Below are 243,264 nucleotides of genomic sequence, written 5' to 3' on the forward strand. Positions count from 1 at the left end.
CCCAGCCAGTTAACATAGAAAATAGAACAGTACAGCGCAATACAGGCCCTTTGGCCCACAATGTTGTGCCAACCTTTAAACCTCACCTAAGACTATCTAACCCCTTCCTCCCACATATCCCTCCATTTTAAATTCCTCCATATGCCAATCTAGCAATCTCTTGAATTTGACCAATATACCTGCCTCCACCACCGCCCCAGGCAGCGCATTCCATGCCCCAACCACTCTCTGGGTAAAAAACCTCCTTCTGATATCTCCCTTGAACTTCCCACCCATTACTTTAAAGCCATGCCCTCTTGTATTGAGCATTGGTGCCCTGGGAAAGAGGCGCTGGCTGTCCACTCTATCTATTCCTCTTAATATTTTAATACTTTATCAGTTTTATCACAAGATCACAAGACAAGGGAGCAGAAGCAGGCCATTTGGCCCATCGAGTCTGCTCCAAGGAAAGGGAAATAGAAATGGGGAATGGGGGAAGAAGAAGAAGAAAAAAAATAACTATTCTAATCCCAATTTCCGGCCTTATCCCCATATCCCTTGATACCCTGACTATTTAGATATCTATCTGTCTCCTCCTTGAACGCCCCCACTGATCTGGCCTCCACTGGCAAGGAGTTCCACAAATTCACCACCCTCTGGCTAAAGAAATTTTTCCTCATCTCTGTTTTGAAACTGTACCCTCTAATTCTAAGATTGTGCCCTCTGGTCCTGGACTCACCCACCAAGGGAAACAGCCTAGCCACATCTACTCTGTCCTTTCCTATCAATATTTTAAATGTCGCTGTGAGGTCCCCTCTCATTCTTCTGTACTCCAGTGAGTACAGTCCAAGAGCCGACAAACGCTCCTCATACGTAAGCCCTTTCATTCCTGGAATCATCCTCGTAAATCTCCTCTGAACCCTCTCTAACGTCAACACATCCTTCCTAAGATGTGGGGCCCAAAACGGCGCACAATATTCCAAATGTAGCCTCACTAGTGCCCCGTAGAGCCTCATCAACACTTCCTTACTTTTATTCACTATACCTCTCGAAATGAATGCCAACATAGCATTCGCTTTCTTTACCACCGATCCGACCTGGTGGTTAACCTTTAAGGTATCCTGCACGAGTAACCCCAAGTCCCTTTGTACTTCCGTGCTTTGGATTTTCTCTCCTCCTAGATAATAATCTGCCCGCTTATTTCTACTTCCAAAGTGTACAACTGCACATTTCCCTACATTGAATCTCATCTGCCATTTCCTTGCCCATTCTCCTAAACTGTCTAGGTCCCTCTGCAACCTTCCTATCTCTTCAATACTCCCTACTCCTCCCCCTATCTTGGTGTCATCCGCAAACTTAGCCACGAAACCATTTATTCCATCATCCAAATCGTTAATGTACAAGGTAAAAAGGAGCGGTCCCAACACCGACCCCTGCGGCACACCACTAGTAACCGGTAACCAGCCAGAACGAGATCCTTTTATTTCCACTCTTTGCTTCCTGTCAACCAGCCAATGCTCCACCCATTCTGTTATCCTACCCGTAATTCCATGACCTCTCATCTTATTAATCAGTCTCTTGTGAGGCACCTTATCAAAGGCCTTTTGAAAGTCTAAATACACAACATCTACCGCCTCTCCCTTATCCACCTTACCTGTGATTTCTTCAAAAAACTCCAATAGGTTGGTCAGGCAGGATCTTCCCTTCACAAAACCATGTTGGCTAGGACCTATCTTGCCTTGCGCCTCTAGGTATTCTGTAACCCCGTCTTTGAGGATAGATTCCTATAACTTTCCCACCACTGACGTCAGACTAATAGGTCTGTAATTCGCTTATGCTGCCTCCCACCTTTCTTATACAACGGAACTACATTTGCGACCCTCCAGTCCTCCAGAACCACGCCGGAATCTATCGATTTCTGGAAAATTATCGCCAATGCCTCCGCTATCTCTAAAGCCACCTCCTTCGGAACCCGGGGATGCACCTCATCCGGTCCGGGAGACTTATCAGTCTTTAGCCCATTTAGTTTTCCTAGCACCTTCTCCCTAGTAATCTTAACTGAACTCAATTCCATTTCGTGAGACTCCTGACTAACCGGCACATTGCTGATGTCCTCCACGGTGAAGACCGATGCAAAATATTCATTCAATTCCTCTGCCATCTCTCTATCGTCCATTATAATAGCTCCTGCACCGTTATCAATTGGTCCTATATCAACCCGTGTCTCTCTTTTACACCTTATGTATTTAAAAAAACTCTTAGTATCCTTTCGAATGTTATCCGCCAACTTCCTTTCATAATTCATCTTTTCTTTCCTAATGACCTTCTTAGTTTCTCTCTGCAGGTTTTTAAAAGCTTCCCAGTCTTCTGTTTTCCCACTAATTTTTGCTTCTTTGTACGCCACCCCTGTTGCTTTTATTTTAGCCTTCACCTCTCTCGTTATCCACATTTGTGCCTTTTTTCCATTCAAAACCTTTTTTCTTGGAATATATCTATCTTGCAATTTCCTTATTTCCTGTAGAAATTCCTTCCATTTCTCCTCTGCCGTCCCTCCAGCCAGCTTACTCTTCCAATCAATTAGGGCCAACTCCTCTCTCATACCATTGTAATTTCCTTTGTTCCAGTGAATACCTAATTTGAAAACAATGGATTATTCTTTAATATTCATCTACACATACAATTTGCTTTCTTTTCAATTTCATGGTAACTCCTTTAGTATCTTGCTGTTCCATTCACACTGAACAGAGTCCACTGCAGTATCTTGGGGATCCAGTCAGGAGTGTAGTTCTATTTACATCATGCACACACAAAACAGGTCATTTTATTCCCTATTCTGCGACAAAATAGTTTGGTCCTTGTGAAAACTGTTTGTGGATTGCATCATACGCAAAGTAAAACCTCCTTAATTTATATCAATGTCTGGCTTATTCTGAAGGAATGGCACAGATAACAGTTCTCAAGTCCTGTTCATGGTGTGTTTGCCATTAATTTAATTTTGTAACCTTTCTCTTCCATCTCCTGTTTTGACCGCCCAATCTCCTGAAGTTGAACATCCTCCCATTCAAATTTCCCCCACGACTCTTCCCTCCTCTTTGTCCCCCTTTCTCTGTCCATTGCTCTCTCCCGCACACCCTCTTCAAAGGCTTCCTTCATCTATTCTATGGCTCTCCCATCACTTCCGTCCCCTCCTCCTCGGTTCCAACCCTCCTCAGCCACCTTCCCTTTTTCGTCCACTCCTCTTCTTCCACTTTATTTGTCCAGCCCTCCTTGACACCCCTCACTCCCGTCCCACCTCCCCCCTCCAACCCTTGTTCCCTTTTGAGGTACGCCACAATGCAAAGGTAGCCTTTGTTCTTTCAAAGAAAACGGCTGACTTTCCGACCTTCTCATTAGTTTACCTCCCCTAACTGATGTGGGTAAAATCCTGAGGGGCATAGACAGGGTGAATGCACTCCGTCTTTTTCCCAGGGTTGGGGAATCGAGAACTGGAAGGCATAGGTGAGAGGGGAGAGATTTAGTAGGAACTTGAGGGGCAAATTCTTTTACAGAAAGGGTGGTCTGTATGTGGAACGAGCTGCCAGAGGAAGTGGTTGAGGCAGGGACAATAACAATATTTTAAAGACAGTTGGGCAAGTACATGGATAGGAAAGATTTAGAAGGTTATGGGCCGGCAAATGGGACTAGCTTGGATGAAGCATCTTGGTCGGCATGGACCAGTTGGGCTGAAGGGCCTATTTGTGTGCTGTATAACTCTATAACTAACCACTCCCATCTTAGTCTTAACACTCTCTGAAATAATTAACAAACCAAAACTGTTGTTAAAAACAAGTGCTGCTGTGGATAGGCCATAAATTTAGCCATCAGCATTCTCATGAGAGCAAATATTTTCAGAGTATAGTCAGCACAACATGAAAGGCTTGAACAAGGATTAACTCAAGTAAATCATTACTGGTTCATACAAGCACTAGGGCCAATGGACCTGCTGTGAGTTAATTGAATACCATCCATGTTTATACCTTTTGATACGTTATGACTGTTCTTGCATGGAGCATCAAATTGTTTGTGTTCACTGATGAAGCATCGTTTTAAGAAATGGGATCAATTCAGATTTGCTCTAAGTTGCTAGATCGTAATTGGTTTATTATTGTCACGTACCGAGGTACAGTGAAAAACTTTGTTTTGCGTGCCATCCATACAGATCATTTCATGACCTCAGTACATTGAGGTAGTACAAGGGAAAAGCAATAACAGAATGCAGAATATAGTGTTACAGTTACAGTTACAGAGAGAGTGCAGTGCAGGCAGACAATAAGGTACAAGGGCCACGTCGATGTCGAGTTCACCTTTATTGTACAAGGGGTCCATTTGAGAGTCTTGTAACAGTGGGATAGAAGCTGTCCTTGAGCCTGGAAGTGTGTGCTTTCAAGCATTTGTATCTTCTGCCTGATGGAAGGGGAGAGAAGAGAGAACGACTGGAGTGGGAGGGGTCTTTGATTATGCTGGCTGCTTTCCCAAAGCAATGGGAAGAGTAGACAGAGTCCATGGAGGGGAGGCTGGTTTCCGGGATGTGCTGGGCTGTGTCCACAACTCTCTGCAGTTTCTTGCGGTCCCGGGCAGAGCAGTTGTCATACTAAGCCATTAGGATGCTTTCTATGGTGCATCTATGAAAATCAGTGAGGGTCAATGACACGTAGGCATTGATGATTTAGCTGGGCTCTCTGTGGCAGCAGACCTGTGCTCCCCCACAAACTTTAACCTCGTGGCCTAGTGTGTCTTTCACCTGCCATTTATCGAGCTCGGGGAACCAACACAGGACGTGCCAAGAGCAGCACCAGGCACAGTTAAAAATCAGGCACAGCTACAGCACAGAAGCAGAGGCTCGCTGAACTATAATATCAGCAAACCGTAGAGCTAAGTGATCCTCTGACTAACAAATGAGATCAGTGCTCTGCAGTACAGTCACATTAGGTTTGGGAAAAATGGCGGTCAGTTCAACAGGAGGAGAAAGCTCCAAGAACATTCCTATCATCAGTAGTGAGTGAAGTAGGCAGGGATTAAGCATTTGCAAACGTCTTCAGCCAGAAGGATCAAGTGGATAATCCACAGTGGCTTCTTTCTAAGTTTCATCCTACAACAGAAACCTGTTTTAAGCCAGTTTGATTTGTTTCATGTCATTATCAAGAAAAGGCTAAGACTGACAGCGTTCCAGATGCTCCAGAACCTGGGTCATGCCTCAAACCAGCTGTTCCAGTGCAGTAATGTCACTGGCATCCACTCAGCAATGTGGGAAATTGCCCAATACATCACGGGCACATCCCTCCCCACCATCGGTAGTATCTACAGGAGGCGCAGCCTCAAGGAGGCAACATCCACCATCAAAGATCCCCACCATCGGGGTCATGCCATCTTCTTGCAGCTACCATTGGGCGGGAGGTACAGAAGCCTGAAGTCCCACACCACCAGGTTCAAGAACAGCTACTTCCCTTCAACCACTTGGTTCATGAACCAACTGGTGCAACCCTACTGACTACCTCGGTACAGCAACACTATGACCACTTTACACTAAAATGGACATTTTTGTTCTAATTTTTGTTCTTTCTTGTAAAAATTGTGTGCAATTCATGTTTGATTTGTTTTTCTTGAAAATACTGCTTATCTGATGCCATGTGCCTATGATGCTGCTGCAAGTAAATTTTTCATTGCATCTGTGCACACATGGACTTGTGCATAACACAAGAAACTCAACCTGACTTGCCCTGCCCTGCACAGTTATTTTCTAGCCACAAAAGGCAGGGTAAATCTAATCTGGTACTGTCCCGTTTACCTGCTTCCCAATGCCTGGTTTGGATTTTGCCAGGATTACTCAACTCCAGATCCCATCACCAGTCTTGGTCCAAACATGGATAAAGCAGTTGAATTTCAGAGGTGATGTGAGAGTGACTGCCCTTGAAATTGTTCCCTGCTTCACCACATTCTGAGCAGTATTTCTACTGCACTCTTTTCATTAATAAATGATCAGAGTTGTTGAACAGCCATACCGTAGGACCTTGCCTTTCTGATCAGCTACGAATCTTTGCAAATCAGTCATGAATCTTACATCAGCCAAATTTCACAATAAATCAGAATACGAAGTATCGTCATAGTCAGTCAACCGTGAAACCCAAAACATTTCTTTCTTCAACATTTTTCACCATTCACCTGGTTATTAACCATAGCTTTGACATGCACTTTGATCAATGTGCCCCACAGTTGCTGATTAAACCCATGGTGTTGCTTATTAGCTAATCCAGAAGAAAGCTTCAATATTGGGTCATTGACTTCAGGAAAGGGGGCGGTGTACATGCACCTGTCTACATCAATGGTGCTCAGGTTAAGAGGGTTGAGACCTTCAAGTTCCTAGGAGTGAACATCACCAACAGCCTGTCCTGGTCAAATCACGTAGATGCCACAGCCAAGAAAGCTCAGCAGTGCCTCTACTTCCTCAGGAGGTTAAAGAAATTTGGCACGTCCCCTTTGACTCTCACCAACTTCTATCGATGCACCATAGAAAGCATCCTATCTGGATGTATCACGGCTTGGTACGGCAACTGCTCTGCCCAGGACTGTAAGAAACAGCAGAGAGTTGTGGACACAGCCCAGCGCATCACGGACACCAGCCTCCCCTCCATGAACTGTCTATACCTTTCGCTGCCTTGGTGAAGCAGCCAGCATAATCCCACCCACCTGGGTCATTCTCTCTTCTCTCCTCTTCCATCGGGTAGAAGATACAGGAGCCTGAAGGCATCTACCACCAGATTTAAGGACAGCTTCTACCCCACTGTGATAAGACTATTGAATGGCTCTCTAATATGATGTGATGGACTCTGACCCCACGATCTACCTTGTTGTGACCTTGCACCTTATTGCACTGCACTTTCTCTGTAGTTGTGACACTTTACTCTGTACTGTTATTGTTTTTACCTGTACTACATCAATGCACTCTGTACTAACCCAATGTAACTGCACTGTGTAATGAATTGACCTGTATGATCTGTATGCAAGACAAGTTTTTCACTGTACCTCGGTACAAGTGACAATAATAAACCAATACCATTGATACAGATCAATTCATTACACAGTGCATTGAGGTAGTATAGGGTAAAAACAAGAACAGAATACAGAATAAAGTGTTACAGCTACAGGGAAGTGCACTGCAGGTAGACAATAAGGTGCAAGGTCAAATGAGGTAGATTGTGAGGTCAAGAATTCATCTCATCGTATAAGGGAACCATTCAATAGTCTTATCACCTTGGGATAGAAGCTGTCCTTGAGCCTGGTGGTATGTGCCCTCAGGCTCCTGTATCTTCTGCCTGATGGGAGAGGGGAGAAGAGAGAATGTCCCGGGTGGGTGGGGTCTTTGCTGGCTGCTACACCAAGGCAGCGAGAGGTAAAGACAATCTCTGGAGGGGAGGCTGGTGTCTGTGACGCGCTGGGCTGTGTCCACACCTCTCTGCAGTTTCTTGTGGTCCTGGGCAGAGCAGTTCCTATACCAAGCTGTGATGCATCCAGATAGGATGCATTCAACGGTGCATCGATAAAAGTTGGTGAGTGATAAAAACACTTGCACCTACATCCAGGATCATTCTAACCAATGGACAAAGCAATTCTAACCAGTTCTAATCAGCTCAATACATCACGGGCACATCCCTCCCCACCATTGGTAGTATCTACATGAGGTACTGCCTTAAGAAGGCAACATCCATCATCAAAGATCCCCACCATCTGTGCCATGCCATTTCGCAGCTGCCATCGGGCAGGAGGTACGGAAGCCTGAAGTCCCAGACCACCAGGTTCAGGAACAGCTACTTCCCTTCAACCACTCGGTTCTTGAACCAACCTGCACAACCTAAATCACCACAGTATACACTGTGACCACTTTGATCACTTTGAACTAAAATGGACTTTTCTCTTGTTCCAATTGTGTTCTTTCTTGTTTTAAAAAAATTATGGATAATTGATGTTTGTTTTTCTTGTGAATGCTGCTCATCTGATGCCATGTGCCTGTGATGCTGCTGCAAGTAAGTTTTTCATTGCACCTGTGCACACATGTACTTGTGCATATGACAATAAACTCGACTTTGAACCAATGTTTGATGCAGTTTGGTTCATAGTTGCTTGTTTTAATGTGATTTACTGGGTGCATTTTTATAAGATTTGCATCCATTTATCTTCTACTTGTAAAGAATCACTGTGTAGTAACTGGAAGGAGTGTAGACACGAGACTGCAGATGTTCAGAGTAGGATAAAATGTCGGCACAACCTCGTGGGCCGAAGGGCCTGTACTGTGCTGTAGTGTTCTATGTTCTATGCTGGAATCCAGAGCAACAAACAATCTGCTGGAGGAACTCAGCGGGTTGAGCAGCATCTGTGGGGAGGGGGAAGGAATTGTTGATGTATTGGGTCAAAACCCTGCCTCAGGACTGAGAGGGGAGGGGGCTGATGAGAAAGGAGTCAGAGGTGGAAAGGAATCTGACTGGTAGTTCTAAAGTTTAAACTAGATAGATAGATACCTTTATGAGTCACATGTACAGTGAAACACATCTTTTGCATAGAGTGTTCTGGGAGCAGCCCGCAAGTGTTGCCACGCTTCCGGTGCCAACATAGCATGCCCACAACTTCCTAACCCTTACATCTTTGGAATGTGGGAGGAAACCGGAGCACCCGGAGGAAACCCACACAGACACAGGCAGAACGTACAAACTCCTTACAGACAGCGGCCGGAATTGAACCCAGGTCACTGGCGCTGTAATAGCGTTACGCTAACTGCTACACTACCGTGGAATGGAATTAACATCTGGACTAGCATCAGAACTCTTGGAATGAAGGCACGATTAGACACTTCCCAAGGCTAGAGAGAGGTGAGACTGCAGGATGGGGAAAATCTATTAAGGGCTCCGGAAGGAGTGGAATGCGTGGCTCTTGCTCCCTCTGCTGCCTCAGCCCAGCATTGCATGAAAGAGAGGGAGCTATGAACACACTGCTGGAGGAATCAATCAAATTTATTATTACAGACTTAAGTGACGTGAAATTTGTTTGTTTTGCGGGAGCAATACAGTGCAAAGATATAAAATTACTATAAGTTATGAAAAATATGCATAGTCACATGTACATCGAAACACACAGTGAAATGCAGCTTTGCGTGGAGTGTTCTGGGGGCAGCCCGCAAGTGTCGCCACGCTTCTGGTGCCAATATAACGTGCAAAGAAAAGGAATAACAAGGTAGTGTTCATGATTTCAGAAATCCGATGGCGGAGGGGAAGAAGCTGTTTCTGAATCGTTGAGTGTGGGTCTTCAGGCTCCTGTACCTCCTCCCCGATGGTAGTAACGTGAAGAGGGCATGTCCCGGATGGTGAGGGTCCTTAGTGATGGATGCCGCCTTCTTGAGGCACTGCCTCTTGAAGATGCCCTCGACGGTGGGGAGGGTTGTGCCCATGATGGATCTGGCTGAGTCTACAACCCTCTACAGCCTCTTTTGATCCTGCACATTGGAGCCTTCATACCAGGTGGTGATGCATCCAGTCAGAATGCTCTCCACTGTACATCTGTAGAAATTTGTAAGAGTCTTTGGTGACGTAGCGAATCTCCTCGAACTCCTAATGAAGTAGAACCACTGGTGTGCCTTCTTCATGGTTGCATCAATGTGTTGGGCCCAGGATAGATCCTCTGAGATGTTGACACCCAGGAACTTGAAGCTGCTCACCCTTTCCACCGCTGACCCCTCAATGAGGTCTGGTGTGTGTTCTCCCGACTTCCCCTTCCTAACGTCCACAATTAATTACTTGGTCTTGCTGACGTTGAGTACGAGGTTGTTGTTGCCACACCACTCAACCAGCCGATCTATCTCACTCCTGCACGCCTCCTCGTCACCATCTGAGATTCTACCAACAACAGTAGCATCATTGACAAATTTATAGATGGCGTTTGAGCTGTGCCTAGCCACACAGTCATGAGTGTAGAGAGAGTAGAGCAGTGGGCTAAGCACGCATCCTTGAGGTGCGCCTGTGTTGATTGTCAGCGAGGAGGAGATGTTACTGCCAATCCGCACTGACTGGTCTTCTGATAAGGAAGTCGAGGATCCATTTTCAGAGGGAGGAACAGAGGCCCAGGTTTTGAAGCTTGTTGATTAGTACTGAAGGGATGATGGTGTTGAACCCTGAGATGTAATGGATGAACAGCCTTCTGACGTATGTTTTGCTGTTGTCCAGGTGCTCCAAAGCAGAGTGGAGAGCCAGTGAGATTGCGCCTGCTGTTCTGGTGGTAGGCAAATTGCAGTGGGTCCAGGTCCTTGCTCATGCAGGAGTTAATTCTAGCCATGACCAACCTTTTGAAGCACTTCATTGTGGTAGATGTGAGTGCTACCAGGCGATAGTTGTTGAGGAACTCAGCGGGCCAGGCAGCATCTGTGGAGGGAGAGGGATGGTCGCTATTTTGGGTCGAGACCCTGGATTGCTGATCTGCTGTGTTCCTCCGGTAGTTTATTTACTTTTGATGCAGATTCCAGTATTTGCAGTCTCCGGTGTCTCCACAAAAGAGAGAGGTTTTTTTCTTTGTATATTTTATTGATGACATTATTATACTAGTAATCTTAAATGGGGTATTTTCCTTTGGTGATACTGCATTGACGGTCATTAGTGATGAGCTAAGATACTCTGAACTGCCAATGGATCCCCCAAGGCAATGGTAAATGGGTTTATTATTGTCACTTGTACCGAGGTGCAGTGAAAAACTAGTCTTGCCTACCGTCCATACAGATCAGTTCATTACACAGATGCAGAATAAAGTGTCACAGTTGCAGAAAAAGTGCAGTGCAGGCAGACAATAAGGTGCAAGGTCATAACGAGATAGATTGTGAGGTCAAGAGTCCATCTTATCGTACTAGGGAACCATTCAATAGTCTTATAACAGCGGGATAGAAGCTGCCCTTGAGCCTGGTGGTACGTGCTTTCAGGCTTTTGTATCTTCTGCCCGATGGGAGAGGGGAGAAGAGAGAATGTCTGGGGTGGGTGGGTCTCTGATTATGCTGGCTGCTTTACCGAGACAGCGAGAAGTGTAGACAGAGTCCATGGAGGGGAGGCTGGTTTCTGTGATGTGCTGGGCTGTATCCACATCTGTCTACTGATAAACTAGCACGTGGACTTTGCAACATTTGGTTGAGGAGTGCAGCCCAGCTTGAAGAGATAAGCTAAGTCTGATCTGTATAGTGGAGACAGACTTAAGTTTAAGAGCTGATAGTATTGGCTCTTAAAGGAATAAAGTTTTAAGCCAGAGGTGGACTAACACCAGACCCCCTGCAATGAAGGCACGCTATAGACATCCCAAATTTGTGAGTGGCGAGGCTGATAAGATTATGAAAATGCATTAATTAAGTCTGATTTCTGACTAAAATATTAATGTATCCAGATTTGATTTCACTTTTAGTATAACTTTTACCACAACTTGTTCTGATTTTTACAATCGGAAGGAATGATTTTGTTTTCAATCTGTTCTTGGCGACAAGAGGAGGAGCAAAAGTCTTTTTCTTTATGTAACTGGATTGCTCTGGCTTCTCTTGACAGGCCATTGAAGACTTATTCTCCTAGATTTTCCTGACCGTGACTCAGTGCATGCACTATCTGTAGAGATAAGACCGATTGCATGTATGTCTGCAGGAACATGTTGGTCAAATATCTCCTGGGCTACACTGATCTTGCACATGCAGGCAAGAGCTGTCAACAAAGCCTTGGACAGCTGAAAAACCATGTGCCCAGATTTTTACTGCCTGTCACGATCACCATGTTTGCTGAATGTTTTTGACATTCAGAAATTGTGCAAAAATTACTAAATATGAGCTGAATAATTAACATAAACATTAAAAAATAAAATCACCTTAAGGTGTTTAAATAACCAAAATCATTGTTGCAAGCATAACAACAAATAATTAAAAGTAAATATAAGATATCTTTATTAGTCACATGTACATCGAAACACACAGTGAAATACATCTTTTGCGTAGAGTGTTCTGGGGACAGCCCGCAAGTGTCGCCACGCTTCCGGCGCCAACACAGCATGCCCACAACTTCCTAACCTGTACATCTTTGGAAGGTGGGAGGAAACCGGAGCACCTGGAGGCAGGTACGGTAGTGTAGCAGTTAGCATAACGCTATTACAGCACCAGCGACCCGGGTTCAATTCCGGCCGCTGTCTGTAAAGAGTTTGTACGTTCTCCCTGTGTCTGTGTGGGTTTCCTCCAGGTGCTCCGGTTTCCTCCCACATTCCAAAGACGTACGGGTTAGGAAGTTGTGGGCATGCTCTGTTGGCGCCGGAAGTGTGGTGACACTTGTGGGTTGCCCCCAGAATACGCAAAAGATGCATTTCACTGTGTGTTTCAACGTACATGTGACTAATAAAGATGTCTTAGCTCTCTCTCTACCACACAGGGTTAACCATCTGTTCATGTTACTGGGCTGGTGGATCTTAGACCCGGACTAGCCCGGTACGGGATCTGCAGGCAGGATCTCCTGTTTCATTCCTGGAGAATTCCAGTAAGTTTGTGCTGAGTGTCATGATTGTGCCAGATTTAATGACAGAAACCTGAAAGTAGGTTTGGGACTTCTGTCAATTCAGTGGGGAAATGGCAGTGGATCTCCTCGGAACCTCTTGGAAGTTCCAAGCCATGTTTGCAGAATCTTTTGAGAGTTTTTTTGTGAAGTTATTTCCTAGCTGCTTTTGTTAGGACCTTCCATTTGCACATTCCAAACAAAGTAGCTCTCATGTGCTGCTCCTTAAGTCATCAAAAAAAGATGATGACTCGATATCACATCTAACAAATTTTGTGTTGGATCAGCAGTTTAATCCCTTAAATTTATTCAGCTTTCTACTGGGCCATGCTTAACTTGGATCTTATCTCCGTCTACCTGCCTTGATTCAATAACATATACCCAAATAAATCTTATGTGGAATTTTCAGGTTGATTTAAGAAAATGGCATGTTCCATGCCATTGCATGTGGTCTGATTTCCTTCAATAGTATTAAAAAAATACATGAAGTAATTGCAGTTTGAAATCAAAGTCCTGAACTATAAAACACCAGCTTAAATTTTCAGGACATCAAGTCCCTCTGTGGGAGAGTATAATTTTCATTAACTTTTGTGAGGAAAAAGTGCTCCTAATATCATCCCCACCCAGCCCAGTTTTGATTCAGTCAGAGTGGCCGTTTTGTCAATGTAGAGGTGAGCAGCTGATGCTTCTACAACTTGGTCATTGGTTACATTGCTTCCAATCGGCTCCCTGCTATCTTTTCAAGACCTTGAGCGTAGTGCAGAAATGGTTCATTAGAATTATACCAGGGATGAGTGATTTCAGTTACAAAGAGCAGTCAATGAAGCCGTGAATGTTCATGGAGCAGGCAAAGCCATACAGGAATTTAACAGGTTTTTGCAAGCTCACTGATTGCATGTGTTACTTTGTGCTTTCTCTGGTTTTGTTTGGAGTACTCCACAGTACATAGAACATAGAACAGTACAGCACAATACAGGCCCTTTGGCCCACAATGTTGTGCTGACCTTTAAATCTCACCTCAGACTATCTAACCCCTTCCTCCCACATATCCCTCTATTTTAGATTCCTTCATATGCTTAGCTAGTAACCTCTTGAATTTGACCAATGTACCTGCCTCCACCACCGCCCCAGGCAGCGCATTCCATGCCCCAACCACTCTCTGGGTAAAAAACCTTCCTCTGATATCTCCCTTGAACTTCCCACCCATTACTTTAGAGCCATCCCCTTTTGTATTGAGCATTGGTGCCCTGGGAAAGAGGCACTGGCTGTCCACTCTATCTATTCCTCTTAATATTTTGTACACCTCTATCATGTCTCCTCTCATCCTCCTTCTCTCCAAAGAGTAAAGCCCTAGCTCCCTTAGTCTCTCCTCATAATGCATACTCTCCAAACCAGGCAGCATCCTGGTAAATCTCCTCTGCACCCTTTCCAACGCTTCCACATCCTTCCTATAATGAGGCAAACAGAACGGGACACCAAGTGTGGTCTAACCAGAGTTTTATAGAGCTGCATCATTACCTCACGGCTCTTAAACGCGATCCTTCGACTCATGAAAGCTAACACCCCATAAGCTTTCTTAACTACCCTATCCACCAGTGAGGCAACTTTCAGGGATCTGTGGATATGGACCCCCAGATCCCTCTGCTCCTCCACACTACCCAGAATCCTGCCATTAACTTTGTACTCTGCCTTGGACTTTGTCCTTCCAAAGTGTACCACCTCACACTTCTCCGGATTGAACTCCATCTGCCACTTCTCAGACCAGCTCTGCATCCTATCAATGTCCCTCTGCAATCTTTGACAATCCTCTACACTATCCACAACACCACCAACCTTCGTGTCGTCTGCAAACTTGCCAACCCACCCTTCTACCCCTTCATCCAAGTCATTAGTAAAAATCACGAAAAGCAGAGGTCCCAGAACCGATTAGATCAGTTTTAGTATAACTGAAAGAAACTGTCAGACTGAGTTTGCAGCTGTTTGTGTGAAAGTTATTCGAATTACAACTACTGGACCACCAATTTATTTAATTTATTCGATTTATTCATTTAGTCACTGGTAAGACCAACATTTATTACCCCTCTTTAAATGATCCTTGAGGGGGTGCTGGTGACAATTGGAATTGGTTTATTATTGTCACTTGTACTGAGATGTCTTGCATACTGTTCATACAGATCAATTCATTACACATTGAGGTAGTACAAGATAAAACAATACAGAATACAGAGTAAAGTGTCACAGCTAAGATCTCTTTATCAGTCACAAGTACAGCGAAAGACACAGTGAAATGCATCTTTTGCATAGAGTGTTCTGAGGGCAGCCCGCAAGTGTTGCCATGTTTCCAGCACCAACATAGCATGCCCACAACTTCCTAACCCGTACGTCTTTAGAATGTGGGAGGAAACCGGAGCACCCAGAGGAAACCCACGCAGACACGGGGAGAACGTACAAACTCCTTACAGACAGTGGTCGGAATTGAACCCGGGTTGCTGGCGCTGTAATAGCGTTACGCTAAGCACAGTGCAGGCAGACAATAAGGTGCAAAGTCATAATGAGGTAGATTGTGAGGTCAGGAGTCCATCTTATCGTACTTGGGAACCGTTCAGTAGTCTTATAACAGCAGGATAAAAAGCTGTCCTGAGCCTGGTGGTACATGTTTTCAGGCTTTTATATCTTCTGCCCAATGGGAGGGGGGAGAAGAGAGAACGTCCGGTGTGGGTGGGGTCTTTGATTATGTTGGCTGCTTTACCGAGGCAGCAAGAGGTATAGACAGAGTCCATGGAGGAGAGGCTGCTTTCCGTGATGTGCTGAGCTGTGTCCACAACTCTCCGCAGTTCCTTGCAGTCCCGGGCAGAGCAGTTGCCAAACCAAGCCGTGATGTATCCAGATAGCATGCTTTCTATGGTGAAAGGTTTGTTGAATCATTTTGGAGTTTGCCATGTTGATGGGACTGGAGTCAGGTAAAGACCAGATTGGATAAGGATGGCAGATTTTCTCCCCTGAAGTACATTATTGAATAATTTGGCCTTTTGCCATAAAAAGGCAGTTTCTGTGATCATCATTACTAAGACCAGCTGTTTATCCAAATCCCAAATACTTAACCGAGTTCAACATTCTCAGCTACCAAGGTGGGATTTGAACTCGGGTCTCTAGGTTGTTGGTCTTGGTCTCTGGATTACTGCCCTGATAACTTATCCACCTCACCACCACAAGGCAGACAGCAATGTTGTCCATTCTGCTGGCTGGCTGGTGTTAAGCAGGGAACCTGGAACTGGAGTCAGAAGCTGGAATCAAGACCACCAAGCTGAACGAGAAACTTGGTGTTCTGCATTAACCCCACCTTCCAGTACCTGACCTGTAGCCTTCAGTGTCTCGGTGATTTGCGTGCTTGTCTGGACACCTCTTAAATACAGCCAGCGACTCTGCTGCCACCACTCTCTCCAGCAATGTACTCGCCACTTTCTGGATGAAAAAGATCCCTCTCTGAATCTCTTAGCCTTATCTTAAATCTGTGTCCCCTAGTTTTATTCACATCTGATGGGGGAAAAGATTCCTGCAGTCCACTCTTATCCATACCCCTAATAATTTTATATCTGTCCTCCTCTGCTCCAGGGAAAACAGATCAAACCTCTCCCATCACTCCTTGTAACTGAAACGCTCCATCCCAGACAATATCTGATGAATCTCCCCTGCACCCTCTCCAGCGCAATCACATCCTTCCTGTAGTGTGGTGACCAGAACTGAACGCAGTGCTCCAGCTGAGGTCTGACCAATGTTTTATAAAGTTGGAGCATAACTTCCCTTCTCTCGTATTCAATGCCCTGACTAATGAAGGCCAGCATCCCATTTATCATTTTCATCATGTTATCTACCTGCAATGCCACCTTCAAGGATCTTTGTACTTGCACACCAAGGTCTCTCTGCTCATCAATACTCCCTCAGACCCTACAATTCATGCTGTATGTCCTAGCTTCATTAATGCTCCCAAGGCACTTCACCTCACACTCACCAGAATTAAACTTCATCTGCCACTTCTCAGTCCAATTCTCCAACACATCGATATCACCCTGTAGTCTGGTTGAGTGGTGTTGCAACAACCTCACGCTCAATGTCAATAAGACCAAGGAATTGATTGTGGCCCTCAGGAAGGGGAAGTCGGGAGAACACACACCAGTCCTCATTGAGGGGTCAGCGGTGGAAAGGGTGAGCAGCTTCAAGTTCCTGGGCGTCAACATCTCAGAGGATCTATCTTGGGCCCAAGACATTGATGCAATCACGAAGAAGGCACACCAGTGGCTCTACTACATTCGGAGTTCGAGGAGATTTGGTACGTCACCAAAGACTCTTGCAAATTTCTACAGATGTACAGTGGAGAGCATTCTGACTGGTTGCATCACCACCTGGTGTGGAGGCTCCAATGTGCAGGATCCCAAGAGGCTGCAGAGGGTTGTAGACTCAGCCAGCTCCACCATGGGCACAAACCTCCCCATCATCGAGGACATCTTCAAGAGGCGGTCCCTCAAGAAAGTGGCATCCATCACCATCCGGGACATGCCCCCTTCTCGTTACTACCATCGGGGAGGAGGTACAGGAGCCTGAAGACCCACACTCAACAATTCAGGAACAGCTTCTTCCCCTCTGCCATCAGCTTTCTGAAATTTTTCACTGTACCTCAGTACATGTGACAATAATAAACCACTTACCAATTGTACGGTTCAGACTAGGACCTTCTACACATACTGTCCTATGTAGCCCAGGACACATTCCAGACTTGGTGAATTACCCAATGTAAATACTGGCATAAATAAAATCCTGGAAGACTTCCATGGGTTAGGCAGCATCGTAGAGAGAGAAACAGAGTTAATGTTTGAAGTTATGACCTTTAATAGCTAGCTTGTTTTATCTGTTCTCGCCTCGCCCCGACCATCACCTTGTCTCCCACGTCATTGGCACAACTTTCTTGTAAACCGCTTGTGTAGCGTCTCAGTCATGCCTTCTAGCTCCACAAACGGAAGGCCATTTTACTCCCTCTTCAGTCCCAACTGCATGCCTGACAACCTCTCTCTTTTATGTTAGCTGCCAGCCAAGTCTTAATGTTCCTTTCTGCTCCTTCCGTTTCAAATCTCTCTTGTATTATCAATAATTAACTTCCTCTCCATCATTCTCCAGGTATCACGAGTTTTGGCTGCCTTCTCCTTCTGTGCTTCGTGGACTCACACCAAGAAATCCATTGTTCCATTTCATTTCTGCCTACTGATGTTCAACTCTGTTGACTCAAACCATGTCTCTCAAGTCACCAAAATGATCCCCTCTCTCGTTGAATATTCTTCATGTGGAATTCTCTGCATCCAGCTTTTTAATAATTTAAACAATGAAACTATGATCTTTGTTGCTGAGATTCTCCCATTGTGACCATCTTCACTTGACCCATGAGTGAAGATTGGTAATTCTCCCTTTCCATTGCACAGGAGACATTTAGAAAGTTTTCTTGAACATATGAGGCACTCTACCCCGTCTTTGTCCTAAACACAATGATGGATCCCAGTCACTACATCTCCCACCATACCACTCAATAGTTCATAAATGCTCAGTAATGTGTCACTGATTTGTTCCTCCATTTCATTCCCATTAGTAATATACACCAAATAGTTGGTTCTAAATTCTAACAAATAGATTCTCTTATTGACCCTGTCAAGGACATTTTCTTATACTTGCAACTTTTTCCTTGATAGTTTTCTTTCCCCTTTTTTTTACTCGTCTTTCCTGAATGCCTCATATCCAGAATCATGCTCAAAGTTGAGTTTGCCATCTGCACGTGTGCACAGGTGCAATGAAAAACTTACTTGCAGCAGCATCACAGGCACAGAGCATCAGATAAGCAGCATTCACAAGAAAAACATAAATTAAACACAACTTTTACAAGAAATAACACTCTTAGAATAATTAAAAAGTCTGTGTAATCATAGGGTTGCTATACTAAGGTAGTGATTAGGGTTGTGCAGAACCAAATAGTTGAAGGGAAGTAGCTGTTCTTGAACCTGGTGCTGTGGGACTTCAGGCTTCTGTACCTCCTGCCTGATGGTAGCCACAAGAAGATGGCATGGCCCGGATGGTGGGGATCTTTGATGGATGTTGCCTTCTTGGGGAGGGGATGTGCCTGTGATATATTGGGCTGAGTCCACCACTCTCTGCTGATGGTTTTGTCGGGAAAAGCCAGCTACCTGCCACTTGCTGTGAAGTCAAATGCACAAGTCCAAGACACGTTGGAGGTTAGATACATTCCATGCAACTGAAGACTATAGGGAGCGTATTGAACAAATGCACTCATTGCTATTGCTAAAGTTTGTAATCGTTACCATTCATGTGCATCTTGGTAAATGGGATATGTAAACTATATGCATACGGGATATGCAAACTTGGTTAATGCAAACTATAGACTTTCTTTAAATCACTGCAAGTTATTACTGTCATCACATTGTGGAGTTTGGACACATTACTTACTGTGACGAAACAAAATTCATGCTGCTTTGCTGTTTCAGCTTTAGTTTATTTACAATTATATCCTATGCAAACGTTTTCATTTCCTTTCTGGGTTTTCCTGATTTTCCCCAAAAAAATTATGCTGGTATTGTGTTGCTTTTTGTTTTACATTTTATATGTTCTTTTATTGATACTGCAACTGAGGGCTAGATCCTAATAACACCTATCAATACACAGTAATGCATTTTGATTGAAGAAGAATCTCGAGGGACTCTATGGAAGAGCAAACCAATGGCAGCTTTAGGGACCAACAATTCAAATATTTACAATAAAATTTGTAGCCAGACTTTGTATGTTCAAATTGTCAATGCAACACAACATTTATTGTTAAATCCCTTTTTTTGTTAGCTAATACTGAATTTACTACAATTCTGGGTTGTGCTGTATCCATCTCCTATGCTCGCATTCTCCCATGTAGAAAAATGAGTATAAAATATCTTGGAACAGATCTGAAAGAAATGCACCATCCAATGAAATGTGATTTGCCAAGATTTTTTATACTGAAAATCGCAACCTTGTTTGCGGACGTGTAAGTAACCTTATATGCTAACTGTATTACTTCCTATCAATCAACTTATCATTGGCCAGTGAGATTATACTTGGTATGATCAATTTTAACCACTATAGCTGTAATCAATCAACAGTATGTATTCTCCACTCAATATCTATATCAAATCTGCAAAGTCACTTTAATACCCACTTCCAACTGTCATCTCATGCCAATAAATTCTCTGCCCACACATGCAGAGAAATCCCAAATTGCTTCTCCGAATGGCAATGCTAATATTTAGTCATTACTTCTATAAAATAAGGGCCTCTGGACTGTTACATCCAAAAATTTAGGTCAGTTGCAGTGGGAAAACAGAAGAGACCCAATTGAAATTCAGTGTTTTACTTTTTAGTAGATCCCATTAAATATTTCTATTTTATATTAAACTCCCAAAGAAAGATCATTTACGGAGACATGAAAAGATCAATTAGTAGATGATGCTCAGCAGTGCTGTGGGAGAAAAGTCCAATGTGCATTTGGCTGGTCTTTCCTCAGTTCCTCACCATTTGGAAGCTGATTCCAGTATCACCTTGGGTTCTTGGATGGATCCCTGCTATAATTGTACCAGCCTTAACTCAGCTTCTCCATCCTCTGCTACGTGGAGGTCCTAGCTGTCAGTGGGAATGCCACATTTGTCTTGAGGCCTTGCTTGATTTTGTTGCTTTGGCCTTTGTTGGTTTGCAGGTCGAGTCAGTAGTAAAGAAAGCAAATGCAATGCATTCATTTTCAGAGGACTAGAATATAAAAACAAGGATATGCTGCTGAGGCTTTATAATGTGTTGGTCAGACCACATTTGCATTTTGTGCCTTGTACCTAAGATGTGCTGGCCCTGGAGAAGGTTGACAAGAATGATCTCGGGAACAGAAGGCTTAACCTATGAGGAGCGTTTGATGTCTCTGGGCCTGTACTCGATGGGAGTTCAGAAGGATGAGGGGGGATCTCATTGAAACTTACCGGATACTGAAAGACCTAGACAGACATGGAGAGGATGCTTCCATTAGTGGGAGAGTCAAGGACCAGAAGGCACAGCCTCAGAATAAAGGGACGTCCCTTTAAAACTGAGATGAGGAGGAATTTCTTCAGCCAGAGGGCAGTGAATCTGTGGAATTCGTTGCCACAGAGGGCTGTGGAGGCCAAGTCATTGGGTGTATTTAAAGTGGAGATTGACAAGTTCTTGATTGGTACAGGGGTTAAGGGGAGAAGGCAGGAGAATGGGGTTTAAAAACAATCAGCTATGATTGAAGCTCTTAGCACAACTACTCTTAGCAGTGTGGAGGAACAGAGGGATCTAGCGGTCCACGTCCATAGATCCCTTAAGGTTGCTGTGCAGGTCAATAGGGTTGTTAAGAAGGTGATTGGTGTGTTGGTGTGCTGCAGCTCTATCGAAATCTGGTTAGATCACACTTGGAGTATTGTGTTCAGTTCTGGTTGCCTCATTATAGGAAGGATGTGGAAGCTTTAGAGAGGGTGCAGAGGAGATTTACCAGGATGCTACTTGGATTGGAGAGCATGTCTTACGAGGATAGATTGAATGAGCTAGGGCTTTTCTCTTTGGAGAGCAGGATGAGAGGTGACTTGAGAGGTATACAAGATTATAAGAGGCATAGATCAAGTGGACAGTCACTTTTTCCCCAGGGCGAAAATGGCTAACATGAGGGGGCATAATCTTCAGGTGATTGGAGGAAGGTACGGGGGGGAATGACAGAGATAAGTGTGTTTTTTGTTTTGCACAGAGTGGTGGGTGCGTGGAACGCACTGCCTGCAGAGGTTGTGGGGGCAGATACATTAGGGACATTCAAGGGACTCTTAGATAGACACATGAATGATGGAGAAATGGAGGGGCGATGTGGGAGGGAAGGGTTAGATAGATCTTAGAGCAGGATAAACTGTTGGTACAACATCCTGTACTGTGCTGTAATGTTCTACGAATGGAACAGACTTGATGGGCAAAATGGCCTAATTCTGTTTCTCCATCTTAAACAATTTTAACCAGTGACATATTACTGTATCAACTTTAAAAAGGCACAGACATCAATAGTACAGTTAGTTGGTCTTTATTGCATGTTTCACACGCTCTTCAAATTATTTTCCAGGCAGCAGGATTCCATCGTACTGGAAGACAAAGAAAACAAGGTATTAATCAATGATTACATTAGAGGAGAAAGCAGTTCAACTGAGCAGTTGAAAACGAACCGGTTTGTGTGCGTCCTCTACATATGCTGGAGAGTTCAGCAGGTCAGGCAGCATTTCTATAGACAAACATTTCAGGTCTGAGATTCCTTGTCAGAACTCCAAATATTCTGTCTGACCTGCCAAACATTTCCAGCAACTTGTTTTTATTTCAGATTGCTACCAATGTTTTAATTCTCAACATACCAAACCTTGCCTAAATACAGGCTACTCTGGAAAAAGCAAGGCTAAGTTTCAAGGCAATGACCCCAATATAGAAGCTTCAATAATTACTTATGAGATAGAAGTTTTGAAGATGGGTGTTCTGTGCTACTTTAAAAGCTCCAGATGAAATTACAATCACCCTCAGATCAATTAACTATACTAACCATCAAATTACTTATGGGGACAGCTTCAGAAATACAGATTTAATATGGCGGATTTTCCAAAATACAGAATGCCATATTGTTCCCAACCCACACAAAACCTCCCTAACATTTGAACCAAGTCGCTTAAAAGTGGAAGTGGTTCAACCACGTGTGGGGATGAAAGAGACAATGGGGTTGGGTACAAAAATGGATATATTAATATTTAATAGCTGAGTGGTGAAGCCTAACCCACAAGCAACCTATTAAAAAGTAAGGCAGTGTACCCAATGTCTCTATTATCCACATGTGGTTGAATCATGCCCACTTCACCGTTTCTTAAGCGACTTGCTTCAAAGGTTCAAATGTTAGGAGGTTTTGTGTGGGGTGGGAACAATATGGCATTCTGTATTTTGGGAAATCAGCCATATTAAATCTGTGTTTCTGAAGCTGTCCCAAGATGGTTAGTATAGTTAATTGATCTGAGGGTGATTGCAATTTCATCTGGAACTTTTAAAGTAGCACAGAACACCCATCTTGTTAAACTGATACGGGGCAAAGCATGTTCATTTTAAATCGAATGCTCCCCCCCCCCCCACCAAAGACCTGATTGTTAATGCCTGTCCCTCTTGACTACTTTCTCTTTAGTGTTCATCCCCACAAGTTTTAAAATCTTCCAGATGAAGATTTTTGTTTGAGGACAAACATCCAAATTGGCAATTACTTAAAATCAGATGGGTTAGAAACCAGAATCTTTAAGAGTTAGCCTTATGTGTTTTTCCAGGGGGATGCAGAGAGGATTCAGGGGAGAGACAAGTCGCTGGGTACGGACATGGAACAACTGAGGTCACCCAATTGGATAGGAAAAAAAAAGTACAAAATGCAAATGTTTGAAAGGTGTTGGGCATTCACAGGAACTTAGGTATAGAATCATAGAACAGTACAGCACAATACAGGCCCTTTGGCCCACAATGTTGTGCCGACCTTTAAACCTCACCTAAGACTATCTAACCCCTTCCTCCCACATATCCCTCTATTTTAAATTCCTCCATATGCCCATCTAGTAATCTCCTGAATTTGACCAATGTACCTGCCTCCAGCACCACCCCAGGCAGCGCATTCCACACCCCAACCACTCTCTGGGTAAAAAACCTCCCTCTGATATCTCCCTTGAACTTCGCACCCTTTACTTTAAAGCCATGCCCTCTTGTATTGAGCATTGGTGCCCTGGGAAAGAGGTGCTGGCTGTCCACTCTACCTATTCCTCTTAACATTTTTGTATATAAATCAGTTACAGGACAAATATACATTGAATCTAAGCCACCTTATAGAGCAATCACACCCTGCAGTAATGTTCTCCCCACATTACCATAACACCACCCCCCCCCAAGATTCTACCACTCATCTATACATCAAGGACAATTTACAGTGATCTATTACTCTATCAACCCACATGTCTTCAAGATATAGTAAAAGAAAATGGGAGATATTCCAGAGAATGGCACACTGTTGTGGATGGAGACATTTGTAATAAGTGTATTTGACCAGCTCAGATTTATCCTTTGTATCTTTATAGTTTGAACTTAAAATTAGCATGAGAAAACAAGGGAAGGAGAAAGTCCCATCTGAGGTGCTGCTTACTTTCTGCTGAAACCACCTCATCGATTCTTCCTTGGAAATTTTATGCTTTGCACCGATGCGTCCTCTTTTGATCTTTTTATCAGAAATACTGAAACCAGGTCGCCCCATGACCTGCAAGGGTGAAAAAAAAACACAAACAAGATGTCAGTACATGGCTAGTTACATTCATCATTAGCAATTATCGGCAGTCATTGTCACCTTGGCCAACAGATTTTCCCATACTTGTGTGATGATCAACTCAACTCTCTCCTATCATGACTTAAGGCAACGCCAGTTCGTTCACAGCTCAAGATGTTATTTCCAATTCAAACCACACACATAGGGAAAATATACAATCCTATTGTGACTGAATAATGCTGGAAGAATAATGCAGATAATCTTTGTTTCCTACTTTTATATCGTTTTGAAACACAAATAGCATTGAATGTTATTAATCAGACGAGTACCAACAATTCTAATCTTCATCACCAGATTGTACATTATAAAATCTTTTCTACACTGAAGTAGTTATGCCAATTTTCTGTATTTAAGATTTTTCAGAAATAATTTGATGAAAGAACATGGGTATATAAGCAAACCCACAGAGTTCTTTTAAGGCAACTGCATTGACTTTCTGTTACTGTTATATTGTAGTCAGTTCCTGGAGAAACTGATCATCACTGCAACAGTTGGTCATCAACTGCTGACATGTAATGGGCAATGCTGTAAAACAGTCGCAACGCTGGGAGTTCTTTATTGACAGATAGACTGGAAGCAACATTCAAAGCAATCTATGCAGATAATTGTGAAAATATGTCACAAAAGAGAAATTTGCAATCAGATGCAGAGATCATCCAAGGTCAAATGCAGCCTGCCGAATCTACCCGACAATGTGGAAAATTGCCCAGGTATGTCCGGTCCACAAGGACATATCCCACCCGGCCAATTAGTCTCCTCTCGATCAACAACAAAGTGATGGAAGGGATAACTGATCGCGCTACCGAGCAGCACTTGCTTAGCAACACCCTGCTCACAGAAGCTCAGTTCGGGTCCCATAGAGTCACTCAGCTCCTGCCCTCATTACAGGCTCAGCCCAATCATGGACAGAAGAGCTGGACTCCGGAGGTCAAGTGAGAGTAACTGGCCCTGAGAGCAAGGCAGAGTTAGAATCACAGAACACTACAGCACAGAAAACAGGCCATTTGGCCCTTCTAGTCTGTGCCAAAACTTTATTCCACTAGTCCCATTGACCTACACCCAGTCCAGAACCCTCCAGATCTCTCCTGTCCATTAATCTATCCAATTTATTTTAAAACTTAAGAGTGAGCCCACATTTACCACGTCAGATGGCAGCCCGTTCCACACTCCCACCACTCTGAGTGAAGAAGTTCCCCCTAATGTCCCCCCTAAACCTTTCCCCTTTCACCCTAAAGCCATGTCCTCTCGTACTTATCTCTCCTAATATAGCTGGAAAGAGCCTGCTCGCATTTACTCTGTCTATACCCCTTATAGTTTTGTAAACCTCAGTCAAATCTCCCCTCATTCTTCTTGAATGAGTATGGCACCAAGGAACCCTGACTAAAGTGGAGTCAATGGAAATCAAGGGGAACAGTATCCACAGGCTGGAATCATACTTGGCACAAAGGAAAATGGTTGTGGTGGTTGGAGGTCAATCGTCTCGGCCACATGACAGCTCTGCAGGAGATCCTCAGGGTCGTGTCCTCGGCCCAACCATCTTCAACTGCCTCATCCATGACCTTCCTAGTAGGGACATTCACTGATGACGGCACAAAGTTCAGCACCACTTGTGACTCCTCCGATAATGAAGCAGTCCACATCCAAATACAGCAATACCTGGACAATATCCAGGCCGGGGCTGATAGGTGCCAAGTAACAGTCACATCACACTCAAGCGTCATGCAGTAACAATAACCAACAAAAGAAAATCCAGCTTTCACCCACTGACAATCAATGGCATTACCATCACTGAATCCCCCACTGTCAATATCCTCGAGGGTAACCCTTGACCAGAAGCTGAACTGGAGTAGCCATATACACAATCCCCAAAGCCTGTCTACTATCTACAAGGCTGAAGTCTGGAATGTGATGGAAGATCTCTACTTGCATGGATAAGTGCAGCTTCAATCACACTCATGAAGCTTGACACTGTACAGAACATAGCAACTCACTTGACAGGCACCCCATCCACAACCACTCACTCACTCCACCACCGACACACAGCAGTAGCAGTTTGTACCATCTACAGGATGCACTGCAGCAACTCACCAAGACTCCTTAGACAGCACCTTCCAAACCCACCACCTCTACCAGCTAGGACAAGGGCAGCAAAAGCATGGGAGCCAGCACCTGGAAGCTGCCCTCCAAACCACACCCCACCATGACTTGGAAATACATCACCGTTTCTTCACCGGTGCTGGGTCAAAATCCTGGAACTCCCTCCCTAACAGCACTGTGGGCATGCCCACATCTCAGAGACTGCAGCGGTTCACGAAGGCAGTTCATCACCACCTTCTCAAGGGCAACTAGGGACGGGTAATTCAATGCTGGCTCAGCCTGCAAACCCACATTGCATGAATAAAAAAAATCCAAAACCTGAAGATCGACCTGAATCGTGATCTTGGCCAGCTAGGAAAATGGGTTGAAAAATGGCTGATGGAATTTAATGCAGACAAGCTTTGTTAAGACTTTCACAGTGAATGGTAGGGCTCTGAGGTGTGCCGTAGAACAGAGGGGTCTGGGAATACAGATCCACAGTTCCTTGAAAGTGGCATCATAGGTAAATAGGGTCATAAAGAGAGCTTTTGGCACATTGGCCTTCATAAATCAGGGCAATGAATACAGGAGTTGAGATGTTATGTTGAAATTGTACAAGGTGTCGGTGAGGCCGAATTTAAAGTACTGTGTTCAGTTCTGGTCACTCACCTACAGGAAAGATATCAACAAGCTTGAAAGAGTGCAGAGAAAATTTACAAGGATGTTGCCGGGACTTGAGGACCTGAGTTATCGGGAAAGGTTGAATAAATTAGGACTTTATTCGCTGGAGAGTGCAGAATGAGGGGAGATACAAAATTGTGAGGGGTATAGATAGGATGAATGCAGGCAGGCTTCCCCCCCCCCCCCCACCCCCAAGCTCAGGTGAGACTGGAGCTAGAGGTCACAGGTTTAGAATGAAAGGTGAAATATACAAGGGGAATCTGAGGGGAAACTTGTTCACTCAGAGGGTGGTGCGAGTGTGGAACGAGCTGCCAGCAGAAGTGGTGGATGCAGGTTCAGTTGTAACATTTAAGAAAAGTTTGGATAGTTACATTGATGGGAAGGGTTTGGAGGGGACTAGGCAGATCAGGTCAGCATGGACTAGATGGGCCAAAGGGCCTGTTTCTGCGCTGCAGTGCTCTTTGACTCTAGTACATTTGGCAGTCAGTGCATTGTTAAGAACTGAAGTTTGTTGTATTGATGAAACTAGACTAATCAAAAGTTAGCTACGACTCCTTGCTGCAAGATAAATGTACAGTTACAGTAAATCCCTAACTTGCTGCTCTTTGCACTATCAGCCTATATTGGAGCTACAAATTGGTGATTCTTCTCCTTGCACTGTACCTCCTCATCATCACACTGCAAGACAGTGACCGTAAGTCTCAGCATTCACTTACCACGTAGAAGTCCAGGCCATAAATTCCAATGCTAGGATCATATTTAATGCCCAGATCAATGTGCTCCTGGATCCCAAAGCCAAAGTTCCCCGTGTTACAGAAGTTGCTCTTCCTCAATTCATACTCCCGCACCTAAACAGAAATAAAATATGGAAATCGATGTGTTTGTATTGAATGCTCATTGATCATGGCGTGCCTAGAGATCTATGTTACATCTCATGCGCTGGGCTAGTAAGCGCTGACCAACAGACCTTCGAAATAACACTGCACTATTCCAATATGCCATGATTCTTTTAACATCAAAAGAGTAAATCACACTTAGCAACTGTGCTTATCGAGTAGAGAATTCCAAAGATTCACCATCCTTTGGGGCAAGACACAAGCTCATCACCTCAAAGCGATTAGGGATAGGCAATCAGTAACATACTCAACAGCAAAATTAACACATGGAAGAATAATTATGCACATATTTTAATGAAAACAAACATGGGAAGTCAGCTGACGGGACAAAGAAAGAAGAGATGATAATGTACCCACTATCCAAGATATTCAGGAGATCAGCAAGACCCATTCTAGTTTTTAAGATGGAAACAGTAAGAAAGGTGCTGGAACCAAAGTTTGTGTTTTGCTGTTGAGAAGTTTTCTTGTCTACTTCCCAGGTAAAAGTTAACTGCATGAAGAAAGTGCTTATTCAATAAAGAAATGGAAGAATAATAGATATTTAAAGCAGATGCATAAACCACCTTTCCACAGCTTTCAACTATTCTAGCTTTTCCACTTATTTTTTCATCAATGCCTTCATCTGCCCAAATTTATTAATATCTGCACAGGATATACTATAACATTGGCCAAGCCAATTCTCTAAAAGCTCATGACTTGTGTAAACTTCGACATTGATTGTTTTTCAAGCCATTTGCCACGGAGGATACAGCTGGCATACTCCTACGAACAAGACAGCATCATGTTATCCTAAACCAAACTAGCACCCCACCAGGTTCAAGAACAGCTACTTCCCTTCAACCATTCCGTTCTTGAACTGTCAAAACCCTAATCACTACAGTATAGTAACACTGTGACCACTTCGCACTGCAGTAGGCTTTTGTTTTGTTCTAATTGTATTTTTTCTTGTGTATAATTTATGGTTAATTCATGTTTTTCTTGTGAATGCTGCTTATCTGATGCTGTGTGCCTGTGATGCTGCTGCAAGTAAGTTTTTCATTGCTCCTGTGCACACATGGACTTGTGCATATGACAATAAACTCAACTTTTGACTTTTAAAGACAGAGTGACCCAGATTATGACCACCTGGCCTTATTCCTTAAATATCAAGCAGTTGGTATAATTTGGTGATACATTATTTAATCTCTTTTCACCTCAAGGGTCAAACAATCACAGCAGCAGTTCACAATACAAAAGGTATATTAATTCGTTAAACGAAACGTGTACATTTTATAGTTAGCTGAGGAAACTCATTTTCCAGCTTGTCACAGACCTGCAGAACTTGGTGTCTCACCTCATAGCACTAGCGGTGGCGGGGCTGAAAAGACTGCATTAAAAATAATCGAACTGGGCATCACCCTTTCCGATCACCACTCTGGTCAATTTAGTCAAACTGGATGTGAATACATCACCAGAAATGACTCACCTTTAGACCCTTCTCTAAAATTTCTTCAGCTTTGGCCCCGCGAATTGTACAGTGAACAGCAATCTTCTCGTTTCTCCGAATGCCAAAGGACCGCACTGTATAGCGAGCTGTTGGGGAAGAAAGCGAGCTTGGTTATTTGTTGCTGTCTACTTATCAAAGTCCTCAACATTTACTCTGTCCCAAACAAACAGAATTCAATTTCAATAATCAAAGACTTGAGTACCAGAAATTATTGAACTAGTCATTAAACTCCCTGAAGCACGAGGAACAAGTGGACTATTTAGACTTGCCCTCATGGAACATTATAACCGAGTATCAGGTGAGAATTGCTTCATTTTAAACTTTAATATTTTTTTTATTAAGTCAGGGAGTTCCAACATCGATTTACACTTCCATGATTATACCATCATCCCAAGTGTGTGTGTAACCCCAAGGTTTTTCACTGGTGAAAAATGAACTTCAATGTTAACTCCACTTCTCAGCTTTCCATCTACAGCCTTGCAGTCATTCTCTTTGAATGGTCACCCAAGTACTTCTGAAACTGTGGCGAAGGGTTCTGCAGTCACCACCCTTTGAGGCTGTGAATTGCAAAAGCCCAGTGCTCATTGACTGGAATACTTTCTCATAATTCTCCTCTATACTTTACCCCAAATAATTTAGATCTCTGCCAGAAAGTTATCATACTTTTTAGGGGAAATATATCATGTCTGTTCATTCTCATCAGAGCTATACAGCACGGAAACAGGTCCTCCGGCCCAACTCGTCCATGCCAACCAAGGTGCCCACCTGAGCTAGTCCCACCTGCCTGCGTTTAGCCCATGTCCCTCTGAACCCTTCCAATCCACGTACCTGTCCAAATATCTTTTGTCTTTTCGAAGTCGTACCCACCTCTTCTTCTGACAGCCTCTCAGGTCCCCTTTAAATTTCTGCCCTATCACCTTAAACCTATGCCCTCTAGTTTTAGACTCCATTACCCTGGGGAAAAGATCATGACCGTCCAACTTGTCTATGGCCATCATGATTTTATAAACCTCTGTAAGGTCACCCCTCAGCCTCCTGGACTCCAAGGAGAAAAGTCCCAGCTTATCCAGCCCCTCCCTATAACTCAAGCCCTCCAGTCCCAGGAATCCTTTCTGCACCTTGGCAGCCAGAACTGCACACACTAAGTGCAGTCTCACCAACGTCACGTGGAGTTGTAACATGATGTCCCCGTACTCTGGTACTCAATGCCCGCAACGATGACAGCAAGCGTGCAAACGTCTTTCTCATCACCGCCTGTGTTGCCACTTTCAGGGAACTTGTATTCCTAGGTCTCTTCACTCTACAACACTCTCCAGCACCCTACCATTTACTTTGCAAGTCCTGACCAGGTTCAACTTATCAAAATGCAACACTTCAAACTTATCAGGGGTTAAATTCCATTTGCCAATCCCTGGCCCACTTTCTCAGTTGATCCAGATCTTGCTGTATCCTACCATAACCTCCTTCACAGTCCACCACACCACCGATTTTGGTGCCATCTACACTCTCATCCAAGTATATGACAAACAATGGTTGTCCCAGCACCAATCCCAGCGGCACATCACTGGTCAGAGGCCTCCAATCTGAAAAACAACTCTCCACTGCCCTCTGACTCCTACCACCGAGCCAATTTTGTATCCAATTGGCCAGCTTACCCTGGATCCCACATTAAAAACCTCAATCCTCATTTCATGCTGCTTTATCCTTAAAAAACACAACCCAATCATTCCCTCTTTCCTTACAGCCATACTTTTCCAGCTCCTACATCCTTGGAAAATTTCCTATCCCTTCCCGTGATATCACATCTTCCACGTAGTGTGGACGCAGTACCCTAGCTGAGGCCCAACTATGTTTCATTCAGTAACGTAGTCTAGTAGTCTATGCCTCAACTAATGAAGATAAGTACCAGTACGTCCAGAACAAATCCACCCATCCTATTATCTTTATGAATATTCCTACGTTCCTTAATATGCTATCACTTAAGTATTTCCTTGCTGTATTTGCCCCAGGCACCACCTCTATTCTCCAAAGTAAATTTCATATATTGCTTTTGTATCCGTCCATTGCGATCTTTCTGCAGCTTAGAACTTCCTTCCTTCCCACCAACCACACTGCCAACTTTGGAGTAACAGAGAAACTTCTTAATAATGTCCTATATTCGTGTGTGCCATTTGTATCAAACCCAAAATGCAAGGTGCTTTCTTTTCTCTAATCTTCCACCCAAAGTAATCCATCAGGGCCATCTGTCTCTCAAATTACATCCATCCATTTACTACATTAAACCCAAGTATTTCGGAGTTAGAAATTATGCCATTATCATTATCCATGGCAAAAATTGTGACACAAAAAAGCAAAACTGATGAAAATAGCACAGATCCAGCCTCCAGAAAACTATTATACAAACATGTAATATAAAAAACACAGCCCTGATCTTAGTTTATCAAATTAGTCCACAGTGCTGTGAACTGAGGTGATCCTATCAACTCACTTCACTCATCACATCTCCAGCTAATATCCTAATATTTCCATTGTGCAACTCAATTCAGAGCCAGGGATGGCAGTGTTAAAACTTACTGCCTTATTTTGTTCAAAACATCTAATCCAGGTGGGAGAAGTTCAGTAGCCAGAAATACTAACCTTTTGAAAACACTGGGGTCTGGCCAGTGAGTTGCTCCAGCACTTTAGCAGCTCTGGTGAGTCTGTCACCACTTTCACCTACACAGATGTTCAGACATAGTTTCCTAATGCGGAGCTCACGCATAGGGTTTTCCTTCTTTTCACTCTGAAACAAAAAAATTAATATTTTCACACATACAGTACATAACATCAAGTTCCTTTTTATCCAGGTTCTTCACTGACAACCAAGCCATTCAAATCAATGACTTAATGAAAATAAACGCCCTGTAATATTACCCAAATCGACATTCATGTCTCCTTATGGCAAACATACAACATCTTGCTTACATTCTTGCAACTACCTAGAACATCCAGATGTTCCAAAAGTGAGTACCATAGTTGTGTACAAAACTATTCTATTCATAATATTCTATTTCAAGTTCATAATATAGGCATGTAAAAATAAAACACACACCCAGAAATTTACAAACCAAACCAGATCTTTTTTTTTGGGGGGGGGGGGGGGGAAAGAGTTGGGGGGAGTTGAATTGCAATGAGGTAATTTCATAAGTAATGTCTAAAAGTGCCAGCAGTGACGAAAATTAAATAAACAATACAGCCCAACCCCAGGTTAAGAACAACCAACTTATAGACACCCCTACATACGAATGAGCTCCCTAACATTACTGGATTAAAAAGTCCTACGATTGGCAGCTCTCTCTCCACTTTTAGCACTTGTTCTCTCTTATCTTTCTTATGTGCTTTTGTTACAGCACTGTGGAGATATGGTTACCATATTGTGTGAATTTTGTGCATTTTCTGACTTAAGGACAAAATTGACTTAAGGGCATTTGTAAAAATGGGACCTCTTCGTCACTACTTTCACCTGATGACAGATGTTGAACAGGGGATTACAACCATCCTTATTTGAATTATGGTGGGAACAAAGGTCCACACAATTCATGGGAATAGAAAAGTGGTCTTAAAATACACTTCCTTAGTATTACATCAAGATTACCCTGGAGTACAAATCCTGAGTTGAGTAAATATCTCAAAAGAACTTGACTGACACTCAATAGTTTTATTACAAAATTGAGCATTTCTTGCCATCTAGTATAATTAAGACAGCCACATCATAACAAAAGAGTCCAATGCTAAATAAAAGTGATCATTTTTTTTAAATACACCTGAAGATACGAGTTTCTTTTCTGAGCACACAAGGGTTGGTAAACTTCAGCATACAGGGTGTAAAGTGAATAAACAGGTCACCTTCCTAACTTATGTTACATTCCTTGAAGAAATCTGCCTGTGATCCTCACCAAGTTACAGCTCTTGAGGAGAGCAACAACTTCCAGGTCAAGTGCAAAACCTGGGTGGAAGAAATCCCACATGCTCGTTGACCAGAAGTAATCACCTTATCCTTGGCCAACACTTGCATCTCCAGCTTCCAACAAGGAACACTGGCCAGGGATCAAGACCAGAGATGTAGCCACCTCACTGTGAGTTGGATGTAAGGATTGAACTAAATCCTCTCATCGCATTATTCATACAGCACAGAAATAGCCCCTTCAGCCCATCTTGCCATTGATGGTCAAGGTGAGCTAATTCCATTTGCCTCTAAACCTTTTCTATCCATGGATCTATCCAATTCAAACACTGCATTGTACCCACCTCTACCACTTCCTCTGGCAGCTCATTCCACATATCCACCACACTTTGTGTGGGAAAAAACTTGCCACTCGTCCCTTTAAATCTTTCTCCTCTCGCCTTAAAACCTATGCCCTCTACGACCATAAGATTATAGGAGCAGAATCAGGCCATTCAGCCCATCAAGACTGCTCCCCCATTCAATCATAGCTGATTTATTTACCCCTACCCCATTCTCCCCGTAACCCCCTTACCAATCAAGAACCTATCAATTTCTGACACAAGAAAGACTGCAGATGCTGGAAATGTAGAGTGACACACAAAATACTAGAGGAACTGAGCGGGTCAGGCAGCATCTATGGAGGGAAATGGACAGTCGATGAGTTCCTCCAGCATTTTCTTCCTATCAATCGCTGCCTTAAATGCACACGACTTGGCCTCCACAGCTGTCTGTGGCAACAGATTCACCACCCTCTGGCTGAAGAAGTTCCACCTCACTTCAGTTCTGAAGCAACTTCCCTTTATTCTGAGGCTGTGCCCTCGGATCCTAGACTCCCCCACTGATGGGGGCATCCTCTCCACGTCCACTCTACCCAGTTCAATGAGATCTTCCCCTCAACCATCTGAAAGGATGCGGTTTTAGACTCCCCTGGGGGGGGGGGGGGGGTGAAGACGGTGACCGTTCACCTTATCTACACCCCTGATGATGGTCTCACCCCTGTAATCTCACCTCTCAGCCTCCTACGCTCCAGGGGAATGACAAGCCCCAGACTATCCAGCCTCTCAAGCCCCTCCAGTCCTGCTAAACATCCTTTCCCGCACCCTCTCCCCAGTTTAACAGCACCCTTGGGTGCAGCAACAGACTGCCACCAACTTTTAGTGGCGAGAAGGGTGGGGGGGGGGGGGGGAAGAGGCTGAGATGGAGGGGGTGGGCTCTGCATGAAGGTTATTTGCTCCTCCTCGTAACTTCTCCTGCTGCAGATGACGGCGATGCACCGAGTGGTCCCCCCCCCCCCTCCCCCCCCCCCCCCCCCCCCCCCCCCCCCCCCCCCCCCCCCCCCCCCCCCCCCCCCCCCCCCCCCCCCCACCCCCCCCTCCCCCCCCCCGCCCCCCCCCCCCCCCCCCCCCCCCCCCCCCCCCCCCCCCCCCCCCCCCCCCCCCCCCCCCCCCCCCCCCCCCCCCCCCCCCGGGCGGGACGGGCCAGCGGTCTCCTCCCTCCCCCCCCGTCCCATCCCCAGGCCAGACCCCGGCTTCCAGGGGCCTCAGGCCCCGGACAGCCTTCACCCGCGAAATCCACACGCATCGCCGCCCAATACACGGCCGGCCGGGCTCCCGCCCCTCGGCCCGGCCGTCCGGACCCGCCGCCCGCCCGCTGCCGGCCGCCGCGGCGGCGGATGGCACCGGATTGCGGCCGGGTCGCCGCCGCCGCCATCATACGCACCGCCATCGCTGCAGCGCCTGTGCCGCCAAAGGACGAGCAGCCTGCCGGGAAACGCTGACCACGCCCCCTCCCCCGGAGCCACGCCCCTCGCTCCCGCGCTGCTCCAATCCCAGCCACGCGTCCTGGCCCCGACCACCAATCACAGCCCTGTTCCCAAGCAACGCTAACCAATCGCCATTCAGGATTCCTGCTCCAGCGACCAATCACAGCCCAGCTCCTTGAGCACACTAACCAGTCCTCAGTCAGGTTTCCTGGTGCCAACCGCCAATCCACAGCCCAGCTCCCAAGCCACAGTCACCAATCCCAGCCAGGTCTCCCTGGCCTCAGCTGCCAATCACAGCCCAGCTCCCAAGCCAGAGCAACCAATCGGGGCCATGTGTTCAAGTCCCAGTAACCAATCCCAGCCAAGCTCCCCAGCCCCACCAACCAATCCCAGCCAAGCTCCCCAGCCCCACCAACCAATCCCAGCCAAGTTCCCCAGCCCCAGTAACCTGCACACCTATACTTGCCCCTCCAGCACACGCAAGGTAAGGACTTGTGCCTCTGGCAGCTCGAACCTAAAATCCTTCCACGGCTTTATGTGGAAAACTGCACATCGGCACTTGCTTTAATGGCAGGATCCTGCACAGGCACAAATGTAAGATTTGACCCTATGTAGACATCAATGGGGTCAATGATTCAACTTGACTTCAATGCAATCAAGAATAGTTATTTGTTCGCACAAGGTTAATGCACACTAGTGGTAAAACAGTAGTTATCGACATTGAAACAAATATCAGGCTATGATGCAGAGCTAGGCAGAGAGCCAGGTACGCCAGCAATGTTTATCAGGATCAAGCTCTCCAAATGTATCCCAGCCAAATCAAGACGGAACTTGCCTCAAAGAGAATTGGATGGTAAGCTGCATCAATCACTTTCAAAGGAATCAGATTGTTGTACACTTCTCGCTTATCAAGATGCTATGATTTTTACCAATAATTTAAACTAAAATTTAATTCCAAAATAACTCAATAATTTAGTAACAACATGTTCTTATTGCTGCAGTGCTACTAGATTACATAATCAACAACCTCATTGTTACTGGTATAGCAAAGATACACACAGCATGAAAACAGGCCATTCCTCCCACTGAGTCCATGCTGACTATTACACTAATCCCATTTATTCTCCAAACTCCTATCAGCTCCCGCCAGGTTCTATCAGTCATCTATACACCAAGGGCAATTCACAGCCGCCGATTAACCAACAAACCTGCACTCCTCTGGGATGTGGGAGGAGGCCGGAGCACCTGGGGGAAACCCACACGGTCACAGGGAGAACGTGCAAACTCCACACAGACAACACCTGAGGTCAGGATTGAACCCAGGTCTCTGGCGCTGTGAGGCAGCAGCTCTGCCAGCTGTGCTACTGTGACACCCTTACGTTTCCTCCACGCCATGAACACATCTATGAGTTGCCATGGAATTTGGATTCTCCCACAACCTGCGTTCTTGAGCTTTTCCAGCACCAGACAGCATATAGTTGGAATCACAAGGAAGGTGCACCAGCATCTTTACTTTCTTAGAAGGTTAAGGAGGTTTGGTTTCTCACCGAACACTCTTAACGAACTTCTACAGATGTACTGTTGGAAGTATCTTGACTGGTTGTATCATGGTCTGGTACGGCAATTCAAATGTGCAGGAATGTAAGAAGCTGCAGAGAGTAGTGAACTCAGCCCAATACATCACGGGCACGTCCCTCCACATCATGAGTAGTATCTATGTGAGACGCTGCCTCAAGAAGGCAATATCCATTATCAAAGACCCCCACAATCCGGGCTGTGCCACCTTCTTGCAGCTACCATCGGGCAGGAGGTACAGAAGCCTGCAGTCGCACACCACCAGGTTCAAGAACAGCTACTTCCCTTCAACCATTTGGTTGTTGAACCAACCCTAATCACTACCTCAGTATAGAACACGATGACCACCTTGCACTACAATGGATTATGGGTTTTTTTGTTCTAATTGTGTTCTCTCTTGTAAAAATTGTGTATGATTTATTTTTAAATTATGTTTTTCTTGTGAATGCTGCTTATCTAATGCTATGTGCCTGTGATGCTGCTGCAAGTAAGTTTTTCATTGCACCTTTGCAGATGTGCATATGACAAGAAACTCGACTTTTTACTTTTTGACTTTTCTATGCTAGTGTTTGAAGCTTTTCTATTGGTTCTTTTTTCCAGCACGTCTCTCATGTTTACAGGAACTTACTTTATTTGCATTTTGTTCCATTGGACAGCCATTATAAATACCACGACTATAAGCTCAGGTGTGGGCGATCTGCAGTGAATGCCACATCTCCTCACATCCCAAACTTTCTGCAATCTACAGGCCACATCAGTACCTCCACTTACCTGCAAGAATGCAGCTCCATCAATGCTCAAAGAAACTCCGTACCATCCATAAATAAATTGCCCACAATCTTGCAGGTACACAATCTTGCCCGTTAAATTCATGACACACTAACACCTAAAAGGAGAAAGGCATCAAATTGCTTTAACGATGCAAGATGGAACTCTACTTTGAAATCTTTCAGTCGCAGAGAGATGTTATTTCTCCAAGATATACTTTATTCACAATTCAGGGCAGGCACAGTGTAGCGGTTAGCGTAACGCTATTACAGTGCCGGTGACCCGGGTTCAATTCCGCTGTTGTCTGTAAAGAGTTTGTACATTCTCCCTATTGTCTGCGTGGGTTTCCTCCGGGTGCTCAGTTTCCTCCCACATTCCAAAGACTTACATGTTAGGAGTTGTGGGTATGCTATGTGGTGCCGGAAGCGTGGCGACACTTGCGGGCTGCCCCCAGAACACTCTATGCAAAAAGATGCATTTCACTGTGTGTTTTGATGTACATGTGACAAATAAATAAATATCACCTTATATATGGGATTGATAAGATTGCTTTGAGCTGGCAAATGCAATGGTCAAATTGCGTTCCTCTCTGTTGCAATTAAAAATAATACAGAAATATAAAAATAATATGCAGAGCCAATATGGTCTCAACAGGTCAAATTATCTCCTTCCAGTTTGCAGTCATTCTGTTGCAGTGTCTTATCACATTGTTGTTTGTGGGAGCTTGCTGTGTAATATTGGCTGCATGTTCCCATTATTTTCAACACTGAGTACGCATCAAAGGTTGTGCATTGGAATTAACTGAAAGGGATGTGAAAGGCGCCATATTAATGCAAGCCTTTCTTCTGTGAGGGGGTAAAATGATTAACATTAACTGAATATGATGATTGAGGAGGTTGGAATGGACAATAAAACTTGTGTTGGATTCAACTGTTTTAAGTAGTTTTTTAACGTGTCTACTGTTTAATACACCTCAAGTGGCTGCACAAGGAATGGCCACTTCCTAGCTTATTGGTATGTCCATCAGGTGAATATGTGTTTTTTCACTGGTTGGTTTTGCCACAGGTATCTCATAGGTTTTCTGATTGGACTATTGTGACCTAAGGAGCGCCTCTTATCTCAGGTATAAAAGGTATCGTTTTTTGTTAGTCTCTCTCTCTCTCTCTCTCTCTCTCTCTCTCTCTCTCTCCCTCCCTCCCTCCCTCCCTCCCTCCCTCCCTCCCTCCCTCCCTCCCTCCCTTCTCTCTCTCTCTCTCGCTCTCCTTCCCCTCCCCCCAGCTCATTTTGTCTCAGCTCATCTCCTGGTAGTGCACTCTATTTCTTTGTTTTAAACTTTTCCAATTAAACCTTGTGAAGCACCAGTTGTTTTCAACTCATTCTTGGACTCCTGAGAGAACCTGCGGATTCAAAAATAACCGGATCCGACTCGTGATCGACCAATAGTTCCTTTGGACTCAACCAAGATGGGGAGATGGAGTAAAGATTCAATCACCTGCCATTTACTCTTTTTCATCAGTGAAATCCATATATTAGGTAAAAGCCTGACTGTTACTTTATTGCTGCAACCCAAAATGACAGAACCAGAATCAACCTTTGCATGGTTGCCAAACCTAAGGGTGAAATCGAGAGGTTGGACAAACTTGGGTTGTTTTCTCTGGAGTGTCGGAGACGGAGGGGAGAACTGATTGAAGTTTATAAAATTATGAGAGGCTTAAATAGGGTAGACAGTCAGAATCTTTCCCCCAGGGAGAAATGTCAAATACTAGAGGACATACATTTAACGTGAGTGGGGGAAAGTTTAAAGGAGATGTGCGGGGCAAGTTTTTTTACACAGAGAGCGGTGGGTGCCTGGAACGGGCTGCCGGGGTGGTGGTGGAGGCAGATACGATAGAGGTGTTTAAGAGGCTTTTAGATGGACACATGAATATGCAGGGAAAATGGATCAATTGCAGGCAGAAGAGATTTAGTTTTATTTGACGTGGTGTTAGGCACAGACATCATGAGCCAAAGGGCCTGTTCCTGTGCTGTACTGTTCGATGTTCCATGTACATAGTAAATACAATTGGTACATGTCTTTCTCTACATGCATTGTACCATCAATCCAATTCATTCTCTTACAACGCAGCAACACCACTCATATTCCCTCCTTAAGCAACGCACCCCGTGAAGCATTTGAGAAGCTGTTACACAGAGCCCACTCCCTCAGTGTCCAGTGGGGGTAGGACCCTAGACCGTGATCCTTCCTCACAGAGTCTTCATGGTGGCTGGACCCTCAGCACGTTCTCCTGCACTCTGGAATGTGCCAGCTGGCACTGTTCAATTGCAGGCATCTCCTTACACCGGAAGATGAACAAGCTTCAGGCAGACCAAAGTGAGGTTTTCACTTGCACCATAGAAAGCATCCTATCTGGATGCATCACGGCTTGGTACGGCAACTGCTCTGCCCAGGACCGCAAGAAGCTGCAGAGAGTTGTGGACACAGCCCGGCGCGTCACGGACACCAGCCTCCCCTCCATGGACTCTGTCTTCACCTCTCGCTGTCTTGGTGAAGCAGCCGGCATAATCAAAGACCCCACCCACCCGGGACATTCTCTCTTCTCTCCTCTTCCATTGGGTAGAAGATACAGGAGCCTGAGGGCACGTACCACTGGACTTAAGGACAGCTTCTACCCCACTGTGATAAGACTATTGAACAGTTCCCTTATACAATGAGATGGACTCTGACCTCACAATCTACCTTGCTGTGACCTCGCACCCTATTGCACTGCACTTTCTCTGTAGCTGTGACACTTTACTCTGGACTGTTATTGTTTTTACCTGTACTACCTCAATGCACTCTGTACTAACTCTATGTAACTGCACTGTGTAATGAATTGATCTGTACGATCGGTATGCAAGACAAGTTTTTCACTATACCTTGGAACAAGTGACAAGAATAAACCAATACCAATACCTTCCAGCAGCACTCGATGTTAGTTTCCACAAGCGTCTCTGAGAACAGGCTGCAGAGTGCAGAACCCATTGTTACACTGCTGCTTGGGATGTATGTCTATAAGGACCACTGCATGCTTCTCCAGACCTTCTTAGCAAACACACAGTCCACGACGAAGTGGACCATTATCTCATCAGTCACAGATACATCCGATCACGGAATTGTATGTTTCTTCAAAGTCTTCAGAATAGTTGTAAATCAAGATCACTGTTTCAGTATTGGGTCCTGGCGCTCCGGTTTCCTCCCACATTCCAAAGACATACGGGTTAGGAAGTTGTGGGCATGCTATGTTGGCACCGGAAGCGTGGCGACACTTGCGGGCTGCCCCCAGAACACTCTACGCAAAAGATGCATTTCACTGTGTGTTTCGATGTACATGTGACTGATAAAGATATCTTATCTTATCTTTCAGGAGTCCAAGAATGAGTTGAAAACAACTTGGTGCTTCACAAAGTTTTATTGGAAAAGTTTAAAACAAAGAAACAGTCACAAAGCACATGGCACTGTTTTACTACTGGGAGATGAGCCGAGACAAAAGGAACTAAAGATGAGCTGGGGGAGGGGAAAGAGAGGAGAGAGAGAGAGAGAGTGAGAGTGAGCACAAGAGAGTGATTAACAAAAAAACGACACCTTTTATACCTGAGATAAGAGGTGCTCCTTAGCTATCAATAGTCCAATCAAAAAACCTATTAGATACCTGTGGCAAAACCAACCAATGAGAAAACATATATTCACCTGTTGGATGAACCAATAAGCTGAAAAGCGGTTATACCTTGTACAGCCACTTGAGGTAGAAATTACCTAAAAGAAAAGATATATATTAAGTAGTCAAATCCAACAGATATTTACCAATTCCAATTAATTTATAGAGAATCAAAGGACTGCAGATACTGGAATGTAGATGAAAAAACAACAAAATGCTGGAGGAACTCAGCAGGTCAGGCAGCATCCCTGGGGAAAAGCAAATGGCCAACGTTTCAGGTCAGGACCCTTCTTCGAACGTTGACTGTCTGATTTTCTCCAGGGATGCTGCCTGACCTGCTGAGTTCCTCCAGCATCTTCTTGTTTGTTCATCCAATTAATTCATTCCTAAGTTTGCAGTTGTGTTTACGGAAGCAACACTGATTAAGGATCCCAGATCTGAAACATCAACTGTTCCTCTCTCCACAGATGATGCCTGACCTGCTGAGTATTTCCCAGCATTTTCTGTTTTTATTTCAGATTTCCGGCATCTGCAGTTTTTAGATTTTCGACATTGATGCTGACATGTCTAAAATGAAGTAGTTCTGACCTCTGGTGGCAAAACCTTGAGTAGCAACGATTTTAAAAGTTCTGCATATTACAGCAGAACAGAAATTTGTGTTGAAAAATACAACTCAGGAAACATGAATATTGCTGTTATATTCAACTGCATCTCTCCTTAAAGCCGAAACTTTTTAGAACTTACTTCAAAATCTTTAGATATGACTTTTCCCTGTTTTCAAAAGACCTTGACTTTGTGTCAAGTTTATTTTTGTAATGTTTCTTCTTAACCGCCACCATACCAATCTCAAAAGTGTAACGTGAGACTTACTTTCCATGAGAGTGCAGGTTGCTGTAAATAAAAAAATCCTTAAGGAAGAACGTTTTGTTCAAAATGAGCCCAGTGAAGTGAATGTAATGCAAATAGAAGATAGAACACTACAGCACAGTACAGGCCCTTCGGCCCACAATGTTGTGCCGACATTTTATCCTGCTCTGAGATCTATCTAACCCTTCCCTCCCACATAGCTCTCTATTTCTCTATCATTCATGTGTCTATCTAAGAGTGTCTTAAATATCCCTAATTTATCTACCCCCACAACCTCTGCCGGCAGTGCGTTCCACGCACCCACCACTCTCTGTGTAAAAAACTTACCTCTGACATCCCCCTTATACCTCCCTCCAATCACCTTAAAATTATGTCCCCTCATGTGAGCCATTGTCACCCTGGGAAAAAGTCTCTGACTGTCCACTCGATCTATGCCTCTTATCATCTTGTTCACCTCTATCAAGTCACCTCTCATCCTCCTTCTCTCCAAAGAGAAAAGTCACAGGTCACTCAGCCTATCCTCATAAGACATGCTCTCCAATCCAGGCAGCATCCTGGTAAATCTCCTCTGCACCGTCTCAAAAGCTTCCACATCCTTCCTATAACGAGGCGACCAGAACTGAACACAATACACCAAGTGTGGTCTAACCAGAGTTTTATAGAGCTGCAACATTACCTGGCAACTTGAACTTGATATTAAAACACACAATATTAATTTTCACAATAAAAGGGCAAATGTAATCTTGCAGAAATTATGATCACACAAAGTGTACATAATTTATAATTGGTCAACAGGGATGCATTGTTGTTGTTAATTGAAATTGGTTCAACCAACACAAATTACAAGATGACTACAAAGAGGGGAGATTTACAGGGATGTTGCCGGGACTTGAGGGACTGAGTTATGGAGAGAGGTTGAACAGGTTGGGACTTTTTTCATTGGAACGTCGGAGAATGAGGGGTGATCTTGTAGAGCTGCATAAAATCATGAGGGGCATAGATAGAGTGAATGCACTCAGTCTTTTTCCCAGGGTTGGGGAATCAAGAACTAGGGGGCACAGGTTTAAGGTGAGAGGGGAGAGACTTAATAGGAACCTGAGGGGCAACTTTTTCACCCAGAGGGTGGTCAGTATATGGAACGAGCTGCCAGAGGAAGTGGTTGAGGCAGGTACATTAACAACATTTAAGAGGTACTTGAACAGGTACATGGATAGGAAAGGTTTAGAGGGATATGGGCCAAATTGGACAAATGGAACTAGCTTAGATGGGAATCTTGGTTGGCATGGACCAGTTGGGCTGAAGGGCCTGTTTCCATGCTGTATCACTCTAAAAAAGATGATTTGCTCTCTTGTCATAATTAAATTACTAGAATATCTGAGTTATTTGCTAGTTGAAAAGGGTTGTGTTAGTTGAGCTCCATCAACAACATTAACTTGGCATTTATATAGCACCTTGAGTGTAGTAAGACAACTGAAGGCACAGTTCAGGAGGACAATCAGGTAAAATTAACACCAAGGCAAAGAAGGAAACATTAGGTATGTGATGAAAGCTCGACCAATGAGATAGGTTTTAAGGAGGATCGTAACAGGGGAGAGAGACGTAGCAAGGATCCGGGGCAAACCAACCCTCTGTAATCTCATAGCCTGGTGTATGAGACCCCAGCCACCCTGGTCATTCTCTCTTCTCCCCTCTCCCATCAGGCAGAAGATACAGGAGCCTGAGGGCACGTATCACCAGGCTTAAGGACAGCTTCTATCCCACTGTGATAAGATGATTGAACGGTTCCCTTATACATTGAGATGGGCTCTTGACCTCACAATCTACCTTGTTGTGACCTTGCACCTTATTGTCTACCTGCACTGCACTTCCCTATAGCTGTGACTCTTTACTCTGTACTGTTATTGTTTTTACCTGTACTACCTCAATGCACTCTGTACTAACTCAATGTAACTGCACTGGGTAATGAATTGATCTGTATGATCGGTATGCAAGTTTTTCACTGTACCTCGGTACAAGTGACAATAATAAACCGATACCAATACCAATCTCATACTTGATCATCAGTGTACATTACATAGTCAACTATAGATCAATGAGTATGCAGAAGGACATACCAGCAATAGCACCAGATGCACTTAAAACCGAGGGGTCATCCTGATGAAGCTGTAACAGATGGACTTCATGCACAGGAAGCAGCAAAAACACAGTGCAAAATACGGAACAAAGTCAGAATCGGAATCAAGTTTAGTATTGCTGACATACATTGTGAAGTTTGTTGTTTTGCGGCAGTAGTACAGTGCAAGACATAAAAATTACAATAAGTTACCAAAAAAAGTGCAAAAGAGGAATAACGAGGCAGTGTTCATGGGTTCATGGACCATTCAGAAATCTGATGGAGGAGGGGTAGAAGCTCTTGAGGGCATGTCCCAGATGGTGAGGGTCCTTAGTGATGGATGCCGCCTTCTTGAGGCACTGTCTCTTGAAAGATGTCCTCAATAGTGGGGAGGATTGTGCCCGTGATGGAGCTGGCTGAGTCTACAAGTCTCTGTGGCCTCTTGCAATCCTGAGCATTGGAGCCTCCGTACCAGATAGTGATGCAACCAATCAGAATACTCTCCACCGTACAGCTGTAGGAATTTGAAGGAGCCTTTGGTGACGTATCAAATCTCCTCAGACTCCTAATGAGGTAGAGCCACTGGCGTGCCTTCTTCATGATTGCATCAATGTGTTGGGCCCAGGATAGATCCTCTGAGATGTTGACGCTCTGGAATTTGAAGCTGCTCACCCTTTCCACCGCTGACCCCTCAATGATGACTGGTGTGTGTTCTCCTGACTTCTCCTTCCTGAAGTCCACAATCAATTCCTTGGTCTGGCTGACGTTGAGTGCAAGGTTGTTGTTGCAACACCACACAACCAGCCGATCTATCTCACTCCTGTACGCCTCCTCGTCGCCATCTGAGATTCTGTCAACAACAGTGGTGTCATCAGTGAATTTATAGATTGCGTTTGAACTTTGACGCTTCACGTGGTCAAATGTTGCCTTGGTGCTCTCCTCACCTCTGGAATTCAGCTCATTGGTCCATGCCAAACATGGAACAAGGTGATCTTACAACTAACAAATCCCATTTGTGCAATGCAACACACAAGAGAGACCACGGACGCTGGAAATCTGAAGCAACACACAAAGAAGCTGGAGGAGCTCAGCGGGTGAGGCAGCATCTGTGGAGGGAAATGGGCAGTCAACGTTTCGGGTCGAGACCCTTCACCTGGACTGAAAGAGTAGAGGGGAATAGCCAGTAAAAGAAGGGGGGGGGAGGGGTGGAGCAAGAGCTGGCGGGTGATAGGTGGATCAACGTGGGGGGGGGGGTGGTGATAAGCAGGTGAGGGGTGGGGAGGGTGGGAAAGATGTAAGGAGGTTATAGGTGGAAGTGACATTAATGACTCTGCATTAACTCCGCATTGACTGCATTAATGGGATCTGCTGGTTGTAAGGTCACCTTGTTCCATATTTGTCCAAACATGGACCAATGAGCTGAGGTGAGGAGAGAGTTACGGTCCTTGGCATCATGGCAGCATTTGACCAAATGAAGCGTCAAGCTACCCTGGTAAAACCAAAGACAACTGGCATCAAAGGCAAACATTTCATTGGTTGGAGTCATACCTTTTTACACAAGAATGTTGGTGGACAATTAAACAGCTCGTGGGAGTAGGAGGCTCCAAGAAAACCCTGAATAACGGTGGGGCCCAGCATGTTGGGTATTAAGGACAAACATTCCCAGCCACCTTCAGCCAGAAGTGCCCAGCGGATGATCCCTCTCATCACCCTCCTGAGACCCCCACTGTCGCAGAAGCCAGTCTCCAGTCAATAGATTTACTCAACATGTTGTCGGGAAACAGCTGAGAGTGCCGGAGCACCACGAGCAGCGGTAGAGGGTAAGGGACGCTATTACAGCGCCAGCGACCCGGGTTCAATTCTGGCCGCTGTCTGTAAGGAGTTTGTACGTTCTCCCCGTGTCTGCGTGGGTTTCCTCCGGGTGCTCCAGTTTCCTCCCACATTCCAAAAGACGTACGGGTTAGGAAGTTGTGGGCATGCTATGTTGGTGCTGGAAGCGTGGCAACACTTGCGGGCTGCCCCCAGAACACTCTACACAAAAGATGCATTTCACCGTGGGTTTCAATGTACATGTGACTAATAAAGATATCTTATCTTATCTCCCTCCTCCCATCAAGCAGAGGATACAAAAGGCAGAAAGCACGTACCACCAGGCTCAAGGACAACTTCTATCCAGCTGTTATAAGACCCCTAATACTATAAGATGGACTCTTGACCTCACAATCTACCTTATTATGGCCTTGCACCTTATTGTCTGCCTGCACTGCACTTTCTCTGTAACTGTAACACTTTATTCTGCATTCTGTTATTGTTTTCCCTTGTACTACCTCAATGCACTGATGTGATGAAATGATCTGTATGGATGGCATGAAAACAAAGTTTTTCACCATACCTCAGTATATGTGACAATAATAAACCAATTTACCATTTTTAATTTACCAAATTGTCCAGGTAGGTCTCACTTACAAAAACCAGGACCAATCCAACCTGGAGCAACATACGCAATCTGGTTCATTACAGTTCAACCTGTCCCCTCTGAAGTATCAGCAAAGTGATGGACCACGTCATTGACAGTGCTATTAAGTGGCAGTTATTCACCAATAATCTGTTTGGCAATGCCCAATCTGTGTCTTCCCCAGGACCACTAGGTTCCCGAACTCATCACAACTTTGTCCGAACGTGGACCAATGAGCTGAATTCCAGAGGTGAGGAGAGAATCACGGTCCTTGGCATCGAGGCAGCATTTGACCACGTGAAGCGTCAAGCTATCCTGTTGTCTTTGAACAGATATCAAAGGGAAACATGCCATTGATTGGAGTCATTAAGGGTGATAGTTGTAGTTGTTGGAGGTAAATCATCCCAGCACCAGGACATCTCTGCAGAGTTCCTCATAGCAGTGTCCTAAGGAAGATCATTTCAGCTGCTTTATCAATGACCTTCCTTCCACCATAATGTCAGGAGTGGTGATGTTTGCTGATGATTTCACAATGTTTATTTCCACTCACAACTCCTTAGCAAAGTGAAACAGCTTTTTTATAGATGCACCACTGATGCATCACAGCTTGGTACAGCAACTGCTCTGCCCGTTACTGCAAGGAAATGCAGAGAGTTGTGGACGCAGATCAGCACATCACGGAAACCAGCCTTCCCTCCATGGTCCTGACAAAGGGTCCTGACCCCAAACGTTGACCGCCTGCTCTTCTCCACAGATGCTGCCTGGCCTGCTGAGTTCCTCCAGCATCATCGTGTTTTTCATCCCCTCCATGTCTACACTTCTCGCTGCCTCAGTAGAGCAGCCAACATAATCAAAGACCCCACCCACCCTGGACATTCTCTCTTCTCCCCCTCCCATTGGGCAAAAGATACAAAGGCCTGAAAGTACGTTCCACCAGGCTCAAGGACAGCTTCTATCCCACCGTTATGAGACTATTGAACAGTTCCCTAGTACGATAAGATGGACTCTTGACCTCACAATCTACCTTGTCACAGCCTTTCACCTTATAGTCTGCCTGCACTGCACTTTCTCTGTAACTGTAACACTTTATTCTGCATTCTGTTATTGTTTTCCCTTGTACTGCCTCAACGTACTGATGTGATGAATTGATCTGTATGGATGGCATGCAAAACAAAGTTTTTCACTGTACCTCTGTACATGTGACAATAATAAACCAATTCTAATTTAGGGTGGCACAGCAGTACAGCAGCTAGTATAGACACTACCCCACAGCTCCAGAGACCTGGGTCAGTCCTGACCTCCAGCACTGTCCGCGTGGAGTTTGCACATTCTCCCTGTGACTGCATGGGTTTCCATGTAAAAGGGAACCATTCAATAGTCTTATAACAGCTGGATAGAAGCTGTCCTTGAGCCTGGTGGTACGTGCCCTCAGGCTCCTGTATCTTCTGCCTGATGGAAGAGGGGAGAAGAGAGAATGACCTGGGTGGGTGGGGTCTTTGATTATGCTTCACCAAGGCAGCGAGAGGTAAACACGGAGTCCATGGAGGGGAGGCTGGTGCCTGTGATGTGCTGAGCTGTGTCCACAACTCTCTGCAGTTTCTTGCAGCCCTGGGCAGAGCAGTTGCCATCCCAAGTCGTAATGCATCCAGATAGGATGCTTTCTATGGTGCATCGGTAAAAGTTGGTGAGAGTCAAAGGGGACATACCAAATTTCTTTAGCCACCTGAGGAAGTAGAGGCGCTGGTGAGCTTTCTTGGCCCTGCCGTCTACATAGTTGGACCAGGACAGGCTGTTGGTGATGTTCATTCTTCAGAACTTGAAGCTCTCAACCCTCTCGACCTCAGCACCGTTAATGTAGACAGGTGCATCTACGCTGCCCCCTTTCTTGAAGTCAATGACCAGCTCTTTTGTTTTGCTGACATTGAGGGAAAGGTTGTTGTCGTGACACCATGCCATTAAGCTCTCTATCTCCTTCCTGTACCCCGACTCATTGTTATTTGAGATACGGCCCACTACGGTGGTATCATCTGCAAACTTGTAGATGGAGTTGGAGCAGAATCTGGCCATGCAGTCATGAGTGTATAGGGAGTAGAGTAGAGGGCTGAGGACGCAGCCCTGTGGGGCACCAGTGTTGAGAATAATCGTGCTGGAGGTTACTGTCTTGTATTCATAGAATCATGAAAATATTAAATGTAGAAGTTGCAAGAAAACTTAATTGGTATTGGTATTGGTTTATTATGGTCACTTGTACCGAGGCACAGTGAAAAACTTGTCTTGCACACCGATTGTACAGATCAATTCATTACACAGTGCATTGAGGTAGTACAGGGTAAAACAATAACAGAATAATTCATTAGATTATAGGTTTGGCATATATAAAATTACACTGAGTTCCTAGGCAGAGACTGCAAATGTTAACTTCAGTCTTTTTCAATTGTTTGCTTTTCAATCTTGCGGATCTGGAGAAAGTTAACAAGAAATACACCCTCTGCTGGCCAATTACAAAATGACTGAAAGCAAATCAGTGTCACTGACCATGAAATGTTGTGGTGGAAGAGAAAAGGTTGCCAGTGCCAGAATGGGTGACGTCAACAGAGTCTAATACTAGGGAACAGAAAATAAGAATAGAAAAATGTGCTGCAGCATTTATTATAAATCAAATATACATCAACTACATTTGAATCCTGGAAATCAAAGTATCTGCCATCAGATCAGTGTCCATGAACCCATGAACACTACCTCATTTTTCCTTTTTTTTTGGACCATTTATTTATTTTTGTAATTTATAGGTTTTTACGTCTTTGCACTGTACTGCTGCCGCAAAACATCAAACTTCATGTCATATAGCAGTGATAATAAATCTGATTCTGATTCTGAAAATGATACAAATATTTGTTGTCAACTACAAGAACAGGGCTCAAGGCTTAGGGTAGAGTGTCATGAGAAGTTTTCAGAGAGTATATCTATTATCAGTCTTTTTTGGTTTCTGCTAAATCTCAGGATTAATAAATGTTGGTGAACACTTATGGCATTCTAGGTGAAAGCACACAGAATCTGTCAGCCAATATCCCAGACTCATTCACTGGGTATCCAGGGAGGTCCCAGTAGGGAACAGAATCACCAGAAGCCATAATGCTTCCACTCAGATAGGGGTCTGCATCATTGATTCACGATGCCAAGAAATCTCAAGCAATAGGAAAGGAACTTGTCCATCATCCAGTATTTCTCTCGACTGAGAAAATACTAGAGGCATAAATTGGTTTATTATTGCCACATGTACTGAGGTACAGTGAAAAACTTTGTTCTGCATGCCATCCATATAGATCATTTCATCACATTAGTACATTGAGGTAGTACAAGGGAAAAGCAATAACAGAATGCAGAATAAAGTGTTACAGTTACAGAGAAAGTGCAGTGCAGGTAGACAATAAGGTGCAAGGGCCATGGCGAGGTAGATTGTAGGGTCAAGAGTCCATCTTAATGTATAAGAGGTCTGTTCACAACAGCGGGATAGAAGCTGTCCTTGAGCCTGGTGGTACGTGCTTTCAGGCTTTTGCATCTTCTGCCCGATGGTGGGGGGAGAGAGTAATACAGCACAGAAACAGGCCTTCAGGCCCAACTTGTCCGTGCTGACCAAGTTGCTTTCCTGAGCTGGTCCCAATTGCCTGCATTTGGTCCATATCCTTCCAAACCTTTCTTATCCTAAATGTCTTTCAAACATTGTAACTTTACCACCTCGACCACGTCCTCTGGCAGCTTGTTCCATATACACACCACACTCTGTGTACTGCTTCTTTACGTTGAAAATAGCCAGAAGAAAGCAGAAAGGAAATAAGCCACTGAATGTATTGTGGCTGACAGATTTCAATGTCTACCTTCAACAGTACCTCAGCGATTTTACCACTGACTGAACTGATGAATCGAGGTACTGAATACAGGAGTCAAGAAGTTATGATGCATCTCTGTAGAACTCTGGTTAGGCTGCATTTAGAGTATTGCATGCAATTCTGGTCACCCCACTACAGGAAGGATGTTGAGGCTCCAGAGAGGGTGCAGAGGAGGTTTACCAGGATGCTGCCTGGATTAGAGGGCATGTGCTATCAGGAGAGGCTGGACAAACTTGGGCTCTTTTCTCTGGAGCGGCGGAGGCTGAGGGGTGATCTGTTGGAAGTGTATAAAATGATGAGGGACATAGATAGGATGGACAAGCGATATCTTATTCCCATGATTGAGTGATCCAATACCAGAGGGCATGCACTTAAGGTGAGAGGGGGTAGGTTCAGAACAGATGTGAGGGGTACGTTTTTTTACTGAGAGAGTGGTGGATGCCTGGGATGCATTGCCTGATGGGGTGCTGGAGGCAAATTCATTGGGGGTTTTTAAGAGGGGCTTGGATGGGCACATGAATGAGAGGAAAATAGAGGGATATGGGCATTCTGTAGGTAGGAGGGATTAGTTATGTCGGCACAACATTGTGGGCCGAAGGGCCTGTTCTGTGCTGTACTGTTCTATGTTCTATGTTCTATGATGAGCAAAGCTGACAGACATGACCTGCGCCAGACAGTGAAGGAACCGGACATGAAGTATATTTGAGCAACACACACAAGATGCTGGAGGAACTCAGCGGGTCAGGCAGCATCTACGGAGGGAAATGAACAGTCGACGTTTCGGGTCGAGACCCTTCATCAGGACTGGAAAGGAAGAGGGGAGAAGCCGGAATGAAAGGCTGGGGGGGGGGGAGGGGGAGGAGCACGAGCTGGAGGTTGAGAGGTGGATCCAGGTGGGGGGTTGGGGGGGAGTGGGAACGATGTGAGAAGCTGGGAGGTGATGGGTGGAAGAGGCAAAAGGGCTGAAGAAGGTGGAATCTGATAGGAGAGGATGGTGGACCATGGAATAAAGTGAAGGAAGTGGGGAACCAGAGGGAGGGAGGTGTGGGTGAGGGGCAGGTCATGGGGGAGGGGAAGGGGAAAGGGTGAAGTATACCTGCCTGTCTTACCATTGGTAGAAGTGATTATTATCACCCTCAGCTCTACAGTCAGGGCACTCTCCATCATATGACATGGGGCCATCATGTTGCCAAACTGGACAGATATGCAGACAAAGATTTGACAGCATTAAGATGCTGTGGAATCAGTAGCTTGGCTCACCACCCCATATCCGACCTCCCAGCCCCAATACATCTGGGCTTTGTCCAGCATGGAACACAAGTGGAATGTCAGGGCCAGAATTTAGAATGATGCACCAGCTAACCAAGCCTACAAGACAGTTCTCACAGCTAAAGGCAGAGCAAACATAAGATAAGATATCTTTATTAGTCACACGTACATCGAAACACACAGTGAAATGCATCTTTTGCGTAGAGTGTTCTGGGGGCAGCCCGCAAGTGTCGCCACGCTTCCGGCGCCAACACAGCACGCCCACAACTTCCTAACCCGTACGTCTTTGGAATCTGGGAGGAAACCGGATCACCCGGAGGAAACCCACGCAGACACGGGGAGAACGTACAAACTCCTTACAGACAGTGGCCGGAATTGAAACTGGGTCGCTGGCGCTACAAAGCGTTACGCTAACCACTACTGTTATGGACTCAGTGAAAGTCCCTTTAAGATAGAGAGTGTGTGTGTATGTGTGTGTGGGGCGTGCTTACGTCAAGAGAAGATAAAGGACGTAATGACGTTGTTGAAGAAGTCAGAAGAAGAAGGAGAGAGAGAGAGAGAGAAGGGAGAGAGACCCAGCCTGCTTGTTTTCTCTATCGATGGATGAGAAACAATAACTGTGTTTGCCACTGAAATCCATGTATGGAAGTTGGAAGTAATCCGGTGGAGTTCACTTTGTTGCTGACCTGTAGAAGGAAACAGGTATTTGTGTGTGGACGACCACGGTTCGGATGCTTTTCGGGGTGAGGAAGTCACTACCGAGTAAACACTGAAGTGTCGTTTGGGTTCCATCGTGGAACATTTGGATTTCGTATGTACTCTCTCTATGTTTTTCTACATCTACATCTTATCTTCAGACAACGGTGGTTGTTGAAGAAGCCCTTGCTCATGTTTCACCTTATGGCTTGCGGAACTGAACTTTAAGAACCATTCCGGAACTGGGAGTTTTGGACTTTGCCACGCACACACACGACGAGTTTAGTTTTGGGGTTAACGTTCGAGGTTTAACATTTTTGAATTCTAACATACTAACATTTTTACTTTTATTTTACGTATTATCATAAGTAGTGATTAATAAAATAGTTTTTAACACTGAATCATGCTCAGTGTGTTTCTTTTGTTGCTGGTTCATGACACTACACTACCATACCTGCATAGATGAAAAAGAAAGATCTGTTCTGTCGTTAAAGTGATTTCACAACCAATGAGGCTGGGCAAAGCTCTGAGGCCAAAACATCACTGTTTCAGAAAGCGTGGGTGCAATATGTAACTGAAGACAGGAGGTTGTGGCTGCTTCAATAATAGCGTACATCAACCATGTCAGTGCCCAGACTGATTGTGAGACAAAACCAGAATGTTTGTATTATGTGAAGTAGCTGATAAGTTATTCCCACCGTCTGGATTAGTCATCCTATGAGGTGGTAAGGTCAAGGAAGAAATGTTGACATCCTCTCAGGCTGTATATTAAGCTGTGATTCCTTCCACTACTTGATTCTTTTCTCCAAGATAAGGGTGTAATGGATGGAAAAAACACACATCTGTGGGAACAAATCTTGCTTCTTGCAAAAGCCTGAAAGCACATACCATCAGGCTCAAGGACAGCTTCTATCCCGCTGTTATAAGACTATTGAATGGTCCCCAGCACGATAAGATGGCCTCTTGACCTCACAATCTTCCTCGTTGTGGCCTTGCACCTTATTGTCTGCCTGCACTGCACTTTCTCTGTAACTGTAACACTATATTCTGCATTCTGTTATTGCTTTTCACTTGTACTACCTCAATGCACTGTTGTAATGAACTGATCTGTATGGATGGCATGCAAAACAAAGTTGCTATTGGTATTGGTTTATTATTGTCACTTGTACCGAGGTACAGTGAAAAACTTGTTTCGCATACCGATCATACAGATCAATTCATTACACAGTGCATTGAGGTAGTAAGATAAGATAAGATAAGATTTCTTTATTAGTCACATGTACATTGAAACACACAGTGAAATGCATCTTTTGCGTCAAGTGTTCTGGGGGCAGCCTGCAAGTGTCACCATGCTTCTGGCGCCAACATAGCACGCCCGCAACTTCCTAAGCCGTACGTCTTTGGAATGTGGGAGGAAACTGCAGCAGCCGGAGGAAACCGGAGCAGCCGGAGGAAACTCACGCAGACACAGGGAGAACGTACAAACCCCTTACAGACAGTGGCGGGAATTGAACCTGGGTCGCCGGCGCTGTAATAGCGTTACTCTAACCGCTACACTACCGTGCCTGAGCTACAAGGTAAAACAATAACAGAATGTAGAGTAAAGTGTCACAGCTACAGGGAAATGCATTGCAGGTAGACAATGAGGTGCAATTTTCACTGTATCTCGGTACCTGTGACAATAATAAACCAATTTACCAATTGATTTCTCTCTCCACAGATGCTGCCTGACCTGCTGAGTGTTTGCAGCATTTTCTGTTGTTGTTGTGGCAGATTTCAAGCATCTGCAAGTTTGTTTGATTTTCATTTAACCAGATAACTGGATGTCAAAGGCTAGTTATCACGTATTAAATTCTGATAATCTTGCAATTTTTGATGCAGTATGCACTGGCGATTCAACAGTCTGAAATCACATTATAACAATTAATATTCATTCACCAAATCTTCCACATGCACATGTGGACTTTTTGTTTGCAAAAGTTCCAATCCATCCTTTAGTAAATGTTATCTTTTTTTATTTTCCTTATTTATGAATCACAAGAATAATAAAAGCAGAATGTTCTGGAGGGGGAGCTGAGCCCACACAAGACTTTGGAACTGGAAAAGAATTGGATCTTTCCTCAGTGCAGGCAGTGACTTGCTCCTGCAGTAAAACTCCGATAATCCGGCATCTGATTGTTTGGAAATCCTGAGAGTTCAGCATCCCGGCTCTCTCATTGGTCCAGAATGTGAGCGGGGTGTGGGGTCTGAGTGAAGGGTCCAAAGTGCAGCTGTGTTCAAACCTGTGGGTTGGGTGTGGGGTTAGAGCTGGGGTCCAGAACACCAGGGGTCAGGAACGTGGGTGGTTTACAGCTGGGGTCCAGAGTGCTTATAGTCATAGAGTCATACAGCACGGAAGCAGGCCCTTTGGCCCAACTGGTCCATGCTGACCAAGATGCCCCATCCAAGCTAGTCCCATTTTCCAGTATTTGGCCCATAACCCTTCTGAAACTTCCTAATCCATGGACCTGTCCAACTGTCTTTTAAACTGGTCACCTCACTACGTGAAGGATGTGGAAGCCATAGAGAGGGTGCAGAGGAGATTTACAAGGATGCTGCCTGGAATGCGGAGCATGCCTTATGAAAGCAGGCTGAGGGAACTCGGCCTTTTCTTCTTGGAGCGATGGAGGATGAGGGGGGACCTGATAGAGGTGCACAAGATGATGAGAGGTATTGATCGGGTAGATAGTCGGAGGCTTTTCCCCAGGGCTGAAATGGTGGCCACAAGAGGACATAGGTTTAAGGTGCTGGGGAGTAGGCACAGACGAGATGTCAGGGGTAAGTTTTTTACTCAGAGAGTGGTGAGTGCGTGGAATGGGCTGCGGCAACGGTGGGTGGAGGCAGATATGATAGGGTCTTTTAAGAGACTTTTGGATAGGTACATGGAGCTGAGAAAAATAGAGGACCATGGGTAAGCCTAGTAATTTCTAGGGTAGGGACATGTTTGGCACAGCTTTGTGGGCCGAAGGGCCTGAATTGTGCTGTAGGTTTTCTATGTTTCTAAAAGTTGTTATTGTGCCTGCCCCCAACCTCTGGCAGCTCGTTCCACATGGACACCACCCTCCGTGTAAAAAAGTTGCCCCTTATGTTCCTCTTAAATCTTGTTCCTCTTAAATCTCTCCCCTCTTTAAACCTATGCCCTCTAGTTCTTGATACTCCAACTCTAGGAGAAAGACCGAGTGCATTCACCCTATCTATGCTCCTCGTGATTTTATACACTTCTATAAGATCACCCCTCAGTCTCCTGCACTCTAAGGAATAAAGTCCTAGCCTGTCCAACCTCTCCCTATAACTCAGTTCTTCAAGTCCTGGCAACATCTTGTAAATCTTTTCTACACTCTTTCCAGTTTAAAAACATCTTTCCTATGACAGGGTGACCAAACCTGAACAGAATACTCCAAGTGCGGCCTCACCAGCGTCATGTACGACCGCACCATGACTTCCCAACTTTTATACTCAATGCCCTGACTTACGAGAATGATCCTGGGGATGAACGGGTTAATGTATAAAAAGCGTTTGGTGGCTCTGGGCCTATACTCGCTAGAATTTAGAAGGATGAGGGGGGATCTCATTGAAACCTACCGAATATTGAAAGGCCTGCATAGAGTGGACGTGGAGAGGATGTTTCCAGTAGTGGGAGAGTCCAGGGCCAGAGAGCACAGCCTCAGAATAGAAGGACGTCCCTTTAGAACTGAGATGAGGAGGAATTTCTTTAGCCAGAGGGTGGTGAATCTGTGGAATTCATTGCCACAGATGGCTGTGGAGGCCAAGTCATTGGGTATATTTAAAGCAGAGGTTGATAGGTTCCTGATTAGTAAGGGTGTCAAAGGTTACAGGGAGAATGGGGTTGAGAGGGAAAAATAAATCAGTCATGATCGAATGGCGGAGCAGACTTGAAGGGCTGAATGGCCTAATTCTGCTTCAGTATCTTCTGGTCTGATGAAGGCCAGAGTGCCAAAAGCCTTCTTCACCACCCTGTCTACCTGTGACTCCGCGTAAGTTTATGCTTGTGTATGCTTCTGCTTGTGTATGCCCCACTCCCTCTACACTCACCGGGATGACTGGAAAATTTATTGTACTGTCTGTAATACGTAAAAAAAAGGTGACACGACAGTCATAACATCCAATAGCTCGGAATATCGACTGGCACCAGCAAAGATCCACGGGTGCCGGATTATCGGAGCGCATTCTGCAAACTTCCACCAGGAGGTGCAAGTAGGCAACTATAGAAGTTGGAGTGTGGCATCTTCTCTCTCCATAGAGAAACACTTTCCCAAATGGGACCCAGTGCTGAGGAGTTCTGGAACACGGCAGTGGCGCTGTCAATGCATGCATCTGGGACCACACCACCTGCAAATTCCTGAATTTCTTTACTCAGGCAGAGCTTGCATCTTCTCCCGGCTTCGGGACTTTAAATCCAACTTCTTGAATACTATACGGATGCAAGCAGGCAGTTTAAATTAACCAGCCTTAGGAGAAATCGATGTAGAATTTAGGGCTAAAAATTATAGTTCTCTCGCTCAAGGCAAAGAGAGTGGTTACTGTGGCAAAGATTCACAGTGGCTGAGTTGGGAGCGGCCTGCCAAGGTTGGCGAGGGGTCAGGTAACAAGTTTCAGGGCGGCGGGGAAGGAGTCCTGTGCGTCCTCAAACCTATTCCAGCTGAGCTCTGCAGTTCCAGGGCAGACAATGCATTGCCCCGGAGCACCGCGCACGTTTTTACAACGGCTGGGAGTTCCCCATGCAGCCTCCACACACAGATCTGTGCATGCACACATTGTGAATTGGAATCCAAGGCAGTAACAACCTTAAAAAGCAGTGGATTTGCAAGCTGCATTAAAGGCAGTGATAACAACGGACAATAGTGACCCCACAAGGAGATGTGTGGGGGTCTACACATTGGAGGCAGCCGGTCATAATTCCGAAATCTCTTTATTAAAAAAAAACAAACTGCTGGAGAAACTCAGCGGGTCAGGCAGCCTCTGTGGAGGGAACGCCAGCTCTTGCTTCACCCCTTCCCCTCACCTCTCTACACCGGCTATCTCTCCTCTCCATCTCTCAGACCAGATGAGTGGTCTGGACCCGAAGCAGGGACTGTCCATTTCCCTCCGCAGATGCTGCCCGACCCACTCTCAAGCAGATAGTTTGTTGCTCCAGATTCCAGCATCTGCAGCCTCTTGAGTCTCCACTTCTTATCTAAGTGCCTGGGCTGTGCACAATGTCCTAAATAACATATAGCGTACATATCACACTGGTGTGCTCCACCCTATCTCCTCTCACTTCTATTGCACACATTTGCTCCTACGGTGTTGTTTTTAAGGGATAAGATAAGATATAAGATTTATTTATTAATCACATGTACATCGAAATGCACAGTGAAATGCATCCTTTGCGTAGAGTGTTCTGGGGGCAGCCCGCAAGTGTCGCCACGTAGCATGCCCACAATTTCCTAACCCGTACGTCTTTGGAATGTGGGAGAAAACCGGAGCACCCGGAGGAAACCCACGCAGACACGGGGAGAACGTACAAACTCCTTACAGACAGCGGCCGGAATTGAACCCGGGTCGCTGGCGCTGTAATAGCGTTACACGCTAACTGCTACATTACCATACTATATGTAGTAATTAGTGTGGAGGTCTTGGAAATAATAATTGCTAAGTTGTACCTTGAGCTGAGGGTGTTTTATTTAAATCTACTGCTAAAACATCACTGAGACGCTGTAGAATCGAATTACACAGGACATAAAGAGAACTTTGATGTGACCTGCCGCTGTGAGCTTGCTAGAATCGTACAGGATCAGATTTGCAAGCTCAGTGTAAAAAAAATCTATTGCTCTCACCACGTTGGAACATTCTAAAGAATGCCAACAGCAAAGGAATCTCTCTTCCTCTCAGTCCCAAACTTCTTATCCCGAGATTCTTCTGCCCCCTGGTTCTGAACTCCCCAACCAGGAGTAGACTCTACCAATATTAGAAACACTCAGTGGGTCAGGCAGCATCTGTGGAGAGAGAAAGAGTCAACGTTTTGGGTGTGCAGAGTATTGACTGGGCAAAGTCTGTGGAGAGAGAAAGAGTCAACGTTTTGGGTGTGCAGAGTATTGACTAGGCAACGTCTGTGGAGAGAGAAAGAGTCAATTCTTTGCAGACCCAAAACATTTCTCTGCCTGACCTGCTGAGTGTCTCCAACATATTCTGTTTTTATTTCAGATTCCCAGCATCTGCAGTCTTTCTTTGACTATTTTACTGCCTATCTTAGAATCAGTGTTAATGAAATAAAAGCAGCCAGAGTAATCAAAATCAGCCTCGCCCCCAGCCCCCCCGACCATGCCAGACATTCTCACTTCTCCCCTCTCCCATCAGGCAGGAGGTACAAAAACCTAAAAGCACGTACCACCAGGCTCAAGGACAGCTTCTATCCCACCGTTACAAGACTACTGAATGGTCCCCTAGTACAATAAAATGGACTCTTGACCTCACAATCTACCTCGTTATGACCTTGCAATTTATTGTCTGCCTGCACTGCACTTTCTCTGTAACTGTAACACCTTATTCTGCATTCTGTTATTGTTTTACCTTGTACTACCTCGATGCACTGTTGTATTGAAATGATCTATATAAACAGTATGTAAGACAAGTTTTTCACTATACCTCAGTACATGTGACAATAATAAACCAATTTACCAATTTATTGGCTAATCTTCACTTCTCTTAAAGACCTCCCCATTCTCAGGATCAATTTACATTTGCCTCTGAGACAAGAATACATTTCCCTGGGCCTGGAGGTTCAAACTGCTTGGGTCACCCTCAAAGCATGGTTTCAACAACACCTCGTCACTTTTTTACTGCAATCCCTGGGAATGAAATGCCAAACACATTGCTCACCTCCCGAACTGCTGCTGTACCTACATTGGTTGCTCCATTTATAGGAAGGGCGTGGGGGTTTTGGAGAGGGTGCAGAAGAGGTTTACCAGGATGCTGCCTGGATTAGAGGGTCTGAGCTATAAGGATAGCCTGGACAAACTTGGGTTGTGTTCTCTGGAGCATCAGAGGCTGAGGGGAGAACTGATGGAAGTTTATAAGATTATGAGAGGCATAGACAGAGTAGACAGCCGGTATCTTTTTTCACAGGGTCAAAATGTCTAATACCAGAGGCCATGCATTTAAGGTGAGAGGGTTAAGTTCAAAGGAGATGTGTGGGACAAATTTTTTTACACAGAGAGTGGTGGGTGCCTGAAATGCACTACCAGGGGTGGTGGTAGAGGCAGCTCTGATAGAGGTGTTTAAGAGGCTCTTAAACACTATGGCCACTTTGCACTAACATGGACTTTGTTTTTCTTGTTCAAATTGTGTTTTATCTTGTAAAAATTGTGTACAATTTATGTTTAATGCATGCTTTTCTTGTGAATGCTGCTTATCTGATGCTCTGTGCCTGTGATGCTGCTGCAAGTAAGTTTTTCATTGCACCTGTGCACACATGGACTTGTGAATATGACAATAAACTCGACTTTGACTTTTAAAGAAACAGTGACCCAAAGGGTGATTTTGATTTTGACTTTAGATGGGCACATGAATGTGCAGAGAATGGAGGGATGTGGACATTGTGTAGGCAGAAGGGATTAGTTTAGTTCTGCATTTTAATTGCTAGTTTAATTAGTTCGGCACAACATCATGGGCCGAAGGGCCTGTTCCTGTGCCGTACCGTTCTATTGTTAATGACGTCCAATTCTGATCAGCACAGGGACACGATCACCAAGTTGAGCCTGGAGATACAAAAGCCTGCAAGCACGTACCACCAGGCTCAAGGACAGCTTCTATCCCACTGTTACAACACTATTGAACGGTTCCCTAGTATGATAGGATGGACTTTTTTGTTTATAAGATACCTTTATTAGTCACATGTACATCGAAACACACAGTGAAATGCATCTTTTTGCGCAGAGTGTTCTGGGGGCAGCCCGTAAGTGTCGCCACGCTTCCGGCGCCAACGTAGCATGCCCACGACTTCCTAACCTGTAGGTCGTTGGAATGTGGGAGGAAACCGGAGCACCCGGAGGAAACCCACGGGGAGAACGTACAAGCTCCTTACAGACAGCGTCCGGAATTGAACCCGGGTCGCTGGCGCTGTAATAGCGTTACGCTAACCGCTACCTCACAATCTACCTTGCACCTTACTGTCTACCTGCACTGCACTTTCTCTGTTGTTGTGACACTTTATTCTGCATTGTTTTTGCCCTGTGCTACCTCAATGCACTGTGTAATGAATTGATCTGTACATGCAAGACAGGTTTTCCACTGCACCTCGGCACAAGTGACAATGATGAACCCATTCCAGTGCAAAGTGACCCGCCGGGACTGGGGCAGTGATCACAAACACAGGCACATCTCCTGCCTCGTTTAATTTCCAAACTTCTCCACACGGGCTGGCCCCTGGGATTGTTGACGTCAGTTGGAAGGAGGGAGTGTGTGTTCCGGTTCAGGAACCAGAAGGAGACGAAACAGTGAAGGACGCGGTAGAGAAAGAGAGAGAGAGAGACAGAGAGACATGTAAAGCAAAGCAAAGCAAAGCGAAAGAGGTAGTGAGAACCTGCAAAGTGCAGTGCAAAATTCATCTCAGTGGCAGCAACAGGGGGGAGAGGAGTGAGGAATTGACTTATTTATGTTGAAGTTAATGTGCATTTTCTCTCTGTTTGCTTTCCGCCCTCCTTGCTCAGCTGTAGTGCGGGGGACGGCTGGAGTGCGGAGCCCCAGGTGCTGAGGGTCCGGAGTGTTGCAGACGAGAGCCCCCGCTCCCCCGCTCCCCCGCTCCCCCGCCGGGGCTGACGGACCATGTTCAACTGCATTCCGCTCTGGCGGTGCAACCGGCACGTCGAGGCGGTGGACAGGCGGCACAGCTCGCTGCTCGCCGTGCCGGAGGAGATCTACCGCTACAGCCGGAGCCTGGAGGAGCTGCTGCTCGACGCCAACCAGCTCCGGGAGCTGCCCAAGGTAGGTGGCCTCCATTTACCTCTGGTGATCACTCTTCCCCCTCCCCTCCCCTCCTCCCCCTCCCCCTCCCCCCCTCCCTCCACCTCCCTCCCCCCCCTCCCCCCCTCCTCCCCCCCCTCCCCCCTCCCTCCCCCCTCCCTCCCCCCTCCCCCTCCCCTCCCCCTCCCCCCTCCCTCCCCCCTCCCCCTCCCCTCCCCCTCCCCCTCCCCCCTCCCTCCACCTCCCCCCCTCCCTCCTCCCCTCCCCCCCTCCTCCCCCCCCTCCCCCCCTCCCCCCCTCCTCCCCCCCCTCCCCCCCTCCCCCCTCCCTCCCCCCTCCCCCTCCTCCTCCCCCCCTCCCCCTCCCCCTCCCTCCACCTCCCTCCCCCCCCTCCCCCTCCCCCTCCCCCTCCCCCCTCCCTCCACCTCCCTCCCCCCCTCCCCCCCTCCCCCCTCCTCCCCCCCTCCCCCCTCCCTCCTCCCCTCCCCCTCCCCTCCCCCTCCCCCCCCCTCCCTCCACCTCCCCCCCTCCCCCCCCTCCCTCTCCCCCCCTCCCCCCCCTCCCTCTCCCCCCCTCCCCCCCTCCCTCTCCCCCCCTCCCCCCCCTCCCTCTCCCCCCCTCCCCCCCCTCCCTCTCCCCCCCTCCCCCCCTCCCTCTCCCCCCCTCCCCCCCCTCCCTCCCCCCCTCCCCCCCTCCCCCCCTCCCCCCCTCCCTCTCCCCTCCCCCTCCCCCTCCTCCCCTCCCCCCCTCCCCCCCTCCCCCTCCCCCCCTCCCCCCTCCCCCCCTCCCTCTCCCTCCCCCTCCCCCTCCTCCCCCCCTCCCCCTCCCCCTCCCCCTCCCCCTCCCCCTCCCTCCCCCTCCCCCCCTCCCCCTCCCCCTCCCCCCCTCCCCCTCCCCCCCTCCCCCCCTCCCCCTCCCCCCCTCCCCCTCCCCCTCCCCCTCCCCCTCCCCCTCCTCCCCCTCCCCCTCCTCCCCCTCCCCCTCCCCCTCCCCCTCCCCCCTCCCCCTCCCCCCTCCCCCTCCCCCCTCCCCCTCCCCCCTCCCCCTCCCCCCTCCCCCCCCTCCCCCTCCCCCTCCCCCTCCCCCCCCTCCCCCTCCCCCTCCCCCTCCCCCTCCCCTCCTCCCCCCTCCCCTCCTCCCCCCTCCCCTCCTCCCCCCTCCCCTCCTCCCCCCTCCCCCTCCCCTCCTCCCCCCTCCCCCTCCCCCTCCCCCTCCCCCTCCCCTCCCCCCCTCCTCCCCCTCCCCCTCCCCCTCCCCCCCTCCTCCCCCTCCCCCTCCCCCTCCCCCCCTCCCCCCTCCTCCCCTCCCTCCCCCCTCCTCCCCCTCCCTCCCCCCCTCCTCCCCCTCCCTCCCCCCCTCCTCCCCCTCCCTCCCCCCCTCCTCCCCCTCCCTCCCCCCCTCCTCCCCCTCCCTCCCCCCCCTCCTCCCCTCCCTCCCCCCCTCCTCCCCCTCCCTCCCCCCCCTCCTCCCCCTCCTCCCCCCCCTCCTCCCCCTCCCTCCCCCCCTCCTCCCCCTCCCTCCCCCCCCTCCTCCCCCTCCCTCCCCCCCCTCCTCCCCTCCCTCCCCCCTCCTCCCCCTCCCTCCCCCCCTCCTCCCCCTCCCTCCCCCCCTCCTCCCCCTCCCCTCCCCCCCTCCTCCCCCTCCCCTCTCCCCTCCCCCTCCTCCCCTCTCCCCCTCCTCCCCTCTCCCCCTCCTCCCTCTCCCCCTCCTCCCCTCTCCCCCTCCTCCCCTCTCCCCCTCCTCCCCTCTCCCCCTCCTCCCCTCTCCCCCTCCTCCCCTCTCCCCCTCCTCCCCTCTCCCCCTCCTCCCCTCTCCCCCTCCTCCCCTCTCCCCCTCCTCCCCTCTCCCCCCTCCTCCCCTCTCCCCCTCCTCCCCTCTCCCCTCCTCCCCTCTCCCCTCCTCCCCTCTCCCCCTCCTCCCCTCTCCCCCTCCTCCCCTCTCCCCTCCTCCCTCTCCCCCTCCCCTCCTTTCCCCCTCCTCCCCTCTCCCCCTCCTCCCTCTCTCCCCCTCCTCCCTCTCTCCCCCTCCTCCCCTCTCCCCTCCTCCCCTCTCCCCCTCCTCCCCTCTCCCCCTCCTCCCCTCTCCCCCTCCTCCCCTCTCCCCCTCCTCCCCTCTCCCCCTCCTCCCCTCTCCCCCTCCTCCCCTCTCCCCCTCCTCCCCTCTCCCCCTCCTCCCCTCTCCCCCTCCTCCCCTCTCCCCCTCCTCCCCTCTCCCCCTCCTCCCCTCTCCCCCTCCTCCCCTCTCCCCCTCCTCCCCTCTCCCCCTCCTCCCCTCTCCCCCTCCTCCCCTCTCCCCCTCCTCCCCTCTCCCCCTCCTCCCCTCTCCCCCTCCTCCCCTCTCCCCCTCCTCCCCTCTCCCCCTCCTCCCCTCTCCCCCTCCTCCCCTCTCCCCCTCCTCCCCTCTCCCCCTCCTCCCCTCTCCCCCTCCTCCCCTCTCCCCCTCCTCCCCTCTCCCCCTCCTCCCCTCTCCCCCTCCTCCCTCTCCCCCTCCTCCCCTCTCCCCCTCCTCCCCTCTCCCCCTCCTCCCCTCTCCCCCTCCTCCCCTCTCCCCCTCCTCCCCTCTCCCCCTCCTCCCCTCTCCCCCTCCTCCCCTCTCCCCCTCCTCCCCTCTCCCCCTCCTCCCCTCTCCCCCTCCTCCCCTCTCCCCCTCCTCCCCTCTCCCCCTCCTCCCCTCTCCCCCTCCTCCCCTCTCCCCCTCCTCCCCTCTCCCCCTCCTCCCCTCTCCCCCTCCTCCCCTCTCCCCCTCCTCCCCTCTCCCCCTCCTCCCCTCTCCCCCTCCTCCCCTCTCCCCCTCCTCCCCTCTCCCCCTCCTCCCCTCTCCCCCTCCTCCCCTCTCCCCCTCCTCCCCTCTCCCCCTCCTCCCCTCTCCCCCTCCTCCCCTCTCCCCCTCCTCCCCTCTCCCCCTCCTCCCCTCTCCCCCTCCTCCCCTCTCCCCCTCCTCCCCTCTCCCCCTCCTCCCCTCTCCCCCTCCTCCCCTCTCCCCCTCCTCCCCTCTCCCCCTCCTCCCCTCTCCCCCTCCTCCCCCTCCTCCCCTCTCCCCCTCCTCCCCTCTCCCCCTCCTCCCCTCTCCCCCTCCTCCCCTCTCCCCCTCCTCCCCTCTCCCCCTCCTCCCCTCTCCCCCTCCTCCCCTCTCCCCCTCCTCCCCTCTCCCCCTCCTCCCCTCTCCCCCTCCTCCCCTCTCCCCCTCCTCCCCTCTCCCCCTCCTCCCCTCTCCCCCTCCTCCCCTCTCCCCCTCTCTTCCCTCTCCCCCTCCTCCCCTCTCCCCCTCCTCCCCTCTCCCCCTCCTCCCCTCTCCCCCTCCTCCCCTCTCCCCCTCCTCCCCTCTCCCCCTCCTCCCCTCTCCCCCTCTCTCCCCTCTCCCCCTCCTCCCCTCTCCCTCTTCTTCCCTCTCCCCCTCCTCCCCTCTCCCCCTCCTCCCCTCTCCCCCTCCTCCCCTCTCCCCCTCCTCCCCTCTCCCCCTCCTCCCCTCTCCCCCTCCTCCCCTCTCCCCCTCTTCTTTCCCTCTTCCCCCTCTCCCTCCTCCCCCCCCACCCCTCCTCCCCCACTCTCTCTCTCTCTCTCTCTCTCTCTCTCTCTCTCTCTCTCTCTCCCCCCTTTCTTAATTGAACTGACTCTGTTGGATGGTGGGGGGGGGGCGAAGAGAGTGTGGGGTGGTTAATATTTTACAGTGATTCCATGCACACTTTCATCATCTTTGCAAAACAAAAAAAGCATCTTCCTCAATGCAAGGCTGCGTGTACACATCGCCCTGTCTGCGGGCAAAGGAAGCTTTAAAGGGGAATTATGGAAGTATAAATTAATATTTAAGGCATTTGTCCTTTTGTTTGTGGAAGTGAAAAATTGACGGGCTTTAAGGTTAGCAGTTTTGTTAGCAGACATCTGAAATGCCAGGTTGAGTTTTGAAAATCAGTATTTAAAAAAACTGCAAATGCTGAAAATCTGAAACTTTAAAGTGAAACAGAGTGAAAGTGGGAACTACTCAGCAGGTCGAGCAACCTCTGTGGAGAGAAGAACGGTGAAGTGGTCAGAACTGGGAATGAGGTCAGAGTCAGATTTATTATCACTGACATTTGACGTGAAATTTGTTTTGTGGCAGCAGTTTAGCGCAAAGGTATAAAAAATCTATAAATTACAAAAATAAATTATTAGAGCAACAGAAAAAAGGAATAATGAGGTGGTGTTCGTGGACCCTTCAGACACTCCTAATGAAGTAGAGCTGCCAGTGTGCCACCTTTCTCATTTGCATCAGTGTGTTGGGCCCAGGATAGATCCTCTGAGATGTTGACTCCCAGGAACTTAAAGCTGCTCACCCTTTCTACCGCTGACCCCTCAATGAGGACTGGGTGTGTTGTTTTAATTGGTATCAAAATTGACTTGGGGGTTATTTTTCCTCAAGGATATCTTCGTATCGTATTTATTGATATACTGGAGGAAATCATGTTGCACGTTGACCCAGGAATGTGAACGTGGTTTATGCATCCATATTTACGTGCCATTCAGAGGAGAGGCCAGGTTAGACCAAGGACAAGATGGTTACAGACCCCTCACCTCTGGGATGAGGTAATGGAATTTGTTCTGGTTGTAGGGTAAGATTTCTCCTCTCGTTCTCGAGCTTGGTTTACATAGACCAACCCTGTTCCTACTCCTGAGGTCAGAGCTCAAAGGTGCTTGTCATTTTGTTGTCAGTCACAAGGAAGGGCTGTGTGGGAAGTGGTATATTAAAGCAACTGATTAACTGTGCTGATGTACTAGGTGACGTTGTACCTGACTTTGCATTTAAACTGTTCTGGATCTTGATGCAGCTTGCGTCGAAAGAAAAATGCGCCAGGATGTTTATCCTGAATTTTTCTTAAGTAGCAAGTGTTTAATGATATTGCTGTGTTTCAACTGATTCCGTCCACTGAAAATCTTCACATTAAGCCGACTAGTTTGTTAGATTTCAATGTCACTCCAGAGACTGTGGACAAACACCTCAATAATGGGAAAAGCATTGGGATTGTCACACAAGGCTATCGTGAAAATGAAATCAGGGTAGATTTCATGGGGATGTTTGTACCCACAACTCCCCCCAGCTAGAGGGCAGATGACCCGTGATGAATTAGAAATACAATACAAAAATGGTGTTGGTACAGATTACCATGATGTGAGGGAATTTTGACCAATGAATTCTACGAAGAATTGACAGGCTAAACCAGAGTAATGCAGTGGATCTTAGCAAATGGACTTGCAAGACGCTTTCATTAAGGAAGCATGCTGACCTTCATCAGTCAGGGTATTGAATACAGGAGTTGGGACATTATGTTGCAGTTGTATAGGTTGTTAGTGAAGCCGCACTTGGAGCACTGTGTACGGTTTTGGTCACCCTGTTTTAAGAAGGATGTGGTTAAACTGGAAAGAGTGCAGAAAAGATTTCCGAGGATGTTGCCAGGACTAGAGGGCCTGAGTTACAGGGAGAGGTTGGCCAGGCTACGTCTTTATTCCTTGGAACATAGGAGAATGAGGGGCAACCTTGTAGAAATGTTTAAAATTATGACAGGCATAGATAAGGTGGACGGTAACAGTCTTTTCCCCAGGGTAGGGGAGTCCAAAACTAGGGGGCATAGATTTAGGGTGAGAGGGGAAAGATTTAAAAGGGACCTGAGGGGCAACTTTTTCACGTAGAGGGAGGTGAGTGTATGGAACGAGCTGCCAGAGGAAGTGGTTGAGGCAGGTACAACAGTATCATTTGAGAAGCACTTGGATAGGTAGATGGAGGGATATGGGCTGAGTGCAGGAAATTGGGACCAGCTGGGTGGGCACCGTGGTCAGCATGGACTGGTTGGGCCGAAGGGACTGTATCTGTGCTGGGTTGCTCTGTGACTCTATGGAGCTGAGATGTAGCAGAAAGGTCTGTAAAGAAGCTTAAATAGTAGAACAGAGACAATTGAAGATGGGAAGTGGTGTATCTTATCCTCAGGGACACTTCCCCACTTTTCTATTAACGATTTAGAGTTGGGAACCAGTAACATAACAGTGGAACAAATCTTCCATGAAGTTCTGCACCGACCTGCTTGTAACTGGGCAATTCTTGAGCTCTATTGTACACGGTTTTGGTCACCTTGTTATCGGAAAGACATCATCAGACTGGGAAACAGTGCAGGGAAGATTGACGAGGTTGCTGCCAGGACTTGAGGAACTGACTTATCAGGAGAAGTTGGGCAGGCTAGGACTTTATTCCTTGGAATGTAGGAGATTGAAGGGTGAACTTAGAGGTGTATAAAATCGTGAGGGGTATAGATAGGGTGAACGCACACTGTCCTTTTCTCAGGGAAGGGGAACTAAAAGGTAGAGGGCAAATGTTTAGGGTGAGAGGTGAAAAATTTAAAAGAGACCTGAGGGGCAAATTCTTCATGCAGAAGGTGGTGCATATATAGAACGAGCTGCCAGAGGAAGTGGTTGAGGCAGGTACAATAACATTTAAAAGGTACATCGATAGGAAAGGTTTAAAGGGATATCGACCAAACACGGGCAAAAGGGACAAACTTGATGGGCACCACGGTCGGCATGGATGAGTTGGGCCGAAGGGCCTGTTCCCGTGCTCTCTGACTCTGTGAGGCAGTGGCACAGCCTTCTCTTTACCTGAACACTGGTGCTCTGACTGGAAAACCACCCAGTTAATCCACACCAGATTAATTTGGGGCAAGTACAGTAGGCCATTCAAATGAAAGGGAGAAAGATAAGTAAAGTTCTTATGTGATTTTAGTTAAGTTAGTTTAAATGTTTTTAATTGATTTATTCCTTTACAATTAATTTAATTTTTTGTTAATCATTTTTAACTTGGGTCTGAGTGATTTTTGAATGTCTGAATTCACAAACATTCAAGTTAATTGTCGGGCTTGACTGCTGATTGTCACTGACAGCTTTCGAAGCTGTACTGTCAGCAGAGAGGCGGAGAATTAACCTACGTAGAACATTACAGCGCAGTACAGGCTCTACGGCCCACAATGTTGTGTCGACATTTTATCCTACTCGAAGATCGATCTAACCCTTCCCTCCCACATAGCCCTACATTTTTCTATCATTTATGTGGCTATCTAAGAACCTCTTAAATGTCCCTAATGTATCTGCCCCACAACCTCTGCCAGTACTGCGTTCCACACAACCACTACGCTCTCTGTAAAAAACTTACCCCTGACATCCCCCTTATACCTTCATCCAGTCACCTTAAAATTATGCCCCCTCGTGTTAGCCATTGTCGCCCTGGGAAAAAGTCTCTGACTGTCCACTCGATCTATGCCTCTTATCATCTTGTACACCACTGGGCCAAAGATCTCGTCTCCCAGTGATTCCAGGGATGAGGAATTTCAGCTAAAAGGTTAGATTGGAGAGGTTTGGGTTCTTTTCCTTGGAGCAAAGGAGGATGAGTGGAAACGGGATAAGGGGTAGATAAAGGGAAGCTGTTTCCATTTGCAGATAGTTCAAGGGCTGAGAACAGGTTTAAAATTTTGGGCACAAGCTACAAAAAACGATTTTGTTTACTTGCTAGTTACCATCTAGAATTCATTGTCTATAAGTGTGGTGGAAACAGAATCTACCAGTGCCCTTTGAAAGAAATTGGATGGGCACTTGAGAATAACCTGCAGGGCTGTGGGGAATGATTGGAGGAATGTGACTGAATGCACAGGTTTAGTTGAATGGGTAGAAGATACAGGAGCCTGAGGGCACGTACCACCAGACTTAAGGACAGCTTCTACCCCACAGTGATAAGACTATTGAATGGTTCCCTTATACAATGAGATGGACTCTGACCTCACGATCTACCTTGTTGTGACCTTGCACCTTATTGCGCTGCACTTTCTCTGTAGCTGTGACACTTTACTCTGTACTGTTATTGTTTTTACCTGTACTACATCAATGCACTCTGTACTAACTCAAAGTAACTGCACTGTGTAATGAATTGACCCATACGATTGGTATGCAAGGCACGTTTTTCTCTGTACCTCAGTACAAGTGACAATAATAAACCTTCTTCCGAGCCAAGACAAGCCTGTAATTCTGAGATTGCTGGAAGAAACAGCAAAATTGCTCGGGTCACTGGAACATCTACCCGATCAACGTTTGTAGGTGCCACCAAATTGGGAGTATGGCTAATACTGAGAGAGATCAATAAAATACAAGCAGTCAAAATAGTCGGCTCAGCCTTGGTACGATTGAATGTTGGAAGAAGCGCAAAGAGTCACGTCATCTGCTCCTTATCCTACCTTCGGGTGTGCAGCTGAGAAATTGGTTTTGTTCTGAATGGTGATTTTTTTGTTATTGATTTCATTAAGAGGAAGAAGCACTGGAGACAGCGCAGAGGAGGTTCACCAGCTGGATTGGAGGACTTCAGTTATGGGGGAGGGATTGGACAGGTGGGGCTTGTTTTCCCCTGGAGCGAAGGAGGCTGAGGGGTGACCTGACAGAGGTGTAACATCACGAGAGGCATAGATAGGGTAGCTAGACACAATCTTTTTCCCCATGGTGGGGGCATCAAAAACAAGAGGGGATAAGTTTAAGGTGAGAGGAAGGAGTTTTAAAGGGGACCTCAGGGGACACAGAGAGGTTGATATCTGGAATGTGCTGCCGGGGAGGTGGTGGACTCAGATACAATCACTAGGTTGAAGAGACATTTAGACAGACACTTAAACAGGGAAAGCATTAAAGGATGCAGATCTAATGGGCAATATGGCTGGCATGGACGTGGTGGGCTGAAGGGCCTGTTTCTGTGCTGTACAACTCCACTGACTCTTATAAAATCAGATTTATTATCACTGATTTTGATGTGAAATCTGTTGTTTTGCAGCAGCAGTACAGTGCAAATTGCTATAAATTACATAAATAGTGCAAAAATAAAAGGAATAACGAGGTGGTGTTCATGGGTTCGTGGACCATTCAGAGATCTGATGGCGGAGGGGAAGAAGCTGTTTCTAAATCGTTGAGTGTGGGTCTTCAGGCTCCTGTACTTCCTCCCCGATGGTAGTAACGAGAAGAGGATATGTCCCGGCTAGTGAGGGTCCTTAATGATAGATGCCGCTGCCTTGAGGCACCACCTCTTGAAGATGTCCTCAGTGTTGGGGAGGGTTGTGCCTGTGATGGAGCTGGCTGAGTCTACAACCCTCTGCAGCCTCTTTCGATCCTGCGCATTGGAGCCTCCGTACCAGGTGGTGAATCCACCAGTCAGAATGCTCTCCACCGTACATCTGTAGAAATTTGTAAAAGTCTTCGATGACATACCAACTACCCTCAAACTCCTAATGAAATAGAGCCGCTGTCATGCCTTCTTCGTGATTGACTCGGTGGATTGTTATATACACTAAATAGGAGGAGGGACGGGGCAGTGGCAGGATGCTCTTGGAGGCCTTTGCATCTCCTTTCAAAAAAAAAATTAAGGGTGCAAAGGTATCCAAGAGTATGGAGTCACAAATCAGCAAATTTAGCAACTTAAGTTTAAGAAGCCCTAACCTGAAAGATAACTAGTGGAAACAAAGTGCTGGTGTGCATTGCTAGAGGAATTCAAATCAAAAGCATCGACATTATGTCTCACTTAGCCTTGGTTGGACAGCACTTTGTGTACCATGCACGTCTGATCTCTTATTGGAAGGATTAAAAAAAAGCTTTGGGGAAAAAAGTATTAAAAAATATTGCAAATTTAACATCTGAGTGGGTCCAGTTATCAGCAAGACTTAAAGGGTGACCGGATGGAAATTCAGAGTGGAGAGAGCTGAAAAGTTTCAGTTTGAGAAAGAGTCCAGAGCCATAAATGTGGGAGTATTTCCAGGTGAGAATTCTACCCCCAAAAGTGATTTTTAGAAAATCTGGGACACCAATATTTTCAATTGTTGAGGTGATCATCCAAGATGCATTTAAGGGTGAAGTGAAGTCATCAGACGAGAAGCAGAGAACTAAAATTAGGTGTTGAATTTAGAGATAGAATAGAGAGGAAAAGCACAGTGGGAAAAGGCTCTGGTAGAGTACTGGCTGTAAGTAGTGTTTCAGTGTCATAAACTTTATACATGGAGTTTTACATTGCAGCTTTTAATTTTCAAAGTTAGTGTTGTGAGTGCAGCTGCCCGTGCGTAACAGTTTTCCTTCTGATCTCTGTTGCCTTGCTCTGGATTTCCATCAAATCACTTCTTGTACCTGCTGTCTTCTGGAGGGAAATGGCTGGTCCACACTATCAAAGGATATCATCAGTGATATCACAGCAACAGAAATCTGGGTGCCTTTGTCCTTGTCCAGCAGTCTAATTTTTTTGATATATGACTTCCTCTGCTCACTGACCTAATGACACCACTAAAAGTATTGAGAAAAGTTCCAGCAGAATAATTGGCAATGGATAAAAATTGTTTGTTGAGGATGCTGGGTGGTCTTTATACTGGGTTGTGCAAAGCCCAACTTGTTCTGGTAAGCTGAGGAGGTGTTCTGCAAAGGCCGTGTGGTGTATTTGTAATTTGGGGGAAAGCCAGCACCATTGACATTTGTTTGGTTTGAGGACTTTCCAGCTTGGAATTAGACAGTTTGGAAGTAAAAAGAATGTCATAGCTTAGTACCTTATGCAAGGCATGTTTGTAAATGCTTAAATGCCAAGTTATTTTATTATGTTATTTTATTATTGGCGGATAGGAAACAAAGGGTAGGGGTGAGTGGATGTTTCTCAGAATGGCAGGCCGTGACTAGTGGGGTGCCACAGGGCTCGGTGCTGGGACGGCAGCTGTTTACGATCTATATTGATGATTTAGATGGAGGCATTGTGAATAACATTAGCAAGTTTGCTGATGATACACAGTTGGGTGGCAGTGCGACATATGAGGAGGAAGTTAGGAGAATTCAAGGTGATTTGGATAGGTTGGGTAAGTGGGCAGATACTTGGCAAATGAAGTTTAATGTGGATAAGTGTGAGGTTATCCACTTTGGGAGCAGGAACAGGAAGGCGGATTATTATCTGAATGGTGTGGGGTTAGGTAAGGGGGAAATACAAAGGGATCTAGGAGTCCTTGTTCATCAGTCACGGAAAGTGAATGAGCAAGTGCAGCAGGCAGTGATGAAGGCTAATGGAATGTTGGCCTGTATAACAAGGGGAATTGAGTACAAAAGCAAAGAGATTCTTTTGCATTTGTACAGGGCCCTGGTGAGACCACTCCTGGAGTATGGTGTACAGTTTTGGTCTCCAGGTTTAAGGAAGGATATCCTGGCTATAGAGGGCGTGCAACGTAAGTTTACGAGGTTAATTCTGGGGATGTCGGGACTGTCTTGTGCCAAGAGGTTGGAGAGACTGGGATTGTACACACTGGAATTGAGAAGATTGAGAGGGGATCTGATTGAAACATACAGGATTATTAAGGGATTGGACAAGATAGAGACAGGAAATATGTTCCAGATGTTGGGGAAGTCCAGGACCAGGGGGCATGATTTAAGAATAAGGGCTAGGCCATTTAGGACAGAGGTGAGGAAAACCACCTTCTCCCAGAGGGTTGTGAATTTGTGGAATGCACTGCCTCAGAGGGCAGTGGAGGCCAATTCTCTGGGCACTTTCAAGAAGGAGCTAGATAGGTTTCTTATAGATAGGGGAATCAAGGGATATGGGGACAAGGCAGGAACAGGATATTGATTGTTGAGGATCAGCCATGATCTCAAAATGGCGGTGCAGACTCGAAGGGCCAAATGGTCTACTTCTCCTCCTATTGTCTATGTGATGATGCCTTTTCGAGAAAGGACCGTGTAAATTGGAAGTCTGTGGTTATAATTTTAGTGGTCATATTTTGCCTAAATTGAAGATGGCGAGTAGTTCATTCTTGTGTCCTATTAGAACATAGAACAGTACGGCACAGAACGGGCCCTTCGGCCCACAATGTTGTGCCGACATAGCTAATCCCTCCTACCTACAGAATGCCCCTATTCCTCCATTTTCCTCTCATTCATGTGCCCATCCAAGCCCCTCTTAAAAGCCCCCAATGAATTTGCCTCCACCACCCTATCAGGCAACGCATTCCAGGCATCCACCACTCTCTCAGTAAAAAAACATATCCCTCACGTCTGTTTTGAACCTACCCGCTCTCATGCCCTCTGCATATTGGATGCCCTCTGGTATTGGATCACTGAATAATGGGGAAAAGATATCTCTTGTCCACCCTATCTATGCCCCTCATAATTTTGTACACTGAAGGAGACTTCATATATTGAAGGAGACTTATCTGATTACATATCACTGGTTGTGACTGTGGAAAACATCCTTGTGTATATATAAGGCATTAAAATTACTGGGGTGTTTTTGCATTCAACTAACTGCTAGTATGGTTATTTGGATCTTGTCAACTGCAGTATCTAGCTCCATCATGATATGAATATTAGTGTTGAGTTAGTTTGCTACTGTGTCACTTTATATAAAAGCGAAACATTAGGCAAATTTCACATCATGTAATGTTGGATTGTTCAATGTTTAATGCGTGGTTAAATTACGGGGCTGAAATGTCTCTAGACAGTCATGAGAGTGAAAAGAAGCTGGGAGCTTCAATGAAAAATCTCTCTCCATGTCCTCATCCCTTGGTATCCACTGCAGATTCCACTTTCTGCGGAAAATTTTGCTTTGTGTATAATTATTAAAATATCAACCTAAGTGTTCATTTCTGAACATCACTTTAGAAAAATTGGGGGTTATCAAAATGTACACGTCTTGCAATGCAAATTGAAGAACTACATACCGATACAGACAACGCCCTCTGCATTATGACCATTTGGGTAATGGAAATTCGCTCTTAAAGAATTCACAAATCGCTCCGCAGAAATTCGAGATGCAAAATAAAATATAGATAAGGTTCTCACAGAATTTATGTGGGGAAAATGCAGTAAATAAATATAACACTTATTTTCTTTCAACTCGTGTTTCTTGACGCACGTGCAGATGACGTAGGTTTGCGCTATGGAAAATAGTGAAATGGCCCATTTTCTGGGAACGCAACCTTCTAATGCAAGGGTCACCTGTAACTGAGCACGTGCAATGCTTTTATCTGAGCCAAAGCTATATTAGTGTGGGTCCTTGTGTAAATACCAGAAAAATGGCTCGGACTCATCCAGTACCATTTTTAGGCTCAATTTGGAAGCTCTGGAGAAATGAGGTGTCTTCAGTGCAGAGAGAAGTGCAAGCAACGAGAGTGGGGTTGAAAGAGCAAACTTCTTTCTTCCTTGTTGAGTTAAGCGATGGATTTAGTTGACCCTTAAGTAAAATGAGGATTTGAATGCCTTTCTTCCACTTAAGCCTCTGAAAGTAGTGTTGAAGGGAGGAGTGGGGGCGAGGTGGCGGGTACTGGGCGAGAGGGGGAAAGTGGGGAGGGGGGAGCAGGGGTGGGGGGAAGGTGAGCTGAGGTGGGGATGGGTCGGGGAGGAAGGTGGGGATAACTTAGAAGTTAATTAAAGGGTTCTTCTGTGATGTGTTGTTTTAAGAAAATAAAATATTTTAATTACACTTCCCTCGGTTTGTTCACCCTTTGAGGAGAGTAACATTTTACATCAAGACTTAAATTGCTGTGTGGCTGTGGGCCAGTTGATTGGATTGTCAATAAATTGTGTACAGTTTGTTTCTCTTGTGAATGCTGCTTATCTGATGCTATGTGCCTGTGCTGCTGCAAGTAAGTTTTTCATTGCACCTGTGCACACGTGGACTTGTGCATCTGACAATAAATTCGACTCTGACTTTGGATATATTCATGTGGTATTGCACTATACAGATCCCAATGAATAGGAATTCAGTGACTTCAGAGTTGCTACAATTGATTTCATTGTTCCTGGGCATGGGAGGAAGGGATGGAGCGGAGCAAGTAAGACTATTGAACAGTTTCCCTAGAACGATAAGATGGACTCTTGACCTCACAATCTACCTCGTTATGACCTTGCACCTTATTGTCTGCCTGCACTGCACTTTCTCTGTAACTATAACACTTTACTCTGTATTCTGTTATTGTTTTACCCTGTACTACCTCAATGCACTGTGTAATGAATTGATCTGTACGAACGGTATGCAAGACAAGTTTTTCACTGTACCTTGGTAGACCAATTCCAAAGCTGCAATGCATGTATAATGAGTTTTCATCAGAGTGCTCTCTGCTTCTGAAGAAACAGGGTAACACACCTTTGCTGCAAGGTACGGTCATTTGAGAACCAGAGGAACTGGTCCTGAGGTGCAGCATCCTGCTACAATAAAACTCCGAAATTCCACCGTCTGACTACTCGTGGGGGACTATGTAGGAGGGAAGGGTTAGATAGATCTTAGAGCAGGATACAATGTCGGCACAACATTGTGGGCTGAAGGGGCTATACTGTGCTGTAGTGTTCTATGTAAGTCCCAACTGCTCAGCTGGCTCACCAGGTGACGTTGGCCATACTCCCTTCCCACTCACTGGAGCCCCAGTTCCCGTCTCCCTTTCAACTTGCCTGATTTGCTGGAAAATTTACTATAATACTGTGCAAAATCTTAGAGTGAGTTAAAAGTGTGGAGATATCAATCGAAATAACATCCAACAGTCCGGAAAATCCCCTAATCCGGCACCTTCCAAGTCCCGAGTGTGCCGGAGTATCGGAGTTTTACCGTATGTGGTCTGTCTCGACCTGTGATTTGAGACTTAGAACAGTACAGCACGGGAACAGGCCCTTCGGCCCATGATGTTGTGCTGAACTACTTAAACTAGTAACTAAATTAGCCTAACTAAACTAATCCCTTCTGCCTACACAATGTCCACATCCCTCCATTCTCTGCACATTCATGTGCCTGTCTAAGAGCCTCTTAAACTATCGTATCTGCCTCCACCACCACCCCTGGCAGCACATTCCAGGCACCCACCACTCTCTGTAAATAAAAACACTTGCCTCACACATCTCCTTTGAACTTGGTCCCTTGTGTCTCGAATGCATTCCCTCTAGTTTTAGACCTTTCGGCTGTGGGAACTTCTGTTATTCAGTCTGCTGTAACCACCAAGAGGTGTACAATTATTCTCCTTGAGAATGAAGTTAGAGCAAAAATCATACACGTGTTAACATTGATGCAGAGAAATTGTATTTCCTTTGCCCAGTGTAGTTTGGATTATGCATCACAACATACTCGATCAAATTAAATGTGGAACACTCTTGTTCTGTTCCCAGGAGACTGTTACTGTGCTGGATGTGGGTAAGAGTCATAAAGATGATAACTTGCTAGAGATATCATTGGGTTGTTTTGTCATTCACATTATTTTATGACATTCTCATCACCTCTATTGTACAGCCTCGACAAGTGATTTCTCTGGTTTTGTACATCTGTAGCTTGAGGCAGGAAAAAGACACCGAGTAATACATTTATTTCTAATCAGATTGCAATCCTCTTTTCGTAGAAGCTAAATACATTAGTAAGTTAAGGTGCAATTCTGAAATGCCCACAATGTGTGGTTCTCTAATGTTCTAATGGTCCACTGCTGTGATGTGTCATAGAAACAGCACAGAGACAGGCCCTTCGGCCCACTGTGTCTGTGACAGCAATCAAGGACTCCTCTATGCTTTGCTCATGTGCTACAATAACCCTCTGTTGTCAAACTCACTGTGGGCACCAGCATATCCCCAGCTCCAGCTAAACTTGTTTCCAAGCTGAACACTGGTTTATCCGAGCACTAGCAATTTTCCTGAAAAGGAATTCTATCAAATCTATCAATCCCGCGGTGGTGGTGCTCTCCAACATGTGGCAGGTACGAGGGAGGCTGCCTTTAAGTAGGGAGACTGAAGTGAGCTCGGATTGTTGGGTAGCTACTTACAGCTTGAATGCACTCAGATAAGATAAGATATCTTTATTAGTCACATGTACATTGAAACACAGTGAAATACATCTTTTGCATAGTGTTCTGGGGGCAGCCTGCAAGTGTTGCCATGCTTCCAGTGCCAACATAGCATGCCCACAACTTCCTAACCTGTATGTCTTTGGAATGTGGGAGGAAACCGGAGCACCCGGAGGAAACCCACACAGACACAAGGAGAACGTACAAACTCCTTACAGACAGCGGCTGGAATTGAATGCTGTAATAGCATTACCCTAGCCGCTACACTACCGTGCCTGCTCTCTTTTAATGAATTTAGAAGGCGCATTAAGACACCTTTTGTATGATCCTTTCTTGGGAATAGTAGTTTTGTATTTGATTGAGGAACTGGCACATTACTTCACACGAGTTTTCTTTTTGATCTGGCAATCTTTTGTTCCCCAGTTATTCCTCTATCAGTAAGTCAGAGATGTACTCGATCCCTGTTTATAGTCGGAACTGGAAGGGCATTGGGTGGCTGTTAATTAAAGAATAGTCTGATTCATTTCTTCTGTGAATAGAGTGAGTGAGAACATGCAACGAGGAATGAGGTGAACACAGTCATCGTTGGTGGGGAAATGTTCAGTTAGTTGGTTGGACAAATGTGGATTGTTTGCTTGGGAGCATTGGAGACTGGAGATAAGATATCTTTATTAGTCATGTGTACATCGAAACACACAGTGAAATGCACCTTTTGTGTAGAGTGTTCGGGGGGCAGCCCGCAAGTGTCGCCATGCTTTCGGTGCCAACACAGCATGCCCACAACTTCCTAACCTGTATGTCTTTGGAATGTGGGAGGAAACCGGAGCACCCGGAGGAAACCCACGCAGACACAGAGAGAACGTACAAACTCCTTACAGACAGCGGTGGGAATTGAACCCAGGTCGCTGGCACTGTAATGGCGTTACGCTAACCACTACATTACCATGCCTGCCACAACCAGAGGGCAACCAGATAGAAGTTTATAAGACTGAGGGGCATGGATAAGGTAGATGATCAGAATCCTTTTTTTTTCCCCAGGGTGGAAATGTCAAATACTAGAGGCCTCAGCTTTCAGGTGAGAGGGGGAAAGTTCAAAGGGGATTTACATGGGAATTTTTTTTTTACACAGAGAGTGGTAGGTGCTTGGAATCTGGATGGTGGAGGAAGTAGATACGAAAATAATGTTTAAGAGGCATTTAGACAGGCAGGGAATGGAGGGATATCGATTCTGTGCAGGCAAATGGAGTTAGTTAAGTTTGGCATCATGGTTAGCACAGATATTGTGGGCCGAAGGGCCTGTTCCTGTGCTGTAATGTTCTAGGTTCAATAACCCTCACTTTTCTGCCACTGCAGCAGCTAAGTAGCAAAGCAGACTTCTGGTGATATCCTAACCAGTGATGCACTGGCTTAGTGAAACTTGATGGTGCAGTTATACTTGCTGGAGATAGCCGGTGTATCTGCACCTTCAACCTCTCTGATAAGTCTGCAATGGTTTCTGAAGTGTTTTTTTTTAGTGAAAAAATGGTCCAACTTCAGTGCAAGAAGGGGGCTTTTGATGTCTTGAAAGCAACAATGCTTGTGTGAAAGGCAGGAGCTTGAGGTGTCTTGGGAATTGATCAGTTGGCATGATCTCATTGTGTGTCTTGGGCAGTTTTCTTTTGATAGTTCTAAAACTTTCTCTCTCAAGGGGATAAAATTTGCTTTTCAACATGTCTCCAACTAAACGAGTCAATAATGACCTGATATTTAGTGTTGCATCGAGTGATTTGTCGTTGCTTGTCTTGTACTGTTCCTAAAGCGAAACACTGCCACTGCAGGAAATGAAGTGGAAAATACTCATCTTGAGGAGAGGAAAAGTGGACATTTCAGATCGTTGTTCTGATGAAATGTCTTGTGACATTTTGTGGTTGATTCATTAGGAGGTGTGAAGCTTGATTCACAGGAAGTGTTACCATCTGAGATTTTGTTGTTGGAATGTTTCAGCTTGGAGCTAAACCTTGGCTAAATAAAGTTCATCGATCATTTCCCAATCTTTTTGAATGGCTTTGCCATACTCAGGAAAACATGTGCCCTCCCAGTAGCCGATAAACATCTGATGGAGCATTCTGATGCTTTGCTCTCGTTGCTGTATTTATTATAGAGTCATAGAGTAATACAGCACGGAAACAGGCCCTTCGCCCAACTGGTCCATGCTGACCACAGCATCCTCCCTGCTAGTCCCAGTTTGGCCCGTTACCCTCCAAGCCCCTCCCCTCCATGTACCTATCCAAATGCCTCTTGAATGTTGCAATTGTACCTGCCTCGACCACTACCTCTGGCAGCTCGTTCCAGGTACTCACCACCCTCTATGTAAAGAAGTTAGCTCTTAGTTCTCTTTTTAAATCTCTCCTCACTTGTCTTGTATCTGTGCCCTCTGGTTATGGACTTCCCAACCCTGGGGAAAAGACTATGACCGTCCACCCATTATACTCTCATGATTTTATAAACTTCTATGAGGTCACCCCTCGTTCTTCCACACTCCCAGGAATAAAGTTCCAGCGTGGCCAACCTCTCCATAACTCAGGCCCTCTGGTCCAGGCAGCATCCTCCTAAATCTCTTCTGCACCCTCTCCAGCTTGAGGATGTCTTTTCTATAACAGGGCGACCAAAACAAATTGTTGTATTTATTATTACCAGAAATACCGTTTATAAGCTTCACGTGAACAAGGAATTTCATTGCATCCTGGTGTATACGACAATAAAACTAATCTAATCTCATCTGATGGTTCAAGGAACTCCTATAAAAGTTGGTGCATTGGCAGGGAGTGGTTGCATGATTGATGCACCCCAGATTGAGAACATTATGTCAGAGTACCTTTTTTTTTAAGTGTGCCCACCTGAATTTTTTCCAAGTCTCTCCCTTAAGCATTCATAAGGGTTAAATTCACACAACGTTTGTCTATTTCAATTGGTTTCAGCTGTGTTCTATATCCTATCTGATTTGGAAAGCCAAAAAAAGGGGGAAGAAAAAGCATATTGTGTTCAGATGGTCTTTAAGTTTTGAATGTTTTAATAATATTGCTGTTTCTGGATCTTCAGCACAGGGGGGTGCTAACCCAAACTCTCACATCTGCTGCTGTTGAATTGCATTAGTGTGACTCAGTGGCCCCCAGTGACTCTCTCCTGACACCAAGTCAAAATGCCGTTGGCAAGATGGATGACCCATTTGGGATTACTCAGCTACCATCTGGGTTTTATTGGAAACTGAGGCAGTTGTACAAGACATTGGTGAAGCCACACTTGGAATATTGTGTTCCGTTTTGGTCACCCTGCTATAGGAAAACTGGAAAGAGCGCAGAGGTGATTTACAAGGATGTTGCCGGGACTCGAGGGACTAAGTTATGGAGAGAGGTTGGGACTATTTTCATTGGAGTGTAGGAGAATGAGGGGTGATCTTATAAAATCATGAGGATCAGAGACAGTGAATGTGCACAGTCTTTTTCCCAGGGCTGGGGAATCGAGCACTAGAGGGCATAGGCTTAAGGTGAGAGGGGAGAGATTTAGTAGGAACCTGAGGAACAACTTTTTCACCCAGAGGGTGGTCAGTATATGGAACGAGCTGCCAGAGGAAGTGGTTGAGGCAGGTACATTAACAACATTTAAAAGGTACCTGAACAGTTACATGGATAGGAAAGGTTTAGAGGGATGTGGGCCAAACATGGGCAAATGGGACTGGGTTAGATGGGAATCTTGGTCGGCATGGACCACTTGGGCCGAAGGGCCCGTTTCTGTGCTGTATGACCCTATGAGTACAAATACCCCACTTCCATGTTTGTGGCTGCCTCGCTGTAGTCAAATGCTGAGCCTCTGGAATTGTTGGCTCTTTGAGCTGATGACTTGAACTTGGTGAATTGTTTGAATTGGATTATTTCTGTTTGAATATGGCATTAATGGTCTTGGTAGTACCATAGACAACTAATTGGTAATACAAACAAGAACAGCTTGTACCTGGCAAGTACTTCTGGTATTTTAAATCAGAAACTTTTATCTTACCAAATAAGATGTGGAATTTTATTTACTTGGATGTATGGTATGTGTTTTCAGTGGGCTGTTGTAACCCTTTGTAATTTTATAATTGGTAATTGGTTTATCACTGTCACACATGCCGAGGTACAGTGGAAAAACTTTTTTTTTGCAAGCCATCCATACACGTCACTTTGCAACATCAGTGCATCGACGTAGTACAAGGGAAAAGTAATAACAGAATACAGAATAAAGTGTTACAGTTACAGAGAAAGTGCAGTGCAGGCAGACAATAAGGTGCAAGGTCATTACAAGGTAGATTGTGAGGTCAAGAGTCCATCTCATCATACAAGAGGTCGGTTTAATAATCTTATAACAGCGGGCAAGAAGGTGTTGATGCTTGAGTTACATTGACTGGATAGATTCACTGCATGGTCTTTTGTTTATTTGGCTAATTGGTTTATTGTTGTCACATGTACCGAGATACATTGCAGATTATTCCATGCATAAGGACATTAAGATAGAAAAGGAAAACAGAATACAGAAAAAAGTTTTGCAGTTAAGGGACTGTTCAATAGCCTTATAACAGCGGGATAGAAGCTGTCCTTGAGCCTGGTGGTATGTGCTTTCAGGCTTTTATATCTTCTGCCCAAGGGGAGAAGAGAGAGTGTCCATGGAGGTTGGGTGGGGTCTTCGATTATGTTGATTACCGAGGCAGTGAGAAGTGTAGACAGAGTCCATGGAGGGAAGGCTGGTTTCCGTGATGTGCTGAGCTGTGTCCACAACTCTCTGCAGTTTCTTGCGGTCACGGGCAGAGCAGCTGCCATATCAAGCTGTGATACATCCTGATGTGCAGTTCTAATGATTGAAAACTTCCCCAACCATGATATGAATTTCCATAAATTTAAGATGTGAAATTATAATTGTCTAAAGCAAGGAAGCTTGGCAATTTGGATTAACTGGCTAATTCTTCCAATTGATTTGCTTGTTTTTGTTGACTGAACACTCCTTGTGGCATTTCACTTTAAGGAGAAGTGAAAGGTGACCACATGTTTATTCCTTGGAGTGTAGGAGACTGAGGGGTGATCTTATGGAGGTGTATAAAATCATGAGGGTCATAGATTGGGTGAACGCACAGTCTTTTTCTCAGGGATGGGAAATCAAAAACTAGAGGGCATAGGTTTAAGGTGAGAGGGGAAAGATTTAATAGGAACTTGAGGGGCAACCTTTTTACACAGAGGGTGGTATGTATGTGGAACGAGCTGCCAGAGGAAGTGGTTGAGGCAGGGACAATAACAACTTTTAAAAGACAGTTGGATAGGTTTCGAAGATTATGGGCCAAACGCTGGCAATTGGGATTAGCTTGGATGGGGCATCTTGGACCAGTTGGGTGGAAGGGCCTGTTTCTATGCTGTGATCCTTATTAAGCATGTCAAAAAAAAGCTGAGACAACATAGCCAAGTCCGCTGAAGAGAGGAGGGAATTATATCACTGAATAACCTTGAATAGAAGGCATCCTATCTGGATATATCATGGCTTGGCACGGCAACTGCTCTGCCCAGGACCGCAAGAAACTGCAGAGGGTTGTGGACACAGCCCAGCGCATCACGGCCACCAGCCTCCCCTCCACGGACTCCGTCTTTACCTCTCGTTGTCTTGGCGAAGCAGCCAGCATAATCAAAGACCCCACCCACCCGGGTCATTCTCTCTTCTCTCCTCTCCCATCAGGTAGAAGATACAGGTGCCTGAGGGCACGTACCACCAGACTTAAGGACAGCTTCTACCCCACTGTGATAAGACTATTGAACGGTTCCTTTATACAATGAGATGTACTATGACCTCATGATCTACCTTGTTGTGACCTTGCACCTTATTACACTGCACTTTCTCTGTAGCTGTGACAATTTACTCTACTGTTATTGTTTTTACCTGTACTACATCAATGCACTCTACTAACTCAATGTAACTGCACTGTGTAATGAATTGACCTGTACAATTGGTTTGTAAGACAAGCTTTTCACTGTACCTCAGTACAAGTGATGATAATAAACCAATACCAAAAACCAAAACCAAAAAGGGGGTAGAAAATTTGGGGAACAGGAAGTAACCTTTGAATTAATAAGGGTAACTCATCTATTCTTGGCCCACTCCTCTCAAACGATAGCAGGTCATGGTAAATGTACAAAACAGACTCCCAAGTATTCTCTGGGAGCTCAGTGATATCTTTATGTGGCTTTATATAATGCTGAACCAATTATGTATGTTGGGCATTGTATCTGCTGTTGACCACATCAAAATGTAAAGCTTCTTCTTGTGCTGAGTTTTAACAGCAGTCAAGAAATTGCTGGACTTACAAAACTAGCAATGTTTTTTGCTGCAACGGATTGGTAATCAGTGATAGTGCTGTAAATGTTGTGATTTCTTGTTCATCCGTCACTTAAAAAGGCCAAAATCAGGTTGGTGAGTCTGACACGCCTCACTTCAGGGTGAATTGTGTCGAGGTTTTTCTAAAACGTGTTCCCATGTCTTGGCGTTCAATTGGTATTGGTTTATTATTGTCACTTGTACCGAGGTACAGTGAAAACCTTGTCTTGCAAGTCGATCATACAGGTCAATTCATTACACAGTGCAGTTACATTGAGTTAGTACAGAGTGCATTGAGGTAGTACAGGTAAAAACAATAACAGTACAGAGTAAAGTGTCACAGCTACAGACAAAGTGCAGTGCAATAAGGTGCAAGGTCACAACAAGGTAGAATGTGAGGTCAGAGTCCATCTCATTGTATAAGGGAACCATTTAATAGTCTTATCACAGTGGGGTAGAAGCTGTCCTTAAGTCTGCTGGTACATGCCCTCAGGCTCCTGTATCTTCCACCCGATGGAAGAGGAGAGAAGAGAGAATGTCCCGGGTGGGTGGGGTCTTTGATTATGCCGGCTGCTTCACCAAGACAATGAGAGGTAAAGACAAGAGTCCATGGAGGAGAGGCTGGTGTCCGTGATGCGCTGGGCTGTGTCCACAACTCTCTGCAGTTTCTTGCGGTCCTGGGCAGAGCAGTTGCCGTGCCAAGCTGTGATGCATCCAGATAGGATGCTTTCTGTGGTGCATCGATAGAAGTTGGTGAGAGTCAAAGGGGACAAACCAAATTTCTTTAGCCTCCTGAGGAAGTAGAGGCGCTGGTGAGCTTTCTTAGCCGTGGCAGCAACAAGATTTGACCAGGACAGGCTGTTGGTGATGTTCACTCCCAGGAACTTGAAGCAATTCTGCCAGTTTTGTGATCTGTACCCCTGCTTGTGTCTGGAGGTAACAGATGAGAGGGTGCAATGGTATTTTGCCATTCAAAAGCACAAATTAAATGAATTCCTTGCAGCATGTAAAATTTTGGAATGCAGTTAATGAGTAACTACGGTCAAGAGGAACGTTGATGACTTTGTAAATGTGGTTTCCAGGGTGCACCACAATTGTCAGGTTTGGATTTGTAATGAACTATTGATGAAGATTAATGGCTGTGAATACTGAGCAGATCCAATGTTGCTGCAACATTAGAGTGGTAGGATCGTACAGCACAGAAACAGGCCCTTCAGCCCACCGAGTCCATGTTGACCGTCAAGCACTCACACTCATGATTGATGATGTATCTTTATTAGTCACATGTACATCGAAACAGACAGTGAGATGCATCTTTTGCGGAGAGTGTTCTGGGGGCAGCCTGCAAGTGTCGCCACGCTCCTGGCGCCAGCATAGCATGCCCACAACTTCCTAACCCGTACAGCTTTGGAATGTGGGAGGAAATGTGGGCCGAAGGGCCTGTTTTGTGCTGTATGGTTCTATGGTTATAAACCGGAGCACCCGGAGGAAACCCACGCAGACATGGGGAGAACGTACAAACTCCTTACAGACAGTGGCTAGAATTGAACCGCTACACTATCATCCTACTCGAGTACCATTTTTCTCTCGCACATTCTCATCAACTCCCTCCAGATTTGCTCTCCTACACATTAGGGGCAATTGACAGTGGCCAATCGCTATTATTGCACCGACAGTAGTGTAGTGGTTAGCGTAACGTTATTACAGCACTGGTGTCCTGGGTTCAATTCCAGCCGCTACCTGTAGGAAGTTGGTACGTTCTCCCCGTGTCTGCGTGGGTTTCCTTCGGGTGCTCCGTTTTCCTCCTACATCCTAAAGACATACGGGTTAGGAAGTTGTGGGCATGCTATGTTGGCGCTGGAAGCGTGGCGACACTTGCAGGCTGCCCCCAGAACACTACGCAAAAGATGCATTTCACTGTGTGTTTCGATGTACGTGTGACTAATAGAGAGATCTTATCTCTTTGGGATGCCACACTGTCACAGGGAACATGCAAACTCCTCACAGACAGTATCTGGGACCAGGACTGTACAGCTGTGCTAGCTGTGCCACATGCAAGTGTCAAGATCTTACAAGCTGAACTATGTGGGTCATGGTCTTTTTTTTCATCTAGCTACAGTATTCCTACGTTCCATTGAAAGCAGAGTACAGGTCCTTCCTAGGTTAGAGATGCCTGACTTAGGGATTTTCTTGTGAACACTCCCACCCAACCCTTTGAGCTGCAGCAGTCAGAGACTGGGTTGAGCTGAGCACAGTTGGGGGGGCACTGAGCAGACTCCTTCCCTCACTCGCTCTCTGTCACAGTGAGGCTGGCTGGAGGGTTACAAACAATTCTCAGGAATGGAATCCTGTTGTAACCTGGGGACTGCCTGTAAATGGCTTGTGCATTGGATATTCCATGGTTCCTGAACATGGTACTTGTGTCTTTCAAGGATCAAGAATGCTTGTACCCAATTTGGCAGGCACGGTAGTGTAGCGGTTAGTGTAACGCTATTACAGCACCAGCGACCCGGGTTCAATTCCGGCCGCTGTCTGTAAGGAGTTTGTACGTTTTCCCCCCACTCCCCCGTGTCTGCGTGGGTTTCCTCCGGGTGCTCCAGTTTCCCCCCACATTCCAAAGACATACAGGTTAGGAAGTTGTGGGCACGCTATGTTGGCGCCGTAAGTGTGGTGACACTTGCGGGCTGCCCCCAGAACACTCTTCGCAAAAGATGCATTTCAGTGTGCGTTTTGATGTACATGTGACTAATAAAGATACATCATATTTTCTTTTTTAAAGGAATAATTCCATTTCCAACCAAAAACTAGGTTGTAATGTACACGTTAGCTTTTTAATTTCACTCTTTTCTGTGTTTCTTTCTTCCAATGCAGCTTCACTTGTTTATCTTTATTTCCATTTGTATATTTCACTTTGTCCTAATTCATCCTACCCTTCTATTTTGTTTGCTCTGTTCCTTTCTCAAAGTCAAAGTCGAGTTTATTGTCACATGTGCATGTGTGCACAGGTGCAATGAAAAACTTGCTTGCAGCAGCATCACAGGCACACAGCATCAGATAAGCAGCATTCACATAAAATATACACAATTTTTTTAAACAAGAAAACACAATTACAAGAATGCAATTATATATAAAAAAAACAAAGTCCATTTCAGTGCAAAGTGATCAAAGTGTTGCTAAACTGTAGTGATTAGGGTTGTGCTGGTTGGTTCAAGAACCGAATGGTTGAAGGGAAGTAGCTGTACCTGAACCTGGTGGTGTGGGACTTCAGGCTTCTGTACCTTCTGCCCGATGGTAGCTGTGAGAAGATTTCCATTGAATATGATGTTCATGTGCTTCTAGATGCAGCATTGATCTGACAATGGCACATCCATGTCAAAGTCCAGGCAATTAATGGTGCAAGTACAATGTGTTCAGGCTGAACAAGAAGTTCAGTTAACTTGACCTTGAAACCTGTTGTTGTAACTTCTGAACTTGAAGCAAGAGGCTACATTCAAGTATTATTTATCTGTTTAAAGACATGAATATCTGATAACCTGCAAATAGTTCAACAAATCACAGAAACAAGACAGAAGAAGACCATTCAGCTCAATATGACTGTGGTGGCTGTTTTACAGTTTAGTCCCACGTCTCCACTTTTTTCAATCTGTAACCTTGCAAATTATTTACCCTCAAGTGCCTGCCCCTTTCCCCTTTTGTCTAATTATTTATTGGTTAGTAACTTCAAGTGCACTCAAGTTTTAGATCCTGACAACTGAATGAGAATTTCTTTATCTGGATCTTTTGCCACTGATTTGAACTCAACAGTGCAAATGTTTCCCTCTGAGAGCTCTTTTTATTACCTTTGACAGACCTATATTTCCCATCAGTGCTCGTCCCTGGTCTGTTACAGATTTTGTTAGGAAAATGTCTACTGTTTTTAATTAATGTCTAACACAAGTATTAATAAGGAATGGTAGCTTAGTTAAAACATCTGGTCCTAGACACCAATGACTAGAACCAAATGTCCCATTAACTGAGTATTTTGGGAAATAATCTATGAAGTTGGATCTAAAAATAAGTTTTCAGTATAATCTTTACATAATTGGGTCCTAATTGTTGAGATGGTTTTTTTTTAAAATGTGAGGGGCTAAAATATTCAAATGGTTGGATGTTCACTTAGGTTACAGGATCAGGGTATTTTCATTTAAAAGATCAGTGCATTCAGAACACTGCTTGGAACTATCTGACGTGACAATAATTCTTCAGACAGCCTTGTTATTTGTGAATTAAAAATGTATAGTGCTGGAAATACTTAACAGTCCAGTAGTATCTGTAGAGAGACACACTTACTCACTTCAGGGCATTGCCTATTCATCAGAGCTTTTGGACTGTAATGTTAGTGTTTTGTTCTTTCTGCCCCTGAGCATTTCTAGTAATGCGAGTTTTAATATTACATTTCCAACATTTGCCGTATTATTTGTAACTCTGCTCTATGGAAACCTATTGCTTTTTTTTTCTACTTGAATCTTACAAGGGAGGGGGTGCTAAATTCAAGAGGCCATAGGTTTAAGATGAGAGGCGAGAGATTTAAAAGGGACATCGGGCAGCTTCTTCACGCAAAGGGTGGTGCGTATTTGGAATGAGCTGCCAGAAATAGTGGTTGAGGCGGGCACATTAGCAATGTTTAAAGGCCATCTGGATAAGTCCGTGGATAGGGGAGGTTTAGAGGGTTATGGGCCAAATGTAGGCAGATGGGACTAGCTCGCTGGGCAACACAGTTGGCATGGACGAGTTGGGCTGAAGGGCCTCTTTCCGTTCTGTATGACTCTACAATGTCAGATACTCTTGCAAGTTTCCTTTTTTCATTCTGTTAACTTGGTGAACAAATTGGAAGTAATCAGTGTTCTGGGGTGAAAACCAAAGGAATGTGACAGCAGGGCTCTTGCCTTGTGGCTCTCAATTGCTCTTTTCCTTTTCTTAAGATCCTGCCCTGACTTTTCTCTTTCCTGGCAACAATTGTTTCAGGGTTCACCTGTCCTGATAATCCTTTCTACTTCAAAAGCAGGCCAGTCAGTAGATTCACAGATTTACCTATCCATCTTTGGCCTTGCAGAAGCAAGACTACATTTCACGGGGTGCATGTGAGATCTAATTAAAAATCCGCTAATATAATTTGACTGGGTAAAAGAACTAAAACCCTTGATCCAATCATTAGAATTAATGTCGTCTTCAAAATGTGTAACCCCAAACTCTTTGGCTAGTGGTGTTCCGCAGGGGTCGGTGTTGGGTCCGCTACTTTTCACGTTATATGTCGATGATCTAGTTGACGGAATCGATGGCTTTGTGGCCAAGTTTGCGGATAATACAAAGATAGGTGGAGGGACAGGTAGTGTTGAGGAAGCAGGGGGTCTGCAGAAGGACTTGGACATGTTGGGAGAATGGGCAAAGAAGTGACAGATGGAATACAGCGTAGGGAAGTGTACGGTCATGCACTTTGGGAGAAGGAATAAAGGTGTAGACTGTTTTCTAAATGGGGAGAGAATTCAGAAATCAGAGGTGCAAAGGGACTTGAGAGTCCTAGCGCAGGATTCCCTAAAGGTTAACTTGCAGGTTGAGTTGATAGTAAGGAAGGCAAATGCAATGTTAGCATTCATTTCGAGAGGACTAGAATATAAAACCAAGGATGTAATGCTGAGGGTTTATAAGGCATTGGCCAGGCCACATTTGGAGTATTGTGAGCAGTTTTGGGCCCCGTATCTAAGGAAGGATGTGCTGGCATTGGAGAGGGTCCAGAGGAGGTTTATGAGAATGATCCCGGGGATGAAAGGGTTAACGTATGAGGAGCATTTGATGTCTCTGGGCCTGTACTCGCTGGAGCTCAGAAGGATGAGGGGCAATCTCACTGAAACCTACCAAATATTGAAAGGCCTGGATAGAGTGGACGTGGAGAGGATGTTTCCAGTAGTGGGAGAGTCTAGGACTAGAGAGCACAGCCTCAGAATAGAAGGACGTCCCTTTAGAACAGGGATGAGGAGGAATTTCTTTAGCCAGAGGGTGGTGAATCTGTGGAATTTGTTGCCACAGACGGCTGTGGAGGCCGAGCCATTGAGTATATTTAAAGCAGAGGTTGACAGGTTCCTGGTTAGTAAGGGTGTCGAAGGTTAGGGGGTGAAGGCAGGAGAGTGGGGTTGAGAGAGAAAAATAAATCAGCCATGATCAAATGGCAGAGCAGATGTGATGGGCTGAATGGCCTAAATCTGCTCCTATATCTTATGAGGCATACTAGCCCAACACTCAAACTCTTTAGCTCACCAGTTAAAGTGTCTATGGATAGAATCAATCACGTTAAATTAGGGCTCCTCACTAAAACACCTAGCAAGCTGTCACCTTTTGAGGGCTTCCCATTTTGTTTCTTCAACACTTTAATCTGAATTTTCAATTTTCTCAGTTAAACTTGGTATTGATTTGGCACCAACACTGTATTGAATCCTCCCCAGTGAACGGCGTCTAAATCTTCGCCATCCATAAAATTTGGTAGGATTTTCACATTTGTGTGACGGCTTGGTATAGCAACTGCTCTGCCCGGGAATGCAAGAAACTGCAGAGTGTTGTGGACACAGCCCACCGCATCATGGAAACCAGCCTCCCTGCCCGCCCGCACCCCCCCATGGACTCTGTCTACACTTCTCGCTGCCTCGGTAAAACAGCCAACATAATCACAAACCCCACCCACCCCGGACATTTTCTCTTCTTCCCCCCTCCCATCGGGCAAAAGATATAAAAGCCTGCCTGCACTGCACTTTCTCTATAACCATCACACTATATTCTGCATTCTGTAGTGTTTTACCTTGTACTAACTCAATGTCTAATAAATTGATCTGTATGAACGCTATGCAAGACAAGTTTTTCACTGTACCTCGGTACATGTGACAATAATAAACCAATTCCGTGTTCAGCAGATATTAAATACTTGATTCATAAATAACAGCTGATGAGTGATTAATGTATGCATTTCACTGTGTTTCAATGTACATGTAACTAATGTTTCTTTGAGCAATACTTGAATGAACCTTGGACAAATGGGTCCCTTCTTTTGGGTTGACAGTCAATGGTACCCATTGATTCTCACGGCAGTAGAGAGGGAGTAAGAACTTCCTCTCCTCTCCCCTCTGTTCTTCATGTCCACCTCAGCACTATTGCTGTAAGCAGGAGCGTGCACTCTGCCCTGCTTTCTGAAGTCAATGACCAGCTCTCTTGCATTATTTTCCAGAGAACTATCTGAGCCCAAGTAGATCTTCCATTCTGAGTTTGTTTAATTCATCTTCTTTTTTCGTCTGCCTGTCTGTGAATGTCCACGTGGATAGGTGTTTGATGCTTGAGTTACATTGACTGGATTGACTCACTGCGTGGTCTCTTGTTTAGTCAGCGAATCGGTTTATTGTTGTCATATGTACCGAGACACATGCAGATTATTCCATGCGTAATGACATCAAGATAGTAAAAAGGAAAACAGAATGCATAATAAAGTGTTGCAATTATGGGACCATTCAATAGTCTTATAACAGCGGGATAGAAGCTGTCCTTAAGCCTGATGGCACGTGCTTTCAGGCTTTTGTATCTTCTGCCCGATGGGAGGGGAGTGAAGGGAGAATGTCTGGGGCGGGTGGGGTCTTTGAGTGTGCTGGCTGCTTTACCAAGGCAGTGAGAAGTATAGACAGAGTCCATGGAGGGGAGGCTGGTTTCCGGGACGCGCTGGGCTGTGTCCACAACTCTCTGCAGTTTCTTGCGGTCTTGGGCAGAGCAGTTGCTGTGCCAAGCTGTAATGCATTCGGATTGGATACTTTCTATGGTACATCTATAAAAATTGGTGAGGGTCAATGGGGATTTGCCAAATTTCCTTAACCTTCTGAGGAAGTAGAGGCACTGGTACACTACCTTGACCATGGCATCTGTGTGGTTGGACCAGGACAAGCTATTTGGTGATATTCACTCCTAAGAACTTGAAGCTCTCAACCATGTCCACCTCAGTGCTATTGCTCTAAGCAGGAGCACACACTCTGCCCTGCTTCCTGAAGTCAATGACCAGCTCTTTTGTTTTGCTGACATTAAGGGGAAAAGTTGTTGTCATGACACCACGTCACCAAGCGCTCTATCTCCTTCTTGTACTCCGACCCATCGTTATTTGAGATCTGCAAACTTGTAGATGGGGTTCGAGCAGAATGTGGCCACACAGTCGTATGTGGGATGTGAGGTGAATAAAAGAAATGGGATTAGTGTGAATGGGTGCTTGTTGGTCAGTACCATCTCGGTGGGCCGAAGGGCATGTTTCCATGCTGTTGGTGTCTATGACTGTAAGTAGTGTAGCTGTGACACTTTACTCTGTACTGTTATTGTTTTTACCCGCACTACCTCAGTGCACTCTGTACTGACTCAATGCATCTGCACTGTGTAATGAATTGACCTGTACGATGGGTATGCAAGACAAGTTTTTCACTGTACCTCGGTACAAGTGACAATAATAAACCAATACCAAGTAGCTGGCTATTTTCTGTGCAGGACTGAAACACTTTTATAATACTAGAAAATTGTTCAACATCTCTCTTCTATTCAAAGGAAGAGGGACTAGATGCAGTTAAATATGCTTAATGAAATCCAGAGCATGCCCAAACTATAACTGAATAATTTATAGTTTCACCACAAGTACTTCAGTATATGACATTGCTTAATGAATATCTCGCTGGATGGCAGCCAGTTATTGCGTCGCTGTATTTTAATAGAATGTATCAGGGTTAACTTTCTGTGGGGATGAGGTCTGACTGCCAGCAATATCATCTTATTTATTCTATCAGAATGGCAGGCACTTTCTCAGACGGGATCTTGAGTGGTTGTTAACATATGTTACTCATTTTCTAAATGTGCTAGAAATCATTTGGTGTCTGTTGCAGAAATATTTAATGAATGAGCCTTTTTTATTCTTTAATTTCTGGCTTAAACTTTGTAAACACCTGGCCACCAGTGGCTGGTTCATTCACAGGAAGAGGGAACAAGAGTTCTCTGGAAAGGTTAGTCGAGAAGGGCAGGAGAAGAGAGGAAAGGCTCGAATACTTGATTTCTTGTTCTGGTTATTAACTTTGTTCATCTCAAGAGGACATCTTCAAGAGGCGGTGCCTCAAGAAGGCAGCATCCATCATTAAGGGCCCTCGCCATCTGGGACATGCCCTCTTCTCGTTACTACCATCGGAGAGGACCCACACTCAATGATTCAGGAACAGCTTCTTCCCCTCCACCATCAGATTTCTGAACAGTCCATGGACCCATGAACACTACCTTGTTATTCCTCTTTTGCACTATTTATATATTTTTGTAACTTATAGTGATTTTTATGTCTTGCACTGTACTGCTGCTGCAAAATTTCACGTCTATGTCAGTGATAATAAACCTGATTCTGATTTTTGTTTATTAAAACATTCCTTCTAGGTCTTTTAAATTTTTGAACCACTGATATGCAAATAATTGCTTTGTATGAAGCATGATGGGTTTGTCTGAAAGAAAGTAACATTGAATGTGATGTGGCAGTGTGGACCATGAAAGACAAATGTATTGACTGCTTCAGAGAGCTGTACACTTGCATTGCCAAAAGGTGAAGCAATATTGCAAGGTCATTTTGCAAGGGTCTTTGTCATGGTTCATCCCCAGCAGCTGCGTAACAGGATTCTCTGATCTACGGGCTGTTCCCGGGGACACACACACAGACAGACATCAACTGCTGCTGGAAGGTCATCAACTCGGTGAAAGACGCCCTTTGGTCGGCCCGAAACTTGTTGGTCTCCCAGCACAGCGAGATGTCCGTAGGGGAACGCTGCCGACCGGCACATTCCAGGCTGCAGGAGTACGTGCTGAGGGACGCACTGAAGCTGGGTGCAGCCAACGCAAGGGCTCTGTGGGGAAGGACTACAGTTTATGGTTCTTCTGCCACAGGAGAGGGAGGGGCGGGGTCAGGCGAGAAAGCCCCTAAATATTGTAAATATGGGATTGGGGTAGCACCCCAGGGAGCCACACGTGTGGCATCAGTGCTGTTTTTATATAAAAAAGTAACACTAATGAATGATCTGTACAAGAATGTAAAGGCTTGCACTGTTTTATAATTGTATATAGTTTGTCTTTTATTATGAATAAAGTTTATTTTGATATTAAAAAAATATTGCAAGGTCATTTCTTCCACGTACAGTTGTGGCCTCAAAGAAACTAATTCGTTACCCTCCTTTTGAAGTTGACTCTCTTCCAGTTGGGACAAAGCATCTGGAAGGAGTTGTTGGCAATTTAGGGAAAATGAGCTGGAGTTGGATTAGTGTTAAAATAGGTGCTTGATAGCATGGACTCAGTGGGCTGTTTTTCCTGCTGTACATCTGTCTGACAGTTAAGGCCATTAAAATTGTAGGTAATTAAAGCTGTAAAATATTTTTCAATAATCTTAACACGTTTATTAATTTAAAAACATTAAACCGAGTGTTCCCCTTGGTTTCCCAATCCACAGGCCTCTGAGATCGAGAAGAACATTTTTTATTCCTTCCCCCCCCACCCCCACCCCCAGCCTAAATATTTGGGCTGAGGAGGCTACAGAATGGAGGGACTGGATCCTGAAGGGAGTTAACATAGAAATGAGAATTAAGCTGGTACCAGTGGGGATGCCAGTAGTTCCATATTGTATGGGACTGCTCTTATTTCAAATGGGGGAATACTTTTCTGTCTGAAATCGATGCAAGACCCGCTACTTTGCATATGATTTTAATGAGCCAAGCACCAATGAACTTTAGTTCAGGTCCTGGGCTTGCAGTCTCGTTTGGTGGAGAGAACCCACAGGATCACAGCAGGAGCCTTGGAACCGCTTCAAGAGGCGGTTCAAGCCCTGCTCACGGTAACTGGGCAGCACCAGAACCCAGTGGTCTTTTGGCGTGTGTCCTTAGTCCTGGGGGGGGGTAAATCAGGCATGTAGTGTGTTGCTACTACAGGATGAGAGAGAGAGGAGAAAGGAAGCTCTGAGCTATCAACAGTCCCAGTTGAGGGGAATTCCCTGCCCTTCATAATGTCAGGATGAGATGCCTGTTTTGCGTTAAATTCCCCCACCCACGAGGATCAAGTCCCAGATGAATGATTCCAGGAGAGTTTTCGTCCAAGAGTCACCTGAAAGATCCAAACCACAGGATTTTCTGGTCGGGCACTCCCGATTCCTCACTTTTACCTCTAAATTAATTGGAATGCAAGCAATTGAGAATAGCTTGATGGTAATTCAGGCAGTTACCAGAAGCAAAACTGACCCGAAACATTGACCACCTACTTTTCTCCACGGCTGCTGCCTGGCCTGCTGAGTTCCTCCAGCATCATCGTGTTTTTCATCTAGATTCCAGCATCTGCAGTCCTTTGTTTCTCTGCCTACAATCTGTAGCATTGGATGTCCCAAAATGGTTTACAAGCAATGAAGTGCTTTCGAAGTCATTGAAGGGCATGGGTTTAAGGTAAGAGGCTCAGAGATGGTCTGAGGAAGAACATTTTCACCCGGAGGGGGTTGGAGTTTGGATTTCTGTGCCTGAGGGGATGGTGGAGGCAGAGACTCAGAGGTGTCAAGATGAGCACTTGAATGACCAAGGTTATGGAACAAGTGCTGGTAAATGGGACTAGTATAGGTAAGTGCTTGATGGTGGACATGGATGTAATGAGCCGAAGAGCCTGTGCTGTATTGATTTAAATATGATTGAGGTATTTTCCAGCTGCCATGGATAGCCTGTGTCTTTGTTTAATTTCTGAGTCAAAAGTGAATGGGTCAGAGTTCAGCATTTTCTCAGTGCTGCTCTGGTTATGTTCTCGAGTCTCAGAAATGGGGTGAGCCCACGGCTTGCTGCCTGGGCTACAAATCCCCCACTGAGTGAAGGTGGATGGTGCAGGCTAGGATTTGGATGATAGCATTTTGGGTGTGAATGCGGAAGAAGGCATCCTATCCGGATGCATCACGGCTTGGTACGGCAACTGATCTGCCCGAGACAGCAAGAAACCACAGAGAGTTGTGAATGCAGCCCGGCGCGTCACGGAAACCAGCCTCCCCTCCGTGGACTTTTGTCTATACTTCTCGCTGCCTCGGGAAAGCAGGCAATGTCACCCCAGTCATTCTCTCTTCTCCCCCCTCCCATCGGGCAGAAGATACAAAAGCTTGAATGCACACACCAGGCTCAAGAACAGCTTCTATTCTGCTGTTAAAAGACTCTTGGACTGACCTCTCGTAAGCTTAAGATAGGGTATTTTTAGTAGTCACATGGACATCAAAACACACAGTGAAATGATCTTTTGCATAGAGTGTCACCACGCTTCCAGCACCAACATAGCATGCCCACAACTTCCTAACCCGTACGTCTTTGGAATGTGGGAGGAAACCGGAGCACCCGGAGGAAACCCACGCAGACACGGGGAGAATGTACAAACTCCTTACAGACAGCGGCTGGAATTGAACTCGGGTCACTGGCACCGTAATAACGTTACGCTAACCGCTACACTACCGTGCACACTTGATCTCTCAATCCACCTCGTCATGGCCATTGAACCTTATTGTCTGCCTGCATTGCACTTTCTCTGTAACTGTAACACTGTATTCTGTTTTTTTTTCCCCTTTTGTATGACCTCAGTGTATTTATGTGTGGTATGATCTGTCTGGATGGCACGCAAACAAAAGCTTTTCACTGTGCCTCGCTACATGTGCCAAGCACCTAAAATTGATGTGCTGAGCATTTTGGCAGAAGACAGTGTGTTGTCGTTACAGAAACTGGGAGTTTTGGTGGTGCAAATCTCACTGATGGAAATCTTCTGACGATGGAGCTCTCAAATCAGATGGGACCTTCAGGGCTGTAAGAAGGCTGCATTTGTAGAGTTGAATTGTCTTTGCTTATGAAGCACCTTGCAATATTCTGGTCAATTATTTTTTCAAGTGGAATAACTACTTTGCAAACTTCGCAGCCAGTATTTTGCACAGCAAGGTGCCCTGATTGATCCTGAGTCAAATGACTGTTTAAATGGGTAAATTGGTAGAGGTTTGGTCATCTTTATAGTATTGCACCTCTGACTCTCTGATAAGGTGCAAGATGCTTGTGAAATTGTTGCCTTGCCAGATGCTTGAAGGGTGCAAGTACTTTACATTTCATTCCTCCCTCTTGGTAGCTCATACCATTGTAAAAGATTGATGAGTTTGGGGGGGGCGGGGATGTTGTGTAGTCCCTTCAGTTGTATACTCCTGCCCAACTTCTCTGTTCATCTGCTCTTGGAGTGCACTGCTGTGCATTGACCTCCAGACAGTGTCCACTTCTGGGAAGCCTGTGCCCAGCCGCTGGGTGCAGCATGACCAGTTTGTTAGTTCACAGTCCTCCCTACGCGTGACCGACAGGTTTCACTCTGGATTACCTTGACGGCCAATGAGGCTTCGCCCCCTAATCTCACCACTGTCAAAATCTGTCATTTAAGTTGAATGTTTGTGATGTACACAAATGACCTGGATGAGTATGTTGATGGGTGGGTTAGTACGTTTGCAGATGATACCAAGATTGATGGAGTTGTGAATAGTGTAGAAGACTGGCAACGATGATTAGGGAACCCAGCATGGCTTTGTGCAGGGCAAGTCGTGTCTTACTAACCTGGTTGAGTTTTTTTGACAGGGTGACAAGAGAGATTGATGAAGGTAGAGCTGTGGATGTCATCTATATGGACTTCAGTAAGGCATTTGACAAGGTCCCACATAATAGGTTAATCAAGATTGTTCAGATGCATGGGGTCAGTGGAGAATTGGCTGTATGGATCCAGAACTGGCTTGCCCACAGAAGACAGAGGGTGTCGGTTGAAGGGACTCATTTGGGCTGGAGGCCTGTGAGTAGTGGTGTTCCACAGGGGTCTATGCTGGGACCTCTGCTGTTTGTGATGTACATAAATGACCTGGATGAGTATGTTGATAGATGGGTTAGAAAGTTTGCAGTTGATACCAAGGTTGGTTATCCTCAGACCAAGCAAGAGAATTAAAATGGTGTATTTTAAACCAGAGAGTGCTTTAGCCAGGATGGTGGAGATAGGATTTTCAGGGCAAATGAGTACAGTAAGCAAATACTGCTGCATTGAATTTCAATATTTTGGTCTTTGAAATGGCCTTAATTCAAGTGAAAGCTAATCTGATAATAAGTGCACACACACCCTTGGAAAAACACACTTTCCAAGGGTTTTCTTAAAGGAGTGCAATGTAGTTTACCCTTTCACCCATAATATGCTTCCTGTTATGATTAGCAGCTTCACTGAAGTAGCCTCTGGTTTCAGTCTGCCTTTTGCGTTGAGTCAGAGTTAATGTCTGCTTGTTATCCAGAGCAGGTTTTGTTATCTTCGTTGGTTCGGTGTGGAACGTGCTGGGTGAGCTTACTTCTGGTTCAGTCTGCAAAATAATACGTTAATTAGTAAAGGAGTAGTGAAAAAAAACGTAGGTCGTCCAGTACCCAACTTGAACAAGTAGCACTGCAAGATTGTATGGGATGGTAATTGGTTCCCATGCAGTGAATCAGACACAAATGTTTGGACAATGAGGGAATATTCCTGTTTTCCTAATTTGGCACATTTGTTAGCACACAGTCCACTGACATAAAGAAGTTATTGTGTCCTTCATAGCTTTGAAAATAAATAACAAAATAACCTTCAAAGAAACTTACGAAAGGTGAAAGTTTGAAGATTTTTTTGCATTTCGGTGACGATTCCAGTTTTAACCAGGTTTTTATGTGAAAAACACACGTATTTATGTATAAGGAGCCTTCACAACAAAGCTGGTTCAGACTACAGCCAACGAACTGAACCAAACGATTTTTGTTTTTGGGTGGGGAAGAGGGATGAGAGCATTTGGATTGATTTTTCTGCTAATTGCATCAACAATACAACAAGTGTGAAGGGAAAATGATGGTTTGAGGCTGCGGCACATTTAACTGTTTCTTGGGTTTGCGATCTGATTGGGAAGCTCTTGCACACTTTCAATATGAACTCCTAAGTATTGACATACCAGTCTTTTTTTTTCCCCTAAGATTTTTTAAAAAATCTGATCTGGCTAACATGGATTGAAATGTTTTGTATTATTTTGTAAAAGCAAAGCAGATTATCCACAGCTGGATTCTACAAAATTGGGGTGTGTGCTCTAATATCAATGTGCACTGTTGCCCTGATCATGCTGATGTCTGCTGCACTATTAACCTCGCCTTAACTTTAAGGGGCAAGGTTATCAGAATTGAACTTAAAAGGCAATGAAATGCACAGTTGATGCAGAATTAACCCTCACTAGATTTTCGTTTTGCTCTTTTTCTTCTTGTTATCCCACCCAAAAAAAAAATTTGGATGAATTTGGATGAATTAAAGATGTATTACAGCGCCAGCGATCGGGATTCGATTCCCGTCGCTGTCTGTAAGGAGTGTGTGGGTTTCCTCCGGGTGTTTCGGTTTCTTCCCACATTCTAAAGACGTACGGGTAGGTTAATTTGAGGGTTTAAAATGGGCGGCGCGGACTCGTTGGGCCAGAAGGGCCTGTTACCACACTGTAAATAAAATTTTAAAAAAAATTTAAATTTAAAAATTTAGAACATGAAAATTTGTAGAATAGGAGGAGATATTTGACCCATTACATCCATGTTAACCAGAAAAAGGAGCTGTTTAGGCTATTCCCATTTTCCAGCTCTTGATCCATAACCGTATAGGTTATGGTTCCTCAAGTGTCCATCCGGGTACAGTAAAACTCTGATAATCTAGCTCATTTGGGACTTTGGTGCTGGATTGGCAGATTTTCCACATTGTTCGATGTTATTCCCAACATTGGATTATTCCCAATATTAATACCCCAACATACTTTGTTTTTTTTAGATGCTGTACGGTATTAGAATTTTCCAGTGAACTGGAAGCATGTGTGGGAACTGGGACCGGCGTGGATCTCGCCTTAATTTTTAGGGGTGAAGTTATCAGAATTGAATTTAAAAGGCAATGAAATGCACGGTTGATGCAGAATTAACCCTCATTAGATTTTCGTTTTGCTCTTTTTCTTCTTGTTACCCCAAAAAAAAATTGGATGAATTAAAGTGGAACATGAAAATTTGTAGAATAGGTTTTGCTCTTTTCCTCCCAAACGTCACCTGGTGAGCCAGGTTTCTGAAGCATTGGGATTTCTGTGTAGTTGGATAGCAGATTATCAAAGTTTTACTGTAGACTCAGCTAGCTCCATCACGGGCACAACCCTCCCCACTGTTGAGGACACCTTCAAGAGGGGGTGCCTCAAGGAGGCGGCATCCATCACTAAGGACCCTTACCATCTGGGACATGCCCTCTTCTCCTTACTACCATCAGGGAGGAGGTACAGGAGCCTGAAGACCCACATTCAACGATTCAGAAACAGCTTCTTCCCCTTCTCCATCAGATTTCTGAACGGTCCATAAGCCCATGAACACTACCTCGTTATTCCTTTTCTTTGCACTAGAACAGGCCCTTCGGCCCACAATGTTGTGCCGACATAGCTAATCCCTCCTACCTGCAGAAATCCCATATCCCTCTATTTTCCTCTCATTCATGTGCCCATCCAAGCCCCTCTTAAAAGCCCCCAGTGAATTTGCCTCCACCACCCTATCAGGCAACGCATTCCAGGCATCCACCACTCTCTGAGTAAAAAACGTACACTTCACGTCTGTTCTGATCCTACCCCCTCTCACCTTAAATGCATGCCCTCTGGTATTGGATCGCTCAATCATGGGAAAAAGATATTGCTTGTCCAACCTATCTATGCCCCTCATCATTTTATACACTTCCAACAGATCACCCCTCAGCCTCCGCTGCTTCAGAGAAAAGAGCCCAAGTTTGTCCAGCCTCTCCTGATAGCACATGTCCTCTCTTTATTTATTTTTATAACTTATGGTAATTTTATGTCTTTGCACAGTACTGCTGCCGCAAAACAACACATTTCATGTCATATGTCAATGATAATAAATCTGATTCTGACTTGTTAAATGTGGTGAGACCACCACTGCTCTCAAGCAGCGCATCAGGCACTGCTGCAGATCTGTGTGTGAATTATGCTCCTTGGGACATGCCCATTCATTCTGAGAATTAGCCAGCAGATGTAAACGTCTGTTATCGACCTTGTTGCTAATGAAAGTGGACTCCTGTCTGTCACCCTTTCCAGCTTTCTCATAAATTTATACCCCTGGATTAAATCTCCCCTGATTGATTGGTCCATGTAAGCCACCTGCTACCATAATCTGTTCCCCTCTTCCTCAGCTTAATTGCTGATTATTTATTCCATATTTGCCTACTATTTGGGTAAAATCATTTTCTGAATGTTGTCATGATAAATTGTTTTATTATTGTCATATGTACTGATGTACAGTGGAAAAACTGCTTTGCATGCCATCCGCACAGATCATTTCATGATTGTATGGGCTACACATACATCCGCTAAGGCCTACAGGTGACAATGATGTTGTCTGCATTAATCTTCTTTATTTTAAAAACATCATTAGTCAAGGTATTGAGTTGAAGAGCGATGAGGTGATGTTGCAGCTCTATGGAACTCTGGTCAGACCACACTTGGAGTATTGTGTTCAGTTCTGGTCATCTCATTATAGGAAGGATGTGGAAGCTTTAGAGAGGGTGAAGAGGAGATTTACCAGGATGCTGCCTGGATTGGAGAACATGTCTGATGAGGATAGGTTGAGTGAGCTAGGGCTTTTTTCTTTGGAGAGAAGGAGGATGAGAGGTGACTTGATAGAGGTGCACAAGATAATAAGAGGCATAGATCGAGTGGACAGTCGGAGACTTTTTCCCAGGGTGACAGTGGTTAACATGAGGGGACATAACTTTAAGGTGATTGGTGGAAGGTGTAGGGGTATGTTTTGTTACACAGAGAGTGGTGGGTATGTGGAACACACTGCCAGCAGAGGTTGTGGGGGCAGATACATTAGGAACATTTAAAAGATTCTTAGATTGACACATGAATGATAGAGAAATGGAGGGCTATGTGGGAGGGAAGGGTTAGATAGATCTTAGAGCCAGATAAAATGTCAGCACAACGTTGTGGGCTGAAGGGCCTGTAATGTTCTATGTTCAAATCGTTAACTGTCCATTTCCCTCCACAGATGCTGCCTGACCCACTGAGTTCCTCCAGCATCTTGTGTGTTGCTCCAGTAGTGTCTTAATCTTGAGTTCTAATAAAACTTGTATTATTTTAATTACAGTACATTATTAAAAATGTATTAAATTATAAGTGAAACAATCATGCCGATTGCTAAATCTGTTGCCAGCTCTTGTGGCTTTGTTTATCTATTGTGTTACAGATAAACGTTGGGATGGCATCTGGGCTGTGTAATTTTGCCTGAACTGTTGACAAAGAGATTTAAATTTTAATGAGAGGTTGTATTCCTTTGGGAATATTGAATCATGTGATGATATTGAGCAATAAACAAGTTGCTGGAGGGAGTCAGTGGGTCCAGCAGCATCTGTGGAGAGAAAGGAGTTGTCAGACCCTGCAGCAGGATTGAGATTGGAGAGGGAGCATAGCCAGTATAAAGTGATGAGACGGGGCTAGGTGGTAATGATGATCTTGAGGTGGCAGGTGATAATCAGAATCAGGTTTATTATCACTGTCTTATATGATGTGAAGTGTGTTGTTTTGTGGCAGCAGTGCAGTGTAAAATTACTATAGTGCAAAAAGAAATGAATAACGAGGTAGTGTTCATGGGTTCATGGACCGTTCCGAAATCTGATGGCGGAGGGGAAGAAACTGTTCCGGAATCGTTGAGTGTGGGTCTTCAGGCTCCTGTACCTCCTCCCCGATTGTAGTGATGAGAAGAGGGCATGTCCCAGATGCTGAGGGTCCTTAGTGATGGATGCTGCCTTCTTGAGGCACCGCCTCTTGAAGATGAACGATGATGCTGAGTGGGTTATTGGAAAATAAATGATATTCTCAGGTGGGGCATCCAGGACAGAGGGCTCAGCCTTGGGATTGGGGCTGAGCCTTTGATGGGCCAGTGTGCATCTCTTCAGACAGCGAGAGGTGGGAAACTGAAATTTTTTCCTTTGCACACCCCCAAAAAAAAACAGTTGTGGTTGCATGCATTCCAACTCTCAAAACTGGGGTGGAAAGTACCGTTATGAGGAATAACAATGTGGAGCAGAATCGATGGTCCAAATGTCTTAATTCTGCTCCGATGTCCATGTCTTATGGAATGGGTTACAGAGTCTACAGCACAGAAACAGGCCATTCGCCCCATCTAGTCCATGCTGACCTGGTCTTCTGCCTAGTCCCATCTGGGCCATATCCCTCCAAACCCCTCCCATTCGTGCACCTATCCAAACCTCTCTTAACTGTTACAATTGAACCCGCATCCACCACTTCCGCTGGCAACTCGTTCCACACTCGCACCGCCCTCCAAGATTCACCTCAGATTCCCCTTAAATATTTCATTGTTTAAAGAGCCAGGGCACAAGTGAAATACAGATTGGACGTGATTCTAATGAATGACTTGAGTAGCTGTATCGCTGAGCTTGCTCCCTTGCAAAAGAGTTTACCGCTGTCTGGTAAGGGAAATGGCTTAACATTTTCAGTTAACCAATGACGAATGCCATTCAGATGATCCAAAAAAAACCCCGCAAATTCTTTCAGCATGCAGTATAATTATAGAGCGTACTGAAGAGTTATGTTTATTTGGAGCGATGTCATATTTCACCAGCATGTGCGTGGTCTGTGGTTATATTAGGATGGGGACACAACTTTGTTTTGAGGACAATCCAGATGACTTCAGAAGGCCACTCGCGTGATACGCATTTTAGCTTAACCACACGCAGACAGTCGCTAATAATTTTAGTCCCATGCATGAATACACTAATGCTAGAATTTAATGAGAGTCTGGTTTCTGTTTGCGTTACTGCCAGTTGACAACAAGCCAGTAGTGTTTTCCTGATTTAAATTGCAGGGAATTGTGACTTGTGGTGTGTGTTTGACAGCATAAGCTGCTTGTAATCATCTTTAATTGTTGTCAGTCCGGGGATGAAAAATGGGACTTTAGTCCATTGGATTTTAGAGTCATACAGCACGGAAACAGGCCCTTCGGCCCAACTGGTCCATGCTGACCAGGATTCCCATCTAAGCTCGTCCGATTTGGTCCATATCCCTCTAAACCTTTCCTATCCATGTACCTTTTAAATGTTGTGAATGTACCTGCCTCAACCACTTCCTCTGGCAGCTTGTTCCTTATACTGACCACCCTCTGGGTGAAAAAGTTGCCCCTCGGGTTCCGATTAAATCTCTCCCCTCTCACCTTAAACCTAAGCCCTTGAGTTCTTGATTCCCCAACCCTGGGAAAAAGACTGTGTGCATTCGCCCTTCATAATTTTATGCACCTCTATTGGATCACCTCTCATTCTCCTACGCTTCAATGGGGGGAAAAAAAAAGTCCCAACCTGCTCAACCTCTCTCCATAACTCAGTCCCTCAAGTCCTGGCAACATCCTTGTAAATCTCCTCTGCGCTCTTTCTAGCTTTAATGGCATCTTTCCTGTCACAGGCTGACCAAAACGGAGCACAATATTCCAAATGTGGCCTCACTGATGCCTTGTACAACTGCAATGGATGAAGTCTGTGAAGCGATAACAGGAACTGAGATAAAGCAGAAGGTTTTGGATGGGATGTGTGAGTGCAGCAATGCAATTACAGGAAATCAATAAATGGCCTGTTTAAAAAAAACTCTTGATTGTCTCTCCAGTTTGGGTTGGAAAGCATTTATGAATTAAAAGCGAGACATATGTGGGCCTGGAAATTTCAGCTGTAATGGTTACAAAACTGGCATTGCATTGTCACACTGATTGTGACCTCCAGCATTTACACAGACACAAGTAAATGCTGAGATCCAGACATTGCTCTGTGATACCCTGCTCCTTCAACGGAGAACACGTTCCAGTCTTTGCTGAGGCAGACTATAGAATGGGTGAACTGGTGGAAACGTCCACTTCCATGCACTATTATAAAACATAGAACACTACAGCACAGTGCAGGCCCTTCAGCCCACAATATTGTGCCGACATTTTACCCTGCTCTAAGATCTATCTAACCCTTCCCTCCCACATAAGCCCTCCATTTCTCTATCATTCATGTGTCTATCTAAGAGTTTCTTAAATGTCCCCAATGTATCTGCCCCCACAACCTCTGCTGGCAGTGCGTTCCACGCACCCACCACTGTGTGTGTGTGTGTGTGTGTGTGCGTGTGTGTGAAAAAAAAATGTGCCTCTGACATTCCCCCGCCCCGATACCTTCCTCCAATCACCTTAAAATTATGCCCCCTCGTATTAGCCATTGTCGCCCTGGGGAAAAGTCTCCTGACTGTCCACTTGACCCATGCCTCTTATCATCTAGTACACCTCTATCACTTACACTAAAAACAACTGAAAATATAACCGCTCATGGAATAAACTTTGATTAACCTATTCCTGTACAACTTGTCTCACCCTGAAAGACTGATTGTTATGCACTTGAGGTACCTGTACAGGCTATTCCTGGATGACAAAGTTTCTGTTTTAACAGAAGTCCATAAAAGCATCTCTTCCATGGACTCTATCTACACTTCTCGCTGCCTCGGTAAAGCAGCCAGCATAATCAAAGACCCCACCCACCCCAGACATTCTCTCCTCTTCTCCCCTCCCATCGGGCAGAAGATAGAAAAGCCTGAAAGCACGTACCACCAGGCTCAAGGACAGCTTCTATCCCGCTGTTATAAGGCTATTGAAGGGTTCCCTAGTAGGAAAAGATGGACTCTTGACCTCACGATCTACCTCATTATGGCCTTGCACCTTATTGTGTGCCTGCACTGCACTTTCTCTGTAACTGTAACACTGTATTCTGCGTTCTGTTATTGTTTTCCCTTGTACTACCTCAATGTACTGATGTGATATAAGGAGAGGTTGGCCAGGCTAGGTTCCTTGGAACGTAGGAGAATGAGGGAAATGTTAAATTATGAGAGGCATAGATAAGGTGGACAGTAACAGTCTTTTCCCCAGGGTAGGGCAGTCCAAAACTAGGGGGCAGAGGTTTAGGGTGAGAGGTAAAAGATTTAATAGGGTGTGTGGGGCAACTTTTTCACGCAGAGCGTGGTCAGTATATGGAACGAGCTGCCAGAGGAAGTAGTTGAGGCAGGTACAATAGTATCATTTAAGGAGCACTTGGATAGGTACGTGGAAGGGCGGGGCTTGGAGGGACATGGGCCGAACGCAGGAAATTGGGACTAGCTGGGTGGGCACCGTGGTCGGCATGGACTGGTTGGGCCGAAGTGCTTGTATCTGTGCTGGGTTGCTCTGTGACTGTGATGAAATGGTCTGGATGGATGGCATGCAAAACTAAGTTTCTCACTGTAACTCAGTACATGTGACAATAATAAACCAATTTACCAAGTGGATTTTGTCTGTAAGTTGGAAAATACACAATCACTCAGTTTTGGTAACTTCACCTCCACTGTATTGTATTGAATGGCCTCAAAAGCACATAAAACTGATAAGAAAAAGCAATTACTAAAAGTGGGGAACGAGAGGAAATGTTGTTCGAAGGAACAAACGTGTGTATGTACATTGGCCTTTTGAATTTAATATTATTATGGGAGTTTGCACGTATGTAGGGTTAAGTCTATAAGTTGGGTGTTTGTAACCCTGGGGCAGCCTGTATACAGCTTCAAAATTGCGTGGATTTTAAAATAACTTTTTTCTTGTATTTCATTTGGTACCTTAATCTATGAGCATGTACCAATTTTTATATTTTGGTCTACCAGAAATTTAAAGTGTCACAAAAATTCGGAATTTTAACTTCTAATTTGCGCTCTGAGAAATCGTTAAATCTAATTGGTTGTTCAGCCAGTTTGAAGCCAATGCTGTTTATGTAGCCAGCACCTGACATCAGAAAAGGGGAAATCTATTTCTCACAGCTTTTTGAAGTTTTAATGCCAGGTCAAAAAGTGTTTAAGCTGATATAGATCCCTTTTCAATAATATTTGAATTTAGAAGAGCCGAGTGGATGACATAATAATGCTCTTTGTTTACCAAGAGATGTCAGTCCAGCTTTTTTCTTCTGAAATTTATTTCTAGTTTGTTTTGTTTTATTACTTATAATTTTTTTTCCAATTTGGGTTTTTTATATAATAAATCTTTTTCTTTCTCGTTTTGACTTTTTTGTAATATATTCGTTTACTAAGAAACCGTGGGGCTTAGAATATATCTTTTTTATTCTTTATGACTATATATGTCACGATTGTCCTCCTGATCTCTTTGTATTACGTGTATAATTACCGATGTTATATGTATTATTCTGTATTAATTTGAAAACTAATAAAAAGATTGAAAAAGAAAAAGTGTTTAAGAGTTAATTATTTTACCAATGTAGACAAAGTTGCAATTCCCTGAATTGGAAATGCCATTGAGCAGATCTACACTGACAAATATACAAACTCAGCAGTGGTAATGTGATGCTCAAGCAATTGGGCTACCCATCCTGACACCAGTGATTATGCAGAGATGTACTCAGCTACCCCTGCATAAATCCTGGTATTCACCACCCAAGCAGTTGTCAGCATCTTCTGTCTTGCTGCAACTGGCTGCAGCTTCTCCTCCGCAGACCCAGTGGGCTCCTTGTGGAGTTCAACAGGGCCATAACTTCTTCCAGGGGTTTCATAACTCTCCATCGGGGAGGTCTGTGTGCCCACGCTGAGCCTGCATCAGGATAAACCTGGTGTGAGTGCACAGTCACATTCAGGTGAAAGGGAGACGTGAGCTGCTGGGAAATCTGAATCAGGTTTATTATCACTGACATGTGTTGTCAAATTTGTTGTTTTGCAGCAACAGTACAGTGCAAGGCATAGCAAGTACTATAAGTTACAAAAATAAATAAATAGTGCAAAAGAGGAATAGAGGTAGCGTTCATGGACCATTCAGAAATCTGATGGTGGAGGGGAAGAAGCTGTTCCTGACTGGTTGAGTGTGGGTCTTCAGGCTCCTGTACCTCCTCCCTGATGGTGGTAACGCAAAGAGGGCTTGTCCCGGATGGTGAGGGTCCTTAGTGATGGATGCTGCCTTCTTGAGGCACCACCTCTTGAAGATGCCCTCGATGGTGCGGAGGGTTGTGCCCGTGATGGAGCTGGCTGAGTCTACAACCCTCTGCAGCTGCTTTCGATCCTGCACATTGGAGCCTCCATACCAGGCGGTGATGCAACCAGTCAGGATGCTCTCCACCGTACGTCTACAGAAATTTGCTAGAGTTTTTGGTGACAAACCAAATCTCCTCAAACATTATTTCTTATTTTCAATATTTTTAAAAGCATGAATGTGTTTTTTGGTATTTAAATGTAAATTTCTTTTTTAACTTCAGAGCTACTAAAGTGACAAGTACTGCCTAAAATGTTGCTGACTTTAAATTTTAGAGATCTTGGCAGAGTAGAAGTAATGCTGACCATATTTGGCAACTGCAGAGTCTGTGGGTGGGACTCGCCAGCTGGCAAAGCCATTGTGTGAGAGCAGCCAGTTCCCTGCGCTGAGACCATCCCATTGCTGTACTAGGTAATGTCCCATGTACTGGGATCCGAAGTGGTGTGGCCCAGAGTGGTCAGCTGATGAGAGATATACCCCATTCTGCTTCAAATGTTGAACACCAAGTTATCACACGTGCAAAAAAATGTGCTGTGCAGTTATTCTGGGAGTTATTTAACCTTGCAAGGCTTTGAGTTTTAGTTTGTGCATTGTGTTTGATTTAGGAATATGATGAAATCCTGTGAGTTCCTCCAGATAGATGGTCCGTGTGTGGGGGAGGTGGGTGGGAAAGGAGAAAAACGAGGCGGGTTTCCCTTGACTGCTTGAAGTAGCTGTTCACACCACCTGTGAGCTTTTCCAGGGTTTTGGAATATTGACAGAGGAGGGGAAAAACAAAAGATTGTTGTTATTTCTGTTTTCCGTTTTAGAATTTTTCATAATCATCTCCTTTCTCCTTTCAGCCGTTTTTCCAGCTTGTGAAGTTACGAAAACTTGGACTCAGCGACAACGAAATCCAGCGACTTCCTCCCGAAATAGCAAACTTCATGCTGTTAGTAGAGTTGGATCTGTCCCGAAATGGTAAATTATAGGAGTGAGCTCTTCATTTTTTTTGTTCTAATTTTGTGCCATTGTCTACACGGTCCATTCCTGTGTTTCACTGCTTTCTGTGTGTCCATTGTTAGTTCGTTTCTTTTAGTTTTTGTCTTTTTCAATTGTTGGACTTATCGTTCTTGTAAAGCAATTCCAGTTAGTTTTTTTTAAAAGTCACCAAAGTATGTATATTTTCTTGATGAAAAACACGATGATGCTGGAGGAACTCAGCAGGCCAGGCAGCATCCGTGGAGAAAAACAGGCAGTCAACATTTCGGGTGAGGACCTTCTTGACCCGAAACAATGACTGCCTACTTTTCTCCACGGATACTGCCTGGCCTGCTGAGTTCCTCCGGCATCATCATGTTTTTCATCTCGTTTCTAGCATCTGCGGTCTTTTGTTTCTCTAGGTATATTGTTTAATCTGCTCTTTTTATCGCTGTGCTTCAGTGAAGTGTATACAGGGAGCTGAGTTTTAGATGTGCAGTCTATAGTACTGACAATGGGACCATGAATCCCTATTAAATCAATAGCAACACACAAAGGAGCTGGAGGAACTCAGCAGGTCAGGCAGCATCCATGGAGGGAAATGGACAGTTGACGTTTCAGGTCGAGACCCTTCATCAGAACTGGCTAGTGGCTCTTGTGTCTCCTGTTAAATCAACGGTGGGTTTGGAAAATTCTCCAGAGGCTCAGATTGTCGCAATCTCAGCAGAAAATGGCAGTATGTTTTCCTACTGAAGGCAATCATTTCAGTCTCGGAGCATTGAAACAGGAGCTGTTTTGGTCAGTGTCCAAAGCCCAAATGTTTTTTCACTTGCTTTGTCCGTACGTCTGGGGTCTGTCGATTGCTTATGTCCATTTACAATTCCTCAAATAAAGCAGCAGTTCATATCCATGTGGAGCAGGTAGGAACGGTAGTGTAGCGGTTAGCATAACACTATTACAGCGCCAGCGACCCGCGTTCAATTCCGGCCGCTGTCTGTAAGGAGTTTGTACGTTCTCCCCCTGTCTGCGTGGGTTTCCTCCGCGTGCTCCGGTTTCCTCCCACATTCCAAAGACGTACGGGTTAGGAAGTTGTGGGCATGCTATGTTGGCGCCGGAAGTGTGGCGACACTTGTGGGCTGCCCCCAGAACACTCTATGCAAAAGATGCATTTCACTGTGTGTTTCGATGTACATGTGACTAATAAAGAAATCTTATCTTAAATAAAGCAGCAGTTCATATCCATGTGGAGCAGGATTTGGACAGCATATAGACCTGACCAGAGAAGTAGCAAGTGCCAAGCAATAATAGTCTCCAACAAGGGATGGTCAGCCAGGTCTCCATAAAAGTCAATGGCATTATTACCACCCTCCTTAATCATCATCCTAGGGTTGCCATTGATTTGAAATTTGGCCACACCAGTCTTAAAAGTATATTTGACCTCCAATCTGACCAAGGATGATGCCTGGAATGGAAGGCTTAACCTATGAGGAGCGTTTGATGTCTCTGGGCCTTTACATGATGGAGTTCAGAAGGATGGTGGTGGGGATCTCATTGAAACTTACCGGATACTGAAAAGGCCTGGATAGAGTGGATGTGGAGAGGATGTTCCCATTAGTGGGGGAGTCTGGGATCTGAGGGCACAGCCTCAAAATAAAGGGATGTCCCTTAGGAACTGAGATGAGGAGGAATTTCTTCAGCCAGAGGGTGGTGAATCTGTGGAATCCATTGCCACAGATGGCTGTGGAGGCCAAGTCATTGGGTGTATTTAAGGCAGAGATTGATAGGTTCTTGATTGGTAAGGGGGTTAAGGGTTATGGGGAGAAGGGTTGGGGAAAAAAAAATCAACTGTGATTGAATGGCAGAGCAGAGGCGATGGACTGAAAGGCCTAATTCTGCTCCTATCTCTTATGATCTTATTTCTTGGAGGAGTTCATTTTGCCAGCTAGTCTTCAACCGTATGTAAAACTGAACAGCGAGTGGGCCGTTATTGTTCATGCACACCTGGGCCTCGATGGATGTTTCCATTCTGTTGATCGTGCCACAGTGAACCAATTGTTGTCCTCTATCTGCCCTTTTATTCACTGCTGTGGAGGCCAAGTCACTGGGTGTGTTTAAGGCAGAGATCGATCGGTTCTTGATTGTTAAGGGGGTTAAAGGTTATGGGGAGAAGAGGGTTGAAAAAGAATAAGCCGATTCAATGGCAGAGCAGACACGGTAGGCCAAATGACCTAATTCTCCTCCAATATTTAATCTTCCTTCATTGTCACAGGGTGAAAGTCCTGGCATCTCCTACTTCCCCTAGCGTAGCAGAAGTTCTTGTAGTGCTGGACCATCTCAGGGCAGCTAACAATCGGCAATACATGTTGACTTTTTCAACAACTTCTGCATCCTCGAAAGGAATTTCGTAAGCAACAGAATTGCTACTTCTTTTAAAAAGAGATCTTTAGATTGTGACTGCAAGATGATAGAGTTAAGAAAAGTTTTTCATGCTAGGATTAATTACTTCCAGTACTTGATCTAATAGATGTGTTATAAAACATTGGTTACGTGAATGTTGTCAGGTGTTCTGGTCATCGTGGGAAGGATGTGGTTGCACTGGAGAGGGTGCAGAGGAGATTCGCTGGGAGTGTTTTAGCTGTGAGAATAGATGGGCCATGTTTGTTTTCTCGAAGTGGTGGAGGCTGGGGTGGGGAAACCTGACAGGTTTACAAGGGTAAATGGCAGGAATCTTTCTTCCATGGTGAGGTGTCTAAAACAAGAGGGCATGGGTTCGAGGTTGGAGATTCGGAGGGGATAGCAGGGGGAGTTTTTTTCCATACAGTTGGAATCTGGAATGAGTTTCCTGAGAGGGTGGTGAGGGCAGGATCCCTGAGAACATTTAAGAAACATCCAGACGAGCTCTCGAATCTCCAAGGCATAAGAGGTCTACTGGGCAAATGCAGGTAAATGGGATTTGAATGGACAGGGCAATGGTTGGCACGGACTTGATGGGCTGAAGGTCCTGTTTTGGTGCTGTACGACTGACTCCGTGACTCTGTGGTGCAATGCTTTCTATTGGTGGGGAAGCAATGAGCCTGAACGTTGGTCCCTTGAAGCGAAGTCTGTCATTATACAAGTGCAACTTTAAAATTAAGTTTTGCAGAGTTGGATAGAAAATGTATAAATCAGTGTTGATAAAACAAGATGCGGGAGGAACCCAGCAGGCCAGGCAGCATCCGCAGAGAAAAGTAGGTGGTCAACGTTTTGGGGTCAGGACTTTTTCTTCAGGGCTGGTCCTGAAGGAGGGTCCTGACCCGAAACGTTGACCGCCTGCTTTTCTTCACGGATGCTGCCTGACCTGCTGAGTTCCTCCAGCATCTTGTTGTTTTTTCATCTAGGTTCCAGCATCTGCAGTCCTTTGTTTCCCGATAAGTCGGCGTTGCCCGGATGGTATCTGCAGTAAACATACGGTGGTATAGAGGAGAGAGTTTATGGGTGTAGAATGTGTGATTACAGGTTGCACTAAAGTGTGCATATTTGTTGGTTTTGTCTCCCTTTGTTTCCTTGGCAGTGTTGCCAATGAATCACAGAGCCATATAGCATGGAAACAGGCCTTTTGGCCCATCATGTCCATACTGACCATTGTCTTTACCTGCACTTGGCTCGAATGCAGAAAGGCAATTGAAGTAAGGCGACCCCTCGGTTGTTCACACAGCTGCTGGTTGGAATGGAGTAATGGGTGCTCTGGAGTGGGACGCTGCACTGGCATTGTGGTTGGGTGATGTAGGGAGAGGGTTGGTCTGCAGTGTTAATCACTGGAGGCGTTGTGTTGCAATTCAGAGTTTGGAATGCAAGGTGCTCGCTTGCAGTTGTGAGGAAATGCGGGACTTGGTCAATAATCTGTTGGGTTGTCCTTGGTAAATCGGTTTATTATTGTCACATGTACCAAGGTACAGTGAAAAACTTTGTTTTGCATGCCATCCATACAGATCATTTCATCACATCAGTACATCGAGGCAGTACAAGGGAAAAGCAATAACAGAATGCAGAATATAGTATTACAGTTACAGAGAAAGTGCAGTGCAGGCAGACAATAAGGTGCAAGGGCCACAATGAGGTAGATTGTGAGTCAAGAGTTCATCTTGAGGTTCGTTCAAGAGTCTTGCAACAGCGGGATAGAAGCTGTCCTTGAGCCTGGTGGTGCGTGTTTTCAAGCTTTTGTATCTTTTGCCCGATGAGAAGGGGGAGAAGAGAGAATATAAGATAAGATGAGATATCTTCATTAGTCACATGTACATTGAAACACACAGTGAAATGCATCTTTTGCGTAGAGTGTTCTGGGGGCAGCCTGCAAGTGTCGCCACACTTCTGGCGCCAACATAGTATGCCCACAACTTCCTAACCCGTACGTCTTTGGAATGTGGGAGGAAACCGGAGCACCCGGAGGAAACCCACGCAGACACGGGGAGAACATACAAACACCTTACAGACAGAGGCTGGAATTGAACCTGGGTCGCTGGCGCTGTAATAGCGTTACGCTAACCATTACACTACTGTGCCTGTGTACTATCCGGGGTGGGAGGGGTCTTCGATCATGTTGGCTGCTTTCCCAAAGCAGTGGGAAATGTAGACAGAGTCCATGGAGCAGAGGCTGGTTTCCGTGACAGACTGAGCTGTGTCCACAACTCTCTTGATGATTGATTGGAGCTGAAACTTGTGGAAGCAAGGCAAAGTTTGTGAATGTTTTGTTCCTGGAATTTCTGATTTGGGCAGTTGCTGAAGGCCATAATGGGAACAGAGCAAGTTATAGAGTCATGATGTGAATATCTTTATTGTTAATCTTTTGGGGCCAATCACTGCCTTAGACTGTCAGCACTCTCCAAATGAGCTCATCAAATGAAAATTCTTTAACTAGTTTCTGTGTGATGCCACTGTGTGTCTATAAAGAGGAATTGTTTTTAAATCACATCTCTATTTCAATTAGATAGCCTTTTGAAAAATTTATTTGCCTTTGAAAGCTCCATTGTGGGCTAGCGAAAAGATCCTGGACTTTTTTGGATTGCTAAAAATGAAGCCTTTCAGCTCACTTGGTCTCTTCTATTGGAAGAAGAATCTGCCCTGATCTACGTGACGTTGATTTTGATTGGCCTAATAGACATTACATTCTCTGGGAAACACATACTGCTCAGGGGGGGCTAAAAGGAGAGGGTTGAGAACTTTGAGTTCCTCGGAGTGAACATCATCAATAGCCTGTCGTAGTCCAACAGGGGAGGGTCAAAGGGGACGCGCCAAATTTCTCTAACCTCCTGAAGAAGTAGAGGCGCTGGTGAGCTTTCTTGGCTGTGGCGTCTGTGTGGGTGGACCAGGACAGGCTCTTGGTGATGTTCACTCCTAGGAACTTGAAGCTTTCAACACACGGTAGCGTAGTGATTAGCGAGACGCTATTACAGCGCCAGCGATCGGGGTTCGATTCCCGTCGCTGTCTGTAAGGAGTTTGTCCGTTCTCTCGTGTCTGTGTGGGTTTTTGCCAGGTGCTCCGGTTTCCTCCCATATTCTAGAGATGTACGGGTAGGTTAATTTGGGGTTTAAAATGGGCGGCACGGACTCGTTGGGTCGGAAGGGCCTGTTACCATGCTGTAGATAAACTTAAAAAAAAAATTTTGATCGCAACACCATTGATGTAAACAGGAGCGTGTGCACACTGCCCTCCTTCCTGAAGTCAATAACCAGCTCTTTTGTTTTGCTGATATTGAGGGAAAGGTTGTTGTCATGACACCATGTCACTAGGCTCTCTTTCTCGTTCCTGTACTCCGACTCGTTGTTATTTGAGCCATGTGTACGATAGGCCAGACTATACAACATTTCACAGACCATACACTTAGCAACAAGTTATATAGACAAAGAAGCTTAGAACATAGAACACTACAGCACAGTACAGGCCCTTCGGCCCACAATGTTGGGCCGACATTTTATCCTGCTCTAAGATCTATCTCACCCTTCCCTCCCACATAGCCCTCCATTTCTCTATCATTCATGTGTCTATCTAAGAGTCCCTTGAATGTCCCTAATGTATCTGCCCCCACAACCTCTGCCGGCAGTGTGTTCCATGCACTCACCACTCCGTGTTAAAAAAAAAGTTACCCCTGACATCCTCCAGGGATGTCCTTCCTCCATTCACCTTAAAATTATGTCCCCTCGTGTTAGCCATTGTCGCCCTTATTTGATCTACTTAATTTCTTCACTCCATCAGAGAAATTTTTTCACCTGTTGCCCTTCCCTAACCTTCTCTGCGACCTCTTTCTGTTCTGATGAAGGGTGTCAGACCTGAACCTTTTAACTGTTTCTCTTCCCACAGATGCTGCTGTGTATTTCCAGCATTGTCTACTTTATGCTTGTGAGGTTGGCCCAATTAAGTTCCTGCTCAGTTGTGACCCCCACATTATGAAGGTGGAGAGTCAATGGTAATCTTACTGAATGTAGATGTGGTGTAAGATTCCGATCACGGCTTGGTATGGCAACTGCTTTGCCCAGGACCGCAAGAAACTGCAGAGAGTTGTGGACACAGCCCGCAAACCAGCCTCCCCTCTGTTGACTCCATCTACACTTCCCGCTGCCTCGGGAAAGCAGCCAACATAATCAAGGACCCCTCTCACCCCAGTCATTCTCTCTCAACCCCTCCCCACACGGTAATGTAGCTGTTAGCATAACGCTTTACAGCGCCAGTGACTCAGGTTCAATTCCGGCCACTGTCTGTAAGGAGTTTGTACGTTCACCCCGTGTCTGCGTGGGTTTCCTCCGGGTGCTCTGGTTTCCCCCCACATCCCAAAGATGTACAGATTAGGAAGTTGTGGGCATGCTATGTTGGCGCCGGAAGAGCGGCCACACTTGTGGGCTGCCCCCAGAACACTCTATGTAAAAGGATGTATTTCACTGTGTGTTTCGATGTACATGTGACTAATAAAGATATCTTGTCTTGACTAATAAAGATATCTTGTCTTGTTGGGCAGAAAATACAAAAGTTTGAGAGCATGTACCACCAGACTCAATGACGGCTTCTATCCCTTTGTTATCACACTCTTGAAAGGACCTCTCGTGCTAAAGATGAACTCTTGATCTACCAATCTACCTTGTCGTGGCCCTTGTACTTTATTTGTTTACCTGCACTGCACTTTCTCTGTAGCTACAACACTATATTCTGCGCTCTGTTTTCTTTTTAACTACCTTGATATACTTATGTATGGCATGATCTTTCTGGATGGAACGCAAACAGTTTTTCGCTGTACACGTGACAATAACAAACGAATGCTACCCACAGATTTGGTGGTGCCAAACAATCAGATTTTCCAGATGATTGGATGTCATTCCTATTAATACCCAAAACAACTTTAATTCACTTTTTTACACATATTACAGAGCAGTGTCATAAATTGTACAGTGAACCTGGTACGTTTAAAGGAAGCAAGGAATATACAAGCACTTCAGACCCTGGCCCCGCGTTTCTGACTCCCTGGTGTTCTGGTCTTCTGACCCTGGTGTTTTGGGAACCAACCCCAGCTACGTCCGCACTCCCAACCCACAGTGCGGACTGCGGCTGCGCACCCCACTTGCACCCTGGCCCCCTGTCTGTGTGGAGTTTGCTCATTCTCCTTGTGACCATATGGGTTTTCTCCCAGATGCCATAAGATAGCTTTATTAGTCACATGTGCATCGAAACACACAGTGAAATGCATCTTTTTGCGTAGTGTTCTGGGGGCAGCCTGCAAGTGTCGCCATGCTTCTGGCGCCAACATAGCATGCCCACAACTTCCTAACCCGTACGTCTTTGGAATGTGGGAGGAAACCGGAGCACCCGGAGGAAACCCACGCAGACACGGGGAGAATGTACAAACTCCTTACAGACAGCGGCGGGAATTGAACCCGGGTCGCTGGCGCTGTAATAGCGTCACACTAACCGCTACACTACCGTGCCTGCCCTTGTGCGCAGGTTGATGGGTTAATCGGGTAGGTTAATTGCCCCTGGTGTGTAGCTGAGTGGTAGAATCTTGGAGGTGTTGATGGCAATGCGGGGAGAATAAAATGGGCATTAGTATTGGTTTATTATTGTCACTTGTACCGAGGTACAATGAAAAACTTGTCTTGCATACCGATTGTACAGGTCAATTCATTACACAGTGCATTGAGGTAGTACAGGGTAAAAACAATAACAGAATACAGAGTAAAATGTCACATAGAACACAGAACGGTCCAGCACAGAACAGGCCCTTCGGCCCACAATGTTGTGCCGACGTAGCTAATCCCTCCTACCTACAGATTGCCCATATCCCTCCATTTTCCTCTCATTCATGTGCCCATCCAAGCCCCTCTTAAAAGCCCCCAATGAATTTGCCTCCACCACCCTATCAGGCAACGCATTCCAGGCATCCACCACTATCTGCGTAAAAAAAGCTTACCCCTCACGTCTCTTCTGAACCTATCCCCTCTCACCTTAAATGCATGCTACAGGGAAGCTACATTGCAGGTAGACACAGCAACAGGGAAGTGCGTTGCCGGTAGACAATAAGGTGCAAGGTCAAACAAGGTAGATTGTGAGGTCAAGAGTCCATCTCATCCTATGAGGCAACCATTCAATTGTCTTATCACTATGGGATAGAAGCTGTCCTTGAGCCTGGTGGTACGTGCCCTCAGGCTCCTGTATCTTCTGCCTGATGGGAGAGGGGAGAAGAGAGAATGTCCCGGGCGGGTGGGGTCTTTGATTATGCTGGCTGCTTCACCAAGGCAGCGAGAGGTATAGACAGTCCATGGAGGGGAGGCTGGTTTCCGTGATGCGCTGGGCTGTGTCCCCAATTCTCTGCAGTTTCTTGCAGTCCTGGGCAGAGCAGTTGCCGTACCAAGCTGTGATGCATCCAGATAGGATGCTTTCTATGGTGCATCGATAAAAATTGGTGCGTGTCAAAGGGGACATGCCAAATGTCTTTAGCATCCTGAGGAAATAGTCGCGCTGGTGAGCTTTCTTGGCCGTGGCGTCTACGTGGTTGGACCGGGTTAGGGTTGGATTGGTGTAAATGATGGGCAGCTCCTGTCTTAGTCATGGGTTCCGTGCATTCTGAATTGGAAACAGTAAGCTCCAAGCCATTCCTTCAATCATTCTTTCTGCTGAGCAGTACCCCTTTGACAGGTATTTGCGGTTTAGTTCCATTCAATCTTTTTCTCATCCACTTCTGGGTTTGGCTTAATCTTTCACTGCTTTCATCGTCTTTGAGAATGATATTTTGAACATTTAAGTTTCCTCTGTAAGTCAGGAGCAATCCCTCATTTTGGGTTGTCCAAAGATGGGCTGAGAAGCTCAGTTGGATTGAATCTGTCCAAGATTGTTGCCACAATACTGATAATCTTCAAGATATTTCCTTGGATATGCAGAGATTTTAGCTGAGTGTTAACCAACTATGTTATGTGGCATGAAAAACACGATGATGCTGGAGGAACTCAGCAGGCCAGGCAGCATCCGTGGAGAAAAGCAGGTGGTCAATATTTCGGGTCAGGACCCTTCTTCAGGACTGAAGATAGGAAAAGGGGAAGCCCAGTATACAGGAGCGAAAACCTGATCTGAAACGTTGACCGCCTGCTTTTCTCCATGGATGCCTCCTGGCCTGCTGAGTTCCTCCAGCTTCATTGTGTTTTTCGTCTAGATTCCAGTACCTGCAGTCCTTTGTTTCTCTATATTATGTGGCATGTTTCACCACTAATGAATGAAGCTCTTCTGTATCGGATTGCTTGAATCAGATTAAGTATGTTAGTTAATACCTGCCTAAGTAAAGAAAAAGGTGAATATAGTGAAGCTGTATCCTGTTTTTGGTTTGAGAGTGCAAGATGCATTAAATGTGACCTCCTGGTACAAGATTGTATTCTAATGAATAACTAGGAATATAGTTACCCGGTGGATAATTGACGTTGCTGTTTGTGGGACTTGTATGTCAGTCTGCAATCTTAAAGTTTTTATCAAGTGACTCCAGTACAGAAAAGCTGGTTAGAAATTTAGATATTTATTTATTGGTCGCATGTACATCGAAACACAGTGAAATGCATCTTTTTTTGTGTTACTGAGAATGTGCTGGGGGCAGCCCGCAAGTGTCGTCACTCTTCCGGCACCAACATAGCATGCCCACAACTTCCTAATCTGTACGTCTTTGGAATGTGGGAGGAAACCGGAACACCCGGAGGAAACCCACGCAGACACTGGGAGAACATACAAACTCCTTACAGACAGTGGCCGGAATTGAACCCGGGTCGCTGGCGCTGTAGTGGTGTCACGGTAACCGCTACACTACCATTAACTGCTTGTCTTGAACGTTAAAGAACCATTACTCCTGATGATAGCATGCAGTGCAATTTATGGTATTGTAAATTTTTGTTAAAAATATTCCACCAGTGCTGATGTGGTTATGTGTCCCCAGCGTTTTCTTAGAGGATTGGTGGTTGGAGGCAAGATTGGAAAATCTGTGGAGAACAACAGGTCGAGAGTGAAGGAGGGAGCCAAGCCAAGATAGAAAGAAAGTATTGGGGAGAATGTTGAGGCTGAAAAACTGATTAAATCTCCAGCATCTCAGTATCTGCACCCCCAAGGTTCTGAAATGATAGTGGACGTAATGGTTCTCGCCCAACAAAATGCTATGCTTTCTGGAATGGGTCCTGCAGTTGGAAGGTAGCAAATGTAACCCTACTACTTGAGGAAAGAACGAAAGTAAAATTGAGAACTAGAGAGCAGTTAGCTTGACATTACTAGCAGGGAAAATTCTCCTTCCTTGATCCACACAGAAATGTTCACATGGCACTTAAAAATAAGATATCTTTATTAGTCACATGTACATTGAAACACACAGTGAAATGCACCTTTTGCATAGTGTGTTCTGGGAGCAGCCCGCAAGTGTCGCCACGCTTCTGGTGCCAACATAGCATGCCCACAACTTCCTAACCCATACGGCTTTGGAATGTGGGAGGAAACCGGAGCACCCGGAGGAAAACCATGCAGACACGGGGAGAATGTACAAGCTCCTTACAGACAGCAGCCGGAATTGAACCCAGGTCACTGGCGCTGTAAAGTGTTACGCTGTGAGAACACGGACTAATGAAAGAGAAATCGGGTTTGACAAATCTATTCATGCTTTCTGAAGGTATACAAGGGAATAGACCAGGTGAACCGATGGATGTGGTCAAAGTCGAGGTTATTGTCATATGCTCAAATACGTGTACACAGTTGCAGTGAAAAACTTACTTGCAGCAGCATCACAGGCACACAGCATCAGATAAGCAGCATTCGCAAGAAAAACATAAATTATACACAACTTTTACAAGAAAACACAATTGGAACATAAAAAAAGTCCATTGAAGTGCAAATTGATCACAGTAGTCATAGTGTTGTTAAACTGTAGTGATTAGGGTTGTGCCAGTTAGTTCAAGAACCGAATGGTTGAAGGGAAGTAGCTGTTCCTGAACCTGGTGGTGTGGGTCTATAGGCTTCTGTATCTCCTGCCTGATGGTAGCTGTGAGAAGATGGCATGGCCTGGATGGTGGGGATATTTGATGATGGGTGTTGCCTTCTTGAGGCAGCACCTCCTGTAGATTATACCGATGGTGGGGAGTGATGTGCCCGTGCTGTCTTGGGCTGTGTCCACTACTCTCTACAGCTTTTTGTGTTCCTGCACATTCGAACTACCGTACAAGACCACGATGCAACCAGTCAGGATACTTTCAACAGTGCATCTGTAGAAGTTTGTTAAAGTATTCGCTGACAAACCGAACCTCCTCAAGAAAGTAAAGCTGCTGGCGCGCCTTCCTTGTGATTGCATTCATGTGCTAGGCCCAGGACAGGTCATCCGATATGTTAACGCCCAGGAATTTAAAGCTGCTGACTCTCTCCACCGCCGATCCGCCAATGCAGACTGGCGCATGTTTGCCCTCCTTCCCCCTTCCTGAAGTCAACAATCAGCTCTTTAGTTTTACTGGTGTTGAGCCATAGGTTGTTGCGACACCACTCGACCAGGTGTCCTATCTCACTCCAGTAAGCTGACTCATTACCACCCGTGATTTGTCCGACAACAGTGGTGTCGTCGGTGAATTTGTGCACTTGTACTTGGAGAAGGCCTTTGGTAAAGCGCCACATGAGGGGTTGGTAAATAAAAGTAGATCTCGTGGGATTGGGGGTAATAAAGTTAAATTCTGGATTGGTTAATGGTCAGAAAATGGGGAGTAGGAATAAATGGATCATTTTTAGGTTGGGAGACTGTGTTCAGTGGGGTGCTGAGACTCCAGCTCCCCACCATCTCCGTCGATAATTTGGGTAAGGGAATCATAAGTCTTGCATCCAAGTTAGCTGATGTTACTAAGCTGGGAGCCGATGTGTGTTGTTTGAAGTAAATGGTGAGGCTACAAGGGAGAAGCTGAGCATCAATAAAAGGGCGAGGTGCTGCCGAATGGGATATAATGTGGGAAATTGTAATGGGAAAAGTACAAAGGTGGAGTATTTTTAAGTGGAAAGCAGTTGGTGTTCAGAGTATCCTTGTGCGTGAATCACGGCTTGCTATACCTGCTCGTTAGCTCTCAGTCAGGAAAACAACTGGTATGTTGGCCATTATTGCAAGAGGACTTGTTCAAGAGTAGAGACGTCTTGCTCCAATTATACAGAGCTCTTGTGAAATTGCCCCAGGAACATTGCATGTAGATCTGGTCTCCTTCATCTGAGGAAGGATATTTTTGCGAAAAGGAGTGTAGTAAAGGTTTAGCAGGTTGGTTCCCTGGCTGGTGGGAACGGAGTTTGGGGTGGGTGGTTCAGTTGTCACAGGAGGACAGATAAGCAGTCTTGGGCCTCCACTCTTTGAGTTTGGACGAACAGAGGTGATATCAATGAAACACAGAATTTGACTCTAACAACACGCACAAAATGCTGGAGGAACTCAGCAGGTCAGGCAGCATCTACGGAGGGAAGTAAACAGTCGATGTTTTGGGTCGAGACCCTTCATCGGGACTGGAAAGGAAGAGGGCAGAAGCCAGAATAAGAAGGGAGGGGGAGGACCACACAGGCAGGTGACAGGTGAGTCCGGCTGAGAGGGGGAGGGAAGGTGGGTGGGGGAGGTGGAGATGTAAAAAGCTGGGAGGTGATGGGTAGAAGAGGTAAAGGGCTGAAGAAGGAATCCAGTAGGACAAGGCAGTGGACCATGGAATAAAGGGAGGCAGGTGGGGAATAGATGGGCAGGTCATGAGGGTGGGAGAAGGGGTGAGGGGGCCACAGGAATGAGGGAAAACAAAGTGGGGGGGGGGTGAGATGGGAGGGGTTACCAGAAGTTCGAGAAATCGATGTTGAGGCCGTCAGATTGGAGACTCCCAAGGCAGAAGATGAGGTGTTTGACTGTGCAAGTACAGAGCTGTTTTTTTTTTCCTTCTGGTTGAGGTGTGTGGAACCAGGGTCATTGCCTCAAGATAAGGGATCAGAAAAAAATGTCCGCAGTGCGTAATGAATTTTTGCACTTCTGCACCTGAGGACTGTGGAGTCTCGGTTGCTTAATATATTCCGGTAGTGTAGCGGTTAGCGTAATGCTATTACAGCACCAGCGACCCGGGTTCAATTCTGGCCGCTGTCTGTAAGGAGTTTGTACGTTCTCCCTGTGTCTGCGTGGGTTTTCTCCGGGTGCTCCGGTTTCCTCCCACATTCCAAAGACGTACAGGTTAGGAAATTGTGGGCGTGCTATGTTGGCGCCGGAAGCGTGGCGACACTTGCGGGCTGCCCCCAGAACACTCTACGCAAAAGATGCATTTCACTGTGTGTTTCCATGTACATGTGACTAATGAAGATATCTATCTTGTATTCAGGGCAGGACTTGATATATATTTGGAAATTAAGGGAATTGGGATATGGAGTTAGTGCAAGAAAATGATGGGGAGTACAATGATCTTATTGTACAATGGATCAGGCACAAGGGGCTGGGTGACCTGTTTCTCATGTGCTTAGCTCCTTTGTAATGCTTTTTAAAATATGTTCAATGATAATTTCATTTTTTATTGTCACTGACCAGTTCCAATATAAAGTGATTTGCTTCCAATGGAGCACAGATAAAAGGTGGTTATGTGTGGTTGGGATGGACTTTGGACCCATGGCTCCGAATGCATTCCATCAGTGGGAGCAGTTTCACCTTTGTCTGGGTCCACTGTGGACTGATTGTTGCTGGAATTAGTAACTCCACCATTAATATCACTGGCAGGATGGTCGAAGAATTAGAAAGTTATTGGTCCCTTTTTGACCTCAATTAGTTTGTCGCTATGACCAAGCCAAAACCAACAAATCCCCCATGTTTCTGGCTGGTTTCCTCCGGGTGCTCCGGTTTCCTCCCACATTCCAGAGACGTACGGGTTAGGAAGTTGTAGGCATGCTATGTTGGCGCCGGAAGATTGGTGACACTTGCGGGCTGCCCTCCGAACACAACACAAAGATGCATTTCACTGTGTGTTTCCATGTACATGTGACTAATAAAGAAATCTGACCTTATCTTACTTCACCATTCCAACACATTGGTACTGGTTTATTGTTGTCACTTGTACCGAGGTACAGCGAAAATCTTGTCTTGCATGCCGATTGTACAGATCAATTCATTACACAGTGCATTGAGGTAGTACAGGGTAAAAACAATAACAGAATACAGAGTAAAGTGTCACAGCTACAGGGAAGTGCATTGTAGGTAGACAGTAAGGTACAAGATCAAACAAGGTAGATTGTGAGGTCAGAGTCCATCTCATCATATAAGGGAACCGCTCAATGGTCTTATCACAGCGGGATAGAAGCTGTCCTTGAGCTTGGTGGTACGTGCCCTCAGGCTTCTGTATCTTCTGCCTGATGCGAGAGAGAAGAGAGAATGACCCGGGTGGGTGGCATCTTTGATTATGCTGGCTGCTTCACCAAGGCAGCGAGAGGTAAAGACAGAGTCCATGGAGGGGAGGTTGATTTCCGTGATGCACTGGGCTGTGCCCATGACTCTCTGCAGTTTCTTTTGGTCCTGGGCAGAGCTGTTGCCATACCAAGCTGTGATGCATCCAAATAGGATGCTTTCTATGGTGCATCGATACTAAGGCAGAGCCAAATCTTGCTGGGATTTCCCTAGCATTCCTTCTGGGTGGAATTGCTACTCTGATACAGTGCCACATTAGACATGGCATGGGATTTAACACACCATTAATTTGGCAATGGTGGTATAGTGGTGAGCATGGCTGCTTCCCAAGCAGTTGACCCGGGTTTGATACCTGGTCATCGCAGGTTCCGGAGTTTTGTACAGAACTCTGAAGTCTCAAGTGTTCTACTTATTGAATTGTGCTGTAGGTTTTCTATGTTTCTATTAGGTACATGGAGCCGAGAAAAATAGAGGGCTATGGGTAAGTCTAGTAATTTCTAGGGTAGGGACATGTTCGGCACAGCTTTGTGGGCCAAAGGGCCTGAATTGTGCTGTAGGTTTTCTATGTTTCTAAAGCATAAAGAACAGGAGACGTAGGGAAAGGCAAGTAATTCTTTTAATTATTTTGCTTTAGTTTAAGCTAGTCATTATTTTAAAGTGATTTTGTTTTGTTTTTATTTGAACTTAAATGTTAAGAGTTTTTAGTATAGTTTTTAATGGGAATGAAACAGAAGCTAATGGTTCAGAACACTTTTGATGCATTCTCAAAAAAGTGCACTTGTGTGGTGCCATGGGGTGTTGACTTTAGGACTTCCTGGTGTGCTGATGGAGTTTAGAATTTATTTTAGAAAGTCACTCCTATGCTTATCTCACAACTTTTTATAATAAGAGTAATCTGTGCATTGCCTTAATCAATCCCTTAACATCAATTTTATAATTATGTTCTTGGTTTAATACGATTTAGGACCTTTAACAGAAACCTAAATAGGAATACAATGCAAAATGAGGAATGGATTTCCAAACAAAGTATACCGTGGACTGTTAATTAGGACTCTAGTTTGCTTTTTGGCTTCTTAAATCAGGTCATTTCAAGGTTACTTGAAGGCAAAACATTTTGTTTTATGGAACAATACTCAGTCCTGATTTAAGGTTGTATTAACTCCTTATATTTTTTTCTCTATTAGTGGGTTAAATAGCTCATTGTACACTCTTCCCCATCACCCACAGATTCCCTTCTATTTTAACAGAAATGCGGTTTGTTACTCCTGTGAGTTAGATGAAATCTTGCAGTGGCATTAATGTTCTGTATGTGGATCAGTAGATGGACATCAAACCATTGTGGCAGATTTTCTGTTTTGAATGCAAACCCAGTTCTGAAGCTACGTGGTAAACTGCAGTATTTACAAATGGAAACCCATGACTGAAAATAATTTCGGGCTACGTAATTCACTCGGTGCATAAAATTTTCCTTGCATTATATTAGGAAGAGGTACCAAAGGATGACTGGATAGTTTTCTGTACTAAAATGTTGGTTTGCATTGAGAAGCTTAAACCAGGGATCAGAAGTAAGGGACCTAGTTGTGCAGCGATGCTGGTGAAGTTGGGTTTGCATGCCTTACAGCAGAAGGTTAGGGGGAAAATTAATAGAGATCACCAGAATGATGAGCAAATGAAATTAGATAAGATTTCTTTATTAGTCACGTGTACATCGAAACACACAGTGAAATACATCTTCTGCGTGGAGTGTTCTGGGGGCAGCCCGCAAGTGTCGCCACGCTTCCGGCGCCAACATAGCATGCCCACAACTTCCTAACCCGGATGTCTTTGGAATGTGGGAGGAAACCAGAACGCCCGGAGCGAAACCCACGCAGACACAGGGAGAACGTACAAACTCCTTACAGACAGCGGCGGGAATTGAACCCGGGTCGCTGGCGCTGTAATAGTGTTAATGCTAACTGCTACACTGCGTGGAAGTGTTTATAATTTGAGGAGATTGAATTTAATGGGTAGAAAAGCAAGAGGACAGGTGAGAATTCTTTGTCTGTAGCACATTGTGACCTGGAGTGCACTACCTGAGAGGGTGTGGAAATAGGCTTGTTGGTAACTATCAAAGGGGAATAGGAGACTGCAGTAAAGAGCAAGGCAAGTGGGACTGGTTGGATAGTTGTAGCAAGGTGCCAGAAAAGAAGTGGCAGGTCGTGCGTTCTTCTTTGTTCATAGGTTATGTACAGTCAGTAACCCATTATTTCATTAGAATAGTTTTGAGGTCCCGTGTCTGTTAGTAGCTCAATTAACCCACACTTTTCACTATGTTTTGCAATCCATTTCCTTCATGCTGTCATGAATCTAAATTTCTATTGAAGTAGTCTTCTCTAAATTTAAGAATTGTTTATTTGTCCCGAAGTAGTTAACAGTGATTTCTTCTCAGTTTGGCTTGTATCCCTTGGCACTTGAATCCAGCACTAGTGTGCGCAATCTGGCTGGAGCAATGTTCAGGTTTGTTGTTCATTTCTCAAAGATAGCATTGTCCTCCTCCGACTTGGACCAAACTCACTTGGATTCTTTCTGATTCTGGTTCTCACCTTTGCCTTGGGTGCTAATTATTTCTGAAGTATGTTTCCTCTGCTGCTGAAGCATCTTTCTTTAGTTTAGGTTTCTTTAAATGCATGGTGTTCTGTGCCAGATATATCTCACTTGGAGACTAGGCTACTTGTCTTAATCTGCTTATTAATTTTCGATCTAATTCCTTCAGCAGAATCAGTAGCAAAACAGCGGATGCTTCACCAAGAAATGTTTTGGAATTTCAATTGAACCATTTATATTGTTAAAGTCTTTTTCAGATCTGTTTACAGTTTTTGTAGATTTGCATTTCTAAAACTGTTATAAGGGAGTTGTGAATTCAAAATGCACCGAAAGCTTTACAGACATCGTGATTGTGGATTGGTGCATTAGGATGATTCAGAAGCAAGAGTCTAATCTCCGCAGCTGTCATGGAGGATTTTAAACTCAGATAATTAAATGAAAATGGTATTTAAAAGTCTTTTTTTTAAAAAAAGGTGCCAGTAGTTTTGATGGCGGTTAACTGAAAAAATTACTCTTGAACCACATCAGATTGGTTACTATCATCCAAAAAAAAAGGGAAATATTCTCTCTTTACCCAATTTGTGCTAAAAGGTAATACTCAAACCCTTTCACCCTGTGGCACTGTGGAAGTGTCAGGCAAGTTAATCAGCTTTGTGCAGAGGGTTGTAGACTTAGCCAGCTCCATCATGGGCACAACCCTCCCCACCATCGAGAACATCTTAAGAACATCTTAAGAACATCGAGAACGCCTTAAGAAGGCGGCATCTGTCGTTAAGGACCCTCACCACCCAGGACATGCCCTCTTCCCATTACTACCATCAGGGAGGAGGTACAGGAGCCTGAAGACCCACACTCAACGATTCAGGAACAGCTTCTTCCCCTCCGCCATCAGATTTTTGAACGGTCCATGAACACTACCTCGTTATTCCTTTGTTTCTGCACTATTTATTTAATTTTGTAATTTATAGTAATTTTATGTCTTTGCACTGTACTGCTGCTGCAAAACAACACATTTCACGTCATCTAAGTTGGTTATAATAAATCTGATTCTGATGTCGAATGGGTGATAAATGCTGGCCTTGACAGTAACATCCATATCTTGCAAAAAAAAAACTGCAAAGAAGAGGTTGTAAACTGTTTGTTTAGAAAAGATTTGGAACGCTTTCTCTTCTCACCACTGCAGGAATTAATATTTCTTCTTGTAGTGGGAGCAGCATGGTATTGGGACTGGGCGCGTTGCCATGTTTGGGTTGTCTGGCCAAGTTAGCTGAGTGATTATCCCCATCAACCATGATGTATCTTTTTTATGTCTCAAATGGAATATTTCCTGAGACACGTACTTTGAGACGTAAGCCTGCATATCAGATCTTTTGAATGTAAACTGTATAACTGCAAGTAGCAATTTACACTCCCACTGCTTTAACTAGTTTCCTTTTCCCCTGTCATCTTGGTTGCCCCCTCTACCAGCCTTCACAGTGTACATCAGCAGGATACTGTCCATAAAATATAGGAGCAGAATTAGGCCATTTGGCCCATGGAGTTTGCTCCCCCATTCGATCATGGCTGATTTATTTTTCCCTCTCAACCCCATTCTCCTGCCTTCTCCCCGTAACCTTTGACGCCCTTACTAATCAAGAACCTATCAACCTCCACTTTAAATACACCCAGTGACTTGGCCTCCACAGCCGTCTGTGGCAATGAATTCCACAGATTCACCACCTTCTGGCTGAAGAAATTCCTTTCCATCACTGTTCTAAAGGGACGTCCTTCTATTCTGAGGCTGTGCCCTCTGGTCCTAGAGTCTACCACTGCTGGAAACGTCCTCTCCACGTCCACTCTATCCAGGCCTTTCAGTATCTGGTCGGTTTCAATGAGATCCCCCCTCATCCTTCTGAACTCCATCGAGTGCAGGCCCAGAGACATCAAACGCTCCTCATACGTTAATCCTTTCATCCCTGGGATCATTCTTGTAAACCTCCTCTGTTGGACGGATCAAAGCCGTTACAGGTTCTCCATCAAAGGACAGGCCAACTTCTAACAGGGAATGTCAGAGTGATTGGGAGCAGGAACACTTGCTTATTTCCATCTTCCTAGCTTGGGGCAACTTGTCCTGTTTCGGCTACGTTGGCCAAGGCCAATGACCTGAGTGCAGGCTGGGATTGAACTTGGGTTCTTTTTTGGATAGAAACTGGGAGCAGTTGGAAAGGAAGGATATGTTCATTTGATTTCTTTTCACCAAAAGGGTGAATTGTGTCAAAGTTGAGTTTATTCCGGTAGTGTAGCGGTTAGCATAACACTATTACAGCGCCAACGACACAGGTTCAATTCCGGCCGCTGTCTGTAAGAAGTTTGTACGTTCTCCCTGTGTCTGTGTATGTCTCCTCTGGGTGCTCCGGTTTCCTCCCACATTGCAAAGACGTACGGGTTAGGAAGCTGTGTGCATGCTATGTTGGTGCCGGAAGCGTGGCGACACTTGCGGGCTGCCCTCAGAAAACTCTACGTAAAGATGCATTTCACTGTGTGTTTGGATGTATATGTGACTAATAAAGATATCTTATTGTCATATGCACAAGTACACTGAAAACAATTGCAGCAGCATCACAGGCACATAGCATCAGATAAGTAGCATTCACAGGAAAAACATAAATTATACACAATTTTTGTTTACAAGAAAGAGCAAAATTAGAACAAAGTGTGTTGTAGTGCAAAGTGGTCAAAGTGGTCATAGTTGCTGTACTGAGGTAGTGATTAGGGTTGTGCTGGTTGGTTCAAGACTTCAATGGTTGAAGGGAAATAGCTGTTCCTGAACCTGGTGGTGTGGGACTTCAGGCTTCTGTACCTCCTGCCCGATGGTAGCTGCGAGAAGATGGCATGGCCCTGATGGTGGAGATCTTTGATGGATGTTGCCTTCTTGAGGCAGCGCCTCCTGTAGATACTCCCGATGGTGGGGAGGGATGTGCCCGTGATGTATTGGGCTGAGTCCACTGCTCTCTGCAGCTTCTCGTGTTCCTGCGCATTTGAATTGCTGTATCAGACCCTGATGCAACCAGTCAGGAACCTTTCAACAGTTCTAGAGTGTTTGGTAACATGTTGAACCTCCCCAACCTCGTAAGAAAGTAAAGATGCTGGCACGCCTGATTTGTGATTGCGTTGCCGACTTGGCATTTGGTTTAATAAACATTGATAGTTGCACTGCACCAAGTTGGAAATCCGAGCCTGATTGTTGGTGAGAGCGAGAGCATCTTAAAAAGAGTGCTTGTCATTGGACATTTCCTCAGTTTGCTGCAGATGGTGTGGCCAATAGTTGGCTAGCATTGGACAACACTATCTCCCACCTGTGGGCACCGTTCTCCATGCTATTGTTAGATATATCACACTTTTCGTATAGAGGATCTGTTTTGACACCAACACATGATATGACTGCACTGTGCAGCATTAGATAAATGTGTTTTGGATGCCTTCAAGTGAAGGCTGCCCATCATTTTGCCATTTGTTTGGAAGGCTAACTAGAGTAAAAGAATTGTAAAGCTCAGAAACAGCCCTTTAGAACACCACACCCATGCCACCCTATTTGCCCAGATAGACTAATCCCATTTGCCCACTTTAGGACCATGTCCTTTTATGTGTTTCCTTAGTAAGTGTGTCTAAATGCCTCTTAAACATAGTTGTATAGATCAAATACGTGACTAATTTAATCTATTTTTCTTCTTGCAGATATTATGGAAATTCCAGAGAGCATCTCATTTTGCAAATCATTACAAATAGCAGATTTTAGTGGCAATCCCTTGACCAGGTAAAAAGAACTGCAATATAGAATGAACCATTCACGTTCATTGTGTGTTTAGTGTGAACTGCTTTCTAACCAAACATCAAAGTGCACCATTGATTAAGCACAATACATTGTTGTTAGAACTAAATAACTTGTGCATTAGAAGTATTAGCATTTTGAGGATTAAGGACAATTTATGCAAAATATTATGAAATGGCTGAATTAATGAGTGGTGATTTTTTTATGACTTAATGTCTGCCACATTCTGTTTTTGCAGTTAGTTGAAGAATATGATAATGGAAGGTAGTAATAGGAATTCATCAAAATAGCTTCTCCCCCATTGTATTTTACACTGCCTGGGAATATAATATAGAAAAAACTTTGCATACCTGATTGGGATTGCGTACATGAGGGGTATTGAGATATTGGTAATAATTGAACAAAATTTATGAATTTTTTTTTTTGCAAAAGTAAAATTTAAGCAGTAGGTTGCCTGTGCATTTTGCATAACGTGTTATTTATGACATCCCGTACAGTTGATGTAAAGATGACCTGTCCCTTCTCTGTCTCTCGACCTGTCAGCAATCTCTACTCTGTATGCAATCCTAATCAGAGTTTTTTCTATATTATATTCCCAGGCAGTGTAAAATACAATGGGGGAGAAGCTATTTTGATGAATTCCTATTACTACCTTCCATTATCATATTCTTCAACTAACTGCAAAAACAGAATGTGGCAGACATTAAGTCCACGTCACCATCCTCCAAAGCCTTCCACTGTACCCTGCTGAGTGGCACAGCATTCTAGTTTCAATTGTTTCTGTGAAGTTGCAATCCCCAATGGCTTTTGTTTAACCACAGAGTAGAATGCATTCCATTTTACCAACTTAATGAGCTTCAGTAGCATAAATCTTTTTAGTACAATCGCTTAGTCTTTACCATCCTGTTCACAGCTTCCCTCTCCTGGTTTAGCATACCCTAAACTTATTTGCTTCCTTTGTGAAGACAGGTTATCCATTTCATATAATGTATACAGGCAGCCCCCGGGTAACGTAGGGGTTCCATTCCCAAAAATTGTGGGTAAGCCGATTTCTCCGTAGGACAAACGTCCGTTTTCTGCAGTGACCTATGTCATATTGCTCTATGTACATTTGCTAGACTTCTTCCATTTCATTGAATAATCACCCTAACATTACCCCTAATTAAACTAATGGAATATATAGTGTATCCAGTCATTATATACCACAAAAAGTTATTACTGCTATTACAATCTTGAATAATATTTTTAAAATGTTGAGAGAATTTGTGTAAAGTCAGATTTCTGCAAGTCAGGTCTTCCATAACCCAGGGAGCCCCTGTGTTCAGTTAATACTTCAGTGTCTCAAAATGAAGTTTGGAACTGGTATTGGTTTATTATTGTCACATGTACTGAGGTACAGTGAAGAACTTGTCTTGCATACCGTTCGTACAGATCAATTCATTACACAGTGCATTGAGGTAATACAGGATAAAACAATATAGAATGCAGAGTGAAGCGTCACAGCGACAGAGAGAGTGCAGTGCAGGTAGGCAATAAACTGCAAGGTCATAACGAGGTAGATTGTGAGGTCGGGTCCACCTTATCGTACTAGGGAACCGTTCAATGGTTTTATAACAGCAGGACAGGAGTTGTCCTTGAGCCTGGTGGTACGTGCTTTCAGGCTTTTGTGTCTTCTGCCTGATGGGAGAGGGGAGAAGAGTAAATGTCTGGTGTGGGTGGTGTCTTTAATTATGCTGGCTGCTTTACCGAGGCAGTGAGAAGTATAGAGTCCATGGAGGGGAGGCTGGTTGCTCAGATGTGTCCACAACTCAGTGCCGTTTCTTGCGGTCCTGGGCAGGTCAGTTGCCGTACCAAGCCATGATGCATCCAGATAGGATGCTTTCTATGGTGCATCGATAGAAGTTGGTGAGTGTCAAAGGGGACGTGCCAAATTTCTTTGGTCTTCTGAGAAAGTAGAGGTGCTGGTGAGCTTTCTTAGCCATGGCGTGGTTGGACCAGGACAGGCTATTGGTGATGCTTGAGCTGTCCTTGAGCCTGGTGGTACGTGCCCTCAGGGTCCTGTATCTTCTGCCTGATGGGAGAGGGGAGAAGAGAGAATGACCCAGTTGGGTGGGGTCTTCGATTATGCTGGCTGCTCACCAAGGCATCGAGAGGTATAGACAGAGTTCAAGGAGGGGAGGCTGGTGTCTGTGATGCTCTGGGCTGTGTCCACAACTCTCTGCAGTTTTTTGTGGTCCCAGACAGAGCAGTTGCCATACCAAGTCGTGATGCATCCAGGTAGGATGCTTTCTATGGTGCATCGATAAAAATTGGTGTGTATTCTACCGCTCACCTGCACACTAGGGGCAAATTTACAGCTGCCAATCAACCTCCAGATCCGCATGTCTTTGGGCTGTGGGAAGAAGCTGGAAGATCCGGGAGAAACCCACGTGGTCACAGAGAGAACATGCAAGCTCCGTACAAAATGGTACCCGAGGTCAGGATTGAACCCGGGTCTCTGGAGCTCTGAGGTAGTTGCTGTGCCACTTTGCTGTCTTAATATCTTATTTTAAGATTGTATATCCAAAACGCCCCCGTCCCCAAATGCTGGATTCCTGGTCAGAGGAAATAATTTGTTGTACCTACCGTTCAGTACCTTCACTACTTCAAACAACTTATTTTCTCCTTCCCTTCCCTAAATCTCTAAATCTCAACACTGGATAATGGAAGGGAATCTCTCTGTTGTCTTCCTTGTCATGTTATAGGCAACTCATTGTGAGGTTGTATCCAATCCTACTCTTTATCCACTGTAGAGAGTTAGCATCAGTGGTTGAAATCAAAGGCATCAAACTTTACCAGCATCTTTTCCACTCTTTTGGGCTCATGGTGAATTGGCAGTTTCAGGTAATGTGAAAGGCAGGTGGGTCTTGTGTTTCAGCTGATATGGGATGCAGTTCCATTCAGTTTCCACTTTAAAGACCATAAGACAAAGGAGCAGAAGTCAGCCATTCGGCCCATCGAGTCTGCTCCACCATTCTATCATGAGCTGATCCATTCTCCCATTTAGCCCCACTCCCCTGCCTTCTCACCATAACCTTTGATGCCCTGGCTACTCAGATACCTATCAATCTCTGCCTTAAATACACCCAATGACTTTGCCTCCACAGCCGCCCGTGGCAACAAATTCCACAGATTCACCACTCTCTGGCTAAAGAAATTTCTCCTCATCTCTGTTCTGAATGGGCGCCCTTCAATCCTGAAGTTGTGCCCTCTTGTACTCGACTCCCCTACCATGGGAAACTACTTTGCCACATCTACTCTGTCCAGGCCTTTTAACATTAAAGGAGGATTGATCAGGATCTTCACCATTTTGGGGAATGTATTTGATTTCGCAAAACATTCATATGAAGCTATTGGAAGAATTAATGTTTTGCACATAATTAGGATGTTTTGGGTTGAAAATTGCCACCTATATTAGGATGTTAGAGAGAGAACACCATGGCTTTAATTATGCACAAGGTAAAACCAATATTTGCTGGAGAATTTTCCTGTTACGTTTTTATCTTTTAAACATTTCATTGGACCACAGGAGTATCAGGGGTGATCTTATAGAGGTATAAGATCATGAGGGGCATAGATACGGTGAATGCTCACTGTCTTTTCTCCCCCAGGGTTGGGGAATCAGGAACTAGAGGGCATAGGTTTAAGGTGAGAGGGGAGAGGTTTAATAGGAACTTGAGGGGTTAACTTTTTCACCCAGAGGGTGGTCATAGAGTCATACAGCACGGAAAAAGGCCCTTCAGCCCAACTGGTCTATGCCGGCTAAGAGTCCCATCTGAGCTAGTCTCATTTGGTCAGTATATGGAATGAGCTGCCAGAGGAAGTGGTTGAGGCAGGTACATTAACAACATTGAAAAGGTACATGGATAGGAAAGGGTTAGAGGGATATGGGCCAAACGCAGGCAAATGGGACTAGCTTAGATGGGAATCTCAGTCGTCATGGATGAGTTGGGCTGAAGGGCCTGGTTCCTTGCTGTAATATAGTGTCTTATAGGATATTGGTTTCTGGATATGTTTGATGATTTTGTTTCTGATCTAACCTGGTTCTGTGCATTGATTAATCCACATGGTCCTGCAGCCACAGTTGTCTATATTCTTGGAGTGAATGTCCGTAACCGCGATCTGCATCTCCCTGTTGCCAGTCACTTCAACTCCCCCTCCCACACCATCACTGATACGTCAGTCGTTGGCCTCCCCCACTGCCAGGAGAACTCTCCAAGCGCAAAATGGAGGAACAGCACCTCATTTTCTGTCTTGGAACCTTGCAGCCTAATGGCATGAACATTGAATTCTCCCACTTTAGGTAATCCCCACCCCCCTTCCCCACCACCCCCTAACCACGCTTCTCCTCTTCCCTTTCCGAGCCTATCTCTCTTTTTCTCTAGCCCTTTTCTTTTTTTCCTCTCTCTTCTTACCTTTGACCCATCCCCCGGTGGATCTGCTCTCCCCTCCCCCCCCCCCCCACACCTGCCTATCACTATCTCTTACCTGCATCTACCTGTCACCACCCTGCGTCCACCCTACCTCCCCTCTTTTGTCCACCTATCACTGCTCTGCTTTTCCCTCCTATATATTGGGCTTCCCCTTTTCCTATCTTCAGTCCTGAAGAAGGGTCCTGACCCGAAACGTTGACCGCCTGCTTTTCTCCACAGATGCTGCCTGGCCTGCTGAGTTCCTCCAGCATCATCGTGGTTTTCTTCTAGATTCCAGCATCTGCAGTCCTTTGTTCATCTAGGTTTAGAGGGTCCCGGGGGACATTTAGAACAGGATGTGCAGTTGTAATTTGGCAACAAGATGACAGTATGAGGAGCTGGGAAACACATGATCTGGGAGGCATTGGTAGGAGTGTCATTTATAGTAACAAGTTGATATTGCAAATATGACGGTTTCACTTGCAAGGGAGCAGACTAATGTGTTGTTGGAAGTAAGATTTAATAGGGGGAAGTGTTTCCAGGTGTATATATTCCACTGCGTTCTGTTGAGGATTTTTATAAAGCCTGTGATTTTGTGCCAGTTAATAACTGTTGTGGATTGTACATTATTATGACTCCTGATGATCTGTTTGCAGGTTACCCGAAAGTTTTCCTGAGTTGCGGAATTTGACATGTCTCTCGCTGAACGACATCTCACTGCAGGCACTTCCAGAAAATATTGGAAAGTAAGTTTGATTCCTTTCACAGTGGATTTTCAAAGATCTCAGATAAAATATTAAAAAAGTTGAACAAAGATCATTTGTTTATGATGTTAACTCTGCCTTATAAACGATGCAAACAACTGAAAGTGTAGCCACATGTATTTTTTTGGGTTTTGAAAGAAAAAGTGAAGTTCCTGAAGAAACAAAGTTATCAGTGGACATGATTGAGGTGACTAGGTATTTTTCAGCTGTCTTCAACAAAGAAAGGGTTCCTTTTGAATGTTCTTATAAAAGAAAAGAGGTGGATAGAATCATTCGAAGGAATCAGAATCAGAATTATTATCACTGACATGTATGTCGTGAAGTTTGTTGTTTTGCAGCAGCAGTACAGTGCAAAGACATAAAATTACTATAAATTACAAAATAAATAGTGCAAGAAAAAAGGAATAATGAAGTAGCATTCATGGGTTCATGGACCATTCAGAAATCCGATGGCGGAGGGGAAGAAGCTGTTCCTGAATCATTGAGTATGGGTCTTCAGGCTCCTGTACCTCCTCCCCGATGGTAGTAATGAGAAGAGGGCATGTCCCGGATGGTGAGGGTCCTTAGTGATGGATGCTGCCTTCTTGAGGCACTGCCTCTTGATGATGTCCTTGATGGTGGGGAGGGTTGTGCCTGTGGTGGAGTTGGCTGAGTCTACAAGAGTCTTTGATCGAATTAATTCAGGAGGAGATGTATAAAAGGTTGGTTGTGCACAAATAAAGTACCTTGCCCATCATAGTTGGAATACATACTTGGTTACTGAGGGAAATTAAGGTGGCAATACTGATGGCTTTAATTATTATTTTTTGTTTATTGTTAAATAGAAGTATAGTGCCAGAGGACTGGAGAACTACCAGTGTTGAATCCTTTTTTATTTTTAAAATAAAAAGTGAGAAGAATAACCCTGGTGACTGCAGGTCAGTCAGCCTCAAATTGGTAATGGGATCATAATGGGTGGATAGTGAGAAATCTTTTCCCATAACGGAGTCGTCTCAAAGCTGAGGGATAGACTTGAGGTGTGGAAGTGAGAGAGTTAGAGGGATCTGAGGAAGAATTTTATTTCACCAAGAGACTACTCGAGAAGGCGGTGGAGGCAGGTACTCTCACAAGCATCTGAGCACCTGAATCACCAAGGGACAGAAGACTATGGACCAAGTGCTGATGAATGGGATTGGTATGGCTTGGTTCTTGATCTGGCTATGGTGAACCAAAGGGCCTGTTTCTGTTCTGTATGATTCAATGACTTGCTAATGAAGGCAAAAAATAATTCTCACTTGGCAATCACGTTAATGGGCAACATGGCTTTTTAACCCCCAAAGCAAATTGCGATTGATAAAACTATGTTCCTAGAACATAGAACATTACAGCACAGTACAGGCCCTTCAGCCCACAATGTTGTGCTGACATTTTATCCTGCTCTAAGATCTATCTAACCCTTCCCTCCCACATAGCCCCCTATTTTTTTATCATTCATGTGTCTATCTAAGAGTCTCTTAAATGTCCCTAATGTATCTGCCCCCACAACCTCTGCTGGCAGTGCGTTCCACGCACCCACCACTCTCTGTGTGAAAAAAAGACCTACCCCTGACATTCTCTTACTGTATATCTTCCTCCAATCAACAAAATTATGTCCCCTCGTGTTAGGCATTGTCGCCTTGGGAAAAAGTCTCTGACTGTCCACTTGATCTATGCCTCTTATCATCATCAATTAACTGATGGAGATGGTTAATAGGGTACTGTACTGATGGTGTATATGGACTTTCTAAAGGTGTTTGATGAATCACCACATAATTGTTTGCAAAATTGAAGCTCGTAGATTTAAAGGGATGATGACAATGTGAATACCAAATTAAACTAAGAAAAGGAAAGCAGGATCTGAGGGTGAGCAGTTATTTCAGATGAAAGAGGGGTATCCCCAAGCATGTTTCTTGGGGCCACAGTTCTTTCTGCTGCATATTTATCGACTGGACTTGGGTTTAGGATGCATAATCTTGTGAGCAATTTCATCTGTAGGTTGGTGTCAATGTAATGTGGGGGAGTATGAATTGATGCATTTTGGTAAGAAATAAATTGTGCACAGGTGGGGTTTTAATGTTTAGATCATTAGATGTTGTAGGACAAGGTGTTAACATACTGACTCCTTGGAAGCAGATTTGCAGGGTTCAGTGTAGAACATAGAACAGTACAACGCAGAACAGGCCCTTCGGCCCGCAATGTTGTGCCGACATAGCTATTCACTCCTACCTACAGAATGCCCATATCCCTCTATTTTCCTCTCATTCATGTGCCCATCCAAGCCCCTCTTAAAAGCCCCCAATGAATTTGCCTCCAGCACCCTATCAGGTAATACATTCCAGGCATCCACCACTCTCTCAGTAAAAACGTACCCCTGATGTCTGTTCTGAACCTACCCCCTTTCACCTTAAATGCATGCCCTCTGGTATTGGATCGCTCAATAATGGGAAAAAGTTATTGCTTGTCTACCCTATCTACGCCTCTCATAATTTTATACACTTCCAACAGATCACCCCTCAGCCTCCGCTGCTCCAGAGAAAAGAGCCCAAGTTTGTCCAGCCTCTCCTGATAGCGCATGCCCTCTAATCCAGGCAGCATTCTAGTAAACCTCCTCTGCACCCTCTCTAAAGCCTCAACATCCTTCCTATAGTGAGGTGACCAGAATTGCATGCTATACTCTAAATGTGGCCTAACCAGAGTTCTATAGAGATGCATCATAACTTCTTGACTCCTAAGATATCTTTATTAGTCACATGTACGTCGAAACACACAGTGAAATGCATCTTTTTTGCATAGAGTGTTCTGGGGGCAGCCCACAAGTGTTGCCACGCTTCCGGCGCCAACATAGCATGCCCACAACTTCCTAACCTGTACGTCTTTGGAATGTGGGAGGAAACTGGAGCACCCGGAGGAAACCCATGCAGACACGGGGAGAACGTACAAACTCCTTACAGACAGCGGCCGGAATTGAACCTGGGTCGCTGGCGCTGTAAAGCGTTACGCTAACCTCTATGCTACCGTGCCTGGTTAATTAACCCACTGTACATTGCCCCTAGCATGTAGGTGAGTGGTAGAATCTAGTGCTGGGGTGAGTGGGGAGCTACGTTGAAAGAAACAAAGGGATTTATTGTAAATGGGAACTCGATGTTTGAAGTGGACTTAGTGAACCAAAGATTCCGTTTCTGTGTGCTGTGAATGACTTTTTGCTGATTTTCAATATGGATATTGTTTGACGTTTACACGTTAGGAAAATCTATTGAAGCATTATAGGCTGTGTGGGGGGGGGGGGGAATCTAGTGAGTCATTCTATTGGTTTAGTAGATTATAGCCTGCAATTTCATAATGATATGATCTTTGTTTTGAGATGGTTTTATGATTTTAACTAATTTGAAGCTTTTTTGAAAGAAATGGGTAACTTTTTAAGCAACAGATAAAAGGTTTTTTTTCTCTAGATTTCTATGGCTTTTCAGTGCCATGCTGTTAGCTGCTTTTTCCATTTATCTGTGCGTACATAGCTTCAGGGTGTATCGATGCTTCGTGTGAACATACCGGGGTCATTTGCCAAGGCTATCTTGTGTGAACATAGCAGAGAAATGAGCTGTCTCTGAACACGTTATTTAATCAGCCCAATACTTGCATAGGCATGCACGCTGCAATATTTGACATTTTACATCATTCTAAACGCGCTTTTCTGGAGGGAAAGTCAATTATTCTTGAAAGAATTTGTCTGCGCTTTAGTAAATGATCCTAGGTGTCTGGTTTAAGCCTGTTCTAAAAATAGAAAATGATAGAAATATTCAGCAGGTCAGTCAGCATCTGTGAAGCGCAAAAACAAAAATGATTTGCCAGATGATATTAGTGTACAAATTCCTTCTGGTGAAAGATGTCTAACATCAAGTTGTTGTGTGAGTTTCTAATTTCTTAAAATTCCTGTTCTACCTGAAAGTAATCAGATCGCCCTTGTTTGGTCTCATCTGTTGTTGAACTTCTCATCTACGCCTTTGTTATTGCCTTTGTTGAGTGTAGTATTCTTGGGCCTAACCTTTGCTGCCCCCTCTCCTAGGATGTGCTGGATTACATCTACCCTTTACGCCTGAGCTTGCTTACCTGCCTTAACCCCTGGTTAAAGCAAGGCCCTTATCTTTTAAACCAAAAGTCCGGTATACTGGAAATCCAAAATCAAACCAGAAAATGCTGGAAATACTCGGCAGGTCAGGCAGCATCCGTGGAGAGAGAAGCAGTTAACACTTAGATTTGAAGGGCTTTTAGCAGAACGTATAAGGGTGAATGTCAATGCAAAAAGTATGAAAACTGATCCATTTTCTTGAGTTATTCAAGTTTAAAGTGTGGAATTAAAAAAAAGTTTCTTATTGTCTTTTCATCTGCTTGTAATCCATCACACCAAGTACATGTCAGCATTTCCTGCCTTCATCTTCAGAGTTCTATAAAGATAGAATAGTGGTGTGAGAGCATTTATCTATATTATGTGACCTGTGAGTGGAAGATGCTCATATCTGCCTGAATTGAGATATCGTTTAATCTTCAAGGACATGTGATTGAAGGACTATTACAGCAACTACTGCCCATCTTTATGTTGAACTGGGACTTGCCCTTGGGCAGTGGAGTACCTGAAGATGGTGTCATAACCGAATCAATCTCAGTTGGAAAATAATCTTTTGTAGACCGGTGAACTGGTAAACCTAGGAAAGGGCATGCAGCCACCAATACAGAACAGCAGATGTGATTCCTCTGGCTTGACTTTCTGACCAACGGACCGCAATCAGTGAGGATAGGCAGCAGTACCTCTGGCACGATTATTCTCAATACTGGTGCCCCACAAGGCTGTGTCCTCAGCCCTCTCCTCTACTCCTCATACACTCATGACTGCGTGGCCAGATTCTGCTCTAACTCCATCTACAAGTTTGCAGATGATGTCGCCGTAGTAGGCCGTATCTCAAACAACGATGAGTCGGAGTACAGGAAGGAGATAGAGAGCTTAGTGGAATGGTGTCATGACAACAACCTTTCCCTCAATGTCAGCAAAACAAAAGAGCTGGTCATTGACTTCAGGAAGGGGGTGGTGCACATGCACCTGTCTATATCAATGGTGCTGAGGTTGAGAGCTTCAAGTCCTAGGAGTGAACAATACCAAAAGCCTGTCCTGATCCAACCATGTTGACGCCACAGCCAAGAAAGCTCACCAGCGCCCCTACTTCCTCAGGAGGCTAAAGAAATTTGGCATGTCCCCTTTGACACTCACCAACTTTTATCGATGCACCATAGAAAGCATCCTATCTGGATGTATCACGGCTTGGGATGGCAACTGATCTGCCCAGGACTGTAAGAAACTGCAGAGAGTTGTGGACACAGCTCAGCACATCATGGAAACCAGCCTCCCTTCCATGGACTCTGTGAACATTTCTTGCCACCTCGGTAAAGCAGCCAGCATAATCAAAGACCCCATGCACCCTGGGCATTCTCTCTTCTCCCCCTTCCCATCAGGCAGAAGATACAAAAGCCTGAAAGCACGTACCACCATGCTCAAGGACAGCTTCTATCCCGCTGTTACAAGACTATTGAATGGTCCTCTAGTACAATAAGATGGACTCTTGACTCTCTACCTTGTTATGACCTTGCACCTTATTGTCTACCTGCACTGCACTTTCTCTGTAGCTGTGACACTTTACTCTGCATTCTGTTATTGTTTTACCCTGTACTACCTCACTGCACTGTGTAATGAATTGATCTGTATGAATGGTATGCAAGACGACAGGTTTTTCACTGTACCTCGGTACAAGTGACAATTGTATTCCAATTCTTTACTCTGCTCTGGACCACCTGGACAACAGGAGCACATACGTCAGGCTGCTGTTCATCGACTACAGCTTGATCTTCAACACAATCATCCCATCCAAACTCATCATCAAGCTTCAAGACCTGGGCCTCTGTACCTCCCTCTGCAACTGGATACTCGACTTCCTCATCGGCAGACCTCAATCAGTGAGGATTGGTAACAACATCTCCTCCTCACTGACCATCAACACAGGTTCACCTCAAGGCTGTGTACTTAGCCCCCTGTTCTATTCCCTATACACACATGACTGTGTGGCTTAACACAGCTCCAATGCCAGACACAAATTCACTTGATGACACCACTGTTGTTGGACAAATCACAGGTGGGGATGAGGGATGTCACCTGGTTGAGCGATGCCACAACAACAACCTCTCACTCATTGTTAGTAAAATTAAAGAGCTAATTGTTGACTTCAGGAAGGGGAAGGAGGGCGAACATGCGCCAGTCTACATTGGGGGATCGGTGGTGGAGAGAGTCAGCAGATTTCAATGCCTGGGCATTAACACATCGGATGACCTGTCCTGGGCCCAGCACGTAGATGCAATCACAAGGAAGGCTTGTCAGCATCTTAACTTTCTTAGGAGGTTAAGCAGGTTCAACTTGTCACCGAACACTCTAACAAACTTCCACAGATGTACTGTTGAAAGTATCCTGACTGGTTGAAGCATCGTCTGGTACAGTAATTCGAATGCTGGAATGTAAAAAGCTGCAGAGAGTAGTGGACTCTACCCAATACATCACGGGCACATCCCTCCCCACCATCGGTAGTATCTACAGGAGGTGCCGTCTCAAGAAGGCAACACCCATCACCAGAGATCCCCACCATCCAGCCCGTGCCATCTTCTCACAGCTACCATCGGGCAGGAGGTACAGAAGCCTGAAGTCTCACACCACCAGGTTCAGGAACAGCTACTTCCCTTCAACAATTCGGTTCTTGAACCAACCGGCACAACCCTAATCACTATCTCAGTATAGCAACACTATAACCACTTCGTCCACTTTGCACTACAGTGGACTTTATTTTATTTCTGTTCTAATTGTGTTCTTTGTTGTTAAAAATTGTGTATAGCTTGTGCTTAAGTTTTTTTTTCTTGTGAATGCTGCTTATCTGATGCTCTGTGCCTGTGATGCTGCTGCAAGTAAGTTTTTCATTGCACCTGTGCACACGTGGACTTGTGCACATGACAATAAACTCGACTTTCACTTTTGAATGGAGATAGAAATCTTTGGTATTAATGGCATCTGCATAGAAGCAAGTTCTTTCAGTTCCAGTCACCTGTACCGATGGTTATATTTCAAGTGAACCACTTCATGTTCTAAGTACCTCCTCCAACTGCTCCTCCATTCCTCACTTCCCTTCTCGTCAAATATGGATGAAACAAAGATGTTGCTAAGAGCAGAAAAGTTTAGAAGTGAGGAAAGATTGGATAAGTTTGAGTTATATTCTTTGCAAAACAAAAGGCTGAGTCAAAACTTAATTAGAGTGCATAACTTGAGGGGCATGGATAGAGTAAATAGTAAGGAAATATTTTGCTTAACAGAGCGTCAAAAGCCAGAGGGAATAGATTGAAGGTAATTAGAGTCGTACAGTATGGAAACAGGCCCTTCGGCCCAACTGGTCCATGTCAACCAAGATTCCCACCAAAGCTAGTCCCATTTGCTGGCATTTGACCCATATCCCTCTAAACCTAAATCGAAGGGGCTGTTCTGTGTGGGGCAGCACAGTAGTGTAGTGGTTACTGTAATGCTATTACAGCACCAGCGACCGAGGTTCAATTCCCGCCAATGTCTGTAAGGAGTTTGTACCTTCTCCCCATGTCTGCGAGGGTTTCCTCCGGGTGCTCCGGTTTCCTCCCACATTCAAAAGACGTAGGGGTTAGGAAGTTGTGGGCATGCTATGTTGGTGCTGGAAGCGTGGTGACACTTGCGGGCTGCCCCAAGAACACTCTACGCAAAGATGCATTTCACTGTGTGTTTTGATGTACATGTGACCTTATATCTATGTTTTATCCATGTCCCTGTCTCTACCACTTCTTTTGGTATTCTTTTCTTCACTTCTTTTTCATTCCATATACGGACCACCCTCTGGGTGAAATTGGTAGGAGGATTTGAGAGGTCTGGAAATACTTCCTCACACACAGGGTGGTAGGGGTTTGGAACTCATGGCTTGAAAGGGTGTTAGAGTCAGGCATCTCAGTCAGCGTGGTCGAGCATGAATATGATGGGCCAAATGGCCTCTAGTGCAATAGGTATGATTCCATGAAGATCTAAATGCAATGAAAGCACCTCACTGAGGCAAGAAGAGTAGTCAAATGAAGACATCTTTTCTTGACAAAACATTTTTAAAAAATCTGAAATTTTATGACAAATTGTATTACTATCTGAAATCAGTGCTACATGTAATTTTGCAAATTTTAATGAGTTGTTAATAAGTATACCCAACAATGCCTCCTAGACTACATGAAAATAAATGCATGTTAGCTAATGACTGTTATTGTAGCACATAGCACATCACATCAATTCTTTTTAAACGTCAAACAGATAATTAATGCACTGTAAGATTACAAAAGATGTGCTGGGCGTGTTCCAGAGATGATGCTGCACAAGTCAGAATCTGGTTTATTATCACTGACTCACGTGAAATTTGTCGTTTTGCGGCAGTAGTACAGTGCACAGGCATAAAATTACAAAAATAAATAGTACAAAAAAAGGAACAATGAGGTAGTGTTCATGGGTTCATGGACAGTTCAGAAATCTGATGGCGGAGGTGAAGTAGCTGTTCCTGAATCGTTGAGTGTGGGTCTTCAGGCTCCTGTACCTCCTCCCCGATGGTAGTAATGAGAAGAGGGCTTGTCTCAGATGGTGAGGGTCCTTATTGATGGATGCCGACTTTTTCAGGCACCGCCTCTTGAAGATGTCCTCGATGGTGGGGAGGGTTGTGCCCGTGATGAAGTTGGCTGAGTCTACAACCCTCTGCTGCCTCTTGCGATCCTGCACATTAGAGCCTCCATACCAGGCTGTGATGCAACCAGTCAGAATACTCTCCACTGCACATCTGTAGAACTTTGTAAGAGTCTTCAGTGACGTACCAAATCTCCTCAAACTCCTAACAAAGTCGAGCCGCTGGCGTTCACTATTCACGATTGCATCAATGTGTTGGGCCCAGGATAGATCCTCTGAGGTGCTGACGCCCAGGAACTTGAAGCTGCTCACCCTTTCCACTGCTGACCCCTCAATGAGGGCTGGACAATTGACTCCTGGTTCTCAACCTTGACGGCTCCTCACAGATGCAATTTTTGGATCCTCTGTGTAATTGAGTTCTGTGTGCTACTTTTGGGGATTTGTGATTGCTAAATTGGTATGGATGCCACCTCAATCCCAGCTGAAACCAATGTGCTGAACTGCATTGACTGTGAACTTAACGTTCTGAAAATTCCTGCCATCTCCAATGTGGTCTGCACATTGATCACAGTTGGACAAGGGACAACTTTGATTGGACAAGAACCAATCTGCCCTGGATACGTTGGAAGTGAACCTTGGCAAGCCAGAATGTAATTGAACAATGGGAGGCCTGTTAAGTGTGGATGCGTTGGCTGGTTGGGAAAATTATGCCTTGAGCGCCAGAAAGAGAGAGAATAAAATAGAGCAGAGAAAAGAGAACGTATGGCAGAAATTAGGTGGCTAACGTAAGCAAGAAATGGACTGATTGTAAAGCTCAGGTATTGGAGAGGCCAAGACTAGCAGCAAACATGCGAGGGAGTCCAAAAGTATTCTTTGGGCATGTCAGTAGCGAAATTGGTGTCAGAGGGGATCAGGGACTCATCAGAGGCCAAAAAGGAAACTTACTGAAGTAAAATCAAAGTGCTGGAAATACTCAGCAGGTCGGGCAGCATCTGCAGAGAGAGTTAATGTTTCAGATTGATGACTTTCTTTTAGAAAACGGACATGTTTTGATTTGCAGGGAAGTTTATCGGTGGGGTTGGGGAGGTGGGGGTGAACAAAGACGACAGGCTGGAACCTAGAGAAAATCAATCATACTGATTGGCTGAGAGAACATAGAACAGTACAGCACAGAACAGGCCCTTCGGCCCACAATGTTGTGCCGACATAGCTAATCCCTTCTACCTGCAGAATGCCCATATCCCTCTATTTTCCTCTCATTCATGTGCCCATCCAAGCCCCTCTTAAAAGCCCCCAATGAATTTGCCTCCACCACCCTATCAGGCAACGCATTCCAGGCATCCACCACTCTCTCAGTAAAAACATACCCCTCACGTCTGTTCTGAACCTACCCCCTCTCACCTTAAATGCATGCCCTCTGGTATTGGATCGCTCAATAATGGGAAAAAGATATTGCTTGTCCACTCTATCTATGCCCCTCATCATTTTATACACTTCCAACAGATCACCCCTCAGCCTCCGCTGCTCCAGAGAAAAGAACCCAAGTTTGTCCAGCCTCTCCTGATAGCACATGCCCTCTGATCCAGGCAGCATCCTAGTAAACCTTCTCTGCACCCTCTCTAAAGCCTTGACATCCTTCTTGTAGTGAGGTGACCGGAATTACACACAATACTCTAAATGCGGCCTAACCAGAGTTCTATGGCGATGCGTCGTAACTGCTTGACTCCTATAGGTAGTGAAGACTTGTTGACGGCAGTTGATCAGTCTGGGGCAGTTGTAAGCAGTGGGAGAATAGAAGAGAGTGAGTTATTGAAACAAAGAAATGCTGGAATATTGAGGTACAGAAGGTTCAGGCAGCAGTTGTGAAGAGGGAAAAGCTGAGGTGTGACAGGACAGGGATTGAAAACCAAATGCTGCAGAAGCTAGAAGTTCTCTCCTAGAACAAGTTTGGTGCTGAGTGAGTATTTTACTTGTCTTCATCAAGGGAGATGATGATGCTGGAGTCTCAGGAAAGGCAAATGTGAATGAGATTCTGGATGGGCTAGAAGTTGGTAGAGATGGTTAAAGTTGAATTTATTGTCATATGCATAAGATATAGATAAGATAAGATATTTATTAGTCACATGTACATTGAAACACAGTGAAATATCTTTTTGCATTACTGAGAGTGTTCTGGGGGGCAGCCCGCAAGTGTTGCCATGCTTCCGGTGCCAACATAGCATGCTTACAACTTCCTAACCCGTACGTCTTTGGAATGTGGGAGGAAACCGGAGCACCCGGAGGAAACCCACGCAGACACATGGGGAGAAGGTACAAACTCCTTACAGACAGCGGTGGGAATTGAACCTGGATAGCTGGCGCTGTAATAGCATCACGCTAACCGCTACACTACCGTACCGCCCAAGTACATGTGTGCACAGGTGCAATGAAGAACTTATTTGCTGCAGCATCACAGGCACATAGCATCAGATAAGCAGCATTCACAAGAAAAACATAAACATAAGTTGCACGTAATTTTTACAAGAAAGCACACAATTAGAACAAAAAATAAGTCTATTGCAGTGCAAAGTGATTAAAGTGGTCATAGTGTTACTAAACTGTAGTGATTAGGGTTGTGCCGGTTGGTTCAAGAACCGAATGGTTGAAGGGAAGAAGCTGTTCTTGAACCTGGTGGTGTGGGACTTGAGGCTTCTGTACCTCCTGCCCGATGGTAGCTGTGAGAAGATGGCATGGCCCGGATGGTGGGGATCTTTGATGATGGATGTTGCCTTCTTGAAGCAGTGTCTCCTGTAGATACTGCCGATGGTACTCGAAATGCTGATAAAAATTAAAACAAAACTTATTGGAAATCTGAAATAAAAATGAAAACTGCTGGAAACATTCAGCAGGTCAGTCATCATCCATGGAAGGAGAAATTATTTATGTTTCATCAGAATCTTTCTTATAAAGTGTCTTCAGCCTGAAACATTATCTACTTCTCTTTCCACAGATGCTGCCTGACCCGCTGAGTGTTTCCAGTATTTTCCGTTTTTATATTAGAAAGGCTAGCTGCACTTGAATGGCTAAATAACCCTGGTCCAGATGGAATGCACACTTGAGTTGAAGGAAGTAAAGTAGGAAAGTAGAAACAAAGGCCATAATCTTCCAAACATCTGTGGACTGTCTGGTGGTGCCAAAGGATTAGAAACTTCCATGTATTATACACTTGCACGAAAATTGTGGAAGACAAACACAGTAACTACAGACAGGTCAATTTGTCCTCAGTGGTGTGGGAGATTTTAAACAATAATTAGGGACAGAACAGTGGCGGAATAGAGGAAGCCAGCATTGATTTGTTAGTAAAGGCAAATTACTTCTAACCAACTTTATAGTCTTTGAAACAACTGAAGAATGCTGAGGGAAATGCAATGTTTGGTGTCTTCCAAATTGGACTTGTTACCAAAACTGAAAGCAACGGAATAAAAGCACTGTAGCAAAATTTGGCTGAGTAACAGGAAAGAGTAGTAATGGATGGTTGCTTTTAGAACCATAGAACCATAGAACAATACAGCACAATACAGCACAATACAGGCCCTTCGGCCCACCATGTTGTGCTGACCTTCAAACCACACCTAAGAATATCTAACCCCTTCCTCCCACGTTTCCCTTTAACTTAAATTCCTTCATATGCTTATCTAACAATCTCTTGAACTTGACCAACGTATCAGCCTCCACCACCAGCCCAGGCAGCGCATTCCATGCACCAACCACTCTCTGGGTGAAAAACCTCCCTCTGACATCTCCCTTGAACTTCCCACCCAATACCTTAAAGCCATGCCCTCTTGTTTTGAGCAATGGTGCTCTGGGAAAGAGGCGCTGGCTGTCCACTCTATTTATTCCTCTCAATATCTTGCATACCTCTATCATGTCTCCCCTCATCCTCCTTCTCTCCAAAGAGTAAAGCCCTAGCTCCTTTAGTCTCTCCTCATAATGCATACTCTCTACTCCAGGCAGCATCCTGGTAAATCTCCTCTGCACCCTCTCCAACACCTCCACATCCTTCCTATAATGAGACGACCAGAACTGGACACAGTACTCCAAGTGTGGTCTAACCAGTGTTTTGTAAAGCTGCATCATTACTTCACAGCTTTTAAACTCGATCTCATGACTTATGAAAGCTAACACCCCATAAGCTTTCTTAACTACCCTATCCACCTGTGTGGCAACTTTCAGTGATCTGTGGATATGAACCCCCAGATCCCTCTGCTCCTCTACACTGCCCAGAATCCTGCCATTTACCTTGTACTCCGCCTTGGAGTTTGTCCTTCCAAAGTGTACCACCTCACACTTCTCCGGATTGAACTCCATCTGCAACTTGTCAGCCCAGCTCTGCATCCTATCAATATCCCTCTGTAAGCTTCGACAGCCCTCCACACTATCCACGACACCACTGATCTTTGTGTCATCTGCAAATTTGCTAACCCACCCTTCCACTCCCTCATCTAAGTCATTAATAAACATCAGAAAAAGTAGAGGTCCCAGAACTGATCCCTGCGGGACACCACTAGTCACAGCCCTCCAATCTGAATGCACTCCCTCCACCACAACCCTCTGCTTTCTACAGGCAAGCCAATTCTGAATCCACACGGCCGAGCCTCCCTGGATCCCTTGGCCTCTGACCTTCTGAAGAAGCCTACCATGCGGAACCTTGTCAAACACCTTACTAAAATCCACTGCACTACCCTCATCAATCTTCCTGGTCACCTCCTCAAAGAACCCTATCAGGCTTGTGAGGCAAGATCTTCCCTTCACAAAGCCATGCTGGCTGTCCATAAACAGTCCATGATTCTCTAAATGCTCATAGATCCTATCTCTTAGAATCCTTTCTAGCAGCTTACCCACCACAGATGTAAGGCTCACTCTTCTGTAATGCCCTGGACTATCCCTACTACCTGTTTTGAAAGGTCCTTATCAGACAGGAGAAAAGATTGAGTGGACTTCCCTGGGGTTGGCACAAGGGCCACTACTTTTATTTAACATATATTAATGATTTAGACTTTCTGGATATGGGGCCACAATTTTTCCCATTTCTCTGAAGCCTCCAGGAAGGCAGGGATCCCTGCAGTCCAGTGGACTGTGAGCTCATCAGGACAAGTGCTTACTGGAAGAAGCATTCGAAGAATGTTTCATCAGAGTCTCTGTCTTTTACACAAGTGTTCTACCGTGCACTAACTAAAAACAAAGCAGACAAAAATCTCCCTTGAAGTTCTTAAATGTGGTGGAAACATGCTCCTGGTGTGAATCCATGATCTCATCTCCCTCATTTGAGAAGAGCTGGAGGACCTTATCCTCATGCTCTTCAATGAAGGGGACAAGCCTGACTGCAGTGAATAGAGGACCTCCCTGTTCTCTGCCTCAGCGAAGGTCCTTGGTATTGGTATTGGTTTGTTATTGTCACATACCGAGGTACAGTGAAAAACTTGTCTTGCACACCGTTCGTACAGATCAATTCATTGCATCGTGCATTGAGGTAATACACGGTAAAAACAATAACAGTACAAAGTGTCACAGCTACAGAGGAAGTGCAGTGCAGGGAGACAGTAAGGTGCAAGGTCACAACAAGGTAGATCGTGAGGTCAAGAGTCCATCGTATCATATAAGGGAACCGTTCAATAGTCTTATCACAGTGGGACTGAAGCTGTCCTTGAGCCTGGTGGTACGTGCTTTCAGGCTCCTGTACCTTCTGCCTGATGGAAGAGGAGGGAAGAGAGAATGACCCGGGTGGGTGATGAGCTTCCTCAGATACCACACAGTGGTCGAAGAGCTGCTCCCAGAGTTGCAATGTTGATTCTGTCACCACAACGCAATGAACATGTATTTCACAGTGCAACAACTCCAAGGAAAATGTCAGAAGCACCGCAGACCACTGTACACTGCCCCTAGTGGCTTCACAAGAGCCTTGGACTGCATCAACCAAGAGTGATTATGGAGAATCCTCCTCAAATCTGGCTATACTTAGAAATTTGCTCTGCCCCCTCTGAAGTGCTGTCAAATCCTTCCTTTGCCGTGATGTGAAAACTACACCCCTGACTTAGCAAGTGTTCTAGCTTCTCATTCTCTCCCCTGGTAGTCTGGGAGCGGGGCCCTGGTTAGATTGGAGAGGGTAACAGGGCCTCTGGTGAGTTAGCCAAATGGTGGGAGCTGGGGGTTAAAGGGAGCTTGAGAATCAGCACTCGGCGAGTCAGACACTGAACCAGTGGGATTACCGAACAATGCGATGTGTGATTATTGGAACTGGTACTCTAAAGCACAAGACTCCTGCAATGGATTGAATCCAAATGTGTTGGAGCTTGCAGTCTTGATAGTGACAGAGAAGTTGAGAGTGCTTGAAAGATCATAAGATTAAAAAAAAAGTTTTTGACGTTTTACTCAACCAATAGGAGGAAGCTGCTGACCTCTTCTCTTTCTCACTTCCACTGGTATTGTAGCATCGTGTTTTTTTGTAAAGTGATTCTAAAATTTTCACTTCTAAGGCCTTCCCCAAAAATTCATCGGTACTGCTCACCACTCTTTGAAGAATTTTGTAATACCGTGTTTTGTTTTCTGAGAGGGTAATTTTATCCCCCAAGTTAATATTTTTCCTTCCAGTTTCTTTAACCTGTCATGATATATTTTCATATGTCTGTACGATACACTTTTCACAAGCTCTTCTTTCTGCTCTTACTAAGATTAATCCAAGTATGTGACACTTGTTACTTATGTATTTAGGGGCAGGCACGGTACTGTAGCGGTTAGTGTAATGCTATTACAGTGCCAGTGACCTGGGTTCAATTCCGGCCGCTGTCTGTAAGGAGTCTGTACGTTCTCCCCATGTCTGCGTGGGTTTCCTCCGGGTGCTCTGGTTTCCTCCCACATTTCAAAGACGTACGGGTTAGGAAGTTGTGGGCATGCTATGTTGGCGCCGGAATCGTGGCGATACTTGTGGGCTGCCCCCAGAACACTCTCCGCAAAAGATGCTTTTCACTGTGTGTTTCAGTGTACATGTGACTAATAAAGATATATTATTTATGCATCCCAAAATGTGTACGTTCCTTGCTTCCACACACTTAAGTCAAGTTGAATTTAGTTTCATATGCACAAGTATATGTCATTCTCTCTTCGCCCCTCTCACATCAGGCAGAAGATACAGGGGCCTGAGGGCACATACCACCAGGCTCAAGGACAGCTTCTATCCCACTGTGATAAGACTAGTGAACCGTTCCCTTATACGATGAGGTGGACTCTTGACCTCACAATGTACCTTGTTACGACCTTGCACCTGACTGTCTACCTGCAATGCACTTCCTCTGTAGCTGTGACACTTTACTCTGTACTCTGTTATTGTTTTACCCTGTCCTACCTCAATGCACTGTGTAATGAATTGATCTGTACGATCGGTATGCAAGACAAGTTTTTCACTGTACCTCGGTACAAGTGACTATAATAAACCAATACCAGTGTCAATACATGTGTGCACAGGTGCAATGAAAAACATACATGCAGCAGCATCACAGGCACATAGCATCAGAGAAACTGCATTCACAAGAAAAACATAAATGAAAGATAAATTATACATAATTTTTTACAAGAAAGAGCACAATTAGAACAAAAGAGCACCAACTAGAACACAAAAAACCAAACTCCATTGTAGTTCAAAGTGGTCATAGTGTTGCTATGCTGTAGTGATTGGGGTTGTGCCGGCTGGTTCAAGAACAGAATGATTGAAGGGAAGTAGCTGTTCTTGAACCTGGTGATGTGGGACTTCAGGCTTCTGTACCTCCTGCCTGATGGTAGCTGCGAGAAGGTGGCATGGCCTGGATGGTGGGGATCTTCGATGATGGATGTTGCCTTCTTGAGGCAACGCCTCCTGTAGATACAACCGATGGTGGGGAGGGGTGTGCCCGTGATTATTGGGCCGAGTCCCCACTCACTGCAGCTTCTTACATTCCTGCGCATTCGAATTGCCTTACCAGACCCTGACGCAACCAGTCAGGATACTTTTGTTGGATGGATACACAAAATGATCGCAGGCGTGTGTGCTTCTGTTGTACTGAATTGCTTCGTAGTCATTGAATTGTAACGAGACAGGCAGAAACCAATCTTCCCATTTTTACCTGCCTCTTTTTAGGACGATCCAGTCTATTCCATTCTTCAAGTCTGGACCCTTCAGATCATTTGCCTATCTGATTCTCTGATTCACTGTATTTACTCCTGGTGTTTATAATTTCCCCCTGTTTCCCCCTTATTTATTGTCCAGTCTTTTAAACCAAGAATAAAACTGCAGATGTGACAGCTTCCCTTCCAGTCCCCAGCGATCCCCCCCAGCAATCCCCCCCAGCAATCTCCCCCCCCATCAATCCCCCCATCAATCCCCCCAGCAAACCCCCCAGCAATCCCTGCAATTACCCAGGAGGTTTGGAAGATTACGGCAAGTCTTCTGGAATCTCCATCCTAATCTCCCATACAACCTCAATTGCATCCAGTTTGAACCCTGTTGGTACCACCTTCCTTATCAAGTTGCACTTGGTCCACTCTCTGCATTACCTGCACTTCTACTGAGAAGTTTCCAGCACCACCTTTGCTGGTTGAAACACAGCTCCTTCCCCACTGCCATCAGGTTCTTGAACCCACCTGAAAACCCTTACACTACTTCGGACTTTGTGTTTTTTCTCTCTGTCGTGCACTGGTTGATGTTTATTTTGTCATATAAATTGTGTATAATTTATGTTAATTTAAGTTAATATTAATTTACGTTTGTCCTCTTCTTGTAACCTACTATGCTGCTGGTGCAAAAAGCTGATCCTCATGGCCCTTGTGCCCTGTGTATCTGCCTATGACAACAATAAACTTGAAACTTGAAGCCAAATTGAAAGTACTCAGCCATGCCCTTAACCTTTGGCCTCCAATCATCCCCAACTCTCCTTTTACTGCTCTTGAATATCTACATGCCAGTGGAAGATTTTTGGCTTCCCTTTTATATTAGTCGCCGTTCTTTCCTTGTTCTCTCTCCACCTGCCTTGCATTTCTTTCCACATTCCCTCTCAGTTTGATACAGTCAGCCTGTTCTTATTTGAACTTTCCGTCTGCCTGACCTACCTTGTCTATCGCTATCCAGAGAACACTGACCTACTTTTCCCTACCTTTAGGAATGCCCTTAACCTGTACCTGGAATAAATCCTCTTCGAGTTGTAGCTATCAATATGTAATTTCACTTTATCCCAATCAGATTCCTTTCATCCTCTTGAAGTTATCCATCTTCATTTAAAATGATTTTTCTTTGTCCTCCATATAATGATCAGTATTCCCCAAGTGCTCCCCAACTAATGCTGAGAGTCCCAATGTCTTTTTCAAGGTGCTTTGTCTTAGGGCAATAACCTGTACTAATTAAAATCTTTAAAACCCATTGAAAATGTTTCTGTATACGATCCAAAAGTAATGTGGAACATAATTAATAGATCACTGATTGGTGCTGAGAGGGATCCAGACCTTCAAAGCACCAGAAAAATCTGTAGAAAACATCTGTGAGGTTTCCTTGATTAATGTTGGATGGTGTGAGTGCTCAGCATAATGACAATCCTTTAATCTGCTTAAAGTCTGATCCACGTCCTCTAAAAGCCATTGCTTTTTCCACCAATTTGCTCTCTTCATGGTCTTCGATTCTGGGGTAAAGTGCCCCAGGCAATTATTAAGTTGTCTAAATGGCCATTTGGCATGTGGGTTTGACAAACAAATTTATACAGATCAATTTGTGCTTTCTGTTTGTGGATCTGAATGTCGTGCTCAACTCTTTGAATAACCAGAATGTACTCTGATTCGGGTCTCTAATTATCCGAGGATTGTGGACAGGAGGGGGAACTTTGCATCCTGTTCACACACCTTGGCCCGCTTCCCTGCTCTCCTCTGACTTCTGACGAGGTCTCTCTGATCTTTGGTATCAGCATCCCTGCTGAGGGCAGCTAGGGGGGTTAAAGACTGCAAATCGAACTCAAGGTCACCTTGTTCCGTTTGAATCCTTTCACATCATCTGCTGCTTTTGTAGAATGAGCCTTCAAGGATGCCTTGGGAAGAATTTGCCCATTGCACTGGTGTTGCGTTTCCTGACGTCATTTAGGCCGGTGAAAAGGTTTCTTTTTCGGTAAAATCAGCAAAACCTCTTAACGATCTACTTTGTGCGCAGATGGGGTTGCTATATTTACGACAGATATGACCAAGGATTTATCTGGAATTTAAGCAGATTATAGATTTGTCATAATGTCAAACGCATTGAATTCAGCTCATTCATACGAAACCAACTCAATCCAAGTGCAACCATGGTGACGGCAATGGTTACAAAAGCCTCAGTCTGAAGTATTGAAGCAGCCTAGTGTCATAGCAGCAGTTATAAAGTTCTGAGTTACCAGGCTGCCTTTTGTGCTGTTGGTGAAGGACTTTGTAATTAGGGAATCTCAGACCACTTGCCAGCACACAATCCTCCCAACTTGTGTACACCTGATGTGGAGTTTGGTACATTTTGCCCCCCAAAATGTACCTATCTGGGTGCATCATGACTTGGTATGGCAACTGCTCTGCCCAGGACCGCAAGAAACTGCAGAGAGTTGTGGACACAGCCTAGTGTGTCACGGAAACCAGAGTCCCCTCCATGGACTCTGTCTATACCTCTCGCTGCCTTGGTGAAGCAGCCAGCATAATCAAAGACCCCACCCACCTGGGTCATTCTCTCTTCTCCCCTCTCCCATCAGGCAGAAGATACAGGAGGCTGAGGGCACATACCACCAGGCTCAAGGACAGCTTCTATCCCACTGTGATCAGACTAGTGAACCGTTCCCTTATACGATGAGGTGGACTCTTGACCTCACAATCTACCTTGTTATGACCTTGCACCTTACTGTCTACCTGCAATGTACTTCCTCTGTAGCTGTGACACTTTACTCTGTACTCTGTTATTGTTTTACCCTGTCCTACCTCAATGCACTGTGTAATGAATTGATCTGTACGATCGGTATGCAAGACAAGTTTTTCACTGTACCTCAGTACAAGTGACAATAATAAACCAATACCAATACCAAAATACTTTGCTCCAAACGTGGTAAAGTGATCCCAGATGTTTTTGCGATATTTTCCCATTTCACACATCTGGCATCCTCTGGCACGTCTTGAGTACAGCTGCTAACTCGTTGCCAAACTAGGGTAGAATGAGGCATTGGGGATTAGTTATGGTAGTTTTCCTTTTGAATATCACCCCCTTTGGTGAAAACCAGATGCAAATCTTTCCGAGCTGTTGGAGAGTTTAAGCTCGCGCTTTTAACTTAATGGCTGCTATGGGAATAATTTACAACCTTTTTGTTCACTGCATATTTTTGTTCTGCCACATCTGGCTCACATTATTCTCAGTGCTTTGTTGGAAGATGTTAAAGCAGCACTTCTCTGGTTGTATCTGGACCTTCTCTCTTCTCCCGCCCCCCTTCCCCCCTCCCCGTGTATGTTCTCCCGTGTCAGCGTGGGTTTCCTCCGGGTGCTCCGGTTTCCTGCCACATTGCAAAGACGTATGGGTAGGTTAATTTGGGTTTAAAATGGGCGGTGCGGACTCGTTGGGCCGAAAGGGCCTGTTACCATGCTGTAAATAAAATTTAAAAAAAAATTTAATTTAAGATACAAAAGCCTGAAAGCACATACCACCGGGCTCAAGGACAGCTTCTATCCCGCTGTTATAAGATTATTGAATGGTTCCCTAGTACGATAAAATGGACTCTTGACCTCACAATCTACCTCGTTATGACCTTACACCTTATTGTATGCCTGCACTGCACTTTCTCTGTAACTGTAACATTTTATTCTGTTATTGTTTTCCCTTGTACTACCTTATTGTCTACCTGCAATGCACTTCCCTGTAGCTGTGACACTACTTTCTATTCTGTTATTGTTTTTACCCTGTACTACCTTAATGCACTCTGTACTACCTCCATGCAGTCTGTAATGAATTGATCTGTACGAGTGGAATGCTAGACAAGTTTTTCACTGTACCTCGGTACAAGTGACAATAATAAACCAATTTACCAGTGGGAGTAGAGTGGTTTATGCTGGAGGGAGAGAAAAATAAGGCAGGAAGCTTGTGGCTGGATTAGCTTGCCTGGCTTCTTTTGTTGCAAGTGGTTACATGCTGAAGCAGAATTAGTTCATTGCTTTTAATTCCTTTTTTTATATGTGGCAGTATTTGTCTAAATATCAGTGCACCAAATGCAATAATAATTGTGACTGAGCCAACTTTGAGCATCTGAGAGTTTGCAGATTTATTATTATTTTAATCTCAGACGTTACTCAAGTCATGTGTTTAAATTAGTTTATTATTGTCACATAACCCGAGGTACAGTGAAAACTTTGTTTTGCATGCCATCCGTACAGATTATTTCATGACCTCAGTACATTGAGGTAGTACAAGGGAAAAGCAATAACAGAATGCGGAATAAAGTGTTACAGTTACAGAGAAAGTGCAGTGCAGGCAGACAATAAGGTGCAAGGCCATAACGAGGTAGATTGTGAGGTCAAGAGTCCATTTTATCATACAAGGAGACCACTCAATAGTCTTATAACAGTGGGATAGATGCTGTCTTTGAGCCTGGTGGTATGTGCTTTCAGGCTTTTGTATCTTCTGTCCGATGGGAGGGGGGAGAAGAGAGAATATCCGAGGTGGGTGGGGTCTTTGATTATGTTGGCTGCTTTAGCGAGGCAGTGTAAGCATACTGTGGTGGCAGTGGTGTGCTAGTAGAGCTGCTATCTCATAACGCCAGGGATCCGGGTTCGATCCTGATCTCCGGTGTTGTCTCCGTGGAGTTTGCACGCTCTCCCTGTGACCGTGTGGATTTCCTCTGGCTGCTCCAATCCCCTCCTACTCTCCAAAGATGTTCAGGTTGGGAGGGTAGTTGGCTGCTGTAAATTGCCCCCAGAGTGATAGAACCTGGGGGGAGTTGATGGGGAATGTGGGGAGAATAAAATGGGATTAGTATCAGATTAGTGTAGATGGGTGGTTGATGGTCGGCATGGTCGACGGGCCGAAGGTCCTGTTTCCATGCTGTGTGACCCTGTGATTCTCCAAGATCAGGGACAGAACTGCTCAGAACAATCAGAATCAGGTTTATTGTCACTGACATATGCCGTGAAATGTGTTGTTTTGTGGCAGCAGTGCAGTACAAGACAAAAATTACCAAAAGTTACAAAATAAATAAATAGTGCAAAAGAGGAATAACGAGGTAGTGTTCATGGGTTCATGGACCGTTCAGAAATCTGATGGAGGAGGAGAAGAAGCTGTTCCTGAAACATTGAGTGTGTGTCTTCAGTATCTCCTCCCTGATGGTAGTAACATGAAGAGGGCCTGTTCCGGGTGGTGAGGATCCTTACAGATGAGCTCTTGACCAATGCCAGTGATCAGAGAGTCAAGCCACAAGGATAAGACACTCCTAATTAATCCGGTTGGATATTCCTGAGAATAACACGGGCAAATGGGACTGACTTCGATGGGAATCTTGGTCGGCATGGACCAGTTGGACTGAAGGGCCTGTTTCCATGCTGTATGACTCCATGACACAACTACAGATAAGGACTTTAAGAAAGCATTTGACATTAAATTGGAAGCAATCTTCGGTAGACTAATAATTGTTTGGTAGCTAGGGATCCACATTAGGATGGAAGGGGTATCTTCTGAATGGTGAGGTGTGGCAAATAATTTTTGCCAGTCATCCCCACTTGAGCTTTAGTGTGATGTCAATGGATGAAGGAACCCTAAATTGTACCTTTATATTTCAAACTACAAGTTAACAAACAATGAGTATGTACAGGTGGTGAACATCTGAAAAGAAACATAGATCGAGTAGGCAAAGCCATGGTAGGTGAAGTTCAAAAGTGTGAAGGTTTGAAATAGTTTACTCTTTGGGTTTAATAAAGCACAAAGCAGGATGGAAGACATAGGTTTAAGGCGAGAGGGGAAAGATTTAAAAGGGATCTGAGGGGCAACTTTTTTACATTGACGGTGGTGATTATGTGGAACGAACTGCCAGAGAAGGTGGTAAAAGTAGATATACTTACAATGTTTGAAAGACATTAGGGCAGGTACATGGATAGGAAAGGTTTAGAAGGATATGGCCCAAACGTGGGCAAATGGGATTAGATAAGATATCTTTATTAGTCACATGAATGTCGAAACACACAGTGAAATATATCTTTTGTGTAGAGTGTTCTGGGGGCAGCCCGCAAGCGTCACCACGCTGCCACCACCAACATAGCATGCCCACAACTTCCTAACCCGTACGACTTTGGAATGTAGGAGGAAACTGGAGCACCTGGAGGAAACCCAGGCAGATACGGGGAGAACGTACAAGCTCCTTACAGACAGCGGCCAGAATTGAACCCGGGTCGCTGGTGCTGTAATAGCGTTACGCTAACCGCTACACTACCGTGCCTGACTAATGGGACTAGCTTAGATGGGCATCTCGGTCAGCATGGATGAGTTAGGCCGAAGGGTCTGTTTCCATACTGTATGAATCTGTGTAAATGATGGGATTTGACAAGGCAAATGCTGGGGCTAAAGATTTCAGATGGACTAAGAGATCTGGATGTTGTTTTCATAAATCACTCAAAGCTGGATGATTCAAAATGCTACAGAACATTGACCTTTATTTCAAAAGGGTTGAAATGCAAAGGTTAGGAAGTTTGGTTTCACTTGTACGGGGTTCTGGAGAGGGATAATTTACGGTACTGTGTTCAGCTTTGTGCTGCACATCTCGGCAAGGTGTGATGGGTTGACCAGAATGGTACTAGGCCTTACAGGGTTAATTTTTTGGTTGCTTAAACCCTGCTTATGTTACCTTAATTTCAGAAGGTTGTGAGCTAATCTAACTCTGGATTCCAAAATGAAGGATTTTTATTTTGCTGAACTTTTTTTTTGGGGTGTTGGAGTCCACATTAAGGGATGCAATTTTAAAATTAAGGTTTTAGCAATGACTTAGCCTTGAAATATTTATGAATATTGACTCAATTAAAAGTTTCAAGAATAAAATCGATAGATCTGTGTTAGGTATAGTTATCAAGTGACATGTAGTTGATATAACTCTTAGTTATTCATTCACAGGAGTCCAGCATTTTAATCGTCTACACTTACACAAGATGCATTTTCTCAGCTTTTCACTTCTTGTGTTATACCTCCTATTCCACTGTTTACTTTTGGGCTTTGTACCTGGTGTCTGTTGTTGATCCTTTACCATGAATCTGTGTGAAATGCCTTTAAGTCAAAATGCACGGAGACAGCCCCTTCTGCCCACTGAGTCCATGCATTGCTCAGTGGCCAATTACCCTACCAACCAGCACGTCTTTGGGACATGGGAGGAAACCAGGGAGAACGTGCAAACTCCACTCAGACAGCACCAGAGGTCAGGATCGAACCTGTCTTCACTCGTGCACCACTGTACTCCCGTCATTCCCCCAGCCACCCAGGGATTTTTTGAATTTCCATGCATTTCTTAGTAGTTGTCAGACCAGTTCTGCAAAGTAGCATTTCTGAAGGAGTTAAACATATCAACCACAAAATGTCGTTGCCTGAATTTACCAGTTTAACCTCTGTGTTTCTTTTTGCTGTTTGTTTCAGTCTTCTGAACCTGGCATCACTTGAGCTAAGAGAAAACCTGCTGACGTTGCTACCAGAGTAAGTTTGATGATTTTTTTGTCCATTTGTATATAAGTGTACACCGGCGTAAGTTCTGCGAGTGAAAAATTCTGGTTGATGAAGATGAAGTTAAACTTTTTGGCATGAACTTTATCATAAACCAAACCTCGATATTTTGCTGGTTCAAGAATTATGAAAAATTTGTGAGTGGGGAAAATATCTTGGGTAAAGATTCTTAAAACTAAAGGCCTCTGAAATTTCCCATTTTCTCTGCGCGCGCGCGCACGCACACACGCGCACGCACGCACGCACGCACACACACACACACACACACACACACACACACACACACACACACACACATCTGCATCTCCTCATCAAACTTTAACTATTGTTTTTAGCTTTCTTCCTATCCCAAGGTAATGGAGAGAAATGAGACTGTAGGGGGACTGTGGTCTTAGAATATAGAACGTAGAACAGTAGCCCTTTGGCCCACGATGTTGTGCCAAGCTGATTGTAGTTGATGTTACTCTTACTTATTCATTCGCTGGAGGTCAGCATTTTAATTGTCTACATGTGTACAAGATGCATTTTCTCGGCTAATTTTACATTTAACTAATGACACCTAATCCCTTTTGCCTGCGCATGGTCCATATCCCTCCAGCCCCTGCATATTCATGTGCCTATCTAAGAGCCTCTTAAATGCCTCTATTGTATCTGCCTCCACCACCACCCCTGGCAGCACATTCCAGGCACCCACTGCTCTCTGTGTGTAAAAAAAATTGCCCTGGACATCTCCTTTGAATTTATCTCCTCTCAGCTTAAATACATGCACTCTAGTATTACACATTTTGACCCTGGGAAAGAGATGCCGACTGTCTATTCTATCCACACATCTCATAATTTTATAAACTTCTATCAGGTCTCCCCTCAGCCTCTGCCGCTCCAGAGAAAACAACCCAAGTTTTGTCCTACCTCTTCTTATAGCTCATACCCTCTAATCCAGGCAGCATCCCGGTAAACCTCTTCTGCACCCTCTCCAAAGCCTCCACATCCTTCCTATAATGGGGTGACCAGAATTGAATGCAATACCCCAGATGTGGCCTAACCAGAGTTTTATAAAGCCGCAACATAACTTCCTGACTTTTGAACTCGGTGCCTCGACTAATAAAGGTAAGCATGCCGTCCGCTTTCTTTACCACCCTATCAAGTTGTGCAGCCACTTTCAGGGAGCTGTGGACTTAGCTCTTTGACCACTGCCATTAAAGAGAAAACCACATTGCATTTATGGGGGGAGATGGCTTTGGCTTCAAGGTGAAGCCAAGTGCTTCAGAAATAGATTTCTAATTTTAAATGTAGAAAAAGAGCAAGAAAAGAATATTTTGGTATGTGTTCTCTGAGGCCACTATCCGGAATGTTCCTTCCATTATACTAATCAGTTCTGCTCTGGTGAAGGTTATTCGCGGTAGTGTAGCAGTTAGCGTGACGTTATTACAGCACCAGCGACCCGGGTTCAATTCCGGCCGCTGTCCGTAAGGAGTTTGTACATTCTCCCCGTGTCTGCGTGGGTTTCCTCCGGGTGCTCCGGTTTCCTCCCACATTCCAAAGACATACGGGTTAGGAAGTTGTGGGCATGCTATGTTGGCGCTGGAAGCTTGGCGACACTTAGAACATAGAACAGTACAGCACAATACAGGCCCTGTGGCCCACGATGTTGTGCCGACCTTTAAACCTCACCTAAGGCTATCTAACCCCTTCCACATATCCCTCTATTTTAAATTCCTCCATATGCTTCTCTAGTAATCTCTTGAATTTGACCAATGTACCTGCCTGCACCACCACCCCAGCCAGCGCATTCCATGCCCCAACCACTCTCTGGGTAAAAAACCTTCCTCTGATATCTTGCGGGCTGCCCCCAGAACACTCTACACAAAAGGTGCATTTCACTGTGTGTTTCAATGTACATGTGACTAATAAAGATATCTTACTAAGAGTTCCGAGTTTTGACCAATCTGCTGTTCAGATCTCTGCTAGACAAAGAATCGACCTCTTTTCTAGCTTGCTAATGCTCACCAAGAGGGGAAAACCCACTACTTCTGAAAGGTGCTTGTGTGGACATCTAGCAGTGACAGCTTTAGTCAGTCAGCAGACTCTTGATCAATTGGTTTTTGGTTTATATTGGATAATGGGCACGAGGGGGTGGGTGCTGAAAATTTGATGGGTGCTGCAGGTGAACCAGTTAATTGTTGTTTAGGAGTAATGCTAAGTGAATTCAGACTCTTCTACCCAGAGAAGAAAAGATTTGTTCATAGCTGTGTGTAGGAATTTAAATCTAACCGCGTTTGGAGGACCAAATTAACACGACTGCTCTACACACATGCCCATACAAGTATCTTTGAATGGTTAATGATTGAGAAATCCATGCCCTTGTCCTGCTGCACCCCTCTGGGACACGCCCTGACAAGCAGACACTTCCCAGAGACGTAGGTGTTTCAGCACGCGATACCTGATGAAAGATTGTAGAAAGGACAGGAAGATTTTATCTAAATTGCAAACCACTAAAATATAGCTCTCCCTCTGTCAGAGCAGTAAGTTTATGTCAAGGATTAATTTAAATGTTTATTGCAAGGAACTTAACATTTAAATTATTATTTCACTTTCATCTTGCGATGGGTGAAAATCTTTCAATCTCCTACTGAAAGCTGAATGCAAGTAACCGTTCCCTGTGTGAAGTATATGTTCATTAAATTAAAAGGTGCAATCTAAACTTCAGACCTTTTTACTGGAGAATAAAAGCTAATTGTTTGCACACTAGTAAATATAGCATTGCATGGTATATCTTTCTTGTTCATTCTGTGCTTGTATCTACTGCTGCAAAGATCTGGTTATTTAAGGGTTGCAAATGAATTAACAAGAAAAGTTTAACATTGGGGCGTCCTGTTAATTTTCAGATCGCTTTCTCTCCTCTGCAAACTGGAAGAATTGGACCTCGGAAACAATGAACTATATCATCTGGTAAAAACTTTTATTTTCATAGCAGTATATTTAAACAATGCGGTCTTTAATGATAAACAAGTCAAAGTTGAGTTTATTGTCATATGCACAAGTCCGTGTGTGCACAGGTGCAATGAAAAACTTACTTGCAGCAGCATCACAGGCACACAGCATCAGATAAGCAGCATTCACAAGAAAAACGTAAATTATACACAACTTTTACAAGATAGAACACAATTAGAACAAAAAAAATACAGTCCATTTTAGTGCAAAGTGATTAAAGTGGTCATAGTGTTGTTAAACTGTAGTGATTAGGGTTGTGTCGGTTGGTTCAAGAACCTAATGTGTGAAGGGAAGCAGCTGTTCCTGAACCTGATGGTGTGGGACTTCAGGCTTCTGTACCTCCTGCCCGATGGTAGCTGTGAGAAGATGGTATGGCCCAGATGGTGGGGATCTTTGATGATAGATGTTGCCTTCTTGAGACAGCACCTCCTGTAGATACTACTGATGGTGGGGAGGGATGTGCCCGTGATGTATTGGGCTGAGTCCATTACTCTCTGCAGCTTGTTTCTAGATGGAAGATTAGAAAATAGAACGATAGAACAATACGGCACAATACAGGCCCTTCGGCCCACCATGTTGTGCCGCCCTTCAAACCACACCTAAGACTATCTAACCCCTTCCTCCCACATATCCCTCTATCATAAATTCCTCCATATGCGTATCTAACAATCTCTTGAATTTGACCAACATATCAGCCTCCACCACCACCCCAGGCAGTGCATTCCATGCACCAACCACTCTCTGGGTGAAAGACCTCCCTCTGACATCACCCTTGAACTTCCCACCCAATACCTTAAAGCCATGTCCTCTTGTTTTGAGCATTGGCGCCCTGGGAAAGAGGCGCTGGCTGTCCACTCTATCTATTCCTCTCAATATCTTGTACACCTCTATCATGTCTCCCCTCATCCTCCTTCTCTCCAATGAGAACAGCCCTAGCTCCTTTAGCCTCTCCTCATAATCCATACTCCCTAATCCAGGCAGCATCCTGGTAAATCTCCTCTGCACCCTTTCCAATGCCTCCACATCCTTCCTATAATGAGGCGACCAGAACTGGGCACAGTACTCTAAGTGTGGTCTAACCAGAATTTTGTAAGGCTGCATCATTACTTCGCGGCTCTTAAACTATATCCCATGACTTATGAAAGCTAACACCCCATAAGCTTTCTTAACTACCCTATCCACCTGCGAAGCAACTTTCAGTGGTCTGTGGATGTGAACCCCCAGATCCCTCTGCTCCTCCACACTGCCCAGAATCCTGCCATTTACCTTGTACTCCGCCTTGGAGTTTGTCCTTCCAACGTGTACCACCTCACATTTCTCTGGATTGAACTCCATCTGCCACTTGTCAGCCCAGCTCTGCATCCTATCAATATCCCTCTGTAAGCTTCGACAGCCCTCCACACTATCCACAACACCACCATTCTTTGTTCATCTGCAGACTTGCTAACCCAGCCTTCCACCCTCTCATCTAAGTCGTTAATAAATATCACAAAAAGTAGAGGTCCCAGAACCAATCCCTGCGGGACACCACTAGTCACAGCCCTCCAATCCGAATGCACTCCCTCCACCACAACCCTCTGCTTTCTACAGGCAAGCCAATTTTGAATCCACATGGCCAAGCTTCCCTGGATCCCTTGGCCTCTAACCTTCTGAAGAAGCCTATCATGCGGAACCTTATCAAACGCCTTACTAATATCCATGTAGACCACATCCACTGCACTACCCTCATCAATCTTCCTGGTTACCTCCTCAAAGAACCCTATCAGGCTTGTGAGGCAAGATCTTCCCTTCATAAAGCCATGCTGGCTGTACCTAATCAGTCCATGTTTCTCCAAATGCTCATAGATCCTATCTCTTAGAATCCTTTCCAACAGCGTACCCACCACAGACGTAAGGCTCACCAGTCTGTAATTCCCTGGACTATCCCTGTTACCTTTTTTGAATAAGGGGATAACATTTGCCACCTTCCAATCCTCCGGTACCATCCCCATTGACAACGAGGACTCAAAGATCCTAACCAACGGTTCAGCAATCTCCTCCCTCACCTCCCGAAGCAGCCTGGGGAATATTCCGTCAGGCCCCGGGGACTTACCTGTCCTAATATTTTCTAACAACTCCAACACATCCTCTCTCTTGATATCTACATACTCTAGAACATTACCCTCACCTACACTGTTCTCAGCATCATCAAGACCCCTCTCCTTGGTGAATACTGAAGAGAAGTATTCATTGAGAACCTCACCCACTTCCACAGCTTCCAGGCACATCCTCCCACCTTTGTCTTTAATCGGACCTACCTTTACCCTAGCCATCCTTCTGCTCTTTATGTATGAGAAAAAAGCCTTGGGATTCTCCTTAACCCTACTCGCCAAAGCCTTTTCATGTCCCCTTCTCGCTCTCCTCAGCCCTTTCTTAAGTTCCTTCCTCACGAGCCCTGTCCGATCCTTGCTGCTTACACCTTATGTACGCTGCCCTCTTCTTCCTAACTAGTTGTTCCACCTCTCTCGTCACCCACGGTTCCTTCACCCCGCCATTCCTTCTCTGCCTCACCTGAAACCTAAAAATGATAGGTTTTAGTATTCCACAGATTATTTGTTTCACTTGCTCACTCTTCACTTGCCCCATTAGGCAGTTATTTGTACAGGTACTACGTTATGGTTTTATACGTTGGGTCTTTATTTTAGGCCAGTGTATGACCGCTAAAAGGCAAGACATTCGCAATGGCATTCAGCCTAGAGTGTCAAGTGGATCATTCTTCTCAGCTTCCTCCTGAGATCCCCACCGTCACAGAAACTGGTCCTTGGCCAATTTTGATTCACTCTGCGTGATATCGAGAAACGGCCGCGGGCAATGGATGCAGCCAAGTCTCCAGGACCAGACAGTACCGGCTGTAGTACTGATGACTTGTGCTTCAGAACCAGCTGAGCTTCCAACCTCCATGTGGAAAATTGCTCAGGTATGTCCTGTGTGCAAAAGTCAGGACAAATTCAATCTGGCTGACTACTCCCAATCAGTCTCCTCCATCTCAGTGAAGTAATGGGAGGTGTTGTTGACAGTACCCTCGAGGGGAATTCACTTAGCTGTTCACCGATGCCCAATTTGGGTTTCATCAGGATCACATGGCTCTGCACCTGGAGTTTTGTGTACAGTTTTGGTTACCCTGATATTAGAAGGACATCATTAAGCTGGAAAGAGTGCAAAGAAGATGTCGGAGAATGTTGCCAGGGCTTGAGGGCCTGAGTTATAGGGAGAGGTTGGGCAGGCTGGGACTTTTTTCCTTGGAGTGTAGGAGGCTTGAGGGATGATCTTACAGAGGTGTATAAAATCATGAGGGGCATAGATAGGGTGACTGCGTACAGTATTTTTCCCAGGGAAAGGGAGTCAAAAACTAGAGGGCATAGGTTTAAGGTGAGAGGGGAAAGATTTAAAAGGGACCTGAGGGGAAAGTTTTTCACGCAGAGAGTGGTCAGTATATGGAACGAGCTGCCAGAGGAAGTGGTTGAGGCAGGTACAGTAACAACATTTGAAGGACACTTGGACAGGTACATGGATAGGAGAGGTTTAGAGGGATATGGGCCAAACGCTGGCAAATGGGACAAGTTTAGATGAGCATCTTGGTTGGCATGGATGAGTTGGGCTGAAGGGCCTGTTTCCGTGTTGTGTGACTCTGTGACCTCATCACTGACTTGGTTCATAGAGCAAAGAGCTGGTTTCAGGAGGTGATCATTGCGCTTGACATCAAGACAGCACTTGAGTGAGTGTGACATCAAAGTGCTCTGGTACTACTGAGTCAAAGGGCATCAAAGTTCTCCATTGGCCTTCCTTTCAAGCACCTCAACTGATTTTGTATTGTTGGGCCACCTTGTTGACTTTTTTCATAATTTTTACTTCTACTACTTCAATTCATGTTTACCTTGGCTAATGTTACATCATTTTCTTCAGTTCCCTATAATCCTTTATATCTTTTGGTGGTAAGATCAGTACATAACCCCCTTACTGGGTCTAAGACTTGCTGTGAAGGCAGTCATGAGGGTAACTGTCCAGTCTGTGGCCTGTATACACGCAACGTGGAAATTTGGAAGTTGCTGCTTCCTCCAGGATCTCGCTGTCTGGTTCCCCATTCAAGTATTGGTATTGGTCTTGGTTTATTATTGTCACTTGTACCGAGGTACAGTGAAAAACTTGTCTTGCATAACGATCGTACAGGTCAATTCATTACACAGTGCAGTTACATTGAGTTAGTATAGAGTGCATTGAGGTAGTACAGGTAAAAACAATAACTGTACAGAGTAAAGTGTCACAGCTACAGAGAAAGTGCAGTGCAATAAGGTGCGAGGTCACAACAAGGTAGATCGTGAGGTCAGAGTCCATCTCATAGTATAAAGGAACCGTTCATTAGTCTTATCACAGTGGGGTAGAAGCTGTCCTTGAGCCTGGTGGTATGTGCCCTCAGGCTCCTGTATCTTCTACCTGATGGGAGAGGGGAGAAGAGAGAATGACCCGGGTGGGTGGGGTCTTTGATTATGCCGGCTGCTTCACCAAGGCAGCGAGAGGTAGAGACAGTCCAAGGAGGGGAGGCTGGTTTCTGTGACGCGCTGGGCTGTGTCCACAACTTATCTCACTTCTTTAGATAACTACTGAACAGTGTGAGGTTCCTGTACTGACGTCTTGGCTGCCAGCCAAATTTGCCACGAAAATCAAATGTCTCCAAGCTAAGTTCCCCTTTTTCAGTAACCTTATTCACTGTCAAATGACCTGTCTTGTCACCTACTGAACAAGCCTTAACAAACATGGACTCTCATTTTAATAGCTGCTGGAGATTTAATTTTATCTGTAAGATTTACTCTGTTGCAAGCTTCAATCACCTCTATTTCCTCTTCTCTCCCACTCACTTCTTTAAATAATTCGATGTGAGGTATTTTAACTGGTAAATAATTGGTAAATTGGTATATTATTATTGTCACATGTACAGTGAAAACTTTGTTTTGCATGACATCCATACAGATCCTTTCATTACATCAGTATATTAAGGTAGTACAAGGGAAAGCGATTACAGAATGCTGAATAAAATATTACAGTTACAGAGAAAGTGCAGTGCAGGCAGACAAATGCATTATACGTATGTTTTGAGCAGAAGGGGATTGGTATGCTGCCACCCAGCCCGACAGCCTCCAATGCGTCTGAACCCATGTTCACTGTTGAGGACGTAAGATCAGTCTTCCAGAGAGTGAACCCGCGGAAAGCATCTGGCCTGGATGGTGTCCCTGGCCGTGTCCTTAGATCCTGTGCAGATCAGCTGGCGGGAGTATTTGCAAACATTTTTAACCTCTCCTTGCTTCAATCTGAGGTTCCCATCTGCTTTAAGAAGACCACTATCAGCCCGGTACCTAAGAAAAACAAGGTAACGTGCCTTAATGACTACCTCCCGGTGGCTCTGACATCCACCATCATGAAGTGCTTCGAGAGGCTGGTCATGGCACACATTAACTCCAGCCTGCCAGAAAAACTCGACCCACTGAAATTCACCTACTGCCAAAACAGATCTACAAGGAACGCCATCTCCCTGGCCCTACACTTATCTCTGGAGCACCTGGACAGTAAAGACACCTACGTTAGACTATTGTTTACTGACTACAGCTCCACCTCCAATACTATAATTCCAAGCAAACTCATCACCAAACTCTTAGACCTGGGACTCAGCACCTCCCTTTGCAATTGGATCATTGACTTCCCGAACAACAGACCGCAATCAGTGAGGATAGGCAGAAACACATCCGCCAGATTATTCTCAGTACTGGTGCCCCACAAGGCTGCGTCCTCAGCCCTCTACTCTACTCCCTATACACTCACGACTGTGTGGAGAGATTCTGCTCTAACTCCATCTGCAAGTTTGCAGATGATACCACCATAGTGGGCCGTGTCTCAAGTAACAGGAAGGAGATAGAGAGCCGAGTGACATGGTGTCATGACAACAACCTTTCCCTCAATGTCAGCAAAACAAAAGAGCTGGTCATTGACTTCAGGAAGGGGAGCAGTGCACATGCTCCTGTTAATATCACTGTCTACCTGCACTGCACTTTCTCTGTAACTGTAACACTGTATTCTGTTATTGTTTTCCCTTGTACTACCTCAATGCACTGTTGTAATGAAATGATCTGTATGGTAGGTATGCAAGACAAGTTCTTCCACTGTACCTCAGTACATGTGACAATAATAAACCAATTTACTAGTAAGGTGCAAACCCATAATGAGGTAGATTGACAGGTCAGGAGTCCATCTTATTATACTAGGGGACTGTTCAATAGTCTTATAACAGCGGGATAGAAGCTGTCCTTGAGCCTGGTGGTACGTGCTTTCAGGCTTCTGTATCTTCTGCCCGATGGGAGTGGGGAGAAGAGAGAGTGTCTGGGGTGGGTGGGGTCTTCGATTATGTTGGTTGCTTTACCAAGGCAGTGGGAAGCGTAGACAGAGCTACAGATTAAAAGATATGACATTGTGGCCATCACCGAGTCATGGCTTAATGATGGATGTGATCAGGAGCTGAATGTCCAAGGGTACACAGTGTATAGGAAAGATAGGCGGGTAGGTAGAGGGGGTGGCTTGGCCCTGATGGTAAGCAACGATATTAAATCACCAGGTAGAAAGGACATAGGATCAGAAGAGGTAGAATCCTTATGGGTTGAGTTAAGAATGGCAAGGGTAAAAGGACCCTAATAGCTGTTATATACAGGCCCCCAAACAGCAGCCGGGATGTGGACTACAAGTTACAGCTGGAAATAGAAAAAGCGTGTCAGAGCGACAATGTCAAGATAATTATGGGGGATTTTAACATGAAAGTGGATTGGGAAAGCTAGGAAGGTACTGAATCTCAGGAGAGAGAGTTTGTCGAATGCCTACGGGATGGCTTTTTGGAGCAGCTTGTTAATGAGCCCACCAAGGGATCGGCTGTTTTGGATTGGGTACTGTGTAATGAACCTGAGGTGATTAGGGAACTAAAGGTAAAGGAACCCTTAGGAAGTAGCGACCATAATATGATTGAGTTCAGTTTCAAATTTGAAAAGGAGAAGCTGAGATCAGGTGTGTCAATGTTTCAGTGGAACAAAGGAAATTACAGTGACATGAGAGAGGAAGTGGCCCAAATTGATTGGAAAAGTAAGCTAGATGGAGGGACGGCAGAGCAGAAATGGATGAAATTTCTACAAGAAATGAGGAAAGTGCAGGATAGATATATTCCAAGAAAAAAGAAAATTATGAATGGAAAAATGGCACAAATGTGGCTAACAAGAGAGGTTAAGGCTAAAATAAAAGCAAAAGGGAGGGCATACAAGGAAGCAAAAATTAGTGGGAAAACAGAGGATTGGGAAACTTTTAAAAACTTACAGAAAGAGACTAAGAAAGTCATTAGGAAAGAAAAGATGAATTTGAAAGGAAGTTGGCAAGTAACCATACAAAAGGATACTAAGAGCTGTTTTAAGTATATGAAGAGTAAAAGAGAGACACGGGTAGATATAGGACCTATTGAAAATGATGCTGGAGAGATTATAATGAGTAACAAAGGGATGGCAGAGGAACTAAATGAATATTTTGCATCAGTCTTCACTGTGGAAGACATCAGCAGTATACCTGATAGTCAGGGGTCTCAGGAAATAGAATTGAGTACAGTCAAGATTATTAGAGAGAAGGTGCTTGGGAAGCTAAATGGACTAGGGACAGATAAGTTTCCTGGACTGGATGAAGTGCACCCACAGGTCCTGAAGGAGGTGGCTTTAGAAATTGTGGAGGCATTGGAAATGATTTTCCAGGAATCAATAGACTCCGGCATGGTTCCGGAGGACTGGAGGGTCGCAAATGTAGTTCTGCTGTTTAAGAAAGGAGGGAGGCAGCAAAAAGAAAATTACGGGCCTATTAGTCTGACATCGGTGGTTGGAAAGTTATTGGAGTCGATCCTCGAGGACGAGGTTATGGAATACCTAGAGGTGCAGGACAAGATAGGTCCAAGTAAGCATGGTTTCATGAAGGGAAGATCCTGCCTGACTAACCTATTGGAGTTTTTTGAGGTGATCTCAAGTAGGATGGACAAGGGAGAGCATGTGGATGTTGTGTATTTAGATTTTCAAAAGGCCTTTGACAAGGTGCAGCATAAGAGGCTGCTTAATAAGATGAGAGCTCTTGGAATTACAGGTAGGATATTAGAATGGGTGGAGCATTGGTTGATAGGTAGAAAGCAAAAGGTGGGAATAAAGGGATCCTGTTCTGGTTGGTTGCCGGTTACTAGTGGTGTTCCGCAGGGGTCGGTGTTGGGGCCGCTTCTTTTTAGACTGTATATCGATGATTTAGATTATGGATTAAATGGTTTTGTGGCTATGTTTGCAGATGACGCCAAGATAGGTGGAGGAGCAGGAAGTGTTGAAGAAACAAAGGTTGCAGAATACTTGGACAGTTTAGGAGAGTGGGCAAGGAAATGGCAGATGAGATACAATGTTGAGAAATGTGCGGTTGTACACTTTGGAAGAAGAAATAAATGGGCAGATTATTATCTAGATGGGGAGAAAATTCAAAATTCGGAAGTGCAAAGGGACTTGGGGGTCTTTGTGCAGGATACCCTAAAGGTTAACCATCAGGTTGGATCAGCAGTAAGGCAAGCAAATGCAATGTTGGCATTCATTTCAAAAGGGATAGTGTATAAAAGTAAGGAGGTGTTGATGAGGCTCTGTGGGGCACTGGTGAGATCTCATTTGGAGTACTGTGTGCAGTTTTGGGCCCCTTATCTTCGAAAGGATGTGCTGATGTTGGAGAGGGTTCAGAGAAGATTTACGAGGATGATTCCCGCAATGAGAGGGCTTACATATGAGGAGCGTTTGTCGGCTCTTGGACTGTATTCATTGGAGTACAGAAGAATGAGAGGGGACCTCATAGAAACATTTTGTATATTGAAAGGATCGGACAGAGTAGATGCGACTAAGTTGTATCCCCTGGTGGGTGAATCCAGGACAAGAGGTCACAGTCTTAGAATTAGAGGGTACCCATTTAAAACAGAGATGAGAAGAAATTTCTTTAGCCAGAGGGTCATGAATTTATAGAATTCTTTGCCACGTACAGCTGTGGAGGTCGATCATTGGGGGTGTTTAAGGAGGAGATTGATAGGTATCTAATTAGGGTATCAAAGGATATGGGGAAAAGGCCGGGAATTGGGGCTAGATGAGAGAATAGTTTAGCTCATGGTGAGGTAGCGGAGCAGACTCGATGGGCTGAATGGCCTACTTCTGCTCCTTTGTCTTGTGATCTTGTGATCCATGGAGGGGAGGCTGGTTTCCGTGATCTGCTGGGCTGTGTCCGCAACTCTCTGCAGTTTCTCTGGGTCCCGGGCAGAGCAGTTGCCGAGCATCTCATCATCTGCTGAGTTCCTCCAGCAGATTGTTTGTTTAAGAGCTCGTGAAAGGCATTTAAAAACACAAGTTGAAATCAAGAATTTTTAAAACTTGAAAATTAGCTAATAACTCACAGAAATAATTAAAAAACCTAGCAAAATAATTTTAAAAAGGTAATCTATCTTTTCGAGCGCCTCCAAAATATGTCCTTTGCAAACCCCATTAAAGTCAATGCTTTCTTGTACTGTACCCCAGGTCAAGGTCAAAGTCGAGTTTATTGTCATATGGACAGGTGTAATGAAAAACTTACTTGCAGCAGCATCACAGACACATAGCGTCAGATAAGCAGCACTTAGAAGAAAAACATAAATTAAGTACAAATTGTACACAGTTTTTACAAGAAAGAACACAATTAGAACAGAAAAAACAAAGTCCATTGTAGTGCAAAGTTGTCATACACTTGTTATACTGAGGCAGTGATTGGGGTTGTGCCGGTTGCTTCAAGAACTGAATGGTTGAAGGAAAGTAGCTGTTCTTGAACCCGGTGGTGTGGGACTTAAGGCTTCTGTAGCTGCAAGAAGATGGGATCTTTGATGATGGACATTGCCTTCTTGATACAGCACCTCCTGTAGATACTACCGATGGTGGGGAGGGATGTGCCCATATGTATTAGGCTGAGTCCACTACTCTCTGCAACTTCTTAGCCGTACCAGACCATGATGCAACCAGTCAGGATACTTTCAACAATCCAGCTTTCCAGGTGCCTCCGAAACATGTGCTTTACAAACCCTGCTAAAGATGGTGCTATCTTGTACCTTGACCCCGATTCAATGTGGAGCAGAATTGAACAGAGTTTGACCCTGTGTCATGTGGCAGAATCCCAACAAGTCCTGAGCCCAGTGTTTAGAGTGAAGAGTTGAGGCAGGGTTAAGTGACAGACTGAATCCATTGCCACGGCCCAGACTTGTGTTCCACAACATATGCTCAGAAATCAGGAATGTTTTTTTCTTCTCCCATATTTCCTCGCTTCACCCAGGAGGTGACCATTGACCCATCAGGTCCATGCCGACACACAGCTGAACTGTTCGCTGCACATTCCCATCAGCTACCCCCCCGCCTCCCCCAGATTCTACTACTCACCTACTCTGGGGATGTTAACAGTGGTCAACTGACCCACACATCTTTGGGACGTGCGAGGAAACTGGAGCAACCAGAGTATCCCCACGCACTCACAGGGAGAACGTGCAAACTCCACACAGACAGCGCCGGAGGTCAGGATCGAACCCGGGGTCGCTGGAACTATGAGGGAGTGGCTCTACTCGCTGCGCCATTTGGCCACGCCTGCACTTGTTGAGATTCAACAGTTAAAATGCCATTGGTTCCAACCCAACTTGACTCGTCAGTCCGAATGTTTAAAAGAATACATGATCTTAGCCTTGTTCACTCATGTTCAAATCTTCTACGGAGGACACCATTTATTTACCTGACCCATCTGTTGGGTCCTGTGGTAAGTCTGTGGGAAAGTGCAAGAACCACCCACAGCAGAACCCAACCTAATGGTTTTGGTTTTGATACTGAATAAGACATTTTATGGATCATTATTTTCCTGCACATATTAATTAAAATGCTGTTTCAAAAATCATCTAAGTTTGAAGCACAGTGATGACAATTTTTTTTTTGTGTATTGTAAGCAAGGAAGTAATGGACTGCAAAAAGTGAGTCAAGGTAAGATTAAGTATCAAAGGAAGGTAGTGTCCTCTTGGATGAGATGCTGTGTTGAAATTTATGGTTACTTGCTGTATTGTTTTGCTCAGATTTAGGAACCTTCTGTATGTGGGACAGACATGCTTATTTCATTACCAAGTAGCTGAAAGTTAGACATTTGTATTTAATGTATCCATGGAGTTATACATACAAGGTCAATGCTAGTGGGATTACTAATGATTGAAAGCATCTGACAAGTCATAGAGTCATACAGCACAGAAACAGGCCCTTCGGCCCAACTTGTCCATACTGACCAAGTTGCCTAACTGAGCCAGTGCTATTTGCCTGCATATGGCCCATATCCCTCTCAACTTTATCTCTCCATGTAACTGTCCAAATGTCGTAATTGTACCCGCACTTACTGCTTCCTCTGGCAGCTCATTCCATAGACCCACCACCCTCTGTGTGAAAAGTTGCCCCTCAGGTCTCCTTTAAATCTTTCCCCTCTCACTTTAAACCTAAGCCCTCTAGTTTTGGACACCCCTACCCTGGGGAGAAAGACTGTGGCCATTCACCGTATCTGTGCTCCTCATGATTCTATAAGGTCACCCCTCAGCCTTCTTCACTCCAGGGGAGAAAGTCCCAGCCTGTCCTCTCTTTAAATCTCAAACCGTCCAGTCCTGGTAATATCCTTCTAAATCTTTTTTTGCACCCTTTCCAGTTGAATGACATCCTCCTCCTTGCAGGGTGACCAGAACTACACACAATACTCCAAATGTGGCCTTACCAATGTCTTGTACAGCTGTAACATGACACCCCAGCTCCTGTACTCAGTGTCCGGACCGATGAAGGCAAACGTGCCAAATGCCTTCTTCACCACCCTGTCCACCTGTGTCACCACTTTCAATGAACTATGTACCTGCACCCCTAGGTCTCTCTGTTCCACAACACTCTCCAGAGCCCTACAATTTACAGTCTTTTTAAACTGATTGAAATGAGAATGGTTGTATAGACATTTTTTGATTTTGTTTTTGGTGGGGCTTAAACTGCCCATTTTTAAATTGAAGATAATGGAGGATAATTTGTCTCTGTTTAGGAAAATTGCCCAGTTGCTAAATGCAAACTTTGAAGACAACAATCGCAGAAGCTGGAACTGAGATTATTTTATTTGATTGCTGAACCACAATTTGTAACAGATCTAAAGGATTCTCATAGCTGGGATCAATGTTCAGAAAGTGGATTAAATTATCCCTAGATGAGTACTTGCAAGTGTCAGCTAAATCAGTTCAACCCCACAAAAAGTGCTGGAGGAACTCAGCAGATCAGGCAGCATCTATGGAGGGAAATGGACAGTTGATGTTTCATAGAACACTACAGCACAGTACAGGCCCTTCGGCCCACAATGTTGTGCTGACATTTTATCCTTCTCTAAGATCTGTCCAACCCTTCCTTCCCACATGGCCCTCCATTTTTCTATCATTCACGTGGCTATCTAAGAGTCTTTTAAATGTCCCTAATGTATCTGCCCCCATAACCTCTGCTGGCAGTGTGTTCCACGCACCCACCACTCTCTGTGTAAAAAACTTACCCCGACACCCCCCTTATACCTTCCTCCAGTCACCTTAAAATTATGCCCCCTTGTGTTAGCCATTGTCGCACTGGGAAAAAGTCTCTGACTGTCCACTTGATCTATGCCTGTTATCATCTTGTACACCTCTATCAAGTCACCTCATCCTCCTTCTCTCCAAAGAGAAAAGCCCTAGATCACTCAACCTATCCTCATAAGACATGCTCTCCAATCCAGGCAACATCCTGGTAAATCTCCTCTGCACCCTCCCTAAAGCTTCCACATCCTCCCTATAATGAGGCGATCAGAACTGAACACAATACTCCCAAGTGTGGTCTAACCAGAGTTCTATAGAGCTGCAGCATTACCTGGCAGCTCTTGAACTCAATGCCCCGACTAATGAAGGCCAACACACCAGATGCCTTCTTGACAACCCTATCGACCTTGCGTGGCAACCTTGAGGGATCTATGGACGTGGACTGATCCCTCTGTTCCTCCACACCGCTAAGAGTCCTGCCATTAACCTTATATTCTCCCTTCAAATTCGATCTCCCAAAGTGTATCACTTCACACTTTTCCCAGTTGAGCTCCATCTTTCGGGCCGACACCCTTCATCAGGACTGGAAAGGAAGAGGGCAGAAGCCGAAATAGAAGGGTGGGGGAGGGGGAGGAGCACGAGCCGGCAGGTTGATGGCTGAATCCAGGAGAGAGGGGGAAGGTAGGTGGGTGGGGGATGGCGGGGGCTGGGGGGGGGTGGTGCGGAGTGGGAATACTGTGAGAAGCTGGGAGGTGATGGGTGGAAGATGCAAAGGGCTGAAGAAGATGGAATCTGATAGGAGAGGACAGTGGACCATGGAATAAAGGAGAGGAGGTGGGGAACCAGAGGAAGGGAGGTGTGGGTGAGGGGCAGGTCATGAGGGCTGGGGAGGGGAAAGAGAAGGGGCGATGGGGCCAGAGGGATAAAGGAAAACAAGGCGGTAGGGGAGCAGAAGGGAGAGGTTATCGGATATCGATGCTGTCACGTTGGAGACATCCAAGACGGAACATGAGGTGCTGTTCCTCTAACTCGCGTCTAGCCTCAGCCTGGCAGTAGGGGAAGCCGTGGACAGACATGTCAGTGTGGGAGTGGGAAGCGGAATTAAAATGGCTGGCCGCCGGGAGATCCCGGTCGTCAGGGCGGACGGAGCCAAGGTGCTCAACGAAGCAGTCCCCCAATCTGTGCCGGGTCTCGCCGCTAAATTAGTAAATTAGTTCTTGTAAGGAAAAGCAAAAAATACTGCAGGTGCTGGAAATCTGAAATGAAAACAGAGGGTCAGGAAACGTGGAATGAGAATTAGAGCTGGAATTTCTGTTCTTTTTAATTCTTTTTCATATGGCTGATCTTCTAAAAAAGCAGGTTGTTCCCCCATTTATACAAAGGAGAGATAGAATAAACGACTCTGCTTTTCTAAGCTATGCTGTGTACTGTTTTCCAGTTTACTTTTTCGAATTATGTTCATTTAGCAGCTTGCTAGAAATGTTGTTAATAGTCAGCTTGCAATCTGGATTTTCCGATAGCTTCTGAGTCAAAAGGTTAGTGACATTTGGGTGACCCATCTTTCGTGCACATTTGGCATGGGTCTCAGTTTGCATTCTTCAGGATTATTTTTCCATTAGCATATATTGATGCATATTAGCCTGTTTCTGCATCGCACATTTTATCAGTGTTCACTGCGCAAGTAAGAAGCCCGCCAACACAAAGTGCACAAAAAGGAAGCATTAATTTGTTACAGTCAGGAGAACAGAAGGAAATAGGAGCAGGAGTAGGCCACTTGGCCCCTCAAACCTGCTCCACTATTCACTATGTTCATGGCTGATATGCCTCAGACCCCAACTCCTCTTCTGTGCCAGTCCCCATCGCCCTCAATTCCCCGATCTTTCAAAAACTTATCTACCTCCAATCTTTCTCTGTTATAAGATTTCTTTATTGGTCACATGTACATCGAAACACACAGTGAAATGCGTCTTTGTGTAGAGTGTTCTGGGGGCAGCCCGCAAGTGTTGCCATGCTTCCGGCGCCAACGTAGCATGCCCATAGCATGAGAAACAATAACTGTGTTTGCCACTGAAATCCATGTATGGAAGTTGGAAGTAATCCGGTGGAGTTCACTTTGTTGCTGACCTGTAGAAGGAAACAGGTATTTGTGTGTGGACGACCACGGTTCGGATGCTTTTCGGGGTGAGGAAGGGCTTCTTCAACAACCACCGTTGTCTGAAGATAAGATGTAGATGTAGAAAAACATAGAGAGAGTACATACGAAATCCAAATGTTCCACGATGGAACCCAAATGACACTTCAGTGTTTACTCGGTAGTGACTTCCTCACCCCGAAAAGCATCCGAACCGTGGTCGTCCACATACAAATACCTGTTTCCTTCTACAGGTCAGCAACAAAGTGAACTCCACCGGATTACTTCCAACTTCCATACATGGATTTCAGTGGCAAACACAGTTATTGTTTCTCATCCATCGATAGAGAAAACAAGCAGGTCTTTTGGAACGTGGGAGGAAACCGGAGCACCCAGAGGAAACCTACGCAGACACTGGGACAACATACAAACTCCTTACAGACAGCGGCTGGGATTGAACCCAAGTCGCTGGCGCTGTAATAGTGTCACACTAACCACTACACTACCAAAGGAGAGGTTGGACAAACCTAGGTTGTTTTCTCTGGACCGGCGGAGGCTGAAGGGAGACCTGATAGGAGTTTATAAAATAATGAGAGGCATAGACAGCTGGTATCTTTTTGTCTAATACTAGAGGGCATGCATTTAAGGTGAGAGGGGGTAAGTTCAAAGGAGATGTGCGGGGCAAGTTTCTTTACACAGAGAGTGGTGGGTGCCTGGAATGCGCTGCCAGGGGTGGTGGTGGAGGCAGATATGATAGAGGTGTTTAAGAGGCTCTTAGAGGCACATGAATGTGCAGAGAATGGAGGGATATGGACATTGTGTAGATCGAAGGGATTAGTTCAGTTCGGCCTTTAATTACTAGTTTAATTAGTTCGGCACAACATCATGGGCTGAAGGGCCTGTTCCTGTGCTGTATTGTTCTGTGCTCTAGTCTTTAACCCCCACAACCCGCTTGGATAGAGAATTCCAGAGAACTGGAATTGGTTTATTATTGTCACTTGTACCGAGGTACAGTGAAAAACTTGTCCTGCATACCGATCGTACAGGTCAATTCATTACACAATGCATTGCGGTAGTATAAGGCAAAACAATACAGAATGCAGAATAAAGTGTCACAGCTACAGAGAAAGGGCAGTGCAGGTAGACAATAAGGTGCAAGGTCATGACAAGATAGATTGTGAGGTCAAGAGTCCATTTTATCGTACTAGGGGTCCATTCGATAGTCTTATAACAGCGAGATAGAAGCTGTACTTGAACCTGGTGATACATGCTTTCAGGCTTTTATATCTTCTGTCTGATAGAAGAGGGGAGAAGAGAGAATGTCCCGGGTGGGTGGGGTCTTTCATTTTATTGGCTGCTTTACCAAGACAGCGAGAAGTGTAGACAGAGTCCATGGGGGGGAGGCTGGTGTCCATGATGCGCTGGGCTGTGTCCACAACTCTCTGCAGTTTCTTGCGGTCACAGGCAGAGCAGTTGCTGTACCAAGCCGTGATGCATCCAGATAGGATGTTTTCTATGGTGCATTTAGTAAGAGTTGATGAGGGTCACCAACTCACCATCCAAGTTGGTTACATTCACCACCCTCTGCAAGAAAAAATTTCTATACACCTCAGATCATCCCCTAATCTAGTAACTATGCCCCTCATTAGAGATCCTCCCATTAGTGGAAGCATATCGGCACCTACCCTGAAATGTTTGAATAAGATCATCCCTCATTCTTTTAAACTCTGAAGTGTGTCGGTCTAATTTCTTCAGCCGTTCTCTGCAGGATAACTCTCTCATCCCAGGAATTAGCACAGTGAATCTAGTTGGCCAGATAAAATACTTTGGAATGATTAACTTGGAAGTATTTTAATATATTAACAAGTATGGGAAAGGACATAAAAACTAAATATATACATGTGGATCCATGCATTCATCACCTTATGTGCAAATAATATCCCTGGTGGTTGGATTGAGTGTCTGCATTGTTAAGAGTCTCAATTTAAGTACAGACTTAAGAGGCTTAGAAAATTTGATTCCGAATTTAATAGAAAGCAGTTATTTGAGCCAGTTAAGTAAAGTTGAACGTTGCAAACAGTTTGGCAGGTAGCGTAAAATCTGATTGAAAAGCAAAAAAAAATTGGTATTGCTGGAATCCCGAAATAAAAACGGGGAATGCTGGAAATATTCAGCAGCGCAAGCTATATTTGTGCAGAGAAAAAGAGCCCATCTTACAATTCTGTCAGAAGAGAAACGTCAGAAATCAGAGATGTTTTAAGTTGCAGAGAAAGGGGAAGGGAGAGAGAAGCAAAGGAGCATCCACGATTAGATGGAACCTGAAAAACTGAACGTGACGTAAGTAGCGGTGGTGACTGCTGAGAGAGTGGGTGAGGATCTGTAACTGTGCCTAAACCATCTGCAGAAGGTGGGAATGGAAGGAGAGAAGTAAAAACAGAGAAGCAGAAACAGGATGAGGAAAATGGTGCGAGTGTTAGACATAAAACACTGCATGAAGTGAGGACCAGTGATAAAAACACAAAGTGTTCTGCTGGTCAGGTAGCATCTGTGGAGAAGGTAAAGATGGTGTTTCATCAGGAATGGAAAGACTGATTATCTGAAATTGGTGAATTCATTATGTCCTAGAGATACGGAAAATAGCAGCAGGAGTAGTAGGTCACGTGGCCCTTCGAGCCTGTCCCACCACTCAGTATGATCATGACTGATCCTTCATCTCAATATCTTGTTCCCACTCTCTCCCCAGAATCTCTGATGCTTTTTGTGCCCTGAAATCGATCCATCTCCTCCTTTGATATATTCAGCTACCTGAGCTCCGCTGATGGAGAACTGCACAAAGTTCACCACCCCCCGAATGAAGAAAAGCCTCCCCATCTCAGTTCTATGTGCCTTACCCCTTATCCTGAGACTGTGACCCGTTCTTCTGGACCACCCCAGCCAGGGGGAACAACCTGTCAACTCCGCTTTGCCGTTTAATGAGCTTGTGGCTGGTCAGATTGCAGACTCAACTCTGCACTCCTTTCACCCTACTTCTGCCTTGATACTTTCAAGGATTTTGCTTCCACTGCTCCTCGTGGGGGGCAAGACTGCTAAAGAATTGTGGCCCTGTGAGAAAAGGAATATTTTACCATAATAAAGGGGCAATCACTTATTTGTTTTATAAATAGTGACACCCCTAGTTCTACATTCTCACTCACATTCTCTTGACATTCCATCCAGATGGTTCAGTCTTGTTCTTCTAAACTCTAGTGGGTACAAGTCCATCGTAACCTCCTCTCATCAGGCAATCCATCTGTTCCAGATATCAGTCTAGTAAATCTCTTCTGCACTGCCACCAATGCATGGACGTCCTTCCTTAAATAAGGAGACCAATACTGAACATTGTGTTACAGATGTTCCATACAATTGAAGTATAACCTCCCTACTTTTGGTTTCAGTTTTCCCAGTAATAAACAATAGCATTCTGTTGGAGATTCTGAGAAAGGAGGACCTCTTAAATGTCCTGGAGTGGAAGGCCTCATCTCGAGAACAGATGTGTCGGAGGTGGAGATACTGAGAGAAAGGGATGGTGTCCTGACAAGAGACAGGGTGGGAAGTGGTGTAGGCTCGGCAGCCGTGAGAGTCGGTGAGTTTGCAGTGAATGTCGGTGGATAGTCTGTCCCCTGAGATGGAAACGATAGGTTTATTAAATAGCAAAGCGAGCTTGACAGGTTGTTTCCCATGGTTGGGGTGGTCTAGAAGAATGGGTCACAGTCTCAGGATAAGGGGTAAGGCACGTAGAACTGAGATTGGGAGGGTTTTCTTCATTCAGGGGGTGGTGAACTTTGCAGTTCTTCATCAGCATTGACAGCGGGAGCTCAGGGAGCTGAATATATCAAAGGAGGAGATGGATCGATTTCTGGACATACAAAGCATCAGGGATTCTGGGGAGAGAGTGGGAATGTGGTATTGCAACAGATAATCAGCCATGGTCATGTTAAATGGTGGGACAGGCTCGAAGGGCCAAATGGCCTACTCCTGCTGCTATTTTCCACATTTCTAGCACTTGATGAATGCACCAATTTCAGATAATCAGCCTTTACAGTTCTGATGAAATGCTGTCCTCTGCAATGGAAACAAAGGAGTGAAGCTTACTGCGAGCAGATGGCAATGCAGCATTGGGCCTGCAATCTGATCAGCCACAACCTTATTAACATTGTGTTAGCTTTCCTAATTAGTTGCCCAACCTGAATACTAGCTTTCTGGAAATCATACATTTGGTCACTCAGCTCCCTCTGTGTCTCAGGACTGTGCAGTCTCTCACCGTTCAGGTAATAATGCTTCTTCATTTCACCTACCGGAATGGACAAACTTTTCACAATCAAAGACCCCACCTGCCCTGGACATTCTCTCTTCTCCCCCCTGCCATCGGGCAAAAGATACAAAAGCCTGAAAGCACGTACCGTCGGTCTCATGGACAGCTTCTATCCCTCTGTTATAAAACTATTGAACGGTCCCCTAGTACAATAAGATGGACCCTTGACCTCACAATCTACCTCGTTATGACCTTGCACCTTATTGTCTACCAGCACTGCACTTTCTCTTTAACCGTGACACTTTATTCTGCATTCTGTTATTGTTTTCCCTTGTACTACCTCAATGCACTGTGTAATGAATTGACCTGTACGCATGGTATGCAAGACAAGTTTTTCACTGTACTCGGTACAAGTGACAATAATAAACCAATTCCAATTCCAGACTTTCATTGTCTCACATTATATTCCATCTACCTGATCTCCTGTCCATTCACATGACTTACAAAATGGGGTTAATGACACGAACCCTGAAACTGCGTTTCTTTCAGTGAACTTCCAAAATTCCTTTACAGCTGGGTAAATGGGCGAAACAGGCAGATCGCCTTGAGCAGTTTTCCAGCTCTATCACCCATAGTTAAGTCTAGACCTATAAATCGAGCAACTACATTCTTAACATAAGTAGCGCTTAAATTCTCAAAGAACTTGCTAAAGTTGGCTAATGACCCATCTGTTTTTTTTAAATCTTGGCTCTTTTTGTTTGATTGTTGCATTTTTAGGTAGATAATAGGGGTGGCCTTTTCATTTGATAATCGCAAAGTGGTCCATCTGTTGGTACCAAGGTGCTTATTTTTGGGAGATTCTTGGCAAAATATCACTGCGTTGCTTCAGTAAATATGGCATATCCACCTTCAACAAGCAGTGTTTAGTCTACTAGTAAATACAAAAAAAAACTGGAGCTCGGTTATAATGAAAAACACACAACCGCAGTGCTGATACAGAAGTGCATCATGTGTTCTGTTCCTTCCCTGCTGTTTGAAGGAGAACATTGAGTTTCCAGCTCCATCAGAACACTGGCTCTGAAGCGATTTTCTGAACTTAATGAGGTGATCCGCCACAGGCCAGATAGATCAATTCAGCGACCATTACAGCATTCAGTTCTCAGTGGATGAAAGAGAAGGCAATCCGAAATGTGCCCAGATTCAAATCCTATCCATTCTGGTATATTTTTTTCAGTACTATTAAAAAGCAACAAACAACACTTGTTCCCAAAGTATTTTGGAAGACACGAATTAATCTGCAACAACTACATTCTTCTTTGCTTCTTTGAAATTCATTTTAACTCCAGTTTTACTTGCAATATTAAACATTCCTACATGTATCGTGCTCTGAAATATATTAACGATTTGGGGCAAATTTGGAGGTTGAGATTGTTTCCAAGAATGTGCTGGAGAAAGCAAGTTCTGCAACATTGCGATCTGTGTCTGTCTGGTGTGGTGTTGTTGGTGCTGGTGATATGTAAATAATGTAAATGTAGACGAAAGAGATAGAGAGAGAAATCCAACATGGAGTTCAGGGACATTCAAGAAAATCCATTCCACAGAGCCACTTTGTGGCCAGAGATCGCAACAACAGTGCGAGACTGACAAAACTAAGTGGGATTCCAGGGATTTGTAATGCACAAGAGCTTTAATGTCACTTCAATTCACTGTCCCACTCCTGGTCTGATCTTCTTGTCTGTGGTCCCCTACGCTGTTACAAACAGGGCCCAGTGCAAGCTCGGTGGCAACACCTCATCTTCCATCTTGACAATGCTACAACCTGCAGGACCCAGCATCAGTTTCTCCAGCTTTTAGGCAACCCGCTCTCTCTTTCTCTCTGTACCAGAGCTGGCCATTTCAGCCTATCTTCACTTCTACTGATTCTACTCATTTAGTTTGGCTTGCTGGGCATGTTCCACAGCCATTAGCGGTACATGAACACAAACAATCTCGCTGTCTATACATCTGGCTGCCTTGGTGAAGCAGCCAGCATAACCAATGACCCCACTCACCCCAGACATTTTCTCTTCTCCCCCTTCCCATCGGGCAGAAGATACAAAAGCCTGAGAGCACGTACCACCAGGCTCAAGGACAGCTTCTATCCCGCGGTTATAAGACTATTGAATGGTCCCCTAGTACGATAAGATGGACTCCTGACCTCACAATCTATCTCATTATGACCTTGCACCTTATTGTCTGTCTGCACTGCACTTTCTCTGTAGCTGTGACACTTTATTCTGCATTCTGTTATTGTTTTACCCCTGTACTACCTCAATGCACTGTGTAATGAATTGATCTGTATGAGTGGTATGCAAGACAAGTTTTTCAAGTGATAATAATAAACCAATTCCAATTCCAAGCTCAGTCTGATCTTAACTGCTATGTTAAGGTGTTAGGACTTTATTCCTTGGAGCATAGAAGAGTGAGGGGAAATTTGATAGAGGTTTACAAAATTATGAGGGGTATAGAGAGTAAATGCGAGCAGGCTCTTTCCACCTAGATTAGGAAAGATAAGTACGAGAGGACATGGCTTTAGGGTGAAAGGGGAAAGGTTTGGGGGAACATTAGGGGGAACTCCTTCACTCAGAGAGTGGTGGGAGTGTGGAACGAGCTGCCGTCCGACGTGGTAAATGCGGGCTCACTCTTATGTTTTAAGAATAAATTGGATAGATACATGGATGGGAGAGGTCTGGAGGGTTATGGGTCAATGGGACGAACGGAATAAAGTTTCAGCACAGACTAGAAGGGCCGAATGGCCTGTTTTCTGTGTTGTAGTATTCTATGGTTCTATGGTTAAGCCGTCTGGTCTCACCCTACCAGAGATATTCCCTTTGTTCTGCCCAACCCTCCTGTGCCTTCTTTGCCAGCTAAAACTAACCTGTTTTTCTCTCTTCCCCAATTCTGACGAAGGGTCCCAGGCCTGAAACGTGAATTGCTTCTCTTTTCATAGATGCTGCCTGACCTGCTGAGCGTTTCTAGCATTTTCTGTTTTTAATTATGATGTACACTTCTCTGTATCCCAGCTTTAGCTGCACGAGTCCAATAGAAACTTGCAAGTTAATGGCTGGAAATCAGCTTCTTTGAATATTGGTCAAAGATTTGGATTTTGTATTGAGTTGGGAGGCTGTTGGTGAGCTGCTGTTAGGGATCTTGTTGCTGCCAAGCTAAGATTTGTCACAAACCTATTCAAACTTACTGCTCGATCAAGTTACTCCACTTGCCAGAATCTGGGAGTTTACAGAATGACTTACCATAACCAGTAAGCGAATTGCAGTAATGAGTGTGTCTCTTTGACCTGTGGGCAACAACATGGCAACGAAAAATTTTAAGGCCATACTTTCCATTCATAGGGAAGGGAGGGGTGGCTTAAATGCTGGAGTAAAGTTTAGCAGTGATACTCTGCTGCATAATGTGTCTTGAGGATTTGTGTGCAAGGGTGCATAATGGCTGAAACAACAATGTCTGAACAACAACTCAGTCTTGTGTAATTCATTTTCCTGTTAAGATCACAGGAATTACTTTCCTTTGAAAGGTCCAAGTGCTCTATAAGAACAGTAGTGAAACAATCCATTATTCAAATAGGCTAATTCCAAATACAGTTTATAAGCTAACTGAATTAAACATTCTCTGAATTCCATGAGAACTAATCATTAAAAAAAATCCTCAGAAAGAACTGCAGCTGGCCTTCATAAATGGACTCAGAATATGGAACTGATCAAAGAATGTGTGGTGCTCTCTGTATTTGCATCAGACTGGTTGAGAGATTGCCGCTGTTGTCCTGTGTCCGCTGCCTCCTTCCAAAAATGGCCCAAATTAGTTGCTGTATTCTTACATATATAGTGCTATTACATTTCCTGAAGATTTAGGTATGGAATTCAATCCATCTTAATTTCCACTTTCCTGTTCACAAATTTTTCGTAGTCTCTGCTTTTGCATCGTTTTCAGTTTCTTTCAGTGCTCTGTGTTTCAACCTACCCTGTCCTATTCTGTAACACAAATGTCTGTCTACAATTTTCCGTTTACTCGGAATTATGGGTCTTTTATACTATAATCTACTATGACTGTTTACTGAAACCTCACAGGTTGAATAATGTTTAGCCAATAAATTGAAGTATTTCAATTAAGCTTTTTAATTAATTGACTTTTTTCTCGTATGCTATTTGCAGTGATCAGTGAAGTTTTTTCAATTTCTTTTTATTTACAGCCAGAAAGTATTGGGTCACTTTCAAACCTGAAGGATTTGTGGTTGGATGGGAACCAGTTGGTTGAACTACCTATGGTAAGCATGTTCTGTAATAATTCTCTTTCCCTCAAAGCCATGACAATGTTTGTCCATGAGAACCCTCCCATTCTTTGTTCTTTGTTTTTCTGCACTAGAGATCATCCCTCAGGTGTGTCTCAGCTAATTATCTTTAATCGTGGCCCTTAGGTTTTTAACAGCAGTTTACCTGCACCCTCGATTTGTTATTTCACTTGGAAAAAACTGCCTCCTTTGCACTCGTTTTTTTTTGCCATTAAAACCTAATTTTCTGCCTTACCTATTCCAAGCTTTGGAAAGCTTAAAGTCTGAATTATGGTTCTTCATAATTCAGTTTACTTTGACTTTCATTGTTACTTAATTACTTGGAGTATTGTGTTCAGTTCTGGTTGCCTCATTAGAGGAAGGATGTGGAAGTTTTAGAGAGGGTGTGGAGGAGATTTACCAGGATGTTGCCTAGATTGGAGAGCACATCTTATGAGGATAGGTTGAGCAAGCTAGGGCTTTTGTCTTTGGAGGGAAGGAGAATGAGAGGTGACTTGATAGAGGTGTACAAGATGATAAAAGGCATAGATCAAGTGGACAGTCAGAGACTTTTTCCCAGGGCAAAAATGGCTAACACAAGGGGGCATAATTTTAAGGTGATTGGAGGAAGGGATAAGGGGGATGTCAGGGGTAAGTTTTTTACACAGAGGGTGGTGGGTGTGTGGAACGCACTGCCGGCAGAGGTTGTGGGGGCAGATTCATTAGGGACATTTAGAGACTTTAGACACGTGAATGATAGAGAAATGAAGGGCTATGTGGGAGGGAAGGGTTAGATAGACCTTAGAGCAGGGTAAAATGTCAGCACAACATTGTGGGCCTGTACTGTGCTGTGGTGTTCTATGTTATCAATATTACTTACCTCTTCACTGTCACATTGGTGATTCTCCACTACATGTTTACACAGACAGACATGAATACCACTGAGACACTCTCCATAATTACCTCAATCAAAAGCACAAGCACATCACCAATGGCCTGTCCTGGTCCAACCACGTAGATGCCACGTCCAAAAAAGCTCACCAGTGCCTCTACTTCCTCAGGAGGCTAACGAAAATTGGCATGTCCCTGTCGACTCTCACCAACTTATTTCGATGCACCATAGAAAGCATCCTATCTGGATGCATCACTGCTCTGCCCATGGCTGCAAGAAACTGCAGAGACTTGTGGACACAGCCCAGCACATCACAGAAACCAGCCTCCCCTCCTTGGACTCTGTCTACACTTCTCGCTGCCTCAGTAAAGTAGCCAACATAATCAAAGACCCCACGCACCCCAGACATTCTCCCTTCTCCCCCCTCCTGTCAGGCAGAAGGTACAAAAGCCTGAAAGCACGTACCACCAGGCTCAATGACAGCTTCTGTCCTGTTGCTATAAGATTATTGAACTGTCACCAGTACATCAATATGGACTTTTGACCTCACAATCTACCTTGTTATGACCTTGCACCTTATTGTCTGCCTGCACTGCACTTTCTATGTAACTGTAACACTTTATTCTGCATTCTGTTATTGTTTTACCCTGTACTAGGCAGGCACGGTAGTGTAGCGGTTAGTGTAACGCTATTACAGTGCCAGTGACCCAGATTCAATTCTGGCCGCTGTCTGTAAGGAGTTTGTATGTTCTCCCCGTGTCTGCGTGGATTTCCTCCGGGTGCTCCAGTTTCCTCCCACATTTGAAAGACGTACGGGTTAGGAAGTTGTGGGCATGCTATGTTGGCGCCGAAAGCGTGGCAACACTTGCGGGCTGCCCCCGGAACACTCTACGCAAAAGATGCATTTCGCTGTGTGTTTCGATGTACATGTGACTAATAAAGATAACTTATCTTCTTATCTTACTACCTCAATGCACTGTTTAATGAATTGATCTGTACAAATGGTATGCAAGACAAATTTTTCACTGTACCTTGGTACATGTGACAATAATAAACCAATTTTAAGTGACTGCCCTCAAATATTGTAACTACACTCCCTCGTTCGAGGTTTTCCCACCACTGGAAAACGTTTCGACATCTATCCCAAGGATCTTCTATGTTTCATTGAAGTGGTGAAGAGGATTTTTAAATCACAAGCTGTGGGGTGGAAGGGAAGGAAGGAGTTTACTCTAATATGTAATGGTGGGGATGAGGATTCTCGGTGCTTTTACTGAGGTGGGAGGTAAGTGGAAGTCCCGAAACGGCTGATTAGTTTGGGTGGGACGGAAGAATGTAGAGTACAGGCGACTTCTGCACTACAAAGGTTCGGGTATTGCAAATTTGCCCTTACAGAATTTGCAAATCACTACCAAAAGTTCTGAAATATTGAATAAACATTCGCTCTCACAGAATTTATGTCAATTTTTATTTTCTTTTTCAACTCGCATTTCTTGACACGTGCAGATGATGTGGCTTCACGTTACGGAAAGATGAGATATCTTTATTAGTCACACGTACCTTGAAACACAGTGAAATGCATCTTTTTGCTTAATGTTCTGGGGGCAGCCTGCAAGTGTCGCCACGCTTCCGGCGCCAACATAACATGCCCACAACTTCCTAACCCGCACGTCTTTTGGAACGTGGGAGGAAACCGGAGCACCCGGAGGAAACCCACGCAGACACGGGGAGAACGTACAAACTCCTTACAGACAGTGGCTGGATTTGAACCTGGTTCGCAGGCGCTGTAAATCATTACACTCACCGCTACACTACTGTGCCTGCCCAGTTGCGATACTGAAGGTTTTCTGGGAACACAACCCCTCTGTAACGGAGTGGTCGCCTGTATTTAAAGAAAGATGTTTCCCAGGGTGCTGGACTTGGCTGAATGGTGTATGGCAAGTGGAGTTGGGGATGAGAAGGAACAGGCTGTTCAGGAATGTTTCACTGGGAGGGACTGAGGCTGGTGCATCACATTACCATGCCTGGGGAGGATTCAGGCAACGTGAAGAAGGGGAGAATAAGCTTCCTTATTCTATGTTGTGTTCAGAAGGTATTGAGTGGGCATCTGGGAAAAGCCACATGGAGCATTGACCAGAAAGGTCAAGTTACATCACATGTCTTATGAGAATACGTTGAGCGAGCTGGGGTATTTACCTTTGGAGAGGAGGAGGATGAGAGGTGAACTTGATAGAGGTGTACAAGATGATAAGAGGCATAGATCGAGTGGACAGTCAGAGACTTTTTCCCAGGGTAAAAATGGCTAACACGAGGGGACATAATTTTAAGGTGATTGGAGGAAGGTATAAGTGGGATGTCAGAGGTAAGTTTTTTACACAGAGAGTGGTGGATGTGTGGAACGCACTGCCGGCAGAGGTTGTGGGGGAAGATACATTAGGGACATTTAAGAGACACTTCGATAGACGCATGAATGATAGAAAAATAGGGAGCTATGTGGCAGGGAAGGGTTAGATTGATCTTAGATCAGGAAAAAAAGTTGGCACAACATTGTGGGCTGAAGGGCCTGTACTGTGCTGTAGTGTTCTATGTTCTAGAGGAACAACCTCTTAGAGTCTTAGAGTCATCCAGCTCGGCATGAACGTGCTGTGATGAATGGCCTATATCTATGCTGCATGATTCAATAGCTCGGTGTATGTAACGTGCAAATGTATACTTGAAGGAATTGAGAAGAACTAGTCACTTCTCATTAGCTTAAAGACCTTGTTAACAAAAACTATTGAGTATTCAATTTAACTGTGGAATCGCTAACTACAGATGAAAACACAAATGGTTGTTTTCTGTTATTGGGACCAATAGGAGAAAAGTTGCTGCTCACAGCAGAGTTTGCTGAATGTTTCATGCATGGGTGTGTTCTATTTTCTTTTTCATTGAAACAGGAAATTGGAAACCTGAAGAACTTGGTGTGTTTAGATGTATCAGAAAATAAACTGGAGAAACTCCCTGAAGAGATCAGTGGACTTGATTTGCTCTCAGATCTACTGGTTTCACAGAATCAGTTGGAAGTGCTGCCAGATGGCACTGGTAAGTTCACTTTGATGAAACTGCTGTGGTATGTATGGGAAGAGTTCACTTTGCTTTGTCCGAGGTAACTTTCCCTCGTGGGATTTCCTCATGAATGCTGACGAGAAAATAAGTTGCAGAATATTTCAACTTCCTCCTTTATTTGAGCAACTTGAACATTTAAATGCCAGAAGTTTAGAAAATATTAATAGGTAGATAGGGTGGTGAAGAAGGCATTTGACACACTGGCCTTCATCAGTCAGGACATTGAGTATAGGAGTTGGGAAGTTATGTTGCAGTTATATGAGACGTTGGTGAGGACTCACTTGGAGTAGTGTGTACAGTTTTGGTCGCCCTGTTAAAGGAAAGATGTTATTAAACTAGAAAGAGTGTAGAAAAGATTTACCAGGACGTTGGACTAGGGCGCCTGAGTTACAAGGAGAGGTTGTGCTGGCGAGGACTTTATTCTCTGGAACGTAGGAGATTGAGGGGTGACCTGATGGGGGTATATGAGATTATGAGGGGCATAGACAGGGTGAAAGCACATAGTCTTTTTCCCGGGGAGTGGGTGTTAAAAATGAGAGGGCATAGGTTTAAGATCGGAGGGGAGAGATTTAAAAGGGACATCAGGGGCAGCTTCTTCATGCAAAGGGTGGTGCGTATTTGGAACGAGCTGCCAGAAATAGAACATAGAACAGTACTACAGCACAGAACAGGCCCATCAGCCCACAATGTTGTGCCGACATAGCTAATCCCTCCTACCTACAGAATGCCCATATCCCTCTATTTTCCTCTCATTCATGTGCCCATCCAAGCCCCTCTTAAAAGCCTCCAATGAATTTGCCTCCAGCACCCTATCAGGCAACGCATTCCAGGCATCCACCACTCTCTCAGTAAAAAACGTACCCCTGATGTCTGTTCTGAACCTACCCCCTTTCACCTTAAATGCATGCCTTTTGGTATTAGATCGCTCAATCATGGGAAAAAGATATTGCTTGTCCACCCTATCTATACCCCTCATCATTTTACACACTTCCAATAGATCACCACTCAGCCTCCGCCGCTCCAGAGAAAAGAGCCCAAGTTTGTCCAGCCTCTCCTGACAGCACATGCCCTCTAATCCAGGCAGCATCCTGGTAAACCTCCTCTGCACCCTCTCTGAAGCTTCGACATCCTTCCTATAGTGAGGTGACTAGAAATGTACGCAATACTCTAAATGCGGCCTAACCAGAGTTCTATAGAGATGCATCATAACTTTTTGACTCCTATACTCAGTACCTCGATTAATAAATGCAAGCATTCCATAAGCCTTCTTAACCACCCTGTCTACCTGTGTAGCCACTTTCAATGAGTCATGGACTTGCACCCCAAGGTCTCTCTGCTCTTCAACACTGTTAAAGGTCTTGCCCTTAAGAGTGTACTGCCTCTTGACATTAATGGTTGAAGGCAGGCACATTAGCAGCATTTAAAAGCCATCTGGATAAGTCTATGGATAGGAGAGGTTTAGAGGGCTATGGGCCAAACGCGGGCAGGTGAGACTAGCTCGCTGGGTAACACAGTCAGCATGGACGAGTTGGGCTGAAGGGCCTGTTTCCATTCTGTATGATTCTATGATTCTAATAACACATCAATAAAAACAGAAAATGTCCGAAATATTCAGCTGATCAGGCAGCAGCTGAGGAGAAAGAAACGGTTAACGTTTTAGGTCGCAACTTTTCAACAGAGCTCATATGTAGTTATTATTGATGAAAGCTGCTGATAAAAGATCATTGTCTGAAATATTAGTTCTCTCTCCATGGTTGTTGACTGAAATGCTGATCCTTGCTTTATATTTTGTAAAGTTTCCAGCATCCCCAATAACTTCATTTTAGAAGACTTTCTTTTCTCTTCCCCTTCGTCCTTTTATCTTTAAGTGTTTTTTTACCCCAAAAGAGGCAAATATCTAGATTTGTGAGGGGTCATGCGGGTGACTTGTGTGAAATGTCTGTCAGCACCTAGCGCTGTTTCAGAGTTGCTTTTGTGAGCACGACCAGCCGAGTGGCCAACTTCTCTGCCGTGAAATTCCCTGCTTGGGAACACACCGAGGAACAGCACCACCAGTCTCACGTCCCTCAGGCCTTATAACATTTGAAAAGGTACAGACACCAAACTGCAATGTGTCCTAATCAGCCTTGCCTTCAGATTTTTTAAAGGGTAGGACTCTAAGCTTGAGAATACTTGCTCGAGTGACCTGCATCACAAACCTCTGAGGAAGCTATCATAGAACCATAGAACACTACAGCACAGAAAACAGGCCGTTTGGCCCTCCTAGTCTGTGCCAAAACTTTATTCTGCTAGTCCCATTGACCTGCACCCAGTCCAGAACCCTCCAGACCTCTCCCGTCCATGTATCTATCCAATTTATTCTTAAGAGTGAGCCTGCATTTACCACGTCAGATGGCAGCTCTTTCCACACTCCCACCACTCTCTGAGTGAAGAAGTTCCCCCTAATGTTTTCCCTAAACCTTTCCCCTTTCACCCTAAAGCCCTTTCGTACTTGTCTCTTCTAATCTATTGGAAAGAGCCTACTCGCATTTACTCTGTCTATACCCCTCATAATTTTGTAAACCTTTATCAAATCTCCCCTCATTCTTCTGCACTCCAAGGAATAAAGTCCTAACCTGTTCAATCTTTCCCTGTAACTCAACTCCTGAAGACTCAGCAATATTCTAGTAAATCTTCTCTGCACTCTTTCAATCTTACTGATCACTATAAGACGATATTGTGCAGTCCAATCCTGGATGTTGACTTCATGCATCTAAAGATAATGGCATCATTTATGGGGGTAAGTATTTTGCCCTTTATTTATGACTGCACCCCCCTCCACCCCCCCTTCTGCCCCCAGAGGTAGTCCTACCTTAACATTGAGATACCCCTGCCCCCAAACCCCCAAACTTATATTAGGGAATGGTAATTTATATTGCTTGATAGTCAAGCTATACTTGAATAGCTTATAAGGTAAAGCTGGGGCCCATTGTGAAGATCATTACCTCCCTATCTCAGCCTGTGCTTCAGATATCCCTTCCAACTTGAACATAGCTGTTGATTTTTGTTCCAAGAGTCTGCTTGCTTTGGGTGCCTGTTTCTTTTTCAGTCACGCTTGAAGGTCGGCATGGACATGATGGGCTGAAGGGCCTGTGTCTGTGCGGTGTGACTCTATGACAACCAGGCGAACAAATTGAAAGCTTCTCTTCTTTTGTCTGACAACACATATTGGGAGGGTAGAACTTCATACTTGGGTAGCTGTCATTAGATGTTGACCCAGAGCAGATGTTAGGGACAGTTCATTCACTCACGAGGAATGGTGCAGAAAGAAAATATTAGATGGTAGATATTTATTCTCAGATATTGGTAAAATTCCAACTTGTGTATCTACTGCATTGTGCTGTAAGGGAAATGTTCGTGTGTGACATGTTCTTTTTCCAATGAAGTGGAGACTGAGAAGCTTGGTGCAGATACAGTTGTGGAGATCAAAAGCGATGGAAACTCGACATGTTTGGATTTCTTAACAAATGAAGATTGTAAAATTACTGATACAATAATTAGAACCAAATTATTATCTCTGTTAAATTTCACTTTAATGCTATTAGAACATATAAATTCTAATGGTTCTTTGGAGAAAGCCTGTCCTTTTTGACGCTGTCTCATTTATGTAAACCTCTTCTCAGTGCCTTTTCGGAGAACTGAGATTTTAAAACAACTCAGATTTTAAACGATCAAACAGAAATAACTTGACTATTTCCACCCTACCCACTTCTTTCCCCTTCCTGCAGGAAAACTAAAGCACCTTTCGATCCTAAAACTTGATCAAAATCGTTTAGTTCACTTGACTGATGCTATTGGAGAATGTGGAAACCTGACAGAGCTTGTACTCACAGAAAACAAGCTGGAGGTTAGTACTTCCATTTAAGAATTCTCACTGCTAGTAATTCTCACTGTTAGTAAGTTTGGAACAACACTGTCTGTGTCTGTATGTGTCCATGTGTGTGAGAGTGTGAGTGTGCATGTGAGAGTTTGAGTGTGTGTACGCATGTGTGCACACATACACACGTGATTATGTCCACATCTGTTCCCTGATTCAGTTGGAACAAAATAACTTGGGAATGCTGTCACTCTAATGGAGTTTTGCAGCATTGCATAAGATAAGATAAGAGATAGGATATCTTTATTAGTCACATGTACATCAAAACACACAATGAAATACATCTATTACGTAGAGTGTTCTGGGGGCAGCCCGCAAGTGTCGCCACGCTTCTGGCGCCAACATAGCATGCCCACAGCTTCCTAACCTGTATGTCTTTGGAATGTGGGAGGAAACTGGAGCAACCAGAGGAAACCCACGCAGACACGGGGAGAACGTACAAACTCCTTACAGACAGCGGCGGGAATTGAACCCGGGTCGCTGGCGCTGTAATAGCATTACGCTAACCGCTACACTACCGTGCCTTCTGGGTTCAATTAGGTACATGCACGTTTTGTGCCTCAACTAATCCTCATGCAATGCATTTAACATTCTTTTAATTCTCAGTGCAGAGCTTAGCTCATTGGATATATTGGTGCCTCTCTTATATTTAGGGCTTACATTTTTTGGTGTTTATTTTTAATTCTGTTATGGGAACCATTTGGTGTTTGGGTACTTTTAAATATTTAGAAAATGTCATCGTTTGATGGGTCAACTTTCAAAAGCACAACTAGATCAAAAGTCACTCATATCAGTTACAGGCAAAGTCAGGCTTTTCCTTAATTATTTCTTCAACAGAATCTTTTTAATGTAATCGCACAGGCACGGTAGTGTAATAAAGATATCTTACCTTGTATGCTTTTTGCCTTTTTACATATTTCTGTCTGCGCTTTAACTCTTTTGGGGCTTTTCACCCAGTCAAGCCATTAAGATAAGATATCTTTATTAGTCACATGTACATCGAAACACACAGTGAAATGCACCTTTTGCGTAGAGTGTTCTGGGGGCAGCCTGCAAGTGTCGCCACACTTCCGGTGCCAACATAGCATGCCCACAACTTCCTAACCCGTACGTCTTTGGAATGTGGGAGGAAACCGGAGTACCCGGAGGAAACCCACACAGACACGGGGAGAACGTAGAAACTCCTTACAGACAGTGGCTGGATTTGAACTCAGGTCGCTGGCACTGTAAAGCATTATGCTAACCACTACACTAATGTATTGTACAAACAATTGGAATTGGTTGTTAGGCTATCTGAGTATGCTTGACATTCTGAAAGTGCAAAGATTAAAAATGTCAGTTCGACACAGTCGACATTCATTGCTTCTGAGCTTTATAATTTGAAAGGAAAGATTCCTTTTCGGGTAGGCCTATGGAAATATTTTTTCCTTCAATTTTATTGATTAAAACCAAGAAGTTCAAGCTGTAGTTGACCTCCCTTTTAGACTTCTCCACCAGCGATGGCATTTTCTTTGCCCTCCCCAGTGACATCCCACAGCCACATTTCTGCAGATACCCCAGGAGACCAGGGTGTTATTGTCAATTGACGCTTGGTGACATTGTGCTCATGCATCTGTAAGGCCCAGAAGTCAAAAGAAAGGAAGCCCTGCTCTCTATGGAACACCAAAAGCCTTTGCTGCTTGGAATACAAGTGAAAACCAACAAAGCATGCAAAATAAGTCACATACACTTGAGACAGTTTAAATTTAACACTCATGCTTACATAACAGATAGCTGTCAAAGATATTGTAGACCATGCAAAATGCCATGCATTCAGAATAATTAATGTTGCAGTGATTGTTGCATAGTTCTAACTGAAATATGATGCACGATTTTGCAACAGTTGCTTCAGATTCATTATAGTGTAGTGGTTAGTGTAACGCTATTACAGCGCCAGAGACCCGGGTTCAATTTCGGCCGCTGTCTGTAAGGAGTTTGTACATTCTTCCCGTGTCTGCGTGGGTTTCCCCTGGGTGCTCCGGTTTCCTCCCACATTCCAAAGACGTACAGGTTAGGAAGTTGTGGCATGTTATGTTGGCGCCAGAAATGCGGCGACACATGCGGTCTGCCCCGCCCCGGAGCACTCTACGCAAAAGATGCATTTCATTGTATGTTTTGATGTACATCCTATATTGCACTGCACTTTCTCTGTAGCTGTGACACTTTACTCTGTACTGTTATTGTTTTTACCTGTACTACATCAATGCACTCTGTACTAACTCAATGTAACTGCACTGTGTAATGAATTGACCTGTACCATCGGTTTGTAAGGCAAGTTTTTCACTGTACCTCGGTACAAGTGACAATAATAAACCAATACCAATACCAATGTGACAAATAAATTATCTTAAATCCTCTCATGAGAAATTATTGCTCTTCATTTTGGAGTTGTTCAGGAGAGGCAAATTAGTAAACTGAACGAACATATCTACACATAATCTCATTGATGACAGGTCCTGAGGGGGTCAAATTGCAGAATCCTCACCAGTCATAGTTGAGTTTATTGACATATGCAAGAGTATGTGTATGTAAAAGGTGCCAACTTGGTGGCTGTTCATTTATACTGGGAGTTCATTGGTAAGAAAATGTTGCCTCAAGTAAACATCAACAGTGTGAATTTGGTATTCCTAACCAAAATTAGGGTTCCCAACTCTACTTGGAAGCATTCCTGATTGTTTAATCATCCAGCCATTTGATCTATCAGGTGATTGATCGCATGAATATCCAAAAAAAAGGTAGAAATCAGCAGGAGGTAGCTGTGTTTATTTGCCTTGAAGATACTGCAGGTGAAGATACTTGCACAGTGAAGTTGTGCAGGAAGTGTGATTATTTAGAACAAGTGACATTGGGAGCATGGACTTGTAGGGAAGGAAAGGGCGGAGGAGAGATCTCTGTGTCCTCTCTAGCCACAGGCGAGGACCCAGAGGACTGGTGAGGGGCTAATGTTGTGCCATTATTCAAGAAGGGAAATAGGGATAATCCTGGTTAACTATAGAGTGAGTCTCACGTAGGTGGTAGGAAAGTTACTGGAGAGGATTCTTAGGGATAGGATTTATGAGCATTTGGAAAACCATGGCCTAATTAGGGACAGTCAGCATGGCTTTGTGCAGGGCAAGTTGTGCCTTACTAACTTGATTGAGTTTTTCGAGGAGGTGACGAGGGTGATTGATGAAGGTAGAGCTGTGGATGTTGTCTACATGGATTTTAGTAAGGAGTTTGACAAGGTCCTTCATGGGAGGCTCACCCAGAAGATTGAGATGCAATGGACCCACGGTGAATTGGCCGTTTGGATTCAGAATTGGTTTGCCCATAGAAGACAGAGGGTAGTGGTCGATGGGACTTATTCTAGCTGGAGGTCTGTGAGTAGTGGTGTTCCGCAGGCATCCGCACTGGGACCTCTGCTGTTTGTGAGGTACAGAAATGACCTGGATGAAAATGTATATGGGTGGGTTCGTAAGTTTGCAGATGATACGAAGATCGGTGGTGTTGTGGATAGTGTAGAAGCCTGGCAAAGGATACAGTGGGATATAGATCAGTTGCAGATATGGGCAGAGAAATGGCAGATGGAGTTCAACCCGGCCAAATGTGAAGTGTTGCTCTTTGGGAAGTCAAATGTAAAGAGACAGTACACTGTTAGGTCAGACATGGTAGTGTAGTGGTTAGCGTAACGCTATTACAGCGCCAGCGACCCGGGGTCAATTCTGGCCGCTGTCTGTAAGGAGTTTGTACTTCTCCCTGTGTCTGCGTGGGTTTCCTCCGGGTGCTCCGGTTTCCTCCCACATTCCAAAGACGTACGGGTTAGGAAGTTGTGGGCATGCTATGTTGGCGCCGGAAGTGTGGCAACATTTGCGGGCTACCCCCGGAACACTCTACGCAAAAGATGCATTTCCCTGTGTGCTTCAATGTGCATGCGACTAATAAAGATCTTATCTTAATGACAAGACCCTGAACAGTGTTGATGAGTAGAAGGATCTTGGGGTCCAAGTCCAAGAGTCAGGAAGTTATGCTGCAGCTTTATAAAACTCTGGTTAGGCTGCATCTGGAGTATTGTATTCATTTCTGGTCACCCCATTGTAGGAAGGATGTGGAGGCTTTGGAGAGGGTGCAGAAGAGGTTCACCAGGATGCTGCCTGGATTAGAGGGCATGTGCTATAAGGAGAGGTTGGACAAACTTGGGTTGTTTTCTCTGGAACGGCGAGGCTGAGGGGAGATCTGGTAGAGGTTTACAAGATTATGAGAGGCATAGATAGAGTAGACAGGCAGTATCTTTTTCCCAGGGTTGAAATATCTAATACCAGAGGATATGCATTTAAGCTGAGAGGGGGTAAATTCAAGGGAGATGTGTGGGGCAAGTGTTTTACACAGAGAGTGATGGGTGCCTGGAATGTGCTGCCAGGGGTGGTGGTGGAGGCAGGTACAATGGAGGCGTTCAGGAGGCTCTTAGATAGCCACATGAATGTGCAGAGAATGGAGGGATGTGGACATTGTGTAGGCAGAAGGGATTAGTTTAGTTGGGCATTTGGTTACTAATTTAATTAAATCGTCACAACATTGTGGGCCGAAGGGCCTGTTCCTGTGCTGTACTGTTCTATGTTCTATGAGAGAGATGTTACTGCAATTACCACATAAATGTGGTATGGTGGGGAGAGATTTGCAAGGTGAACAGAACTCATTTAACAAACAAATAAAGGAGTCTATCAGTGGTTCATTTAACTCACTGATAGGATCCTTTATCAGGATTTACAGAGGGATCATGGTCAACTGATTATGTGGGCTGAGGAATGGCAAATGAAGTTTAATTCAGATAAGTGTGAGATGTTGCATTTTGGGAAGACAAATGAGGGTAGGACTTTCACAGTAAACGGTGGGGCCCTGGGGAGTGTTGCAGAACAGAGGGACCCTGGAGTACAAGTACATGGTTCCCTGAAAGTGGCATTGCAGTTTAGACAGGGTGGTGAAGAAGGCTTTTGGCACGCTGGCCTTCATCAGTCAGGGCACTGAGTATAGGAGTTGGGATGTCATGTTGCAGTTGGTGAGGCTGCATTTGGAATATTGTGTTCAGTTTTGGTCACCTGCTGTAGGAAAGGTGCCATTAAGCTGGAAAAAGTGCAGAAGAGAATTATGAGGACGTTGCCGGGACTTGAGGGACTGAGTTATGAAGAAAGGTGGATCAGGTTGGGACATTTTTCTTTGGAGCGTCGGAGAATGAGGGCCAAGTTGGTTTATTATTGTCACGTGTACAGAGGTACAATGAAAAACTTGTCTTGCATACCGATCGTACAGATCAGTTCACTCCAACATGCATTGAGGTAGTACAAGGTAAAACAATAACAGAATGCAGAATAAAGTGTTACAGTTACAGAGAAAGTGCAGTGCAGGCAGGCAATAAGGTGCAAGGTCATTACGAGGTAGATTGTGAGGTCAAGAGTCCCATCTTAACGTACTAGGGAACCGTTCAATAATCTTCTAACAGTGGGATAGAAGCTGTCCTTGAGCCTGGTGGTATGTGCTTTCAGGCTTTTGTATCTTCTGCCCAATGGGAGAGGGGAGAAGAGAGAATGTCCTGGGTGGGTGGGGTCTTTGATGATGTTGGCTGCTTTACCAAGGCAGCGAGAAGTGTAGACAGAGTCCATGGAGGGGAGGCTGGTTTCCATGATGTGCTGAGCTGTGTCCATGGCTGATCTTATAGAGGTGTGTAAAATCATGAGGGGCATCGATAGGTTGAATACACAGAGTCTTTTTCTTTGGGTTGGGAAATCAAGAATTAGAGGACATAGATTTAAGATGACAGGGGAGAGATTGAATAGGAACCTAAAGGGACAACCTTTTTGTGCAGAGGGTGGTCAGTATGTAGAACAAACTGCCAGATGAAGTGGTTGAGGCAGGTACATAAGCAACATTTAAAAGGTACTTGGACAAGTACATGGATAGGAAAGATATCGGCCAAACATGGGCAAATGGGACCAGCTTAAATGGGAATCTTGGTCGGCATGGACCAGTTGGGCCGAAGGGCCTGTTTTTCCATGCTGTATGACTCTAACAGCTGTTGGAGATTGGAGAAAGGAAGTTTGAAGGAAGGAATGGATGGTGTGACGAGGAGAGTGAGGACGTGGATAAATTCCAGCACTTTCGCAGATGAAAACTCCAAATACGCAGAGCCACTGAATGTGCCTGTTTTCATCAGCCTCTCTGGAGGCTTCATAAAGGCGACGCAAATTGGTTTTCATTCAACATTTTAACTCCCACTGCTGAAGACATGAAAAGTAATCTGATATACAGCTGCTTTTTCAAAAAGCAATGTGTATTATGAGATCAAAGAGGTAAACAATGGGAAGTGGGTAGTGTTCTGATTGCTAAGTGTTCTTTCAGAGCCAGAACCTATTTTGTGAATCCTGTAATCATGACATTTTCTCCTTTCCAATTTTAAAGAAGTCCCATCTTTGACAATAAAACATCATGTGGTATATGACATGCTATATCGTATAGCATTATTATATTGTAGCTTGACAGATTCCACATCATGTAAACAACCATGGCAGATTATGTTGCGAATAGTAATTGCTTTGCGAGGATCATCACGTGGTTTGTTTGCTCTTCCCTGCCAGCTCTGTACCTCTTTGCTTGTGAGTGTTTGCCCCTGGTGTGTAGATGAGGGGTAGAATCTGGAGGAAGCTGATGGGAATGTGGGGAGAATAAAACGGGATTGGTGTAGAGTTAGTGTAAATGGGTGGTTGATGGCTGGCATAGACTCAAGTGGGCCGAAGGGCCTGTTTCTACGCTGTGTGATTCTCTTTTCTCATTTGTGTTTCTGTAAGGTGTTCACTGGGATGGGTGTCAGTTATCAGCAATGGATAATTTTTTTTTCTCTTATTCTTGTCTCAGTTTTTGAGTTAAGATCAATAAACAATTTGCTGGAGGAAATTTGTTGTTGCTGCAGGTTGTTTGTTGATCCAGATTCCAGCATCTGCAGTGTCTTGTGTCATCTTTTGATATGATGCTTGATATCTCTGGCGCAGTCATTCATAGCACATCAACACAGTACAGGCCCTTTTTCCCACGATGTTGTGCTGACATTTTATCCTGCTCTAAGATCTATCTAACCCTTCCCTCCCACATAGCCCTCCATTTCTCTATCATTCATGTGTCTATCTAAGAGTCTTTTAAACGTCCCTCAGGTATCTGCCCCCACAACCTCTGCAGGCAGTGCATTCAATGCACCCACCACTGTCTGTGTAAAAAATTTACCTCTGACATCCCCCCTATACCTTCAGTAGTGTACTGGCAGACATGGTAGTGTAGCAGTTAGCGTAACGCTATTACAGTGCCAGTGACCCGGGTTCAATTCCCGCCGCTGTCTGTAAGGAGTTTGTACGTTCTCCTTGTGTCTGTGTGGGTTTCCTCCAGGTGCTCCGGTTTCCTCCCACATTCCAAAGACATACGGGTTAGGAAGTTGTGGGCATGCTACGTTGGTGCCGGAAGCGTGGCAACATTTGCGGGCTGCCCCCAGAACACTCTACGCAAAAGATGCATTTCACTGTGTGTTTCGATGTACACGTGACTAATAAAGAGCTCTTATCACCTTCAAATTATGCCCCCTCGTGTTAGCCATTTTCACTCTGGGAAAAAGTGTCTGACTGTCCACCCGATCTATGCCTCTTATTTAGTCCATGTTCATTCAGTTTGTGCCTGTGTGTGTGTGTGTGTGTGTGTGTGTGTGTGTGCGCGCGCGCGTGCGCGCACATGTGAGTGACTTGAAGAACTGAGCACTGTTGAAGCTTCTTCATGTTGGAGAGTATATTGGATTCAGGAACAGCGAAGACAGAATGTTCCACAATGGTGAGTTAACCAGTTTTCATGCAACCCCTTTTAATCATTTGTGTCTTTCTCAACACATTTGTCCCAAAACTGCACCAGTAATTTGGATTACAATTTTCCATTTGATCTCCCAACACTTATGTGCAGAATGTTATTTGACCTACCAGTACCCAGCTTTGTCTTTTCAGAGACTTGTATGTTGTCTAAACTGAGTAAATGGATACTGCTTAACTAACTTCCAATAACTTCTGCTTGGATGCTGGAGGAGTTGTGAAGTTAATTAAACCCACGACCCACAATTCACACAGAACAAATATTTGGTTTAATGTTAGTTTGAACTCTTGATGTTTAATGAAGAATGAGGTGAGAGTGGAATAATTGTTCTCAAGCTGCTGAGAGCATCCAACTAACTGCAGTGAAGATGAAGTTTTTATATCTCAGAAAATGTGTGTTGGAAGACCAGAATGAAAATCATTTGCTTTAAATGTTTTCAGTCTATTGTAAATCCAGTATTTGTGTAGATGAGGAAGTTAGGACTTGGGAACATTTATTTTAATACTTGAACAATGTCACGGACAGGACACATTTTAGATGTATCATGTAATTACTATTATTTTGTTTCAGAGTTTGCCCAGGAGCATTGGAAAGTTGCAGAAGTTGACAAATTTTAATGTGGACAGAAATAGGCTGATTTCAATTCCCAAAGAGGTAGGGTCATGTAAATTCCTTGTTTTAAATTGGTGAAGTTGATATTTAAAAAAATGTATTTCAATTAGTGCTTTCTGACTTTTGCAGACGGTGCATTTGCTTTAAATGTGTGGTCACAGCAAATCATTAGAATCGCAATTGATACATCTCTTCAATGCCTCATGATGAAGGGAGAGATCTGTAATATTCTAGCTGAGGATTCAAGCATTGACTTCAAGAAGGTCAAGTTCACTGTCTAGCGAGAGTTCCATTTCCAGAATGGAGCCACTTGGGTTTTCTGAGAACTGAATTTTCTCGGCCTTTGCAAAGTTACCTGTGGCAGTCACATACAGTACGTTGTGTACTGTTACTGAATTAATGTCAGAGAGGAAGTAATTTAAACTGTCAGTTATTTAAAAACATTTTTTATCTTTTGTTTATGAAATTATTACTAACTCATTGGAAGCATTATTATTTTAAGAGTAAATTAATCGGGATGTACTTCAAAGTATTTCAGCATTTCTAAGTTTTGATTCAAATGAGGAATTATATATAATGCACTGTAAATTCTGATGCGCTAGATTTGCAAGTAACATCAGTGTTCCTTTATTTTACTATTGTCACATTAACAACATTGCACTGGTTCTGAAGTCCGTGTCCTTCAAGACAAGGGCACAGAAAGGACACCATTTCCCTTACTGCTTGAGTTCTAATATCTTTCACTGTTAAATGTTATGAAATCTATCCACATCGTAGCTCACTTTAGTGCAAAGTGCTATGTACTGATAATAGCTGAAGTGCCCAGTGACTTGCTATCTCTTCCATGACCACCCTTCTATCCTCCCTCCCCACTCTCCACTTTGTCAAGCTGCATGAAGGTTTTGCTTCTGAACAGTGTCTGAAATCATAGCAACTTAGAGTTGCTGCGTGTGCAACTGAGTTGAACCCTCTTGATGCAACAATGTGGTCCATAATGTCGACCGTTTATTTCCCTCCATAGATGCTGCCTGACCTCCAGCATTTTGTGTGTGTTGGTACATAATACTTATCGGTTTTACTGCAATCCAGTCACGTCTTAAAACTTGGATGTTTTGTACTTTTCAGGAAAAACTTTGTACTTCAGATAAAGTGAATCGAATTCAATGCAGGGAGTTGGATGAGGTCCAACTCATTCTCATTCATTTGAAGTAAATGTCAGAAACATATAATTAACTACAAAAATTAATGCACTTTTTATCTTAACATGACATTGAAATTTTTTCTGATAAATGGAAGCTTGATGAGTATTTCATGTCAAAGTCGAGTTTATTGTCATATACACAAGTACATGTGTGCACAGGTGTAATGAAAAACTTACTTGCAGCAGCATCACAGGCATGTAGCATTCACAAGAAAAACATAAATATTAATATAACACAAACTTAAGGCAATAATAAACCAAGTTATGCCAAATGTAAGTTCAGAAAGTTGACTGCATCTCATTAAGTCAGCAATGACATTTATGTCACAAAGATTCTTCCTGAGCTCTTTATTTCCTTTTAGAATTACCATTTTATTATTTACCACTTTGCAAATTTGTAAAATCAGCTAATCTTGAATCTAGTTTTTTTTAGTCCACTGTTCTTACTTGCAGGAGGAGAACTTTATTTGATTATTGAACATTGTCAGCAATATCTTATCCTAATTGCAGTAGGAACGTTCTGTCTAAGGACATGAAAGCTTAATCTTTTTGCATTTTTACTTCCTGTAAACTTTTTGCTGCTTGGGAAATGGGTGAAGTACAAATGTAAACCAGTGAGTATGTGAAGTCTATCTGTGATTGTGCACCATCACGAAATGCTGAATTTTGGTTTGAGATCTTGATTTGCTTTGAGCTTGCTGGGCTTTGTGTGATGCATTTCATGGCTTCCACGGACTGTTTGCAGCTTTGATGTATTACCAAAATAGTGCTTGAAACAGCATGAGCATGCAAAACAGATTCTGTGGTTTTCAACAATTGTGGTCTGATTTAAGATGCAAATAATTTGTAAATTTACAGGATGATTAACTTCAAGGAACTATGTACTGTTTTTGTAATGAAGTTGGAGCAGGAGAGTACTGAAGATAATTATTTCTAAGGCAGTGAACCACGTCACAGAGTTTACAAAATGTTCTTGGAAAGTTCTGATTCTATAGTTTAATAATAATTTCCCTGTTGGCTATCCTCCATAGTAAGCTGGGAGTAAAATACCACGTTGCTGTTATGCCCATTGGAATCTAGAATGATATGGAAAAATTGCTGATGATAATAGTCAGTGATCTTCCACAGCACATATTAAAATTTATAAATGATGAATTATCCTTCTGGACTGCTGAACACTCTGGCTTTACATACACGTTTGGAACCTTTAAACTTGTTTGGACCTTTGTAACCCACTTCATTGATATTGGAATTGGTTTCTTATTGTCACTCGTACTGAGGTACAGTGAAACACTTGTCTTTGTATACAGTGTATACAACTAATATATGCTGGTTATCTCAGTAAGTAAATACTAGATTATGTTAAGCAAAACCATACGTGTGGGATTATTGGAAATCTCCTCACTTTTCTCCCATGTTTTCCTAATTTGCCGAACCCCGTGATTTATATAAAAAAATATCTTTTATGAATGTGTTTGTATGTGGCTATTTGAATACAGCGAATAGTTGGCTGCGATGAGACGATAATCTTTCAGTTCTGATCAGGCTAAACTGTACAGTTTCACTCACTAGTGTATCTTTTATCTTTTTCTATAAGCTTCCTGGCCTACAATGTTTTCATTGTGTCTGAAGAGAAGCATTAGTGGTATATTTTTCACATGCTGTTTCCTTTCTGTAGTAGTGCATTTTCCTTTGAGGTTGATTTAGACCCTGGGCTCCAATCTATCATCCGTGTGTGATCTGCTCATCTCAGGTCATTACAAAACATTTCCCATCTTACTGCTTGGAGGTGATTACTATGCTTTGACTCAGTCATCAGAGAAGGTAATGGCATGGTGGTTTCAATGCAAGCAGCCAATGCCACTGGAGCACACTGCATGAGGAGGTGGTGGAGGCAGGTAGTCTCCTGGTTAAAGAGTATTTTGATTACCACTTGAAGGCTGAGGGCTGGGAAATGGAACTAGCAGAGATACTGTATAAAATCATGAGGGGCATAGATAGGGTGAATGCGTGCAGTCTTTTTCCCAGGGCTGGGGAATCAAGAACTCGAGGGCATAGGTTTAAGGTGAGAGGGGAGAGATTTAATAGGGATCGAGGGGCAACTTTTTCACCCAGAGGGTGGTCAGTATATGGAATGAGCTGCCAGAGGAAGTGGTTGAAGCAGGTACATTAACAACATTTAAAAGGTACCTGGACAAGTATTGATATTGGTATTGGTTTATTATTGTCACTTGTACCGAGGTACAGTGAAAAACTTGTCTTGCATACCAATCATACAGGTCAATTCATTACACAGTGCAGTTACATTGAGTTAGTACAGAGTGCATTGATGTAGTACAGGTAAAAACAATAACAGTACAGAGTAAAGTGTCACAGCTACAGAGAAAGTGCAGTGCAATAAGGTGCAAGGTCACAACAAGGTAGATTGTGAGGTCAGAGTCCATCTCATTGTATAAGGGAAGTGTTCAATAGTCTTATCACAGTGGGGTAGAAGCTGTCCTTAAGTCTGGTGGTACGTGCCCTCAGGCTCCTGTATCTTCCACCTGATGGAAGAGGAGAGAAGAGAGAATGTCCCGGGTGGGTGGGGACTTTGATTATGCTGGCTGCTTCACCAAGACAGCGAGAGGTAAAGAGTCCAAGGAGGGGAGGCTGGTATCCATGATGCACTGGGCTGTGTCCACTACTCTCTGCAGTTCCTTGCAGTCCTGGGCAGAGCAGTTGCCATACCAAGCTGTGATGCATCCAGATAGGATGCTTTCTATGGTGCATTGATAAAAGTTGGTGAGATACATGAGACATGGATAGGAAAAGTGTAGAGGGATATGGGCCAAACGTGGGCAAACGGGACTTAAGTGGGAATCTTGGTTGGCATGGTCCAGTCGGGCCTGTTTCCTTGCTGTATGACTCTATGACTCTAGATAGATGCTTGAAAGCCATCATGGACACAAGGAACTGAATGGCATGTCTTCCTGCTGTGTGATTGTTTCGATTTAGGGTTGACTTTCGGGTTAACTGTCTACACACGTCTGAGTAGGCATGCACAGCAATCTGGTTTCCCTTGATTACAGAGTGAGAGCATTATAACCCATCAGTGGCTCTCCAGCTAAGCTCTGATTGAAGGTTTGCTGAGAGACTTGTATTTATTGTGTAAGTGAATGGTTGAATTGGACCTCAGAGTCCAACCTGCCTCGTATACCTTGCCAAAAAATCTATACAATTGCTCAAAACTCAGGAAAGTAAATGCAGAAGGTGGCATGACAATGTTGTGCTGACATTTTATCCTGCTTAAGATCCATCTAACCCTTCCCTCCCACATAGCCCTCCATTTCTCTGCCATTCTTGTGTCTATCTAAGAGTCTCTTAAATGTCTCTAATGTATCTGCCCCCACAACCTCTGCCGGCAGTGCGTTCCACGCACCCACCACTCTCTGTGTAAAAAGCTTTCCTCTGACATCCCCCTTATACCTTCCTCCAAAATTTTGCCCCCTCGTGTTAGCCATTGTCACGCTGGGAAAAAGTCTCTGACTGTCCACTCAATCTATGCCTCTTATCATCTTGTACAGCTCTATCAAGTCACCTCTCATCCTCCTTTGCTCCAAAGAGAAAAGCCCTAGCTCACTCAACCTATCCTTCTAAGACAACCTTCTTCAAAATGTAACCTGTGACAACATTCTTCACTGTCCATGATACCATCAATTTTAGTGTCACCTGCAAACTTATGAATCACGCCACCCACATTGTCTTCCAAACCATTAATGATATATATGAACAGCAACACACGACCCAGCACCGATCCCTACGGCACGCCACTGATCACAGGTCTCCAATCTGAAATCAACCCTCCACTATCACCCTCTGCCTCCTAGTTTTTCTACTTTATTAGGGCAGCGCACATGCTCCTGTTTACATCAATGGTGCTGAGGTCGTAAGGGTCAAGAGCATCAAGCTCCTTGGAGTGAACATCACCAATAGCCTGTCCTGGTCCAAACATGTAGATGCCATGACCAAGAAAGCTCACCAGCGCCTCTACTTCCTCAGGAGGCTAAAGGAATTTGACATGTCCCCTTTGACCCTCATCAGTTTTTATTGATGCACCATAGAAAGCACCCATCACAGCTTGGTATGGCAACTGCTCTGCCCAGGACTGCAAGAAACTGCAGAGAGTTGTGGACATAGCTCAGCACATTATAGAAGACAGCCTCCCCTACATGGACTCTCTCTACACTCTCGCCACCTCGGTAAAGCAGCCAGCATAATCAAAGATCCCACTGACCCCGAACATTCTCTCTTCTCCCCTCTCCCATCAGGCAGAAGATCTCTAACATTACCTAGCTCTCTGTACCTTTTGTAAGCTTTTCTTTTCCTTTTGACTCAATTTATTATAGCCTTTGTACACCACGGTTCCTGTATCCTCTCGTGACTCCCCTGTCTCATTGGAACATGCCTATGCAGAACTCCACACAAATATCCCCTGAATATTTGCCACATATCTTCCGTACTTTTCCCTGAGAACATCTGTTCCCAACTTAATCTTCCAATTTCCTAACAGCCTCATAATTCACTTTACTCCAAGTAAAAGTCTTTCTAGTCTGTCTGTTCCTATCTCTCTCCAGTGCTAACGTAAAGGAGATAGAATTATGATCACTATCACCAAAATGTTCACCTACTGAGAGATCTGACACCTGACCAGGTTCATTTCCCAATACCAAATCAAGCACAGCCTCTCCTCTTGTAGGTCTATCTACATATTGTGTCAAGAATCCTTCCTAAACACACTTAACAAACTCCACCCCATCTAAACCCCTCACTGTCTGGAGATGCCAATCGATGTTTGGGAAATTAAAATCTCCCATCACGACAACTCTGTTATTCTCACTCCTTTCGAGGATTTGCTTCCCTATCTGCTCCTCAATATCCCTGTTACTATTGGGCGGCCTATAAAAAACACCCAGTAAAGTTATTGACCCCTTCCTGTTCCTAACCTCCACCCACAGAGACTCCGTAGACAGTCCCTCCACGACGTCCACCTTTTCCGCAGCCGTGACACTATCTCTGATCAACAGTGCCACTCCCCCACCTCTTTTGCCTCCCTCCCTGTCCTTTCTGAAACATCTAAAACCCAGCACTTGAATCAACCATTCCAGTCCCTGAGCCATCCAAGTCTCCGTAATGGCCACCACATCATAGCTCGAAATATTGATCCAAGCTCTAAGCTCATCCGCCTTGTTCACAATACTCCTTGCGTTAAAATAGACACATCTCAAACCTGTCTGAGCACATCCCTTCTCTATCAACTGCCTATCGTACCTACTGCTAGCTTTCTCTATTTGAGAACCAAACACCTCTTCCCCAGTCTCTCCAGTTCGGATCACACCCCCCAACAATTCTAGTTTAAACTCTCCCCAGTAGCCTTAGCAAACCTCCCCGCCAGTATGTTGGTCCCCCTGGGATTCAAGTGCAACCCGTCCTCTTTGAACAGGTCATACCTGCCCCAAAAGAGGCACCAGTGATCCAGAAATCTGAATCCCTGCTCCTTACTCCAATCCCTCAGCCACGCATTTAACCTCCTCCACATTCTGCTCCTATACCCACTGTCGCTTAGCACAGGCAGTAATCTGGAAATTACTACCTTTGAGGTCCTGCTTCTCAACTTCCTTCCTAATTCTCTATCGTCTCTTTTCAGGACTTCATTCCTTTCCCTACCTATGTCGTTGGTACCAATATGTACCACGACCTCTGGCTGTTCTCCCTCCCCCTTCAGGTGGGCCAAAGGGCCTGTTTTGTGCTGTATGGTTCTATATCTTGGACATGATCTGAAACATCCCGGACCCTGTCACCTGGGAGGCAAACTAGCTTCTGAGTTTCTTTCCTGCGTCCACAGAATCGCCTGTCTGCCCACCTAACTATAGAGTCCCCTATCACTACTGCCCTCCTCTCTCCTTCCCTACCCTTCTGAGCCACAGGGCCGGGCTCTGTGCCAGAGACACTGCCACTGTTGCTTCCCCCAGGTAAGCTGTCTCCCCCAACAGTACTCAAGCAGGAGTACTTATTGTCAAGGGGTACAGCCATAGGGTTACTCTCTAGTACCTGACTCTTCCCCTTCCCCCTCCCCCTCCTGACTGTGACCCACTTGCCTGACTCCCGTGGCCCTGGTGTGACCACCTGCCTATAACTCCTTTCTATCACCTCATTCTCCCTGACCAGACGAAGGTCATCGAGCTGCATCTCCAGTTCCCTAACACGGTCCCGAAGGAGCTGCAGCTCGACACACCGGGGGCAGATGTAGCCCTCCCGGAGGCAGGGAGACTCCGGGAACTCCCACATGTGACACTGAGTACAGGAAACCGCACTCATACGCCTTCCTTAACTCAAGTCATCTACCTTTCCTCTCCCCTTTACACCGGAGCCCCTTGAGCCAAAGCACCAAACACTCTGCTACCTCTCACTCCGCTGCCCGCTCCGACACTGCCCGCTGGATGTGGCGGTTTGCTTTTTAAACTGCCTGCTGACGTCACGCGCCTGTGCAGTCCAGTCCCCACTATTCCCCATTAAAACTTATATAAAAACTTATAAAAAAGAACCTTGGAAAACTAAACCTTATAATAAAAACCCTATAAATAAGAAAAAGAAAAACTTATCTGTCCCGAAGTCCTGACGTCTGCCGAAGCGAAACCCACGAAACCCCATGAAACGAAGTAAGTTTGCAGACAATATGAAGATTGGTGGTGTTGTGGATGGCGTAGAAGATTGCCAAAGGATACAACGGGATATAGATCAGTTGCAGATATGGGCGGAGAAATGGCAGATGGAGCAGATTTGTTCCTGTGCTGTACTGTTCTATGTTCTGGACACTATAAAGTTAAGGAAAGTTATGGTAGAGTAGACGAGATTGGTGTTCTTGTGGGGAAGAACACATTTAGAAACCATCAATTTTAAGATAATGAGACTGTAAAAACAGTGGAGGAATTGCAATGAACTCCCTAACCCTGAGTGTGGCATGGATATACAGCTCCTTACTATGGAGAATACTTGAGGGATCTTGAGAAGGTGCATTTAAGAGAAAGCCAGACCGCATGAAAGGGAAAAACACGATGATGCTGGAGGAACTCAGCAGGCCAGGCAGCATTCGTGGAGAAAAGCAGGCGGTCAACGTTTTGGGTCAGGACCCCTCTTTAAGACTGAAGATAGGGAAAAGGGAAGCCCAATATATAGGAGGGAAAAGCAGAGCAGTGATAGGTGGACAAAAGAGGGGAGGCAGGGTGGGCACAGGGTGGTGATAGGTAGATGCAGGTAAGAGATAGTGATGGGCAGTTGCGGGGGAGGAGGGGAGAGCAGATTCACCAGGGCTGGGTCAAAGGTAAGGAGAGAGAGAAACAAAAAAGAGGCTAAGAAAGGGAAGAAGAGAAGAAGCATGGTGTGGGGTGGTGGGGGGTGGGTGTGGGGAAGGGAGGTGGGGATTACCTGAAGTGGGAGAAATCAATGTTCGTGCCGTTAGGCTGCAAGTTTCCAAGATAGAAAATGAGGTGCTGTTCCTCCAGTTTGCACTTGGAATTTTCCTGGCAGTGGAGGAGGCCGAGGACTGACATATCAGTGATAGTGTGGGAGGGGGAGTTGAAGTAACCGGCAACGGGGAGATGCAGATCTGCGAAACGGTCACCCAGTCTGCGTTTGGTCTCACCAATGTAGAGGAGGCCACACTTGGAGCGCTGAACGCAGTAGATGATATTAAGGGAGGTGCAGGTGAATCTCTTTTTTCCCTCTCTCTCCTTACCTTTGACCCATCCCCCTGTGGATCTGCTCTCCCCTCCTCCCCCGCACCTGCCCATCACCATCTCTTACCTGCATCTACCTATCACCACCCTGTGCCCACCCCGTCTCCCCTCTTTTGTCCACCTATCACTGCTCTGCTTTTCCCTCCTATATATTGGGCTTCCCCTTTTCCTATCTTCAGTCCTGAAGAAGGGTCCCGACCCGAAATGTTTTCTGCCTGCTTTTCTCCACAGACGCTGCCTGGCCTGCTGAGTTCCTCCAGCATCATCGTGTTTTTCATCTAGATTCTGCAGTCCTTTGTTTCTCCAGCATAAAATGGAAAAAGAAAAAGATGATTATAAGATAGGCTGGAGACTCAACTAGAAAATAAATGCTGGCATGCTGTTTGTTCACCGTAATGCCTGAAGGAGAGGATAAAGTATTAGGGTATTTTCCAGTGTACAGCACTTTTCATAGGTCATGTTTCATGTGATAATTTTATCCTACTTGACTTCATGGTTTAAGGACTAGTATCTCGAGGCCTTCGGTACAGTACTTCACTCACCACATTGCTGCATATTATATTAGTAACAGTTCAGTATGTATGCATTTTAACATCGAATTCCTCCAGGATCCCTGGGGGCTAAAGTTGGTTTCTTGGATCAGTTATAAATACTTGGACTGCATCAGCAGAACTATCAACCAATTCCAATTAATGACCCAGATCTTGGTGGCCTTCAGTTAGAATTTATTCCACAGCTCTCTGCATACGAGATTTGGTGCATCGTGAGTCACTGGAAGTGAAAGATTATGATGGTGCCAACATGACATCTGGGACCTCCAGTGAGAAGCAAGACCACCCTTAACTGTTGAGACTTAAAGTTCAAGGAAAGGAGATCGGGAACGAGCTGTGAAGGAAATGAAGCCAGCTGGGATCAGATCCGGTAGTGGAGGGGAAATGATGAGGAGGAAGATAGATTAAGAGCCACAGAGTCATACAGCACAAAAACAGACCTGTCAGCCCACCACATCCATGTTGACCCTTTTACCCATCTACATTAAACCCATTTGCCCGCATTAGGGTCCATATCCTTCTATGCCTTTTCTGTTTATGTATTGGAATTGGTTTATTATTATCACTTGTACCGAGGTACAGTGAAAAACTTGTCTCGCATACCGTTCGTACAGATCAATTCATTACACGATGCATTGAGGTAGTACAGGCTAAAAACAATAACAGAGTACAGAGTAAAGTGTCACAGCTACAGGGAAGTGCAGTGCAGGCAGACAATAAGGCGCAAGGTCATAACAAGGTAGATTGTGAGGTCAAGAGTCCATCTCATCGTACAAGGGAACTGTTCAATAGTCTTATCACCGTGGGATAGAAGCTGTCCTTGAGCCTGGTGGTATGTGCCCTCAGATTCCTGTATCTTTTGCCTGATGGGAGTGGGGAGAAGAGAGAATGACTCGGGTGGGTGGGGTCTTTGATTATGCTGGCTGCTTCGCCGAGGCAGCGAGAGGTATAGACAGAGTCCATGGAGGGGAGGCTGGTTTCCGTGATGTGCTGGGTTGAGTCCACAACTCTCTACAGTTTCTTGCCGCTATGTGTATGTTTAAATGCCTCTTAAACGTAGTAATTGTATCTGATTTCGCCACTTCTTCTGGTAACACGTTCCAGATATCAAAAGTCAAGGTCGGGTTTATTGTTATCTGCACAAGTCCATGTGTGCACAGGTGCAATGAAAAACTTACTTGCAGCAGCATCACAGGCACATAGCATCAGATAATAAATTAAACATAAATTATACATAGTTTTTACAAGAAAGAACACAATTAGAACAAAAAAGAAGTCAATTTTAGTGCAAAGTGATCAAAGTGGTCATAGTGTTGCTACACTGAGGCAGTGATTAGGTTTGTGCCGGTTGCTTCATGAACCGAATGGTTGAAGGGAAGTAGCTGTTCTTGAACCTGGTGGTGTGGGACTTCAGGCTTCTGTACCTCCTGCCTGATGGTAGCTGCGAGAAGATGGCATGGCCCGAATGGTGGGGGTCTTTGATGATGGATGTTGCCTTCTTGAGGCAGCGCCTCCTGCAGATACTCCCGATGGTGGGGAGGGATGTGCCCGTGATGTATTGGGCAGAGTTCACTACCCTATTGTGTAAAAAAAAAACTTTCTCCTCAGATCACCTTTAAATCTCCTACTTTTCATCTTAAAACTATGTCCTCTTGTTTTTGATACCCCTACCATAGGAAAAATATTTTGACTATCTACCCTATCTATGTCTCTCATAGCCTTTTATACCTCTATCAGGTCAGCCCTCAACCTCCTTCACTTGAGGGAAAACCAGCCCAGCCTATCCAATCTCTCCCCATAACTAAAGTCCTCCAGTGTAGGCAACATCCTGGTGAATCTCATCTGCACTCTCTCCAGTGCAATCCATCCTTCCCATAATGTGCTGACTGGAACTCCAAGTGCAGCCTTGACTGAAAGCAAACAGAAAAGGTTAATAGGAAAAAGGAAGTGAAATTTTAGTGCTAACATTTTTAAACTTAAGCAATTCATTGCATGCAAGATGTATGAAGCAAAGCTTAATAACTGGGCCACGGAGTGACTTTGCATCATCAATTATCACAACATTAAGTAGCTACATCTACAATTAAATTCGAACCCTAACTTCCTGTGGCTTTTCATTGGCAATTTATCTACAAATCTATTAGGTTCTAAAAAATACTGGAGATCCTGTTTGTGTCTACCCAAGATCAGAATAACGTAAATTGACCCGTAAACGCAGGAGCTTTGCGTTATCTTTTAATTTCCGGGACTTGCTGGCTGATCCAGCGACCCAGGTTCGATCCTGACCTCAGGTGCTGTGTGTGTGGAGTTTGCACGTTCTCCCTGCGATCACGTGGGTTTCCTCCGGGTGCTCCGGTTTCCTCACACATGTCAAAGACTTGAAGGTCATTAGGTTGATTGGCCGCTGTATTTTACACCTAGTGTGTGGGGTGAGGGGGAGAATCTGCGGGGAGTTGATGGGAATGTGGGGAGAATAAAATGGGATCGGTGTAAGTAAATGCTTGATGGTCAGCATCAACTTAGTGGGCCAAAGAGGGCTTAGAGGGTTGAGAGCTTCACGTTCCTGGGAGTGAACATCACCAATAGCCTGTCCTGGTCAAATCTTGTAGATGCTATGGCTAAGAAAGCTCACCAGTGGCTCTACTTCCTTGGGAGGCTAAAGAAATTCGGTATGTCCCCTTTGACACTCACCAACTTTTATCGATGCACCATAGAAAGCATCCTATCTGGATGCATCATGGCTTGGTATGGCAACTGGTCTGCCCAGGACCACAAAAAACTGCAGAGAGTTGTGGACACAGCCCAGCGTGTCATGGAAAACAGCCTCCCCTCCTTGAACTCTGTCTATACCTCTCGCTGCCTAGGTGAAGCAGCCAGCATAATCAAAGACCCCACCCACCCGGATCATTCTCTCTTCTCTCCTCTTCCATCAGGCAGAAGATACAGGAGCCTGAGGGCACGTACCACTGGACTTAAGGACAGCTTCTACCCCACTGTGATAAGACCATTGAATGGCTCCCTTATACAATGAGATGGACTCTGACCTCATGATCTATCTTGTTGTGACCTTGTACCTTATTGCACTGCACTTCCTCTGTAGCTGTGACACTTTACTCTGTACTGTTATTGTTTTTACCTGTACTACCTCAATGCACTCTGTACTAACTCAATGTAACTGCACTGTGTAATGAATTGACCTGTACGATCGGTATGCAAGACAAGTTTTTCACTGTACCTTAGTACAAGTGACAATAATAAACCAATACCAAAGGGCCTGTTTTTATGCTGCATCACACTATGACTCCATTGTATAGCTCAAGTTTTTTATAGCTCAAAACTTGAGTGTTGCTTCCTTTGTCTGTATTGTAAGGATACAAACCTCCAGTAACACGATATCTGCTGATGCAGTCCAAGAATTTCTCCCTGTTCATGAGAAGTAGAGAGTTAACATTTCCAAATGAGGATCATGTTAAGAAGGTAGATTTTCATGCTTTGTGGCAGGGAAAGAGGTGGAGGCTTTTCTAACCACTCTGGTTTCAATCGCAGATCGGTGGCTGCTGCAACCTCACTGTCTTCAGTCTCCGAGACAACAGATTAACAAGGATCCCACCAGAAATCTCACAGGCAACTGAACTTCATGTGCTGGACTTAGCTGGAAACAGGTAAAGCATATTTTGGGTTGAAATTGCTAGGTTTTGATGTGGTTTTTTTTAGTATCATATTTGAAATAGAGTTAATTAAGATGGTGGAGAATTAAAATAAACATTTCGATGGAAGGGATTTGTGGCCTGGATTTTTGATTAGGGGTCAAGGCCATTGCTGATCTTAAAGAAACCTGCCTAAAGTTTTTGATTGTGATCGTGATATCCCCCTTTTCTGATGTGTTTTTGGGGTCCACTGTGGTGTTTAGTGAAGTCATCCTTGAGGCTGAACAGCCAATCAAATTGACCAATTCCCTTGGCAAAAGCTCCAACTTGATTTAAATTTTAAACATTTTACAGAAAACAAAATAAAGAATGGGATGTATGTCTTTTGGCTTTGACATTATCCCAGTATAATCACTATGTTTGTGTAAACAGTATTTTTTTGACTGGAGACAGAAGAGGAGAATAAAAGGACTGCTGGAGGAACTCAGCAGGTCAGGGAGCATCTGTGGAGGGAAATGGACAGTTTTGGATCTGGCCTGAGTCATAGAGTAACACAGCAAGGAAACAGACCCTTCGGCCCGACTGGTCCATGCCGACCACAGCATCCTCCCCACTAATCCCAGTTGCCCGCGTTTGGCCCATAACCCAACATGTACCTATCCAAATACCTCGCACGGTAGTGTCGCGGTTAGCGTAACGCTATTACAGCACCAGCAACCCAGGTTCAATTCCCGCTGCAGTCTGTAAGGAATTTGTACGTTCCACCTCGTGTCTGCGTGGGTTTCCTCCGGGTGCTCCGGTTTCCTCCCACATTCCAAAGACATACGGGTTAGGAAGTTGTGGGCATGCTATGTCGGCGCCGGAAGCGTGGCGACACTTGTGGGCTGCCCCCAGCACATTCTCAACAATGCAAAAAGATGCATTTCACTGCGTGTTTCGATGTACATGTGACTAATAAATAAATACCTTATCTTAAATGTTGCATTTGTACCCGCCTCAACCATTTCCTCTGGCAGCTCATTCCAGGTACTTATTACCCTTTGTGTAAAGAAGTTACCTCTCGGGTCTCCTAAATCTCTTCCCTCTTATCGTGTATCGAAATGTCGACTGTCCATTTCTCTCCACAGATGCTGCCTGACTCCCTGAGTTCCTTCAGCAGTTTGTTTCTTGCTCCATTACTTGTTTGACTTTTTTTAAAATGTTAAGATTGCAAAGGTTTTGATAGAATGACAATCCATGCATATGAAAGCAGCATTTTCAGTCTGAGATGTTGTTCAGCAGTAAATATGTCTTAACATGATGGTTAAATGAAGTGCAAGTTGTATTTTCAATGACTCAAATATGAGTCAACAAATCAAATATTTTTGATAAATGTTCGAGTGAAAAAGTTGCATGGAGAGTTGAAGACAATGTCAAGCTACTGATTCTCTGCCAATTGTGTCTGCAAAAGCTACATTGGAAGGAGAATATCATCGGCAACACCTCTGTGCTTCTGAGTTTAATCACACTTTCCCACTTGGCAGTAGTTACTGTGCATTTTATACTGTAATATCTAGGAAATCTGTCAGCTTTGCTGTCATTATAACTGCAGATACTTAGTCATGAATTTAGTTAATTTAGCAAAGTATTGGTTTTGTTTTATTATTGTCACTTGTACCGAGGTACAGTGAAAAACTTGTCTTGCAAACCGATGGTAGAGGTCCATTCATTACACAGTGCAGTTACATTGAGTCCGTACAGACTGCATTGATGTAGTACAGGTAAAAACAATAACAGAATGCAGAGTAAAGTGTCACAGCTACAGAGAAAGTGCAGTGCAGGTAGACAATAAACTGGAAGGTCACAAGTTAGATCATGAGGTCAGAGTCCATCTCATCGTATAAGAGAACCGTGCAATAGTCTTATCACAGTGGGGTAGAAGCTATCCTTAAGTCTGGTGGTACGTGCCCCCAGGCTCCTGTATCTTCTACCCGATGGGAGAGGAGAGAAGAGAGAATGACACGGGTGGGTGGGGTCTTTGATTATGCTGGCTGCTTCACCAAGACAGCGAGAGGTAAAGACAGAGTCCATGGAGGGGAGGCTGGTTTCTATGGTGCACTGGGCTGTGTCCACGTTTCTCTGCAGTTTCTTGCGGTCCTGGGCAGAGCAGTTGCTGTACCAAGCCGTACGCAACTAAGTAGGGAACACATTGCTTTAAATGTAATATTTAAATTAGTGAAGAGGTTTCAGAGTGCATTTTTGTGATGCTATAATTTCCAAAGCAAATACTGTTATTTACAAAAATCACAAAGTGGCAGATGCTGGAAATCTGAAATAAAAAGAAAAAATGTTGGGAACACTCATGTCAAGCAGTATCTGTGGAAGGTGAAACAAGAGTTAACGTTTCAGGTCAAAGACTATCAGAAAGGTATTTGTTGGTTCTGACAAATGGTCTCTTCGATCTGAAGCAAAAACTATTTCTCTCCACAGATGCTGCCTGACCTGCTGAGTATCTCCAGCATTTGCTGCTCTTATTACTGTTTGTTTACGGTCCAATCATTAGCTGTAGAATATTGCTGTATTGCTGAGGACCTAGCATGAGGTTACACCAAATCCTCTGTCAGCACACCTCCCTTTACTCCGTGAAGATTTCAATGACAACACAAAGTGCAGAGACAGACTTCACCTTATATAGAGGGAGCTGGAGCACCAGTTCATTTCCATCCTTTATCTGCATTATAAAGAACTTGTAGAAATTCTTTCCTTAAAATGCTGGAATTTCCCCGAGTGTTCTGGTTGTGTATCCACTTGCAACGCAGCTGATGGGAGATCCTAGGGATCATCTAGATTGTAAACAGTTTCGGTTCCTTTGAATTGAGGTTCTGAACCCATCTAGCTGGCTCCCCACCAGAAAAGGAACAACTGTTCAGAAACAAGAGGGTGCTACAACTTGACATCTACCGCCAATAAGTATGGACAGTGTGGGACATTTTGCTGGTCTGGCTGTTAACATGGCTAAGAATCCAAATCAGATTTATTATCACTGACTTAGATGACGTGAAATTTGATGTTTTGCGGCAGCAGTACAGTGGAAAGACGTAATATTACTATAAATTACAAAAATAAATAAATAGTGCAAGAAAAAAGGAATAATGAGATAGTGTTCCTGGATCGTTTAGGAATCTGATGGTGGAAGGGAAGAAGCTGTTCCTGAATCATTGAGTGTGGGTCTTCAGGCTCCTGTACCTCCTCCCTGATGGTAGTAACGAGAAGAGGGCATGTCCCGGGTGGTGAGGGTCCGTAGTGATGGATGCTGCCTTCTTGAGGCACCACCTCTTGAAGATGTCCTTGACAGTGGGGAGGATTGTGCCCGTGATGGAGCTGGCTGAGTCTACAACCCTCTGCAGCCTCTTTCGATCCTGCACATTGGAGCCTCCTTACCAGGCGGTGATGCAACCAGTCAGAATGCTCTCCACCATACATCTGAAGAAATTTGTCAGAGCCTTCGGTGACATACCGAGTCTCCTTGAACTGCTAATGATGTAGAGTCACTGGCATCCCTTCTTTGTGATTGTATCAATGTGTTCAATGGACAATCCTTGAACTAGGGAAATGCTAAGGCATGGGTCCTTAATTCTGCACATGTTTCTGCACTTTTCAATATTTGATCCTTCGCTGGACAAGCAGATCACAGAGTTGCATGGCGTAACTGCAGTCCCTCTCTAACTTCCGTGTGAATATTACCTGCCCTGCTTTCAATTTGCTGAGCGCAGACTGATTCATTACGAGTATACAATCACTTCAAGGACAACTTCATTACCTGCAGTCGATTAAAAAATATCTTGCATGCTTCATTGAATTTGATATCTTTTTTTCTAAATAAAGGAAAGTGAAATCAGTGATTATCAGGTCAACATTTGCAAAAACATTGCAAAGTCAAAACTACTTCTGAGTGGTCGCGACAGATTTAAAATGTGTAATTTAAATGCGACAAGCAGCATTTAAAAATTATGCTTAGGAATGCAGGTACCTGATCAACCTATTCCTCCCAGAATCACGTTCTTATCGCAGTCTGTGTTGTCTGAGCAGATCTCAGTTATGACAGCTTTGGAGAAGAGACAGATTGGCCTTGATTCTTAGCCACTGATGATATTCAATATAATTGTCCACCCCTCCAGATGTGATGCCTCCTATTGTCAAATAGCCTTCTACCATTCACCATCGTAAGTCTATGGTTTTGGGAGTGAAGCAATAAGTGGTTCTTTTTACTTGTGTAATTAATTAGTCCTTTCAGGATATGAGGGAGAAATTGGTGGGTTTTATTGGTGGAACTGGCTTTGTACTGTGTATAGTTCTTGATGCCTCATCTGTGGTGTTGAGTGTTTATAATTGTGATTTAGTTTATATGAAGTTCTGACTGTTGATTTAAAGAAGGGGAAGTTGTGGGTTTGTAGAGCCACTGGTTTTTCACTGTTGGTCCACGTGTTACACCATTGATTATTTTCTACTACACTGCTTCAGCATAAACTTTAAAATTCAAAAAGAAAAGAATCTCTCTAGTAAATTTTGAGTTTTGGCTTGTGATGGAGACCGCTGAAATGTCTTTTCTTTCCACAATGTACTGTTCAGCAGTAAAGCAATAGAAATCTGAGGTACTGGCAAAGTGACATTGCAGCCATTCTCTGTAATACCACGCGACTGTGGCTTAGAGATTCTGAGCTCACAATTTTTAACTTTACCTTGTTTTGTCACAAGCCATCTCTGCTTTTATTCCCCGACCTCATACTGGAAGATTACACTTTTTGCATTCCCTTGAAATATTCCTAACGTTATGAATTTTGTACATGGGGAATGAAAGTATGAAGGAGAAATAATTCTTGAAGCAATTCTTGGGCGGCGCGGTGGCGCAGCGGTTAGAGCTGCTTCCTTACAGCGGCAGAGGCCCGGGTTCGATCCCAACCTCGGGCGCTGTCTGTGTGGAGTCGGCACGTTCTCCCTATGATTGCGTGCCTCCCACGTCCCGAAGACGTGCAGGTCAGTGGGTTAATTGGCTGCTGTAAATTGCCCCAAGTGTGTAGGTGAGGGGTAGAATCTGGGGGCAGTTGATGGGAATGTGGGGAGAGTGAAAAATAGGGTGAGTGCAGGATTGGTGTAAATGGGTGATCGATGATCAGCATGTACTCGATGGGCTGAAGGGCCTGTTTCTGTATTGTGCATCTCAATGACTCTAAAAGATGTTTACGTTGCCGACATGATTCTCTTCAGCAAGTGTGTTGCCAAGGCCTTTAACAAGAGTTTCCCGTTCCCTCTTGTTCTCTGCAGGTTGACGTACTTGCCGCTGTCATTGATCACTTTGAAACTGAAGGCCCTTTGGTTATCTGAAAACCAGTCCCAGCCGCTGCTAACTTTCCAGACCGAGATTGATGCAGGGACAAGAGAGAAGGTTTTGACGTGTGTTTTGCTTCCTCAGCTGCCTCCTGAACATAACAACCACGGTATTGTATCAGCCAAAGTTAAAACCTTGTAACCAATAAGGAAAGGATAGAAGGTCACAGGGCTTGTTGATGACAATTCCAGAAATTTTTCCAAAGATTGATTTGTTTCTTATTTAAATCTGGCGTACATCCAGTGTGGAGTATAGTCCTTTCATTTGTTCATGTACATAGTCCTTCATTTCCTCTTGGTATTAGTATTTTTTATTATTGTCACTTGTACTGAGGTACAGTGAAAAACCTGTCTTGCATACTGATCGTACAGGTCAATTCATTACACAGTGCAGTTACATTGAGTTAGTACAGAGTCCATTGATGTAGTACAGGTAAAAACAATAACAGTACAGAGTAAAGTGTCGCAGCTACAGAGAAAGTGCAGTGCAATAAGGTGCAAGGTCACAACAAGGTAGATCGTGAGGTCAGAGTCCATCTCATTGTATAAGGGAACCTTTCAATAGCCTTATCTCTTACAGTGAAATGAGCACCAACATCCACTTTTCTGACTGTCTGAGCTTTGTTTGTGACCTTATTGAAAAATATCCTTCAGATTGAATCAGTACAATGGCAGAAGAACAAGGACTATATTGCACATCTGCATTTTTTTCTTACAGAATCACAAAAGGAGACCATTTGGCCCATGAAGTCTATGCTGGCTCGATTGCAAGAGCAATACAGTTAGTTCCATGCCTCCCTCAGCCTCCCCATTCTTTCCGCACAGCCTTGTAAATTCTTTCCTTCATCCAGCCCTCTTCCTTGGGCTTCAATTGAATCTGACTAGTGTATCCCAGACCCTGACTTCTTGCTGCAGGAAAAAGTCATGTCATGATCAGTTATATAGTCACACAGCATGGAAACAGGCCCTTCAGCCCAACTGGTTCATTTCGACCAAGATACCCATCCAAGCTAGTCCCATTTGCCCGCTTTTGGCCCATATCCCTCTAAACCCTGCTTATCCATGTAGCTTTTGGATGTTGTTAATGTACCTGCCTCAACCACTTCCTCTGGCAGCTCATTCAGTATCTGACCACCTTCTGGGTGAGAAGGTTGCCTCTCAGGTTCCTGTTAAATCTCTCCCTTCTCACCTTAAATCTATGCCCTTTAGTTCTTGATTCCCTAACACTGGGAAAAAGACTGTGCAAAATCACCTTATCTATGTTCCTCATGATTTCATACACCTCTATAAGATCAGCCCTCACTCTCCTATGCTCCAATGAATAAAGTTGTAACCTGCTCAACCTCTCTCCATAACTCAGTCCCGGCAACATCCTCGTAAATCTCCTCTGCACTCTTTCCAGCTTAATGGCATCTTTCCTATAGCAGGGTGACCAAAACTGAGCACAATATTCCAAATGCGGCCTCACCAATGTCTTGTCCAACTGCAACATAACATCCCAGCTTCTATACTCAATGCCCTCACTAATGAAGGCCAGCATGCCAAAAGCCTTCTTCACCACCGTGTCTACCTGTGACCACACTTTCAGGGAACCATGTACTTGTACTCCAAGGTCCCACTGTTCTACAACACTCCCCAGGGCCCTACCGTTCACTGTGAAAGTCCTACCCTCATTTGTCTTCCCAAAATCCAACACCTCACACTTATCTGAATTAAACTCCGTTTGCCATTCCTTGGCCCACTTACCCAGCTGATCAAGATCCCCCTGTAAATCCTGATAACCATCTTCACTGCCAACGATACCACCTATTTTAGTGCCATCTGCAAACTTACCAACTGTGCCTTGTACATTCTCATCCAAGTCATTGATATAGATGACAACTAGCAATGGGCCCAGCACTGACCCCAGGGGAACACTATTCATGGGCCTCCAGTTCGAAAAACAGTCCGAAAAGTTCTTTTGACAATCTGTGTATTCTTCATTCTATGTGGCCTAGTTCTTCAACGCTCTGCTGATGGGAGCAGTTTCAACACTCAACGATTCAGGAACAGCTTCTTCCCCTCCGCCATCAGATTTTTGAACGGTCCATGAACACTACCTCATTATTCCTCTTTTGCACTATTTATTTATTTTTGTAACATAGAACAATACAGCACAGTACAGGCCCTTCGGCCCACGATGTTGTGCCGACATTTTATCCTGCTCTAAGATCTATCTAACCCTTCCCTCCCACATAGCCCTCCATTTCTCTATCATTCATGTGTCTATCTAAGAGTCTCTTAAATGTCCCTAATGTATCTGCCCCCACAACCTCTGCCGGCAGTGCGTTCCACGCACCCACCACTCTCTGTGTAAAAAACATACCTCTGATATCCCCCTTATACCTTCCTCCAATCACCTTAAAATTATGGCCCCTTGTGTTAGCCATTGTCACCCTGGGAAAAAGTCTCTGACTGTCCACTCGATCTATGCCTTTTATCATCTTATACACCTCTATCAAGTCACCTCTTGTCCTCCTTCTCTCCAAAGAGAAAAGCCCGAGCTCGCTCAACCTATCCTCATAAGACTTATAGTAATTTTTATGTCTTGCACTATTCTGCTGGCACAAAAGAACAAATCTTATGACATATGTCAGTGATAATAAAGCTGATTTCTCTCTGTCAGCCCTCTGTATCCTCTTGCAACCTTTTCTGTTCCAAGGAAAGCAGCTTCCCACTCTATTCACATAACTAAAGTTCATCATCCTTGGAATCATGTAAATCTCTTCTGCACACTCTCCAAAGCCATTAGATCTTTCCTAAAGTTTGACACCCTGAACTGAACATGATATTCCTGTTGTGGCTTAACCAGTGTTTTAAAAAGATTCATCATGACTTCCTGGCTCCTGTGCTCTTTGTCTCTATGAAGTCCATGCTTTTTTTTAAACTGCTTTCTCAACCTGCCTTGCCACTTTCAACACACTGTGCATATATACCCCGAGACCTCTCCGTTCTTGTATCCCATTTAGAATTGTTGTCTGTAGTATATATTGCCTCTTTTAATTCTTTCCAGCGGTTTTTCTTCCTGGGCATTCAGTTTCATCTGCCAGCTCCCTGCTGATTCCATCAAACTGTCTCCTAATTCCTTGAATTCTGTTACTGTCCTCACAGTTCATCAGACCCCCAAGTTTTGTACCATTTGCAAATCGTATCTGTTTAGCCAAGTCCAAATTAAATCGGTTAATTATTATCACATGTACTGAGATACAGCGAAAAACTTGTCTTGCATACCTTTCGTTCAGATCAATTCGTTATGCAGTACATTGAGGTAGTACAAATCTATCTCAAGAGAAGCAGTGTTTCTGGTACCACCCCCTCGCTACGCTCTGTAGACACTTCCCTCCAGTCTAAGTAACAGCCTTTCACTGACGTTCTTTGTCTGCTGTTACCTAGCCTATTTCCTCTGTTGCCTTTGATCTTGATGAGGTGCCCATTATGTGACACTTTGGGGCATTGGCTGAATATGGAGTATGCTTGTACATTCCCGCTCCCTCCTGCACACCCACCTTCCTGGTCCTCCTCTTGGCCTCTGTTTCTATCCCCCCCACCCACACCTGCAATGGGATATGGAACAGGGATGATCCCTGCAAGCTAAAATGCAGGTTACCTTTTATGCTTTTGGGTGCAGTTTAGAATGGGGTGATGCAATAACGTACGTACATCAGTCCTGATGCAGGGTTTCAACCCAAAACATCGACCATTCCTCTCCCCCCACAGATGCTGCTCGACCCACTGAGTTCGTCCAGCAGGTGGTCTGTTGTTCCAGATTCCAACATCTGCAGCCTCTTGTGTCTCCTAAGTAAATCAGGCTGTGGAAAAGATAGGAAATATCTTCCCTCCATATTTTCTTGCAGGGGCAGAGTTAGTGCTAGTTAAATGTAGTTTTATTGACTGTCTTTCTACAAGTAAATCACTACTGGTGCATGAGTGCTGGTCACTGGGTCGGTATTAAGTGTCTCTCCAATCCTATTTAAACCTATTCCTCCTTAGCTAAGGTAAATAGCTTCTTCCTACTTATGTTAACTAGTGCCTCATTTTTATACACTGTGATTAAATCTCTTATCAGCTGCCCTCAATGTTTGGAGAATTGCTGGTGTGGGCATGTTTGAAATACTGAATAGTCAGTTCTCATCAGAAACTGGTCCTGTTGTTGTAGCATTGACTTGCACTAGGAATAATTAGGCTCTAGTGACACACTTTCTGATGTGTCGTGTATACTCCACTTATAGCATTGACTACTGATGTTTCCCAGAAGAATATATAAAGCAGATCCTTCTCCCTCCAAATGATGTGTTGGTCCTCTCCAGTGTATCTCCTGGATAGCTTCCTCAGAGAACACTCCCCTTATCCTTGCATGCCAGGTTTGGGATTTTGTGAATCAATTACGACTTACTTTTGCGGAGACAACTTGATCTCAACAACAGCACTTGCTGAAAGTATCACGAAGCTAGCCTGAAGTTTGATAATCATTGATCGGAAATTAAATAAGCTAATCTTTTTTGTTCCTTGGCTCTGTCCGCCGCAACAGCCAGGACCTCTCGGTGGCCACCCACTGCAATTCCACATCCCACTCCCACACTGACATGTCTATCCACGGCCTCCTCTACTGCCAGGTTGAGGCCAGGCACAGGTTGGAGGAACAACACCTCATATTCCACCTTGGTAGTCTCCAACCTGACGGCCTCAACGTCGATTTGTCTCACTTCCGGTAACCCCTCCCCTTCTTTTTCTCTCTCTCCCCCCCCCCACTACCACTCCTTTGTCTTCCCTTATTCCTGTGGCTCCCTTCCCCCACCTTGATGACCTGCCCATCTCCTCTCCTCCCCTCCCCCATCCTTTATTCCATGGTCCACTGCCTTGTCCTACCAGATTCCTTCTTCTTCAGCTCTTCGACTCTTCTACCCGTCACCTCTCAGCTTATTTCATCTTCCCCCCCTCCCCCACCCACCTACCTTCCCCCTCTCACCTGGACTCACCTGTCCCCTGCCTGCGTGTGCTCCTCCCCCTCCCCCCACCTTCTTATTCTGGCTTCTGCCCTCTTCCTTTCCAGTCCTGATGAAGGGTCTTGGCCCAAAACGTCGACTGTTTATTTCCCTCCATGGAAGCTGCCTGACCTGCTGAGTTCCTCCAGCACTTTTTGTGTGTTGCTCCAGATTCCAGCATCTGCGGAATTTGTTGTGTCTCCTTTTTGTTCCTGACCCATCAATCTCTTCCCTTGGGTTTAATTTATGAGCTGGGTACATGGTCCCCCAATCTGTAAATATAATTCAGTGAGGTCAATATCATGAATATTTTAATAAGTCTCTCAAAGTGCATGACTCATAGGCTGAAAATTTAATTGTTGCGCAGTGGATATCAACTGATAAATCAACTCTTGCAGCTTGAGTCCATATGGTGGCTGCACAGTTTGCTTCATACTTTAAGCAGTGACAGGAAGAATAAATCAATTCTATGCAAGTGGCCAAAAAATAACATTTCTGAGACATAATAAAATTAATGACTTTTGGGAGTTTCGATTTATTCCCTTTTTAGAAAATATAAACATTTTCATTTCTGCGTGGTATAACATTTTTTTCAAGTCCCATTTGTGCATTATTTTTCCATGCTTTGTTTTTGAAGTCCGAATAGTGCACATTTTTCTCTCTGGTTCTAATTTTGTTTCAAGAATTATTTCTCCTTCGTGCTTTTTAAAACCCTATTTTGTGGCAATTTAAGTACATTTATAATCCCTATTCTCATCACTTTACAAAATTCACTGTACACTTGTCCCTGCCCTGATTTCATTCAGAGAAACATAGAAAACCTACAGCACAATTCAGGCCCTTCGGCCCACAAAGCTGTGCTGAACATGTCCCTACCTTAGAAATTACTAGGCTTACCCATAGCCCTCTATTTTTCTCAGCTCCATGTACCTATCCAACAGTCTCTTAAAAGACCCTATCGTATCCGCCTCCACCACCGTTGCCGGCAGCCCATTCCACGCACTCACCACTCTCTGAGTAAAAAAACTTACCCCTGACACCTCCTCTGTACCTACTCCCCAGCACCTTAAACCTATGTCCTCTTGTGGCCACCATTTCAGCCCTGGGAAAAAGCCTCTGACTATCCACACGATCAATGCCTCTCATCATCTTGTGCACCTCTATCAGGTCCCCCCTCATCCTCTGTCGCTCCAAGGAGATAAGGCCGAGTTCCCTCAACCTGTTTTCATAAGGCATGCTCCGCATCCCAGGCAGCATCCTTGTAAATCTCCTCTGCACCCTTTCTATGGCTTCCACATCCTTCCTGTAGTGAGGCAACCAGAACTGAGCACAGTGCTCCAAGTGGGGTCTGACCAGGGTCCTATATAGCTGCAACATTACCTCTTGACTCCTAAATTCAATTCCACGATTGATGAAGGACAATACACCATATGCTTTCTTAACCACAGAGTCAACCTGTGCAGCTGGTTTGAGCATGCTATGGACTCTGACCCCAAGATCCCTCTGATCCTCCACACTGCAAGAGTCCTACCATTAATACTGTACTCTGCCATCATATTTGACCTACCAAAATGAACCACTTCACCCTTATCTGGGTTGAACTCCATCTGCCACTTCTCAGCCCAGCTTTGCATCTTATCTGTGTCCCTCTGTAACCTCTGACAGCCCTCCACACTATCCACAACACCCCCAACCTTTGTGTCATCAGCAAACTTACTAACCCACCCCTCCACTTCCTCATCCAGGTCGCTCATAAAAATCACAAAGAGTAAGGGACCCAGTACAGATCCCTGAGGTACACCACTGGTCACTGACCTCCATGCTGAATACGACCCATCAACAACCACTCTTTGCCTTCTGTGGGCAAGCCAGTTCTGGATCCACAAAGCAATGTCTCCTTGGATCCCATGCCTCTAACATGTCCCTACCTTAGAAATTACTAGGCTTACCCATAGCCCTCTATTTTTCTCAGCTCCATGTACCTATACAACAGTCTCTTAAAAGACCCTATGGTATCCGCCTCCACCACCGTTGCCGGCAGCCCATTCCACGCACTCACCACTCTCTGAGTAAAAAAAAATGGTTGCCACAGAGGACATAGGTTTAAGGTGCTGGGAAGTAGGTATAGAGGAGATGTCAGGGGTAACCCTGTCTTTAACTTTTCTCTTCCCACTCTAATTATTAAGGCTTGATATAAAGCAACTCACAAAGGTGCTGGAGAAACTCAGCGGGTCAGGCAACAAATGGACAGTTGACCTTATAATTTTCTTTCTGTACTTTCAGGACCCATTGTGCACATACGCTTTTCTTGATCACTCCTAAAGTTACATGCTCTTTGTAAAATTAACACTCCAATACCCCTGTGCACTTTTTAATGTCGGTTCCCTTCTTGTTGAGTATTCTTTAGTAGTCAGGTATTGGCATTCTCTATCCTGAGTGTATGTTGTACCAGTTGGACGTTTGTGTCGGTGAGATTCAAAGAGTCATAGAATATTGGTATTGGTATTGGTTTATTATTGTCACTTGTACCGAGGTGCAGTGAAAAGCTTGTCTTTCAAACTGATAGTACAGGTCAATTCATTACACAGTGCAGTTACATTGAGTTAGTACAGAGTGCATTGATGTAGTACAGGTAAAAACAATAACAGTACAGAGTAAAGTGTCACAGCTACAGAGAAAGTGCAGTGCAATAAGGTGCAAGGTCACAACAAGGTAGATCGTGAGGTCAGAGTCCATCTCATTGTATAAGGGAAGTGTTCAATAGTCTTATCACAGTGGGGTAGAAGCTGTCCTTAAGTCTGGTGGTACGTGCCCTCAGGCTCCTGTATCTTCTACCCGATGGAAGAGGAGAGAAGAGAGAATGTCCCAGGTGGGTGGGGTCTTTGATTATGCTGGCTGCTTCACAAAGACAATGAGAGGGAAAGACAGAGTCCAAGGAGGGGAGGCTGGTGTCCGTAATGCGCTGGGCTGTGTCTACAACTCTCTGCAGTTTCTTGTGGTCCTGGGCAGAGCAGTTGCCGTACCAAGCCATGATACATTCAGATAGGATGATATCTATGGTGCATCTTTAAAAGTTGGTGAGAGTCAAAGGGGACAAACCAAATTTCTTTTTGCCGTGGCATCTACGTGATTTGACTAGGACAGGCTGTTGGTGATGTTCACTCCTAGAAACTTGAAGCTCTCAACCATCTCGACCTCAGCACCATTGATGTAGACAGGTGCATGTACACTGCCCACTTTCCTGAAGTCAATGACCAGTTCTTTAGTTTTGTTGACATTGAGGGAAAGGTTGTTGTCATGACACCATTCCACTAAGCTCTTTATCTCCTTCCTGTGCTTCGACTCATCGCTGTTTGAGATACGGCCTACAACTGTGGTATCACTTGCAAACTTGTAGATGGAGTTAGAGCAGAATCTGGCCACACAGTCATGAGTGTACAGGGAGTAGAGTAGAGGGCTGAGGATGCAGCCCTGTGGGGCACCAGTGTTGAGAATAATCGTGCTGGAGGTATTGCTGCCTATCCTCACTGATTGCAGTCTGTTTGTTAGAAAGTCAAGGATCCAGCTACAGAGGGAGGTGTTGAGTCCTAGGTCTCAGAGTTTGGTGACAAGCTTATTTGGGATTATTGTATTGAAGGCAGAGCTGTAGTCAATAAACAATAGTCTAACGTAGGTGTCTTTACTGTCCAGATGCTCCAGAGCTGAGTGTAGAGCCAGGGAGATGGCATCCGCTGTAGACCTGTTTCACCGATAAGCGAATTACAATGGGTCCAGGTTGCCTGGTAGGCTAGAGTTGATGTGTGCCATGACCAACCTCTCAAAGCACAGTATATATGGAACAGTACAGCACAGTACGGGCCCTCGATGTTGTGCTGACCTATATAAACCTACTCCATGATCAATCTAACCTTTCCCTCCTACACAGCCCATAACCCTCCATTTTTCTTACGTCCATCTGCCTATCTAAGAGTCTTTTAAATGTCCCTATTGTATCAGCCTCTACCATCACCCCTGGCAGTGCATTCCAGGCACCCACCACCCTCTGTGTAAAGTCCCTACCTCTGACATCTCCCCTAAACTTTCCTCCTCTCACCTTAAACGGATGTCCTCTGGTATTGGCCATTGCCACCCTGGGGAAAAGGTACTGGCTGTCCACTCTATCTGTGCCCCTCATAACCTTATACACCTCTATCAAGTCACCTCTCATCCTGCGTCGCTCCAAAGAGAAAAGCCATAGAACATAGAACACTACAGCACAGTACAGACCCTTCGGTCCACAATGTTGTGCCGACATTATATCCTGCTCTAACATCTACCTAACCCTTCCCTCCCACATAGCCCCCCCCCCCATTTCTCTATGTGTCTATCTAAGAGTCTCTTAAATGTCCCTAATGTATCTGCCCCCACAACCTCTGCCGGCAGTGCGTTCCATGCACCCACCACTCTCTGTGTAAAAAACTTACCCCTGACATCCCCCTTATACCTTCCTCCAGCCACCTTAAAATTATGTCCCCTCGTGTTACCACTGACGCCCTGGGAAAAAGTCTGAGCAGGTCTGAGCAGAACTGAACACAATACTCCAAGTGTGGTCTAACCAGAGTTCTATAGATCTGCAACATTACCTCACGCCTCTTGAACTCAGTCGCCCAACTAATGAAGGCCAGCACACTGTACGCCTTCTTAACCACCCTATCAACTTGCGCAGCAACCTTGAGGGATCTATGGACTTGGACCCCAAGATCCCTCTCTTCCTCCACACTGCTAAGAATCCTGCCGTTAACCTTGTACTCTGCCTCCAAGTTCGTTCTCCCAAAGTGTATCACTTCACACTTCTCCGGATTGAGCTTCATCTGCCACTTTTCATCCAACTCTGCATCCTGTCTAATCAGGCAGGTGGGCAGAGGGGGTGGGGTGGCTCTGTTGGTTATAAATGAAATCAAATCGTAAGTAGTGACATAGGATCAGAAGATGTAGAATCCTTATGGGTAGAGTTAAGAAACTCCAAGGGTAAAACGACCCCGATGGGAATTATATACAGGCCTCCGAATAGTAGCCAGGATGTGGGGTACAAATTACAACAGGAGATAGAAAAGGCATGTAAAAAGGGCAATGTTACGGTGGTTATGGAGGATTTCAATATGCAGGTAGGTTGGGAAAATCAGGTTGACACTGGATTCCAAGAGAAGGAATTTGTAGAATGCCTACTAGGTGGCTTTTTAGAGCAGCTTGTGGTCGAGCCCACTAGGGAAAAGGCAATTCTGGATTTGGTGTTGTGCAATGAAGCAGATTTGATTAGGGAGCTTACAGTAAAGGAGCCCTTAGGAGGCAGTGATCATAATATGATGGAATTCACCCTGCAGCTTGAGAGGGAGAAACTAAAATCAGATGTATTGGTATTACGGTTGAGTAAAGTATTACGTACCAGCAGCAATGGAAACACAACGAGCTATGTCCAAGTGTTAGAAACTATTTTATTAATAACTACTTGTAATAGTAAGAAAAATGAAAACGTTAGATATTAAACATTAACCCTAAAACTAAACTCAAAGTATGTGTGTGTGGCAAATTCCCAAGCCCCAAGTCAAGGAATAGTTCTCAAAGTTCAGTTCAGCAAGTCATAAGGTAGAACCTGAGCAAAGGCTTTTGCAAAATCACCGTTGACTGAAGAGAAAATGTAGAGAGACTGTAGAGAGAAATTATGAAATCCACCTGTTCCACGATGGAACCCATACAACACCTCAATCTCCGATGATCTCCATTGCTTTGTTCCGAAGTATCTGCCACCCCAAAGGCATTCGATATGTGGCTGCCCACAGAAATACCTATTTTCCACTATAGGTTAACGACAGAGTGGAGTCTACAGATTGCTCCAAAAATTCACACATGGATTGTAGTGACAGTCACAGCTATTGTTCTTCATCCATCGATACAGAGACCATTAGTCCCTCTCTCTCTCTCTCTCTCTCTCCGACTCTCTGTGCAAAACAGCAAGCACGCTGTTATAATCTTGCTGTCTTGTAGATAACAGCACACACACACACAATTACTCTACTGTCCAGGTACCTTAAAGGGACATTCACCAAATAGCAACCTGGCTCATAACAAAAGGTAACTACAGAGGCATGAGAGAGGAGCTAGCAAAAGTTGATTGGAAGGGGACCCTAGCGGGGATGATGGTAGAGCAGCAGTGACAGGAGTTTCTGGGACTAATTTGGAAGATGCAGGATCATAATCTGTTTGGAAATCTATTATTACTTGTACAAATGGAGACTGCAGCAAATCAATTCTGAAAGAGAATATTCAGCAGCAACGTAACATTTGAGAGAAATTTAAATTTAATCATCCATTTTCTTATCATTGTCTACATAAAGAAAATGTGAAAAGAATACAGTATAAAATGTCCTTGAATATAGAATTGTCTCTTTTAAAAGTGCAGCTATTAATTTTAATAGGTGCAGTGGATGTTCATTTACATGTAAATGTTGTAAGCTTTTAAATGTTAATTTGTGGAGCTGTTTAACAGTGTTAAACTGGTTTTAGCAGATAATTTACCACGCTGTGCTGCTCTGGAGAGTTTGGTGAATGACGTCTCTGATGAAATGTGGAATGAACGTGCCATGAACCGAGTCAGTGCGATACGCTTCCTAGATGATCAGGACGAGGATGACGACGAAGAAAAGGTAATTTCTTTCTTCGCAGCTGCTGCCTGACCCGCTGAACATTTCAAACCCGTTCTGTTTTGTTCCCGGTTTCCAGCATCTGTAGAGATTTCTTCTGTGTGAGAATGCTCCAGAGGAGAGAAGGTTCGGACTCCAGCTCCCCAATGTAACACCAACCAGCCAACAAGAGTGGACAGCGTTGCTGTCCGAGTTGCCTTGTGCAATCGTACAGTGGTGGTGAGGCAGATAAGTTACCGGGTTAGTAATCCATGTACCAGCTTCTTCGAGACCCAAGTTCAAATCCCACATTGACAGCTGAGAACTTTGAACTTGGTTAAACATTTGGAATTTGATAAAACAGCTCGTCTTAGTAACGATAATCACAACAACTGCCTTCTTATGGCAAAAACCCAAGTTGTTCGATAATGTGCTTCAGGGGAGGAAATTGGCCAATGCGACTCTGGTTCCATTAACATGGCATATGCTTAAAATGATTCAACAAGCACCCCCTCAAGGGGCATTTAAGGAGGGGTAATAAATGCTGGTCTTGCCAGTGACTAAATAAATAAGCACCCCCAGCTCCCCCTCCCCCATCACCCATCTTCGTCCCCCTCCCCCTCCTGGTTCCATCCGCCCACGACACACACAGTTCACCCACAGACTTCCCACCCCCCCACCGCCATCTGGTTCTGGTCCCAACTGCCATACACCTCTCCCCTAATGGTTCCCATTCTCACCTCCTTAACAGAGTCCAGCACTGATAGCCCCTTGTGTTCCTGCTTCTCTCCGTCCAGCAGCCGTCTCCAACCTTCCCCCTCCCCTGTCTTTTCTCTGTCTCTCTGTCTGCCTCCATCTATCATTCACCTGCCGCTGTCTCACAACTCCACCCCTGCTCCCCTCTCCCCTACCTGCCCGTCATCTTTCACCCCTCCTCAGTCCACCAATCACCTTGGGCCCCCCCCCCCCCCCCCCCGTCTCACTGCACCCCCTCCCCTCTTCATACCGGCCATCTCCCCTCTCCCCTCTCAGTCCTGAAGCAACGTTGACATTTCCTTTTCCCCCCACAGATGCTGCTCGACCTGCTGAGTTCCTCCAGCAGATTGTTTGTTGCTGGAATAAATTAATTTTGAAAATCCAGTAAACCAGTTCTTGCTATTTTGTAATTATAACCCACTAAGCAAAAATTGATATCTCTGTTAGTTTGGTATACAATTGGTTTAAACATTTAGATGTACCGAGACAAGGACATAAATCGTAAACATTGGTGCATTGGGCCTGATAACTGAACAGAATATAAATGTGAAAGACGTTAATTTTTAACTGACCCCTCGCCAAATGTTAATTTTGGCGAGGGGTCAGTGAATTCAGTGACAGGCAGATGAGTTAACTTTTATTTAAGAAAGAAGTGTGTGTTCTGTCTAGCGTCTTGAAATCCAGCACAGCTCATGCCAGAGTGATTACAAATTACTTATTGTTCTACATCTGCTTGATCGACAGAACAAAGCTTGCAGTCAGTGAGTCAAACGTGTCAACGTCCTTAATACTAAAGAGTATTTTCAAGTCTGTGAAATTAAACATAGAACATAGAACAGTACAGCACAATACAGGCCCTTCGGCCCACAATGTTGTGCCGACCTTTAAACCTCGCCTAAGACTATCTAACCCCTTCCTCCCACATATCCCCCTATTTTAAATTCCTCCATATGCTTATCTAGTAATCTCTTGAATTTGACCAATGTACCTGCCTCCACCACTGCCCCAGGCGGCGCAATGCATGCTCCAGCCACTCTCTGGGTAAAAAATCCTTTTCCTGATATCTGCCTTGAACTTCCCACCCATTACTTTAAAGCCATGACCTCTTGTATTGAGCATTGGTGGCCTGGGGAACGGGCCCTGGCTGTCTACTCTATCTATTCCTCTTAATATTTTGTACACCTGTATCATGTCTCCCCTCATCCTCCTTCTCTCCAAAGAGTAAAGCCCTAGCTCCCTTAGTCTCTCCTCATAATGCATACTCTCTAAACCAGGCAGCATCCTGGTAAATCTCCTCTGCCCCCTTTCCAAAGCTTCCACATCCTTCCTATAATGAGGCGACCAGAACTGGACACAGTACTCTAAGTGTGGTCCAACCAGAGTTCTGTAAAGCTGCATCATTACCTCGCGGCTCTTCAACTCGATCCCACGACTTATGAATGCTAACATCCCATAAGCTTTCTCTGTGAGGCAACTTTCAGGGATCTGTGGATATGGACCACCAGATCCCTCTGCTCCTCCACACTACCAAGAATCCTGCCATTAAATGATTTAGAATTGCATCTGATGGAGTCACAGAGAAAAACAAAGCTGCAATTTTGTGATGTAGATTAACAGAATTACTGCCGCAGTGTGTATTTTCTATAATTTTCTATAATTGTTGGTGTTTTTGCTGTGTTGAAACAGGCCCTTTGGCCCACCGAGTCTGTGCTGACCATCAAGCACCCATCTGCACAGTTCCCACCCCAAACCCATTTTATTCTCCCCACATTCCCATCAAATCCACCCCCCCCCCCCCCCCCCCCCCCCCCCCCCCCCCCCCCCCCCCCCCCAGATTCTACCATTCACCTACACACTCGGCACACTTTACAGTGGCCAATTAACCCACCAACTTGCTAGAGTGGGAGGAAACCGGACCCACCCGGGGGAAACCCACTCGGTCACAGGGAGAATGTGCAAACTCCACACAGACAGCACCGGAGGTCGGGATCGAACCTGGGTCTCTGGGGGCTCTGAGGCGGCGGCCCTACCCGCTGCGCCACTGTGTTGCCCCTGCATCACTCTGCAACCGGCAGCAAAAATATTGCTTCTTGTGTGAGGTTAAGATCCTTTACAGCGTGTCTTCTGCATGGAATCCATGGCACCCTTGGGCAGTTTAAGCAATGGTTACTCTTCCGCTTAGCAGAAAAGTTCTCACTGAGATGAGCAAAGCGAAGATTATAAGTCACAACATTTTACAGCCATAGAGTTGCACAGCTCGGAAGAAGGTCCTTCAGCCCATACCTGTCCGTGCCGACCAAGATGTATCTTCAAGCTAATCCCATTTCCCAGCACTTGCCCCATTTCCCTCATCCTTACACCTGTCCACATACTTCTTCAAGGTATCTAATGTACCTGTCTCATATCTACCATCAACTGTGTTAAAAAAAAGTTGCCCCTCAGGTTCATATTAAACCTTTTACCTCTAACCTTAAAACTGTGTCCTCTAGTTTTCAATTCCCCAACCCTGGAAAAAAGACCGCTCACCCAATCTACAAAGAGTGCTGGAGGAACTCAGCGGGTCGGGCAGCATCCATGGCGGGAAATAAACAGTCGACACTTCGGGCCGAGACCCTTCATCAGGACTGGAAAGGAAGAGGGCAGAAGCCAGAATAAGAAGGTGGGGGGAGGGGGAGGAGCACACGCAGGCAGGGGACAGGTGAGTCCAGGTGAGAGGGGGAAGCTAGGTGGGTGGGGGAGGGGGAGAAGGTGTAATGAGCTGAGAGGTGACGGGTAGAAGAGGCAAAGAGCTGAAGAAGGAGGAATCCGGTAGGAGAGGGCAGTGGACCATGGAATAAAGGATGGAGGAGGGGACGAGAGGAGATGGGCAGGGGGAAGGGAGCCACAGGAATAAGGGAGGACAAAGGAGTGGGGGGGGGGGGGGGGGGGGGGCGGAGAAAAAGAAGGGGAGGGGTTACAGGAAGTTAGAGAAATCGATGTTGAGGCCATCAGGTTGGAGAATCCCAAGATGGAATATGAGGTGTTGTTCCTCCAACTAGTTCATCCAGCACTTTTTGTACCTCTATGGATGCTGCCTGACCTGCTGAGTTCCTCCAGCACTTGTTGTGTATTACTCCAGATTCCAGCATCTGCGGAATTTGTTGTGGCTCACCCTATCTATGCCCCTCGTGATCTTATATACCTCGATGAGATCACCCCTCATTCTCCTACACTCTAAGGAGTAAAGGCCCAGCCTGTCTCCCTCCAGTCCTGGCAACATCTCCTTCCAGTCCTGGCAATATCTTCATAAATCTCTTTTAAGATTTTAAGATATCTTTATTAGTCACATGTACATCGAAACACACAGTGTAATGCATCTTTTGCGTAGAGTGTTCTGGGGGCAGCCCGCAAGTGTCGCCATGCTTCTGGCACCAACATAGCATGCCCACAACTTCCTAACCCGTACGTCTTTGGAATGTGGGAGGAAACCGGAGCACCCGGAGGAAACCCACGCAGACACGGGGAGAACACACAAACTCTTTACAGACAGCAGCGGGAATTGGTCCCGGGTCACTGGCGCTGTAATAGCGTCACGCTAACCGCTACACTACCGTGCTCTTTCCTGCACTCTTTCGAATTTAATCACATCCTTCCTACAACAGGGCAACCAAAACTGAGCACAATACTCCAAATGTGGCCTCACCAACATCTTGTACAATCGCAACATATCCTCCCAACCTCTGTATTCAACGCCCTGACTGATATATTAAAGATGCTGAGTGATTGTGGGAAGTGAAAGTGGGATTGAGGAATAGTAAAAGACAAAGAAAAAGTAATAGTAATTTTTTTTTAACTGTGATAGAAGACATACAACAAAGTAAGAATTTGGTGATAGATTGTTCGATGGTAATTAAGTCGTTGTCATGCTGTTAAAAATTCACATGCACCTGCCCTAATTATTTTTGGTGCTGTCAACTTATGGCTAGGTCTCATATTCTTGCATCCTTTTATATATATCTTAATAAAGTCACTCAGTTTGTAAACAGGCCCTTCCTCCCATATGTCCATCAAGTAGCCATCTGTACTAATGCCATTTCCCAGCCCACAGCTTTCTCTGTCATGGCAGCCAAGTGCTCATCAACTTGTCATTAGCTAAATTGAAACAAGATGGACCACCATGGAAGTCCTAGCCAACTGGGAGGTGTTAGCTCAGCAGCAACAGTCCAACAATGGATGGTGTATACCAGTGAAGTATGAAAACAGTGATTCCCACTGAAGAAACATTCTGTTGGCCTGTGGCAGGTTCACACTGCTGCAGGGGATATCCTCTGCTGATGTTAACGGTGGAGAATGACTAAAAGGGATGAGGTATTAGAATTCTTAGATTTGTTAATAATGTGAATTTATTTGAAAATATGATTTTTTAAATATTAAAATGCTTTGGAATAGTATATCATTTGGAGAAATCCTTGTGGAGGAACTTCATTAGTAACATATATCAATGTACTGTATATCTTAGAAAATGACCGAGTTTTATTAACAAAAACAAAATGACTTTCTGATGGAAGTACATCTTTTGAAATGCATTAAATTTAAAAAACTATGAACAGCCACCTGTGGCAAATTGGTAAATTGGTTTATTATTGTCACATATACCGAGGTACAGTGAAAAACTTGTCTTGCATACCGATCGTCCAGATCAATTCATTACAACAGTGCATTGAGGTAATACAAGGTAAAACAATAACAGAATAAGGTGTTACAGTTGCAGAGAAAGTGCAGTGCAGGCAGACAATAAGGTGCAAGTTCATAAGGAGGTAGATTGTAAGGTCAAGAGTCAATCTTATAGTACTAGGGGGCCATTCAATAGTCTTATAACAGTGGGATAGAAGCTGTCCTTGAGCCTGGTGGTACGTGCTTTCAGGCTTTTGTATCTTCTGCCTGATGGGAGAGGGGAGAAGAGAGAATGTTCAGGGTGGATGGGGTCTTTGATTATGCTGGCTGCTTCACCAAGGCAGCGAGAAGTGTAGACAGACTCCATGGAGGGGAGGCTGGTTTCCATGATGTACTGGGCTGTGTCCACAACGCTCTGCAGTTTCTTGCGGCCATGGGCAGAGCAGTTGCCATACCAAGCCGTGATGCGTCCGGATAGGATGCTTTCTATGGTGACAATAAACATAGAACATAGAAAATAGAAAACCTACAGCACAATTTAGGCCCTTCGGCCCACAAAGCTGTGCCAAACATGTCCCTATCTTAGAAATTTTCTTCTTATTGCTTGATGACGATACAGTTGGATGTCCTTCAATGGGACCATGGAATTGTGGTAAGAGATTGTTAAGCACCTGTGCTGTTTACTTACTTTCTGCTTTCTCTCTAGGGTACTCTGCTACGGAGGGCCACTCCACACCCTGGGGAACTGAAAACCTTGAAAAAGACAGCGGAGAACTTGAGGAACGAGATGAATGCTGCTAAAGAACTGGACTCCAACAAGAATGAGGTCAATAATGCCACTCAAAGATTAACCACTTCTGTATAGAGTCTTACCTCAAGCTCTCACCTCGTGTGTTTCCCTGACTCTGTAAACAGTCATGTCAACCCATCCTTGGAACTGTTCCACTCTGTTCTTACACTGATCATTGTCTCCTCATGTCACCAAGGTTTAAACCAACTGCAACCTGGAAGAAAGTGCCTTGTTTCCCCACAGTGATTGCACCAATCAGTCCAAAAGCATTCTGCACAATTTAATCATGATTTTCCAAAAAAAATCATCTTTTTTTTTTATCTAGGTAGATGCACTACTGTATAGAATTTAGAAATTCTTGCATATAATTTTGTTATACACAGGGTGAATGCATTTTTTTTTAAAAAGTATATTTTTGGGGGTGTGTGGACCTGCTGAAAAATAATTGTACAGTTTTATGTGAAATTTGATACTTTTTATACAGTTTGGCAGCTTGGATTGTGTAAATTTTACATTTTGTGTATAGCGAGTTTAATAATGGTAATACAGGTTCATGAATATTGAGCTACAGTACACATTTTTAATAGCCGTAGAAATCAGTTCTTACTTTCCTGAATCACCCACATTCTGTCTTCAGTTACTTACTTGTGCCTTTTTACCCCAGCCCTCTCCTCCCTTTGTTATAAGATGAATCGCTCGTTACGATAAGGGCAATGCGCTCACCGGCTGGTCTTGTTAACGATAGGTACGGTGTTTTATTTTTCCGTAAGGGGATGGTACAGAGAAACACTACACGTGTTCAAACTTGCAGGCTTGTGTAACTTCTAAGCCACGACCTGCTGAATGAATGATATCTGCACCAAATATGGTGTGATTAACGCTTTATACGGTTACTTCTAATTAGTGTAACCCCTTCTATATGTTACTCTCATGCACTGTGTTTTCTTTCAACTGGAATTTTTCAACAGTTGTGAATGGTTTTGTAAGGCGTGAACCCTGTTTTGATTTTATTTTTCTCGTCACATATTGCACAAGAAAGTTTATGATTTGTCTTTACAATAAACGAAGGCTTTTTGCCGACCATTCTTAACCACTGACAAATAAAATTTGGCATTAGTCCTTCAAGGAAGAAGGTCACTTTCCAGTTTAATTTATTTTCAGCGGGAACTGGGAAATCTCACTGTTGTCAGGGTGACAGTTAGCTGTGGCCTCTGTTGAGGTAGACTCTGGACATAAAGCTTGAGTGGTTTCTGAACAGTGATTGTTATGGATCTCAGCCACTCCCTGCTACATTTTCATTTAACTAATTAAATTGCTTACTCTCTTTGTTGTTTTGTTAACTGTGGTCTTGAGTTTGGAATATGTGGAGGTGCCTGTTTAATACATTTGTTAGGTGTTAAAACAGTCAATAATATTTTTGGCTAATAAACATCAACTTTGTAAATATCTATGAAGGAAGCAAATGTTTTGAAATTAATTTTTCTAAGTCACCGTGTCACTTGGTGTGATTTGAAAAATTTACCTCAGATGTTCTGGAATCTCGACACGGTGAGTAGTACTTAATTTACTGTAAGTTACGGCTCTATTATATGTATGTAAACTTTGCATTTACCACACTGATCAGTGTTGCTGGGTTCTGCAGTTTGTCTTTGGAGAACATTTATTCTTTTGGTAGTTTTGATGGTTGCTTAATACAAAGTCAACTAATGCAAAACAATAGTTTATTGTCAATTGTGCTTATATATTCCAATAACATAGTTGTTGACTTTTGGTTAACTTTAACCAATATTTATGAAGTCCAGTCAAGAGAAAGGGTCTCGACCCGAAATGTCATCTCCATCTCCCTCCACAGCTGCTGCCTGACCCGCTGAGTTCCTCCAGCATTGTCGTGTGTTGCTCCAGATCCTAACATCTGCAGCCTCTTCTCTCTCCGCTTATGAAGTCCTGTTATTCCTTTGCTGGGGTTTTGCAAACTTTACAGCCTGTTCTTGCAAAGTAAGATACACATCCACACTTTACCTGCAGTGTTTAATTCAGAGCAAATGCACGAGCATATTGCTGCCAGTAGTACCAACCGTGATCACCAGGTCCCAAGTATTTGGTATTGGTATTGGAATTGGTTTATTATTGTCACTTGTACTGAGGTACAGTGAAAAACTTGTCTTGCATACCGATCGCAGAGATCAATTCATTACACAGTGCAGTTACATTGAATTAGTACAGAGTGCATTGAGGTAGTACAGGTAAAAACAATAACAGTACAGAGTAAAGTGTCACAGCTACAGAGAAAGTGCAGTGCAATAAGGTGCAAGGTCACAACAAAGGTGCCTCTCTACTCTATCCCTCTCTTCCATGTTTCGATGTACATGCATAAATAAATATCTACTGGGGATTTTCCATCTAGTGCTCAGAACCTTTTGCTTACCTGGACCTGTGATCAGTTCATCTCCAAATGACACCAGGCACAATCTGCTCACACTGCTTCCGGTGGAGACAGCGGCCTTGGAACGCCAGTGAATTCACACGAGCAGTGTCCAAGTAGCCTTTGTTGGCCAGGGATGAAGGGTCATTCATATTTCAGCCCTTTTCGTATAGGGAAGGGAATATCGAATCAAAAGTTGTTGAACCGTCTCTGGATTCCCAGGGTATCTACAGCAACCTTCGACACTATCCATAACACCACTAACCTTTGTATCATCAGCAAACTTACTAACCCACTGTCATTTAGTAGTACATCCATGGACTGTGGAGAAGAGCAGTGCAGTGCTGAAGATTACAACAGGATACTGATAGAATGCAGATCTGGGCTGAGAAGTGGCAGATGGAGTTCAACCCAGATAAGTGTGAAGTGATACACCTCGGGAGATCGAATTTGAAGGCAGATACAAGGTTAATGGCAGGATGCTTAGCAGTGTGAAGGAACAGAGGGATCTTGGGGTCCACATCCATAGATCCCTCAAGGTTGCTGCGCAAGTCGATAGGGTTGTTAAGAAGACATATGTTGTGTTGGCCTTCATTAGTTGGGGTATTGAGTTCAAGAGCCGTGAGGTGATGTTGCAGCTCTACAGAACTCTGGTTAGACCACACTTGGAGTATTGTGTTCAGTTCTAGTCGCCTCATTATAGGAAGGATGTGGAAGCTTTAGAGAGGGTGCAGAGGAGATTTACCAGGATGCTGCCTGGATTGGAGAGCAGGTCTTATGAGGATAGGTTGAGTGAGCTGGGGCTTTTCTCTTTGGAGAGGAGGAGGATGAGAGGTGACTTGATAGAGGTGTACAAGATGATAAGAGGCATAGATTGAGTGGACAGTCAGAGACTTTTTCCCAGGGCGACAATGGCTAACACGAGGGGATATAATTTTAAGGTGATTGGAGGAAGGTATAAGAGGGATGTCGGGGTAAGTTTTTTTACACAGAGAGTGGTGGTGTGTGGAACACACTGTCGGCAGAGGTTGTGGGGGCAGATACATTAGGGACATATAAGAGACTCTTAGATAGACACATGAATGATAGAGAAATGGAGGGCTATGTGAGAGGGAAGGGTTCGATAGATCTTAGAGCAGGATAAAATGTCGGTGCAACATTGTGGGCCGAAGGGCCTGTACTGTGCTGTAATGTTCTATGACAGCTAAAGGATGAGATAGAAGCCCTAGTGAGTTGGTCCTTATTAAATGCTTCCTGGTTAGGTCACACCCTTGACTGCCCAAAATTGTTGCCTCTGTTGGTATCCTGATGGTCACCCTTTTAACTCCACCCTCTCTAAGTGGGACACTGGGCAGCTTGTTGGAAATGTGACGCAGCATTGCGGCAAGAAAGATCGAAACCACTAATCTACTGAACCGATGGGAAAGTCATGTTGCCTTCAGAACCCAGGCATCCCCCCTGACCTCGGGAGCTGAGCTGCAGTGTGCGGAGGCCAATCTCCAACTCACCGTCGAGTCGTTCACTGTATCAAATGAGATGGTGGGTCTGGCATTCAACGTCCACACAACAAAGGTCCTCTGCCAAGCTGCCCCTGCAAGGTTACCCTGCCCTCCGACGATCAAAGCTCATTACGACACCTTGGAAGACGACAACCACTTCCCATTGGATCAGGAGTCACTTTGCAGTAAAGGCAGATGTTGAAAATGAATTTCATCATTGTCAGTACACCAGCAGAGCCCTTGCTCAACTGAGGAATAAGATCTTTGTCCTCAAAGCCAGCACAGAGCTTGTAGCTTACAGGCAGCAATGATCCCTGCCAATGTGTATGCTTCTAAGTTTTGGACTACCTACACCACAGGAGGGAAACCATCAGTGCTACCTCTGCAAAGTCTTCCAGATCTATTGACAAGGTCTCTGTCCTTTCCCAGGTCAACATCTTCGACATTGAGGCCCTAATTACAGCTGTCTTCCAGCTTCACTGATCCAGTGTTGCAGTTTGTAAACTCAAATCAAGGTAGGACTTTCACAGTCGGGCCCTGGCGAGTG

General features: G+C 44.8%; 2 protein-coding genes across 3 annotated transcripts; one reads left to right on the plus strand and one right to left on the minus strand.

The window, feature by feature from the left end:
* Window positions 1-21,683: 21,683 nt before the first annotated feature.
* Window positions 21,684-34,967, minus strand: LOC127574914 (60S ribosomal protein L11-like). Its single transcript, XM_052024423.1, has 6 exons — window positions 34,841-34,967; window positions 31,774-31,918; window positions 29,116-29,222; window positions 27,471-27,602; window positions 23,821-23,931; window positions 21,684-21,757 (listed from the first exon to the last, which is right to left on the minus strand). The coding sequence occupies exons 1-6, from the start codon at window positions 34,844-34,846 to the stop codon at window positions 21,728-21,730; spliced, it is 531 nt and encodes a 176-aa protein (XP_051880383.1). The 5' UTR covers window positions 34,847-34,967; the 3' UTR covers window positions 21,684-21,727.
* Window positions 34,968-60,710: 25,743 nt separating this feature from the next.
* On the plus strand, window positions 60,711-240,246 carry lrrc1 (leucine rich repeat containing 1). Of its 2 annotated transcripts, none has more exons than XM_052024396.1 (15): window positions 60,711-60,817; window positions 60,956-61,229; window positions 108,410-108,527; window positions 129,734-129,812; window positions 134,935-135,024; window positions 159,462-159,518; window positions 162,431-162,494; window positions 185,878-185,952; window positions 189,781-189,925; window positions 193,717-193,835; window positions 202,344-202,427; window positions 215,456-215,571; window positions 220,858-221,030; window positions 232,485-232,621; window positions 238,713-240,246. In XM_052024396.1, exons 2-15 carry the CDS (start codon window positions 61,071-61,073, stop codon window positions 238,869-238,871), a joined length of 1,575 nt encoding a protein of 524 aa, XP_051880356.1. In that variant the 5' UTR covers window positions 60,711-60,817; window positions 60,956-61,070; the 3' UTR covers window positions 238,872-240,246. The 2 variants fall into 2 exon arrangements, with proteins under 2 accessions (XP_051880356.1, XP_051880355.1); XM_052024395.1 differs by having other exon boundaries at window positions 60,729-60,817; window positions 232,482-232,621.
* Window positions 240,247-243,264: the final 3,018 nt, after the last annotated feature.

The sequence above is a fragment of the Pristis pectinata genome, chromosome 10 (assembly GCF_009764475.1).
Source record: "Pristis pectinata isolate sPriPec2 chromosome 10, sPriPec2.1.pri, whole genome shotgun sequence".
NCBI lineage: Eukaryota > Metazoa > Chordata > Chondrichthyes > Rhinopristiformes > Pristidae > Pristis > Pristis pectinata.

Excerpts from the sequence above, each read along its gene's own strand:
- LOC127574914 (XM_052024423.1), bottom strand. Across the intron at positions 29,223-31,773 it reads GACCCCAGTGTTTTCAAAAG|CTCGCTATACAGTGCGGTCC; the intron begins GTTAGTATTTCT and ends CTTCCCCAACAG. Across the intron at positions 23,932-27,470 it reads ATGGCCTGGACTTCTACGTG|GTCATGGGGCGACCTGGTTT; the intron begins GTAAGTGAATGC and ends TCACCCTTGCAG.
- lrrc1 (XM_052024395.1), top strand. The coding sequence starts at position 61,071 with ATGTTCAACTGCATTCCGCTCTGGCGGTGCAACCGGCACGTCGAGGCG. Across the intron at positions 108,528-129,733 it reads GTTGGATCTGTCCCGAAATG|ATATTATGGAAATTCCAGAG; the intron begins GTAAATTATAGG and ends TTCTTCTTGCAG. Across the intron at positions 202,428-215,455 it reads TGATTTCAATTCCCAAAGAG|ATCGGTGGCTGCTGCAACCT; the intron begins GTAGGGTCATGT and ends TTTCAATCGCAG.